General features: G+C 39.8%; 2 protein-coding genes and 1 pseudogene across 6 annotated transcripts; all 3 read right to left on the bottom strand.

Moving 5' to 3' along the window:
- Positions 1-99,402: 99,402 nt before the first annotated feature.
- Positions 99,403-220,434, bottom strand: PTGER3 (prostaglandin E receptor 3). 2 transcript variants are annotated; one of them, XM_079776180.1, is made up of 4 exons: positions 219,249-220,434; positions 187,462-187,641; positions 140,784-140,875; positions 99,403-99,804 (listed from the first exon to the last, which is right to left on the bottom strand). In XM_079776180.1, the coding sequence occupies exons 1-4, from the start codon at positions 220,140-220,142 to the stop codon at positions 99,744-99,746; spliced, it is 1,227 nt and encodes a 408-aa protein (XP_079632306.1). In that variant the 5' UTR covers positions 220,143-220,434; the 3' UTR covers positions 99,403-99,743. The 2 variants fall into 2 exon arrangements, with proteins under 2 accessions (XP_079632306.1, XP_079632307.1); XM_079776181.1 differs by lacking the exon at positions 99,403-99,804 and adding an exon at positions 133,020-138,052.
- Positions 104,887-105,407, bottom strand: LOC307103830 (tumor necrosis factor alpha-induced protein 8-like protein 2; annotated as a pseudogene). The gene has a single exon. The product of its transcript is annotated as a tumor necrosis factor alpha-induced protein 8-like protein 2 (transcript).
- A 7,824-nt stretch (positions 220,435-228,258) lies between the features above and the next one.
- On the bottom strand, positions 228,259-245,170 carry ZRANB2 (zinc finger RANBP2-type containing 2). 3 transcript variants are annotated; one of them, XR_013813740.1, is made up of 11 exons: positions 244,962-245,167; positions 241,315-241,367; positions 241,115-241,223; positions 240,083-240,165; positions 237,631-237,707; positions 237,234-237,368; positions 235,646-235,815; positions 234,091-234,177; positions 231,803-231,958; positions 230,667-230,736; positions 228,259-230,141 (listed from the first exon to the last, which is right to left on the bottom strand). XR_013813740.1 is itself a non-coding variant. In XM_079776178.1 (11 exons), exons 1-10 carry the CDS (start codon positions 245,015-245,017, stop codon positions 230,707-230,709), a joined length of 960 nt encoding a protein of 319 aa, XP_079632304.1. In that variant the 5' UTR covers positions 245,018-245,163; the 3' UTR covers positions 228,259-230,141; positions 230,667-230,706. The 3 variants fall into 3 exon arrangements, 2 of the variants coding, with proteins under 2 accessions (XP_079632304.1, XP_079632305.1); XM_079776178.1 differs by having other exon boundaries at positions 230,667-230,740; positions 244,962-245,163; XM_079776179.1 differs by lacking the exon at positions 230,667-230,736 and having other exon boundaries at positions 244,962-245,170.
- Between the last annotated feature and the right edge of the window lie 22,365 nt (positions 245,171-267,535).

Below are 267,535 nucleotides of genomic sequence, written 5' to 3'. Positions count from 1 at the left end.
AAAATAAAAGGCTAGCAAAAAGATTCTTGATATAAAAGAATAATTACATGAAGAGCAAATAGAACTTACTTTTCATAGACAAAAAATTAGTATTATAAATTTTACTTATATAATGTACTTAGCAATCGATCAAAAGGAAAAAGCCACAAAATCATTTCAGTTCATCTGAAGTCCTTCCCAAGCCTGAGATGAGAGAGAGGAGAAGCTGTGGCTGCAGCTGTGCCTGCTGACAGCAGGATAAAGAGGTAGAGAGAGAGAGAGAGAGAGAGAGAGAGAGAGAGAGAGAGACCTTTCCCCAGGCAATAAAACTGTGTGTTTCTTGGAAACCAAAGGAGGACTCCAAGAAAAAAACAATTTTGAGAAGACTAGCTGGAGGGTCAAAGAAGTTCACTTAGTTGACCACTGAAATCCAAGAGTTGAGGAGGGCTTGCTAATGAATGTCTATCAAGAGCTTGTACTAGAGGGTAGAGAGGGAGACTCCAGGGGCCTGATCTCCAGGAAACCAATGCAAGAGTAGACCAGCTTTAGGCATCAGCCACATCCAGGGGTCTCTAATGCTGGGCTGCAATTGTTTGGCACTTTTGACTGTGCTTTTTCCTCTCATTGACTCTTTCTTTTGGAAAATCTCTGGAAGGGGTGAGAAACAGCAGCCAGCAAATGGGAAGAGATGCAGAAGGGAGAGAGATAAAACAGTGTAGGCTCTCTCGGTTACATACAGGCCCCACCTGATTAGGTACAGATTTTTCCTTTAAATGATGATGAAATTTTTTTTTTACACAATATTAGAGTAGAATTATCTAATTCCAAGGCCGACCTGTAGTCATCAATGCTTGAGTTATAAGAGAGAAGTTCTATTATTAAAAGTGACCCCAAAATGATGAGACCTGATATTTTATATAGGAGTAAGGAAGAAGAGGACTACAAAGCAACTTTGATAGAGCATGCTGAGAAAGAATAAAATTATTTTTATCATTACACCCAACCAGGTCCAGCTTGTTCATAAATCTTTAGAGATAATTTCCAGGGTTATTTTAATTACAAATGATTTTCATTTTACTCCCTAAATTTCATAGCTAACCCTCCCTGTTTGTAAGAGGTACCATTTACTTTAAAACATAAAAAAATTTGTGTAAATTAAAGGTTAGCTTAAGAAAATATACCCTTATTCTGATGCAGTCACTTTGTCTGAAGCATTGTAAAAATGTAGATATTCAAGTTTCAGAAGTTGCCTCTAGGCTAATACCAAATTCATTATTTTCATCCCAAACCACTTGTTTTCTCCCCTTGAGTTCAAGACAAATTAAGAAATAAAGCAAGGAAATGGCAGGTAGAAGCCAAATATCACTGCTCTTCACACTCAGAAATGGAGGTGACAGAATCTTCAGTATCAGGGAACTGGGCCGTCTGGATCCTTCTCAGTTGTGCAGTAGAGGAGAGCATGGACAGTCATGTGTGTTTAATGCTTCCACCTAGAAGTGAAAAAGATCACATCTGCTTGTATTTTATTATTCGAAGTAAGTCACATGGCCATGCCTAATTCTAGGGAGTCATATGATCAGAAGGACAAATAAATGGGAAATCTTGGTAATTACGAACTCTCATTAATCTCATTCTTTTACTCGGTTTGATCCAATGGGCTTTCATATCCTCCCCCCCCCCCCCACACACACCCCTGTAATCTTGCTCCCCAGTCCCACTCTGGGCTGAGGACTAGGAGCTAATGGAGCTGGGTCTAGAGGGGGCCCAGGCAGCATCTAAACCTGGATTCACCTTCTCTCAATCTTCCTATTTTTCCTCCTTCAGCCCTGGGAAGCCCTGAGACTTTCCCGATGCCATAGATTATACTATTGCCCGAATACAGTCCTCTCTATTCTATGATTTATGTCCTAGTCAGTCCTCCAAGTTTTTCTATGATACTTAATGGAAAATTTTTAGGATTGAGAAAACCTCTTTTTCAATAAAACATAGCTTTCAAGACTGTTTTAAATTTGCTTAGACAGAAGTCCAATTTGAAACTCAAACTTGAGTAATGAATGATCCCTTTGAGCTAGGCAAGAAATGAATTCTTCCTAAAGAAAAGAAATGTTATTCTTTTGATGTTTGAGAAGTTATAGGACAACAAGATTTAGAGGGAATTGAGAAGACATAAGATAATATATTTCTTAAAAAGTTATTTTTACTGCACCTATCTTCCTTACTGAGCTACAAGATTTATGAAGGCAGGAACCAAACTGTTTGGTTTGATGTTGTTGAGCCAAAATATTACTTGAATAAATGGAGGAATGAATAAAAGAATAAGTAGATCACTAAGATAGTTACACAAATGCAAGTATGTTAGTATTTTGGACGAAATAGGGAACACATTTACATTTACAATATGACCTAATGTTCTAAACTTAGAATCTAAAGTTAGTCTTAAAAAATGAAAGATTGCAAGGTACTTAGGAAATAGTCTGAAGGGTGAGCTTTGGGTAAATCGTAGCCCCATTATTTAAAGAAGAGAGGAAGAAAGATTTGAAAGGCAGCCAATGACAGACCATTCCAGATAGGTAGAGTTTCACAGGGAGATAAAACAAGGAGACATTTGCTGCAGTAAATAGGATGAGGGAAATATTTCCTAAGTACCTTACAAAAACACCAAATAAAAATACCATTTTAAAAGAGGTGTATTTTTTTCTTTTAGAATGTAAGCTCCTCAAGAGCAGGGACAATGTTTTCTAGTATGTTCTATTGTGCCTAGTACACTGTAAATGCTCAATAAATATTGATGATGGGGGAAAAAAAAGAAAGATTGGCAAAGCATTCTGGGTGAGCAGGAAGCTCACTCTGTTAAAGAAAATAATCGGGATGCCTAGAAGCCTGGTTGGGACACTGGAGGCAAGCTCAGAGGAGAGAGAGAGTCTTTTGAGTGAGACACAGCAGGAACCATTGATATATCTTCTGACCCAGCTTGGGGACTTTCTCCTAGGTTCCTTGAGGAGGAAGGTTGTGAAAAACAAACAGAGCAGCTTGCCTAGAGGGATCCACATAAGGAGATGGACTCTCTGTACCACAAGACAGTGGAAGAAGAGCACAACAGAAAAGGAAGGGCAAGTAGTAAGGACTCAGACAGCAGCTCAGTTTAACCCATGGCACTTCTGAGGTCAAGAATTGGGTCTTGGCCATTTTGGATCAAAATCCACCAGGGACTGTACAGGAAATGCGTAAGGACTTGGATTCCTCCCGTGATAAGTTCAGGGGCCAGAGGTCATTAAGATTACTACCCACACTGAAGCCTGAGGAACCTCAGAAACTAACTTCACACATTGAGGTTCATTGCTACATCCTGGCAAGTCTTCTCTCACACACTGAACGATTCAGATGAATAAGGCAGTCTCTTTGTGAGAAGGAGATTCCATAAAACTCTGCAGGCATGAAACCTCACTCTAACTGTTCACTGGGATTTGGAATGAATTTCCTGGAATTCTACTGTTATCAGCCACCAGAAGGCAATCCAAAAGCTTTGAAGTAATTTTTAAAATATTTTTTATTGATTTCAGAGACAAAGGGAGAAGGAGAGAAAGATAGAAACATCCATGATGAGAATCATTGATCGACTGCCCCCTGCATGCCCCTCACTGGGGATCTAGACCAAAACTCAGGCATGTACCCTGACCCGGAATTGAACCAGTCACCTCCTGGTTCATAGGTCAATGCTCAACCACTAACCCAAACCAGCCGAGCAAGCATTAAAATCTTGATGGCATGAATTTGGAAATGCCCCGAATTGGCATGGGTGAAATTTGAATTTTCAATATATGATTACATGATATTGATTAATTTCAAGTCCAAAATATCTATTTCTATGTTGTAACATCATTGATGTAAACTGTTCAGACTTTGAAGTTGGAAGTTTCTTTGTGTCTAACGGTCACAGGCTTTAATGTACAAAGTCTTCCAGCTGGGGCCAATCATAAGGGTAAAACTTCCTAGAAACCTACAGTGGCCTATTTATTTCACAATTGTCTATGGAGAGTTAAGTCCTATTTTTAGGCTTGTTAAGGTCCTCTTCAAGAAATTATCATTAATATAAAGAGCAACTACATAAAATCAAATGATAAAAAGTGATTGCATTCAACAAATTTCTAATTAATACTTTTTGTTATTCCTTTAAAAGAAACAAGTGCTGAGAAATGTCTGAAGGATATCAGAATATGATTTTTTGAAGGGTGATCAAATAATTGTATGACAAATAATTGTTGAGGTCAGTAGGGTTGCCAGTTTTAGCAAATGTATATCTGACTTGAAGCCTGGTCCTTGGGGGCGCCCCAGATGATTTTTCTAAGTCCACCTTCAGAGGCCAGAATCAGCCTGGAGCATACTTATACTAAATACATATACATATTCATTGTTTATCGTAAATTCAAATTTAACTGGGCATCCTGTACTTTATCTGTCAACATTACTTTGGAGGAACTGGCTGCTTGCCATGACACTAAAAGTACTATTGTGATTTTTCATTCTGCATTATACTTATGTCATTAGGCTTACTCACAAGAGAAAAGCAAATTAAATTGGACAGCAAAATAGCATTGAATGTGATTACTCTGGATTTTTACTCTGTTGGCATTTCCTTTGCATAATGCTGAAGTCTGCATTAGTTGAAGAAAAAAGTTTGTTGTGAAGTATTTTGGGGTGGTGTAGCTCCGGATTTTGTTAATGGAACTGTTTTGGAAGACATACCTAGCACCTTGCAAAGCTCCACTCTTATCAGCACACTGTGTTTTACTCTAGTGTTTGAATGTGCCCAATGAAAGAGAAGAGATGGCTTAGATTTTCTTCCACTTATGTCCTGGAGGTTTAGGGCTTTGCATCTTTACAGCACCCAGGCCTATGCTTGGGGACAGGAATAAGTTGTCTCATTTCATCAATAGACTCAGGGAGTTTAGATCAATTTAGCGATCCTCACATATTTGTGGTAGAAGTAAGTATAAATTGCAAAGACTCTTGAATTCTTAAAGAGTAGGGAGAACTATATAGGGAGTGAGTTGCCTTTGTTAGGTTTTATTATTTGTAATAATAAAAGCCTCAATGTACTCAGCACTTAATATGTTGTGGGCACAGGATAAATGATCTAGAGTCATTATTTCCCTTATCCTCACAACTTTGCCATCAGATAGGCATTGTTAGCTCCATTTAAACTATCATTTAAACCTTGGAGTTACAGTTTAAATGATAGTTCCTTCTGGTAAGTTACTGCTTGCAATCCCAGGGAGGGAGTGGTCATTAGATTGCTCTACATTTGAGTCATTTTACCATCATGGCTATCGTGTGGTGTGCTTGTCACAAGATCAAAATAATGTTTGAAGTGACCCTATGAATGGGCATTACCCCTGCCCACATCTAAAGCTTGTCTTTGCATTTCTTTGGTCCACACCTTTGTGCCATTAAGTTGGGACATCTGGTGAGAATTCGGTTGCTAGTTTAAATACGTGTTGCTCATTTAAAAGGTAGTGTACATTGGAAGTTCCCAGTTGAAGTGGCACAGTCCCCGGCATTTGGTGTGTGTTAGTGAGAGCAGGTCCAGCAGGCAAGTCAAGGGCAACTGCTAGTCAATTTCTGCCAAGTGTCATCCTGCAAAGCAGGGCTTATGACCCAGAGCTTCCAGTGTTTCAATAGAAGCCACAATCCAAATTTTTATGTGAAATTTTCCGCCTTTTAATCGCTTAAACTGCAAATTGAGCTTGTTAAATACTGTACCTGTTAGCATTGAGCCAGCAAAGAACCAATCAAAACAAAAAAATTATACAATATACAAGGAGGGGGGGAGGGGTTGGATGCAGCTCAAAGGCTTCTGTTGCTCTCTCTGCATAAACAATATCATAGCTCTGCCTCCTCAAAGTTCATCTTCCAAAAGCGGCCAGTGTGTTCTAACTAAAACAATGTTGTCTGCAGTTCTCACTGGCTTCCCCTTTCTTAATGCCAGCTCCATTCCGCAGGGTATGAGCACCTCCTAGGATCTGGCCTCAGCTTCCTCCTCTAGTTTCTATCTTACCACTCAGGAAACTTCACATTTATTTAAATCTCGTCGGAGGGTTTAGTATTTGCCCAGGATTTTTCATGCATTCAAATAAGCTGGGGTGGGTTTATTCAACTTTGAATTCCAGCTTTTGTCATGTCTTATCTAGTAATGAGCTGCTTAGACATTAAACATAGTTCTCTCTATAATATGTGGCTTAATCTGAAAGATGATCAATGATAAACTTCTATCTTTGCCCACGCCTTTCCAAGCATAATAGAACTATCATCTTCCTTCCAAAGATACAATGCAGAATATTTGTTAATAAACAAAAAAATGATGGCAAAGATAGTTCACGCTTTTGTGTATCAGAAGGGAAAGGGAGATGTATTTAATATTGCCAATTACTTGTTCTGTCTTGGAAACTGGTTAAACTCAAACACTTACAATGTTGATGTAAACATTATAAGAATAATTGTTCTCGTATAGTTTGTAACATTTAGATAAGCAATGATCAGTGTTTTATTCTTTAATGTACATAGATATACCTTATCTTAAATTTAAAAATACTTTCGTTTTTAAAATACAATAGTTATTGAATAGATCTGTGTTGTAAGTCCACCAATATAATAACAATAACAACAACAATTTATGTCAATATAGAAATGTTTTTAAATTATACAATTTTAATTATTTTTGCATTTCTTTTCACTTTCAAAAGTGTCCAACTTTGGGCAATAAATTATATGGTCACCTTACTTAATTTCTCCTGCATTCTAGCCATTCAAACTGCTGGTGATTGGCTCAGTACACCAAACTGTTTCTCTAAGTCTTTGCTTATGCAAATTCTCCTATATGGCATGGTACCATATCCACTTCCATGCCATCTTTACCTTCTCTCAAAGTTTAATTTACACTCAAGAACATTTCATAATTAGTATGGATGAGTGTGTATTTGCTTATGTGGCAAATAACTTTACCAAAGTGTAAAGTATTTTTATCTAGTTAATTACATTTGTTTAGTATTCAACTAAAGCAAATTTAATTCAAAGATTATGATCTCCAGAAAGCTTTCTATTACAATAATTTGTATAGGTGACTATATTCCAACTTGATTTCAGTTTATTGATGCCTATATCTTACATCAATTAAATTTGTGTTCCATACTCTGGTTTCTCTTCAGATCACATAAATCTTTCGCCTTTTACTAAATTTGTGTTCCCACAGTGTTGATAGATTTCTGCTTAATAACCAAAAACAAAAGAAAGAATACATAAATGAATATGGATAAAAAGAAGAATGTGATCCAACTTCCTCTTAGTTCCTCATCAACCTCTTGGCTATTTTCCCCAAAATAGAAACAGAGGGCAATGGGTTTTATGTTGATTTCACATAAGGAGGATGTTTCACCACCCACACATTCCTATTTGTAGGCTAATATGTACTCTCTGAGGGGAATGGAGCCATTGACCTCTGCATCTCATAATAGTGGTGCTTAGAACAATACAGCGCCATGTTTATCCTTCCTGTCCCCTCAGAAACAGTTCAACTGCTTGGCTGTTATTCACCAAAGTTGTCTTTTCCTTTCACTTGGTACTAGAAAGTAGAATGGAATTTTTAGTTTGCATTTTTCATTACGAGCTCAGCAATATGGAACAAAAAGGCTTCTCTCCGACATCTCTTTTTAAGATTAGAAAACTCAAAGCGTGGGCTGCAGCTAGGAAACCGAAAGGAGAAGACTCTAACATTGTTTTGCCCTTAGTCTGCAACATATGGCAGGAATTGACTCTGGTTTAATTCAGGAGAAATTAAGAACATCAATCAGGGACAATGCAATTGCAGCAGAATGTTGTGGCTCAGTTAGAGACATCACCATAATGTGAGTTGCCAGTTGTGTGCAGTCACTTGCTCACGGATGGAGCTCAGAAAACGTGAGTGCTAGCTCTTTATATGAGAAATTAATGATGGTGGTGGGGGAAGGTTTCAATATATATCCATCCATCAGTTCTATAAAAGGTACCGTATTTGCAGATTTAGTAGCAACTAGACAAAAGCTTGATAGAGAGGAAAAAACCATGTTGGATACATGTGCCAATAAAGTGGAGATGAAAACCCTCTCAACTCAAAGAGGCAAGTGTCTGACAAGTGAATGTTAAAATCATCAGGCAGATTGTATGTCATTCTCTGTAAGTCAATGATTTCAACTCTCTCAAGCTCCACAAACCCTGTTCTTGCTGAAAAAAGTAGGTAGATAAGTGTCTATAACCATAGGGGGGTCTCTGGAAATATCATCCCATTTCTTAAAATGATGAATGAGAAAACAAAGTTAAGAAATTTTCAGCTCTACACAGAAAATTTAAAATCATGCTATTAAGCCCAGCTGGCGTAGCTCAATGGTTGAGCAATGACCTATAGACCTGGAGATCACTGTTCAATTCTCAGTCAGGACAAATGCCTGGGTTGCGGGCTCGATCTCTAGTGTGGGCCGTGCAGGCAGCAAGCAGTCAATGATTCTTTCTCATCATGGATGTTTCTCTCTGTCTCCCTTTCCCTTCCTCTCTGAAGTAAAAAAAATAATATATATATATATATATATATATATATATATATATATATATATATAATCATGCTATGAAAATGTTAGAAATAGAGCAACAATATGAATGTACTTAGCGCCACTGAACTGTGAACTTAAAAAAGAGAAAGAGAATGTTAGAAATGGAATGGAGACCTTACTATATAGTATCAGCCCTTATTTTACAGATGAAGAAAACGAGTCCTTTGGAGGTTAAATGTAACCCATGGGACTGAAGGGCTGGAGAAGTTGTGGGCCTGCCAAAGCTTTCATCTAGCTATAGGGGAAAAACTTCCCTACTGAGAATGTTTTGATTATATCCCACAAATCACGTTAGTTAAAATACCTGTGACAAATTTGTTGAGCATTTCCTACACGCTGGGCACTGGGCAGTGGCTTCAATATGAGTGAAATGATGCCAGTTTAGCTATAATTGTTAGACACAATCACCTCTTTTGAAATTAATGGCAGCTCCTCAGATTGCAAACACCAAAACCATACACAGTTATAACACTATTAAAGTAGCATTTAATCTTTTACTATTTACTTTTTAGTAAGAGTCTTCATCTTTCAAATCATATAAGAAAACCTCACCATACACACAGTAGAGATGAGGCTCAAGTGAGAGGGAAAGTAATTAAAAACTATTTTTGACATAATTTGAATCCTTGTAAGTATTAGAACTTATTTATTTATGGAACATTTATTGAGGGTCTACCATGTACCAGACACTTCCTGAGATTTTAGATACATAGTTCCATAGATGTGAGAAAGATAAAGTTCCTGTATTTAAAGAAATCATTGTTGAGTCCCAATGTATTTAGGTGGAAGAACACAAAGTGTATATTTCTCTATACAGATTTTGTTTTATTCGATTTAAAATAAACCTTGGAAAATTAAATTTTATAGTCAAAATAACTGACCTTTTTAAAATTAAAAGTTCTATGAGAACCATTGATTAGAGTAGAATTTGAATGCTAATTTATTAATTCCTCATGAAGGCAAGGAAGCCAAAATTTAGTTAGTAAAGCAGCTCTCAACTTTTTTTTATTGGAAGTGTCTATTTTGAGGTTTTCACATAGTTCACAGGTTAGAGTGAAGAGCTGCTGCACAATTATTTTTTGTCTTTTAGATATATCATTGTTCTCATATATTTTTATTCTGATTTTATTGGTTTTGGATGAGATCTAGACATTGGAATTAAAAAAAAGCCTTCCCAGGTGATTCTGATGTGCCAGTATTAAGAACCACTGGCATAAACCATTGTTTCTCAAAGAGTTATAATTCAGATCAAGTTAGACTGTGCTGGAGCACTTTAAATTTTAATGATTGTGGTTTTTAAATGTTTATCAGGAAAATATATAAGTAGCTCATGGCTATTATTGTTTAGTATAAGTGAAAGGTTATAAAAAGTGGATTAGTTCAACACAGATTATATACTTAGGTATGTATCTTGTTATCTATCTATCATCTATCTGTCATCTATTAGTGTATAGTTGGCAAAGGTTGTGAAGGTAGGATATAAATGATTCACTTTTAGAAAACTCTAGGATGAATTATAACATAAGAGAGGAAATATGGAAGACAAAAGGGATTTTTTTCTGTCCTGATAAGATTGATGCTGAGATGGAAAACAGATAGTTTAAGGACAAAAGTCATATTTTCAAGTATTCTTTGTCAATTGTGCTTGGATCAAGATACTTAAAAATGAACATGTGGTAGGATTGAGATACTCTCGCCTGGGTAGATGGTCAATCCCCTTCTCTGTAGAAATGGACTGGATCGGGTTGGCCATGAGACAGACACACTTTCAGGCACCTTTGCTACCTGTGAGCATGGAGACCATCTATAATGTTATAGCAAAGGTGACAAAAGTAATCCCCAAGAGGTAAATGCTGCTTAAAATCAATGTGGGTGAGCAGCTATTTTCATTAGGTCCATAGATGTCTGCTCTAAGAGCAGTGGCTTGGCATATCGTAAGTAGTTCTGTAAATATTGACATAGTGAGGTCAGTAACGGCAGGGAAATCATTGTTTGAAATCTCAAAAGGTAATTAATTGTCTCTGGTTGAGCAGAAAAATCAGAGTGACACAATAGTTTCATCTTCCATGGCAAGTTTAACTGGACAGTAGTGACTGCTGGAGGAATGCATTGAGGAGCATTCTGAGGATGCGTCTGTCTCATGGAAGAGAATGTCTTGATGAGTTAGTGAGGCCAGTCAAGGAGGATGCATGGAGGAGGGGCATATCATGGCCATATCTTCCATTTTGGAAAATGGTTGGTCTATTTTCAAGGATATAACACCCAGCATAATGATACTGATCAGAGTAAAACTTGGCAATTTAAAACTAATAAATTATGCTGAGAGAAGGGTAATTTTGTCACTGCACTGGATAAGAGAAGGCGTACGTAGATTAGTGCTTTATATTTCTGTTTTTATAGTGTGTGAACTCCTAACTTTCAGTCTTGCACTTTGTCCTTGAAGTCAGTGTCTCCTTATTACTTAATCTATCTGGCTACTAAATGAGCCAAGTTTGGAAATTAAATTGTTTTAACGAGCAGTCTCTACAGCTTGTTGCTCATGAACATTAATCCATGACTGAGTATAACAATAAAGAGGTTAAGTGATTGACCCAAGTCTCTCACTAGTGGTATACTCATCTCAGCTGTCTTTTTTTCCCAAGAGAACTTGGGTATCTTGTTCTGGGAGGGAAGCCAGGTACCACAGCCAAATGACTCTTGATCCTGTTGTTACATTACATGAGTTACCTTGGTGCTGACTATACATTTTGTGGTTATTAACCTTAGCCATCATAAAGTGCTGATGCTCAGGGAGACATATGCTGATGCGAATATATATGTACATCTTTTTTTTGCATTAAGATATGTCTCCTAAGGAGATGTTCCCAGACTGGAACTTAGTATATCATATATACTAGTGTTCAAAAAGACATTATTTATCCTCTCTGAATCTCTCTTTTCTTTTTATTCATTTATTTGTTCAAAGATAGTATGAACCTATTATGAGCCAGACAATTTATAAGACTCCAGCAATATAACATTGAGCAAACAGACATAATTTTACCTCAAGGGTATTATATTCTGATTTCAAACCAACACATTTAATCACACTAGAGATGTGAAATTATAGGGAAGTAAAGGGAACAATGGGAATACTTAGGAGAAGTAGAAGGTGGACATCAAAGAGGACTTCCTGGAAGAAGTGACATCTTGGATGAGTCATAAAACCTAAAAAGGAATAATCCAGGTGAAGAGAGAAACTGGCATATTAGCATGTAGAGGAAGAGGAGGGACAGAAGTCCAAGGCTAAGAAAGAACATGTCACTCAAGGAGCTGAATATGGGAGTGGAGTGGGAAGAATGTGATTGGAGATTGCACTTGACATTACATAATAAAGCATTTTGAGACCATTTTAAAGAATCTTGAGAAGAAGGAGATTAGAAGAGCTTTAAACATGCTCTGACATCATCAAATGTACATTTTATTTAAAATATATTTTTATTGATTTCAGAGAGGAAAGGAGTGGGGGAGAGAGATAGAAACATCAGTGATGAGAGAGAATCATTGATCGGCTGCCTCCTGCACACCCCCCACTGGGGATCGAGTCTGCAACCCGGGCATGTGCCCTTGACTGAAATTGAACCTGGGACCCTTCAGTCCCCAGGCTGATACTCTATCCACTGAGCCAAACCAGCAAGGACAGATTTATATTTTAGAAAGATTTTGCTCTCTTTTCTTTTTATTTATTTTTAAAAAATGTATTTTTATTGATTCCAGAGAGGAAGGGAGAGGGAGAAAAATAGAAACATCAATGATGAGAGAGAATCATTGCTTGGCTGCCCCTCCTGCATGCCCCCAACTGGGGATCAAGCTGGCAACCCAGGCATGTGGCCTGAATGGGAATCGAACTGTGACCTCCTGGTTCATAGGTTGATGTTCAACCACTGAGCCACACCATCTGAGCTCTTTTTCTTTTTTAACATGTATATTTGTATTATGGAATGCATTAAGATAGATTGAACTTTTTCAGGTGTTTATACTGTGGAAAAGTCTGGAAACCACTAAGTTTATATAAATCACTAAGATATATAAATCATAAATCTGGTACTTGGCACTCAAAGCACAGATCTTGTAGACAAGGGGTGATATCATGGATATCCCTCACTTGTCTACAAGATCTCTTGGTAAATGGAGCAAGGAACGAAGTCAGTCTCTCTCACCCTGTTGAATTGTGTTCCTTAGCTGTAGTGATAGAAATCAAACTCAGCCTAGCTTAGGCAGGAATGGGAACTTATCAGTTCATCTGTTGGAGAAATTAGAATGATAGGCACCAGATTTGATTTACCTTCTTACTTGTTGATTTTATGTCTCCAAGCACTGTGATCCACAAGGAATGAGAGAGAACTGCTGACTTCTGGTGTCTTAGATTAGACTCTCCAGAAGCAGTCCCTGACAGTGATTTATTAGGAAGTATTCCTGGGAAAACCTGACAAGGGAATAGAGACTGAGGCCAGGAGAGGGAAGGAAACTAAGCAGAGGTCCCCCATTTCAGGGGTACTCTGGAGATAGTAGATTTCTCCTCAACATTGTTCCAGTAATCAGGTACCTACTAGTCATTAGTTAAGGCCTGCTCCCAGGGAAATGTAAATTCCCAGGCTCTTCCCCCCACACCTCTCTCAACATTTTCTTTTTTTAAAGTCTCAGACTCAAGTCTGATTGACAAGACTTGGGTCACATGTCCATCCTTTCTTTCCATCACTGAACATGAGGTGATAGTGAATTATTGTGTTTGGCCCAGTTTAGGAGATATGTCTGTCTCCCTGCCAGAATGAGAGTATACATAAGTAGGAACAGAGGAAAAGGAATACTGGGAAAACAGATCCCATGAATGTTTACTAAGCTCCCCATGCATAGTCTCATTTGAATCTCATATTTTATCTTAAAGCACTGTGGAACTTAGCTCCTAGAGGGTAAAGGTCGGGGGAAATAAAAGCAAAGCACTGTTGTATTAGTCTGGGTTCTTGGTTGCTAAAATCTATAACTAGATCTGGATAATTTAGGTTAAAAGAATCATAGCTCACAGAAACATAAAAAGCCTGAAGAACTAGGATTACTAGGAATTAAGGGAGACCACCCAAATGTTTTTTCTGCATCTATTGATAAAATTATCTGATTTTTATCCTTTATTTTGTTAATGTGGTGTATTACATTGATCAATTTGTGCATGTTAAACCATTCTTATGCCTCTTGAATGAACCCCATTTGATCATGGTATATTATTTATAATGTATTGTTGCATTCGATTTGCTAGTATTTTGTTTAGGATTTTTGCATCTTTATTCATCAGATATATTGTTCTGTACTTTTTGTTTTTGTGTTATCATTGCCAGGTTTTGGTGTCAGGGTTATATTGACCTCATAAAATGTGTTAGGAAGTATTTCCTCCTCTTCAATTTTTTGGAAAAGTTTGAGAAGGATAGTAAAAGTTTTTTTTGCAAATGATGAGTCTTTTTATAGAAAATCCTAAAGACTTCACTAAAAACTATTAGAAGCAATTAATAAATACAGTAAAGTTGCAGAATACAAAATCCATGCACAAAAATCCACTGCATTCCTATATACTAACAATAGAATTTCAGAAAAATATAAAAAACACAATTTCTTTTGCAACTGCAACAAAAAGTATAAACTTAACAAAAAATGTGAAGGACCTATATACTGAAAACTACAAAGCATATTAAAAGATATTTAAAAAGACACAATGAGATGGAAAGATATTTCATGCTAATAAATTAAAAGAATCAACATAGTTAAAATGTCCTTATTACCCAAAGCAATATACAGATTTACTGCAATCCTCATCAAAATCCCAATGACATTTTTTAAAGAAATGAAACAAAAATAATCAGATTTATATGGAACCACAAAAGACCCCAAATAACAAAGTAATCCTGAGAAAAAAGAACAAATCTGGAGGTATCACACTACATGACTTCAAATTATACTGCAGAGCAACGATAATCGAAACAGCATTTATTGAGAGAAAAACAAACAGACCAGTGGAGCAAAATTGAAATCCCAGATATAAAATCACATGTATGTGGGCAAATAATTTTTGACAAAAAAGCCAAAACATACAATGGAGAAAAGAAAACCTCCTCAATAAATGATGCTGGGAATATTGGAAAGCCACCCACAAAAGGATGACCCCAGACTACAGTTTATCCCCATGTACAGACATTAATTCTAAATGGATCAAAGACCTAAATATAGGATCTGAAACAATAAATTGTTTAGGAGAAAACATAGGTATTAAACTAAACTTTTGAACCTTGATCTTAGAGAAGATTCTATGAATTTGACCACAAAGGCAAGGGAAGTAATGGCAAAAATAAATGAATGGGACTAACTCAAACAAAAAAGCTTCTTGCACAGCAAAAGAAAATACCAAAAACAACAACAACAACAACAACAAAAAAAAACCCACAAAAAACCCACAAAAAAAACCCACACAAAACAAAAAGGCAACCAACCAAGTGAAAGAACATATTTGCAAACAACAGCTCTGACAGAGTTAATATTCAAAATATATAAAGAACTCACACAACCCAACACCAAACAAACAAACAATTGAATTAAAAAATAGGCAGAGCCCTAACCGGTTTGGCTCAGTGGATAGAGCATCAGTCTGCAGACTCAAGGGTCCCAGGTTCGATTCTCGTCAAAGGCATGTACCTTGGTTGCAGGCACATACCCAGTAGGGAGTGTGCAGGAGGTAGCTAATTGATGTTTCTATCTCATCGATGTTTCTAACTCTTTTTCCCTCTCCCTCTCCCTTCCTCTCTGTAAAAAATCAATAAAATATATTAAAAAAAACCCACAAAAAACAGGCACAGAACATGAACAGACACTTCTCCTAAGAAGACATACAAATGACTAACAGATATATGAAAAGATGTTCAACTTTACTAGCTATTAGGGAAATGTAAATCAAAACTACAATGAGATTCCACATCACACCTGTTAGAATGGCTATTATCAACAAGACCAGTAATAACAAGTGTTGGAGAGGTTGTGGAGAAAAAGGAATCCTCACTGCTGGTGGGAATGTAAACTTGAATACCATGGGAAACAGTATGGAGGCTCTTCAAAAAATTAAGAAGAGAGCTACCAGCAATCCCTCTCCTGGTTATACACCCAAAAAACTTAAAAACATTTACTTGCAAAGTTATATGCACCACTATGTTCATTGCAGCATTATTCCTAGTGGCTAAGACATGGAGAAAACCAAAGTGTCCTTTGGTAGAGGATTGGATAAAGATGTGATACATATATACTATGGACTACTATTAAGTCATAAGAAAAGATGAAATAATGCCATTTGTGACAACATGGATGGACCTTGAGAATATTATGCTAAGTGAAGTAAGTCAGTCAGAAAAATCTAAGAACCATATGATTTCACTCATGCATAGGATATAAAACTGAAACTCACAGACTTAGACAACAGTATGGTGGTTACCAGAGGGAAGGGGGGTGGGGAGCAGTAAAGGGTCAAGGGAACCAAATATATTGTGATGGAAAATGATTTGACTTTGGGTAGTGGGCACACAGTGCACTATACAGATCATGTATTATGGAAATGTACACTTGAAAACTACATAATATTATTAACCAATGTAACCCCAATAAATTTAATAATAATAATAAAAGGAATGGTATGGCAAGTGCAGTCACCATCACATTCCTCCATGGCAGAGATCTAAACACTCATCTTCATGCCACTGGATGTTCTTCTCTTCTGCAGCCCTAACTGACCCTTCTTTTTCTTATGTGGTTAAAATAAAATAAATTAATTGTTAATTTGTTTACCCATTTTTTGTAATGTTTTCTCTTACTTGTATCATTTAGGCTTGTTTTTAGCTGTGAGTAACAGAAAACATTACTAACATTGGGCAAACAAATTGTGGTGTGTTTTTACCACATAACAAGGAGAATGGATATGGTCAGATGCTGACATTGGTTCATTGCCTCAATAGTGTAAAGGCCTTGGTGGTCTCCTCTATGGTTCTTTGACTTTTCCCTCATGGGTACAGTTATCCCCTTATGTTTTCAGAAAAATAACGGCTTTCCCAGAAGCCTTCTCTTTCCAGAAGATACCTGCTTATGCCTTATTTATCAGAATTGGCTTACAGAGTCACCCCTAGCTACAAAGTAGACAGGAAAAGCAAGAAAATTTAAACTGTCCTATAAAGGAAGGGGGCAAGAAAAAAGAAAGTTTAGCAATAAATGTTAATTAAAAAAGGATGTCTTCTGGACTCACAATTAAGAGCAGGAATTCTGAAGTGAGCATCCTATCTGTGTGAATAGAGGAAATTACTTAATCGATCTCTCAATGCTTTAGTTTCCTCACCTACAATAAATAATAAAAGTATTTCTCTCATAGGGTTATGTGATGATCAAACCAGTGACTTTGTGTTTAGAACAGTGCCTGGCACATGACCAACACTACTGTTTTATGGTTGTTCCTACCAAAATCCTCAAAGAGAAGGCTGCAGAAAATAGGAAAAGTAAGTGCCAATAAGAAGCATCAAGTTTGAAGCTTGGCCAAATTGTGAAATTGAAAAGATCGACTTCTTCCTCCATTTTCTCATTCGTCCCTGTCCATGAACTTCTCAGGCTTATACTGTCACCATCCTCATGCCCTTGAGAACCTGCTGCTATAACACCCTCCTTCCAAAATTATTTGCTGCATATATACACACTGCACCAAACAGTCAATCAGCCCACAGATTTTGTTTGAGTGTTTATAGTGTGTTAAGGGCTGGGAAAAAATGGTAAGTCATGGCCCTGCTGTGATGATGCTTATAGTCCAGTTGGGAAATTGATATTAAAAAGATAATTAAAGAATTAATTGTATTTCATATATGTAAAAATAAAATGTCTCTCTTTTTAATCCCATCAAAATGTATCTGTCCAGTGATTCCCACTTCCTTTGCAATGCTCCCAGCATTCTAAGTTGACAGGTAGTTATTTGGTGAAACCCTAACTGCCCAGGCTGTCCACAACCTCACAATTATTCTTTTCCAGTTTCCCTGAAGCAAAAAGACACCAATAAGCTCATCTACACTGAAATGTTAATAGGGTATATCAATAGTTACTTCATAAAGAGTGACTTCTCTATAGGTGAGGATTTCAGTCCCTTTAAGGGGAATTTCTTTTGCTGTAGGGAAATGTAGGGATGGGGCAAGATTATTTATGCCCAACAAAAACAAGATCAGTTGAAGGTAAAGTTCTGATTTCTCATGCATTTTGGTGCCAATATTGACACGTTGAACTTTATGATTTAATGTTAGCTGGAATATAATCATTCTTTATTCATTAACAGAATAAATATTTATAATATTTCTCTTTAAGGAGAATCAAAATTTGAAATCCTGCTCGGAAAGTGAGAATAAATATGAATTTTAATCCTCAGGACTTGACTACATCTACATATGTAAAAGCCTAAGCTACGGAACGACTGAATGACTGAACGACCGTTTGACTGGTTGCTATGATATGTAACTGACCACCAGGGGGCAGACACTCAATGCAGGAGCTGTCCCCTGGTGATCAATGCACTCCCACAATGGGAGTGCAACTCAGCTGATTGATGGGCACCAGATGCTGGGCTCACAGCTGACGAGTGCAGCTGCAGTGGCGTGAGCCTCTCCCACCTCCATGGCAGTGCGCTACCAGGTAGTGGTGGTGGCAGGCACAGTGGGGCAGCACCCTGCCCGGCTCAGGCTCTTCCCTGGCCACTGGCCACTTCGTGCACTACTACATCCCTCGGGGGATGTCGGACTGCCGGTTTTGGCCATCTGACATCCCCTGAAGGGTCTCGGATTGCAAGAGGGCTCAGGCCAGGCTGAGGGACCCCACCGGTGCATGAATTCGTGCACTGGGCCTCTAGTTATATATAAAAGCAGAATATTCTTTTCTTTTTATTTCTGAGCTATGCTTTAACTTGCAGTCAGATCCTCTGGACAAAGCAATTGCTTTCTCCACTGCAATGTTCTTTTCTCTTTGCTCCAGAGCTCCCATGTAGCTGGTGAGTGAGGGGAGTGCTTATGCTCATTGTGACTTCCATTTGCTCCTTAAGGAGAAAGACAAGTTTCAAATCTTGTAATATCACATCTAACCATAAATAGATGATGCAAAAGCCCCATTTCTGAGGATCAAAAGTTTAAAGAAAGCCTCAAGGACTCTAAGTAGTCAATGTTGACTCTTCAAAATGAGCTCATTAAATTAACGTGGAATGCAGAAGCATTTGTCAATATTATGCATGTTGTCTTAGACTGGATTAATAAAAGATTCATAAGTGTTCCACTTCAATTGGCTTAGCAAATCTGAGTCTCCTTTAAATGATTATCTTTTTGTTTGTGTAGTTTGCAGCTAAGCTGTTATAGTTATTTTAGCACCACTCTAGGCTATCAGCTTGCACTTCTTATTCATGGCAGTTTAGCCAATTGTTTCTGCTTTACCACAATTATCTGTCTTTCTTATAGTGTATGTATTTATATGTTTATTTATACCTTGGCTTATTCCAAAATGATTTTGACACTGTTTAATAAATGGGATAGATTAAATGCTAGATTTTATAATCGTTTTTGGATGCTTAAAGACTATTTAAAAATTGTCAATATTTTCACTTGAAGAATGTAAATATTTCCTTCTGATGTTTTTAAAACATGTTTAATTCTTGTAGAAGGTATGGCTTATTAAATAACCTGGTTACATATGATGTTGAGATGCAAGTCTGATCCAAAATGCAAAAGTCTACAACTATTATCAAGGGAACTGACTGTCTCTTTTGTTAGCTAAATGTTAGAATACAAGTTAGAATCTTGAGGAGTCTCTGATTAGAAACTCATAGTCCTATAAGGTCTGCCAGGGATGTGAATGTGCATCCAATGAGCATAGCTTCTTTTGTGGCAGCTGTGGCCAGATGCTTGCAACAGAAAGCCATTTCTCCAAGTGCATAATGAGTATTGAGACTTTTAGGTCCTGCTGGGATTAGCAGATATTCTGTAGACACTTGATTTAAATTGGTTTGATTTAAAAAGCAAATAGTTTGCAATAGAGATAAACTGCAAGGGGCATTTTAACAGCAAATGCCTGGGGACTGCATACAACCACAGTTTTTTTAAATATCCAGTGATTAGAGTCAAACTTTCTGTTAAAGCAGAATGATAAAATTGAAAATCAAGACATTACTAAACCATACTTAAATGTTTGCATTTAAAATTACTAGAGTGTATCTATTTGTAGTAAGTCCTAGACTAATGAAAACAATACCTGATTTTTAAAAATTGATTTCAGAGAGGAAGGGAAAGGGAGAGAGAGATAGAAACGTCAATGATGTGAGAGAATCATTGATTGGCTGCCTCCTGCACGCCCCCTACTGGAGATCAAGCTTTCAACCTGGGCATGTGCCCTTGACCAGAATCAAACCCGGGACCATTCATTGTGCAGGCTGACACTCTATCCACTGAGCCAAACAGCTAGGGCAACAATGCTTGAATTGTAAACTAGATATTCTCCTCATTATCCATATAAGAGGAAAGTTTAATTGATACCGTTTATTCATTTGTTTAAGGAAAATTTATTGAGCTACTAATCTGGCTAGAAATCATTTGAGGCATCATGGACACAGAACATAGTCTCTGTCCTCAAAGAGTTTACCACAGTCCAGTGGTATAAATAGTCAAAATTTCAACCCTCCAAATGCAATGAGATATATACCATAACAAAGATAATGAATGGGACATTATAAAAATATAAAGAAGCATCAAAGAAGAAAGGCACCTAACCAAACTCAGAAGGAGGAAAAGAAGGACTTACAGAAGTCTACTTAGAGGAGGTAATGCCTTTGTTGAAATATGAATAAGAATTTAAGAACTACAGGAGCAAAGACAGAAAGGCCATACTCCAAAGACTACTTTTCATCTAAACATTGCATATTAATTCATATTTAATAACCAAATATTAAAATAGACTATACCAATAAAGCAGCAATATATCAAGATAATGTAGTGGTTGATTAAGAGTAGGAATTTGACCAACATTCAGAAGTGATAGCCTAGAAACTTTCTTATCTATATATATAAAAGCCTAAGCAACCATTAGGACTGGATGACTGGCCACACACTGACTACCAGGGGGCAGACGCTCAACACAGGAGCTGCCCCCTGGTGTTCAGTGTGCTCCCACCGCCAACCTCCCATGGTCCCTCCCCCCGGCCAGCCAGCCCCAATTGGTTCCCATCACTGGTTAGGCTGAGGGACCCCCACCCATGCACAAATTTCATGTACCCGGCCTCTAGTATAATATAACAATAATATAATATAATATAATAAATATAATATAATATAATATAATATAATATAATCCTATCTAATAAAGAGGAAATATGCTAATTGATCCTCATGCTGTCGCAAAGATGGTGGTGCCGCCCACAGCCAATAAAGAGGGAATAGGCTAACTGACTGCCCCACCCTCAAAGATGGCTACACCCACAGCCAATAAGGAGGAAATATGCTAATTGACTGCCCCACCATCAAAGGTGGTGGTGCCCACAGCCAATAAGGAGGGAATATGCTTATTGATTCTCATGCCCTCAAAGATGGAGGCATCCACAGCCAATAAGGAGGGAATATGCTAATTGACTGCCAAGCCCTCAAAGATGGCAGCACCCACAGCCACAAGATGGTGGTGCCCAGTCCTCTCAGCCCCCCAGCCACCCAGGGCTGGCCAGAGGTGCAGGCAAGCCTCAGATGGCGGCTGCCCAGCTGCCCAGGGCCTGCCCGAGGGATGACCAAATGACTGAACAAGCAGGCTGCATGGAGGACCAGGCTGGCAGGGGGGTTAGTGAGGGACAACCAGATGACTGAACAGCAGGCTGCATTGGGCAACCAGGCTGGCAGGGGGGGCAGTTGAGGGTGACCAGGCCAGCAGGGGCGGGGGCTGTTAGGGACAACCAGGCCAGCTGCGGGGCAGTTGGGGGCGATTAGGCTGGCAGGGGGGGCAGTGAGGGGTGACTAGGCTGGCTGAGGGGGCAGTTGGGGGAGACCAGGCCAGCAGGGGGGGCAGTTAGGGGTGATCAGGCCAGCACACAGAGGCAGTGAGGGGCGATCAGGCTGGCAGGGGGAGCATTAAGGGGTGACCAGGCAGGCAGACAGGTGAGTGATTAGGAGCCAGCGGTCCAGGATTGTGAGAGGGATCCCAGATTGGAGAGAGTGCAGGCTGGACTGAGGGACCCCCCCCCCCCCCCCGTGCACGAATTTCATGCACCAGGCCTCTAGTATAATATAATCCTATATAATGAAACCCTAATATGCAAATTGACCAAATGGTGGAAGGACCAGTCACTATGATGCGCACTGACCACCAGGGGGCAGTTCCTCTACTGGTCAGTTTGCTCCCACAGGGGGACTGCCGCTCAGCCAGAAGCTGGGCTCAAGGCTGGCGAGTGCAGCAGCGGTGGCGGGAGTCTCTCCTGCCTCTGCAGCAGTGCTAAGGACTCCTTGGGGGATGTACGCCTGCTGGCTTAGGCCCCCTCCCATCACCTGAGGGGTCCCGGACTGTGAGAGAGCGCAGGCTGAGCTGAGGGGACCCTCCTCCCTCAATGCATGAATGTTGTGCACCAGGCCTCTAGTATAATATAATATTTAATCTATATAATTTAAACATAAATGCTGTATACATATATAGATATATAAATGATAGATACTGTGTTATAAAACAGTAAGAAAAGGGTAGTTTATGAAAAATATGGTGTTGGTTAGTGGATTTCCTTAGAAAAAGTGAAATGCGGTTTTAACTTTACCCAAAAATAAACTTCAGAGAAATTAAAACCTTAAATATGAAAAAGGAAATCTTTATTAGAAGAAAAAAATGGAAAAATATACATTGCCAAATGGTAGTGAAGTTATTATTAGATACTACATGAAAATAGCTATTCTTAGGTATTATACAAAAACATAAGCTATATGAGAAGATTGATAAATGTGTTAAAATTAAAATTTAAAAATTCACATGTCAAATAATATAAAAAAGGTCAAAGAAAAGCTGCAGATCTGAGAGTAGACAGTTACACTATATATCCAACATATGATTATTTCCCAGAATATATGATGAACTGAAAATCAATTTATGAAAGAAATAATTATCTTTACTCTTTAATATTATTTTTGTTACCCAGAGCTCTAAGTATCTGAACTAGAAGAAATAATTATTAGACTCTTAAATCCAATTCTTTAAAGATCAGTTAATTTTAGTATTCAATTCTTAGAAACACTATTATTGACAATTTATCCTGCTGCTTAGAATATGGAAAATGAGTATTTTTTATTATGTGCAAATGCCAGAAAAAAATGCCTATTTAAATTAAGGTAGATCTAGATTCTTCCTGAGAGAAGATTTATACGGTGCATAAATATATCTTACATGTGTTGTGGTTAACTTAATTGTCTGTATCTTGGAACTGTTATCCCTCTGCCACTGGGTTTAATTACATTGCATTATGACTGGTAACTAAACAGAACAAAATATCATTACATCATTAGTTGGTTTTGTAAGGCCCTGGAACCTCTTTCTAAGAGCCTTTGTATTTATCACCACAATGATCAGTGCTCCTAGAATTGTTTCTGGTGACTGAGTTGTCAGGTTACGTATATTTTCACCAATTACTTGGAATTTAAACTCAAAATACATGAATGTGCATTGATTTGGGTGGATAAAGGCCTCCTCTTCAACCAAGTAGATGACCACCATTTTGTAACAGCCCTAGTCTTACATTTGTTCTGTTTTCAGTGAGGTACTGAAAGCCCGAAAGCAACAACCAGCAAACTCATTTTGACTGAGTTTTCTGTGATTATGCAATTAATACAAAAATAAGTTGTCAATTACAGTCTGTTGAGCTATGCCTTCCAATGAGTCTTGACACTGGCAGGGAGTGTGTCTTGTGACTCTTTCTATGGTGTCATGAGCAGCGACATAAAAGTGAACATATGCTGATTGAAAGGCCTTCTGAAACTGTACTTGTTGCCACCATCTGGTATGTGTACAACTGTGAAGAAAGTATGCATCTTTCAGCAAAGCCACCTGGCAGCGGCATACCTTTACTTCTCACACTGAAACTTGGTTCTCCCTCCATCTTGGAGGTCATAGTTTAAAGCTATTCTACTTTAAAAAAAAAAATTAATCCTGCTTTTTTAAGGGAGTGTGGGATCTATATGTAGAAATTCCACATGGCATCACAGGAACTATTCTGAGTATGATGTGTCATTTAAATCTCACAACAACCTTGTAAGTAGGCTCTGTCATCACAGTTTTACAGATTAAGCAAACTGGGACTTAAATAGAAATTTTGCTTAAGTGAAGCTGGACAGAGAGTGGCATGTCTGGTGTTTAAACCTGTTCTTTCTGGTTCCAAAGCTATTAACCATTTATTTTCTACTATGCTGACTCTCAAGAGGTTATTGACATAAAATGGCCCTCCTTTTTGTCATTGAGGTTATATGCAATGTAGATATCTACGTGTTGCGTCCCGCAAGGATTTCTGTAGGATCCCTCAAAGAGCTGTGAGGATAAAATTTTAACACTGCCCTTTTTGATTTAGAAGTTGAGAAGGGTAGGCATCATTCTTGAACAGTGGATATTTAAAAAAAATTCCCCAGGTGAAAGGAAGCTGAGAGCAATGTAATGGAGAATGCCTTTTAGGATTCACAAAATTATGATAATTCAGCTACATATTATAGATCAGCTTTCTGAAGTGTTGTTTTTTTTTTTTCATTATTTACTTGCCTTCAGTGCAGATTTACTTATATATGCCCATCTTGTCTAAGCTTTGTTACAGGGTAGTATAAGAAGAGTACTACTATTAAGCTTAAGTCAGAATAGTATGGTGATTACCAGAGGGAAAGGGGGGTGGAAGGAGCTAGAAGAGGGTATAGGAGGGATAAATGGTGATGGAAGGAGACTTGATTGGGGTGATGAACACACAATACAATATACAGATAAAGTATTATAGAATTGTATACCTGAAATTGATATAATTTTATTAACCAATGTCACTCCAATAAATTCAATAAAAAAAGGGATAGTAAGGGGAACACTAAAATATCTCCTCAGCCTCCCTTTACCTAATACATTTATCATTTAAGCAGGATCTGCTATAAACTTATTCATATAATTAGATTTCTAATGATTGTGCTCCATAGCTTGTAGAAGACAGATATTTCTCCTTATATATTTTTTATTTTAAATAATTTTACATTTACAGAAGAGTTGCAAGGTTAGCATAGAGTGTTCTCACATACCATGCATTCCAGCATCCTTAACATTAACATTTTATACAACTATGGTAAATCCTATCTAATAAAAGAGCAATATGCAAAGTAACCATCACTCTGCTACACCCACAAGCCACGCCCACCAGCCAATCAATAGCAAGTATGCAAATTAACCCCAACCAAGATGGCTGCAGCCACTGAGCGAGCAGGAGGGAGGCTTGGGTTTCCCTGGCGATGGAGGAAGCCAAGCTTTCCACACACCCTAGCCTGCCCAGGCCTCTGCTTAAGGCTACAAAGTTTCAATTATAGAAGATAAATAAATAGCAACAGAAATGGCTGCCGCCACAGAAGAAGCAGGAAGCTTGGCTTCACTCCAGGCTACAAAGTTTCAATTGTAGAAGATAAATAAACCCCAGATACCAGGACCTCCGCTTGAGTCACCGGGGGGCATGGCCGGCCTGCAAACCACCACAGGCCCCTAGCCCAGGCCGCCCCACGCCCAAAGGGAACCCCCACCCTGATCTGGGACACCCTTCAGGGCAAACCAGCTGGACCCACCCATGCACCAGGCCTCTAGCCTATCTAATAAAAGAGCAATATGCAAATTGACCATCACTCTAACACACAAGATGGCTGCCCCCATGTGGTCAAAGTTCCTGCCCCCATGTGGACACAAGATGGCCACCACAAGATGGCCAGCAGGGGAGGGCAATTGGGAGGGACCAGGCTTGCAAGGGAGGGCAGTTGGGGGCGATCAAGCCTGCAGGGGAGGGCAGTTAGGGGTGACCAGGCCAGCAGAGGAGGGAAATTGGGGGCAACCAGGCCTGCAGGGAAGGGCAGTTGGGGGGACCCAGGCCTGCAGGGGAGACCAGTTGGGGGGGACCAGGCCTGCAGGGGAGGGCAGTTAGGGGTGACCAGGCCTGCAGGGGAGAGCAGTTAGGGGAAACAGGCTGGCAGGGGAGCAGTTAGGCATCAATCAGGCTGGCAGGGGAGTGGTTAGGGAGTGATCTGGCTGGCATGCCGAAGCAGTTAGGGGCAATCAGGAAGGCAGGCAGGCGAGCAGTTGGGAGCCAGCAGTCCTGGATTGTGAGAGGGATGTCCGACTGCCCGGGCAGTCAGACATCCCTCGAGGGGTCCCAGATTGGAGAGGGTGCAGGTTGGGCTGAGGGACACCCTCCTGCCCCCCCCCCCCCATGCACGAATTTCGTGCACCAGGCCTCTAGTTTATTATAACAAAGGAATGACCATTGGTACATCACTATCAACTAAATTCCAGACTTTGTTCGGATTTCACCAGTTTTTCCACTAACTCAGAACCATTTTTTTCTCTTCCAGGATCCAAGTCCGTATATCACACATTGTACTCGGTCGTCATGTCTCCTTAATAAGGGGAGACAGTTACTAGTGATAACTGCAAAGCTGCAGAAGAGTCAGAAAAGGTTATGTAGGGGGAAGAGAAAGGTTACTAATCAACTTCTCAAAATTTCATTGACAAAAGGAACCTTTGTGCCTCTCTCTGAGGAAACAATATTACAAGACCATCATGAGTCTCTCTTCCCAACTGCCTCATTATTTACTTCTCTGAGGGTAAGATTGAGGTGAACATCATTGTTGTGCAAGACAATAGTGTCTTGTTCCCTCTGCAACATGTCTTCAAGTAGTACCTGCTCTCCTCTTTGCTAACTGCTTCATACACTAATTAAAGCTCTTTGAATTAGGGCTTCTCATATCTAGGGGAAAGCCCAGGCCCTCCAGCTGCTCTCCCTGAAAGAAGATGGATGAGTTAGTTCACATTAGGTGGTAGAAAAATTCATTTTGACCATGTATTAGGGTAAAAAGCTATTATGTTGATATCCACAAGTTCACTTCCTTCCTGTTGTTATTTTTCATACTGTTTAGAATGCAGAGAGGACAAGGAGTGTGATTACCACCTTGCAGAACCTCCAACAGAGGTCATCTAGTGTATGGTTTGTATTTGTTATGGTGTTATAAAAAATGACCTAAATTCCTAAAAATTATTTTCTTTTAAAGACATTAAATGAAGCACTGTTATATCATCAAAATTCCTCATGCAACAAGTTAGTAATCATATGGGTATACTGGTATATGTGTACATATATACATATTTTGACTAATACATGCACATGTGTTTATTTGTGTATATGCCTATATACATAAGTCTACACATACATGTGTATATATACACGCATGATATACACTGAGTGGCCAGATTATTATGATCTCTGAACACATAATAATCTGGCCACTCATTTTATATATATGAAAACTAATTTTTCATTTTATATATATGAAAACTAATTTCTTGAAAACTAATTTTTCAAGAAATTAGAGAAAATAAGAAAAGTTTCTCTCTCCTGGAGAGGATGTTGTATCTCTTAGAATCGTGTGCCGTATCTCTTAGAATAGCTGTGTTATTACCAGGGCAAAGTTATTTATCCCTACAACAGGAAGTCTTAAGGAATGTAGGTGTATTTGGTCTGTGACCTTCCTTTTTTATTATTATTTTTTTGGTATTGATTGTTCGTGCGTTGTCTTTTAGAACCGCGTTTCTCTTGGGATGATTTCTCAGTACAATGCAGTTCACTCAAAACACTTTAGTCCAAACAAACAAACTATATATATATATATATATATATATATATATATATATATATATATATATTGGTTGGAGGCCCAGTGCATGAATTCGTGCATGGGTGGGGATCTGGCCAGCCTGGCCAGGGGGAGGGGACATGGGCAGTTGGCCGGCCTGCCTGCTGGTTGAACTCCTGGTCGAGGGGATAATTTGCATATTAGCCTTTTATTATATAGGATATACACTGAGTGGCCAGATTATTATGCATTCAGAGATCATAATAATCTGGCCACTCAGTGTATGTATGTATATATATATATATATATATATATATATATATATATATATATATACACAAACACATATTCTAGCCTGTATGCCATATATTAGAATAGGGCAGGTTGCACTGCAGTAACAAATAACCTTAAAATCTGGCTTAATCTAATAAAAATTTATTTCCTGCTAAATTTATATATGTTTTTCTGGGTGACATGGAGCGCAACTCCACAGTCACTCAGGAACCCAGGCCAGTGGGTGCTGTACTGTGTTGTGGCTGCACCATCTAGAACACACATACTCTCAATCACTCAGCATGGGAAAAGAGAGCCTGGGTAATTAAATACATTTCCACAGCCTCAGCCACACATAACTTTCACTTGCAATTTATTGGCCAGAACTAGTCACAAATGTTTTACTCAACTTCGAGTAAGCCAGTAATAACATCCTCTAGGTATATAGAAGTGAGGAAGAAGAAGAAATATTGGTGAAAAATTATATATACTGTCTACCACATAGAAAAAAACACAACCTGTTTGAAAAAAAAGATGTGTTCCTCTGTGCATAAGTCAGGGTAAGTAACATTAGGGGATGTAACAAACAGCTCCAAATTCCAGTAACTTCACATCACGAAAGTTTACAATTCACTCATTTTACAGCATAATGTAATTGACAGGTGGACCCTCCTCCAGGAATTCAGATGAAGACTTTAAGGTGAAATATTTTGTGACATATAATAAACACTGAAAAATGGTAACAGCAAAGCAAAAGTTGTTTTTTTTCTTCTAGATTCATGGTAAATTCAACCGCTTTGTATCACAAGGTTGGATCCCTTAACAAGTGAAGTGAGCAGCACTCTGAAGGGGATTGCTCAGCCATTAATTCCCTAGTGTTCTGAAGTGCTATAGATTCCTCTTTTGGAGGTAGAAAATAGCATATGGGTACATTCACAACTTTTTGAGAAAATAATTTAGTCATCTTGGCTTACTAAATTGGGCAAGACCAGTCATTAAATAGGGTAATTTACAGTTTTATGAGAAAAATTTACCTTCTCACTTTTCCTTCTTCCTTATCTTCTTTCTCATCTTACACTTACGTTTAAACCTTTCCAACACACCAGCACATACAATTTGCCACTGACTGCATTTGTGGGCATTTGATATTTCCTGTGTCCTTGATTTATATAGTCCAATTCCTCGGCATCAACAGCTTGGGGTTTGGGGCAATCTGTCCTTCCTTTTCTTAAATAAACAAACTAAAGTTAGTCTACTTTAGTACTTTTAAGATTTGTAAATAACTTGCAGTTTCAAAATGAACCAAAGAGCCTTCAAATTTCAAGTAAGATTCATTTGAAATTAAATATGCCATAGAATTCAGAATAATATGCACAAATCTCTCACAGAGCTACATTATTCTCACTGTTAAAAATTAGAAAGGCGAGAAAGGGCTCATGGACACAGACACCAGTGTGGTGATTGTGGGGGCAGGGGTGGAGGTGAAAGAGAGTAAAGGTGGATAAATGGTGATGGGAAAAAAATTAGTTGGAGAGAATCCTGGACTCATGTGAGGAATCCTTGGTGTTTGTTCTGAGTCAGACATTAATGACTTCTGTGACCTTGGGCAAGAGCTGACTACTAAATGTCTCTCAGTGATAAGTCTGTGAGTTGGTAACTAAATTGACTATAGCAACCTATGCTGTGATCCATGGCTTCTGGGTTTTCATTGTGTAACCAGAGCCATGCATCTGAAATAGTTGACCAGTAATCTGCATCTATATATTTTATTGCTTCCCCAGCTGGTTGAATTTTATTGCTGTGCCAATGTTCAATGTCTAAAATCACCCAATGGCAGGCCTTCTGGTTGACTCTCTTCTCAGTGCTGTACATTCATGTCCTTGAGGTTAATTGCAGGGTAAAAATCAGGGTGGCTGAATAGGAACAGACCCTGGGTACTCTTGTTTATACAAATGACCTGTGTCTAGGCAGAAATGAAGGATACCTGAAAATAATATTTTAATTGAAGTAAAAAAAGAACATTATAACTAATACCAAACAAAGGCAATGACAAAATAAGATAAAAATTAATTCATAAATTTGAGTACTAAGTGAATCACATGGCCAGTTCAATTATTTGGTACTAGAGGCCCGGTGCACAAAATTTGTTCACGGTGTGTGTGTGTGTGTGTGTGTGTGTGTGTGTGTGTGTGTGTCTCAGCCCAGCCTGATTGATGCCTAACTGCTCCCCTGCCAGCCTGATTGCCCCTAACTGCCCTCCCCTGCAGGCCTGGGTCCCCCCAAACTGCCCTTCCCTGCAGGCCCGGTCGCCCCAATTTCCCTCCTCTGCCGGCCTGGTCACCCCTAACTGCCCTCCCCTGCAGGCTTGGTCCCTCCCAAATGCCCTCCCCTGCTGGCCTGATTGCCCACAACTGCCTCCCCTGCTGACCTCCCTTACAGGCCTGATCCCTCCCAACTGCCCTCTCCTGTTGGCCATCTTGTGGAGGCCATCTTGTGTCCACATGGGGCAGCCATCTTTGACCACATGGGGGCAGTCATCTTGGAGTGGTGGTCAATTTGCATATTACTCTTTTATTATATAGGATCATATGGCTTGATGCCCTAATATGTTAGATGAACCTAATAAGACAAATACAACTTAATGGCAAAGATGGTATATTCTTTTTTTAAAAATTTTTTGGTGTATTTTCTGGTATCAACCAACTGTAAATTAAGAACACATTATCTGACTTCAATTAACAAACCAATTTACATCCTTTATAAAGTTACTGGGGGTTGGATTAGTTGTCCTCAAAGTTACTTTTATCATTCACCATTTGATATGTTTCTCATTCTACCATTATTGCTATCCTATAATTAACCACAGGGACGTGAGTGATACTTATGTGGTAAGAGTGTTGGGAGCAAGTGTATTTTCATTTCTTCCACTTTATATAAAATTTCTATGTAGGGCCGCCCATCTTTGCTCATCTATACTTTAATAGTATACTGCTGGGTTATGGTCTTATATTCTGATTTCTCCTTCTAGATCTCCAGATGTCATAATTTCAGCTCAATCATCTCCAATGGTACAATCTGGATCAGCTTGCTAGCTCCTTCTCAGTGTCTCCAGTTGCAATCCGATGTAAAGAAGTTAGAATGAATCATGAACAAGTTGGTGGTTTTGTCTGCTACCTGGGAGCTCTGTCTCTAAAGTGAAGCACATTAAGACTGTTGCACACATTAAAACATATTTTTGAGGGCATAAATTGTTTACTACAATGATCAATGTAATTGTCTGTCCTCACATTGTTTCAGAAAATTATTGCATGTTTCCTTTACCTTTTGTGTTCAGTAAGTGAATGTGTTAGTGATGAGGTAGAATATAGACAATTTCAGTGCTTTTCTAGGGCATATTTATTCAGTGAAACCTGTGAAATCCTGAACTGTGTTGACACCTGAAGATAAGACAAATGCCACTTAATTGATAAATGCATTGTTATAATGCAAGATCAGATGCTAGCATCACATAAAGCCTTTGCATGATGCCTGGTTGTTTGATGAGACTGAGTATAGATGACTGAGCACAGCAGTTGTGTGAAATCAGATTAACTTGTTCTAAAGTTTTCATTATAGAGAGATCTCATGGGGAAGGCCATCATTTTAACTGCTAGAGGTCGAGGGAGAGAGGTCAGGTGATAATAAAGCATATCTGAATTCCAGCTGTCTTGACAAAAACTTACCATGATTTCTGTAAACTTTCTTTCCTATATGTATAACATGCATTCATTTCTCTTTGTCCTATGTCTCACAGTATGTGTTCCTCCAAATAACACAACCATGAATTTTTAGAGTTAAATCCAATCATTTTGGATTTAACTCTAAAAATTCTCTGAGCATGGTATCATCTCTTAGTATTAAGAGGGTGTTTGTATTCTATTAAGATTATTTCTTGACTAGAGGCCAAGTGCACAAAATTTGTGCACTTGGGGAGGTCTCTCAGCCCAACCAGCACCCTCTTGCAGTCCAGGAGCCCTCAGGGGATATCCAACTGCCCTGGAGGTGGGAGAGGCTCCAACCACTGCCACTGCGCTTGCCATCTGTGAGCCTGGCTTCTGGCTGAGAGGCGCTCCCCCTGTGGAAGCACACTAACCACCAGGGGGCAGCTCCTGCATTGAGCATCTGACCCCTGGTGGTCAGTGCACATCATAGCAACCAGTCATTCTGCCGTTTGGTTGTTTTGCACAGTAGCCTTTTATTATATAGAGTATTATATAGAGCAGAAAATTCTAAGAACAAAAAAATAGCTTCTCAGAAGGGGCTTAATCAGTTGTGTCTCTTCACTTGGGTGGGGGTACATAGGGTCACTCCATGGGAGCAGATGACAACCAACATCCTACTCAGCCAAACTCAAAATGACATGGGTAGCAAGGTGGGACTATCTAGTGATGAGGTGCAACTGAATTTCATTTTATTGCTCTTTTATTACAAAAATGATGAACACAATTTCATTGTTAATTTAAATGTCAACATTCAAACTTTAAATGACTCAGTGAGCATAAATATTCACCATAATTACATCAAAGTTCTTAGGCCATAATTAACATTCTTCACATTTTCTTGACCTTCTGGATGCATAACATTAGTTAAATATGGAAAAAATCCTAAACCAGCATATTTGGTTGTTAGATTCAGAAAGAAGAGAATAATGATATGGCTCTTTGCCTGAACCTGCCTGAACCTTTTTTTTTTCCATCCATTCCATTATACATTTTATACTTCTTACCCTCCAGGTTCTGGGGATATGGAGGTAAAAAAACAACAACAAGAAAAAAGCATAGTAGTTTATTCAAGACATAGTCCATTCCTGAGTAAGTTCTATAGTCTGATTTAGTCTGAAATGCCTGTGTGCATTCATTAAAAAATACAGGGTGGGACAAATTATTGTATTATTTCCATACAAACAACTGTAAGTCTACTTTTGTCTCACCCTGTATTTATTATGCCCCAATGACATACCAGGAAACAGCTGTGATTTAAATAAAGATTTTAGCCTGTATGGATTTTAGCCTGTATTCTCTGCCTTTCTTCACATTCTAGTGAAGAAAGGCAGAGAATAAACAAATAAATCTTACAGAGTTCTAGAAGGTGAAATTGTATTAAAAAAAGAAAAGGAGTATGGTGATAAGAATCAGTAGTACAGTAATGAGAGAAAGACATGTAGATTGCAATTTTAAGTGAGGTTGTTGGTATAAGTCAGAATGAGGATATATTTGAGCAAAGAGTTAAAGGAGGTAAAAAAGTCAGCCCTTGTGCATAACTGAGAGAACATTCAGGGAAAGGGAATAGCCAGATCATTGTGTTAAGGCAGAAAAATGTCTGCTACATTTGAGCAATAACAAGGGTGGTTAGCATGAATAGGGTGAATTTATTTCCAATTTGAATATATGAATGTCTTCTAACACCCAACCCAAACTTTGGGTGGTTGATGAAAAAGGAACCAATAAATATTCAGCATCTAGCATTTTTCCACACCTTATATTTTTATTTCTTTACATTAATCTGTCAGGGTCACAATTATAATCACCATTTTACAAATTGAAGTAATAACACCTAGATAGGTTATAAGACCAAGGCTACAAAGCTCTTAAGTAATGGGACTAAGACTTGATCCCTTTAAATCCTGAACTCTTTTAGCTAATACCATTCCAACCTTGCGAGTATTCATTACTTTGAGGTTCAATTTGTAAACAAAGCAGCTAGAAATATCTAAGGATTACTAAACTTGACTCTGGGGCTAGCTTGTAGTGTCATACTGGCTAACAGGGCCAGAAGTGACTGTGTCTCCCACTTGTTTACTCTCACTTGCCTGTTTCCCAGCACTGCTTTCCCTGTTTACAGGATGAGAAGTTGTTGAAGGTGACCTAGGTACGGATCATAGACATCAAGAGTTGTAGACAGCTATTTAAAACAACCCACCAAAGAGAGCCATATGACCAGTCTCTGTGTATGAGTTAGTGTCCCCTTTAGGTCACATTCCTGAACAGTCACCTGATAACACCTGCTTCCTCTTTCCAGCAAGTAACTGCTGGAGTATTCTGGGAGCAGTCAGCTGGGACACCCAATAACAAAACCCCTGCCAGCAGTCTCCTCTGATTCCAAAGGTTGAGATCTACCTACAATAACATTGTACTTTAATACCACATGCAGTTTGTAACAGGAAATGTGGATATTTATGCTATAAATATTTATTTCTGACCAGTCTGAGATTTGTAATCCTTCCTTCCCTGAAGAAGACATCTGTTTTCTGATAATTTTTTTATTACTGTACTTGACTCTCTTATTATACTGAATAATAATAGAAAATCTGAGATTACAGTTGGCTGCATACACAATACACTCATTTACTCAGTCATGCTCTATCTTGCTTCACATAGGATGTGTAAAATGTCTGTGTAAAATGTAATGCAACAAGACTAAAGTTGAATCCACTGGATGACTGTTGAGGAAAGCAGTGGTAAGCATATCCTTGAGCCCACACAGTTAACTTCTTACCTTAAATTTATGCTGCTGTGGAAAGGAGGTGAAAAAGCCTGTATAACCTGGAAAAAATTAGGCCTCCTTCTGGTCAGTTTTAGCACAGTATTACAAACAAAGGAAATATGAATCCAACTCTAATTAGGCCATCTAAAAAATTACAGCCCAGTCAGTTTGGCCCATGGTTGAGTGTTGGCCTATGAATCAGAAGATCACAGTTCGATTCCCAGTCAGGTGTTAAAATCAAATGTAAAAAACTTGCCTCTCTTTAAACCCCTTTACCTCCCTTCATCTATAATTATCTTAAATATTTCTTCTACATACATTTCCTCATCCACATCAGAGAATACCATACTTTTTGTTTCAACTATTAAAATTTAGAACAATCAAGAGAAGAAGGAAAGTATTTTGTATTTACTCATAGTTTTTCTTTCTTCATTCTTAATCTGCTACAATTCCTTCTTTAATCATTTACTTTCTTTTATTCAAAGATTTACCTTAGCTATTATTTTAGGCTAGGTTCTACTGTTGATAAAATCTGTTTTCATTCATCTGAAAATTTCTTTTTCTTCTACATTTCTGGAGAATAAGATACAGAATTTATTTCTGGAGGCAAGTTAAAGAATTTGTGGTTGATAGTTTTTCTTTCAGTACTTGAATTATGCACCATTTCCTTCTGACTTCCATGATTTCTAATGAGAACCCCATTTTCATTCAAGTTGATTTTTCCCTTGATAGTTAAGGTGTCATTTCTCTCTTACTTCTTTCAAGATTTTTTCTTTGTTTTTATTTTTCTAAAGTTTTATTTTAATGTGTATTGGCATACATTTCTATTTTTCACTATAATTCTTTATATATTGACCAGAGGCCCAGTGCACTACACTAGTGCATTGTGTGTGTGGGGGGGTTCCCTCAGCCTGGCCTGTGCCCTCTTGCAGTCAGACATCCCCCTCGGGGTCCTTAGCACTCACCAGCGTGAGTCTGGCTTCTGGCTGAGTGGCACTCCCCTTGTGGGAGGGCACTGACCACCAGGGGGCAGCTCCTGTGTTGAGCGTCTGCCCCCTGGTGGTCAGTGTGCATAGTGACCGGTTGTTCCACCATTCAGTAGATTTGCATATTAGCCTTTTATTATATAGGATTGATTTCAGAGAGGAAGGGAGAGGGAGAGAGAAATAGAAACATCAATAATGAGAGAGACTCATTGATTGGCTGCCTCTTGCACACCTCACACTGGGGATTGAGCCTGCAACCCTGGCATGTGCCCTGACCAGGAATTAAAACCTGACCTCCTGGTTCATAGGTGGACACTCAACCACTGAGCCACACCAGCCAGGCTATAATTCTTTGAATTGTCTTTCTCACTGGTGTCTTATGAGTTTTGATTAGTATATTCTCATGATTTTTTCTGGACTATTTGACAATAAATGGAAGACATTTGTGACCCTGTACCATTAAATGGTTCAGTGAATATTTTCTAAAAACAAGGGTGTTCTCACCCTGGCTGGTGTTTCTCAGTGATTAGAGCATTGTCCCATGCACCAAAAGGTCTCAGGTTTGATTCCTGGTTAAGGGCATGTACTTGGGTTGCAGGTTCTATCTTGGCCCCATTTAAGTCAGGATGTGTGCAATCAAAGTGTCCCTCTCACATCAATGTCTGTCTCTCTCTCTCTACTCCCATTACCTTCAATATATTTATTCATTTGTTTAAGCAAGTTTTAAAATTGCTAACCGATGTCATTGTGAAACACAAACCTATTATCTGGAGTTCAATATTTTATTAAAAAGTTTTTTATAAAATACTGTTTTATGCATGCAATGCAATGCATAACTCTTAAGTGTACAATTTGATGTTTTGACAAGTGCATACACCTGTGTAACCTGCAACTCCTCTAGTTATGCTAAGCATGGGGAAAAGAAAAAACAATCAGGAAAAAAAGTAAAGGGTACGTTCATGAGGTGGGTAGAATGGTTGCCCAGAGAATTTCAGTGAGGAAAGGAGGGGAGTAAGGACATGTGGGGGTGATGGAAGGAGGCACAATGAAAAGGAGATAGAATCAGTGAATTTGAGATCCAGATAGGGTTGAGGGATACTATGGGACATTTAATAATGTACTGTGATATTGCTGTGACAGCATATGGACTGACACAGTAGGTGTTTATTGTCAAAATATAAAAATATATTGAGAGTTTATTTGATTTGGAATAATCCTAAAGGCTTCTTTTTTCTGGGAACAGCTTTCTTTCTTGAGGCCACTTATAGAAAGCTTTATGCATTTTTAAATTGCTTCTTACATCTGCTAACATTAATATAAATGTGTGAAATAAAAGGGAGAACACAAAACTTGTTTCATTGCTGCTATTTTTAGTTTAGATGGCAATTCTGCAATTTTAGAAAGAGACCCATCAGCTTTACAATTTAAATGAACAAATGCATCACCTTCTAGTTGGAGACTTTTGGTTCTGAAACATAGTAGTTCTGCTGCAACTTTAATATAATATATATTAATATGTCTGTATTCATAGTTTTTGTTTTATTTATGTAACTTATAACACCATATAAAAATCCTTCACAAATAATCCATTACTGGAGCTGTTATAAGTAGAAGTAAATGGTCACTTGCAATACGTAAATTCAATCCAGAGTTTATTGGTGATAACTCCCGCTGCTATATTCTTTTTATTGCTATATTAAAAAATTATATATATTTTTTTCTGCAATATGCTTGGGTTAAAGATTGACCTCAAAAACAATGAATGGCACAAGAATAGTTAGTATGTTTTCTCAGCAGACTTTGAACTCTGTGACTCTAGAAATTCCCTGAATCCCTTCATAGTTTCATCTCAATAATTAAAATAGGGTGACAGAGGCAGTGACCTATGGAGTTTAAGGATTTATACAAATTACAGCTTCTCTATCTTCCTTTTTTTTTTTTTTTAGTGTGCAACATGGGTTTTTCTCATTTCATTGCTCTTTTGTATCACCTCCAGAAAGTATATAGAAAAAGGGAATAAGGGTGAAACAAATGCATTATTTTTAAAAATTTCTTATATTTACCAGTAATTATAATTAAGATATATGTAAACTTAAAATGTTGAAAATAACCACTTTTTACTAAGTCTAACTTTATAAAATTCTATTCTACTCTAAAGCTTCTTCTCTGTAGGTATAGTTCTTCAATTATTAATAAATACATTATACACTAAAGTTCAATAGAGGAAGGGGGGAGGGGACATAGTGAAAGGGGTGAGGAGTTTATTTAATCTCTTCAAACCTCAGATTTCACATCTATAAATTGAAGGCAACAAAATCTCTCCTAAAAAGATTGTAATGAGAATTAGAATTAAAATGTAAAGTAGTTCACATTGTTGGTGATAGAGAAGAGACAGGAAACATCCTTATCATGATGATCTGGCCTCAGGGAGCCTGTGTTCTATCTCTGCCTGAATATACCTGGCCAACTTTTGCTTTCTTAACAGTAAAAGAGAAATGCCTGCTTTAGCTACTTCACAGAGTTAGTAATAGAACAAAACAATAATGAAATTACCTTTAATTATTGCAAAATTCTGTAGAAATAAATAAAATTAATGTTAATTACAGTTCTACTAAAGTTTTGAAATTAGTAGTTTTGCATTCCTACCTATAGCCTGCAAATGCAGGGAGTTACAAGAAATACTGAAGAAGAATACCTATAACCCTATGAAACAAGCACTATTATTATTCATTTAATTTCACGCAAAAGGAAACTGGAGCTTAGCCATATTGAAGTTGCAAATATTATAAGTTCAGTTTTCTAAGCAGCAGAGTCAGGATTGAACTTTTATCTGTGATTTTCAGAGCTCTAATGACATAGAAAACTGTAAAAACAAAACAAAAAAACTTCAATTGCGCTTTTGAGAAAAAGCAAAGCAAAGGAATAGGACACAAGTCAAGACTGATGAAAACTGTTAATTAAACACAATGATATGATTTGGACCATGAATTTTGTATAAATCCAGGAAAGAATACTGGTTCCTAGAATTAGAGAGGATGGGGGACGTAGAAATAATTTACTAATGTCATCATTTTGTAGATGAAAAAAACGAGCTAAGGCAGGTAAATAGAGTGCCCCAAACCACATAATCTTAGTGATAAAGATGGGTCTTAAAACTACAACCCCTTGCTTTTTCCAAGATGAATTTGTGACTAATTAAAGGCAATTTATATTCTAACTAGAGGTCTGGTGCACGACATTTGTGCACTTGGGGGTGGTGGTGGGGGTGGGGGGGTTTCCTCAGCCCGGCCTGCGCCCTTTAGCAGTCTGGGAGTCCTGGGGGGATGTCCAACTGATGGACATCCTTAGCACTGCCGTGGAGGTAGGAGAAGCTCCTGCCACTGCTGCTGAGCTCGCCAGCCGTCAGCCTGGTTTGTGGCTGAGCAGCACTCCCCCTGTGGGAGTGCACTGACCACCAGGTGGCAGCTCCTGCATTGAGCGTCTGCCCCCTGGTGGTCAGTGCACGTCATAGCGACCAGTCATTCCGCTGTTCGGTCGATTTGCATATTACCCTTTTATTATATAGCATTGTGAGATCAGAACTTTTTAATAATGTTATCCATGAAGTTAGCCAAAACTGAAAAACATGAATTCAGCACTACAGTGACACAGAAAGGTGGAGGAAAAAATAAAAAAAGAATGATTCAACCATTAAGCCTGTCTATATGGAAGCTTTACTGTGAAGCAGGTACTGATGGGTCCTACAGATGCAAAGTTAATGAATAGCTCACACTCTGGTAGGGAACAGAGATACCTCCACCAACATGGATAATGCAATGTAATACATGCAATTAGAAAGGCAAATCAGAAAATGCTGCGGGCACTCAGAGTGCTGAGGAGTTCATTCTGCCTCAGAGAATTCAGTTGATCCTGTTGTGGTGCTTCATAGAAGAGATGATATTTGAGCTTAACAGGTGCCTGAGAAGCTGGAGGCTATTCCAATCAAAAGGAACAGCAAAGGTATAAGGTATCATACAGCAAATGTGCTAAGGGAACATCAAGATAATATTAAACGAGGCTCTAATTATTTATGCAAGAGCCCCAGAAATGTATTTTAAAGAGTTCTTGGCTTACGAAAACTGCAGAATCGTTCTGTTCAGAAAAGTTTTGCTTATTTCAAATCTTGCTCAAGTAAAAAATTCTTAAGAAAACACTTCTACTTTCCTGGTATTAGCATTAGCAGGCTGACCATTGATATTCACATTTTTATCATTGTCACAAGCTAAAAGTGTTGACCACCTGTGACTAACCACAGACTCTCATCACTTTGGTTATATTTTGCCTTCATGTCTTCAAAGAAATTTCTAGATTTTGCCAGACTATTTGTTTTTCAGTTATGAGTAGAATTCAGTAAAAGGCTAACTAACTCAAATAGTACTGACTCAATGTGAACTAGTATCTGACTTGATAGCTGTGTAATAAATGAGAACTAGATGAATGAGAGTAAGCTCCACTGCTCTGAGCATCTTGCTATTGGCCAGGATGAGTCTGGTAAGAAGTAAAATGTACTTGTCTAAGAAAAGAGATAACCTTAAATGTTAGGATTTTAAGGATCCAAAAATAACCCCCTCCTTTTTACCACCTCCTGAGTTTGTGAAGTAAGACAATTAAAACACATGAAGATTTTTTTAAAAAAATTAAGTTATATTATTGATAAGCTGTTTGGTAACCAAGACTTAAATCTACAGTCAAAACCATTTTCCAATACTTCACTGTTGGATAGACTTATCTCTCAAGTCATCAGCATAACTGCGTACTACAGGGCCCTTTCATAGAAGAGTCCCCTTACCATGTTCCAGAAAACAAATCAAATATTATTTATTCATTCTAAAAATATTAATTATATACCTATTATGTGCAAAGCAATAATGTTGAATAATTCCTGTGCTCACATTATCAGACTGAAATCAATAGTTGATTTCATTATAAAATAATGATGAGCTACATGGTGCTAAGGGAGGACAGGGAGCTGATTTAGGGTGATGATAATGAATTCACATTTAGATTGACAAGTTTGGGGTACCTGGGAGTCATTGTTATAGCCATGTCCAGCTGGCAGTAGGAAATACAGAAAATGAAACAGGAATGTAATCTGGAAAGAGATAAAGATTTGAAGAACATAAACAAGATGGTGCCATTGCAAAATCTAAAATGGAAGAAATAGTGAAATACTAAAATTCTCCACTGAAAGTTAACTCAAGATATAAAAACAATTTTGAAAAAATAGATCCTTTGAGGAGTGGTTAATATAAAAAACTCAAGTGTTTCCCTTAGAAAATTATAAAGCAAATCTTTCTGCAAAGGTACACTTATTATATAACGTGAGTTACAGATACATCTAATTATCATGGCTTTATTTGCTAATAAAAGTTTTTGTTGTTTTAGTTTTCTCAGTTATAGCTGAAATTAATACTCTCCTATGTTCATCTGTCCAATATGTGATCTGGAACAGCTCAATACAATTAGGGACTTTAGTTCAGAACATTGATGGGATTGAAACAGCAAAATATGACATCTACAAATTAAGATGCATTGCCAAGTATCCTCAGGATGCCTTGGCTTGGTATGATTAGCTCCTCCACTGATCATGTCTTCAGAGAATACAGATGCCCAGTAATCAAGATGTAACTGAGTTAGAGGATTCTACTGATGGAAGAAAGCTTAGAGTCTACCACAGTCAACCTTGTTCAAGAATCATATAACTTGGAAAAATCACTAAGGCCATTTGGGGCAATATCTTCAACTATGGGTCAAGATTCATTGTGGGTTGTGAAACCACTTTGATGTTACAACTTGCTTGTTTTAAAAATGGAAATAGATTAAAATAAAGTAGAGTAGACTACAAAAAAATATCAAAGAACATCACACACAGAACAAGTAAATGTTATTTTGTGGAACAACAGTATGGATGGGAGTAGAGAAGAAAGGCATTTGGTGACAGTAACAATCTGAGTGAATGTGGGAAAGTAAGAAAAAATAAGAGATGTGTGGGGAACATCAAGTAGTTTGCAATAGTTATTGATGAGTCTAGAAGTAGGTGATTTATAGGAGATAAACTGGACCACTACAGGAGCCCAAATTATATTGGGTCATGAAAAACAACTAAGGAATTAGTATGTTATTGAGGAGGCACTAGAGAATCATGAAAAGTTTCTGAGAAGGGAATCAACATTATAGAAAGTTTAATCCTAGAGGTCTAAGAAGGGTCATTCTATACAGAGATTACGTAGTATATGTAGCAATACTTCAGGCACAAGGAACTCAAAATCTGAGTGTGCCAAATATCTTCCTGACTCTGGGCTTTGCATATGCTGTTCCCTCTGCCTGAGTGCTGTCTATCACAACTTCTACCATCTTATTTTAGTTATTTGTTTCTAGTATTTCCTTTCTAAAGGAAATTTCCTGACCTTCAAGACTAGTTTAAATTTCTCCTCTTATATACTGTATATCACACTAATGATTAAATAACTAACATACTATTATTTAGTGTCTGTGTCATCTGCTAGAATGTAAGGTCCATAGAAGATGAAATTTGTCTTGTTCAAAGCAGTACTCTCAGCAGAATGGTGCCTTGTACACTGTTGATCATTAATACATTTGTGTTGAATAAATGAAGGAGTGATGACAGAAAAAAAAAACAAAACACTAAATTCAGGGGGCATTGAAAAGGGAAACCTGGCAGGACTTAGGGATTTATTAGATATTGGAAGAATAAAAAAAAAAAAAAAAAAAAAAAAAAAGAGGAGCCAAAAATTCAGTCTTTCCTCCTTTCAACAAACATTTGTTCCTCATACTCTCTGTGTCAGGCACTGTGCTGGACCCTGGCAAAATGGAAGTGAATGAGACATAATTGATTAACATCAAGATGCTCATAGTTGAAAATTAGAGCAAATTCTTATGTAATACTTACTATATGCCAGGTACTATTCAAAGCACTTGGTATATGCCGGACGTTGGGCGTGATTTAACGCCGGTGGGTCTTTTTTTTCTCTATTTTTTTATTAAGGTGTTATATGTGTACATATCTTACCATTGCCACCCCCCAACTCCCATACATGCCCTCACCCCCCAGTGTTTTGCATCCATTGGTTATGCTTATATGCATGCATACAAGTCCTTTGGTTGATCTCTTATCTCCCCCACCTCTCCCCAACCTTCCCACTGTAATTTGACAGTCCGCTTGATGCTGTACTTCCGGTGGGTCTTGATCCGGCATCTAGAAGGGTTCAGCAATCTGGAGAAGGGGCTGTGCATAGATTAAAATAGGAGTCCAGCGACAAAAGATAATTTTGAAAGGCATTGGGAGTCAGAGGAGCCTAGCTAAAGGAGCTAAGTTCTCCTTGTCTCAGGACCCCTTGCTTTTTATTAACACAAATTGTCCTAAGACAAGGTGGAGATATAAACTTCAAAGGGTAGGGCTTTGTACAGAAACATTGTCAGATTGGGGAATAGCCTATGGCTGTTCAGGTGTTTGGCCAGTAGGAGGCGATAACATGTAGATTAAGATGCCCTGAGCTGTCTTGCAGCAAACAATCAATTAAATGAATCCTTTTCAGGTTTGGGGAAATGCCTTCAGCCATTCCCAACAAGGTGATAACATATGTGACTCAGACCTTGTTGAGTCCCCAAGTTCCATCAACCTTTTGATGAAACTCTCGCAATTATGACATGCTGGAACTGGCTTCCGGCAGGTATACATTAACCTGGCAACGACTTCCCCATTTTATAGATGAGAAAACTAAGACAAGAGAGATAAATAAATTCCCAAGTTCACTCTGATAAGTGGCAGAGCTGGGATTTGGTTCCACTTTCTCAATTATTCTGCAAAATGGCTACTCCAACCTGGAGCAAGGGACACAGACAGGTAAGTAGATCGTCACAAAATGACATAACAATAAATACACATCCGTGGTCCAGAAGAAAGTGGTTCTCTATCCGAAAGGGAGGGTCAAGGAAGGCTCGCTGGGAGGAAGTGACTTGGAACTGAGTTCTGAGGGATACGTTGGAAATTTCCACATAGGAAGAGTGATAGGGAGAGTATTCTAGGTGATATCATTTCAAGGCAGGAAAGTATTAAACAGATGTCTAGGGAGATCTATAATCAGTTTAGAATTTCTGGAGAATTCTGGAAGCAGAGGACAACAAATAAGGCTAGAGATATTAGCAGGAGAGGTTTGTCTATCATCTATAAAGAGCTGAGTCCTGATGCTGAAGGTTGAAGGGTACATGAAAGCATTTTAAGGAGGAGTGGGGTGGGGTGGCATATGATCAAACTTGCTTATTAGAAATACCACCTTACTAGCAGTCACGAAGCAGAACAGACTGAGGAGGTGAGCTAGAAGCTGAGAGACAGATTAGGAGGCCACTGCAGTCAGCCAGGTGAGAGATTATGAAGGACCAAATTAAAGCAGTAATAGTAAACACAGAAAGAAAAGGATTTATGGATGCTACAGAACGTGGAGAGGCACTGGATGTTGGGGAAAAAGAAAAGGAGTAAGTTAGGGTCCTTTTAAGGTTCTTGTCATAAAATCAGGTCACTAATGGGTGGGTGGGACAACCAACCAAGGGAGGAGAGGACTTCCGAGGTTAAAGGTGGTGGGTTCCATGGTTCATTAGGGATAGTCTGACTTTCAGGGTAAAAAGTGATGTACTTGATAATGTGGAGTCTCCACTAAGTGAAATATTTGAAGCTTCCAAGTGTAATCCATGGGTGTGAATGAAGTCACTGAGAAGGAACAAAGCAAAAACAGAGGGCTGAGTATAGTCCCTTGGGAGAATTGATCACAGCAGCAGTGATAAGAAGAGTCAGAGGAGAAAGTAAAAGCATGAGCAGAGTGGCAGGAAGACATTGGCCAATGCACCAACATCACAGAAACAGTGGAGGCAGATCCTGCCTCCCCACCCTCCACCCGCATGGGTAGTGCCTCAGGCATATCCTACTCATTTGCTTTTCAGTGTTCAAGCCCAGTGCTTCCTAATTTGCAAAAGCTTCGCTAACTGCTGCTTTCCGCGTAAATGCCTCTTTTCCTTTGCTGCCAACTGCTACTTGTGTGTAACTTGCAATTTATAGAAGGTATCCCTTCATAAGCACCTGTCTGAACATCTGTCTTAACGCCATTCACTTGTAAGTACTTTGAGGGATAGAACAATATTTAATCTCATATCACATTGCCTCTAGAAGATGTTAGTAAATGTTTACTGAAAGGAACACTTTGGGAAGCGCAGGGTATCATTTAGACTCCCTCAGAAAGGGCCACTACAAAACCTACTTTATTCTGTTCCTGTTTGATGCTCCTAGAATACACAGTTACTTGCACTTCTCCAAATAACTCATGTGGATCTCTGTTCCTGGAAAGCTCATCATCTACTAATTGCTTTGCCCTATTCTTCTTTCAGAGCCCAATCTAATCATCTAAGACAGTGGTTCTCAAGCGACCCTGCTAGCGGTTCTCAACCTGTGGGTCACGACCCACAGGTTGAGAACCACTGCTGTAGAGCCTAAGACCATCGGAAAACACAGATATTTACATTACGATTCATAACAGTAGCAAAATTACAGTTATGAAGTAGCAATGAAAATAATTTTATGGTTGGGGGTCACCACAACATGAGGAACTGTATTAAAGGGTCGCGGCATTAGAAAGGTTGAGAACCACTGATCTAAGAAGTGTTTTATATTGCCAGCCCAGATGTCAAACCACTATCAAAGCCCACAGGGCCCCAAAGTTCATAATTACTCTTCTATATGAATTCTATCTTATGCACACTTTGTGGGGAAGGTGCACTGACCACATACTATTACTGATGTGTTCATATCTGTGCCTCACATCCTAAACTGTGAGCTTCTTGAGTGAAAAACTAATGTTTGGAACATCTGGGGGGTCCAGCAGCTATCATAGGAGCCAGCACATGAGGGTACTTGGGAAATAAATGCATGAGGGATTGGGTGGTTCCTGTCTTCTAGCCATCAAGTGGGCCACCACTAGAGGGCACTGGCAGCTCTGTTAGACTTTAGGTGTTCCCTCAGCCAAACACAGGATCAGGGCTGTTGGTAAAGGCACCAGAACTGAAACCTGGGCTTCTGTATTTCACCCAGGCAGCAGGACAGAGGGTGGATGCTCTCATTTCTGGCTCAATTTCTCTGCCCTGAATGCCTTTTCTGATTTCTAACTACTTTCTCTGCCTCCATGCTCTCTAACTTACAACATATTTTTCTTACTTCATCAGGTGTGTCTAAGAAGCAGCTCTACTCAAGTCACCTCTTCTTAGCACGTTGTACAAGGCCCTGTGCAAATGCCCAACCTGACTCTGAAATTGTATGTCTGCCACTGGTCCTGGTCCTCCAACACCCTGGCAGTACCAATCACTTTTGCTGTTTGCTGAATAAACTGTTTACTCTCACACAGCACATGCTTTTAGCTCATGCTGTTTCCTCATCCAAGAATACCCTTCTATCCCTCTCAGACTCCCGCTTGTCATACAATAGTCTTTTAGGCTATACTTGATAAAGAATTTTCCAACCATCCAGGCAGATTGTGCTGTTCTGTCTTCTGTGCATTTTAAGAATGTACCTTTAATTTAGTACATTATAATTGCCTGTTTCCTTATTCCTCTCCTCCAGTTTTATATTTTCATCTCAAGGGCAGGTATCGGAATTCAGAATCTATGGGCTATTTACTTGTTTTGTGTGTTTTTTTAAATATATTTTTATTGATTTCAGAGAGGAAGGGAGAGGGAGAGAGAGATAGGAACATCAATGATGAAAGGGAATCATTCATCGGCTGCCTCCTGCACGTCCCCTACTGGGGATTAAGTCTGCAACCTGGGCATGTGCCCTTGATCAGAATCCAATCTGGGACCCTTCAGTCTGCAGGCCGATGCTCTATCCAGTGAGCCAAACTGGCTAGGGCTATGGGCTGTTTACATGTAATTAAACATAGCTGGAAAGATAGAGGACTTTTCATTGTTATAGATATTCCCATGAAGCCAGGCTAACCCCTGAAGAAGCTCTCCCAACTTGGGTAGCAAGATAGAAACTTCTAGGTACATTTTTCTGCACATTAACAAAACTCTTGAGTGGTTTAAGATTATCTATGTTTAGGTTGCAAATAGACAGCATTTGTATCACAGTCCTCTATTTCTTGTCTGTAATAGACTTTACTAAATATCATGACAAGCAGGATCCAGCAGGCCCTTTAGATTAATTGCATTTGCCATTTGGGGCCTAGAAGAGAAAAGTCAAACACTCAAGCAAAGCACGTCATACCTTAGATGTACTATGATGTATATGCGAGGCCTTTGCATATGGGGTTCCGTCTGCCTGGAATCTATGTCCTCCACTCACCTGCACTTCATCTATTGCCATTTTGTCTCTTCAATATACTCCTATTTCACCTTTACAACTCCACTCCAACCTCACCTCCTCTGGGACACCCACCCTAACTTTCATAATCAAAATTTGGCTCTCCCTCTCCATGTTCCCATTGTGTTTTTGAATGTTTCCATTATATCACTTATAATTGTTTGATTCCTCTTTGTTTTCCCTTTGAGACTATGCACTCCTTGCTGATAGAGTCTATATCTTCTTATCACCATGACTCTAGCATTTCATCCAGTGTCTGACACAGCAAGCACTTATTACATACTCAATGAATGAATGGCTGCATGTTTTATTCCCTCCTTCAGCAAATACTAATTGCTAAAGTATCCATCCTTGGAGTTTGGGTGGCTTAACTTTTTTCGTAGCAGAGTTCCCTGGAGGTGGGCCCAAGGTAATAAACAACCGGAATGTAGAAGTCCCAGAGGGTGTCAATAGGGAAGCCCATCTGCAGGTGACAGGATCACAGCCACCAAGGCTGTGCTCTGAATGATAACTTTCATCTCCAGTGAGGCAGGGCTGTCCAAATCCAGGCAGACCCCTTCTAGGATGGGTCTGGAGAACTGTGAAGACTCTAGAACAAAAACTCAATGGAAGCCAAAGTGGAAGCCTTAACTTACAAAATAGAATCTTTGGAGGAAATTTATGCTTGAGTTCCCAGGAAAGAGGCTAAACCTCAAGAACTCAAAAATCTTGAGTCATAGCTGTGCTGTAGCCACACAGGAGGGCAGTATTACCAACCTTTACTTGGGGGTGTTTGCAACCACAGGAAGCAGCTCAGGTGACGGTCAGAACTGAATGGGTGTAGCTGTTAGAAGCTGAGGGAGGCTGAGCCAGGGTTTTGAGATGAGGTTGACTACAGGGATTATGTCCATCTATGTGTTCTTTGTACTGGGTTCATAGCAAAGGCTCAAGGGATGTTTGTTGAATTGCTAAATCATGATTTTTCTAACATTGGGCAACAGACCTGAGACCGGTGATTGGTTCCGAATGATCTGGGCAGGTTAGAGGAAGGCGAAAATGAGGAGACCCTGAGGTCACACTAAGATTTCTAACCTGAATGCAAACCTGATTTCCTACCTAATCACTGGAGGCTTATCCGGCCTGAAGTTTACTCTAATGGTAAACCCTTATGTGGGGGCGATTTCATTTTAAAGGTGCTATTTTAGCTTATCACAAATTAAAGTATGTTCTCCCCTCCCACATTCCATTTGAGAAGTATATCTGTCATATTAAGATACTTTTATCAAGTTTACCAGCCTGCTTGTCAAGTTTGTTATAGTTAGTCACCCAGAGAATTATAAATATCTTTACCCCCAGATGTGGTCATGTTGGAGGAAGGGAGGAGAAGGGTGGCAGGCTGGCAGTTGACTTTTTCAAAGCCATTGCCATATTAAGTACTTTGAATTGCTTCTCTTGTTCTTCCCATAAGTTTGAGGTTTATTAGACTTGCTGCTGATCTGAATGGGCATGGCCCCATGTTGGTAAAGTTGTGGGAGACAGTTGCTGTTTTTCTTGGCCACATTCTCATATTGTTCTTCCTGCACGGGATAGTGATATTTCTCTTGGAAAACGGCTAATAATTCATTTTTTATCTTGTAAACAGTGCGCAGAACTGATGGTGTTTCCCTCTTTGCAGTGGTTGTGTTTGTGCAATGGCTGAAAGCTTTCTGTCAAAACTTTGTCTCACTTGCAGTAGATTCATTTTTCCAACTAAATGAAAGTAGCCACCATTAATGAACATTTGTTATGTTCCGGGCACGGAATCATAGCATCCCCATAATCATTACCACTTAGAGTAACTCATGAATTAAGTTCTATTTTTATCTCATTTTTAGAGTTGAGAGAACTGAGACTTCGAGACATTAAGTAAGGCACCCAAGTATTACTCGGCCCTAATTCTATGTGCTGTCAACGTTTGTGTGGCAGATATGACATCCAGACCACAAACCTAGGTACATATAAAATCTTTATTTATGTTATAAAATTATTCTCTAGGCCTTTTTACTGGGGTGGTAGAAAAGGAAATCACGGTCACCGTTGGTACCACACCATGGAATTGTGCTGAGGTCCCCGGGCTAGTTGCCAGTAGTGCCACATCATCAGAGAGGCGGGTCATTGGTCCAATGGAGATTCTCACTGTTCCAGAGCACGTGATCCAATCCTCTGACCTGGCTGCTCTCCTGCTCCATCTTACATTCGAGGCATTGGACCTTTGGTAAAGATTGGAACTCTAGCAGCTAGGGTGTCACTCCTAGTACATCAAAGAGCCATTCTCACTGTCCTGCACAATCTCCCTGCAGTGTTATTTTTATTACTGAGTGATGCATGGACGCTGACTTTGATTATTTCTGGGGGGTCCGGGAAACAGCTCCTTATTTCCAAGTTTCTCAAAGTTGCTCTCTCTACCCCCATCTTCATGAAAATAGTGGCATAATTTCTTCAAGAACTTCTCACTTTACATGACACAAAGAACCCTTTGCTTTAAGCATTTTCTGTTTCCCACGCTACCAAAGTCCCAGAGGCCAGCCCGTACTTAAGTTCCGGCTCCGAGGTAGAGAAATGTAGGAAGAATAAAGGTAAGCTAGTATTCTCAGAACTTATTCTGCCTTGTGTCTCTTTTTAGTTTTATCAGATTAGTTGGTCTGAATGGGTGTGAGTTCACTGATGAGGTGTGATGAGTTTTAATGATTGTGTCATTTCCCTGCAAATCTATTTTATAGAACCGACTACCAGGAAGAGTTGTTCTTCTAAATCTCTGGTTTATTTTTAACTTATGGACACTGTGAGTCATAGAACAAACTACATTTCCCTTTCTGCAGGTCTTTCGGACACATTTTGTTTAGATACATGTCTGTGTACTCTGATATTCCGAAGAAATGTCTTCTATGCCGAGATTTTTAAATAATGAGATTTGTTTAAAAAATACTGCACATTATCACATGAGTCAGGGCATGGGGGAGGGGAAAGCCTAATGAAAGTGAGCCCCGATTCAGTCTTTTATGCTTTTTTAAACATTTCTCTTTTTTTTTTTAACTATCTAGATTACAGATTTTTACATTCAATTAAGAAAGGTGGTGTAACTATTAAGTAACACTTGTAAGATATAGATATAAAGATGTAGTGATATAACTTTGTTTCTCCTTAAACATTTATTTTTCCACCATGGAGCTGGGGGAAGAGCGTTGCAGGTCAGCCCAAGGAGGCAGGGAATTGCAGCCACGTGCTGGAAGGGAGCACAGTGTGGATCTGCATGTACTCCACCTCCTGAGCCCTGAGGCAGCTCCACAGACTTGAACTTCCCCACCCTTCAGAACTGGGGAGAATTGAATTTCTTTCCACTTAAGCCAGTGACGGCGAACCTATGACATGCGTGTCAGCACTGACACGCGTAGCCATTTCTGATGACACGCGGCCGCATGCCGAGGATGAAACATTTGCTGCTCCTGAGGATGAAACATTTGCGACTAGAGTCTTGGAGTTAGTTTTTTCCTCAAAGTGACACACTACCCGAGTTATGCTTAGTTTTTTGGCGAAGTTTGACACACCAAGCTCAAAAGGTTGCCCATCACTGACTTAAGCTCTAGTAGCTTGCTATGTTCCCCAAGGGCACTCAATACATATTTACTAAATTGAATGTTGCTCTGTGTTATCTTCCTCTCTCTCTCTTTCCCTCTTTCCCTCTCTCTCTCTCTCTCTCTCTCTCTCTCTCTCTCTCTCTCTCTTTCTCAACACACACACACACACACACACACACACACACACACACACACTTTTCTATATTTGTGTTTGTTTCCCTCCAGAGTTACCACACAAAAAAAAATCATTGTAGTTTTTAAAGAAATTAAACACATTTGAAGATTTTTATAATTGCTCAGAATACACAGCATTTTTAGTCCCCCAATACAGGAACTTGAGGAAAGTAGGTTTGTCTATATTAACCACAATACACTGCAAGTCATATAGAGTGAACCCTCTTCTGGTTCTCTGCTTGCACTCTGTCCAGACAGGGCTGCATTCCTCTGACACCAATCTGACATTTCACCAGGAGACTATTAGCCTGGAGGGAATACCAACCTGTCCCTTCCCCTAGTATTTTGAATCCCATTACAGTCATTTGGCCCCAGATATTGGCACAGAAACACTGGTTTGGTTGCACAAAGTCCTTGGAGCCTGACATTTCTTATCTTCTGTGTCTCAAATTTTAAGGACTGAAATAAGACATTGGTTTGCTACTGCTTTCCCTTGCTTCACTTTCTGGTGATGATCTAAAGGGTGTGGTCAGCTGCTTCTTGGGTTTGACCTGGTTATCATACTGCCTTGAACATTAACATTTATCCTCTAAATAGCATTTGTACCTGGCAAGGTAGTGAACCAATCCTATCTAATAAAGAGGGAATATGCTAATTGACTGCCACACCCTCAAAGATGGCGGCGCCCACAGCCACAAGATGGCGGCACCCAGTCCCCTCAGCCCCACCGGGGCGGCAGGCGTGCAGCAAGGCCAGGCCCACTTGGTCCTGGCCTTGTCACATGCCTGCCTCCAGAGTCCCCCAGTCCTCTCAGCCCCCAGCAGCCCAGGGCCAGCCTGAGGTGCAGGCAAGCCTCGGCTGTCATCTGCCCAGCTTCCCAAGGCTGGCCCGAGGCACAGGCAAGCCTTGGATGGTGGCTGCCCAGCCGCCCAGGGCTGCCTGAGGCTCAGGTAACTAGGGCCAGCCAAAGCTTGTGCTGCCGGCAGTGGCAGCAGCAGAGGTATGATGGGGGCATCGCCTTCCCCTGATTGCTGGGTCACCTCCCACCCCCGAGGGCTCCTGGACTGTGAGAGGGGGCAGGCCAGGCTGGGGACCCCCCCCTTCCAGTGCATGAATTTTCATGCACCAGGCCTCTAATTGTCATATAAGAGGGTACATGGAGGATGAAATTTAAAGTGTCTCTGGCATGGATGGACGCATGCAAAGCCTCTGCTCTTTTGTTTAGGAGAAGAAACAGATTTTTTTTTCTATTTAGGTTCTCAGTATTGACAGACAAACGTGATGAACACTTTATGCAAAATATCTCATTTACTCCTTAAAGCAATCCTGCAACTTAATATGATGACCCCCATATTGCAGATGACAAACTAAGACTAAGAGAAGTTAAATGACTTGACAAAGGTCATACAAAATAGCAGAGTGGAAACTTGTTATTTATCAATGCTTTTATGTTCTTGAAGGCAATTTTTATACCTAAAAAAGGTTATTTGGGTGCAAAATCCGTGTTCAATTCATTTGAAATCCTTGTTTTTCTTAAGCTTGTACATTAGTTTATAAATTTTATCAATATATCTTGCAAATCTTATCATTACTTTGAAGGAAAATTTTACAACTTAATTAAATTTCATGAATATTTAGCCACATTTATTAATATAATATATTTTTATTTTCTTTTAAAGTACATCAATCAAGTGATTTAAACTTCCCAAGAACTTAAGTAGTTTTCAATTTCATAAATTAAATTTAATAGATATGGTGAACTTTAGGTTCTTTGAAGTGTTCCAAGTAAGATTTCAACATGAAATTACAAGTCTAAAGCAATGACTCAGTTATTCATTTTAACTTGGAATTACATGTTATTTTAATAGGCCTAATTTTTTAAACATTGAAAAATAAGCACATATTTCTGAATACAAATATTTTAGCACTGTGACCTTTCTATTTTGAATTTTTATATATAATACTAAATTTTCCCATCTTTAAAAGATAAGGATATAATATATCGTCCCCAATAATTTTTTAAAAATCTTTGTTGTTGAAAGTATTACATAGGTCCTCCCATTAACCTCTTCCAGCCAGCTTCTGTTCCCCCCCTCCCCCAGTCCCCCACCAGGCCCTCACCACCCCATTGTCTATGTCCACAGGTTATGCATATATGCATATAAGTTCATTGGTTAATCTCTTCCCACTCACCCTCCCCAGCCTTCCTTCTGAGGTTCAACAGTCTGTTCATGCTTCTATATCTCTGAGTCTATTTTTGATCATCAGTTTATTTTGTTCATTAGATTCCACATATGAGTGAGATCATGTGATACCTTTCTATGACTGGCTTATTTCACTCAGCATAATATTCTCCAGTTCCATCCATGCTGTTGCAAATGGCAAGAGTTCTTTCTTTTTTGTTGCTGCTTAGTATTCCATTGTGTAGATGTACCATAATTTTTTTTATCCACTCATCTGCTCATGGGCACTTAGGCTGTTTCCAAATCTTAGCTATTGTAAATTGTGCTGCTATGAACATTGGGATGCATATATCCTTTCTGATGAGTGTTTCAGGTTTCTTAGTATATATTCCTGGAGGTGGGATCACTGGGGCAAATGGAAGTTCATCCCCCAAAATTTTGTTGTTACTTTCTAAGTAATTTTGGGAGTTGCCTTCTCAGTTTGCTGAAGTTTCTTGACAACTAGAACTCCTTTCATGTATGTGAGGTTCCCATATATATGTATGTATTAAATTTGGTTATTTTCTCTTGCAAAATAAAAACAAACAAACAAAAAACAAAATTACCAACAAGACATGTCTGCACCCTATCTACAATGCTGTTGGGACACACTGAGCCCATTTTACCTAAGTCATTGTTCTCTGTGGAAGACAGCATTTTTGTTGTTGTTAATCCTCACCCAAGGATATTTTCTCATTGATTTATAGAGAGAGTGGAAGGGATAGGGAGAGACAGAGAGAGAGAGAAACATTGATGTGAGAGAGACACATCGATTGGTTGCCTTCTGCACATGCCTCAACCAGATTGAGCCTGCAAATTGAGACCCTTAAGTCTGTGGGCTGATGCTCTATCCACTGAGCAAAACCTGCTAAGGCTGTGGTAGATCTAAGGCGGCTTCCAAGATTTCTTTTGCCTGGTATACACAACCTGTATAATCATCGCTCCTTGAGTGTGGATAAAAGTTGTGAACATAATGGGTTATTCCTCCTGTGATTGTTATGATATATAGCAAAAAGAATTTTCCAAATGTAATGAATTTCTGGATGTAATGAATTTGAGTTAATCAAATGGGTAACAATGTCTTGGTTGGGCCTGGCCTACTCAGGTGAGCCTTCAAAGAGATAAGAAACAGCCCTACCTGGTTGGCTCAGTGGATAGAATGTTGGCCTGAGACCAAAGGGTCCTGGGTTTGATTCCATTCAAGAGTATGTACCTCGGTTGCAGGCTCTTCCCTGGCCCGGGCCCTGGTCGGGGCTCATGCAGGAGGCAACCAATCAATATGTTTCTCTCACATCAATATTTCTCTCTGTCTTTCCCTCTCTTCCACTCTCTCTAAAAATCAATGGAAAAATATCCTCAGGTGAGGATTTAAAAAAAAAAAAGAGAGACAAGAAACAGTGACAGCATCCTCCTGCTGGTGTTGGAAGAGGGCCTTCAAGCTTCAAATTAGATCACAGTCCTGGATGACACTTTGATTTCAGTCTGATGAGACCTTGAGCAGAGGATCCAACTAACCCAGACTCCCCCACAGGAACTATGCGGTAATAAATTTGTATTGCTTTAAGTGGCAAAGTTTCTGGTGATTTGGGAGAAAGCAATAAAACACTAATATCCTCTCCAACTCCGGTAGTTTTGTCACCTGTGTCCTTCAAATTCAATTTATACATTCCTAATTCTTTTGTCCCCTCACAGGAGACCTGAAATCCCTCCAGAGTGCTACATTCCTCAATAAAGTTTTGCATCATTTGCTGGTTGAGATATTTAAATGTCCTCCCAAATACAGGAAATCTGCAGGTTTCCAAGTTCTTATAAATAGGAACTTGAAGGAGCTCCTCTCTGTTATATTCTTCCTATATTTGGGCAAAAACTCTCCTAGATATTACAAAGACATTCTCTTGAATTCTGTATGTCTTTCATTATTTTGTCTAATGATTCCAATGACATTTTTCTGAAAACACTAGAGTCCAAATTTGTCTGATTCTATAGGCAGACTCTTTCTATTCCTCCCTTTAGTAACCAGGGATAAGCTATGTTTTTATGAAAAGTCTTGAGTGCTGAAATGATATTGGAATCCAATTTCCCATGTTATTCTGAACATTCTAAAATTTCTCTGACTTACGCTTTTGAGGTACTTTCTGATTTTTCTAAAGCAATAGTAATTTTATTCTAACATCATCACTCACTCAGTCCATCAAAAACGTGTAATATACTTCTTATCAAATGATTTTTAAGTGTACTTGTACATTTATTTGTTAAGATATTTTGAATAGTATGCTGATAATTGATTCATGTATATCCTATATAATAAAACCCTAATATGCAAATCGACCAAACAGCGGAACGACCGGTGGAACAATCAGTCGCTATGACGTGCACTGCCTCCCGCAGAGGGAGGCAACCAGTGGCGGCGGAGGCTGGGCTGGCTAGCAGATGATGCCAGGCCACCAGCCAAGGCGGGTGCCCACAGGGGCCCCTCGATCGCCCCACTGCCAGTCACCCCACAGATGGCCCTGATTGCTGGCCAGGCCTAGGGACCCTACCCTATATATTGGGAACAGTCTCTTAGATTTAAAAATTAAAACCTGGCAAGGATAATCTAACACTGAAAAAACAGGATGCTGCAGCGATGACATGCATGGACTCTGGCTTGCACATTTTGTGGTCAGCCCTGATCCTGACACTTACAATTGTGTGACAAAGCCAATTACTTAACTTCTCTCTGCTTCAGTTTTTCCACCCATAAGATGGGGAAAATGGTACTACTGCCTCAGAAGGATCCTGTTATGTACTACTTTTTATAATCAGGGCAAAAAAATGTAGCTGCTCATACAACAGCAAGATGCTTTTCACCTGTATGAAAAGTATGGTCACTGGTGCATTCAGCATCCCGGATTGCAAGAGGGATGTCTGACTGCTGGTTTAGGCTCGACATGCCCTGAGGGGTCCTGAATTGTGAGAAGATGCAGGCTGGGCTGAGGGAACCCCCGCACCCTGTGTACAAATTTCATGCACTGGGCCTCTAGTATAAATATAATACTGTGAGACATACAAAGAACAAAAGATACAATTCCCTTTCCATAAGACTTTATGACCTAGTTGAAACAAGATATAAATGAAAAATTAATAATTTGTATAGAAAATAATAGAAGTAAAGAGATACATTTTAAGTGATATGACCAGTACAGATGAGGGTTAAATTAAAAAATTTCACAAAGCAAGTAGGATTTAAGCTTATTCATTCAACAAATATGTATTTAGAAACGTTGATGTCAGGCACTGTGTTAAGCTCTGAGAGCCAAAGTATAAGTCATAGTCACCCCCTTCACTAAGCTCACATTCTAGCTGAGAAAACAAAACCATAAGAAAAGTATGAGGAACACTCAAGTAAATGCTGCTATAATGGTATGTACAACATGCAGTGCAAACCACGTGGAGAGAGGAAGTATGCTGGCGATGAGGATGGGTAGACATAAATGGTGAGGGAGCCTTCACAGATGTTTGCTGAGCTTGAGAGTGAAAATAACACTGTGGTTTTTTTTTTTAAATATTTTATTGGTTTTTTTTACAGAGAGGAAGGGAGAGGGATAGAGAGTTAGAAACATTGATGAGAGAGAAACATCCATCAGCTGCCTCTTGCACACCCCCTACTGGGGATGTGCCTGCAACCAAGGTACATGCCCTTGACCGGAATCGAACCTGGGACCCTTCAGTCCACAGGCCGATGCTCTATCCACTGAACCTAACCGGTTAGGGCAACACTGGTTTTTGTTAACCATTTTCCATGTCCTCAGAATTGCCCTAAGCACTTTACACTAAGGAATCCCATATAATCCTCACAGTAGGAAGAAATTCTACCCCCTCCCCCCCCCCAAAAGGACACTGAGGTCATTTTACCACATCTCATCACCCCCCTCCCCACTACTCCAATTAAGTCATTCTCATCTCTCTCTCAGACTCTTGCAGAAGACCTTGAACTCGTCTCTGTTTCTGCCATTGCTTCACAGCCGGTTTTTTTTTTGCAATCTTTTAAAAACACAAATCAGATAATGTCAGTGCTCTGAGCAAACTTTCCAACAACTTCCCATTTCACCTGCATTATAGCCCAAGGCTCTTAGCATGGCTTTCAAGATCCTACATGATTTTGCTGTCAACTCCTCTGTGACACGATTCCTTACCACTCTCTCCTGAACCCATCCCCCGCCCCCCTGTTACTCTCCCTGCCAGGAACTCTGTCTCCCAGATATTGACAGCCTCACTTCCTCATTCCTGCAGGTCTCTGATCAAATGCATCTTATCAGAAAAGCTGTCTTGGGTCAGCCTGTGGCAAGCACAGCCCTCTCTCCTCTCCACTCCCACATCCCCCATCTGCAACCCTACCCTGCTTGTCAGGTATTTTCTGTCTCCTCAAACTAAAATAAAGGTCTCATGAGGACAGGAACTTTGTAGTCTAAGCCCAATGCACAGCACAAAGCCTGGCACCTGCTAGAGTCTCAATACATGCTGTTGAATCCATGAATTCATTATGAATGACATGACTTGCCAATGATCATACCCAGAGCTGGCCCTTGGATCCAAATTTGTCTAACTCCAGAGTCCAAGGTTTTAAATACTTTAGTATTGAGGAGGAGGAAGAAGAAGATAACACGGGAAAGTTGGAGCATAGGGGATGTGAGAATGAAGGTGCTGAAGATGAAGCTAGGAAGACAGTGGGACAGATAATAAAGACTCCGGAAGTCTTGGAAAAGTAGTTTACAATTTTCATTGTGAGCATGAACAGAAGGCTTGCAGCATGGTGTTAAGAGCCCCTCTCAATGGTAATGGTGAGGGAGTGCTTGAGAAATGGGGAAAGGGCATTTATGTAGACTCTAATGACACTTCAAATCCCTTTTCATTTCCATTAGAGTTCTGCAGGACCCTGCAATCTAAAAGGGACCAAGAGGAGAACTCAGTAAATATATTCCCTCCCGGCACCTGGCACTTTTCACATAGGACTTGGTAGACTTTTAAACGCTAAAACTTCAGGTTATGGTTGGTTTTGTTTTCCAAGATCTTTTGTTGATCATTCTGCGTGTAGTTGGTCATAATTATTATAACTAGTTTTTTGCCTGAATGTATATATGTATATATATTATCCCTGTTTGATGGTGGAGTCTCAGGTTTCTAAATCCATACTTCCTGATATTTCTTATAGCCAGGAATATAACTGAAGTTGGCTTCCTTGCAGTTTAATTCTAGGTTCTCTATACGATAGATTTTGTTCATCATTCTTGATACTTATTTTCCAATAAAGTCCCTAAATGATTTTTCTCTGTTTTTACATTTCCAAATTCTTGATATCTTCTCTGTGATACATTAAAGAGTATAAAGCAACTTTAAAAAATCTGTTTTACATGTGAGCTGCCTGATTTATATTAGCAATCGTTTTCTAGCTGGGTGGTTATGGTAGGTTTCATAATACGCTAAAACTCATATTTAAACACAAACTACCGACCAGTACATAAACAAGAGCAGATAAATATTTTTCTTCCATTATATTTGGATATAAGATTGGACTCAGAACTCTCTGAGTAACGCAAAATCAGGGTGGAAAAAAGGCAGCTTCACGTTGGTTTAATCCGGCTGGAAAGCAATGAAGAAACAACATTGTTCCTATCTCGCCTTCGTTTGGGTAGTAATCAAAGCATGCAAAGCTGTGGGTGTTGACTCTTCTAAAATCAGGAGAACTGTACCGTGTATGCTGGCAAGCAGTACCCTGGCTTTTCTCCAAGCTGCGTTTCTGAAAGGCAGAGAACAGCCCCAGCAAGCCCCTGACTGAGCAGAAAAAAGAAGCAGGCCTGGTTGTGTAGCAGAAGACGTCTTTCAGGCAAGAAGGGCACCAAGGAGATAGGCTCGTAGGATCTCAGGCACATTTAAAGCCTCTGAAAAAAATACCATTGAAAGGACATCCAACAGATGCCTAGAGAAGAACCACAGAGAGGGGTCAGGAAGTTCAGAAACACCAACATGTATCTATGTTGATTCTCATTTTCCAGTCAACCGCCCAGACTTTGAAATTTATTGGACATACTGGGAAAGCGACATATGCTATTTTACGGGAAGAAACTAGGGCTTGATTTGTGTATTTGGGGATTTTTTTCCCTGGCAGTAAGACAATTGTGGGGCCTAGAATAATATAGCAATGCTATTGCTTACCCATACATTCATGCAAATGAGCAAAGATCCTTCTTCCTTAGGGACCCCTGCCCTCTCCTCTGCCTAGCATCCTGGTGCTGCTCTGGGCAGAGTGCTTAGGACCTGCTGCCGCGCTGGGATGGAGGGGGCCACAGTGCACTGCAAGTTTGGCAGGTTTGCTAGAAAATAAAATGCTTGAGAGCCACTGAATGGATCTGGTGTTAAATAAGTGTTTTCTCCCCTTTTCATGCCACCTTGGCTTAGATTTATATGCTGCTGACCTACTAAAGCCAGATATATGCTAAATTGCTCCTTAGCAATGCACAAATTAACTTCAAAACATCTAACTCCAATACAACAAAATAATTTCCACTTGAGGCTGTGCTCCATCTTGTTGGTTTATACTTTATGTTCTGTTAATAATAAATATAATTATTGTATTTCTCTGTTGGACAAGTTTAGTTTGAATATGCAAAAGCAATTATTTTAACTTTGTATTTATATATAAAGATTAACATGGCTCACGTTCAAACAAATTAAATGACTAAGAAAAATAAAACAAGAATCATGATGCCAACAGAACAATCTATCAGTGTTCAGATTAGGTTCCTATTCTAGACTACCACATAATTCCTTAAGGTTTATGCCCTACAGTTTTCTTCTTGGAGTGATCATATGTTACATGGTTTCTATGGTGATGTCTTGGTAAAATCTTGAGCTAAGAAGGAAAAATGTCAGACCACTAACTTGAAAGTCCCATGTGTCTGTGAGCAACACTGTTTAGGTTCCTTTGCTTGCATCAGTTTGCTTTCTTTACTGTTAAGAGTTATACTCATTTTACGTAATACCATTGCTCTTTACTTGTCCTTCATCCCCATATGTGACTCCTGACATTCACTGTGTGACTTACCTGAAATTATACATTACACATGTATGAATCTTTTTCAGAAACTTCATTTGATTTGCTTTACCATATCAATTCAGCTCAATGCAACAATTATCTCTTGACAGACTATGCACAGACCACCAGCCAAGGTGCATGGGGGACACAAAGATGAATGAAATGTAGACCCTGTACTTAGTGAATATTCAATAGACAACAGCTACAACAGTTACAATAAGTGGCATTTACTCAACGTTCACCTTGTCAGACACTCTGTGAATTTTCCCTTTTAACCCTCACTTATGACAACTCTGTGACATAAATATTCTTATCACGTTACCAATGAGAACCCTGAGGCTTGTAGAGAGTAAGTGGTCTTTTTAAGGTCAGAAAGCCAGTAGGTAGTAAATTTGATATTTAAAATGACCCCCCCAAATCAATATTCTAACCTCTACAAAGTAGTGGAGAATAAGAGACTTAAACATGAAAACAACTGGAACACAAAATATTGCCCCATTAACCAATGCTACTGTCCATTTTGAGTGCCACTCCTTCCAACTTTCCTCTTGCATATATTATCCTGGTAAATGGTACTTTCGTCCACCTAGCAGCCAGGATCCACCTGTCTTTTCCTAGTCAATTATTCTATCTTACCAGGGGTAGCACTTAAATACCTATCTGCACAGACACTATGTTTTCTTGATGTAACAACCTATTCTTCTCTTGTAGCAGTGAGAGAAAATTGATTTTTATCATGTTCCTATTAATAATCTTTCAGTCACTCTTCTTAGGACAAAGCCCAAACTCCTTAGTCTGGCCTAAACAGCCCTTCAAAATCTGCCTCATGTTTTTCTCTCTAGTTTTACCTCTGGAGCTATGCAGGGGCACCCAATTATTTATCCAAAGGAGTTTTTGTCTTGCTCTGATTCTCCCTTACCTAATTACAAGCCCTCTTACTTTCTTCATACCTACTTGCATGCTCTCCCTCTGGAACCTACTTCTTTGCCACAGTGACTTCTACTCATCTCTACCTTTTCCAGGCTGGGCTTCCCCGACACAGTCCCTACCTGGTTGGACTAAGTGGCACTCCTTTGGATTTCATGTACAACCAGCAACCCACTATCATAAAACTAACCCCCCTTCATCTTTGTCTGTTTATGACCCTAGACAATGAGCTTCTTGCAGGCGTGACTACCATTCATCACACAGGCACTCAATTAATGATTGCTTACTGAAAGAATGAAGGCACTATAATCCAGGACTTATTTATATCTGATTTGGAATGCATTTCCTGCAATTCGCACTTGATATAAACACACTCATCCATAACTGGAGACACCATCCTCAGACTTACCGTTAGATATTGATAAAGCAGCCAGAAACACGTCAATGACTTTTAAAGGCTTTAACACTTCTAACACTGCTCACTCCCCAACTCCTTGCTGCCCTTTGTAGAGGTTCTCTTTGTCTCTCTAACTGATAAAAAGTGGATCTTAAGAAAAAAACAAACAAGCAAAAGCTCCTCCAGTTTTAAAATATGAAGACATCTAATGATGTCTGCAATTGCTCAAGGGTATGGAAACAATGTCAGTGCCATAATACATCCATCCACATATTCCATGTGATTTTAGATAAGATGCCCCTCAGGGCTGGAACTGTGTTCCTGGTCCATTCTGCTTATTTTAGAACTTGTAGACTTGCAGAGCATTTTTTCTCTCTAAAAACAACAATCATAAAAATAGCATGGTATTTTTTCCAACCTTACTCATAGCCCAAGGAAAGGAAGATTACAAAATGATGCCAATGGGAGATCATCAACTGAGACCCCACAAGGTCCTAACAATGCTTAGCAAGTGTGAAGAACCAAGTAAAAGAGAGATGTGTGCTATGATTCTTAGTAAAAGACATTTGAGACATTTGCACTGAAAAGTGGGAATGCAAAAATATCAACACAATCCTATATAATAATCCTATATAATAAAGAAGTAAGATGCAAATTGACCCTTACACCCTCACAAGATGGCCACCCCCCACGTTGTCACAAGATGGCTGCCACAAGATGGCCACCCCTATGTTGTCACAAGATGGCTGCCCCAACATCATCACAAGATGGCCATCCCCACATCGTCACAAGATGGCTGGCAGGGGAAGGCAGTTGGGGGCGACCAGGTATGCAGGGGAGGGCAGTTGGGGGCAACCAGGCCTGCAGGGGAGGGCAGTTGGGGGTGATCGGGCTGGTAGGGGAGCAGTTAGGGGGCGATCAGGCTGGCAGGCAGAAGCGGGTTAGAGGCAATCAGGCAGGCAGGCAGTCAGGCGAGTGGTTAGGAGCCAGTAGTCCCAGATTGTGAGAGGGATGTCCAACTGCTGGGCCCTAAACCAGCAGTCAGCCATCCCCCAAGGGGTCCCAGATTGGAGAGGGTGCAGGCTGGGCACCCCGCTCCCCAGTGCATGAATTTCGTGCACCGGGCCTCTAGCCTTCGCTATAAAATCTCACTCACCTCAGATGGGCAAATTCAAAATAGGTCTGAGTCCATTTTAAAAGGGTTTCCTCTACATAGGCAATTTATTCTATGAATAAGGATTTTTGGAGCACCTACTGTATGACCTTCAGTGTGAAATCACAGAGGTGAGGGAGTGAAGCTTGGAATCACAGGGGGGAAATGATGGGAGGCAGACAGATCTGCCTTTCAGTACCAATGCTACCATTTATCCACTGTCACTTTCACGCATATTCCTGAACTTCTCTAAGTCTGTGTTTCTTCATCTGTAAAACGCTGATAATACACCTCACAGGTTTGTTCTGGGGTGTAAGCAAGATAGTGCATTCAAAGTGCTCAGCACAGGGCCTGCCACCTGCTGCCACCTGCTGCCACTGATTTAACAGGGCGGACCCCAAGTGCAATCAACCGCAGAGGAGAAGTGCACAGAGGAAAACTGTTAGAGTGAAAGTGTGTCTGCAGTGTTCATGCACTCGCATAAATTATACCAGGCCCGCTAAGGATAAACATAGTCCTACTCTCGGCCTTTCTCCCCCTGCTAATGATAACCTGCATAAGAGTAGGAACATTTTTTAAAATTTTCCTTTGCATAGTTCTTTGCTGTTTGCAAGTCTTCCCTGACTCTTTGCTTTTTGCAAATCTTCCCTGACTTATCTAGCAAATAACATAATACCATGCCCACAGACAATCTTGAAATATATATTAAAGAATATTTTATCTATGTTCTTTCTGTGGTTAGGTGATTGGCTCTTGGCAAGCAGACAGGAGGTTCACTGTTTTATTTATGCTCAATTACTCCTGAGTACAAACTAGAGCTAAACTAAGAACAAAAACAAAACAGCTCAACTTGGATCTAGTTTATTAGTTCCAAATTCAAAGTTTCCCAGATCATTATCCTTTTCATGTAGTTTGAGGGTAGGTACCCATTATGTACCAGACACCTTGTATTACCAAACTTGATTTCCATAATAATCCACATCTGCTAGATACTGGTTTTCTCTGGGTACAGAGGGAGCTGAAGCTCAGAGAAACTCAGACTCTTGTCTAATTATGCAGCTAAGTAAGTGGCAGCATTGAGATTTAAATCTAGAACAGCCTGGCGCCTTCTCCCACAGCATGTAGTCCCTTGTTCCAGCTGTGGGTCAGAGGCGTGAAGAAAGATATCGGCAAAAGGCCAATGTGCTGGGATTGTAGCGAGCGGAGGGTCTTGGTTGCTCTGCTAAGCACGCATCTTTCCTTGTGACATTGTAATTTCCTGATGAGGCTATCTCACCATAACTCTCTCCAATATCTGCCTTATCCTGTTAGAGGACAAGATCATAGACAGCAACCATTATTTTAATTAGAATCCTGCTCCCTGAGTTCATATGTCAGTGCTCATGCAGGAATGTGAAATGCCTTCTACATGACTAAAACTCTGTAGCCAGGACTTTTCAGTGAATGGATAAGGTTTTATTAGACAAGATATTCAAATAAGTCAAGAAAAATTCCTTTGAAAACTGTTGCCAGAATGAAATTCTCCAAATGTTTCTGTCAAAAACACATTTGCTCTGGGTGAAAAGGTGAAGGGATTAAGCAAAGAAAAACAAAAAACAAAACTCATAAACACAGATAATAGTATGGTGATTACTAGAGGAAAGAGGGGTTTTTGGGGAGGTGAAAGAGGGTAAAGTGGGGATAAATGGTGATAGAAGGAAACTTGAAGTGTTGAATATACAGTATGATATATAGGTGATATATCATAGAATTATACACCTGAAACATATATAAGTTTATTAACCAATGTCATCCCTATAAATTAAATATGAAAAAAATTTAAATAAATACTTCTTTTTTAAAAGCACATTTGTACCCTGGCTGGTGTGGCTCAGTTGATTGGTGTGTTGTCCTGTACACCAAAAGGTTGTGGGTTAGCCGAAACCGGTTTGGCTCAGTGGATAGAGCGTCGGCCTGCGGACTCAAGGGTCACAGGTTCGATTCCGGTCAAGGGCATGTACCTTGGTTGCGGGCACATCCCCAGTAGGGGGTGTGCAAGAGGCAGCTGATCGATGTTTCTCTCTCATCCATGTTTCTAACTCTCTATCCCTCTCTCTTCCTCTCTGTAAAAAATCAATTAAAAAAAAAAAGAAAAAAAAAGGTTGTGGGTTAGATTCCCGGTCAGAGCACATGCTTAGGTTGCAGTTTAGATGCGCAGTTGGGATGTGTGCAGGAGGCAACTGGTCAATGTTTCTCTCTTACATCGATGTTTCTTTCTCTCTAAAAATCAATAAAAATATTAAAGAAAAAAAATTTGCTGTTAGAATTAAAAGCAACAGAGAAAGTTCATTTGTTCGTAGCTTCCCTGAAACTTTATATTCTCTCTATTCACCAAATCGCGTTAATCATTTTTTTAATCCAGCAATTTCATTCTTCAAATAAAAAGTTTTAAGCCACATCTAACAGTATAATACATGCACATCTCTTGCCTTATTCAAAATAAAATTACAGGTGCCAAGGAGCACATTTTGCTCCTACTCAGAATGGAAAGTAACTTTTTGAAGGGGCTGGAAATTTGATTTCTTATGCACATTTGTGATAATCATCAGTTTAACTCTGTTCAATACCAAATGGCAATTTAAGCCTGAAAGTCTGCCAGAAAAGTACATTCAATTACCAGTTTCTTAGGAGACCTTGAACAGCTTGACTCATTTCAGTATCCTTCTGGTTGTCCGATAGTGAAGCATTATAGTCTACTGTTGTTGAAGGCGAACTCATCATTTCTTTCAAATAATGTGCTTCATAATTGCTCAACTCAGGGAAGAAAATTCAATTTTTTAAAAATTAGGAGCCTGCATGAACCGCATTTCCGGTGGCATTTGGACTAAGTCTCACCTTTAGGCAAAAACACATTAAGTTTACTCTTTGCTTTTTGCAAGTCTTCCCTGAACACCACCCCTATCCCCACCAGAGATGTGCTAATCCTCACGACTGTCTATGGAGTAGATGTTATTCATTCCATTTTATTAATGCCCCAAATCATGCAACTATTAAGTGGCAGAGGCAGGGATCAAAGCACCTCGCCAATCTTTTCACCTACAGCATAGTCCCTTATTTTTGTCCCCTGAAAGGTTTTCTCTTGATATTTCAATTCTGACTACTTTCACAGCATCAGTAGTGAGAGGATAGAATTCTGGCCGGAGGGGGGCGGGGAGGGGAAGGGGCGAAGACCCAATAACATGTAAGCCATGATCTTTACCCACCCTTCTTTTATTTTCCCAAAATTACTTTACAGTTGATAATCCATCCTCTGTGTGTATAAGGCTTTCTGGGCAAGTCCGTTGCTGGACATGAATACCAACTCTAAGAATCCAAGGTCAAGGCGGTTAGCATTCTGAAGGTTCAAGCTAACTTATCTCTGTCTCCAAATAAGAGAAAGTGGTCCTTGAATTCAACTCGTTGCTGATAATCAGTGGCTGCTCCTCATTCTATACCTCAAAATCATGTGCACAAAATCCAATGTAAGGGCAATTAAATCAGCATCATTTTATTAACCAGGTTGGGAGACACAAAGCTCTGAAATATAGATTTCAGAGGCTGCAAAGATGTTTTAGAATGCTCTGCTCAATCCCTGGAGTGAGATTTCACAAAAACAAGTTTCATAGAAATAGCCCATAGCGCACTTGAGCAAGAAAATACAGAGGATAAGAAAGAAACCAGGTCTCACATAGTTTCGGATACAGAAGTATGATGTCAAGTGAACAGTGTAATCTCTTGATAGTCTTGTGTTTTTTTGTTTGTTTGTTTTGCTTTGTTGCATACAGAGAGGGTTTCAGCAGTCGTCAAACAGTTGTACTAGACCAAATGCACCAAAGGAAACATTTTCCATAGATTCCCACTGGTCTGTGACAAAATCCTGCTCCCCCCAAATAAGATTAAGAAGTGAAAGCATGGAGGCCATGCTCTCATGCGGTTCGGTGTAAGGCTGCAGCTGCTCTTTTGGGGAAAGGCTGCCCTTTGCAGTGAGATGATAACCTATAACATCCCTAACATTTTTGATGCTAAAATACCTCTTTTTTGAAATGATGAAGATAGTAGGCTGCTTTTTTTTTTTTTAATGTTCTTCCATAACTACATTATGAGTTGGCCATTGTTAGGGGTTGAATTGAGTCCTGCCAAAAAAATGTTGAAGTCCTAATCCCCAGTACCTGTGAATGTGACCTTATTTGGAAATAATGTTTTTCCAGAGGATCAAGTTAAGGTAAGTGCATTTGGGTGGGTCCTGGTCCAACATGACTGTTTCTTTATAAAAGGAGAAAATTTGGACAGAGGGAAATTTGAACAAAGGGAGGATGGGGTAGACATTGGAAAAATGCCATCTACAAATGAAGGATGCCAAAGAATGAGAGCAAACCACCAGAAGCTAGGATAGAAGTATGAGACATATTCTCTCCCATAGGCCTCAGAAAAAAATAAACGTGTCTACACCTTTACCTCAGACTTCTAGCCTCCAGAATTGTGAGACAATAAATCTCTGTTGGTTAAGCCTTCTAGTTTGTGGTTATTTGTAATGTCAGCCCTAGGAAACTAACACGGCCAACCTAGGTCAATCCCCTGTTTTTGTTTTTATTTTGTTTTGCTTTCTGAAATTTTACCAGTTCTTAAAATCCAAAGCCTAGGAACCATTAAACTGAATGATTTTAAGATTCCATCCAACCCTGCAATTTTATTTTACACTGTGGAACCTCTTTCTCAAGTTTTCTGATCAGTCATCAGGGTGCCTGCAGGATTGGAGGCTTCCCAATTCTCTTTAACATGACAGAATATAAACAGGAGTAACATTTAGGTGTTTTAGAGCCAAACCTGAGCATCTAGCTCCCTGCATGGCTGAAAACCCTAAACATACATGTTTAATTTTCTCCCCTGAGGTTGAATAGAAGTAAAACTCCAGGCATTCTTGATATAGAATATCAGGATCAAACATGTCTCTGCCCGTGGACCTGATGAGGGTGCATGTTTCTCAGAAGGTTAGAAATAGGGGCCCAAAGTCTGTGGAACATCTCTTCCTTTTTCTAATTGGTTCATCGAACAACCCTCACCCTTGTTGGTCCTGGGAACTCTTCCTGCTTTTCCTTTTCCTCTTTGGCAAGTTACACAAGAGGAGATTAAGGACAGTGAGGGATGCTTTATCAGATTGTACTTGGATCCACTGGTAAGTGCCACATATCCATTGCTGAGTTTGAAAGAAATATAACTGGGCATTGACCCACTCATTTGTTCATTTATAGATTTACTCAATAAATCTATAAAGAAAGAGAAGACCCAGGGATATCAGTCCCTGCTCTGTATTAGGTTTTCACAAATTAACTATAATTATAATAACAAGAAATTCTTCCTTATTTTATAGATGAGAACCTTTGGGCTCAAATAATTGAACTTGTCCATGGTCCCAATAGCTGATGAATGCAGCAGCTAGACCTCAGTCCTCAATAACTCCCACGTCTCTGCTCTCTTCACTGTATCAACTGCCCATAAAACTCACCAAACTGGTATATACACACCACAGTAGGTTTCATAAGACATGCCCCTCATTCAGGAGCACTTTTCTCCCAGCCCCTCCTGGTCTCCAGCCCAAGTCCCTCACTTCACAAAAACCTGGTTAAAAACTAACTTGCTCCAGGAAGACTTTCAGACTTCCTGGTTTCCATCTTTACTCAACCAACCCTTTAGCACTTAGTTTTTAAATTATGTAGCTTCTGTTGACTTGTTTTGCATTTATTGAAATGCTGTCCTGTTTGATAGCAGTGTGTTTCTGTATTTGATTGTTACCTCCCTGAAAGATGATCAGCTCCTCAAAGGAAAATACTGCCTCTCCTAGCCTAGTGCTACCCTGCTGCTAAGGAGCCGTGTAATCTTGGTTCTATCATTTAGTCTAGTTGAACCTCCATGTCCTCACTGATGAAAAGAGGGTGGTAGTAAGATGCTGTCCACGGACATTTCTTACCCTGATGGTTATACTTAGTGTCTCCCAAGCCTCCAGTCCTGGGCTCTTGGAAGTGCCCAGTAGAGGTCTGTGGTCAGGCTTACTCATGTGAGGGATATTCTGGTTTTATCAAAGCAGACTCTCCCCCATCCCCACCCACATCCCTGCTGGGCAACCTAGGCCAACACTGCTGAGTATAGACTCAGACAACCCACACTGCTGCCCATCTTGGTCCTCCTATTTCTCTCTTTTTCCTTTTCACTTGACATACAGCCATAAGTACAACTCCAGAGCAAGATGGTTGAGTTTTCTCCACATCCTTCTCATCTTTATAGAAACCATTCCTTCTTCCTAAAACACTTTCACACTTCCTGACCCCTTGGTCAATTCCTACTCCTCTAAGACTTGGTCTTTCCTCACATTCCAAGTGAAGCCTTTCATGACCACCCATCTGCCATCAGAGTCTGTAAAACTGTTGTAACTTGTTCAAACACTTGCCCTCTGCATTTTAACGGCATCATGCTAAAAGAACGAGTACAGTGGTGTAGTTTTGAGCCTAGTGTCTTGGTTTTGACTTGGGTCACTTACTAGCTATGTGCCTTGGACAATTATTTCTCTGTGCCTCAGTTTTCTCATCTGTCAAATGAGGATAATAATAGTTCTTATCTCCTTGAGTGTTTTGGGGGATTAAATGAGTAAATGAATGAAAACACATAGAATAGTAAACATACTATATAGTTAACACTATACAATAATATAGTTCCATTTCCCATATAGAATTTCAAATAAGTAGAGAACTATTTTATTATAACATTGCTATAAATATCTTAAAGTCTCCCTTTCTTTCTGTTTCTTAATTATCTCTCCGTCTCATCATTATCTCTTTCCTTGAATTATCAGATGTAATTATTAGATACTTGAAGACTGCTCCAAGAAGTGGACCATAACTGAATAAAAAGACAGGGTTGGATTTGTTGCTGAAAATATTAAAAGCTTAATACATATGAAAATGTGCAAGGAAGAATATGGCTCCCTAAGGGCATGTGGATTCAATCAAGGAATGTTTACTATACACCTGCTCTGTACCTAGCATGTGGCACTGAATACCGGGAATACAGTCTTTGCCTTCACGTTGTTTACTGGTTAGTGGATGACACAGACAATTATACCCACAATTGGGATGCAATGTGATTCATTGTGATGAAGGGAGGAAACTAGATGCTATGGTAACCCACCATGCATATAAATAGTTTTAGTAGGAGAAGGTTTCCTGAAGAAAATGGCACCCATGCTGAGTCTCAAAGGTTGAATGGAAAATGATCAGCCTTGGAAGAGGAGAAGAGTCTCCCAGGCTGAAGGATAATCACATGAGAGAAGGCAGAAGCCCGGAGCATAACTGTGCTTTTGAGCCAGTGCAACAAGTTCTGAGGGGTGAGAGGTAGGAAGAAATAAGCACAGGGCAGATTATAAAGAATTTAATGATTCTGCTTGGATGTTACCCTATAGACAATGAGGAGTGTAAGAGTTTTAGGCAGGAAATTAACAGGGCCAAATCTGGGTTTATACTAGCAGTACTATAAAGGATAAGTTGCAGAGGACTATGATAGGAACAAAAATCAGTTTGTAGGGTTATTGCTGTAACCCCTGTGAAAAATTTCTAAGGACCTAAACTAAGGGATACAGATGAAAGACTGTAGGAGAAAAAGCAAAGTTGAAAAAATAACTTAGAAGAGAAAATATATACAGTTCACACCAGTTGTTTTTGGGGTGTACTTTTATTACATTGTTCTGTGATTTTTCAACATTTCAACAAACTTTCTAGATGCAGTGACTAATGGTAGGAATTTTGAGCACATCTTAAGTGGTCTTTGATTAGTAAGGACTTTGTGGCAGCCACATCTCCCATGGAGCTGTAGCCTTGGGTTGCAAAAATAACCTAAAGCTACTAATTTTCTCCCTAATTTTCTTTAGCATGTTTCTTTAGATACAAAGCCCATTTCAGATTACCTTTAATTTTATTTCTTATCGTACAGACCTCTATCCCTATTTCGCTGCTGGATCACGGCCAAAACCCAAGCTCCTATCATGGCTAATAAGTGTTTCCTTGTCTGTGGTTGGGCAGGCTGCTGGCACTGAGTGGGGGGAGAGGATGTCCCTACTATATGTACAACATGGCTGGACCTTGAAGGATGGCTTCTTTGTATTATCCTGATTGTCAGCCTCTCTTATTGCTCAGGAGCCAAAGACTGAGTGTTCACAGCTTTAACTGAGTGATGGGAAATGTAGATTGAACCACCAGAGGCTACTTAAAAGTGCTTTCATATCCTTTTTAAGGACAATTTTGTATTGCAATTGTGTGTAAGAGATGAATTGAGGGAGGAAAGAGACTGTGAACACAATGTGTTAAGCATTTCTTTTAAAATCCTGTTTCTTTCCATCCAAGGCGAGACATGAAATGTAAGTGGTTCAGTGCATACATTAATATGGGAATTGCCTTTCAGCTCTGTGTTTCTATTTTAAGGCAATTGAGGAGTGAGAAATGCAAGCAAATCCTTCGGAAGACCACCGCCATGTGGAACTCTATGCACTCCATGAAGAATGTCAGGCTTGTACTAGGAAGTAATCGTAATTACATAACCAAATTTATCTTGGATAAACTTCCCCAATCTCAAGTGACAAAGTGTAGTGATCTGGATTTGATTGTTTTGACATTTGACTATTTATCGCAAGTATACATGTTGGGCCAGTGGGAGGAAACAGGAATATGTAGACACACTATAAAGGTGTACACCAGGAATTATAATTTTGTGAAGCTTGAATGAATTCTTCTTGGGAGAAAACAGTGACATATGGGATAACACTAGTACCCAAACTGCTGGGAAAACTTTTACAAATCTTTTCTGGGATATCCTCAGAGATCTTACCCTGAGCTTAGAGGCTTAAGTGCTACAGCTGAAACTTGGGACCCTGGCGGATGCTGCTTTCTGGAGAAGACTGCTTTTGGAGTGTGGTGGCCCTCTGTCATGTTATTCAAATACCCATAGACCTGAGTGGACTTTAAATCCCTAAAGTCCTAGGGGAACAGTCACCTTCAGTATTGCTATCATATGGAATTATGTCATGGAGAGCAGGAACTATGAAATGTGTTCGTTTCAAACAAGAGTTTCTTTGAGCATATCTAGATATTTTGTTGGGGAAAAAAAAAGACAGATTATTTCAAATGCCATCACGAAATTGAGTCAGTACAATAGTTGCAAAGAGAAATCAGAGCTATCCATTGTGTATTCATGTATTGCCAGCTCTTAAGATGGATATTTGCATTCATTTATCAACTTTTTTGACTCCTATTATGTGCCTGACACTGTCATCACAGAGATGGGCAACAGGCAGTTTCTACCTTAAAATAGCTTATTATCTAGGAAGTATGTGTATATGTCTCTTTGATATAGGAGAATCTAAGAAAGTGTTCACTTCAAAAGGAAAATCTTTTTTAAAAATTATGAAGGCAAGTGTGTATCTACCATATACAGAATTGGCAGCATTCAGGAAATGGGACACTATTCAATCGACTGTTGACTCTTTCCAAAGCCTAATTTTGAATCTAAGACTAGACTGAAAGGGATTTAGCCACAAAAGAGATGGGGGAGTAAAGAGAAAAACAAATATATGGAACTTTGAAAAGGTGAAATCTAAGTCAAGGCACAGAGCTGAGATCTGAGGAGAGAATGGAGACCCACACAGACTCTGTATGACTTCACTTCCCTCACATGAAGTGTTAAGTAAAGTAAGATGATGTAAGAAATATCAGCTACCATCAATAGGAAATCTAAAAACTCATCAAGTAAAATGTTCTCAATCTAAGAAAAAGTACTTGCATAGAATAAAATTCTATAACATATATAAGTGAACCACCACAAAAAAGACAAAGTGAGAAAAGGAAAAAAAGAGGCCCATAAACCAAACTTTTTAAATAATAATAATGATAATAATAATATAACAACAATATGTCCAAATAAAGAGAACAAGACAAATGTATCAGCAGAATTTGCATCACTGAAAGGAGAATGAGCCTCCAGGGCCCTTACTGCGCTGCCCAATACAGCAGTATCCTGGAGGAAGCTGAGGGCAGTGCTCAATCATTCCCTGTGATTCACCAAGCTTTTTTGAGAACCTTCCATGTGCCTGGTGCTGAGCCACATACAATGGACAGTACAAAACTGAATGTCACCATCTGAATCCTGAAGACATAACCAAAACAAAGCTCAGTCTAGTGGGAAAGCAAATAAGTACACAGATACAATGGTAAAGTTAAGCCTGTGGACAGATTAGGAAGGGGAGTGGGCCTAAACTGGCAGTTGGACATCCTTAGTGCTGCTGCGGGGGTAGGAGAGGTTTCCGCCACCATTGCTGCACTTGCCAGCCGTGAGCCCTGCCATTGACCACCAGGGGGCAGCTCCTGCGTTGAGTGGGATCAGGCCAAGACCAGCTCTCCGACATCCCCCGGGGGGGTCCTGGATTGCGAGAAGGTGCAGGCCAGGCCAAGCCAAGGGACCATACTGGTGCATGATTGGGGTCGGGGAGGGACGCCAAAGGTTTGCCAGCCAGGGAGGGACTGTGGGAGGGCTCCAGGGCATGTCTGGCCTGATCACTCAGTCCCGATTGGCCAGACCCCAGCAGCAAGCTAACCTACCGGTCGGAGCATCTGCCCCTTGGTGATCAGTGCACATCATAGTGAGCGGTTGAGTGGCCTTAACCTATCATTAGCATATTATGCTTTGATTGGTTGAATGGATGACTGGACAACTGGACACTTAGCATATTAGACTTTTATTATATAGGATTATTATTTTTTTTATGTTCAGTAAATACTTCACAGAAGAGGATGAAAACCAATGATGAAGTCCAGAAAGAGAGGGGAGGTAAGCAACAGTAATGGCATACATAAAGAAACAGGGGTAGGAAAATGTGAGGAATATGCAGGAAATGGTAGAAAGTTCTGTGTAGTTTTTTGGGGGGATGAAGCAGAGCTGACTTGTGGACTGGAGACCTTATTTACCATATAAAAGGATTTGGCACTTAAATTTATTGGCAAGAGACAGGTAATCATAGGGTGGCATATTGAGTTTAAAGAAAAATAAATACTTGTAATATCTGCAGTGGGTTGAGTGGTGGCCTCCACAATAGATATGTCCATGTCCTAATTCCTGAAACCTATGAGTGTTACCTTATTTGGAAAAGTTTCTTTGCAGATGTCATTAAGTTAAGGATTTTGAGATGAGAAAATTATGCTGGATTATCCAGGTAGGTTTAAATCCAATGAAAATATTCTTCCTAGAGAAAGGTAGAGGGATATTTGAGATAGACACAGAAGGTAAGGTGATGGGACAGACAGAGATTAGAGTGATGTGGCTACAAGCTTAGGAACTCCAAAGAATGTCAACAGCTATCAGAAGCTGGAACAGGATTCTTTCTTAGAACCTTCAGAGGAGGGCTGGCACCTTCATTTCAGACTTCAAACCTCCAGAATTAGGAGAGAATAATTTTCTGTAGCTTGAAATCACCAAGGCTGTGATCATTTGTTATAGAAGCTGTGGGAAACAATACAACACTTCAAAAATTAAACATTACAAATAAAATAGCAATGACTAGCGTAAAGTATGATGTCTTTTAATTTACAAATCCCTTTTATACACATCATCTTATCTTGTTTTCATGTTAAAATAGTAAGATAGTACTATTATTTTCCCCATTTTATTGTTGAACCTGACATTCAAAGAAACAAAATCACTCTCTTAAGGTGTCCAACTTCTATTTCAACTCTGTTTTTACCGCTAACCTGTGATGCTTTAGTAATGAATCACAGACACCACTCCTGTCCATCCACACATAGCTGATAGCTTGAGGGCATAAAAGTAACTGAAGGACAGAGGAGGAGGAGGAAAAAAGGGAGGAATCCAAAAGGAACCAAGATTAGGAAACTCTAAATGAGGATAAAACAAGTAGGGTGGCTCTCTTCAAATTTTCTTGGGTTTCAGCTACTGACTCTGTAATATCAACTCAGATTTTTAAATTCCTTGAGTCTCTGTTCCCTATTCTATAAAAAGAGCACCATAATCCCTAATTGGACTGGTTTAAAGATTAATGAATTATGTATTTAAAACACAACAGCTTTGAAAGCTGTAAGGACACTGCTTACATGTCAGGTGTAATTATGAGAGTGAAAGCAGACTGGTGAAATGCTGATAATAATGTATCAGCTGGGGAACTTTTAAAGCATGCGGAAGCCTGGATTCTTCCCCAGAATTATTAAACCAGAATCTCTCAGAGTGAGCCTTGGGCATCAATATTATAAAAAATCATCTTAAATTATTCTTATACACGCTGCCAGCTCTGAGGGAGAAAAGGTGAGCTCTGGGGTCAAATTATCTGGGCATAAATTTTGTATAACTTTATAAGTTGCTACTTTATAATTTCTGTGATCTTGAGCAAGTTACTTCAAGTCTTCAAAACTATTTCCTTAGCTTTAAAATAGGCATAGTAATGCTTAGCTCTTATTGCTTAGCTATTATAAGAATTGAATTAAATGTATGTACAAATTGGATAGTCAGTTCATGTTAGTTTGACTTTCCCTGTCCTTTTACTTCAATAAAGTCAGTGGAAAGCCAAAAGGACAGAGGGGAGGAGAGAGTTGCATTTAGTATATGATGTTCATTTCCAAAAGTTACCTCCAAGTCGTGTTTCTCAAATTGAAGTCATATGGAGATGCAGACACCAATAAATGCAATCATTATTCAGAACTAGTATCTTATAAAACTAATAGGTTCCCAGAGGTTATAATAATTCACATTAACTGTGAAACCAAGTGTTTCCTCATTAATCAATGCCCTAGGAAAGTGCCAAATGTTTCCTGTGCTTAGCAAGTCAGAATAGATTAGAGTCACAAGACAGCGTTTTCATTGTCAAGGACATTTATGGTCATTGAATGTTTAGTCACCTGTGCTGAGCAAATGCCACTCTGCTCACCAATAGTGGAGATGTTAAAAAAAAAATTGGTAACAAGATGAGGTGATCACCACAGCTTTTATGGTTATTTTTATTTAGTTATAGAAAATCTTCTTTACATTGCAAGGCATTTCAGGGTCTAAACTAACATTTTTAATCTTTATTCTCTAAGTCTAAAAGAATCAGAGACATTGAATCTCAGAAAGGTGCTTCTTTCTCTTAGAAATGTACAACCAGTTTCAGCACACACTAATAAAGCTCTATAAAGCTCTACACTATAATTGGACATAGTGTAAAATCCTTGGGGATGCATACTTTTAATTTATAATTGTAGCTAAGAAGAGAATACTTGAGTTTCTGTAAAAACCCATTAAAAAATATGGATTGCCAGAGGTTATTTCTGTCAGACTAAACTCATAATTCAAGCACAAGTTAGCACACTGAATTACATTAGAAACTTATTTATTAAGTAAACAATATTGTATTAGTTTTGGCTATCTGCTTAAATAATAAGTCCAACCCTGGTAGTAAGAGGCATATCTAGAGCCCAGATGTTCCTTCTTAATAAAAGGAACCAGGAGTCCTCAGAGAAAAGGCTGATTTTAAGGACTGGGGCAGGAAATATGCAAAATGAGTTTAGAATATCTTGGAATGACTGAAAGTCAGAAAAAAACACAACACATACAAAACACACAATCAGGAGAGATGTCTATGGGACACAGCAGTCAACTGAAAGAGCTCCCAATGGCCAAAGAAGGAATATTTTGAGCAACAAAATAAATAAAGTAATATTATATTATAACCCAAAGTATAAGACAAATATCCATAAGTCTAGATTGATATAATGAATGATTGAATAAATAAATGGAGAAGAACAGACAAATCTTGCATGCAGAAGAATTCCAAATACATAGACCTTCCAACCTCAAGGAGATAGAGCATAACTTCCACTCCTTGAGTGTGGGTTATGTATAGTGACTTTATCTCAAATAGTCCAATAAGGAAAGGAGAAAGAAGAGTGTATATTAGGGTTATCCAGAGAAAAAGAACCAGTAGGATAGATAGATAAATATAGGTATTGATATCGGTATATAAGAGGATATTGACTATAGGAAGTGGCTCACGTGGTTATGGAGGCAAAGAAGTACCGCAATCTGCCATCTGCAAGCTGGAGAACCAGGAAAGCCAGTGGTGTAATTCAGTCCAAGGTTGAAGGCCTGAGAACCAGGGGAGCCAATGATGTAACTCCTAGTCTGAGGCCAAAGGCCTGAGAACTGGAGCCCTGCTGGTGTAATCCCAGAGTCCAAAGGTCCAAGAATCAGGAGGTCTGATGTCCAAGTGCAGAAGAAGACAGATGTCCCAGTTCAAAAGAGAGAAAGAATTTTTCATATTTTTTCTTTTTTCTTCTCAATGGATTGGATGATGCCCACCCACATATGTGAGGGCAGATCTTTTTTACTCAGTCTAATGATTGAAATGCTGATCTCTTCTGGATACAACCTCACAGACACACCCAGAAATAATGTTTTACCAACTATCTGGACATCCGTTAGCCCAGTCAAGTTGATCATTAAATTAACAATCACAAAGAGTAACTTTTCAGTTATAAATGCTACCTTAGTATCTGATCAAGAGTGATAAACCATGTTGATAGAATGTGCTCTCAACATGATGTTATGAAAATAGCACTTTATTTCTATGGTCTTTCTCCTAGAAACCCATCATCCCAATTCAATCATGAATAAAACATCAGACAATTCCTAACAGAGGAAAATTCTGAAAAATGGAGGACCAGTACCCCTAAAAAATGTCAGCATTGTTAGAAGCAACAAACATTTTGAAAAACAGTCACAGTCTAAAGAAACTTAAGGAGATATGATGGCTAAATATAATGTGATATCCTAGATGGGATTCCTGAACAGAAACAAGGGATTAGATAAAAACTAAGGAAATCTGAATAAAGTATACACTTTAGTTAATTATATAAATATGGGTTCATTAATTGTAACAAATGTGCCATACTCATTTAAAGCTATTAGTAATAGGAGAAACTTGGTGCAAGGTATAAAAACTCTCCATACTATATTCACAATATTTTTGCAACTCTAAAAATGTTCTTAAAAATGAAATTTATTTAATAATATAGATAAGTACATGTAATTTGTTCATTCTTGCAGTAAGCAAGAATTAATTGAGCACCTACTATATATATACCAGGTACCTTGGTAGGTGTTGTGGTTAGAAAGATATATAAGATAGAAAGCAAAGAAGAGGATGAGGAAGGGAGGAAGCTGTCACTAATTTAATGTTTTCTATATCCTGAAAATTTGCGTTTAGGATGTTAGCATCTAGAAAGAGGGATAATAACATATATCCTACCTAATAAAACAGCAATATGCAAATTGACCACACCTTCGCTACGCCCAAGCCACGCCCACCAGCCCAAGCCCACGCCCACCGGCCAATCAGGGCGAGTATGCAAATTACCCAACAAAGATGTTAATTTGCATACGCTGAGGGAGGGAGGAGTGAAGACTGAAGACAACTTAGAAGGAAGAGGGAGGAAAAGCGCAAAGCAAGGTGGCTGCCAGAGGGAAAGCCCGGGCGGGGTGGAGCAGGGCGGAGCAGGGCTGAGCGGGGTGGGCGGCAGTGGCCCGCGGGTGCAGGCACGGCGGCCGCAATGGTGGCGGCCGCAACAGCAGCGGCAGCAGTGGCCGCAGCTGCTGCTTGCAGGATTCTTCCTGCAAATGGGCTACTAGTATATATATATATATATACACTAGCGTTCCCGTTGCAGGAAAAATCCTGCAATAGGGTTTCCTGCTGCACTCTACCCCACCCTGCCTGCTCTCCTCCCTTGTCCCCTGCCCCGCGATCTCCGCCAGCCCCCCTGCTTTTCTAACTTCTCCGCTAGCCCGCTCTCCTTCCTTCTCCCCTGGCCCCGCCTCCGCTCCTCCCTTCTCCCCCGGCCCGCCTTCTCTGCCAGCCCGCCTGCTTTTCCCTTCTCCCCCGGCCCCGCCTCCGCTCCTCCCTTCTCCCCTGGCCCCGCCTCCGCTCCTCCCTTCTCCCCCGGCCCGCCTTCTTTGCCAGCCCGCCTGCTTTTCCCTTCTCCCCCGGCTCCACCTCTGCTCTTCCCTTCTCCCCCGCCCCGCCTTCTCCACCAGCCCCCCTGCTTTTCTAACTTCTCCACCAGCCCGCTCTTCTTCCTTCTCCCCTGGCCCCGCCTCCGCTCCTCCCTTCTCCCCCGGCCCCGCCTCTGCTCCTCCCTTCTCCCCCGGCCCCGCCCCTTCTCCCCTGGCCCTGCCTGCTCAACTTCCTTCTCCCCCGGCCCCGCCTCCACTCCTCCCTTCTCCTCCCCCCGGCTTGCTTGCTTCTCTGCAGCTTTGCTCCCTTCTGCAGCTCTTGGCTTCTTTCTACGCTGTCGCGATATGCAAATTAGCCGCCATCTTTGTTTGGATAATTTGCATATTCGTCCTGATTGGTTGGTGGGCGTGGCTTGGATGGTGGGCGTGGCTTGGGCGTAGCAAAGGTGCGGTCAATTTGCATATTGTCTATTATTAGAATATATATATATATATATATATATATATATATATATATATATATATGTAAAAGCCTAAGCGACCATTACAGCCGGTCAACTGGTTGCTATGACATGCACTGACCACCAGGGAGCAGATGCTCAATGCAAGAGCTGCCCCCTGGTGGTCAGTGCGCTCCCACAGTGGGAGCGCAGTGGGTTCATGGCTAGTAAGTGCAGCTGAGGCGGTGCGAGCTTCTCCTGCCTCCATGGTAGCCCTACTGAGCAGTGGCAGGTGCAGGGGTCCAGATTGAGCAGGAGCAACAGGGTGCCCAGCCCGGGCTCGAGCTCCTCCTGGGCCGCCTGCTGCTTTGCACACTGCTACATCCCAGGGGAGATGTCAGACTGCCGGTTTTGGCCCGATCCCTGACTGGTCTGCGGACATCGGGCTGAAACCAGCAGTCCAACATCCTCCTAGGGGTCCCAGATTGTGAGAGGGTGCAGGCCAGGCTGAGGGACCCAACGGCGGCATGAATCTGTGCACTGGGCCTCTAGTAAGATATAATTAAAATACAACAATTAAAATAAGTAAAGAAAAATAATTATTTTTATATTTTTAGTAACGAGATATTTATAAGCAAGTAATTAAACACAGAAGCATTAAATTAAAAAATTAAAACACATAGCTATGTAAAAATATTTTTTCAGGGAAACAAAAAAAGTACAAATATGAAAATGGGACAGAATTTACCAGTCAATTAGACAAAAGGCTAATTTTCTTGTTACAGAGAGAATTTTGACAAATCATTAGAAAAGAAACCAACAACCAGGTAGAAAAATGACTAAAGCATGTAAAAAATGGATTACCAATAGATTTCATAGTGGAAGACATATCAATGGTTTCATATGTTTAAAACTATATGTACCTTCACAATAAAGAAATGCATATAAAACAACAAGGTACCATTTTTAAAAGTCAAGATTAGTAAAGACCAAACATTAGACAATATATTGAGGTGGTAAGGATGCATAAAAGCAGCCATCTTTCCTATTGTTTGTGGGAATGTAGAGTGAAAAGTTAGTAATATTGCAGCAGAAGCTGTTGGTATCTTGGCTATATCCTCATGCCAGTACATTTCAGTGCATGTTGGCCTGATTTCCAAATGTCATCACCACCTACTAAAATGGGTTGGGGTGTAGGATAAAGACCAGGCATTGGCCTATGTAATATCTTTAGAATATAAGAGATGGGGGATAATGGGAATTACAAGGAGAGTGGAGTTGGCTAGCTGCTGTTAGTGTCACAAGTATACTGAGAAAAAAAAATGACAGGCTCAAGTTTCAAAGAACTGTTTATCATTCAAAAAGCAGCTCTTGGTTTGCTACTGAACCTACTAGAAACTGAACCTGATCATGGGACATCAAGTGACAATGTTACCAGAGCTGCTTAGCATGAGCTGATTATTGGCAGATCCTCCAAGTCGTTAGGTGGGATGGGCATAGCATCAACCCACAATACAATGAATGGGACACTTGTGATCAGGCATGAACATGTTTGGAGAGAAAAACGAACTAAATTACAAGAACTGACAACCCAGCCCTCCATATTACCTAACTTGTTAATTAAGCCAATGTATCTCCCTCAGGCTGTACCTATGACTTCACAGAGTTCCCCTGATCAGTTGTCAGAAAACAATAAAACCAACACAGCTCCATTCCAGGGTGGTCATGAAAGACAGAAGTGAGGAGAAATTCTCACTACTATGGGCTCTCCGTGGAGCAGGTTCAACTGTAGCAGATGCTGTTGGTACTCTCTTCCTTGCCCATTAGTACTTGCTGGCCAGGCTTCCAATGACTGCCAGCACCTGCATTTCTTTCCTTCTCTGGCCAATAAAACCTGCTGGGCCTGCCTGTGAATAGGCCAGAAATGTTGGGAAATTAATACTTTCCAGGAATCAAGGAGTGACCCTGAGGAGAGAAGTACTTTATAACTAAGGGTATAGAGAATTCCCAAAACATCATGATGATAAAATCAGAATGACTTTTAGTCAATTTTGTTACTATTTATTTATATATTTATTATTTTAAAATTTGTTTTTATTGATTTTAGAGATGAAGCGGGGGAGAGAGAGAGGGAGCGAGAGAGAGAGAGCTACATCAGTGAGAGAGAATCATTGATCAGCTGCCTCCTAAAAGGGATCAAACCTGCAACCCGGGCATGTACCTGACTGGGAATCAAACCGTGACCTCCTGGGTTCATAGGTCGATGCTCGACCATTGAGCCAAACTGGCCCGGCATTTATTTATTTTTTAAATTTTTATTGTTGAAAGTATTCCATATGTCTCTTTTTTCCCTTCCATTGACCTCCTCTAGCCAACCCCCAGCCCCACCCCAGGACTTCACCACCTTATTGTCTGAGTCCATGGGTTATGCATATATGCATATAAGTTCTTTGGTTGATCTCTTCCCACCCACCCACTGCTCTGCTCTTAGATGCCACTACTCTCAGGATTGTACAGTGGCCCTCAGACTATGATTAACCTGTCAAGGCTGGAGTCAGTATACCAATAGCAGCTCCCTCACCCCCTGAGTAGGAGGGATTACATCAATACTGGCTCCTAGAGTTTCCTAGAAGTTCCGCAGGATGGAGCTTCAAGCACCTGAAGTGGTGATGGACTTGATAGTCCGCCCATTATTGGCTACCTTTCCTTCCCTGTCTCACACTCCCAGTCCCCTATTTGGTTTTTCTTCACCACCTAAATAAACTATTTGTATTTGGGTCCTTGTCTCAGAATATATTTTTACAGATACTCAATTAACATGGGTATCTGTAAAAATTGTCAATACACATACCCTTTGCCCCAAGAATTATACCCAGGAATTGATCTACTCAAATATGTGCCCAAAGACATATGATCTTATATAATAAATAGGTAATATGCAAATTGACCATCACTCCATTGCACAAGGTGGCTGCCCCCATGTGGTCAAAGATAGCCACCACAAGATGGCCAGCAGGGGAGGGCAGTTGTGGGTGATCAGACCAGCAGGGGAGGGCAGTTGTGGGTGATCAGGCCAGCAGGAGAGCAGTTAGGCATCAATTAGGCTGGTAGGGGAGTGGTTAGGGGGTGATCAGGCTGGCAGGCAGAAGCGGTTAGGGGCAATCAGGCAGGCAGGCAGACGAACGTTTGGGAGCCAGCAGTCCCAGATTGAAGAGGGTGCAGGCTGGGCTGAGGGAAACCCCCTCCCCCAGTGCACGAATTTCATGCACAGGACCTCTAGTCTTTATAATAATAGTAGTAAACACCATTGAGTGCTTACTATATACTAGGCATTAAAGCTCTTTCCATGCAGTAATTCAATCCTCAGAAAAACCCTAGGAAATTATCAAATTCCCCCATTTTACATACAGAGAAACTGGGGTATACAGAGGTTAAGTAACTTGATTAAAAATATTAAGAGCTAGTAGTACAGAGCCAGGGTTCAAACCCAGGAAATATGACTTCACTATTCTCTTATGTACTCTATATAAACATACAAACAAGAATACTTATTGCACATTGCTTGGAACACCTAGAAACCATTCAAATGTCCATCATAGGAGGGCAGTTAAGTAAATTATGGTGTGTCTATTAAAATATTTAGAGCTATTAAGAATAATAAGGTTTATATACTAATATAGAAAAAAGTCCAAATATTTTAGGTTAAAAAAAAAAAAAAAGCAAGGTGCCGAATACTGTGTCGTTAGGCTTCCAAACTTGCAAAACGTGAACAGCTATGTGTATATGTTTCTCTCTGTGTTAACTATCATGGAAATAGTCATTGACTTAGGAAAGGCCTGTGCATCAAACATGAGAGGTTTACTTTACATTGTAAACCAGTTTCTTACTGTTTTAATTCTTCAGTATTGATTACACAATACTAAAAATGCTGTGCAATCAAGATATATATGAACTGACATGGGATAGGAGAGGAAGAGCAATTCATTCTGCCTGAAAGAGTCTCAGAAGGCCCCATAACAGGTGCTCACACATGAGTAGATACGAAAGAAGGCTGCTGACAGAGCATATTTGAAGGTCCAGAGGTGTGAGAGCTCACAGGATGGCAGGAACTGTACACAGTTAAATGTGTATAATTGGCAGGAAATGAAGCTGGGAAAAGGTCGATATCAGATGGTCTGTAGATACATTAATTCACAAGTGAAATAAAATATTCTGGCTCATCAATAGCCACTTGACAAAGATGGTTTGTTGTAGGCTTTTAAAAATAGCTTTTAATGTCCTGTGTGACACATAGTTTACTACAAGGCAGGAAAAGAAAAAAATCTCAAGTTAAGGAAGGCTTCCATAAAGAGTATTAATCTTCTTTATTCTCTCTTAATGCAGAGGTTTGGCAAGGAAATAGATCCATTAAGAATCAGAGGATTCAGCCATAAAAAGTAATGAAATCTTATCTTTTTTACAGCATGAATGGACCTAGAGGTTATTATGCTAAGTGAAATAAGTCAGACAAAGAAAGACAGATACCACATGATTTCATTTGTATGTGGAATCTAATGAACAAAATAAACAAACAAAATAGAAACAGACCCATAGATACAGAGAACATACTGACAGCTGTCAGAGGGGAGGGGTTGGAGGACTGGGTGAAAAACGTGAAGGGATTAAGCAGTACAAATTGGTAGTTACAGAACAGTCACAGAGTCACAGAGATGTGGATATGGTTAATGTCATGATGAATATGTGTGGGGCCAGGTGGTTACTTGAACCAGTGAGGGGATCACTCTATAAAGTGTGTGATTTTTCTGGCCACTTTGCCATGCATCTGAAACTTGTACATAATGGTATTAAATGTGAATTATAATTGGAAAAAAAATGACTCAGAGGACTGAATTGAAGTCCCCACTTCACCACTTACCAACTGTGAGCTCAATGTCTTCATCTGTACACACATTAAAAATAGTTCAGCTTCATAGAATTAATGTGAGGATCATTTGAGATAATTCATGTAAAGCAATTAGTATATTGCCTGGCATTTTAGCGGGCACTCAATAATTATTACCTATTATCATCATCAGTAAGTGCTAATAAATAACAATTTCAACTTGAACACAATCTCAATGATATTGTAAGGAACTAAAAACATTAACATGGAAGCACTTCTCTAGGGAAATGGAGTTCTGCAGTTTTAATCCAAAAGAATATTCCACACTCTAATTTCTCTCATTAGTCTTTCTGCTCCCTTAAGCCACATGTCTGACTGAAAGTGTCACAGCTGTGGAATCTATCAGCTCATCTTCAACACATGCTGTGTCCCACCAGCTGCTTCCAAGATACTGAATGATGGCTGGAAGTGTTTAACTGTGGTTTTGAATAAATACCTTAAAGCAGTGGTCGGCAAACTCATTAGTCAACAGAGTTAAATATCAACAATACAATGATTGAAATTTCTTTTGAGAGCCAAATTTTTTAAACTTAAACTTCTTCTAACACCACTTCTTCTAAATAGACTCGCCCAGGCCATGGTATTTTGTGGAAGAGCCACACTCAAGGGGCCAAAGAGCCGCATGTGGCTCACGAGCCACAGTTTGCCCACCACGGCCTTAAAGATTCAGAACATAAGTTTGCCCAGGTAAACACAAGGATCTAAAATACATTAGACTCAATTATGTCTTTAAAAGAGTATTTCAACCATCTTTTCGGCTGAGAATGCTCATAAAGAGGTGACATTTACAAAACAGAAGAAACGAATAAAACAAGCACTGGTTTTAAAAAAGTCATAAACAACATACTGGCGGTAGGATACTAATTGGCTATCATAAAAGCCACCAAAAAGAATGTCAAAGATGTAATACTAATGCTTCTAAATTGCAGCCCAAATGTGCTTAAACTGAACACATTTTAGATTGGTAGAACTGTAGAGAGAAAATTAAACAAGCTAGATTAGAGGCACTTGTATCTAATATTTTATTGTGTGCTTTTTGTTGTTAAACCTCACCTGAGGATTTTTTTTTTTCATTGATTTTTAGGGAGAGAGGGAAAGACAGAGAAACATCAATGTGAGAGAAACACATTGATTGGTTGTCTCTTGCATGAGCCCTGACCAGGGTTTGGGCTGGGGAGGAGCAGGCAACCAAGGTGCGTGCCCTTGACTGGAATTGAACCTGGGACCCTTTGGTCTGCAGTCCAATGCTCTATCCACTGAGCCAAACTGGCTAGGGCTATATCTAATATTTTAGACTTTATGAATCACTGTACTTCTTTTTTAATACCGATCTTCTGACTTTTCTCTCATGCTCAGTCATATATACCCAAGAAATTTCACTCTCCTTAAAGCACATGTTTCAACAGATTACCTTCATCTTTTATTAAGGAACCTTCAGGGGAAAGAGAGACTCCCTATGCTTTGTAGAAGAGCTATAAAATTGATTAATACTTTCATGATCCTAAATATTCCTAATCATTATCAGAGAAAAATGCATCCCTTAAGAGAGAGATTATAGTAACATAAAAAATTGCTCTAATGTTTCTTTGAGAGCTGAACACATGTATAGACTCAAAGAAATATTAGCCATGCATCAAAGAACTCGAAGTTTTTGGTAACTTGGGGTATTCTTCTGGAGAAAACATAATTACCAGATGCTACAAAACCATAGGCCAATTTCATATTTTCTCAACATCTACACAGCTTTGAACTCTGATTAAGGATCTAGGAGAGCCTTCCCTCTTCAGTGTAACACCTAGCTCTTTCCATCTTACAAAAGAACACACAATAGAAAAAGTCTCTGATCTATGATCCTTAAAAACTGTAACATAATCAAGAGCTTATTTATTGGATTGGTTTAAATAAAATGTTGTAGAATATGTTTATATTTTGGGAAGTAGAGACTTTAGACTCTTCATTCCTTAGTGATGGCAACTCTAAGTTTTAGCTGGGTACCTGATAGCATAGTTAAAAAACTGGATCTCCTGGCCTCCTTTGGTAAATTGTGCTCTTGTAGCTCAGTTCAATATGATGTCAGCAGAAGTGATGCTGGAGGCAAAGACCAACAGTAATTAGCATAATAAATGTGAGAAGTCCTCAGAAGGCTGATGGACTTTGATATTCAGCAGGGCTGAAAATCTGAATATTATTACCTGTTGCTGGCTGAATGGCTGAAGGCAATTCCCCTAACCTGATAATCCTTTATTGTTTACCAAACCTTACCATTGATGTCTGTTTGCTTTGCTAAAGGGCAAAATATATATTCTAGTGAATAAAAAGCCATGGCAAGCCTTTCCACTAGAGAAGGGTTTCCGTCTGGCTTCCCCATAATTTCTAAATTTATATTTCTTGTCTAGTGTATTCACTTATGTCACAGCCCCTTCTACAGATTCCTGAACCCTTGCTGCGAAAGACTGAGGCAAGAATATTTGTGTACCAGTTGTTGGGTCAAGACAAGTTTTAATTTCTCTTGGGTAAATAATGAGAATTAGAATGGCTGGTGATCTGGTAAGTGTATTTTACCTTTACTTTTTACTGGCAAGTTGTTTTCCAAAGCGGTGGTCCTATTTTACATTTCCATCAGCAGTTCCAGCTGAAGGAGAGTTCCAGCTGTTCTACCTCCTCAGCAACATGTGGTACAACTAGTCTTTGTTTTCAGTCATTCTAGCCATGTGTAGTTATTTTCATTTCTCTAATGATTAAGGGAGTTATGTATCTTTTCAGGTGCTTATTTCTCATTCATATAACTTAGTGATTATTAAATCTTTTGTCCATTGTTTATTAGAATGTCAGTCTTTTTTTTTATTGAGTTATAAGAGATTTTGTATGTTATAGACACAAATCCTTTGTCAGATATATGTTTACACACCTTTTCTCCCATGCTGTATTCACCTTTTCATTTAACAGTATCTTTGGAAAAGAAACACCTTTTAATTTGATGAGGTCCAACTAATGGATTAAAAATTTTTAATAGCATGTACGTTTTGTGTGCTTTTTAAAACAGTTTTGCCAAACACAAGGTGACCAAGGTCTTATGCTGTATTTCCCCTAAAGTTTTATGGTTTTAACTCTTAAATGTTTGTCTGTGGTATGAGCTATGAGTAGAGAGTTTTTGTTTATTTTTGTTTGATTTTATATGTTTGCATATGGCTATTTAATTGTTTCAACATCATTGTTAGAAAGTTATTCTTTTACCACTGAATTTCTGTGGCACCTTTGTTGAAAATCAGCTGACTATTGTGGGACTATTTCTAAATTTCTATTCTGTTTTATTCAAATAAATGTTTTTGTCATTTCAATATACTGTCTTCATATCTTTAGCTTTATAATACATTTTGAAATCAAGTAATATAAATCTTTCAGTTTTGCTCATTTTTGAAAGTCATTTTGACAATTCTAGGTTCTTGGCACTTTCTTATACATTTTATTAATAGCTTATTATTTTATAAAAAAATATCTGCTGGGATTTTAATTGCAATTGCCTTGAACTTATAGATAAATTTGGAGAGGAATGACATCTTAAACTACTCAGTCTTCCATTCTGTGAACAGGGTATATCTTCATTTGTTTAGTTTTTATTTAATTTCTCTCAGCAGTGTTTTTGAAATTTTCAGTGTACTCATTTTGTGCAACTTGGATTAAATTTATTTCTACATTTTTTATGATATTATAGGTGGTATTGCTTTTTAATTTTCATTTGTTCATTCCTAGTATGCAAATATATAATTAATTTTTAAAATTTAACCTTGTATCTTACAGCTTTCCTGAAATGACTAGTTTGTTCCAATAGCTTTTAAAATATGCTTTAAGATTTTATACATACATAGTGCATCATCTGTGAATGAAGTAAGTTGTATTTCTTATTGCCTTAATTCCCCAGCCATGATCTCAGTACCATGTGAAATACAGAACAGACATCTTTGACTCATTCTTGATCTTAGGTGAAAAGTTTTCAGTTTTTAACCACTAAGTACGATCTTAAACTACCGAATTTCATTGATGCCATTTATCAGATTAAGGAAGTTCTCTTTAACTTCTAGGTCAGGGATGAATGTTTTTTTTTTTTTTTTTCTGCATGTATTGAGATAATCATATGGTTTTTCTTCTTAGTCTGTTAATGTGATGAATTACATTGATTAATTTTTGAAAAGGTTTACTCACATTGTTTTTCTAGGACAATTCCATTTAGTCATGATGTATTATGCTTTTTGGAGTTGACTGACTAGCACTTTTAAAATAATTTTTGTATCAGTGTTAATGAGAGATACTGCTCTGTAATTTAAATTCTTATGTCTTTTTCTGAGTTCTGTATCACAGTAACATCAGCTTCATAGAATGAGTTGGGAAGCATTCTATGGTCTTCATATGTTCTTTAATCAACTTCAATATTTTGTTTAATCAACTGCCTAGTCTTTAAGTCCAAGTTATTGTCTAAATTTCTGAATTTTCCCCCCCAGCAATGAAAATATGGACAGAGAAAGATATCCTTGGACGTAGTTTCTGGGTCTCTGATGAATATCTCCATGCCTGCCAAAAAGAACATTCTTTACATATGGGCCCCAACACATCTTATTTCCAAGTGTGGAGAAGGAAAAGGAGCTATGAGTCTAGAAATTTCCACATGAAAAGCTCACACCAGCTTCCCTGTAGTGTATATGTAATGAATAGTTCTCAGCAGCAAAATATTTTTCTCCCTGGAACAAGGGCTTCTTTTGCCCATAAGGTTTAGTTCCCTTTGAAGTAGCAGTAAAGTGTCTGGAGTTGAAAACTATCTACTGACTTCCTGTGTCTGTGAGACATGCACGATGGGTTGCATCCTGTGTCGGTGGTCATGCAAAGCTGTGGTGAGCAGTGATTTCAAGACACACGAGCACATGTCTAAATAAGCTTGTCCAGGCTCGAAAGCTTGCTGTGTGTTTGGGCCAACCATGATCCCTCTACCACCGCAATGCCATGGGTATCCTCCATGAGCTCCTCTGCAGTGCTGCAGGTACCAACCATTAGTGATGATGCCCTGAGAATCTGCCCTCTTCTTCCATATTGCTTAGCAGTGGTGACTTCCTGAGAAGGCTTTTGAAGGTAAGGCTTTAACCACCCTACCTCTACCAGAGTCCTCTAGAACCATCCCAAATAAACTAAAAAGAAAAAATATTTTCTATGTAAATACAAATTCGGAAAACAAAACAAAAAAAATTCAGTTAATCTTCTAGCCCCTCACCCCTACCAGTAGGATTGTCTGACCTAATCTACTGCATTGACATTCTAATGTCACCACTGTTGTGACAGTGTGGGACTGTGGCAAAGAACATAGTGTATGGAGGAAACACAGTGTCTATATCATGTGGTCACTTCCAAAATTAAGTAGATCAGTTATGTATAAATGTAGTTATTAATACATCTTAAGTGTTATGTAAATACTAGAGGCCCAATGCATGAAATTCATGCAAGGGCCTTGGCCCTAGTCTCCGCCCACTGTTTCCAGGAGCCTCTGCAGCCTCTGCTACGGCCCCCACTCGCTGTGGTGTTGTCCAAAAGGAAGGATGTCAGGAAGGACATCTGGTCTAATTAGCATATTACCCTTTTATTATTATAGATTATCCATTATTATTGTTATAAAATATTCATCATTATTATAATTCTTATTGTCAACATCATAGTTTTTTCTAGTTAAAATGTTTCTATGGTAGCCATTAGCCCAGTCAAATAATCCAAACTCCAAAGTCCTTCATAATCTGGCTCCAATTATATAGAATTATCTATTGTGAATTGTCCTTACCAGCTAAAGTTGGAAAGAATCCAAATATCCATCAACAAGAGAGTGCATAAATAACTTTTGATGTATTTGCACAGTGGAATATTCTTCATCAGTAAAAATTAATGAGCTACAGCTTCATGAAACACTATAAATGAATCTTTAAAATGTAATTCTGAGTAAAAATCAAGTTATAAAGACCAATCACAGTCTGATACCACTTTTTAAAAGCTCAAGAATAAACAAATATATTATTTACAAATAAATATATATGCCAGAAACCAATAAAAATTTAGGGAATTATAAAAATAAAATTTAACTTGGGTGGGGGTGAGTTAGTGGAAGCAGGGGGAGGAGAGAGGTGAAAGTGAAGGCACATGAGAGTTCTGGACATATTCTAGGATGCAAGTCAGTACTGAGTTCACAGCGCTTATTTTATTATTATACTTTATCACTTGTATGTATGTCACATTCTTTAATAAATATCAAATATGCTTAATAAAACCAGAGTAAATATATTTAGAAGTGCCAACATTTTCCTCCTGAGCCTTAACGTAATCCCTGAGTGCTACTAAATGAGGCAATGGAGTGGCTTACATTTCTCCAGGAAGGGAATGAAATGCTCATATTCCTGCTTTTAAAAGAATATATTTTAATGAACATTGTAGAAGGTAGAAAATCCATGTGAGAGACCCAACACAGTGACTTTGGGAACAAATTATATGGAGTGAGTTTGAGAACTATTTAAGAGGTAGAACTAACAGGAATCAGTGATACATAAAGAAGATGACAAATATTTAAAATGAACATTAGTTTTTAGATGAAACAACCAATGCCATTAACCAAGTTAGAGAATACATTAAAAGAAGCACCATTAGGGAGTATAAGAAAGGATAGTATTCTGAATTGGAGAGTTTGAAGCATCTAAATAACATGAAAATGAAGTTGTCTGGCAACAGTTAGAAATACTTCCTGGAACTCAGAAGCATGGTGGACTCTGGAAATAAGGATGCAGATGTCACCAACACACCAGTAACCAAAACCACAAAGCAGATAAGATCATTAAAAAAAGGGCATTTAAAATAAAATAAACAGAAAGCTATTCAGGGTTCCCAGAAGTAATCCCCATGAAGGAGGCTGAAGAGAAACTCTCAGGGATGTAGAAGAGAACCAGGAAAGAATGGGAAAGCCAAGTGATGTCAAGTGGCCCTGATAAATCAAGTGAAATAGGGATTATAACCGAAACAGAGAGGCTTTGCGAAACTCAAACCTGTAAGTCAGATGGCTTAGCACCTTTGTGGGTGCCCTGTGCACAATCTTCTGGTTTTCAAATTGTGTACCAAGAATGCTAGAGCTCCTTAGAATGATTAGCGGTATATTACTCTTCATTCCACAAGTATGAAATAACTTAGCTACCAGGTACTATCTAAGGTTATGCTAGTTTATAGTCCCAAAAATTAGTTATGAAATATTATTTGTCAATAAAGGGACCAATTCACTATAGGTCTAGAGGCCCATTGCAGGAAGATTTCTGCAAGAATAGGGCTTCCTTGGGCCTATTCCTGCAAGAAAAGGGCTTTCTGCGGCCGGAGCAAAGTAGAGAACGAAAGGAAGCCATCTCGCTCCCTCCCTTCTCCGCTGCTTCGCTCCCTTCTGCAGTGCTTGGCTTCCTTCTATGCTGTCTTCAGTCTTCGATCCACGCCTACATATGCAAATTAACCACCATCTTTGTTGGGTTAATTTGCCTACTCGCTCCTGATTTGCTGGTGGGTGTAGCAGAGGGATGGTCAATTTGCATGTTTCTCTTTTATTAGTGTAGATGAATTAATAGGATTATCACTGGGCCAGAGACTATTGATAATAGAATGATAGTAACTCTTTGCCATATGGAACTTATAATATTTAACCCAAAAAATCCCTCAGGAATTAATTCTAAGTCTAGTTTATGGAATAAAAATCCCTTCCAGGAGAAGTGACATTCAAGTTGAGACCAGTCTTTAAGTGCTATAATTTTCATAAGAAATTTAAATTATAAAAATATAAAAGAAGTATTCTGCTATAAAATGGTTAAAAACCACTACATGATATAGAAATTCCAGATTAGAGATCATGTTGGGTACTGGGAAAACATATTTTAAAAGATGTGGAGGGATACTTGCTGTTCTTAGAAAGGAAGGACTTGGAACTAGGAAAAACTATAATATCTTTCTTCACATGCTTCTAGATTGTTTGGCTTACAACAACTGAATGCACTAATATCACTTATAAGTTAAAAACACTAGTCGGTAGAAAAATTTAGAAATTCACATTGTTTCACTGGCCTGGTATTTTATGCCAAGAATTTACAGATACAGTATTTTTTAACACATATAGTGAAAACCAAGGAGTTAGGGATCCCAGGTCTAAAATTAGATTTAAGCAAAATTTCTGCTAGTTGCTTTGAGAAAGCCCAGATCACAAATTTTGCAGCCTCTCATTCCCTGGGAGTCCTGCCAAGGAAAGCTTTGTAAATTGGCCTTTTATATAATTTTCTGTTCAGATGTAGAAAACATATGACCCTTTGGCATTTTTAATGACTAAACCAAAGTTATGAAATAAAGTAGCAATAAAGACTAATAGATGCAGCTGGGTGCTTTGATTTTGTACTTTTCACATGAAATCCACTCTCAGGGGCATTTCCCCCATATACCTTCAAACTGTAAAAGTTGTGTAGTTCTCATCTATCATCCTGCTGTCACATCTCAATATAGGTTTATTTAAAAAAGAAATTTGAAAGAAACTTGGCAAGGTTTTTAAAAAATTCAAATTAGTGGTTCTAAAAGCCTGTTGTTTTTGTTTTTGGTTTTTGTTTTTTGTTTTTTGTGCTTTTTTTTTAGTGTAATCAGCATGCTTAACTGAATGAGGCTAGGTTCAGGTTTCTGATAAAATATGATTTAATCTTTGGGCTACCTTTTGCAAATTGATCTTACAGTTGAAGCACATTATTGTAAAACATCAAATGTGTAGATGGGAAGACTAGGAAAATAAAGTAATTAGCAATAAAATGGGTAATAACAGAAAAACCTAGTAAAATATTGACCAAATAATTAACTTTGTTTTTGGCTACCCTGGTTAATCAAACACTTTGTGACACACATAACTCTGTACAAAATGACATTGCTTTTGCCCTAAACCAGGTTTCTCCAAGCAATGTTTATATCAGAGTGGTGGACTGGGAAATGAGTAGAACAATAATATGTATTTTCCCAAATTCCCAGAAGTTCACAAGGAAGGGCTCTTAGCTACTCCTTAAATTACTGGCAACTCAATGAAGAAATAAATAATACCTTCAACTTGTTCTTTTATCTCCAATGCTTTATTTGATTTCAAAAATATCCAGTAGAAAGGGAAGAATAACAAATATTTGCAATAATACTTCTACCAGTGGAGAATGTTAGTGAATTAAATAAATAAATAAAATATGGGCAAATATTCTAATGTTCCAAGAACAAAGAAAATTAACTCTTCTAGGGCTAGCCAGTTTGACTCGGTGGATAGAGCATTGGCCCTTGGACTGAAGGGTTCCCGGTTCGATTCCTGTCAAGGGCACATACCGTAGTTGCAGTCTTGATCACCTGCCCTGGTTGGGGTGCATGTGAAGGCAATCAATCAATGTGTCTCTCTCACATCGATATTTTGCTCTCTCTGTCTCTCCCTCTCCCTTCCACTCTCCCTAAAAATCAATGGGAAAATATCGTCGGGTGAGGATTAACAAAACAACAAACAAACAAAACAAAATAACAACAACAAAGAAAATGAACTATTCTAAAAAACTCAAGATGGAGGAAACCATTCCTGAACTATTACTCAAAAAATGTAAATCCTCTTATTAGGTTAGAAAATACTTTCACCTATAGAGCCCTATTTTATGTCTCTTGATTTTCAGACCTAAATTATAGCATATATATCCAAAGATGAAGCTAGTAGTTCTAAACTAAGTAAAAGGTTATGTTACCAATATATTTGAAGCAATATCAATAGATATAGGCCTCATGGCTCCTGAAACTGAGGGCACATATTTGCACGATAGCTAGCTGGGAGTGGGAATGAGGGGTAGCTGAAGCTGGGGCATAGGTGAACCAGACTACACGATGATGACCCAGATTCACTCATGGTAGGCACAGCTATTTGGCTAACTTCAGCCACCTCAGTGACTTCCTGTTGCTTAGTAAAAACCTTTTATGATCTTGTCCTTTCCTGAGTTTTAGCTTCTTCTCCTGCATGTCTAAATCATAATTCACATATTTGTTCCCACTCCAAGCTCTCACTTCCCATCTCCTTACACTATACTTCAGACATTCTCTTTGCAGTTTCCTAAGGAAATTTAATTTCCTTTTTTCTCCTGGAATGCTCCTGTGCCTCTGATCTGTAAGGCAGCCTGCAGAAATCCTCCTTTTCTTCAGAGAGACTTAGCTCAAATGTCTTTTCTAGGAAGACTTTCCAGATCCTCCTTTACATAGACACATATACGTACATATGATTATAGACCTAAGGTAGAGTCAGGGACTCCTTCAGTTATATTATATTATAAACATATATCAAATAACATATTAATTATATTTTAATATTATAAATCTATAATATTATAATTATTTGCTTACATGTCTGTCTCTTCCATGACTAGAGCATGAATTCCTAAAGGGCAGAGCTGTAGCTTCTATGTGTCTCAGATACTTACCATATAGTAATGGTTCGATGAATGATTGAGGGCTAAGTGAATGAACTTATTCTCATCCTTCAAGACCCATATCAGTTTCCCTTGCCTAATTTAAGCCTTGCAGATTTATCTAAGGAATAACTTGTTTGTTTGTTTGTTTGTTGAGTTTTCATAATATTTTATTTATCCCTTGCTCATAATTAAGAAGATGGGAAAGCACTTTTTTATTTGCTGCCATATCCCTTTAAATAGTCACAACACTGCAAGTAGTTGGAAATACTATAGGTGAGACAGTCTCTTTTATGGCAGCTGACTGAGAAATTGAAGTATGCTTTAAGCACTGACATCCATAGCTATATAGAAGAATGGGATGGCTCTAATAACTATGAATAAAAATACTTCAAAGACCTCATTGTTCTCACAATGCTAATGATGGCTCCATTTATTGAAAACTTTTACATGCCATCTTTATGCTAATCTCTTCATATATTCTGATTTAATTAATTTGACAATCCTGTAGACAGACAAAGCATCATTACCTTCTTTACACAGGGGAGAAAACTGAGGCTCAGAAAAGTTCATCAATTTACCCAACATTATGTAACTACTAGTGGCTCAGTGCACGAATTCGTGCACATTGAAAGAAAATTAATTAGAAGAAATATTTTAATATCGCTATTTGCCCTTTCTCTACGGTATTATAGAAGTGTCAACCAAATTCATGATCCACAATGACAGATGGAAACACACGTGTGCGATTGGTGCCAGTGAGAGCTTTATATGTATCGTGCATGGGTGAATCAATTTAGCTTTTTATAGATATAGAATAAACTGCTAAATTAGACCTGCTTTATGATTTAGCTAAACTTTTTCCAGCCCAGTGAAGCACCTCAACTTCTCTTTCAGGTAATTGTCAGCAACACAGCAGTAAATATCAACACGAAGCAGATTATTATTGTAGATCACACAGGGAGAACAAAGGGTAAAATATTTAACTGCAATAGTGTTTGACTATATTCTGTGCAGTGAGAAAACCTGAAGTCATTTTCAAGGTCCACCATTTCTTACTTCTTTTCAGTCGGGTCAAGTTTCTAAGCTTTCTAAATCTCCATTTTCCAGCTAATGAAAAGAAAATAGGGGAAGCTGAGTATTGCTTTGTGGGTTCCAGGTGTGTGGTGCTGTTTATTGTTAAATGGCCTGTCGCTAGGGAGAGGAAGTCGGGTGTTGCTACATGACTCATTACCTGGTGCCCACAGCCGCAGTTTCTGGGCTGGGCTGGGCTGTGGGCCACATTTTGCGCCATAGGGTCTCGACAGCGTCAGGTATGATTTGGTGGGCTGTCACTCCGGGATGGTGGCGGGGCCTGTGTCCCACTTGGGGGAAGCTGAGTGTTGCTTTGTGGGCGCCAAGTCCATGGTGCCATTTCTCTGTAAATGGCCAGTGCATGTCACTGCAGCTCCTGCATTGAGCATCTGCCCCCTGGTGGTCAGTGCACGTCATAGCGATCAGTTGGATGGTCAGGCACTTAGCATATTAGACTTTTATATATATAGATACTGCCCTTATCACAGGATGTATTTATTTATTTATTTTTTTATTAAAAGATTTTATTTATTTTTTATTTATTTTTATTTATTTTTTTTTTTAATTTCTTTATTGATTAAGGTGTCACATATTTGTCCTCATCCCCCCATTCCCATCCCACACCCCTCCCCACGGATGCCCCAACCCCCTGTTGAACTTAACCATTGGTTAGGCTCATATGCATGCACACAAGTCCTTTGGTTGATCTCTCCCCCCTCCCCCCACCCTCCCCTATCCTCCCTCTGAGGCCCGATAGTCCGATCGATGCCTCCTTGTTTCTGGTTCTGTTCTTGTTCATCAGTCTATGTTGTTCATCATTTCCCCTACATGAGCGAGATCATGTGTCACTAGAGATATACTTATAAGAACTGAATGTGAGACGAGCAATAATAGTTATGCTGACAGGCAAATGAATCAGTCTGTAGTGAGTTTCTTTCTGGACCAACAGTTCTTTTGAGACCCAATATCAATGTCCACCAGTTCCTTATGTGTACATGTCGGCACTGACCCCTCAGCTCTGGATGGTGGACAAATGGTGGTAATGCAGGTCCGACTTCCTCTGGTTTGGTCTCGGCCGGACCCAGGGGCACGTGGCCTCACCCGGACCCAGGGGGTGCGTGGCCTCACCTGGACCCAGGTGTGCACGGCTTCACCCGGACCCGGGACCCAGCCTCACCTGGATCCAGGGCCACACGGCCTCACCCAGACCCGGGATCCAGCTTCACCCGGACCCAGGGGCGCGTGGCCTCACCCGGACCCAGGGGCGCGTGGCCTCTCCCAGACCCAGGGTCGCGTGGCCTCACCCGGACCCAGGATCCAGCTTCACCTGGACCCAGGGGTGCGTGGCCTCTCCCAGACCCAGGGGCGCGTGGCCTCACCCGGGCCCGGGAGCCCGCCTCACCCGGATCCAGGGGCACATGGCCTCACCTGGACCCGGGATCCAGCTTCACCCGGACCCAGGGGCGCATGGCCTCACCCGGACCCAGGGGCGCGCGGCCTCACCCGGACCCAGGGGCACGTGGCCTCTCCCAGACCCAGGGGCGCGGGGCCTCACCCGGATCCAGGGGCACACGGCCTCACCCGGACCCGAGATCTAGCTTCACCTGGACCCAGGGGCGCGTGGCCTCACCCGGACCCAGGGGCGCGTGGCCTCTCCCAGACCCAGGGGCGCGTGGCCTCACCCAGACCTAGGTGTGCGCGGCCTCTCCCGGGCCTGGGACCCAGCCTCACCCGGATCCAGGGGCACATGGCCTCGCCCGGACCCGGGATCTAGCTTCCCCCGGACCCAGGGGTGCGTGGCCTCACCTGGACCCAGGGGCGCGTGGCCTCTCCCAGACCCAGGGTCGCGTGGCCTCACCCGGATCCAGGGGCACACGGCCTCACCCGGACCCGGGACCCAGCCTCGCCCGGATCCAGGGTCACACGGCCTCACCCGGACACGGGGTCTAGCTTCCCCACAGGATGTATTTAGTTTCTGATTGAAAATATGGGTGGAAAAGTCTTCTTTGACTTTCTCTCAGGGCCATATTGTGTCTAGTAAGTGACCCATATATTTCTCTATGACTTAAGAACAGAATTTTATTACCCTAGTTCAGTGGTCGGCAAACTCATTAGTCAACAGAGCCAAATATCAACAGTACAATGATTGAAATTTCTTTTGAGAGCCAAATTTTTTAAACTTCAACTTCTTCTAATGCCACTTCTTCAAAATAGACTTGCCCAGGCCATGGTATTTTGTGGAAGAGCCACATTCAAGGTGCCAAAGAACCGCATGTGGCTCGTGAGCTGCGGTTTGCCGACCACTGTCCTAATTCATCAGAAGGACAGATAAGTCTTAGAAAACATAATTCTTATTTACCAGGAAAGGGGGACACATTGACCTCACATTAAACTATCCACAAGGCAAAATGATCTCAACCAACAACTTCACCCAATACATTTACCAAAGTTAACCAACAAAATAGGCCTTTTGAGTTCTATTCCTTTTTTCTTTCATAGTCATGTGTCTCCGAGCATACACATGAGTAATATACTTCACTGTGAAGATGTTGCACCATAAATAAAACTCATATCTCAAGTGACTGGCTTCACTTCAAGAATTCAGCTACTTATACCAAGAAAACTTAGTTTGGCAAAGCTGCACTTGTTTTAATCTTCCATATCCTCTGAGTCCATAGTTCACATTAATTCTATTTGTGCTTGAGAAACTTGGTAATATTTACCAATCCTCGCATTTGTATTTGTGGTATCTACTAACATGGCAGTTAAGATAACTAAGATAGAAATGGCATAGAAATGATATTTCCAAAGAAGATTTCCTCCAACTACTATATTGTAAAGCAACATACATTTTATTTTTATTTTACCGGTTGTTAAACTTTATTTTTATTAACTGAAATGCATTAATATACAGGGGGTTGGTTCTGTATAAATTAGGGTTCCTTATTGTATTAACAGTAGGAGATTTGAGAATCCTTTGGAGTTATTTTGTGTGTATGTTTATATTTAAACTAGAAGCCCGACACACGAAATTTGTGCACTGAGGGTGGGGAGGGGTCTCTCAGCCCGCCTGTGCCCTTTTGCAATCTGGGAGCTCTCTGACTGACTGCTTAGGCCCGCTCCCTGCCTAAGCTGTCAGTTGGACATCCTTAGTGCTGCTGCAGAGGTGGGAGAGGCTTCCACCACTGCCACTGTGCTTGCCAGCCATGAGCAGGCTTCTGGCTGAGTGTTGCTCCCCCTGTGGAAGCACACTGACCACCAGGGGGCAGCTCCTGCTTTGAGCGGCTGCCCTGTGGTGGTCAGTGCGTGTCATAGTGACCAGTCGTTCCGCCGTTCGGTTGCTTTGCATATTACCCTTTTATTATATAGAATTTTTGTAAGAATAGAGGCCATAATTGCCATCAATATTCTCAAAGAGGTCAATGAGTACCTGTGCTGCCCACCAAAAAATAATGAAGGGGTATGAGCTTACAGTAATGTTAAAGTGAACATAGTCTCTGGTGGTTACAAAATAGTCACGGGATGTAAAATACAGTGTATGAAATGTAGTTAACACTATTATGCTAACTATGTGTATGGCTCATTTGGGTACTGGAAATATTGGGGGAAATACTTTGTAAAATATATGATTGTCTCACCGCTATGTTGTCACACTTGAAATGAATACAAATAGTAAATATAAAGTGTAATTGAAGAAAACATATTGTAAATTTTTTTTAAGAAAAAAGGTAAACATTGCCTCCCAAGTTAAAAGGTGTTATTTTTGTTACTATATTAATAGTGTTTCCTTCTTCTCTTAAACTAGGTTTCTTTTCTCCCAATGCTATTCCACTCATGGGCTTTTCCAGGTGTTTTCACTATCTTTTTCTAACGCTATATATTTTTACATATACCTATTTTTCAGTTGCAGTTAAGATATTAAATCCCTCATTTTGCACATTTTTGCTACATACTCTAACATGTTATATTTTCTATATTTATAAAACATACTTCCTTACTTCTACAAAGCTTTTAAATAATATACATGAAGACTTGTATGCCATAAATACAAATAGCCAAAATAAAGAATAAAAGATATAAACAACCAGGTACAGAAAAAAGGAGGAAAATCTCCCAGGAACAAGGAGGAGATACACAGCTATTAGTTCTGAAATTTTGGCAGCCAAGGTAAAACAGAAACATGAATGATTACATAGCTCTCCATATTTGATAATAAAAAGCAAACCTATTTTTCAGAACAGAAGAATTTTCTGGCACTAACTTCTATGAAGAATATTTCCCAGGCCTCCTGGACATTGTTAACAATCCTCTCAAGAACTTTATTAGCCTCTCTTCCCTTCCACCCTTGCCCTTTCTTTCACACTAGTAAACACTTGACTGGGTTGCCAATTATCAACAGTGTTCTGGAAAGAACACTCTTTCTTTCCCACAGGTTCATGGATACCACTAAGATCTTTCACTGATCAGCTCGTGTTCCTGATCAAGTCTTCTTGGCCATCCCTCCTTGATAGATGAAGAGATGCTTCACATGGGAATGTGGCCTACGAAAAATGAGTTTGGGAAATGTTATTAGTCAGAGCATATATTTCACGTGTCTCTTTTGCTTATTACTCATCATGCACATCCTTTTTTCTAATTAGGAAGTAACAGTCATGTCAACAGTGAGCTCTCTGGAGACTTCCTGAAATGTATACCTTCAAGGATGTTGATTAGGAAGAGATGTATTAAACCAGTTAGAGGCCAGTCAGTTGGGAACTGACATTCTGCTATGAAACATAAGAAAAATGACTTGCATCTCAACCTAATAAAAGACTATCATGTCTTTACCCAAAAGTAGATGGCCAGAAATTTACAATCTCTAATGCTCTTTCATGTGCCTGTTAAATTTCATTTACAAAAGTCATCTCTTGGCCACCCACTCCAAGACACTGAATATACTAGGCAAAATTTCTAAAGTGTTACCCCTCCAATGATGCTCTGCCTTAATCCCCTGAGAATATAGAGATCCCATGATTATGTTGCCATATGGCATAGTAAATCATAAGACAGGGAGATTATCTAGGCGGGCCTTATCTAATAACACTATTTAAAGCAAAGAACTTTTTAAAAAATGCTTAAAAATATATTTTTATTTCTCAGAGAGGAAGGGAGAGGGAGAGAGAGAAACATCAATGATGAGAGAGAATTCTTTTTTTTTTTTAAATATATTTTATTGATTTTTTACAGAGAGGAAGAGAGAGGGATAGAGAGTTAGAAACATCGATCAGCTGCCTCTTGCACACCCCCTACTGGGGATGTGCCCGCAACCAAGGTACATGCCCTTGACCGGAATTGAACCTGGGACCCTTGAGTCCGCAGGCCAACACTCTATCCACTGAGCCAAACTGGTTTCGGCAAGAGAGAATTCTTGATTGGCTGCCTCCTACACGCCCCCTACTGGGGATTGAGCCCACAATACAGGCATGTGCCTTTGACCAGAATCGAACCAGGGATCCTTCAGTCCACAAGCCGACACTCCATCCACTGAGCCAAACCAGCTAGGGCCATGGTCGGCAAACTGCGGCTCGCGAGCCACATGCAGCTCTTTGGCCCCTTGAGTGTGGCTCTTCCACAAAATACCACGGCCTGGGCGAGACTATTTTGAAGAAGTGGCGTTAGAAGAAGTTTAAGTTAAAAAAATTTGGCTCTCAAAAGAAATTTCAATCGTTGTACTGTTGATATTTGTGTCTGTGGACTAATGAGTTTGCCGACCACTGGGCTAGGGCAAGAACTTTTTCTAACTGGTGGCAGAAGAAATCAGAGAGATGTGAAGTATGAAAAGGATTCAACATGCTGTAGTAGGTTTGAAGATGGAGGGGGTCATGTGAGAAGGAATGCAGGTGGTCATAAGGTGCTGAAAGAGGCCCCAGCTGAGAGCCAGCAAAGAAACAGGACCTCAGTCCCACAATAACAAGAAACTGAATTCTGCCAATAACAGAAACAAACATGGGAAAGGACCTTGAACACAAAATGAGAATGTTGTCAACCGATTCTTGATTTCTGCCTTGTAAGACCCTGAGCAAAAATTCTAGCCACGTTATCCTAGACTTTCAACCTACAGAAATGTGAGAAACCAAATGGTTGTTGCTTGAAGCTCCTGAATTTGTGACAATTTCTTACACAGCAATAAAAACTAATGCATTGAGGCTTGTGTCTTTTTCCACTGAAGTCTAATCTCATGCCTATGTACTCTGCTATGGAGGGTACATTTATGGAACTGAACAAAGAATAAAATAGAGGGATAAAGGGCTGTGATTATTAAGGGAAATATATGTGGTGCTTACAAATTTGGAATTTATTCTGGGACAAGTGAGAAACTCCTAAAACTTCCAATCAACAATGTGCCGATTATGTGTGTGCTTTAGAAATAGCTCTCTGGCTGCACCGTGGAGAACTGGTGTGGAGGAGAGGTTACTCTGGCTGCACAGGGAATAGATTCTGGTGGGGGAATCTGGGGGCAACAAGAAAGCATTAGAATAAGCTGTTCAATAGGACAGCTTGGACTAATTTAGTTGCAATGAGGAAATAGACAAATAGATTCAAGGACATTAAAGAGGCAGAATTGGTATGTGGATATAATGACAGGAAGGTCTGTTTCAAACTGAGCCTTTCCCCTACCCTGTCCCCTTCATTCACCTCAACACTCCTCCCACCACTCTGTTCTACAGGAGCTATTTCCAGAGACGTGAGCCTACTCTAAAGGTGGAGGGGCCACCGGAGGATGGCTGGTTAGCCAGAGATGGGTAAGATTCCTCAGGGAAGGAACAACGTAAGACAGGGACAGTCGCAGAGGGGCCATCAGGAGAGAACTTGGGGGTCAACAGAGGTGGGGCACAGACCCTCACCCCCCTAACTTAGCAGGGGCCTGAACCCTCACCCCTTCTGAAGGAAGTCTCCTGCCCCCATGGCTGCTTAACGTCCCATGCCCAGCTCAAATAGGGACCCGGGTAACAGACAGAGCCTTGGCCGACAGCAGCTGCCTTCTCACTGCAACAAGAATTGTTTGAGTTGTCTTGAACCCATGTTGAGGGGAAGTGGATTTTTGATATCTAAATCCAGCCTACCACCAGGAATGCTCAGGGCCTACTCAAGAAGGCAAATAATCCTTTCCACTAATATTTACAGGGTAAAATAAGATTGTTGTTAGAGTAATAAATTTGACAGTGAAATAGTAGTCAAGTTTTCAGGCTAATTTAAATTGGCTAATTGAAGCAAGTGAATATTCTAGAAAAATTAATAGTATTGGACAAAAAACAGTTCCTAAAGTGTTAACTAAAATTTTTATTGATAGTTCATCGCATGATAAAATTGCATAATAGGTAATGAACCTAAAGCAGTCATATTATAGTGCAAAAAATAAAATTTAAAAGCTATCAAGACTACATTAAAAATTTTTCAAAAGCCTCCTAATATTTAAATCAAAAAAAGGGGGAATAGTAGAAGAATATCATGTAAGGAAAAATATCCTGTAAGTAAATTACATCTAGAAAATTTGTACTTTAGAAAAATAATTGTAATGCTAAAAGCAAGACACCCATGAAAAACACACATGGTGTCAAAACAAGCCAGAGGAAAATCATTTGGGCAAAAAATGAAAAAGGATCCCAAGTCAAATTTATAGGAAATATTCCTTTATTAACTTTTGGTTGAGAATATGTTTGTATATTTTCAGAAAACAACTCTGAGACCATGTGGATTCTGGCAACAGAGAGGAATCGACAGGACTACTCCAGCCATGAAGACAGAAAAGAAGCAGTCCAGAGATGGAAGACGCTGATGACGCCTTGCCATACTAGCAGTCAGCAGCTGTGTGTCACTGCAGGTTGCCCAGGACCAAACCAGAGAGGGTCGGACCTGCATTACCACCATTTGTCCACCATCCAGAATTGAAATATCATTGCTGACATGTGCACATAAGGAACTGTTTGACATTGAAATTGGGTCGCAAAAGAACTGTTGGCCCAGAAAGAAACTCACTACAGACTGATTCATTTGCCTTTCAGCATAACCATTATTGCTTGTCTCATTTTTGGTTCTTATAAGTGTATTTCTAGTAGCACACGATCTCACTCATCTAGGGGAAATAATGAACAACATGGACTGATGAACAAGAACAGACCCAGAAACAAGGAGGAATGGATCAGACTGTCGGGCCTCAGAGGGAGGGTAGAGGAGGGTGGGGATATAGGGGAGAGATCAACCAAAGGACTTGTGTGCATGCATATGAGCCTAAACAGTGGTTAAGGACAACAGGGGGGTGGGGGTATGCGTGGTGAGGGGTGTGGGATGGGAATGGGGGGATGAGGACAAATATGTGATACCTTAATCAATAAAGAAATTTAAGAAATAAATAAATAAAGGCGCAGGGGCCAAGGTTCTTATATAGCCGGGTTTAACCCAGTCTGTATGTCACACTTGGTTGGACTGGGGTGGTCACTAGATCCAAGTTTTACTAATAAGATTCTGTTTCATAAATTTTGAATTGAGAGTAAGAGAAGCTAATCTTGGTCTCTTTTGATGGTTGAAACTGAGGAAATATAAACTCCAGAATTGTGGGATAGTCATGTGTGTTGAGAAATAGAGACATCGGACTGAAAAGCAAGGTATAGCCAACATACAGAAGATGTGCCGAGACAAACAAGGACTAATGGGTGGTGAGAGAGAGAGAAAGAGAGAGAGAGAGAGAGAGGAGAGAGAGAGAGAGAGAGAGAGAGAGAAGGAGAAGAAGAAGAAGAAGAAGAAGAAGAAGAAGAAGAAGAAGAAGAAGAAGAAGGAGGAGGAGGAGGAGAGAGGAGGAGGAGGAGGAGGAGGAGGAGGAGGAGGAGGAGGAGGAGGAGAAGGAGGAGGAGGAGAAGGAGGAGGAGGAGGAGAAGGAGGAGGAGGAGGAGAAGGAGGAGGAGGAGGAGGAGAAGGAGGAGGAGGAGGAGGAGGAGGAGGAGGAGGAGGAGGAGGAGGAGAAGAGGAGGAGGAGGAGGAGGGGGAAGAGAAGAAGAAAGCAAAAGGAGGAGAAGGGGGAGAATGAGGAGGTGGAGGAAGAGAGGGAGAAAGAAATAGAGGTAACTGTAAGGCCAATTAATTTTCTTTCTTTTTTCTTTTCATGTCTTAGTAGTTTTATTTCCCCTGTGAGCCTCTCCCGTGCCCTAGCCCCTCTTCCTGTACTCTGGAACAGTCTCTGGTGTCTGTCCTGGCTCTGCCTAGAACTGCAAGCCTAGGATGTCTCAAAGCGACCCTTCTCCGTCTCTGTCTTTAGTGTCCCCAGAGGGGTTCCTAGGGGAGAGGGCTTCCCTGTTTCAAACATCCCTATGGAGGAAATAAGAGATCCAAGTTTCACTTGTCTTTTCAGGCAGCTTTGTTTCCTGCTCTGGGGCTGGAGTGGGAGCGAGCCTCGTTGTTTTTTCTCCACCAGTCAATTGGGGGGTGTGGGGTGTCAGAGTCAAAAGCAGTCTTGGGGAAGACTGAAGCCTGAGGACTGAAAAGCCTTAGTGCAGATGAGCAGAGTTAGAAAGCCCATTCATTCCTTGTCTGCTGCGTTCTGGGCCAGGCATTTAGTCAAGATCAAGGTGAAATGTGCTGGGTTCAGGCTCTCAGAGCTTTCCCTCATCCAGAAACTTCCTGAGCCCATCACAGATCTTGCCAAGATGCTGAGTGAAGTCAGGCCTGGAGAGGGCCTTGAGCAGGCCTGGGCCAGAGAAGTGATAGAACACACAGCGGCTGTGGCTGTGTGACTTGGGTGTGAGGTGGTGCTGACCAGCACCAGCAGTATGTGGCATCGGTGAGCAGGCCAGCCAGCACAAGGGCCTCAAAAGGGAGGTCCACCTCGCCAAAGCTGAGTGCAGTCATGGCGGGCAGCCAGGGCCAGCTCACTGGGGCCCAGGCACCAACTGCGGTGCAGCACGGCCACCTTGACAGCCACCTTGATGAGGTTCTTGATGACCCGCTGGGCCTGGGGCCGGCTTTGCATGTACTCTTTGGACACATGGTAGAGCTCATCTAGCACCTCACTGCTTATCTCGTACGTGAAGAGATGAGCTACAGACCGACCTGCCATCTTACTCGGTAGCTTCTCCGCTTGCAGTGCCAGACTCTTTGAGCTGAAAGACTCCATGGTTCCTACTCTCTGCTCAACCTCTGGTTCTTCATACAGTCACCGAGAAAGTGTATGGCCCCAGAGCCTCCTGGAAGTATGACATAGGTCAAAAGGAAAAGATTCTTTGAGATGATAAGGAGGTATTACATAGACCCTGTTCTCAAATTGACTGTTTCTTTGCTTGCTGCCCAGTTCCTTGAAATCTTGTAAAGTACAAATGGCTGGGGTGTGGGATCAATGGAGAAAGTTCTGAAGATGGAATGAACTTAAAGCTGGAGATGCCAGAGGCAAGCCAGAGACCAACAGACCTGAGTGTGTCCCTGGAGTCTCCAGGGAAGGCTATACGATGGAGCAATGTTACCACGAGCATATGCTTCCACTGCCTAAGGCCCATTCATTTTCATTTCCTCATTTCAATTCCTGGTGAGGTCCTATTGCACTCCCTCCTCTTGGGTTGTATGAGATTCTTATAACAAATCCCACGTTGGTGTAGAAATCGATTTCTGTTATTTGCAACAAAAGGAGGCCTTGCTTGAATCATTTTGATAATATCGTTGTCATCTTTAATTTTTGATCACTCAATTAATTCTCCCATGATTCTAGCAATAACACTCCAATCATTTTTTTTTTGTGTGTGTGTGGGAGCCACTTGCTTTTATCCTAGCCCATAAGGTTCATTGGGGCTAACCCCAAGCCATAGTAATTAGGTCAAGAAGGGAAATATGATCCAAACTCCATCAGCAATATTTGCTAGAACTATTGAGAGGTTGTGAGAAGTTGAAGCATCTCCTCCCGCCTCTCCCTCCCCCCCCCCCCCCACACACACACAGAGATCGCTTAACTAGTAAGGATGACAGCCTGGAGCAGCTACTTATTGGTCATCTTGCAACCAGAAACAGAAAACCTTCCTGAGAATTAAACCAATACAGAAGGCAGAACAAAAGGCAGAAAAAACAAACATACATTCTTCATACATCACTTGATCACCAAGATCCATGTTTCTAAAGCTCTTCAATTAATTAATTCATCAATAAAAGTCCTTTTTTTAAAGCTAGTTTGAAGTGAGCTTTTTGTTATTTATAACCAGGATGTTCAGATAAGCATGGATATTATTTCTTTGTATACCTTTGAATTGGTGAAGTTTTATTATGTATACCTAGCACCAAATGCCTAGCACTCGGATTTCTGGAAAAGATGGCGACCGGCAGGAAGGTAGGGAGAGAGATAGTGTGAGTGAGGAACCCATAGAGGAGAGTGTAGATGTGTGTGGTGTGTGTGTGTGTATGAGATAGGGTCAGTTAGATTCTGCAGGTCTTCCAAGGGGCTCCCGAACAGGGCAGCCCTAGACGGCGGAGCCCCGCGCACAAAGCGGACACTTCTCGGCGGCTGGTGCGGATGCAGAGACCACGCCATCTTGAGAAACAGAGCTGCCTGAGACTCGGATCCTGGCTTCTGACACAAACCAGGACCCTGCAGCCACCGGGGACAGAGAACTGCTATCACAGCTTCAGACAAACAAACAACAAGAATCCAGACTTCCCGGCAGAATTCCGTGAGTCAAAAAGCCTATTCCCCTCCTCGCAGGCGCTGATAGCGCCATAGTAACTGATAGACCTGCCCCTGCCCCAAGCTGCTGAGCGCCCACAGGCGCGCAGAAAGCGCCATAGTAACTGATAGACGCGCTCTTCGCCCAAGCTGCTCACGGGCGCGCGCACAGACAGCGCCATAGTAACTGATAGACCCGCCCCCAGCCCAAGCTGCCAAGCTTTGTGCAGGGACGCGCTCCCTCTTAGGGAACTTGGCACGCGCTCGCGCGCGCAGGTCAGAAGCAGCTCCCCGTCGGGGAAATCTGTCAGTGCGCACAGAGGGCTCCCCTTCGGGGAATTTGGGGGAATTTGGCTCGCGGGTCACAGCTCCCCCTTCGGAGATTCTTAAGAGCGTGCACAGAGGGGCTTCCCTTTGGGGAATTTGGCGCGCAGGACGGACTCCGCCCCCCTTCTGGGACTTTGGGAGAGTGCACTGAGCCGGCTCACCTTCAGGTTTTTAAGAATGTGCGCTCTAGCCGGTTTGGCTCAGTAGAGAGAGCACACACAGGACGCAGCTCCACTTCAGGGAATTTGGCACACCGGACACAGCTGCCTGGGATCCCTGACTCACAGCGCATTCACACTAAGAGCCAGCGACCCCAATTGTTGGTGCGTGCACACACAGGGACCCTGATTCTCAACGAGAAACCGCACAAGGCAACAGAGACTTTGACACTCAAGTCTTGGTGCAGACACAGGGAAACTCTGACTCCTGGCACATGCTAAGGATCTCATTCTCGGCACATACCAACAGTGTGGTGCAGACAGGGCCCCTGATTCTAAATGTGCACACGAGACCACACAGAACACTGGGGACACTGATCCTGGGCAAGTCTGGTTCACACCAACCAAAGACAGCCACACATCCTAGTGTCAGAGCACTTCAGTGAAACTAGGGTGGAGCGAAGTCCCCACAGCACACGGCCCAGGTCCACGCAAACAGAAGCTTGAGCTTTCTGGTAATAGCCAGAATGGGGAAACGAAATAACTCACAGAGGAAAGAAAATGTGGAGTCGCCAAGAAAGGAAATTAGTGAAAATGAAGCTTGCAACATGACCGAAAAGGAGTTCAGAGTAATGGTCATGGAATTTATACATCGGATGGATGAGAAAATCAACAACTTATGCAAGAATCAGGAAGAAATGAAAAGTGATATAGCTACAATCAAAAACACCATGGAAAGTTTCAACAGTAGACTACAAGAAGCAGAGGACCGAATTAGTGAGTTAGAAGATCAGGTACAGAAACAAGCTCAAGCTGAACAGCAATTGGAGAAAAAAATTAAAAAGCAGGAGGAAAGCCTAAGAGAGCTTCGGGACAACATGAAACGAAGTAACATGCGTATAATAGGGCTGCCAGAAGGACAAGAAGAGCAGCAGGGATTAGAAAATCTATTTGAAGAAATAATGACAGAAAACTTCCCGGATATGGGAAAGATAAAAGTTACGCAAGTAAAGAGAGTCCCAAGCAGGATCAACCCCAAAAGACCCACACCAAGACATGTCATAATTTCAATGGCAAATATAAATGATAAAGAGAGAATCCTAAAGGCGGCAAGAGAGAGACAGAGAGTTACCTACAAAGGAACACCCATCAGATTGTCAAATGATTACTCATCAGAAACACAACAAGCTAGAAGTGAATGGAAGGAGGTATACAAAGTGTTGCAAAGCAAAGGACTGAATCCAAGAATACTATATCCAGCAAGACTATCAATCAAAATTGAAGGGGAAATCAGGAGCTTTGCAGACAAAAAAAGCCTCAGGGAGTTTATCACCACCAAACCAGCAATGCAAGAATTGCTAAAGGGAATTCTGTAAAAAGAAGAAATAAACAGGTAAGAAGGAATACAGGCACAAAAATAGATATGACTGCAAACAAATACCTTTCAGTAATAACTTTAAATGTAAACGGACTAAATGCTCCAATCAAAAGACATCGAGTAGCTGAATGGATAAAAAAACACGACCCATATATATGCTGTCTACAAGAGACCCACCTCAGAACAAGAGACTCACACAGATTGAAAGTGAAGGGATGGAAAAATATCTTTCAGGCAAATGGAAATGAAAAAAAAGCTGGGGTAGCAATACTTATATCTGACAAAATAGACCTCAAAGTAAATGCCATAACAAGAGATAAGGAAGGCCACTTCATAATACTAAAGGGAGAAATCCAACAAGAAGAAATAATTCTGGTAAACATATATGCTCCCAATATAGGAGCACCCAAATACATAAAAAAACTCCTGGAGGATATCAAGGGAGAGATTAATAGCAACACAATCATAGTAGGAGACTTTAATACCCCACTATCACCACTGGACAAATCCTCTAAACAAAAAATCAGCAAAGAAACAGCAATCCTAAATGACTCACTAGACCAGATGGAATTAATTGACATCTTCAGAACATTTCACCCCAAAGCCACAGAATATACATTCTTCTCAAGTGCACATGGGTCATTTTCAAAGATAGACCATATGCTGGGTCACAGGCAAAGTCTCTTCAAATTCAAGAAGATAGAAATTATATCAAGCATCTTCTCAGATCACAGTGGCATAAAACTGGAAATCAACTACAATAAATACAATCCAAAGAAATCAAACACATGGAGACTAAACAGCATGCTATTAAACAAGGACTGGGTCACCAGAGAGATCAAGGAAGAAATAAAAAACATCATGGCAACAAATGACAATGAAAACACAACAATCCAAAATCTATGGGACACAGCGAAAGCAGTCTTGAGAGGGAAGTTCATAGCTCTACAGGCCTATTGCAAAAAACAAGAAACAATGGTAATAAATTACTTAACCCTACAACTCAAAGAGCTAGAAAAAGAGCAGCAAGAAAAGCCCAGTGTAACCAGAAGGAAGGAAATAACAAAGATCAGAGCGGAGATAAATGACATAGAGACCAAAGAAACAATACATAAGATCAACAAAACCAAGAGCTGGTTCTTTGAAAGGATAAACAAGATTGATGGACCTCTAGCCAGGCTCACCAAGAAGCAAAGAGAGAGGACCCAAATAAACAAAATCAGAAATGAAAGAGGTGAAATAACAACAGACCCCTCTGAGATACAAAGGATTGTTACAAAATACTACGAACAACTCTATTCCAACAAACTGGACAATCTGGAGGAAATGGACATATTCCTAGAAAAATATAACCTTCCAAAAATCAATCAAGAAGAATCTAAACAGCTCAATAGGCCAATAACTATGGACGAAATTGAAGCAGTCATCAAAAAGCTTCCGGCAAACAAAAGCCCGGGGCCTGATGGCTTCACAGGAGAGTTTTACCAAACATTCAAGGAAGAACTAAAACCTATCCTCCTCAGACTATTCCAAAAAATTCAAGTGGAAGGAACACTTCCAAGCTCCTTCTATGAAGCCAGCATCACCCTAATACCAAAACCAGATAAAGACAACACAATGAAAGAGAATTACAGACCAATATCCCTCATGAACATAGATGCCAAAATCCTCAACAAAATTCTAGCAAATCGGCTCCAGCAGTACATCAGAAAGATCATACACCATGACCAAGTAGGATTTATCCCAGGAATGCAAGGATGGTACAATATCCGCAAATCAATAAACGTGATACATCACATAAACAAATTGAAAGATAAAAATCACATAGTCATATCAATTGATGCAGAAAAAGCATTTGACAAAATCCAACACCCTTTCTTGATAAAAACTCTCAACAAGGTGGGAATAGATGGCTCATACCTCAACATAATAAAAGCTATATATGATAAACCCACAGCAAACATCATACTCAATGGACAAAAACTAAAAACATTTCCTCTAAGAACAGGAACAAGACAGGGATGCCCACTCTCACCACTCCTGTTTGACATAGTACTGGAAGTATTAGCCATTGCAATTAGACAAGAAGAAGAAATAAAAGGCATCCAAATTGGAAAAGAACAAGTAAAGCTGTCTTTATTTGCAGACGACATGATATTGTACATAAAAAATCCGAAAGACTCCGTCAAAAAACTAATAGACTTAATAAAGGAATTCGGCAATGTAGCGGGATACAAAATTAACGCCAAGAAATCTATGGCCTTTCTATACACCAATAGTGAACTTACAGACAGAGAGACTAAAAAGGCAATCCCATTTACCATCGCACCAAAAAAATTAAGATACCTAGGAATAAACTTAACTAAGGAGGTAAAAGACCTATACACGGAAAACTACAGGACACTGAAAAAAGAGATAGAGGAAGACGTAAACAGATGGAAGAACATACCATGTTCATGGATTGGTAGAATCAACATCATTAAAATGTCCATACTACCCAAAGCAATCTATAGATTCAATGCACTCCCCATTAAAATACCAACGGCATATTTCACAGACCTTGAAAGAACTCTCCAAAAATTCATCTGGAATAAAAAAAGACCCCGAATAGCCACAGCAATCCTGAGAAAGAAGAATAAAGTAGGAGGGATCTCAATACCAGATTTCAAGCTGTATTACAAAGCCACTGTTCTCAAAACAGCCTGGTACTGGCACAAGAACAGACATATAGATCAATGGAACAGAATAGAGAATCCAGATATTGACCCAAACCACTATGCTCAATTAATATTTGACAAAGGAGGCATGAACATACAATGGAATAAAGACAGTCTCTTCAATAAATGGTGTTGGGAAAATTGGACAGATACATGCAAAAAAATGAAGCTTGATCACCAACTTACGCCATACACAAAAATAAACTCAAAATGGATACAGGACTTAAACATAAGACGGGAAACCATAAAAATACTAGAGCAATCCACAGGCAGCAAAATGTCAGACATATGCCAAAAGAAATTCTTCACTGACACTGCCCCTAGGGCAATGGAAGCTAAAGAGAAAATTAACAAATGGGACTACATCAAAATAAAAAGCTTTTTCACAGCAAAAGAAACCATCAACAAAACAACAAGAAGGCCCACTGCATGGGAGAAAATATTTGCAAATGGCATCACTGATAAAGGTTTAATCTCCAACATCTACAGGCAGCTTATACAACTTAATAAAAGGAAGATAAATGATCCAATAAAAAAATGGGCAACAGACCTAAATAGAATCTTTTCAAAAGAAGACAGAAGGAAGGCCAAGAGACACATGAAAACATGCTCAACGTCACTAAGTATCCGAGAGATGCAAATCAAAACAACAATGCGGTACCATCTCACACCTGTCAGAATGGCTATCATCAACAAATCAACAAACGACAAGTGTTGGCGAGGATGCGGAGAAAAAGGAACCCTCGTGCACTGCTGGTGGGATTGCAGACTGGTGCAGCCACTGTGGAGAACAGTATGGAGTTTCCTCAAAAAACTGAAAATGGAACTCCCATTTGACCCAGTAATCCCACTCCTGGGAATATATCCGAAGAAACTAGAAACACCAATTAGAAAGGATATATGCACCCCCATGTTCATAGCAGCACAATTCACCATAGCTAAGATTTGGAAACAGCCTAGGTGCCCGTCAGCAGATGACTGGATCAGAAAACTGTGGTACATCTACACAATGGAATACTATGCTGCCATAAAAAAGAAGGAATTCTCATCATTTGCAGCAACCTGGGAGGAATTGGAGAACATTATGTTAAGTGAAATAAGTCAGTCAATGAAAGAAAAATACCACATGATCTCACTCATTTATGGATAATAAAGAACATTATAATCTTGAACAAAAAGATAGATACAGAGACAGTAAAGCATCAAACTGACTGTCAAATTACAAGGGGAAGGTTAGGGAGAGGTGGGGGAGATAAGAGATCAATCAAAGGACTTGTATGCATGCATATAAGCATAACCAATGGATGCAAAACTCTGGGGGGTGGGGGGGATATATGGGAAGGGGGTGTGGGGAGGGCAATGGTAAGATATGTACACATATAATACCTTAATAAAAAAATTGAAAAAAAAAAGAAGCAATGAATGAAAGATAAAAAAAAAACAAAAAAAAAAAAAAAAAAAAAAAAAAAAAAAAAAACAAATGCCTAGCACTCTATGCAATCTAGTAGATGCTCAAAGAATATCAGTTGATGCTGAATGAAGACAAATGCTGCCCAGCATGTCATTCTTGGACATGTCTTTTTACAGTCTTACACCTCTTCATTAGAATAGTCTGCCCCATCAGTGTCCCATCATCAGTGGATTTCAATCAGAAGGATTAGATGAAAAGGGTTATTATTTGAGTTCTTTTGATATTTCTTGCCTCCATAGCCAATCAGTTACAGCATTTGTCCTCCAAATGCCAAATCCTAAGTAGTGTTTCTTTCTCCATCTCCCTGGCACCATCTTAATGACAACTCCCCATGTGAAACAGTGTAATAGCCTCCCTGATGGATCTCCATGTCTCCAGAATCTTCTCCAACCCATTTAACACAATGTAATAAGCAACATCTATCTAGTCATGGTTTCTGGCTGTGATCATTACTCAAATTATTGATTAAAATTAAAATCTCCACATCTGTGAAATCAGCACAGTAATATTATCAGGTACTTACATTTTCTTTAGCACTAGCTTTATACTTGGTGCTTTATCTAATTTAATCTTTTACTTTAAAAATTTGAGGTACTTTAATAAATAAATAAATATATATATATATATATATATATATATATATATATATATATATATTCACACACTAGAGGCCTGGTGCACAAAATTCGTGCATGAGGCGTGGGGGTGGGTCTCTCAGCCCGACCTGCACCCTCTCCAATTTGGGAGCCCTTAGGGGATGTCCTACTGATGGCTTAGGCCCGCTCCCCGTGATTCTCTGCTCTCTGCGGACCTGCCTGCTTGATGCGGAGGCCCTGCTGTCTGCTCTCTGCGGGGGCCTGCTTGCCCCTCTCTGCAGCAAGGGCTAAAAGGACTGGGGGACTCCGGTGGGGCTAAGGGGACTGGGTGCCGCCATCTTGTGGCTATGGGTGCCACCATCTTTGTGACAGAGTAACGGTAATTTTGCATATTACCTCTTCATTAGATAGGATATTTACTGATTTCAGAGAGAAATGGAGAGGTAGAGGGAGATAGAAACATCAGTGATGTGAGAGAATCATTGATGGGCTGCCTCCTGCTCGTCCCATACTGGGGATGGAGCCCACAACCTGGGCATGTGCCCTGACAAGAGGAGGGAAGGGGCAGGGGAGGGAGAGGGGGAATCAAACTGTGAACTCCTGGTTCATAGGTCGACCCTCAACTACTGAACCATGCTGGCTGGGCAATAATTTGAGGTACTTTTAAAAGGAAAGAACCTAAAGCTTAGAGAGCTTAAATAACTGAACTAATGTCACATAGTTAGCTGGTGGCTGAGATTATATTCAAACCCGGGTGCCTGCCTTCAAAGTCTTTGTTTAATTTCCTTGCCATTACCTATTGCATCTCTCTACTACATAAATCTTGTATTTTCTGAGCTAGAAAACATACTAAATATGACCCTTTTAACTTGGAGAAATTAATAATAGTGAGTCACAAAAGCTGATTAAAGAAAATGCCCCAACACCCTGCTGCAGATATTCCACATGCTGTTTTCCTCACAGGTTTGCAATTTTGTGAAAAGTAACACATGAGAAAGTTTGCTCTCAGAACTGTGGGATGTGGCCTTTACTACAAAATGCCTGCCCTCAAATTCAGACCGTGTCTCTGCCCACCAGGCATGTGTCTATGCATATGAAATCCAGTGAAGGTTACTCTAATGGACTAAATTGGGATGCTTTCCAAGGACTCAAAGTCATGGGACAACACATCTTAGCCTAATTTGATTTGATTTGGCACAGCTAAGATGTTTTTTGTTTTGTTTTTTACCAAAAAGTTTACATTCTCATATATTGGTGAGACTAAGCAGATCTAGCTATGCATTGCCATTATTTGCCTCATGCCCAGTTAAGAAGAAAAAACTCACAAAGCAACAATTCCTTCTTCACACAAAAAGCTATATTTATCTCTTAAAATACTTGATTTTTGGAAGTACAGGGAGAAAACCTGTAATGGCTCTTTGAAAATCTCATTTCATGATGTGAGTGTAAGGCATATTTGTTATCATGGAGAAGGGATTGCTGGTGCAGACAAACTCAACAGGATTCTTTATATTATGCCTTAAAAGCTCTGGCTAGTGTCTGCCATTACTGATTCCTCAGAAGGCAGAGAGTGCTAAGTACTAGCATTATTAAACTTTGATGGAGATGAATTCAGAAGTGGATACAAAGTCAAAGATTACAAGTGCCCAGCGGACACTGGAAAGGGTCTTGGGCAAAGGAGATTCTGAAATGAGTTTCAAGTATGTCATGATTTCTATCAAGATAGTAGCCAAGATGGGATGAGAGAAAAATAAAAAGGAATCCTGGGATCATGTAGATAGCTGCTTTCCCTGGTCCCCTTGCAGATGAAGTTTCTGAGGTCTCTCACGTGCAGAATCAGACACCTCTGCCTGATGGTACCGATCCAAACACCCTCTAAGCTGGGCTGTGAGCATGGGCTCCGGGCTCATGCCATCTGTACTTGAGTCTCAGCTTCGTGTATTCCTCTAATGAATTCATGCAAGTTGCTCAGTCTCCTGTATTTACCAAACACTTGCCTAGCAATTACCCTGACCCAGGCACTGTTTGAAACTCTTCATACTCTTATAACAGCCCCCAACGATTGTTATCATTCCCAGTTTACAAATCAACTTGGTCATAGAGAAAGTAAATTTCCCGAGATATAGGGTAACAGGGCTAATGGGAGCCCGCAGTCGGCCCAGGCAGTTTGGTCTGGAGTCAAAGCTCTTTACCACCATGCTAAACTGTGGCACACAGCCATTCTTCTTCATGCTGCGTGAGGCTTAATTGCGCTGATGTGCACAAAGCATCCTACAATAATAAGCACACAGCCACAGTCCGTGTGTGGGGTCTGGAATTAGTCTGTTGAGGTAAAGCTACATGTCTGCTAGGCCCGGGTGCTACCGAGCTTTTCCAAACAGCCCATCCAACTGGCCCTGTCCACACACATGGACTTCTACTTTGGTTTTCCCATTTGACATTTCTGTTTCCAATGGGACAGCGACCCAGACTTGACCTCCAGTGCATTTGGCTGGGCTTCAGACTGTTTTTGTCCCTGGAACCAGGTGTGCATGGTCACAGGTCTGATGTTCCAGGTTTAGCTACACTTCACTTTCACTTGTTGATTTACCCCTGCATGTCCTTGAGCAGGTTTATATTATTCCAGGTGTAACTACACAGGAAGGTTTTCGGTGACCTGAAGTAGCCCGGTAAATTAGAAAAGAAATAAAATCAAGAGTCCCAGACCCGGCTTTGAATCTCAGCCTCAGCAGTGTGTTCTTAGGAAAGCCAGTTACCTGCTTTGGGACTTGGTTTTCTCATTGGTAATAACAGGAATAAGAATTTCTATTCTCGGGGTCATTGTTAAGAATTAAACATGATATCGTATGTGGATGGTGGCTATATCTAGCACCGTGACCAACAGATTTCCTTTCTCTCACCTTCTAAAAGTAAAGAGGAACTCAAGTCTGGAAAAATAACTCAAGTTAACCTTAGCATCGGACAATACACTCAGGTTCTCATATCGCTATGGACTGGGATTGCTGAGCGATGCTGGGACTCACCAAAGCTGATGGGGTCATGCATGGCTTATATCACTTTTGAGTACTTGCACCTAAAATAAGCAGCATGATAATGTTTAGAAACCATTATACTCCATATGTTTGTTCATTTACCTATGTATATGTGTTCTCAATGTTTATACTTATAATGCTACTGTGTGTTTTTGTTTTTGTTTTGATAAGATGCCCAGTTGTTTGTGCTTGGGAATCCTAAGAAACAAATTGTTCAAAAGAAGTCCAAGTAAACAAAACATAACATAAATGCCACAGAACACAATCATGGATTTCATCAGGGCTGAGAACATGGTGAGAGTAATGGAATCGTAGGGTTTTCCTGTGATGCCTGAGAAAGAGCCGGAGTCACAATTCATTGCTGGCAGGGGGCAGGGGAGGGAGCATTCAGTAACTGTGGTCATGCAAAACCAACACTCCCTGCAAAACTGAGCAGGAACCTCTGAGCTTTACATGTTGCCATTAATCTGAAAATAGCTACTTACTAATTTACAGTCATTTTTTTTGTGATATTTAAAGAAAGTGGAGAGACAATCTAATCACTGAGACTGGAGACTGGCACAACTCCATGTGCAATTGGTTTAGTGAGTGTGTCTGATTATTCTTTATGTACTTCGTTCTTTGTACAAGATATTTCTTAATTATGCAGAAACAGATAAACATGCTTTATTGAAGCAGGCCTTGCATGAACTGAGAAGGAAAAATGATCAGTGGCATTTAATCTGAATTGCAAATACAGTAATTCCTCAAGTTGGTCTACATTCTTTTACAACTAAGATTGTGAGTTCTTGGTTCAAGTGCCAAAAAATTGAGGTGAATAGTCTGATCTTGGTCACATTAGGATCTATTGAATGGAATTTATGAAATCTTTGTTATCGTTACTGCATTTTCAGGATGATATTGCAACTATAGGTATTGTATAAAAAAGGTTTCTGTCCATTTCCTTACCAATTTGAAACATGTGCATCAGGTTCAAATTTCAACTCTTGAGTAAATGTATCAGGAGGGGTCCTTGTATTTTTATCATAAAGACATTTCCTGCAGAGACTTTTTTAGTCTCTGGACCCAAACAGGGAAAGATAATGAAGCTCATTATGTGATATCCACTCAAATATATTAGTACTAATGTATTTTAGTACTAGGAATTATCTTCTATGAGGGCACCTCAACTCTATGGCATTCTTTGCTATAATTCACCTTTGTCTTTAAAGGCTCCTAAGCAAATTGGGGCCAGGTGTGAATTAAAGCAAGGACCAGAGCCCGATGGAAGCTGGGCTGCTTCTGACAGTCCTGATCTTGTTGTGGGTGGTTCTCCTTCCCAACTGTTTCTTCTAGATGATCATAAAAAAAAAAAAGAATCAATGAATTAGAGGATGTCTCTCAAAGGCTCTACTAGTATTAAAATACTTTATTAGAGTATTGGAATAGAATCAAATATAGTTTGTATCTTGTCCACAGAGCTCTTCCATTGTCTCTTCATGTTTGGGGTAAAGCCATTGAGACAAGTTCTTAGTGATGGGGCGGAAGTCTCACACACACACACACACACACACACACACACACACACACACACACACACGTGTGCCCGTGCGCGCGCGTGCGCGCGCATATGCATGCCTACCGATAAAGATACAAATGGTTTCTTACAAAACACTTGGACAGTTTAAGTCCCCTGGGTTAATGTCTCTTCCCTTAAGTTTGGTATTTCAACATTTTCTATGTACAAAATACAGTTTCACATTCTCCCTGTGCCCTACATTGCTTTAGAATATTGAATGATATGAAAAGTCAAGCAACAGTTAGTTAACCCACATCTCTAAATTGTCCAAAGGGATTGAGCACCTCCTCTCAAAGTGCCCCACAACACAGAGCATTCTCGAGATGCTGATTGGGAAGGGAAGAATATTGCAGACAAAAGGAATAGCAAGTTTTAAAATGGAGTCAAGAAAGTAAAGCAGTTCAAAAGCGTACAGTTCAAGGTAAAGAGGAACGTTGACGTTAGTTAGACAAATGGTACACTAAAGGTCATGATGGATTTTGTAAGCCTTGCAAAAGAGTCTGGAAAGCAATGAAACGCATCATTAACTGAAAAAAATGTCAAGCACATTTGTACTGAGACGTAGTTTACTAGAGTTGTGTAGTCATTGATGCATTCCAATTTGGGCTGTTTTGATCAGGTGGTCATTTGTTGAGAGAGAGGCTGGTGACACAGATCATGAAGATCTGGACACTCCACAGCAGTGCTGTTTGCACACTTCTGTACTGTCAGTAACCATCCGTCACATGGCTACTGAGGACTTGAAATTAGGCTCCTGTAAAGAATGGTAATTGCCTTAAGAGCAGTGAATAGTGAAGGAAAAACAGAGATAGCTGTGTTGGGGATTAAGTGCTAGGAAATATGGCAGAACTCCCAAATTTATTGTGCAAATCCAGAGCAATATTAAGAAGTCCAGTGGCCACATGACACACCAAATCTACAAAGTAAATGTGTCAAAGTTCAGAGGCATATTCCAGCACAATCTGGCAAGAGTTAAGAAGCAGGGCAGGCTTGTAGAAGAGTCAGAAAAACTCTCTTGGAACTGATTCATTAAAGCAGAGTTGTTTTAGAATCACAAGTTGTTCTCCCATAGTTTTATCTTTATTGCTCTTAAAGGAGAAACAGACTGAAGTAAACACCCTTTTACCTATAGAGGAATGAACTAACCAAGAGGAAAACAAACTAGAAGATACCTCGAGTGTCTTTCTTCTTGTGCATCTAGAACTGCTGGCTGTCCACTGGTAAATATTTCCCACCCCAAAATGAGCACCATTTATAAATGAACTAGTGGCCCAGTGCACGAAATTTGTGCATGTGGGTGGGGGGGTGTCCCTCAGCCTTGCACCCTCTCCAATCTGGAACCCCTCGGGGGATGTCCAACTGCTGGTTTAGGCCCAATCCCTGTGGCAGTCGGACATCCCTCTCGCAATCCGGGAATGCTGGCTCCTAACTGCTCACCTCCCTGCCTGCTTGATTGTCTCTAACCACTCTGCCTGCCAGCCTGCTCACCCCCAACTACCCCCCCACAGGCCTTCTTGTTCCCAACTGCCCCCCCCCTGCTGGCCTGCTCGTCCTCAACTGCCACCCCTACCGGCCTGATCGCCCCCAACTGCCCCCCCTGCTGGCCTGATCACCCCCAACTGCCCTCCCCTCCTGGCCTGATCACCCCTAACCGCCTCTGCCTCTGCCCCGCCACCATGGCTTTGTCCGGAAGTACATCCGGAAGGTCTCCCAGAAAGTCTCCTGGTCTAATTAGCATGTTACCCTCTTATTAGTATAGATATTAGTCCAGAACTATAAAGGGATTAAATATATATATTATTACAGTTTACATTCAATATTATTTTCAGCATAGTAGTTAAACGACTATGTACTCTACAAAGTGTTTCCTTGATATTTCCAGTATCCACCTGACCACCTACATAGGTATTACACTAATTGATTATATTTCCAATGCTGCACTTTACATCCCTATGACTATTTTGTAACTACTTCTCAACCCCTTCACCTTTTTCACCCAGTCTCCCAACTACCCTGCCCTCTGGCATCCATCAGTCTGTTTTCTGTATTATGAGTCTGTTTCTGTTTTATTTGTTTATATATATTTTTAGATTCCACATTTAAGTGAAATAATATGGTATTTGTCTTTCTTGGACTGGCTTATTTCACTTAGCATGATACCCTCTAAATCCATCTGTGCAGTGGCTAGTGATAAAATTTTATTTTTTAAGGCCTAGTAATATTTCATTATGTACATGTACCACAGCTTTTTAAATTGCCTTGTCTATTGATGGGCACTTGGGTTGCTTCCAGAGCTTGGCTATTATAAATAACACTGCAATAAACATAGGAGTGCATATATTCTTTCAAATTAGTGTTCTGGGTTTCTTCAGATATATACTCAGAGGTGGAATTGCTGGGTCATAAGGCAGTTCCCTTTTTAATTTTTTGAGGATCCTCCATACTGTTTTCCATAATGGCTGCACCAATCTGCATTCCCAACAACAGTGCACGAGGGTTCCCTTTTCTCCATATCCTTGCCAACATTTGTTGTTTGTGGATTTATTGATAAAAGCCATTCTGATGGGTGTGAGGTGATACCTTAAATTGTGGTTTTAATTTGCATTTCGATGAGGGGTTCCTTTTAAATAAATACTGGTGTTTTTGCCTGTAGACCTAGATTCAGAAATATTTCAGGCAACTGATCAGGAAGACCTGTAGAACCAATTCTTTCTCCTCATTGAGTCATAAGTTCCTCATAAGCAAACTATGGGAGTGGGTTTGCTAATCTTTCAGGAGGAAAAAGGAGCACACTCTAGAGTCTAGACAAAATCAGATAAAAACACATCAGAAAGTCAAATCTGCTAGAGATATATTTTAGAGTGGGATTCTGTTTCACAGAGAGCTAAAACTTATATAAACTTCTTAATCATATCACTTTTAGACATAACACCTGATGATAAATTCCAGCATTTCATGCTGTTTTTAAATGTATTCTTTTCAATATAACCATAAAACTAAATGTTAACCATCTATTGCATGCTTACTTTCACCTTTGCCCTAATTATAATGTTTCTTATCCTGACTTTTAATCATTGGTTTATGTATTTTATATTTTTATTTTTCACTCATTTTTAAATAATAAGAGAAAGTGGTAAAAATATTCAAATAATTTTACACCACCACTGCTCAGGATAAATTTAGAAATACTGCATGACCTATAAGAAGAGATAGTAGAGAACAAGTGTTTGCCAGTTGAATACAAATTCCTAAATTTGGTCTAGGAAAGGTCATGTTAGGGTGTCAGTGCATAGTTTACAAAACCACAGAGGTGTTAAAAAGCAATATATCAGAGTCACCAGCAACCTCTTCTGTTCTCTGTACTTCAATATATTTTAGTTTAGATTTCTAAGATATTTGTATGTGTCAGGAATTAAGAGACAGAGGGCAGCTAAGCAATGAGGAATTGGGACCATGAGGAAGGGAAGAAATAAAACCAGGGAACACAACTAGGTTAAGGTGACCAGACGTCCCACTTTGGGTAGGACAGTCCCGATTTTTAGCAATTTGTCCTGCGTTCCCAGGCGTTTTAAAAAAGTCCCGATTTCTGGAAAGAATGCACGACAAGCTAGGGAACGGCAGGAGAATGGGAAGGGAATATACGGTTTTATATTATTTTTGTTAATTTTATAATGTTAAACTTTAATAATAACAAATAATTGTTGAAAACTGATTATCAAGAACTGCTTATCAAAGTTCGCATTGTTGATCAGTTGTTAGAATTCGACCACCATTGTTTGGACTTAATGAACAATGGCATTTTGGGGATTGGCAACGATGAAAACATTTTGTAACTGTCAGACGATACATATCGTACTGCGTGCTAGTAAGCTAGTTAAACAAGTGATGTCATTACAAATCAGCTATTCAGATAATTTAGGTAAGTAATTTATTTATTTATTTCATAAATACATAAATTTTCTTGAATTTAGCAGACAGTACTCTTATTATTTATATTTTACTAGAGGCCCAGTGCATGATTGAATCATGCACGTGTAGGGTCCCCTACATGCTTTCACGTTCGATCATGGGGGAACTGGGTGCCTGTCTGCTGGTGCACCAGGCCTTTCAGAAGCCTCTGGCACGGCAGAGGCTTCTGAAAGGCCTGGTGCCTGAGCGGACAGGCACCCAGCTCCCACACTTTTGCTTTTGATCGCTGGTGCACCAGGCCTTTCAGAAGCCTCCAGCACGGTGGAGGCTTCTGAAAGGCCTGGTGCCTGAGTGGACAGGCACCCAGCTCCCCTGCTTTTGATGGTCCGTGGTGGGACGTGAGCTCGCTGCCCCAGAGGTCCCTTCTGTGCCGCAGCACAGCCATGGCACAGACGCTGAGCTCAGCGTCCTGCCAGCCCAATCGGTCACCCTGGCCACCCCGAGTCCCGCCCCCCTGCGCCTCCTGGCCAATCGCGGGCATAGCGAAGGTACGGTCAATTTGCATATTTGTCTATTATTAGGTAGGATAGTGGCGGCAAAAAGTCTAGCGCCAGCCTTGAAAGTGACACTTATGACTTACGTGACGACAAATTCAGAGGAAAAATAATACAAGTTAGTATTGTTATTATTTAGAAAGAAATATAGGATTAAAATAATTTTTAAAATATAGTTACTTTATAACAATCAAATTAATTTAATTTATAAACTAACAATAAAATATGTTCATGTAATTATGTACCTACTTACTGTGTTTTTAAGCAATATGTATATAATAATTTATAATATAATTAAAATTTTTTTTAGATTTTTAACATAATGAGTAAGAAAAGAGGATGCAAATTCAACGATGATCTAAGAAGTGAATTTCCTTTTATTAAAAAAACCAAAAGCGATTACAATATAGACCAAATTTTTAATCAAGAACCCCCCACCCCCCCTGGGCCGAAACTGGTTTGGCTCAGTGGATAGAGTGTCGGCCTGCGGACTCAAGGGTTCCAGGTTCGATTCCAGTCAAGGGCATGTACCTTAGTTGCGGGCACATCCCCAGTAGGGGGTGTGCAAAAGGCAGCTGATCGATGTTTCTCTCTCATCCATGTTTCTAACTCTCTATCCCTCTCTCTTCCTCTCTGTAAAAAATCAATAAAATATATTTTAAAAAGAAAAAAGAAAAAAAAGAAACCCCCACTCCCTCCCACCCCAGTCAATGGTGTCCCGCTTTACCAATGTTAAAATCTGGTCACCTTATGCTAAGGCAGAATTCTTTAAAAAGACCAACCAGGAGCTAGCATGACTGTATCCACCCCCTAAATTAAAAAGTGCACACTTCCTCTTCAGCTCTCTCTCCTCCCGGCATGCAATGGGTTCCTGAGGTTACTGTCTCAGGGGAGCACATTCCTGCGCCCACGTGGCTTATGGCCATGTGGGACTCTACACATGGACTAATAAACTTTAAGTCGCATGGATGCTCTCAATAAACGTTGGTTCTGCTAACCGTTTTTGTCTGTGACTTCATTCTTCGATTTTGAGAGACACCGAACTTGGACTCAACTCCCCACATTTTGGTTTCAGGGAGACAAGCCAGTGGACTTTCAGCAGGGGATGTATGGGTTAAGAGAGGTGGAGACTGATTGGGCAGCACTGGTAAAGGAACAGGGAAGAACAACAAGGATTACTGAACACCACCTGATACTCAAAGATGCACCTAATTACCTCACTTATTCCTCACAGCAGCCCCCTCACTCATCACAGAAATATTCCTTATGCACCTTCAATGTGCCCGGCGCTGTGCTTGGTAGAGACAAGGCTGGACAAGGCCAAACCAGTTTCCACCCTTGTGAAACTCATCTCTAGAATAGACAACAAACAAAGAAGTAAATAGACAAACGAAAACAAATTATAAATTAGGATAGGCACCCTGGAGCAAACAAGTGAGCTGAGGTAGCAAATAATAAGAGGAAACTACTTCCTATAGGAAGATCAAGAAAGACTATTTTTGAGAAAGTAACCAAAGGAAGACAACCAAAGAAATAAATAGAGCTGTCCATGTAGGAAACAGAAAAAGAGCAGAATGGCACGTGCAAAGGCATGAGAAAGACACTATGTCTAGTGAGTGATGAATGGGTTAGGGGCTAGAGTAAAAGTGGAAAGGTCTTTAGGAGGCTGTTGGTGTAGCTGAGAGATGAGATTGGCTAGAATTAGAATAGGAGTATTAGAGATAAAGAGAAGTGAACACTATTATTGAATATATATTGGAGGTAGAGATATATTGCCTGGTGGTACTTGCCCATATACTTATTAATATCGCCCACATAACAGTTGAGAAACAGCCTAAAAGTTGGGAAATAAACTAAAACTCCTACAGTAAGTAACTTCCTGATGGGTTCTGAATGCTGCCTTCCTCATTCCCTGTCCACTGTATCACACGCCCTGGCTTTATTAATTCAAAATCAATGTTGGTTTTATAGAGTTCTAAAAGTGAAAGTTTTTGGCAGTCTAATGATTTTGAATTATAATTTGCTTTATTAACCAGGACAGCTTATCGATTTTCATTTCATAAATTCCTAACTTCATTCCATCTGAAAGAGGCACTCAATCCTGAAAGCTCTCCAGATACATTTCTTCTGTCCAAAATGTCAACCCGCTTTTGCATTTCTTCCAGAAAAGTGCTGTGTTATCACCAGCAATGAAAAAGTTTGCATTGGGTAAGGCAGGAATCTGTAGCAACTCTGAACCATACGCTGTTCTTACCATGAATCTCAACTGGGGTACTTGAGTGACCAACCTGCTTTGTCAGCTTTGCTAAAATTATACCTGTACCTGCCCATCTTTAAAGTGGCCCCAGCGGCTAGTAATCTTCCCCCTCTCCAAGTAAACCAACACGGAAAAGGCTCACAACAAGCAGGGTTGGACTCAAAAGCTGAGCTGGAAATTACCCTGCCCTTTTCAAACTCAGAACTTCTGTAGTTCTTTTCTTCCTTTTCATCCTGTTTACTGTTGAGACTCTGGGGTGTATGCTAGTGATGCCCACCAGGGCTTCCATTTCTCCTTTTTCTCAGCTCATGGCAGGATTGTACTTCCTTGCGCCCTGCGATTGGCATGGCACAACACATGTTCCAGAAGTATTTAGGAGCTGCTGGACATCCCCCCCACCCCCAACTAATGAACAACCTTGTCTTAACTGGGACAGGTTTCTTCCCAGCCTTGATCTGAAGGAAAATACAAATTTCCAAATTAGAGAAGCATGACAGTCTGTCATCAGAGAGGGAGGAGGTGTGATTCAAGGGGGCCTGGTTTTAATCATTCTGCGCACCTTACTGGCTCTCTCAGCCTGCTTTTGTCCAGCAGTAAAAGAGACAATAGCAGAGTTTGATATAACAATGTAGTATGTCAAGTGCTGAGCAGAATGCCAAATGATAGATGATGTTCAATGAAAATAGGTGGTTTTGTGATGGATAATGAGAAATATACTAAAAGTCTAGAAGGATATACCATAAGGCAGAATGGAAACTGAAGAGACTACAGAAGTGGGGAAAAAATTGTCATTGATCCCTTCTCACGTCCCTTTTCTTCTCTCCCTGCACGCTTCTTCCTCGGGCAGAGCTGCCCGTCCCTCAGTGTGCCCTGACGCTGTCTCTCCTCTCCCCGCTCCTCTGTCACAGCCGCTCCCAGGAAAGCATGTCTCACTCATGAAAGCACTCATTAAAATAGCTGCATTTTAACAGGATTTAAGTGAAAGGACTAAAGCACCAACATAATGCATGTTTAAATACTGTAAACATTCATTGTAAATTTTTAAAAATGTTACTTCTCTTTCCCTTTTGCACCATATACATTCACATTTTTCTCTGATTCCTGCACCCAAGTAACACACAATCAAGAGAAATTCATTCACTGAATAAGTATAGGAGGAAAGAGAAACAGAGAAGAAAGGAGGGAGGGAGGCAAGGAGGGAGAGAAGGAAGAAAGGAAGGGAAAGAAAAATTCCTATTAAGAAAAATAATTCTAAAATCAGGTAGAGATACTTATCCTTCTCTGAATGACCTGATACTGTTCTAGCAGCAGAGATTGGAAGGACTTGGAGTTATTCTGTCCTTGTCCTTAAGTACAAGGTGGGGCAAAAGTAGGTTTACAGTTGTAAATTTGCAGAACCAGTGTTTAGTCTTGTATTGCTATTTATTTATTACTTTCCATACAAACAACTGCAAACCTACTTTTGCTCACCTTGTATAGAAGAGATGGAAAAACTTTTTATAATACTTCTTATAACATCACTAGAAATTGGTCATTTATTCCCAAAACAGAACCTCCTGCTTGAAAGATTTTTAGCCCTATTTGATTTTGTCATTTATTCATGGGTAGAATTATTACAGAAACATATTTTAGGACCACTAATATCATCACTAATGGAATTGTACATTTATTCTTGGAACAACTAACCATATATCTAATGTAAACCAAAGGGACAAAAGAATTTCCTCATACTTAGTCTTGGATTGGTCTTAGCTGAACTTTTGCTGCTTATGCCATGTCAAGTAGCTATTTTCTTTTCTTTTTTAATTTCTTTATTGATTAAGGTATTACATATGTGTCCTTATTCCCCCATTACCCCCCTAGTCCCCCCACTCATACCCTACCCCCCTGTTGTCTGTGTCCATTGGTTAGGCTTATATGCATGCATACAAGTCCCTTGGTTGATCTCTCCCCCTTACCCCCACCCTCCCCTACCTTCCCTCTGAGGTTTGATGGTCTGATCGATATTTCTCTGTCTCTGGATCTATTTTTGTTCATCAGGTTATAATGTTCTTTATTATCCATAAATGAGTGAGATCATGTGGTATTTTTCTTTCACTGCCTGGCTTATTTCACTTAGCATCATGCTCTCCCATTCCATCCATGCTATTGCAAATGGTAAGAACTCCTTCTTTTGTACCACAGCATAGTATTCCATTGTGTAGATGTACCACAGTTTTTTAATCCACTCATCTGCTGATGGGCATTTAGGCTGTTTCCAAATCTTAGCTATGGTGAATTGTGCTGCTATGAACATAGGGGTGCATATATCCTTTCTGATTGGTGTTTCTAATTTCTTGGGATATATTCCTAGAAGTGGGATCACTGGGTCAAATGGGAGTTCCATTTTTAGTTTTTTGAGGAAACCTCATACTGTTCTCCACTGTGGCTGCAGCAGTCTGCATTCCTACCAGCAGTGCACGAGGGTTCCTTTTTCTCCACATCCTCGCCAGCACTTGTCGTTTGTTGATTTGTTGATGATAGCCATTCTGATAGGTGTGAGATGGTACCACATTGTCATTTTGATTTGCATCTCTTGGATGATTAGTGACTTTGAGCATGTTTACATATGTCTCTTGGCCTTCCTTCTGTCTTCTTTTGAAAATATTCTGTTTAGGTCCATTGCCCATTTTTTTATTGGATCATTTATCTTCCTTTTGTTAAGTGGTTTGAGTTCTCTGTAAATGTTGGAGATTAAATCCTTATCAGTGATAACATTGGCAAATATGTTCTCCCATGCAGTGGGCTTCCTTGTTGTTTTGTTGATGGTTTCTTTTGCTGTGCAAAAGCTTTTTATTTTGATATAGTCCCATTTGTTTATTTTCTTTTTAGTTTCCATTGCCCTAGGAGCAGTAACAGTGAAGAAATTGCTTCGGCATATGTCTGAGATTTTGCTGCATGTGGATTCCTCTAGTATTTTTATGTTTTCCCGTCTTATGTTTAAGTCCTTTATCCATTTTGAGCTTATTTTTGTGTATGGTGTAAGCTGGTGGTCTAGTTTCATTTTTTTTTTTTTTTTGCATGTATCTGTCCAATTTTCCCAACACCACTTATTGAAGAGACTGTCTTGACTCCATTGTATGTTCATGCCTCCTTTGTCAAATATTAATTGGGCATAGTGGTTTGGGTCAATTTCTGGATTCTCTATTCTATTCCATTGATCTATATGTCTGTTCTTGTGCCAGTACCAGGCTGTTTTGAGAACAGTGGCTTTGTAATACAGTCAAGTAGCTATTTTTATCCTCACCTGAGACTAGTAGAACCTCTACTAGTTTGGGCAGCTATCTCCATCATGGGAGAGGGTTAGTTTTTTATACAGTTGCAGAGTCTGAAATGTAAAATTATTAAGTACATAGTGTTATCAAATGGATCATATCAATGCAGTCCCCCTAATTCCTACAATTATTAGTATATAGAGATATACCCTAAGTAATTTTAGGCACTTACAATTAGGTTTCATTGTGAAACAATTTCTAGAAATTGATTTGTTCAACTGTGTACCAGATGAGTAATAAATAACTGGGTGCTGGTAAAACCTCCCACCGTGACTGTGAAAATGCAGCAAGAGTGTTGATACAAAAATAACTTTAGAAATATGTTGAAACATTCACTATTTTTCCAAAAACAATTGCATCACTTCCTAGAAACATAAGTACATGGCTTTTCAACCATTGTGTGTGTGTATTTTTTTTAATAAAGTATGGGAGGAGTCTTTAAATACAGTGATGAAATGAAAAAGTAGTCAATGGAATTTTACTGGCACAACCTAGAAGTCAGGATCAGATCAACAATATATGCACTAGAAACAAACACTGAACAATGTTCTGTGTGAGCCCTTGGAAGCCACCAAAGCACAAACAGGAATTGGTGTTAACAGTTGGACTGGACATCAGAGGGACTATGGGAAGCAGTTGACCTGAAATCCAAGATGATACTTTTATTAGCAGATAAAGCAGATTTTTATGCCCTTTTATATATTTGGTTTCCAAACTTATTCTTATGCTCTTTTGTAAATTTGTCTTCATACAGGCACATCATCCTAATATATAAAAACCCAGGGGCCATCATGATCAAAACAACTGGTGTGGGGCCACCAGGCCAGCAGAGGGGTTAGTGAAGGACGACCAAATGACTAAACATCAGGCTGCATGGGGCAACCAGGCCAGCAGGGGGTTAGTGAGGGATGACCAAACAATTGAACAGCAAGCTGTGTGGGGTGACCAGGCTGGCAGGGGAGTTAGTGAGGGATGACCAAATGACTGAACAGCAGGCTGCATGGGGCGAGCAGGTCAGCAGGGGGGTCAGTTGGGGGCAACCAGGGCTGGCAAGGGGGCAGTTGGGGGCTACCAGGCCAGAAGGGGGGGGGGCAGTTGAGAGCGACCAGGCTGGTGGGAGGATAGTTGGGGGCAACCAGGTAGGCAGGGGGTCAGTCAGGGGTGACCAAGCTGGCACAGAGGGCAGTTAGGGGCTACCAGGCTGGCAGAGGGGGACAGTTGGGGGTGACCAGGCTGGCAGGGAGGGGGGGAGCAGTTGGGAGCAACCAGGCCGGCAGGGGCAGGCAGTAAGGGGCGACCAGGCCAGTGGGGGGGGCATTGGGGGTGATCAGGTCAGCAGGGGGGGCAGTTAGGGGCGATCAGGCAGGCAGGTAAGCAGTTAGGAGCCAGCAGTCCCGGATTGTGAGAGGGATGTCTGACAGTTGGACATCCCCCGAGGGGTCCCGGATTGGAGAGGGTGCAGGCTGGGCTGAGGGAACCGCCCTCCCGTGCACAAATTTCATGCACTGGGTTTCTAGTTGTAAATAAAAGTCCCAAAATAAGCAAGTCTGACTCAAGAAGGCAATAGCTGGACCACCACTACCATCTGTGTTCAAGAATAACATCACATACTTGTGTGTACACCTTCTTGTTCAAATAACTTTAAAATCCTTAATGATCCTTTTTCAAATGAGTAGCATCTGGGTCCCTTCAAATTTCAACCATTAGATGAGTTTATTGCTGGGATTTAAAAACTACCAGAAAAGAAATCTGAGTGTTCGAAGCAGTGAAATCAACCTGTGTTCATAATGGAAGTGTAAGAATTCCTAAAACCTCTTGCCCAACATAAATAGAGCAATTTGATTTTAGTCAAATTTGGTTATCTTTCCCACCACTTGCTTTATGAAATGTGTACTGTTTGTTTATTTATTTGTAGGAAAAAACTTCCAGCTATTTCAGCATTAGAAATCTGACCACTTTCGAGTTATCTTTCTTAATTGGAGCCAAGGGTTGTGTGCATCATTGAGATTTTTTATTCAGTCCATAAACTTGTTAAATTCAAGAAACTATATCATGTTAGATCTTATGATTTTGGAGTTTAGATTTGGCTTCCTCCCCAGATCAACAAACCTTTCTGTAATGGATTGAATTGTGTTCCTCAGCCCAAACCAAATTTTATATGTTGAATTCCTAACCCCCAGGACCACACATTATAACTTTATTTGAAAACAGAGTCTTTGCAGTTGCAATGAATTAAGATGAGGTCATACTAGAGTCGAGTGGGCCCCTAAACCATCATGATTGGTGTTCTTATAAAAAGGGAACATTTGGACAGGAGAGAATACTATGTGGGATGATGTGACTTGCCTACAAGCCAATGAATGCCAAAGATTGCGAACCTGTAGAAACTAGGAGAGTCGCTGTCTCCCTCACAGCCCAGGGGAACCACTGGAAGGACCTAACACTGCCAGCATCTTGACCTTGGACTTCCAGCCTCCAGAACTGGGAAAAATAAATTTCCATGATTTAAGCCACTCAGTCTGTGGTACTTCGTTATGGCAGTTCTAGCTCACTAACACCCCTTATTTACTGCTATGCCTGCAAATAGTCTCATTGGCTGATTAGTGATTCTCTTTTTATCTCTGCTCTTTTTCATTAAATGGGGATATTTGCATCTTAGCAGCTATCCTAAGAGTTAGCCTTCAGCATGATGGTCATTAAAAAAAAAGGACAATATCTTTAAGCATTAATCCTGGCCTTTGAAAAGATGAGACTTGGTAAACAGAATGAGACTATTTGTCATCTGCTTACACCTCCCTTTAAAAAGTACATTGTAGCAGCTCACTTGATACATGCCAATATTAAACAAAAATTAAAAAAAATATTTTGACATAAATGTGAGCCTCGATCTTAGCTAGAACCACCTGGACATCCCACTGATGTCCTTAAAGTGGGATCTAAGCAACAAGAGGGTTTCAAGTAGGAAAATTAATAACAGTATCTTTGCTCTTAGGAAGGAAAAATGGGTATGATTCTGCTAAGTTGGGAAACAAAATGGGATCCACAAACTCAAGCTACTCCTTAGAAAATAGAAATGGAGGTAGTGATGTCAGGGGAAGAACAGCAGTCAGCTACTGGATGGAGTGATGTCCTTCCCAGTCCTAGGAAAAGAGGAACTAGATGAACTTCCTAAACTGCAGCTACACTCCCAACTTCCAGCTCTCTGGGCCGCATTTGACAAAGGTAGTTCTCAAGCTTTAGTGTGTATTACCAGGAGAATATCTAAGACACAGCTTTCTGGGCTCCAGTTCCAGTAAGGTCCAGAGTGGGACCAAAGAGTTTGCATTCCAGCCTATTGAAAACTATTCCTAAGTGATGCTAATGTTGCCAGTCCAGGCATGATACTTTGAGAACCACTAGACTACATAAATGTTGTCAAGTCTCCCTGATGAAACAAATCACCTGGAAGGAACTTGTTTTTAAGAAATACAAAATCCCAGGTCCCCTGCCAGATTTCTTTCTGGCTCATGACCTCCAGGGAAAAGAACAGGATTTTCTATTTTAACAAACTTTGTGTGATTAATATGATTAGGCAAGTTTGGGAAATGCTACATCAAATCTCTATGAGTTTCATTTTAGCATCTGTCATTTTTCCACCTACCCACGGGTTGGTTTTACAATATAGAATAGTTGTGTGATAAGTTAAGAGTAGCACAAACCCTGGGTTCTGTAACCCTAATATGCTGGCTCTATAGGCCGACAAAAAAAAACCCACTCTTCATTTCATGAACAGGTTCCCTGGGAGATGGTCTTAATACCAACTGGTCCCATTAGACCAACTCAGTCCAGAGACCATTCTGAAACAGGCTCAGATGACATAGCCTTTACTGGCAACTCTCCTACTTCTTTTCAGCTCCTTCTTATCTCATAGCCCACTTCCTGCTTTGAATATTAATGGGGGCTCTAGCCTCAGGCTTTTCCCTCTAACTTTGCAAGCTCTTGCATGTAGGTTATGCTCTAGGAAGTTTTATTTCAAAATCACCTTCTCATATTTTGGCAGAAATAGTCTTGCTGCACCTGCAGAGGAAATCCCATTGGTTCAGCAGCTGGCTGATAGTAATGCAAGTTAACCCTTTAAAGGATAGTTGGAGATTTGCAAAGAACTTGTAGTAAAACTGCTTAGGGCTCTATTATACCCATGTGCTGCTTTGGCATACGCATAATTCCTTTCTCTCAGATCCAAATTCCAACCACTTACTCAAAATTGAGGCGTTCTGTAAATGACTTTTTTGGCATCATATTTTACCTCATGGAATTTATAGTGGTTTTAAAATAATAGCATCATACATATCATCTTTATCCTTTGCAGCAAATCTACAAGGTAGGCATCACTCTTTTTTTAAAATAAGGACACTGAGGCTAAGTGAGATTAAATATAGAAATTTTCAAGGTTACTCTCAGTAGCCTGTGACACTCTTTCTCGGTTTTGTTTGCTACCTATACCTGTGGGTGTAAGGTTGAAATTCAGCCCCCATGCCAAGATAAGAAATGACATCGCTGACTAAAAGACACGTTATTTTATACACAGGCATATATTTATCTCTTTTATTTTTTTTCTAAGAGCAATCATCCCATAATCAACAAATATTTACAGTTGTTTTCTTCAAGAAATCTAAGAAGACTCTCTTATATACTCAAATTTAAAGGCTGACCAAAATGGTACAACATAAAAGAGGATAAATAAATAGAAAATCAACTCTTGACCCTTACCTATAGTGTATCTGCCTAGTCGTCTTACACATCACCCACAGAGACTGCAGTCAGGTCACTTACATTTTCCATCAAGTTTTTATTGAGCACGTTCTATGTGCTTAGCACTGTGCTGGACTCTACAGGTACAAGATATATACAAAGCATGGGTCCTGCCCACAAGGAGCTTACAATATGGTTAAGTATTAAAAAAACCATGATGACAAAGCTCTTAAAATACATATTGTACAAATCATTTTTATATAAAAAAGCATTTCAGATAATAAAAACAAAAGAAAGCCTTAGGACAAAAATGAAATGGAAAACACTTATCCATCAGATGAGCCTAGAGATATTTTGAATTAACAAAACAATTCAGTAAAAAGCCTGGATTAATGGAAAATATGAGCACAAATGTTTTAAACAGAGCAATTAAACATTTTAGTATTCATAGTACCTGAAAGTATATCAACCAAGGTGTATTTTTTACAAATCTTTAAGGTACCTCAATAATTGCAATCATCTTAATAACACATTCCTTTGGAATGTGCTTCCAACTACTGAGGATGCTGATAAATTTTGTTTCCTTAAGTAGTACGTATGGTTCCTTATAACCTGGATTTCATCACTTATTTAATTTTTAAAAGTCATTCTTATAGACAGTAACACTGTGGATACATTCAACTTCATCTAAATTTTTATATATTTCACGCACCAAAGTCCACTTATAACTATAAGACACACATACATATTCTATATAATAAAGAGCTAACATGCTAATTAGAACAGATGGTGGAACAACTTTCTGGAACGAACTTCCAGAACGACCAGTGGGCGAGGAGCGGGGTTACGGGGCCTTGAGGCAGCCGGGGCTGCCACCAACCTCTGCAGGGTGATTGATGGGGGGGGGGGGGGGGAGGATGGGAGGGATCCATGGTTGATCGCCCCACAAAGGGTGGGGGCAGCCGGGGCTGCAAGGGCTGAGCCCCTCGCACGAATTACATGCATTGGGCCTCTAGTTTACATATAAAAGATAATGACTGATTTTCTCTTCCTTCTTTGAGAGAATATAGCTTCTGATGGAAGCTCAGTCTTCTAACGCTAAGTTTTCCTGTTTTTGTTTGTTTGTTTGATCTCTCTCTGGCTCTAAGATCTTGGCATGACTTGGCATGCCTCTTCACATTACTCTGGCAAAACCTCTCTTGGGAGCAGCACAGCTGGGATTTGTTTATTTTGTTTCACACTGGGTTGCTGTGGTGCCGAACAAAAGCACTGATTCTGCAGTAAGGTGGAGGTGGGAGTAGGCAGAAGTTCATTTCTTCCGATGTAGAAGTCATAGGTCAAAATTACACCTATATATTATATATACTCAAGAGCCAGGTCTGTACAGTCCACTTATAAAACATCTTAATACCACATTTTTGTTTTACATATGGATCCCATAGAGCTTTACAATAATTACTAGAACTACAATAAAACTTAGATCAAGCACCATTTCTCACATGTAATTTTTAAAAAGTTCCTAAGAAATGTATTTCATTTTGAGGTTTAATTCTATCCTCACTATAACATCATTACATGGTTATGAGAATCTGTGTTTACTGAAGATAATAAAGAAAACAAAGATGAAAGCATTTGTTAAAAATAAGTAAGTGTGTTACTGAATCATGATTCAGAATATTTGATGTTATAGAGCTTATTATTTTGGGTGAATTAGTATGAAATGGATATTTTTCTGTGGATTAAGAAGTATTGAAACTATTTTATACTGACATATGTTGTCTCTATATCAGGTTTCAAACTTATTGGACAAAGATCATTCCTAATTCAGAAATATCTTTACCAAATAGTCACTCTTTTTCAAATCTTTCCAATCATTTTGTTTTTTTTATTACGTTCACATTTAGAGCTTCAATAAACATTATTATATCAAACTGCCTGTGATTATTCTGCCTGGATGTAGCATTCTTAAATCAGTAAAGTTTCATATGGAAATTCCCAAGTTGGAAACATGGAAACAAAGGGCTTTATATCACATTTTATGAAATTTTCAACGGTGGATCTTGTACATACATTGTTCCTTTTTTGAGAATTTATCAAATAAATAGCATCTTTCTTGGTGTCAAGTACTGCATTAGTGCTAAGAGAGCTATAAAGAATATCTGAGAAAGGGTCCTGACCATCACTCAATACAATTTTGCCCCAGGAAAAATGCATACATAGTGAAAATATTTAGGGAATAAAACAATACTCTTCAAAATGAGCACTATATGACTTCAGAGTTGTGGATAGAGGTAAGAGGAGGACAAAGATACTGAAATTATTCAAGGCTGAAGGACAAGGTGAGATTTAAACATGTGAGAGATGAGTAGGTTTTGCATGGGCAAAAATAATCATGAGGTATTATAAACAAGAATAAGAGCCAGGGATCTGAAGTTTATTCTGTTCATGACATTTAAACCCACACAGTAAAGAAGCCAATTTATAGTTGAAACTGAGAACTCATATCAGATAGTTGGAGATAAAGAATTAATCACAGTTAGCAGTTACAGAGTACCTTTTGTGTTACACTCACTTTACATACATTATCACAGTAACCTCACAGGTATTATTAGCTTTGGTTTATAGATAAGTCACTGAGACTGCATAAGGTTAATTAACTTTCTCAATGTCACAGAGCTAGTGAGTGGAACAGCTAGATTTAAATCCAAGTTTGATTCCAAAAACCCATGTTTATATTACTCCATCACATTGTTTTATAAATGGAATGTCATTGTAGCAAATTGGGACAACCTGGAATCAAAATACTTGAACTTGGATTTGGTTTCCTATATTAGTCATGAAATATTGGACAAGCCTTCTGTAAACTTTACTTTCATTCGTAAAAATAAAATAATAAATAGATGACAGCTAGACAGCCACAAAGATGAGTGATGGACAGATAGATGTAACAGAAGCATGGACATTATCCTATCTAATAAAAGAGTAATATGCAAATTAACCATCACTCCAAGACACAAGATGGCCGCCCCATATGGCAAAAGATGGCTGCCCCCATGTGGACAAGATGACTGGCAGGGATGGGCAGTTGTGGGCAGTTGGGGGTGACCAGGCTGGCAAAGGAGGGCAGTTGGGGGAGACCAGGCCAGCAAGGGGGGGCAGTTGGGGGGACCAGGCCTGCAGGTGAGGTCAGTTGGGGGAGACCAGTACTGCAGGAGAGGACAGTTGGGGGAGACCCAGGCCTGCAGGGGAGGGCAGTTGGGGGGGACCAGGCCAGCAGGGAGGGCAGTTAGGGGTGACCAGGCCGGCAGAAGAGGGCAGTTGGGGGAGACCAGGCCTGCAGTGGAGGGCAATTGGGGGGGACCCAGGCCTGCAGGGGAGGGTAGTTAGGGGCAACCAGACTGGCAGGGGAGGGTAGTTAGGGGCAATCGGGCCGGCCGGGGATCAGTTAGGTGTCGTTCAGGCTGGCAGGGGAGTGGTTAAGGGGTTATCAGGCTGGCAGGCAGAAGCGGTTAGGGGAAATCAGGCAGAGACAGGTGAGCGGTTGGGAGCCAGCAGTTCTGGATTGTGAGAGGGATGTCCGACTGCCCATTGTGAGAGGCCCGATCTGGGTGGGATTGTGCCTAAATGGGCGGTCGGACATCCCTCAAGGGGTCCCAGGTTGGAGACGGTGCAGGCTGGGCTGAGGGACAACCCCCACCCTGTGCATGAATTTTGTGCACTGGGCCTCTAGTTATTGGATAATTCCACTTGATCAATAAAATGTGTTGAGTTTAAATCTGAATCAAGGGATTGTGTACAGCATCTGATTTGTGATAGTTCTATAAAGCCATTTCAAATATAGGTTTGAATGAAAATAATTGCAGTTTATAACTAATTCACAACTGGTTCTACTATTTAAGAGAAATTACTCAACTATTTTGGCTTAATTTAGTTGGCAGAAATGACAATGGAGTTATAATATAGGCTCCCATGACTCCTGATACTATATTACCATCTCTTCCCCAAATGTTCTTGTATGTGACAGCATGGCCCTTACTTAGCACAGTTCCTAAAGAAGAGCCACAATAAATATGTGTTAAATTAAATAAAAGAGAAGAGGAAAGGAAAGGAAGAAGTGAGGGGAGGGAAGACAAGAGAAAAAAAGACTGGTTGGATTTATAGGAAGGTAAGATCATATTATATGATACAAAGTATTTTTAAAAACTCTACAATTCAGACAAAATGGGTTTCTTCCCTTCATAAAAAATTCACAAATTTTGATACGTGATAACTATGTTACTTACTAATATTGCCTTTTTATGCTACCAGAGAATAAATTTTAAGAAATCCTGAATTAATAGTGGTGAACCAGAAGGCTGTGCTTGGATCTTTATTGCTTTTATTCAATGGTTCATCACCTAGCCTCATTATTGTTTTCTATGACACTTCAAGAGAGCCCTTCATCACACCTTTCAGTCTTCAAAGACAGAGAAATGAGAATTAAATTGATTCCAGAGTTACTAAGTGGCAGATAACCAGAATATTGACGTAGGGACTTTGAGTTCCAAGCTTAACCCAGAAGGACACAACTCCAAAACATTAATCACACATTTTGCATAAATAACTTTTGTCATAATATAGTCCTGCCTCCAATTAACATACTTTTCTATCTGATTAAATTTATGTCTTACTAATTGAATTCTGCCCTCAATATGTTGATTTTACATTGTCAAAAGTGCACACTGATTTTTCAAACTCATATTGTAAAATCAAAACAACCACAAAATGTAAAGGTGTTTACATGGGTTGAAATTCAGATAAAGGTTTGAAATTGGGATCAAAATCCTGGAAGATGGGTTTTTCCTTTTTTCACCATTCATCATCTATGTAATCCTGCCCAATTTCTTAAATACATAGTCAAAATCCAGCTGAAGAAGTCAATTTAACACTCGGAGGCAGGAATAAACCTATTCTCAGTGGGTATTATTGACAAGAAAAAAATTAAAGTAAAAAAAAGATGAAAACTAAGAAACAATCCAAATCAAAATATAAAATTCTCCTTCTCAGGTGGGAAGAAAAACACAAATTCAGGGAAGCGGGAATTGTAAAAAAAAATCCATCTTTGTTCTTTCATGATCTGTTAGAATAGAGAGAGAAAGATGTAATAAGCATAAACAGTTTTTTTTTTTTTTATGGTGTGAGGCAGGGGTGGGGAATCTTTTTTCTGTGAGGGCCATTTAGATATTTATAACATCATACAAAATCATCAACTTAAAAATTAGCCTGCTCTATTTGGTCAAACATTTAATTAACTCACCCCTAATGCCTTGGCAGGGCTAGACCAAATGATTTCACAGGTCTTATATGGCCCACAGGCCAGATGTTCCCCAACCCTGGGAGGAGTAAGATATAAGTAAGCAATATAAATGTCTTAGACATCAAAACATTCTGGTTTGCAATGGACACAGACAATTGTGGTGGGGAGGGCGTGAGTGGGAGGGGGATGGAGAGGGTAATGGCAGAATAAGGACACATATGTAACACCTTAATCAATAAAGAAATTTTAAAAAAACATTCTGGTTTGAAGTAATTACATGTGTGTTTTTGAAATAAAAGCTACTTAAATAACTTTGGATTTTGAATCACTTAAGCCTCTAGATCATTTAATTATGCTAAGTATGTGCTTTTTCTGAGTAATTTTTCTGGTTTCCAAGTAATCTAGAAGAATAATTAAATCATGAAGCTATATCAATTGTAGACACATGGAATGGTCAAATAATCTTGCCATACAAACCACCCTAACCAAGATATAACTATACCCGAAAAAGGCATAAGGAGGAATGCCAAATGAAATAGACATGATCTGCAATTTTTGTCCTGTCAAACCAACAAAGTAGTGTGTGTGTGTGTGTGTGTGTGTGTGTGTGTGTGTGTGTGTGTGTTTTAAGATATACAGAGCTGGTTAAGGTGAAGCAATGCAGAAACTCATTCATTGCTGAAGAAATTTTAAATCTCTAAAATTCTTTTAGAAAGAAGTCAGACTATATGCATCCTTAAAGAATATTACAATTTTGCATATCTTTTATTCTTTAAAGTAAACTTATGGTAAAAAATCAACAACAACCAAATATATTTTTAAAAACCTCTGCATTTCAATTTTGGGTTATGATGGCCTATTCAATATGGTGCTAATTTGAATACAGATAATGGGTAAGTAAGCTATAGTGTATCCTTTTAATAGACTATTACATGAATATTAAAATTATTTTAAAATAATTTGTAAATAATCTAGGGAATGCTTATTTTATGTTAAATGAAATACAATAGGATGCAATAATGCACATGTAATATTATCATAAGTATGTAAAACAAAATCAAGAAAAGTGCAGAGGAAAAATAAGAGAAAAATATATTAAAATGATGGTGGAGTTTTCTTGAGTAGAGGAAGTAAAGCTTAATAACCTGCCTTTTCTTTCTAATGTTCCTTATTTTCCAAAGTTTCTGTAAATAGCCTGGCTTATTTTTTATGATGAGGGGAAAGTATATAAGATTTACTCTAAAAAAATAAAAAATGAAGTTAGAGTACATCTATCGATAAAGAGATGGGAGCTGGATATCTCCATTCTTTTTAAAAAATATATTTTTTTATTCATTTGGCATCATTGGTTGATTGCCTCCTGCATGCCCCATGCTGGGAATCGAGGTTTCAACCCAGGCATATGCCTTGACAGGGAATCGAACCATGACCTCATAGGTCAATGCTCAATCACTGAGCCACACCAGCCAGGCTGGATATCTCCCTTCTTTTCCCTTCATTTGTTTTCCAGGGGAATCTGTGTTTAGAGCAAAAGGGTGCCTACGTTATGTGTATTATATGTATACATTTAGGGAAAGGATGTAGGACCACAAAAGATGAGTTGAGAAAAATGTTATTGGCCTTGTGACTTATAAGCTATGTTTCAGGGTCAATCAGCTTATTCTTATCCTTCAGGCATTGTTATACACTATATCTCTATTGAAAAACACATTTAGATCTTCCCCTGAAGAACAAAAGTGATTGTCTTTCAACTACCTCAACTGTGAGAGAACTAATGGCCAAAGAAACTGAGCTACTTGAATGTCCACAACCATAACAACTTATACTGAGTAGAGGAGTTATGGTACCCAGCCTTAGACAGGAAATGAATAAAATGAACATGCTAACTTTTCATTAAAATGAAGAATTCAACTTATGCAAAAAGTCAAGTATGGAACTTTTCACATTATCTCATTAAAACAAAAACAATCCCACAATGCCAGGAGGCTATTCATGCAATTAACCCTACAGTTAACAACAAAAATATTGAAAAGAGGTGTTTGATGGAGAAAAGTCAAATGCTCAGAATTTAAAATGAGCAACTGTGTATCATATTAGGCATTATGTTCTGTTTTCTACAGGGTTTATTGAATTACATGCTTTATTCAAAACAGATCTAATCAGAAGGGCAAGCAAGAAGAGTGTGCGAACCATGTGGAGAAAACACCGATCCTGCTCTAATTAAAACAGGGGTATCTTAGACTTAAAATACTCTCCACAACTATTTTTATTATGAAACATCAATGACATGCAGGCTCTTTCAGGGTATGAAAATTGATCAGTCACATGACCAGACTGGACCCAGTTTCAGAAAGTTCTCAGTTGGAGGAAATCTAAGTGAAGTTATAAAAACAACAGCTCCTCTAAGGAATCTAGTCCTCCTTAATCAGATAAGTGTGCTTAACTTCCATTTTATTCTTAGAGATATTCTGCCTTGGTAGCACAAACTCAGGTCAGAACAAGGAGATGGGGGAAGTCTATGCTGTAAATCCAGGCGGTTTCTGAATCTCACCTTTCCAAATGGTCACTCCACATCGATGTTGAGGAGCTCTGGTGAGGTAAGGAGGTGGAGCTGGATGCATACTTGTTTTTGTGGTTCCTGATCTGTAAACAGACAGAGACGTCAGTGGACAGAATTCTTGATTACGTCTCCTTTTGTCAGATGACACTCCCTTGAACATTGTCATAGGAAAGCAAAACCAAACTTTGTATATCAGCTCACATTGGTTATGATTCAGTAAATAAAGATGCTTTAGCTATTATCTTCACAATACGTCTCATGTTAAAGAACGATCTAGCTAGATCCAGTTCCTACACTAGCTTGTACTCCTGATATTATGCTGCCTTGGTTCTTATTTAGAGGCCTGCTTTAACTAAGTAAATGCACTTGGGATTGCATTGTTGACTCAATTTTAGGAGCAGATACAACTATAGGAATTTGAATATCATGTGTCTGTACATTGTCAAGTAGCAGAAAAAGAAAAAACTGAAAAAATGAGGAACCACAGGTTATATGTGAAGAGCCAGGAGTTCTGAAGTGTGGCACGTTCCCATTCCTTCTCTGGTGAGCCCTGTTTTCTTTTTGGATACTCTCCATGAGTGACTACAACATTCTCATGAAAAAACTTTGCTTCACTGTCACACTTAATTTCCTCAACTTACTCTGCCCCTGCAACCCATGGACCATTCATTTTATACCAATTTTCTTCCCTATGTGTCTCTTTAAAAAAGAAATTTTTTTTAGAGAGAGAGGAAGGGAAAGGGAGAGAAATATCGATGGGCTGTCTCCTGCACGCCCCCTACTGGGAATCGAGCCTGAAACCCAGGCATGTGCCCTGACCCAGAATCAAACTGGCAACCTGTTGTTGCATGCAACAACGCCCAGCCAACTGAGCCACACCAGCCAAGACTCTATGTGTCGCTTTTATTTTACCCTTTGTCTCCAGTCTTTGCGCCTCATTCTTCTTGGCTAGTGTATTAGTTGAACTGAATTAAATTGTCATTTTTGTTTGATCAAAATGGTTGGATATTGGAAAGTATATATGATTTAACCTAATAACAGCCTTCTAACTAATTAGTGTTTCTGACCTAAGTCTTTCTTCTCCTGAACACATCCTTCATACTGTTTCTTAGGCAAACCTTGACAAATCCTAAAAATCTTTGAAGCTTCCCCATTAACTAGAGGATAAAGTTCGAAAGTATCTTGAGTCCCACCATTGAGTGGCTCTAACCCAGACCTCTAGGTTGACCTCCTGCTTATCCTCTTCATGTAAACTCTGCTGTGATTCACTAACCTACTCACTCTCCTAGAGACCTGCCAACACTCTTTAACACCTAATTCCTGCAGAGCAAACATGTCAAGCTTGCAGCCCGCAGGCCGCTTGCGGCCCACAACGAATATTTTTGCGACCCAGCCAATATAACGGTATGTAAGAAACGTTCTAATAAAAGTTCGTAACTTAATTTTTACAGTATATACTGTTAAACATAATTATTAATAACGAACTACAATGTTCGCTAATGACTGATTACTATAATCGTGTTGCATTCATTTCCCTTTCGCGCCTTACGTGCAGGCGCACCATTTCTCTCCACTAATACTAGCAGCGAATATTTTAGCAGCCGACTGCCACGTCATTAGTCTTGTACTGACTTGTTTGGTGTGCACAATGGAACTATTTTGCTTTCAGAGAACAAGAAATATTTTTGTTATGCTTATTAATCTGTGCAGTTATTCAGTGTCTGGTAAGTTAATGTTCAAGGACAAATATTAATTTTTATTAAAATGTTCTATTATTTTATGTTAACAATTACTCATTTATTTCAGCCCTTTGTATTCAGCATGTCTCTATCGAAATAAACCTACATTTCTATGAAAATTGAAGCTTTTGTTTTTTTGAACTTGACTCTTGGACTGAATTATTTTCCTGTGGCAATTGTGGGAAAAGGATTGAAATATGAGCGGTCACACTGCCGCATCTGAACACAGCCCAGTTGTTCGGTCTGTTGCCATGGCTTGGTGGCTGCTGGGCTGTCTGTGGTTTGGCTGAGCATGTCTGATGCCTGTGTTCCTAAAGCCACTGTGCCCCTGTCTGGCGATCACTGTTGGTTTAGCTGTGAGGTTTCTTCCAGGATGACCCAGGTGCACCACAGATTGTAGCTACTCATTAGCAGAGTTCCTTCTGCTCACCCCACATCAGCTCACTAATTTCTCCCCATCTACTGAACAGCTGAACGGTATAGTGGTCTATTCTGAATTCCAATGCCAAATTTGTAACATATTATAAAGGCTTGCTGGATTCCTGAGGAATACAGAGAAAACTATTCAATAATTACCTCCTAACACCTCGAATTACCGGTGCAGGATGGTTATCGAATTGCAGGATGGTTATTACAGATCATCCTGCCTTCACAGCTATCCCCTCCCTCTCCCGCCTTTCTGTTAGCTGGCTCCATTCCATTCACCTCCAAATAGTCACACCCCTCCTTATCTTGGGAAATGAAATACACAGAAACACCTGTGCTTGACTGCTTGTTTCTTCCCCTTCCCGCAAGTGTGGCCCAATTCCTCACCTTCCTTTTCTACCAGCTTCTATACGTGTTGTATCTGCTCTTCCCGTTTCCTCTCCCTCAACTCCCTCCTAAATAATAATCCAAAGTGTAAAGCACTTGCTTTTTTCTAGGCACTGTTCTAAGCATTTAACAAATAGTTATTTATTTTATTCTTTCAAGTTGGTACTATGATCCTCTCCTCTGGACAGATGGGAAAACTGAGGCACAGAGAGGCTAAGTAACTTGCCCAGGTCGATCCACTGGTAAGTAGCAGAGCATGGATTCAAATGCAGGCAGTCTGGTTGAGAATGTGTGCCAACAACACTTGACACTTCCTCACTGTCTCCAACTCGCTGCAACTGGATTTTGTCCCCATGACAGTAAATCTAGGCTCTTGGAAACGTTAGGTATTTACTGTCGGCTCTGGTACTGTGACACTGAGGCTGGATACACCTGCACTGCAGGTGAAGGTCTAATATGTGCAAGATTGTCCCTCTCTTGTTATACAAGATAACAAAACTTCATTAATCTGGAATGAGCAAATCATTCTGATGAGGGCTGAACTAAATTTTATACTTTTATGATCTACGATCTATGAAAAGGGGCTACTTGGTCAAGGTAATAAGTAAACCCTATGAATCAGCAGAGGCATAATTTGACTTACCCCGGGGGGGATAGGAATAATTTTAGAATGTTTAAATGCAAATGTAGCTTTCTGATGCCAAATGAGTTTTGCCTGCTCCAGACAATAACATATGTTCTGCACTTCTTGATTTCCACCTTGAAGCAATGTGTAATCTAGTAGGGAAACTATTGAATAACAAGAAAATGGCATAGAATGGCATGTAATCGTGCTCTGGAGTATAAAGGGTGACTTTTGCCATCATCTAATATGTTGGAATTTTCAGAGCCTGTCCCGAGAGCTGGAGAGTTCTCAGGCACCGTGCCCGCCGTCACCAAGAGGGTGGTGAGTCCTGCAAGAGTAAAACAAAACCTGCACATCGTCCAGCTGAAAGGCGTCTTGGAGATCATGCAATCCACTCTCTCATTTACGGATGAGGCCACGAGGGCAAGGTTATTTTTTATAGTCACAAAGCTAGTTTGCAGCAAATTCTTGTCTGGAATTCAACTTCCTCATATTTTCCTTGTTTGTGTTCCATCACGAGCCCCAATAATTAATCTGTAGACTTGATCCACTTGTAATCACCCCTAGAGTAATGCAGTTATTCAGCAAACATTTATTGAGAGAAAGAGAGAGAGAGAGAGAGAGAGAGAGAGAGAGAGAGAGAGAGAGATGGATAAATGAGCAGAGTGAAAAACGAAAATATGTGAATGTGACCTGGCAATTAAACCAGTCCATGAACTCCACGGGGACAGAGATTTTGATCTGTTTTTATTCACAATGCATTGTACCCTTATTGACCAGACCAGGCCTGCCACAATGCAGCTTAATTACTACTTCATATTTTAACGAACAGTTTCCTTGTGTTTTTACCTAGAGTGTCTGTAAGTGGGTGGATGTTATTCCCATTTCATAGGTGAAAAACATTAAGACTTGGCGAAGTTAAATGATTTGCTCATCTAGACCTAGGACCAGGACTAGAAATTAGGCCTTTGCCTCCTAATTCATTACCTAACTGTAAAAAATATTGCTTTCTAATTAAAACAATCAATTGGCTTATTATTCTGTATAAGGGATAAAGATAGACATGCAACCTTCAGCAAACTCTAAAGAAATGCATATGGCTGGCGTCATATCTGCCCCGGGTCCTGCTATCTCACACTAGCCGCAAGCACTTCTTATGCTTCAGAACATGTCTTCCCTTCTTTGCTTTCTTCTCAGAGAAAGAAGAGTGGTAGTTGAGTGCCTCTTCTAATGAGGGTCTTGATGCCTCTCCATGAGACTCTGAGCCGTTACAACAACAATAAAGGCTCTAATGTCTTACAACCTTCTCCTCAGTAGAACATCATCTTTTACAGCATTATTGTCCAAAGTGATTACACTGTAACCAGACTGTGGCCTGCCATACTTCTATTTGAATCCTAGTCTTTTTTAAGGCATCCTGCCTTTTCCCCCTTCTAAAACATTAAAATATATTCCAAAGAGAATAAACCTTAAATACAGTTAACACTGATTTCCTCACAATATAACCGATTGTAGAAAACCTAAGAATTTAGAGCCAGGGGAAATAAAGTGATTAGGGGAGGTGGGGGGATGAGGTTTCATAAAGAGGTACAGGTATGAGAGAACTGGTAGGGAGGAGGGTGAAGCTTGAGCAAAGTCAAAGGGCTGAATGAGCAAGAGTCAGAGAGAGAAACAGAGAACAAAGATGGAGACCTGAACTGAGACTGGGTAGAGCTGGGCATCAACTGGGGTGGCAGAACTATGACCACACTCAGAGGAGTCTAAGACATGGACGCAATTTGGGGGGATTACAAACTAATGATTAGTAGCCAAAACCCTGATGCAGGAGGAAGGGTTCAATATTAAAAATGCCTTCTGGGAAGGGCATCCCAGACCCCACAGACAGCAGTAGCTGCTCCAGGCTCAGGCTCCCATGGAACACTGTCCGCACCTCCACTGCAGCTCTCACCGTTCTTGGCACCTCTGTTCTCATGTGTGGCTCCCAGCAGATTCTCAGAAGCTTGAATATCAACATTAAGATGTACTAAGTCATCCCATGAATTGTCTTCATTTCATCCTAAAAACTAAGGGGTGGGGGGATGTTTTCCCTTCAAAATTCTGACCTACATTATATAAATGAAAAAATAGTTTCTCAATACTCTAAAAGTCTCGCTAGTCTTTTGTGGGGAATATACAGAAGCAGGGGTGTTTTGTCTGTAAAATGCTTCTCTGTAAGAAAGTCTGTAACTGTTTCTTCCATGGCATTTGATAACATGTTTAGATACTATACTTTCCAGTAGCCAAGTAGTCATTTTTGCACTGCTAAGAAATGTTTAATTTCTTCTCCAAATAGTTACCTTTTACTGGGAGGGCACTTACAATATTTTTCACTTGAATCTTTATTTTAAAATCCCTATTTCAACTTATCACCAAATACAAGTGTTCCTTGTTTTCGTATGTATCCGATGAATCCCTTCTTCTCTAACCATCTGCACCTTTCTTAGTTCCTCCTTTAGCGTCCACTCCCGGAATCACTGCAACTGCCTTTAGGCCCCTAAGTGACTCTCTGCCTCCAGTTTCTGCTATAACCCATTCCCCATAAAACCCCCCTTTGAGCCACAGGGCCGAGTAAACAGTGGGATCTACAACATACCCCCTGGAAGAATCCTGGTTCCGCTAGTTATTAGCTCTGTGGCCTTGAGCAAATTACTTGAACTTTCTAGCTTTAGTTTCCTCCTCAGTTAAGAAGAAAATGGGGACAATGGCAATAACTATCCAATAAAGTTGTTGATAGGATTAAAAGGATTAAAATATAGAAAGTCCTTAGACTAGAGCCTGATACAGTGACACAAAGTAAGCTCTTGGGAAGTATTAGTTATTACTATTTCAGCTACATTGGACATTGTCATTCATTATGCCAGGCTCACCTATTCCCCTACACTCAACCCCTGCTAAAGAGGCATCCATAGGCCACCATATTTTGTACAGGATTCTGTACATCCCAGGTATACCCAATTGGACAAGTTATGTAAACTTAAGCCATAGGCTAGCCACTGATATATGACCTGCCTTGCAAAGGAACGATGAACTGACAAGTCAGAGATTTCCTCTCTTGAAAATCTAAATTTGAAAATGTTGAGAAAATGAGGAACTTAAACAGGTCCAGGGTCATGAAGAAGCAGATACTGTAAGCAAATAAACATTATGATACTAAGAAATGTATTGACAGTAGAGATAAAGAATTAGCAGTTGGTAAGGTAAACACAATTAAAAAGGTGGGAAGTAGCTAGGGCCAATGATGGCGGAGAACTAGCATGATTTTCCATTTATTCCAAATGTTGATTCTCTGCATCCTGATCTACATTCTAACTCCAGCTGAACACACTCCAGGCCATAATAATCCATTAGAGTAAACCTCCCCTCTCTTTCACTAACCTGAGTGATGCTGCATACCTTACATGCCAAAGAACCTAAATAACTAAACAATGGCCCTGCAGACACCTTTGATGAGCTGGGAAATACTATGATCTCAACTGTAGAGACTACTGGTGTCTATCAGTCAATCAACTCTGCCCTCTAATGCACTCTATACCCTGTCCCCAAGCTTTCCTCATCCAGAACAGGCTCTTGTTCCTTTTGGCATATGCACAGCCTAATTTTCTTTCAAGGGCCAGTTCAGATCCTACTTTCTCCATGAATACCTGGGTACCATACCACTTCTTCTTGGATTCTTTTCTTTGACAGTAAAGGAAAATAACTCCATATGACTACAATTGGAATATTTAGATACGGAATCACTTACTGAATATCAATCCCCCTAATTATAAGCTCCATAGAAGCAGGGCTCATATCTATCTTGTTTCTGTTCTATGCCCACATGTCACAGTGCCTGGCACAATGGATGAACTCAATAAATATTTGATGAATGAATGAATGAATGAACGAATGAATCATCTTTTCAACAAGATACTAGCTCTTTAAAATCAGGGACTGTGTTGTCAATGTCCTCTAAGAGCCTAGCATGTCTGGCACAGAGTGGCACTCATTAGTATTTGCTGGCTGGTTTGCGATGCACTGTATATGTGGAAGGGAGATTTTTTTCTTTAGGCTTGGTGATAACGATGCACACCTGGTCAAATTCACATCCTGCCTTATCTTTCATGTGCTCCCTCAAGGTAAACCATGGAAGAGGAAGAACAATTCATTGGTATCAGCAAGACAGTGCACAAGAGACTAACACTTTCCTGCGCCATCCTTGCCGGTAGGTCTCTGACTCATTAAGTTTGGTTGGCTTGGCTCTAACCGGTTTGGCTCAGTGGATGGAGCATCAGCCTGCGGACTGAAGGGTCCCAGGTTTGATTCCAGTCAAGGGCATGCACCTTGGTTGCGGGCACATCCCCAGTAGGGGGTGTGCAGGAGGCGGCTGATCGATGTTTCTAACTCTCGATCCCTCTCCCTTCCTCTCTGTAAAAAATCAATAAAATATATATTTTTAAAATTTGGTTGGCTTGTTCCACGTCTGCAGTTTCCTGCCTCTGAGAACCAGGAAGATGCAACCCTAGCCCTGCAAGTAGACTTTAACCAGAGTCTGGTTCCTAAAAGATCCTGGGCTGCATGACTTACTGTCATGGGGAACAAGAGCTGGTCAGGGGCCTATTTATGCCCATAAATTTTAAGTTGAGCTCTGAAAGCTTGTTGTTACTAGACATACAGGACTGTATGGCTTAACGATCGCAGCTTTCTGTTGTATTGGTAATTGAATTAAAATAACATTATTTAAACTGATTAAAACAACAAAATCATTTTAACTGTTCAAAATGACCCTACTAAAAAAAGAATAAGGGTAGCCTGGAAACTCATATCCTACTTATAAGAAAGAATGTAGTTGTGGTTTTCAGAAAAAATAGGGAATGTATTTTAATGACACAGTAACATTATTCTTTAAATCTTTAAATACCTTTTAAGTATTTTCTTGGATTGGTAACAGTATTGTGTCCACTCCCCTCCCCTCACCCATGGCAACCTTTCCATCATTATAGCCCCAGGGAACTGGGGGAGCAAAAGCCAACTGGAGGGGGAGAAAACAGCAAGGAGGAGCCTTGAAAACAAAGCTCTTCTGGTGCTAGGAGGGGGCAGCATAGGAAGAGAAGCAGGAGACGATCCTTACTTCTCCACAGCTGCCTCAGCATGAAACCTCACAAATGAGAGGGTGGAGAACAATTATTAAGCCTGAATAGAAAGAATGGCTACAAGCCACTGAGGAGACAGCCCCACAGGGGGTTCTGGCACACATGCATGGGCACTTCTGGAGAAGAGGAATGGCAGAGAGAGGGCCACGACCATCCCCCAAGTGCCTCCCAGCTTCCCCATGTGGAGAAGCACCCTCCCCAACACCAGGGTCTTCCTGAGGTTCATGGGAGAGGGAGACAAGCTGAACACCAGAGACACTGACATAGAGCTGCTGTGTTTAGGGCCCGGTGACACGCTGGTGGAGACAGCGGTTCCCATGGAGTGGGGAGCTAAAGGCGGGGCACTAAAGGAAGGAAGTGGCAGAGCCTTGAGGGTCTGCTGTGCCAGGGAGAAAACGGTGGGTCAACTCAGCAAAGTGAAACCACAGGGCTCAAAACATGCTGAAAAAACAGTTCACAGGTTTCCCCAGCCCTGAGCCAATGTTGGATGCCAGAAGCTGCCCAACAAACAGGAAGACCTAAGTGAACTCAAGGGAGGGTGGGGAGGGCCCAACAGGCAGGACCAGGACCTGCATGTGGACGAGCTGCCTCTCCTTATCTCCCCCCATTATCATCTTGGCTAAGAGAAGGCGCCGCTGAGAAAACCTATGAAGAAAGAACATTTACCTCAAAAAGATTGTTAATGCAACTGCAAAAAAAAAACCAGATGGACAAAATACCTTCAACTCTAAGTCTAAAGACCTATCTTCTACTGTCCCACCTCCAAGCCCCTGACCCAGTCAGCAGAGAACTTGGATTTGTGAGGAAGTTTTGTTCTGTATAGAAAAACTTTAAAAGACATTTTTAAAATTCCAAAGTGTTGACTGTACAATTTTCACCCTACCCATTAGCAAAATTATGGCTCTAGGAGCCAAAGAGAGGCCAATGGTGCTAAATAAATATGGCGATCCTCCCTCCCCTTTATAAATCTGTGAATATGAACTGCTTCTCCCTCCACCCCACCCCTCCTCAGCTTAATGCATTATGAAGGTGACCAGAAAGAAAACTGAAAGAGTGCCCAGGATGACCAATAAAATAAGGCCATCTTAATGCCAAAGTTAGGAGTATATTTCTTTTTTTTTTTTTTAACATTGTAATCCATTGGCTTCCTTTTATTTATTTATTTATTTATTTATTTATTTATTTATTTTAATTTCTTTATTGATTAAGGTGTCACATATTTGTCCTCATCCCCCCATTCCTATCCCCCACCCCTCCCCACGGATGCCCCCACCCCCCTGTTGTCCTTAACCATTGGTTAGGCTTGTATGCATGCACACAAGTCCTTTGGTTGATCTCTCCCCCCTCCCCCGACCCTCCCCTCCCCTTCCTCTGAGGCCTGACAGTCCGATCGATGCCTCCTTGTTTCTGGGTCTGTTCTTGTTCATCAGTCTATGTTGTTCATCATTTCCCCCAGATGAGTGAGATCATGTGTTACTAGAAATATACCCATAAGAACCGAATGTGAGACGAGCAATAATATTTATGCTGACAGGCAAATGAATCAGTCTGTAGTGAGTTTCTTTCTGGACCAACAGTTCTTTTGAGACCCAATTTCAATGTCCACCAGTTCCTTATGTGCACATGTCGGCACTGACTTTTCAGCTCTGGATGGTGGACGAATGGTGGTAATGCAGGTCCAACTCCCTCTGGTTTGGTCTTGCCGGGACCCAGGGGCGCGGCTTCATCCGGACTCAAGGGTGCGTGGCCTCACCCGGACCCGGGACCCAGCCTCACCCGGATCCAGGGGTGCACAGCCTCACCCGGACCCAGGTGTGCACGGCCTCACCCGGTCCCGGGATCCAGCCCCACCCGGACCCAGGGGCGCATGGCCTCTCCCGGACCCAGGGGCATGGCCCCACACGGACCCGGGACCCAACCCCACCCAGACCCAGGGGCGCATGGCCTCACCCAGACCCGGGATCCAGCTTCACCTGGACCTGGGACCCAGCCTCACCCGGATCCAGGGGCACACGGCCTCACCCGGACCCGGGATCCAGCTTCACCCAGACCCAGGGGCGCGCGGCCTCGCCCGGATCCGGGGGCGTGCGGCCTCACCCTGACCCGGGACCCAGCCTCACCCAGATCCAGGGGCGCATGGCCTCACCCGGACCCGGGATTCAGCTACACCCAGACCCAGGGGCGCATGGCCTCTCCCGGACCCAGGGGCGCGGCCCCACCTGGACCCAGGACCCAGCCTCACCCGGATCCAGGGGCGCATGGCATCACCCAGACCCGGGATCCAGCTTCACCTGGACCCAGGACCCAGCCTCACCCGGATCCAGGGGCACACGGCCTCACCCGAACCTGGGATCCAGCTTCACCCGGACCCAGGGGCGCACGGCCTCTCCCGGATCCGGGACCCAGCCTCACCCGGATCCAGGGGCGCACGGCCTCACCCGGACCCGGGATTCCGTGGCCTCTCCTGGACCCAGGGGCGCGGTCCCACCCGGACCTGGGACCCAGCCTCACCTGGATCCAGGGGCACACAGCCTCACCTGGACCCAGGATCCAGCTTCACCCGGACCCAGGGGTGCGCGGCCTTGCCCGGACCCGGGACCCAGCCTCACCCGGATCCAGGGGTGCACGGCCTCACCCGGACCCGGGATTCAGCTACACCCAGACCCAGGGGTGCGTGGCCTCACCCGGACCTGGGACCCAGCCTCTCCCGGACCCCGGGGCGCATGGCCTCACCTGGACCCGGGATTCAGCTACACCCAGACCCAGGGGCGCAGCCTCACCCGGACCCAGGATCCAGCTTCACTCGGACCCAAGGGCGCGTGGCCTCACCCGGACCCCGGGGCACATGGCCTCACCTGGACCCGGGATCCAGCTTCACCCGGATCCAGGGGCACACAGGAGTATATTTCTAAAGATAAATTAAATCTGATGATAGGTGAAAGTTTTGTTCTGTTGTCTAACTTGTAATCAGAGACAGTCACTAAAGGGTGTTATGCATTACAATTGTGTCATTATAAGACATGTAGCTCAGATACAAAGAAAATGATCAAGTGTGCTCTTATAGTATACCAAGCCGATATTTGAGAAGGATTAAGTAAGATTAAAGACTGTCATAAATGTGGTAATTGCAATCAGTAATGAATTTTGTGATAGTCCTTATTCTCCAGGTGAGAGCTGATTTGATTGACCTCAGTGCACTTCATTATTCTGAAGGCTTTCCTAGTCCCGGAGATGTGTGGTCACTGTCAGAGGCAACATTTACATACCTAGGAAGTAACCTGATTCCCTGTGGCCTCTTCTGTGCATTGCAATAACCCACAACCATCCAATATAATCAAATTAAATCAGAGTCAGTGTAACACTGTCAGGAGACTAATGATTGGGTATTAGCAGAATCTATCTTTTATCTATAAGGCAAATAAATTAAACAGAGTAGTGAAGGTCAATTCAATTTAGCACAAATGAAAACTTCAAAAAACAGATTATAGATTATATATCTATTATGTGGAAGACAGTGTGTTGGGCATTGAAAGAAAATCTTGATTCATCACCAATGAAATGTTATAAACTGTGTATCATTAAGTAGTAGTCATTATGTAGTATAAATTGTACATATTTAATGCTTATGATAATTCTAAATCCTGAATGCATTCCCATTTCTCTAAGTGATGAGAGCAAAGAAAAATGACTAAAGTCCCATTAGTCATAATTTGGCCATTTAAAATCTGAATCTTATATAAAAGTAACTTGAAAAGCCAGTTGCTTAATGTAAATGCAAAATATTATAGCAAATTATTTATTATTCAGCTTTTCTTGTTCTTAGTAATATAATCCTTAGGCAGAAACTTAATAGATTCTATGACATAAAAAGTTTTTCCACAGCAAAGACATTTTAGAAGCCATACAATACAGGTGCAATTAAAACACTACATTTCCAATATTCCCAAGTTAGGTATGGCCACGTGAATAAATGCTGGCCACCATATGCAAGAGTTCCTTTCTCTTTGCTGCTCACAAGAGGCAGATTAACGGCTGGAGCTCAATCACTCATATTGGACCATGAGGCAATACTCCTAAGAATGACCTAGCATCAATGTCTGATGATCAAGCCATGGCCAGATCAGCCCTGCACTGCTGTGGAGAAGACACTGTTCCATAGTGTGACCACTGCTTGTCCCACAAGCTGGACCTGGGCCAGAATGGAGGTTGCTTTCTACAACCCTCCCCCACACCCTTAGAGACTATATGATCATAATTGATGTTCATATTGACATAAATCAGCACCCCTCCCTAGGCTTCTGTTATGTGCTGGTTTCTGGAACAGGCTGTTGTCCTGACCTGGTCAAACTGCAAAGTAATTTTCCATACCTGGTAGTTTCATGTACTAGTCCCTGTCCCCCTTTTTACCCAATATAATTCCTTGGCACCTGCCAGGCAGCATGGGGATTTTGTTTTGCAGCTGCCCAAGATATGCCTCATATGTTAAGTACCCTTAGATAAACTCTATTTAATTACCAGCCTGAGTGGTCAGCCTCTTCCTTTGGTTGTTCCCTGCCCTGCACTTACAAAGGTAGATTTTCTGTCTTGGAGCTTTATCCACTAATACTTGGTGAACCAGCCAATATACTGAAGAAAGAGACATCCATGAGGGAAATCCCTGGTTGGCCATCAACCTTCATGTGGGGAAGGGTGGCCTGTATGCCAGATGTATGTGGACTATTGCATGAGTATGGGAATCTCCCGAATATGCCAACTGGTTTTATGTATTTGTTTGAGGAACTATGTATTACACATTGTGGCAAGGAAGGAAAAGTTATGGCCACAGCTGTGGGCTGGCCGCTCTTATGGGAGGTTTTGCTGGCCACTGACACCCAACGAGAGGCAGAAGCCAGGGTTAGAAAATTAGAGGAATAACTGACACTAGAAGACTATATTAGAATGTCTACAACTCTGTTAGCATCAGGACTGGATGATAAAGGTTGGTGGGGGTAGGGGAGAAAAGCATCTGTATGTACATGTGTCTCTATATATGTGTTGTATTTATGTGGTATTTTCTACCACCAAATGGTATTGTTAAGTTGTAAATGAGCTATGTTTAAAGGAATTGAGTGCTTTTATAAATTAAAGATAGGGTACTCTAAAATTCTCTCACCTATGGAAACTAACCCAAATGCTTTTCAGGATCAAGTGATCTTGGAAATATTTGGTATTAAAGCTAGTTTAAGTTTGTTGGTTTAATTAAAATAGACATGTCTTTAGAGTTATCAGAATTAAAGATAATACCTTCATTTTACCTAGGCTTAAAAATTTATTAGCAAAAATAATAATTTAGAAGGATGGCTGATTTTGTCTAAAGTGTCATAAATTTTTTGGGGGTAATATAAACATAATTAAGAACTAATAAATTAAATAGATTTAAGTAGAATAAGAGATTTTAGGTAAAAACTTCAGCAATAATTATAGAGGTTTATGAAAAAGGAATCTTTGGGGAAAATTTTAATGTGTGGTCGAACTGCCTATGTACAATTAGAATGGATTTATTAAGTGGATTTAAATATGAAAAGTAAGCTGATGTAAAATTAGAGTTTGATTCTCTTTTTCTCTGTTCAAATGACAAAGTTATCTTGGACTATAGTTCTTTTCCTGATAAAATATTGTGATAAGTTTTCTTCTTAGAAAGCGAAGATTCTATGTTTTATCAAATAATTTTCTGCATGTTAAGTTGTCTCCATCAGGTCTTTACTTAAAAATCTTCTCAATAATAAAAGCTAAAGTTTTGTATTTGAAATGCCTTAGCTGACTTTTATAAAAAGTCACCAACAACAAAATCTATAGACTGTGGTACATATGAATAAAGTCCATTCTGCTTCTGCAAAAATGACCCCTCATTGCCAAGACTGTTGCCGTCCTGATGTCCTTATAACATGGCAACAGTTTGCTCCTGAATCAGGGAAATTAAGATGGGAAAACAATGGTTTAAATGAAACAAATAGCCGGGGCTATGGGAAACCCAAGATGGCCGTTTGGTGGTTCCAGACTCCTGGGCAAACCCCATTTTTCAGTTTTTGCATTCTTTCATGCATCATAGTGCATTAAAGCTGGGCTTCATTACACTGCCACTTAGTATGAGCTGTTGTGTGTATGTTTTCTAAGTGGGTTAAAGTCTTCCCCTGCTGCAAGGCTGACGCTCTCACAGAGACAAAGAAACTGTTAGAAAACGTGTTTCCCACTTGGGGAATAGTTTCCAAATGCTCCCTCAAGGCTATTTCCATGGCCCCACCATGCTCCAGGGGACAGTGGCTCAGCTCATGTCACTGTTTTCCTTCCCAGCCTCTGTGAAACTCACTGTACTGATGACATACATTGTGAAGATAAGCCTCTGCTGCAGAAAACCTTGCAGGCCTTGCTGAACCATCTACAACAGAGAAGATGGGCAGTGAATCCACACAAAATTCAAGGACCAGGCACCACAGTAAAGCTGTTGGAAGTTGTGGTCGGGTAAGACAAAGACAAAGACAAGCCTACCCCATAACAAACAAACAAAAAAAATGTGAAAAGGATACAGGCTTTTGTGGGAATTTGAGGGTACTGGTGAACATTTATACTCATTTAGCAAATTATCATGCCATAGTTAAAAAGGGCCATATTATGGGACTGGGGAGCTGAACAACAGGGTGCCTTTGAGAAAGCAAAAATATAGAACAAACAGATTAAAGCCCTTGGACTTTCCAAGGTGGGGCTGCCATTGGAATTAGATGTTTCAGTAACCCCTGAACTGGGCATTATAGTGAAAAACAGGAAAAGGAGAGAGTGCCCTTGGGAGTTTGGTCCCAATTGTAGAAAAGGGCAGAGATCAGATACACCCCAATAGAACAGCAATGATTGGCAGGGTATACACTGCTCCTGCAGGTGGAGCCTCCTACCAAAGAGCATCCATTCACAGTAAGAACTTCCCTATGCATCAAGGGGTGGATAGACAACATGTTCCACCATGTCTATCTGCCTCTGCCAAGGCTCAGACTCCTACGCGGACTAAATGGCATGCCTACCTAAGCAGAAGAGCACGCTGTCAAATAGGCTTTTGTTTTTAGAGATGCAGTCATTATTGGGCTCTGTTGAATATGTAGACCCTCCAAGCGCTCCTGCTCCTATCTCTGTGTCAGCCCCTGCAACTTGAAAAGACAGAACGGGGGAAGTTCTGGCTAGAGCTTGGTATCCTGAACAGTCCTAGCACAGGAAATCAGTCTACCTGGATGGCAGTGCCATCCAACCATCCACTGACACTATGCGGATGGAAACAAGAACAAAACACAGTAGTCAGTGGGCTGAATGAAGAGCTGGCTGGTTGTTAATCACACAGGATCCTTGGTCACTGATCTTGTATACTAGTAGTTGGGCCCTTTAAAAGGAATTGACATTATGACTTCGACAATGGAAAAGGAGGGGTGGATGATTATGAGCAAAACTTTATAGGGACAAGAGATATGGAAAAATATCTGGGCTCACTTACAAGAGCCTGAGGCAGATCTTATTGTCTTCCATGTCCCTGCCCATAAGGCGTCTACATCTCTAGATAACCAGGAAGCAGGTGCCTTGGTAAAAATGCACACTTTAGCAACTGACTCATCAGTAGACACTGTTGATTAAGTACACAGGAGAGTGGTGCATAGCTAAGGAGGCAGACTGGTCAATGTAGTTATTGGGAGGTTCCATCTCCCATATAACACACAGGGTTGTCTGTGAAATGAAAAAAATGGTATCCTTAAACAACAGATAAAGTTGGTTATTTATATGACCAACCCGTGAGGCCTATTGGTCCATATGCCAGGCTGGGAACTTAAGCTAAGGCATCCCATATGGTAAAGGTGTGGAAAATAAATTACACAATAATAATCCTGATGTTGGCCAACAAGCTATGATAATGACAGCACCATGCCTTATTAGAACAGGGACAACTTACTGAAATGTACAATGGGACGTTGCATTGGGGATGGGTCAGTTACCCCATGCTCCTGTGTGGAGAGGAACTGCTCGGTATCTGGCAGGATCCTGTCATCAAATGGAGTCAGGATCTATGGAGATACACTTTATGTGGACCTGTACGTGTACCATTGAAAGAGGGGAGATGGTAGGCATCCTTGTCTGACATATTCCTCATCCTACTCACTTCTTTACACCAGAAAACACCATTTACTCCCAGCCAACATACTAGGTACTAGTATATGATTTATACAGTCTGTCCAGGTTAATGTGGCCACATTATCATCTAAAGATTAGGCTACAAGTTTAATTCTCATAGACTGAGATCTCTCATCTCAAGTTCCTGCTCAATATTTGTCTTTCTAATCTTATTCTTCTGCTATTGCTATGGCATCCAGTTATGGTGGGGAGGGGGGTATGGGCGGGCACCTATGCCATTATCCAAACTAAATGTGTTTTTATACCAGATTAATCTGCTAATATTTCTTCTTTGTTAACACATATGAGAACTCAAGTAAATGTTTTCAACATCCAGCCCCAAGCCTAGGTAATCTTCTAGATCACTGGTTGGTTTTGGGGTTGGGGGATCGCATGAAAAAAGTTATCACTAATACTTAGACTGCTGCTTTTAATTTGTTTCTGTGTGCGTGCGTGTGTGTGTGTGTGTGTGTGTGTGTGTGTGTGTACTGTTGCTATAGACCGTGTCTCCAATGTGGTCAATTGGCAACTAAGTGAGCTTCTGCCTTGCTACTGAAGCCCCTCACTGACCACTTAAGACACCTCACAGAAGAGGGGGGCACGTTAGATTGTAAGAGATGCCCATAAAGGGTGGAGTATGGAAGAGAGACTGTTGCATGATGTGACCACTCTCTGTCCCACAAGCTGGACCTGGGCCAGAATGGAGGTTGCTTTCTGCCGACTCCCCATAATTGATGTTCATTCTGACATAAATCAGCACCCCTCCCTTGTCTCCTGTTGATGCTGGTCTGAAATAGGTTGTTGTCCTGATCTGGTCAGCCATGTAATATCCTGTACCTAGGACCCATTACTATTCCCACCCTGTTACCCTATATAATTCTCTGGTGCCAGCCAAATAGTGCATGGATCCATTTTGTCTTGGAACTGCCTAAGTCATTCTTCTATGTAAGCTTCCCTTAATAAATTCTATTAATTACCAAACCTAGTGACCAGCCTTTTTCTTCTATTATGCCCTGCCCTCTGTTTATAAAGGTAGATTTATAGTCTCAGGGCTTTTCCCTGGGTCTGTATGAACTAACAATGGCCTACCTACAGAATTTATATAAGTGGAACAGATATATGCTTCCATATTCATTTAGCCTTTGTTATTTTGGGTTTTATTACAGTCAACTAAAACTTAACACAATAATAAAGCTATCCCATTAGTCAAAGAAAATTCTGGGCAGTTGTCAAGAGAAAACCTAAAGTAATGCACAGAGAAGCCATACAAATAAAAGGAAACTAATAATGCTTCCATCATATCTAGCTCAAAATTAATTGATTACCTAAAATGTACAGTCCTCAAAACTTCAGAAGTTGACATAGGAGACTGTTTTTTGAGCTCCCAGATGTTCAATAATGACTTCAAATTGTTAGCATGTAGTTTTCACAATATGTGTACAATATTTCTGCATTTTCAAAGAAGAGAAGTAGCATATAATTATACCACTGTGCAATACAAACCTGCTCCATCACCATACTGGGTTTAAAACCCAGATGGTGGCATTGAAATGAGCTCATAAATTGACATCATAAAAGCTTGGCTTAAATCCTAACTCACTCTAAACCTGGACAAGCTTGCTCAAATTTTATAAATCTCCATTTCTCCATCTATTATATAAAGACATTAATAACATAGGCCCCATTTCCCTCATAGGAAATTTGAGACAATCAAATGAAATAAATGTATGTCAAAGTGTGATCATTGTTACTTAAAATCATTTTGTTGTTCATTCAGATTTCATTGGGAGAGGCACTCTGATTTCAACTTTCTGGGACAATTAACTTAAAAAAATTAACTCTTTTTACCTACATTAACCTCCTTTCTCTAATCCACTGTTATGATTTTGTAGAAGAATTTTTTTATTTTTTTAAGATTTTTGATTGATTTTTAGAGAGACAGGAGGGAGAGGGAGAGGGAGGGGGGGGGAGAGAGAGAGAGAGAGAGAGAGAGAGAGAGAGAGAGAGAGAGAGAAACATCAATATGATACCGGGGACAAGCCCACAACCCAGGCATGTGCCCTGATCAGAAATCAAACTGGCAATTTTTGGTGCATGGGATGATGCCCAACCAACTGAGCCACAAAGCACAAAGACCAGGGCAAGAATTTTGTTTATATGATGTCTGAGTTTTTATGAGCTTCATGTACATAAGTATTTAGATTAAAGAATATTATTGGGAATGAGTATTTGGCTAATTTACAACTGTTTGTTTTGAAACCAGCAAGTAAGAAGCACTTAGAGAGACACTGAAAATAAAAATAAGTTTATTAACTAAATTACAGAATATTTTACAGTTAAACTATTCATTGAAATCTAAACTATGTACAGCAAATTCCCTTTAACCTGGGGTGGAGGCGCAGTAAATATCCAGAAATTTCACATAGTTGAAATTATTTTCACAGTATTGAACAATTATCAAGGATCTTAAAAAGACTTTGGACCTAAAAAATTTGAAGTACATTCTGAACTATCAAGGAAAGATTACCAGTCAATGAAAATAAAGTATTTAATTAACTTGAAGTGTACCATGCCACAATCTTATTAACAGGGAGGTTAATAGCAATAAAAACACTAGATTATTGAGAATTTCCAGCCAAGATAGTGCTTACCTCCTCCCACAACTACGTCAAAATTACAACTGAGCTATAGAACAACCATCATTCAGAACCACCTGAAATTGAGCTGAATGGAGTCCTACAACTATGAAATTAAAGAAGCCACATCGAGACAGGTTGGAGAGGTAGAGACTCTGAACTGGCTGGTCCCACAGCCATGTGGGGCAGATAAAAATCAGGAGGGATACCTTGGCTGTGGAGGTCCCTCTGAGGAGCAAGGTGTTTCAGGCCCACACCAGGAACCCCAGCTCAGAGTTCTAGTCCCAGGAATGGAAGTCCCCTTAACTTCTGGCTGTAAAAATCAGCAGGGATTGTGGCTGAATGACATGGAGGCTGCTGGAGTCCCAGGCAGTTCCTCTTAAAAGTCCCAAGCATGGACTTACTTGGGCTCACTCTCTCTGAGCTCAGTGCTGGGGCAGCAGCTGTAAAGGCACCAGAGACATCAGGAATGAACTGAAGGGGCAGCTTTCTCCCAGACAGAAGTACTGGAAGAGACCATTGTTTCTTTGATGAACCCTCCACCACAGAGCTGGCAGGTGGTGCCATACTTGAGTCTTCATCAACTTGGCTCACACTGTTTTCCCTACCCTGGTGATTCCCTGAAACCCTGCCCTACCCAACTTTCAGGCCCACTCAAACTGTTTCCAGTGACTTTACTATAGAAATGACCCATGATTCATATTTTTCTAAAATCTCTCAAATGAGCAGCATCTGGCCTCAACAAGCCTTGTACCTTTAGCTAAGTGACCTCAGCCATAGCACCACCAGAATCTAGCCTTGGTTCAAAGCTTGGCCTTGCCTGGGCACCTCCACACCCAGCATAAGAAGCAGCCATCTGCAGACTGTTTTGTAGTTTATGCCTGGTGGCCCTAGGCAGAACACAGACAGTGGCTGACTTTGGCCTGCATCTCTTGGGAGGCCCCAGAGCCAATGTACCCAGTGGAAAGCTTCAGACCATGTATAAGGACCAGCCAGCTACATAAATGACACAGTCAAGGGCAGACTCAGCAGTTACCAGAGCCCTGCTGAAGTAAGTACTGCTCTGTACAGTGAGCCCTGCACAGCCAATCCTCTAAGGTGGTTGGTGGCCAGTGGTCACAGCCAGTCCTTGTTGCTGATTGGCCTGGGTAAACTCCCATTGATGTGCCAACAGCAATCAAGACTCAACTATACCAGGAGGGTATTAAGCCCACACAGAGGGCACACTTTGAATGTCCAGCTGGGGTGAATGGGGAGGCTGTGCCACTAGACCCTACAGGACACCTACTACATTAGACCATGCTACCAAACTTGGGAGAGGTAGCAGCTCTACCTAATACATAGAAACAAACACAGGGAGGCAGCCAAAATGAGGAGATAAAGAAACATGGCCCAAATGAAAGAACAGAACAAAACTCCAGAAAAATAACTAAACAAAATGGAGATAAGCAATCTACTAGATGCAGAGTTAAAAACACTAGTTATAAGGATGCTCAAGGAATGTAGTGAGGACCTCTACAGCATGAAAAAGAACCAGTCAGAAATGAAGGATACACTAACTGAACTAAAAGGTAATTTACAGGGAATCAGCAGTAGAGTAGATGAAGCTGAGAATCAAATCAGTGATTTGGAATAAAGAAAGCAAAAGACACCCAATCAGAAGAGCAAAAAGAAAAAAGAATCCAAAGGAGCCTTTGGAACAACTTTGAAGGTACCAACATTCACAATCATGGGGGTGCTGGAAAGAGAAGAGTGAGCAAGAAATTGAAAACTCATATTAAAATACTAAAGGTTAAAGACAGAGAATCTTAAAAGCAGGAAGAGAAAAGCAGTTCATTATCTACAAGGGACATCCCATAAGACTGTCAGCTGATTTCTCAAGCCAGAAGTGAGTGGCAACAAATATTCAAAGTGATGAAAAGCAAATACCTACAATCAAGATTACTCTACCCAGAAAAGGTATCATTTAAAATCAAAGGACAGATAAAGAACTTCCCAGGTAAGAAAAAGCTAAAGGAGTTCATCACCACCAAACCAGTATTATATGCTATAATATAACAAAACGTTAAAGGGTCTTATTTAAGAAGAAGAAGTAAAGAAAAATTATGAACAATAAAATGGCAATTCTATATAATAAAAAGGTAATATGCAAATTGACTAGCACACCATCACAAGATGGCAGTGCCCACAGCAGGAGCAGGGCCGGCTGCTTCACATGCCTGCTGCCAGAGTCCCCTCAGCCCCGCCAGGGGCCTCATGTCCTCCTGCACCCCCCACTGACTGACAGCTTGCCCAGTCTCCTCCAATGAGCTGCCCATCACTCTCTTCCTCCCTCCCTCGAAGCTGAAGCCTGACTGTGGTGTCCAACAAATTGGAAGTTATAATTCATGTCATTGAGAGTATCCTCCATTCCTCAGCTGGGGCTGGCCACTCTGCGTGCCTGTCGCCAGAGTCCCCTCAGCCCTGCCAGGGGCCTTGGGTCCTCCTGCACCCCGCACTGACTGAGACTCAGGCAAGCAGGGCCGGCCAAGGCACAGGCAAGCCTCGGATGGCAGCTGCCCAGCCACTCAGGGCTGGTCCAAGGCACAGGCAAGCCTCAGATGGTGGCTGCCCAACTGTCCAGGGCCGACCCAAGGCTCAGGTAACCAGGGCCGGCTGAGGCTTGCGCTGCCGGCAGTGGCAGCAGCAGAGGTGTGATGATGGCGTTGCCTTCCCCTGATCATCTGGGTCACCTCCCACCCCAGAGGGCTCCTGGACTGTGAGAGGGGCAGGCCGGGCTGAGAGACCTCCAACCCCCACTCCAGTGCATGAATTTTCACGCACTGGGCCTCTAGTAAATACATATCTATCAATAATTTAATCTACAAACAAAATGAACAAGCAGAACAGAAACAGACTCATAGATACAGAGAACTTTTTGTTGTCTGCCAGATGGGAGGGGGGTTGGGGACGAAAAAGAGAGAGGTGTGCAGGAGTGAGCGCATGGAGACCCTGGCACCAGTCTTTCTGAGAGCTGTGAGAAGATTCATTCTGTGCCTCAGTCTCCTATGTGGGCACAGAAGAGAACTGTGAAAGGGGCCACATTGTTTCAGACATCTGATTTCTCTTACTGGCACCTTGTCTCCAGACTTGCCCCTCTCCCAGCCTTCGTGCCTTTCCTACATGTTCCAAAAAAAAAAAAAAATCCTACCCCATTTCATCATTAAAACTCATAAGTTGTCCTACTAAGTGGTTAGACCTAATGGAAATAATTGTTTCTGAGACATAAGAGAGTGACAGTGCTTTACTATGCTATTTTTATACAAATAAAGCATTTACTTTCTTAAAGGGGTTTCCCATGTCATTTCCTTAAAGAAAGGATGATCCCAGGATTTTAGGTTCTATAAGAAAATGTCCAAAAACCCACAACATATACTATATAACTGCTACATAAATTCTACTCTAGGCAGAATTCTTTGAGATTAATTCTATCAGATACTTGAGAATAGATTCCATTCACCTTACTTATTTCTCCTCTTCAATATAAGTACATATGAAGCCCTTCAATATTAAATCCCTCTCCCTTCTAACACTGAATGTAGATATTAGAGCTGGATGTATTTACTTCCTTCCCACCCCCAGATAGTCTCCTAAGAACCTCATCCTTTCTTTTCTGCACAGTGCAACACACTCATCTTTTATTCATTGGTTTTTCAGTTTGTTATATATTTGTTATGTGTTCTCCCCCAGCGTGGGAGGAATAACAGATGATGCCCCTGGTAAAGGGTAAGATCCTAGAGAGACCATGAAAGATCCCTCTGTCGTTGGCATGCTTTGTATAAAGTGCCTGCCTGCAGGTGGGACCCTGGTGAGCTCACCTCTGTGAAGGGACCTATGATAGAGGCAGAAGCCTCCAGGTGCTCGACTCACTTTCTTAGATATTCGCCACATATTGCAAAGTGGACCGGTCTTAGGCAGAAATCCACATGTTGTGCAGTTAGGTGAAAACATCCAGCACGTGTTAGATTTTCTCTCCGCTGCAGCGTGTTAATAAACCTGGGGTGTGGTTTAGGAGGACTGGGGGAAGCAAGGTCTGAGGTCTCTGTCTGAAAAGCCCAGAGGAGTCTTTCAGGAATGACAGAGGGAGACCGCTCAGGTGTGATTTGGGGTGTTTGAGTCTGAGGTGTGCTGTACCCTCCTCAAGGGCAACTTGTCCCCCTGTGAGGCCCAGCACAGTAACAGGCAGACAGGAGGAGCTGAATACAACCGGCTGCGTGAGTGAATGAAAGACCGAGTGAGCTGCGTAAGTGATAACTAGAATTGATGGGGAAACTGCAGTCTAGTGATAGGAGCCCCTGACAGGAAGCAGAAAACTGTTTCCAAGTGTTAACCTACCAGAGCCTTGGAGCCATGCTGACATGTCTCAGTTCAGCTTCCTTCGTGTCACAAGGAGGTGGTCTGAATTTGTTTATCTTGAAAGGCTCTCAGTTCTTGGAAAGGAAGTGTCTTTCTCACTGTTTATCAGCCTCTCACTCCCTGGCTATGTGGCTGGAAGGGCTAGGAGCAAGCACACGGGATCAGAGCTCAGACTACACTCCTCATACGATCCTGCTAACCACAGTGCCCTTCTCTCTGCTAGCCTGGACCTCAGCTCCCAGCCTGCCCATTCCCCAGCCAAGGTCGTTCCACAGACAGAAATCAGCACAGACAAGGTTTTCCCTTCATATCACATGATAAACTTAACATGCGTCTAAGAAGTGCTGCATTCACTGTGGGACTAATAGTTCATCTGATTTCCCATTCTGCCAGTGATGACACCAAGAGATGGCACGTGGGAAGGGATAAGAAGCATGCTGAGTAACACCTATGCCAAAAGTTTGGACACCATCATCTCTAATTTCTGTCCCTTATTTGAAGTTAACCACTACCTACTGAAACATGCACTATATATCTAGCATTGTGGTAAATTCTTCAAGCCTTAATTATTTTCAAGTTAAACCTCTTCTTGGACATCCTTGCATGTGTAATTAATACTATACATATTGTGGTCATTAAAATAATTTCAAAGGTATTTCTATGTAAACTGTGTGTCTACACTTCAGAGACTGCCCTGGCTTGGAGGCTAAGGGTCTGGGGAAGAGAGGAAATGAGAGGGTCTGTGGCACTAAGATTAAAAAGATGTGGTCTCTCATTCAAGGGCCCAACAGTATAGCAGAGGAGCTAGAAGCATGCACAGCTGATTATAACACAAGTCAGCAGTGAGAAAGCAACCAGAGGTGTAAATAAGGTATTTGGATGCACTAGAGAAGAGCTGTTAATTCCAAATCAGGCATCATGGGAGAATTCGCAAGCAGGTGCCATTTGAGTGGGGCCTTTTGAATGCGTAGAATTTTCTCAAGAAGAAGATTCAAGCAAAGAAAACAATGGGAACAGAATCATGAAAGTACATCATGTGTTTGGGGAAAGGACTCCCAAATGCCTGGCATCAGTTGTCAGATAAGCCTGGAAAGGCGTGATGGGACCAGCTTGCTGAGAGCTTTGAATAAGTGAACGCATGCAGGCTTTGTACGGTGGGCACAGGGGAAACGCGAAAGGGTTTTCAGGATACTGCTATTATCTCCACTCTCCAAATGAGAAAACTGAAGCTCAGAAGGGGTCAGGAACTCACTCCAAGGCAAGTGTGTATGTGATAGCTGAGCTGAAGTTTACCTCTGAAACCCAAATACCACACCTCGTCTTTTTCTTTTCCTGAGATATAATTGACATATTGACATAAAAATATTGCTTCAGGTGTTCAACATAGTAATTTAACATTTGTGTTTATCAGGAAGTGATCACCACAATAAGCCTAGTAACCATCTGTTAAACACACACACACACACACACACACACACACACACACACACAGAGGCCCCAAATGGAGTCGCTTGCTGTAAACCCCACCTCAGCAAACAAAGACTTCAGTGCAGTTTCAGTTTCTCTCAAGAATGTAACTTTAACCAGTCAATCTGCAGTTATCTGGTTAACACCAGCGGGGCAGTCTGCCTGATAGAACTTTTGCCTTCCCAGCCTAAAGGAAGGTGACCTTGCCAGAAACCGTTCACTCTTTGCTCGTAACTTCCCATTTATAAAATTCTTCCATTGCGAGCCCCTCGGAACTCCTTTCTATCTGCTAGGTAGGATGCTGCCTGATTCATGAATTATCAAATAAATAAAGCCAATAAGATCTTTAAAATTTACTCAGTTGATTTTTGTTTTTAACACATCCATCAACATACATACTTACAATTTTTTCTTGTGATAAGAACTTTTAAGATCTACTCTCTTAGCAAGTTTCAAATACACACTACAGTATTGGTAAGTACAGTCACCATGCTGTACATTGCATCTCCATGACTTATTTATTTTACAACTGGAGGTTTGTACCCACCTGCTCTTAGTCTTAATTTTTTATCTATAAAGTGGGAATAATAACTACTCCTTACCTACTTAAAAGGCTTGATCAAATGAAATAGATGCTAAAATGCCTTAGAAATCTTAAAAGAACTCTACAAGTGTTAATTATCAGTATTATTTTATAGTTATCACAATTACAACTAATATTACACCTGAAGGTAGCATAAATGTATTTTGTAAAGGCAAGTAGTTCTATTCAATATTAATAATGGCTATAAATATTGATTTCCTACTGAGCCTTGTGCCTATATCATTTCCTTTCACCATCTGTGAGACAGGTATCATTATCTCCAATTTACAGGTGAGTAAACAGAGGCAGGAAGAGACTAGCAAACTGCGCAGTCACACTACTAGCACCTCAAGAACCAGGCCTCAAATCTGTCTTTAAATCCCCAAATTTTCCAAAAGGTGACTCACTGCCTTCCTACTGATAATGTCATAAACCTTTCAGGTTGCAGTGACACACTGATTCAATGCCTTCAGGAAGCAATTATTTCAACACTTCCAACAAAGATGTCAGCGTCAGACTCTGTGTTCCAAAAGAGGTGACTATTTCTAACCGTGTTAAGGACATTGGTCAATAAGTAAGTAGTGTACTTCCTTTAGACTTGATTGTCTAAACCCGAAAACATAGCCTATTCTATCCCAGTCTCTGAAGTGAAATAATGTTTCTTTAAGATTAATCCTTCTGTTGATTAAAAACAAAGCCCCCTAAAAACAGACTTCCTATTTATGTAATGGTATTTGTTCCTTATACTTACATCAAATTTTAAAAGCTTCCCTAAACATCTGTTGAATCATTTGTTTCTATATTTTAAAGGCTGTTTCTCTTTTCTCCTGATCATAAAACTTTAAAAAACACTAGATGGGATTGGTAATGTCCAAAAGATTGATGAATATTATTCACGCTGAGTTTATTCCTCTAAAATATATGCGGTATACATAGTAAAAAAATGACCATAAGCTGAGTTTGATCAAACTTATATTCTTGGCAGCTTTTCATATTCATTGAGGACAATATGATACTCCCGCTAATGAAGTCATTGGTAATAATGGCCACCAAATATTCTGATATAAGTACTGGAAAATAATTGCTATTGCTCTTTGTTATGACCTTTTTTTTTCTATTTTTCTGAATAGAGTTTTCAAAAAATGTTGTGAACTGATAAGGGTGAACACAGAGACTTTGAAAGGCTGGTCTTGAAATGAAGTTCAACAACAATTCAGTTTGTGTCACAGAAGGAAGACGAAACCACGTGTGAAGAGATTTGAAGCAGAGCCCTAAGCTCACAACTAAATTCAGACACACTGATTTCTTTCACCCCATGTCAAATACTGTAGCCATTTCCTGACTAGTTTGATGCGTAAAATCATAAGATCTTGAGTTGGAAGGAGCCTTGAAGGAGATGTTTGTATTCCTCTTTCTAAAGAAAGCTTCCTAGTGGTTTCCTAGTGTTTGCTTGATTTGTGGTGATTCAAGACTAAATTATTGCTTTATAGGGTAGGTCTTTTCCCCTTAGACCATATAGATTTGGCTGTTCTTTAGATTGAGTAAAAACCTTCCTGTAGCTTTTCCCTGTCAGTCAGGAATTTGGAATAAATCTTTGTTTCATGTCACACTTCTTAAAACATTTGAGAGAATCTCTCCAGGGTTCTTAGATGCATCCAGGTTTGAGGAGAAACTTGCAAAGACAAGTCTTTAAAAAGATATTAATCGAAACATTTAAATGGTTAACTTTGATTGGCAGAGTATAGGGAATTTTTCTTTGGTGTTTGTGTTCTTGCATTGCTTGAATTTTACACATGAATATATATTCTAATTAGAATAAAAAGAAAAAGTGAAGCTATTTACACTTTAGGAAATTATTTAAGTCCTAAAGGTAATGAATGAAAATGGATACTTTACTTTGAAGAATCAGAGAATGTTAAATCCAGAATCTGTGAGTGATAAACCTCAGTCCCCTAGGACCTAGCCCCACATGATAGGGTCTCATTAAAGATGTGTGAACGACTACCTAAATCAAGCAATCATTCATTTAATTGATGATCAAAAGTTATCAAAACCCAACATAAATAGTCATTCTCATTTTTTCCTTGAAGACATAGTAATCACCAGAGAAGTGACAGTTCCACTAAGGCACAAGTTGTTATTGCTCTCATTCCAAGTAAATTAAAATCACTTTGATCTTAATTTAAACTGATTTAATGCCATTTTTATGTTTTATTTTTATCTTCATTGGTTTTTTCTTTATTGATTAAGGTATTACATATGTGTTCTTATCTCCCTATTGCCCCCTCCCCACTCATGCCCTCACCACCCTGGTGTCTGTGTCCATTGGTTAGGCTTATATGCATGCATACAAGTCCTTTGGTTGATCTCTTCCCTCTACCCCCACCCTCCCCTACCTTCCCTCTGAGATTTGACAGCCTGATGGATGCTTCTCTGTCTCTGGATCTGTTTTTGTTCATCAGCTTATGTTGTAATGCTTCTTTTTATTGTGTTTTTCCCAAATGCATCACAGTCCAAAAATTCTCTGGTAGTTCTATTTTCTAATGACTTCACAACTAGCAAAAAATAAATGACTTTAAGGTACCCAGGAATAAATTATTGTTCTTCCTGGACCCTACTTAATCGTTGAGAATTTTGCACATGAATTGATGATGATGATGGAACTTGGCATGTATACCAAGTGGTTGTGTATACATTATCTCTTCTAATATTTACATATATCCTATAAACTAGAAATTATTATCTCCACAGTCCTTTACCCATTAGAAAATTGAGGTGACAGGTACGTGCTATACCAGTCTACATTAGATAGCAGTGAGAAAGCATTAACCACTTTGATCACATCCTATCTGTTGCTTCTCAGCCAAGAACTGCCATCCTGAGGTACACTTCTCTGCTCATATGTCTTATTATTTTTTTCTTCTGGATTCCACTTGAGGAAGTTATTACAGGGACTTTTCAAAATACCTCTTCTGGGTTCCTCAAAAATTAAAAGTAGAACCACCATATGATCCAGCAATTCCACTTCTGGGTATATATTTGATGGAAACAAAATCACTATCTCAAAGCAATAGCTGCACTTCCATGTTCATGGCAGCATTACTTACAATAGCCAAGACCTGGAAGTAAACTAAGTTTCCAATGACAGCAGAATGGATAAAGGAAATGAGATGTATATAATTCAGCCATAAAAAATAAAATAATACTGCCATTTGCAACAACATGAACGGACCTTGGGACTCTTACGCTAAGTGAAATAAGTCAGACAGAGAAAGGCAAATACTGTATAATTTCACTTTTATGTGGAATCTTTAAAAAGCAAACTCATAAAACAGAAAACAAACTGTTGGTTGTTGGAAGAGTTGAGGGGGAGGAGGGAAATAGGTGATGAAGGTGGTTAAAAGGTACAGACTTCAAGTTATAAAATAAATGAGTTCTGAAGGGGGGGGTAATATATAGCATGGTGACTATAGTATTTATACAGTCATGCACCACTTAATGACAGGGATACATTTTGAGAAATGCATTATTAGGTGCTTTCATCATTGTGAGAACACACACAAAGCTAGATGGCACAGCCTACTCCACACCTAGGCTATATGATATAGGGATAGCCTATTGTTCTTAAGCTACAAACCTATGCACAGCTAGTCACTTACTGTATTGTAGGCAATTACAACAATAGTAAGTACTTAGTTAGGAATTTGAACATATCTAAACGTATGAAAGATACAGTAAAAATAAAAAATAAAAGAGATAAAATGGTATAACTGTATAGGGCAGTTATAATGAATGGAGTTGGAAGTTGCTCTGGTTGAGTCAATGAGTGAGTGGTGAGTCATGTGACAGTGTAGGACATTACTCCACACTACTGTAGACTTTATAAGCACGTAGGCTACACTAAATTTATAAAACAGCATAAGAGAAAGTGATTCAATTAAGAGATATGAGAAGTATGAGGTTGCTGCTGGCATGACATGGCATACCATTTTACAGCACTTTTTTTAAGTAGGAAGAGTACACTCTAAAAATAATTAAAACATACAGTACAGTAAATACATGAACCAGTAACATTGTCATTTATTATCATTACCAAGTATTATGTACTATACATAATTAGTGCTCCACTTCTATACAGTATTTGCAGTAGGTTGGTTTACATGTGAGTTAACAAATGTTGCTACAACGATACAATGGCTACAATATCACTAGGTGATAGAATTAGCCCCGTTATAATCTTATGGGACCACCATTGTATATGTGGTCCATTATTTACCCAAATGCCGTTACGTATTCGAAAGTTGCCAAGACAGTAAGTCTTAAAAGTTCTCATCACAAGGAAAAAAACTATGTGGGGCGATGGGTGTTAACTAGACTTACTATGGCAATCATTTTTATTTTTTTTTAAATAAGGCTTATTTTCTTTTTTAAAAAAATATATTTTATTGATTTTTTACAGAGAGGAAGGGAGAGGGATAGAGAGCTAGAAACATCGATGAGAGAGAAACATCGAACAGCTGCCTCCTGAACACCCCCCACCGGGGATGCGCCCGCAACCAATGTACATGCCCTTGACCGGAATCGAACCTGGGACCCTTCAGTCCGCAGACCGACACTCTATCCACTGAGCCAAACTGGTTTCGGCGGCAATCATTTTTCAGTGTATACATTTATAAAATCATTGTATTATACAACTTAAACTACTATAATGTCAATTATCCTATATAATAAAAGCTTAATATGCTAAGTATCCAACTATTAGTTTGACCATTTGACCAATCGCTATGATGCACACTGACCACCAGGGGACAGATGCTCCCACCGGTAGGGTAGCTTGCTGCTGGGGTCTGGCGAGATGGGCCGGACATGTCCTGGAGCCCTCCCACAGTCCCTCCCTGGCCGGCCCATGTCGCCCAGTGCACCAGGCCTCTAGTATCTCAATAAGATGGGAAAATAATAAATAAATAAATAAATAAATAAATAAATAAATAAATAAATACAAAATGCCTCCTCTGTACTACTGGAATCATGAAGATATACACTTCAGCCAGAAAAAGAACAATTACATTTCTTTATTTTGCTGTTTCTTATTAGTTCTACTTTCTATGGTGTTGATTCATATCCCTATTTCCTTATCCTAAGTCTTGAGAATGTTGTGTAAAATTTGTATGCTTGTGAAGACATTCAGCCTCAGTTAGTAACTGAGCCAACTTAAGTCTTCCTAGCTTGATTTTAATATTAATGATATTAATTTATAATAACATAATAATCATTCATTGAGTGCCTTATTATGTGCCAAGCACTAGGTAAGCATTTGCATGCATTATTTCATTGAATGTTGGCAATAAATTTAGATAAAATTATTATCTTCATTTATAGCCAAAGAAACTAAGGTTTAGAAAGATTATTAGCTTAATTAAGATCAGCCTACTAATAAATTAACAGAACTAGGATGGACCACTACATTTAGTCTAATTTTAGTTCTCATCCTCTCAAACATGATGATATATGTTTGGGTCTCCCAAAATAATATCAAGGAATGAATACATGGGATGGGATGTCTTTTCCACATTACCAATATGGCTTATGGATTCCTCAAGCAAATAATATTGCTATTGTAGCTCCCATTACCACTATTAATACAATACCAATAACAATGCCGCTTGCATATGTATTGTACCCACCCTTCTGCTGAGATATTTAGATATTTAATCCTCACAACTACCTTATAAAGTAAGTGCAAAAAAATCCAATTCTTCATGTAAGAATACAAAAACCTCAGAGAGTTTAAAGAATTGCTTTCAGGTTCCACAACTACTCTCCCAAAGTTGCTCACAGATCTGACTCCAAAACACATACCTTCATACACCTGAAGGTAAATGGACCATGGCACTTCTCATCCAAAAAAATCCTCCTAATGTACTTGGCATCCTAGTTGCCTCTTGCCTTTCTCCAAGATGTCCCTCTCTTTTCTCTTTTTCCAAATGGTGGTGTTGGGCAACAGAGAAAGAGCCCGAAGTTTGAGTGGTACATCCTTCCATCATCTGATGAAATGGAGAATGGTGTCTCCCATAAAGAAACTTCCAGCAATGTAATCATTCATAATCACTGTTATTTTAATCTTTTCCTGACCCACTCTCTTATTAAAACTTACTCTCATGAAATAATGTCCATATTATTTTAAAAAAATATTTTTATTGATTTTTAGAGAGAGAGGAAGGGAGAGGGAGAGAGAGAGAGAAACATCAATGATGAGAGAGAATCACTGATCCTCCGCCTACTGAGGATCGAGCCCGCAACCTGGGCATATGCCCTTAACTGGAATCGAACCTGGGACCTTCCAGTCCGTAAGACAACACTCTATACACTGAGCCAAACCAGCCAGGGCCATATTATTTTCTAAATTATATTATTAACAAACCATTATGAAGATCTCAAGGCTCATTTCTAATGCAAAATTACATAAAAGATGACAAGGAGGACTTTGGCTTTCAAACATTTCCCTAAGCAATGACTCATTTAATTTGGTTTCATTAACTCCAAGTTAGTGAAAAAGAAAATTTAATAAAATTTATATATAATTAGGTGCACCCATTCTGAATAAATGTTAACTGACCCCTAAAATATCTGAGAATTGTTGACTTTTGTTGCATTTATATTGAAATATTCAAAAGATAATGTTCAAAATGAGACTAAAGATAGACTCCAAGATGCAACAATTTTTAAAGTAATACAGATATGGTGGGTTGTTATTTCAATTTACCATTAAGAATAGAATTTGAGTTTTGGGGGTGCCAAGATTTTATTCCTCTGAGCGAAATGTTTTGTACTGTTCTCAGCCTAACCTGTTCTGTGGAAACCAGAGCAGCCAGTTGAAGAGAAAACTGGTGAAAGAATAAAATATCAGATCCACCAAATCAATTTTTCTTGCTAGCAACAAGGGAAGAAAAACTCCAAAACAGGATACAGGAGTTTTTCCTCTTTCTTAAACACCAAATATGCTTCATTCTGAAACTGCTTTGTATTTTGCATGAAAACGCTGGAGCAAATTTCAAAATTAAGCAGAGAGAGACAATGAATAAAATGGTTTCACTGATGACAAAGGGCCTGCTCTCTCCTTTCTCTCTCTCTCTCTCTCTCTCTCTCTCTCTCTCTCTCTCTCTCTCTCCTTCTCTTCTGTCCTGTATTTTACAAATTCTCCCACGGGATTTCTCTGTCATTAGGAACAAGAGCCACTTCTTCCTTTCCAGCTTCTCAGTGAACCTGCTCCCCAGTCACCTTACAAGCAGGAGAAGTGTGGAAGGAAAACAAAAAAAGGAAGAGAGAGAGAGAGAGAGAGAGAGAGAGAGAGAGATAAACATAGTAACCCAAAGCGTGACTAAATTCTTCGCTTTCAAGAAAACCCACAGGCCTGGGCAGGAAATGGAAGAGCAGCCCTTCCGTGCAGCCCTTTGCCGGAGATGGCCAATGTTCTCTCCACCGCAGAGCGGGCCTGCTTCTGCCAAGGCAGGGTCTGAACGTTTGCCGAAGTGCACACCCCCTCCCCGCCCCCCCCCCCCCCCCCCCCCCCCCAGATTGGACCTAGGGACCTTCACATCTTTGCTGAGAAACTTGCTGGCCCTATCTAATCAGCACTGTTGGAAAAGCTGCTCAAGCTTGTTTCTGGCTGTTGGGAAATGCCATTCAGCCAAAGCCTTTCTCTCATGGGGCCGTAGAGCAGCCCTCAAAGACAAATTTGAAGCTTTAGAAAATAATCAATCCAGTAGTAATTTTTTGCTCAGAGATTACACAATGATTATAATCTAACCTAAAATCAGGGGTGAAACCGCAGCTACACTTCTCACTAACTTAGTGGTATTGGCCAAGTGATTTACCCTCCATGAGCCTGTCTTCTCACCTGCAAAGTGGTAACACCTACATCTACCTTGTGGCATTGGCATGAGAATCTGATAACATATGTAAAGTATGATGTGCATAAAATGTATTTGCCACTGTTATTATTATCACTGTTATTCTGTGTGTTTATTTTTATTTAAAACCTTTCTCTTTCCTTGCCTAGGAGTTTGGTTTGTTACTCCGCCCCCCCCCTCCCGCTTTATTGAAAAGCCCATTTTAAAGCAGGTGTGGTCATTCAAGACACGGGATCTAGAAACAGGGAATAAAAGGCTGTGCCAATAAAAGGCAGAGAAGTCTAGGAAAATGGTAACCTCTAAAGACAGTAAAAATGATCAGATAGGTTTCGGCAATTGGAAAACTGTTACGATTTAGTCATTGACACAAAGAAAACAAAGCAAATTTAACTTCTTACCATTAAGTCTAGAAAAAAAAGAGAAATGTGTCCAAGAAAGGAAATGATCACAGTACTACTGATGCAGCGTGAAGGGTATTTACCAGTCAACTGCCGACACTGAATACTGATCTAATAAAAATTGTGTTATAACGATGATGGGTGAGGAGAGAGTTAAATAAGCAAAATAGAAAATTAACATATAGTAATGTTTAAAGTTAATGAAATGAGACAGCAACACAAGTATGTTATTCAGATACTAGAGGCCCAGTGCACAAAATTCGTGCGGGGGCAGGGGGATCCCCTCGGCCCAGCCTGCACCCTCTCCAATCTGGGACCCCCTGGACATCCCTCTCACAATCCTGGACTGCTGGCTCCTAATCTCTCACCTGCCTGCCAGCCTGATCGCCCCTCACTGCCTCTGCCTGCAGCCTGATCATCCCTAACTGCCCCCCCCCCTGCTGGCCTGGTCACCCCTAACTGCCCCCCACTGCTGGCCTAGTCACCCCTCACTGTCCCCCCTGCCAGCCTAATCACCCCCGACTGCCCCCCCTGCTGACCTGGTTGCCCCTAACTGCCCCCCACTGCTGGCCTGGTCACCCCTCATGGCCCCCCTGCCGGCCTGGTTGCCCCATGCAGCCTGCTGTTCAGTCGTTTGGTCATCCCTCACTAACACCCCTGCCAGCCTGGTCATAGGCAGCCATCTTGTGAGGCATGAAGGTTAATTTGCACATTACCTCTTTATTATATAGGATAGGATGGTATTTCATATTTCTAAAAGAAATTTGGGGGGAAAAAAGCTGGAAGTAATACAATCTGTAGAACAGAGTGGTGGGTATGGGGTAAGAATGAGGAGTGTAGGCTTCATGATTAGCCCTTAGCACTGTTGGAATTTTTAAAAGTACATAATATTGTGATTAAAAATTAAGCTTATTTAAGAAAATAAATGCACATTTAAGATATAACAGATCACACAAATGGATAAGTTCATATATGAAAATCTATACAGTATAATCTACTTTATGTAATTTCTTGAGCAAAAAGTAAGTAAATAAGACCCATCATCTAACTTAAGTGATAGGATTTGGTAGTTTCGATGAGAAGCAAGAAAAAGAAAGCAGAAAAACTTAAATGGAAGGCAAGGCCTTTGGATTCAAGGATGTTGCATTTTGGTTGAAAGAAGAGAACAATCTCATAACTGAGGGAGAATGGGAATCTAAACATTATTTTTAGTGAAAAAAAAGGAACAGAAACCTTTTATGTGCCTTGCTAAGGCTCCTAGAGGTTTCCTTGGAGCTGTTTTTAAGATTCTGAAGAAAAAACTCGTCTGTGCTTAGTTGACAAGAGGAGCTGCATGACACGCCAGAGAGAAAGGAGAATCGTGTTTTTGCAGTTAGAAGAACTCAGACAGACTCACCCCTGATTGAACAGCAGAGGCAACTAGCCCTGAAGGAAGAAGCTATGTAGCTTTCCCTACGTGGAACCAGAACTAATCTTTCAATATCACTTGCATGTTCTGGCGAATGCCCAGTACTAAGTTAGCAAGACTATCCTATGGTTGTTTGACTACTTGTGCTGTGCTTTCAAGTGTTCTCATATTCATTGTCGTAACCCCAACAAGCCTGTGCTAATGAGAAAATTCAAATTCTGTGAGGTTTACTGAATTGTCAAGGGCAAATAGCCAGTGATTAGAAAGTCAGATAATTGGACATAAGTATTCTGACTCCTTGTTCAATGTTGGAAGTTTTTCTCTTCCATTATGACCCACAAAACTTTAGAGAGCATTTTGGTGAAATGAGTTTGTTTTAAAATATTTAAAATTACATATATAATCTCTCAGTAGTGGGGAAATAGTAATTAATGAGATTAATTAATCCAGCTGTCAATGAGAATTCTGCTGAAGGGATAGTAGCAGGAGTATTCAAGATGACAACTGTGGGAGAAAATCTGGGATTAGGATGGGAGCCGTGCTGATCTAATTAAGGCTACACAACATTTAAAGCAGAGTTTGGCAATCAATCAATATTATTTCTCCAAATATTTTCAAGTAAAAATTGTGTCATTGCAATTCTTAAAATAAAGGTGCTAGGCAAAAAAAATAAAAAATTGTCAAGCAATTTTGAAAATAAATAACAAAGTGCAATTGCTTTTCCTCTAAAAAAAAATTTGGTTTTTTGTGGATCTTTTAAGAAGAAGACTCCAAACTACCGCTTCATGAAAATCAAGTTCCAATTTCATTCACACTTGCTCAGCTGTCCAATTTATGTACACTCGTTCAGAATGGAGGATGCTTTGGTATCAAAGAGTTGTTTCCAACAGGCAAACATCCCAGTGCTCTAAGACTTCATTTCCATCTTCCGCAATAAGGCAAGAAAAGTGCAAAGACAAATGTCATGAATTGCTCCACACTTTTCCCTCTAGAAAAATAAAAACTGTAAACATCAATACATCGCTCTACTGATAAGTGTTGGCTTACAGCATCATTAATTTTACATTTGTAAGCTCTGTAAATGTATGCCTTGCATTCTCACTGAAGGGGTCAATCAATAGGGTCATCCTTGCTGCTTTTGACCTAAATAGCAATGCAAAGATGTAGTGCATGCGTAAGTGTAAATATAGATGTATCTTCATAGACATAGATAACAACATAAACTACATAACAAAAAGTAATAGGAAATAACAGTTACATTCTAACCACTTAGCTGGTTTGTGTATAGTCCATTGAATTTTTCAGAAGGGTGATTTTTTTTTTTTTACTGACTTTTGAAAAGCTTCATTTTAAATCTCTCTTACTGGGTCAGCATAAGGCCAAACTGAAACAATTCCTTTGTCGTGAGGCAAATGCGTCATTGGATAACTTGTATTGTATGTTTTAATGGTCCTTTCACTTTGGACCTGCTTTTGTGAATAGCCTGTTTTACTCCTCTTCTAGCTGAGTGTGTGTTGTTTCCTTCTTCCAGGGGATGGTAATATAAAAAAGTGATTGTTGCTCTTTTTTAATAATTGCACCCTTGATTATGTTGATTTATTATTGCAGCATATAGTGAGATGTCAAGGAATTTTGGCGTTCACACGGAAGCAATTATGTTGACTCAGCTCCAGTTTTAGATTTTAGCTTTCTAACCAAACATGGAAACTTGTGAGGTTCCTTGAATCATAACGACTCTCTCACAGGGAGAATTCTTAACCTGTGTCCATAAACTTCCAAGACTTTTACCGACAGACTTCGGGGCGGGGTGGCGGGGTGGTGGCTGTGCAACCCCTGACACTGTATGAAAATTCTTAGAGGGGCCTCTGATCTCAAAGTGATTAAGAACCAGTGTTCTACTGGGTATAAATGACCTCAGTTGGTGGTGGTGGTTTCAGAATTATTTTCTTTCGGTGTTGTTTTCAAAATCAGATTCAAGGAACATTGTGTATTATATTCAAAGTCTTCTTTAAAAACAATTGTGTAAGAAATTATGCATAAACACTGATCATCCAGAGATGTTTCTTACTTGCCTCAGAAATAGGCCAATGAATATTCTCATTCTAATTTTATTTTTTTGGTCAGATTTGGGGTTTAAGTCTTTCAACTTTCCATCCCATACAGTTATAGAGATCATGACTTGAATTCTGTCATCAAAACGTATGATAGTAGCCCTATACTTGAGGTACCACAGACTGGTAAGAACTGAGAAAGGCCCAGGGCCCCAGGCTAATAGAGACATTTGCCTGAAATTTGACTGCTCTTTGCTAAAAACCCTTTCAATTAAATAAAGCTGCTACAGCTCTGTTACACAGATGACATATGCAAAAGTCCCATTAAAGACAGAGTTTGGTAAGTTAGTTCTCGCCTACTAAGGCACCTGTCTGGAAATGTGAACTTAAGAAGAATTATAAGAGATTTTTAAAGGTCCTGGGATAAATTGGCTCACTTTCTTTAGCTTTCCCTTTGAGAGATATAAAAGCCTAACATATAAGCCGAGGGCCTCTTCTCAAGAACAAAACAGGGATTGGATGCTTCAATAGAAAGACGATCCTTTCTGAAAAATTGTACCTCTTGGTTTGTGAATAGGTGTTTATGTGATTACAGAAGTGGATCAGGGCCTGGGGTGACCCAGGCATTGTTGTAGTGGGAGTGCCACATTTTTGTGCAGTCAGACACAAACTGGCATTCTAGTGCCTGCTGCCTGGGGAGGCGCCAGAACAGTGCCTGTCAGAACTCAGACCCACTGGTGGCCCTGTCCTGGCACATGGCACCCTCTTGGTGGCCACAGCCCTTGCCCTAAGGCAGAGGTTCATTCCTGGGAGCGATTAGGTCTCCCACGGTACATTTGACAATGTTTGGCAATATTTTTGATTGTCATAACTAGGGAGGTGTTACTAGCATCTGGAGGGTAGATGCCAGAGGTGCTGCTCAACAGCCTACATTGCATAGGATTGTCCCCCATAACAAAGAATGATCTGGCCCAATGTGTACTAATGCTGAGGTTTAGAAACCCTACTGTGAGGCCTGCCACTGCTGCCCCCTCCGGGAGGTTATAGACCCATACTTTTCACAACAGCCACTAGAAGGTAGCCCGTTGGAATGTCTTGGAGAGTGTAATGCTTTCCGCAGAGTAAAATGGAAAAGTACCCTAAAATGCTGTCCTGGTTAACACCTACTCCTTCCTCCAAAAGGCAGATTAAATGTCACTTCCTACAGGAAACCATTTCCTATTTTAGCATCACCTCCCCCATAGGCTCACATAGTACCACATGCTTAATCACAGCTCTGATCAAAGTATTTCTTCTTCCCCTACTAGATTATAAATCTGTGGAAGACATTTTTTAAAAAAAATCCTATGTCTTAGCACCTACCAGAATGTGTGGCACATATAGGTAGGTACACTGCAAACATATGTTGAAGGAAAGAACAAGCCTGGCTTGGAGGACGGGCTTGGAGTCTGTGTACCCACCCTCCTCACTGGATTTACTTGACTGTTTTAGGTGAGCACAGTGGCCCCCAAGAATACCTAAGGATATCTGATCCCACATCCTCCAAGGACATGAAATTGGGCAATGTTTCATTTCATGGTATGTGTTATTTTAAAGGTACCATTTTCTTTTTAAAATGTATTTCTTTTTATTAATTTCAGAGAAGAAGGGAGAGGGAGAGAGAGAAATATCAATGATGAGAGAGAATCATTGATTTGCTGACCCCTACTGGGGATCGAGCCCACAACCCAGGCATGTGCCCTTGACCAGAATCGAACCCAGGACCCTTCAGTCTGCAGGCCGATGCTCTATCCACTGTGCCAAACCAGCTAGGGCCATGGCATGATTTTCATGAGCATTGTGGTGGCACATTTTGGCCTACTGAAAGATAGCCTATGACGTTTACCTGAAATGCTAAAGAACACAGACTGTAGAGACTATAATACCTGTTTGGGGACCTAGGACAGAGCTCACCCTAAATTCTTTTTCTTAGGGGGATAGAGAGCAAGTGCTACGTGCTACTTTTAATAAGCTTGGCGTTGTAGTCTACATTATACAGAACTCCCTTCACTGAAGAAGGAAAGAGGAGGGTGACCTCAATGAGCACATATCTAGGGTAGTGAGGCAGCCCAACATTTGTCTCCACTAGTAATCAGCTCATACCAATGTCCAGGTATCAGACTGGTAAAGGGTCTGACTGCACCCAAGGACGAATCTGATGTTGGATGCCAGTAGATTATACTAGAATCCATAAGAAAATGAAAGAACTACGTTTAGAATAATTTATAAATGTGCTTTTGTATGAACAACAAAAATTCTTGTATTATAACATGAGTAAGTATCATGTTGAAAATAGGAAAAAAGCACCTGTCAGATTAATAGCACATAAGTGATCCTTTGTATAGTTGGTGATTATAGAACACAAAATAAAATTATTTCATTGTTCCAGATAGCATGATACTGTTGCATTACCTTGGGCTGTTATTTTGACAAAGCATGTCAAATAGGATTTTGGCAAAATAGTTAATGCAATTATAATATTCCTGACATGAGTTGACATCAGGAAAAAAAGACAGGAACATTTCAGAACATTCAACTTTATTTTTCCATTGACAAACACCACATAAATAACATACATTAATTAAATACACAAACTAGCTATGACTCGAATGCCATCAAAATTCTGATGTACTTTTCATAGTCTCTTTTTATTCTTTATCTCCACAATATTGAATACCAGCCTTTAAAATGTGCTGGAAGATATATTTCAATGCACTTAAGATAACTCCCCAAAAAACTTTACATAGAGGTGATAGAAGTATACTTTCTCACTCAACCAAGTGTATAGGGATGGTTTACTGAGTAGGAGAGGTGGGAAAACATAAGCTTTCATCTCCAAAATGCTGAAAAGCCTTTACAGGTTGATTAAAAGCCTTTATAATAATTATTGATTAAAGTGCCAATGATTTCAGTTCTTACTTAGATACACTATGTAAATAGTACTCATTTTCCTTTGTTGTTACCAGATTCAGACAATCGGTGCCTAGTTTTAGCTTGCTTGCTTAAAGAAATGTTCAATTTTCTGCTATTTGTATAAACACATTTAGACATTTAAATAAAGAAGGAGGAGGTAAATATTTAATACACACATATAAGTTTATGTATAGAAAGCAGAGCATTTAGCAGTCAGTGATATGACTTGAGTGAACTTAACACCTGCTCTTATGAAAAAGAACACCATGGGCCACACCTTGCTTTGTCCGACTGAGCTCCAGTGTCAAGATAAATGTGGTCCCTTTCTCTCTGTGCTTCTGTGGAATGGGCCGAAAGGGATGAAGATTTCTAACAGGGTTGGGTTTATACAGGTTTTCCTCCATATCTTTCTCTGTGCCCCCTACCCCACCCTCCATGCCCACTCCACATAAATGTACCCTTTCAAAGGTTGAAATAACATTGAAGTAAAGTGTATCAGGAAGTCATATGCATTTTCTCTGCTTTACATTACTGAAAACTATATAAAGAAACTCATTTCAAATAGCGATTAAAGTTTGGTGATTGGCTAGCTTTTGGCTAGATACCTGATTCACTTTCATTACAAGGCCACAGTATTCGAATCCTAAAACAATGGACAAGAGAATTTAAGAGCTGCGCTTTTGAAAATAACTTCAGAGGTGGAATCATCTCGAAAATGCTGAAAAGGTTGTTGGTGGTGATGGTGACCTCTTTCCTTCCTATCTTTATTCCAATAATAAAATTGTGCCATCCCAGCAGACATTAAAGATCTATCTCATATATTAGGATGTTGGCATATTAGAAATATGAAGCCATTCTCTTTCCTCTTAAAACCAATCTCAGCTTTCACCAATAGCAAATATTTCTGTTACTTTCTATTTAAAAAATTAATAAGCAGGTGGGAAGCAAGGGGCCTAGGGGGAACAAGCTTGTTTCTAGTGAAAAAAAAATATATGTAAACCAGGAGATATTTGGGATGCTTATGATATGATACTGATGTATTTCTGAGGATAAAATAATTTTAATTCTCAATAAAGAAAATGTAATATATAAATCAATATAGTATATATGCAATCGAATTGTATTTCTCAAGGATCAAAATGTACTCAGCTGATAGTAATATAATGGTTTACAACTCAACTTGTATACGTTATAAGCCTTGAAATACAATCCTTTTAGGAGTTATAAAATGGAGAATATATAAAATGAGAACTTTCTGCTTTTTCCTTCCTTAAAAGAGCAGAGAACAGGAGCGAGAATGGAATTGTTAAGTAGCATGTTTTGAAGATATCTTCCCATCTGACTTAAAAACTAATTGTTGATCTCCTTTTTTAAAAAAATGACTTTATTCTAGACTTGTTGAAGCCTCCATTGATATGTACAGTCTCAGTTTTCCCTTTGTCACTTTGAGGACAGTCACCTATACTACTCCTTTTTTACTCTCTGCATTTTTATTCAAGGTGGACTCCATCAAAAATGCATCCAGGGAACACAGTACAAGATTGTACTTGATAACCAGAGATACAAAGTCATAATAAAATGAACACCTTTTCGGTTGGAGTAATTCAGGTGAATATGAATTTTTGCATCAGATCAGTATCTATATAAATCAGGGATGGGGAACGCCCGACCCCCTGGCTGTATAAGCCTGAGAAATCATTTGGTTGGCCCTACCAAGGCAACGGCAGGCAGGACTCAAAATTCAATAAATGTAGGAGCTTTTTTCATAGCAACTTAAACTTATATTAAGCAAATGATTTCATAAATATCCAAATGGCTGTTGGCAGAAAAAAGGTCCCCCACATCTGATAAATGATATTAATATAATGGAATTCTATGAAAAAAATGTTCCCTAAGTCTCTGTTTCATGCTTCAATGTAATCACCACTTATTAGTTGTCTTAGAATACTGAGCTTCAGCTTCTTAACAAATGTGTATGTGAGTTTTAGATTGGTTTTAAGTTTTGTACATTGGTTCTATCACCACCTATGTGATGACACATCACAGATATATGTTACCGCTTATGAGCATTTTATTGCAACTCAGAAAAACAGTCCTATGGACTTAGCCACAGTATTAAAGTCTTCATTTTAAAAATGATGTAATCTCATTCATTAAATAATTCTGTACATTTATTTAGACATCAGTTTTAGAAATTTTGAGACATATACAAGCACAAAACCAGCAATAAACAAGCCGCTGTGAAGATTTGGCATGATTGATGGACTAAACTTTTCATAGAAATTTTAATTATTCCATATAGTTTTAGTAATAAATACTCTGCAGTCTCTCTGTGTCACTCATCTTCCAGTGTTCTGTATATTTCAAGAGCAACTTTTGGGGTTAAAGTGTGAAAATAAGTAGTAAATATATATGCCTAAAATTGCAAAGCAAAAAATTTTCCTATTTTCTGTCTCCTTGCTCCCAATACAAAACAATTATTAAATAATTGTTGTGGAAAAGATTGAAACCAACCACTAATTTGGGGTCGAAACTAACAAAAATATAAAAAGTATTAAATAAATAAAAAGCCTAATTTGCCGGCTTCGTGGCTCAGTTGGTTAGAGCAGTGGTCGGCAAACTCACTAGTCAACAGAGTCAAATATCAACAGTACAACGATTGAAATTTCTTTTGAGAGCCAAATTTTTTAAACTTAAACTTCTTCTAACGCCACTTCTTCAAAATAGACTCGCCCAGGTCATGGCATTTTTTGGAAGAGCCACACTCAAGGGGTCAAAGAGCTGCATGTGGCTCGAGAGCCGCAGTTTGCCGACCACGGGGTTAGAGCATAATCCCATGTACCAGAAAGGTCAGGGCACATACCAGGTTGCAGGTTTGATCCCAGGTCTCTCTCTCTCTCTCTCTCTCTCTCTCTCTCTCTCTCTCTCTCTCTCTCTCTCTCTTCTCTCTCTCTCTCTCTTTTTCTCTCCTTCCCTCCCTCTTTCCCTCCCTCCCTCCCCCCTCTTCCTTCCCTTCAGCATGGTCACAGGGTATTTTATAGTTCAGTTTTACATGAGCTTCTGCAATTTTATTTTTCTGTAACATGGTCCTTAGATCTTTCGTATAATCAGAAAGTGTTAAGTAGAAATATATGTGCACTTTTTAAATAGTCATTTACATCTGGCATGATTAAGCACTTATGTTTACTTGAAATATCTTGGATATAGCGATAGGTAAATCTGGTAAATTTTGAGGTAACACTTTTTTTTTCCAACTTAAAATATCTTTAAGAAATCCACCAAACCTAAATACTTTGATAAGCAAACTGTTCTTATTGTATAGTATGTCATCATTTTCTTCCATGGTTTAGAAAATCAGGACTCCTCTGTAAAATCTATGAAGGCTGATTTCACCTATACTTCCACATTCTACTCACTCATTTCTTTCCATGTGGTTTCCTAGATATTTATTTATTTCTGTGTTTATTTTTACCAATACTGTGAAGTTTAGGAATTGTCATAATTTATGCATGTATTTTTCCCCTGCTCAGATATATGCATAAACTAAGTACATATATGAGAGTGAATTTTAAGGCCAATGAACTTCAACTCAGAAACAGACTCCTCTTGGGCAGTGCCTATAGATGTCCACCTCCTAACCACATCCAGGGCCTCTGCTCAAATTCTCTGAAACCTAACCGCAACTCTCATCCAAAGGCTAAAATTATTTGTGACTTTTAGGTCGTGTCAGGTTTTCCTGGGCTAACAAATGGCTGCCTAGGTAACAAACTTATATGCCATTGACATGATTTCTTCCTTTTCCACTTGCCATTTGTCCACATCTACCAGGTCTCGCTGGACAGGGATTTATTTTGTGGGAATAAGTTTCATGCTCTTTTATCTTTATGTATTTCTATGGTTGGGTAAGAAGGGATATTTGGATGTACCAGTCCCTTAAATTATTAATACAAATAAAGCACTTTGCTGTGCAGCAATACGGCACTACACATTGAAGATAAATTCGTATTTCTGTAATTAAATAAGCAGGGATCATCCACTTTATCAGCTTGATGAACTGTAGTGGCATAAAGCACTTCAACCGTATGGCGGTGCCTCGCTGATGGCACTGGGGTTTGGCAGGCCTTTATTCATTCATCCACTGAGTAAATATTGAACACTTTCTATATTCCAAGTGCTGTACAAGTTGTTGGGAAAAAGTAACCCAATCATGCTCACACCACTCGAATCCACATTGCATGTGTATCTATCTGATTATAACCTAGGGTTAGGGAACCACTCAAGTGGCAAAGCCTTTTTATTACAAGATCATCCTAAACGCACTTTCTTTTTCTAACGTCGGTAGTTTTGCTTATCCCCCATGAGGTGGCCTGTGAGATCATCTGATTTGTGGCATAGAGAGATTTTACCATGGGGTTTTAGGATAGGTTACTTAACACCATTTTCCCAAAAACCTAGACTCTTGGAACTACCATGAATTAACATAAGCACCTCCAGCAGATCTTGTCTTTTCACTCAGTTTGGCATGGGCATTTAAACTGATGATTCCTGATTGAACTGGGCTGGTGTACGGAGTAATCTAATAGAAACACAGTACCTGTTAAAGTTAATTCTTCTTCAAATGCCTACTAAACTCAAAGGAAAATGTTGTTACTATGAAGAAATATAAATAAATCGTAAGGTGTTTGTTTTTTAACCATGAAAGCAATAATGTAACCTGAAAATTAAATTCTTCACAAGAAAATGTTAATTTGTTTACAAAATGAATGCTCCTAAGAATACAAAGCACATTTTGTGTAGGCCTAACTTAAAAGATTGGTTGTGTTTGTTGGGAAATTTTTTTTTTAAAGTGCAATTCTCAAAACTTAATGTAGTAATCTACTTGTGCCGAAAAGATATAAAGCTTAGCTATTAAGGTTAGTATAGATGTAGCCTGTAAGAAAAACATTTCATAATAAATATTTAGATATGCTACTCTGAGGAGAGGGCAGAGAAATTGCTGTGAGGGAGTCAATATTATTGTTTTCTTGTCCAATAAATAGGTCAAACTATGGAAACTCTTTATGGAACCCTCAACATTTTATTGGTTTTAGAATCTGAGTTAGTGTTTAAATATCCAAAAGAGTGAAGAATACTTTTAGTGAAAATAATCAGAGAAGATAATGAACCAGAGTACCTATATTTAGCGTTCAAATCAGTCCTGAAATAGCATTCTGAAAAGTCACTTCACTGACCCTCTAGATCAGTTCCATGAATTTTCTCCAGGCTTGTAGGAATTAACAATGTATGCAAAAAAAAAAAAAGGAACTTTTAGCAATTTGAATAGTCACAAGTCCTCCCATATTTAAAATAAATGAAATCAGCTCTTATTCAGATAATAAGTAAACCTAATTCTAACCCAACCAAAACTTAAACTTTGTAATGTTAGCAGCTAATTTACATATTAAACAATACTTAAATAATACCAGTACCAATGAATATTGTGATACTTTTTTTTTTGTTAATCCTCACTCGAGGATATATATTTTTTCCCATTGATTTTTAGACAGAGTGGAAGAGAAGGAAGGAGAGAGAGAGAAAGAGAGAGAGAGGGAGAGAGAGAGAGAGAGAGAGAGAGAGAGAGAGAGAGAGAGAGACATCAATGTGTGAGAGACACATGGTTGAGTTGTCTCCTGCCCTGGGGTGGGGATCCTGCAACTCAGGTAGTACCCTTGACTGAGAATCAAACCCTCGACCCCTTGGTCCAAGGGTGGATGAGCAAAACCAGCCAGAGCTTATGGATACATTTTTAAATCTTAATTCAACTTTTTTTTTTTTTTAAGTAAGGGGGCAAAAGAGTGACACAGAGAAAAAGAGAGTAAAAGAGAACACAGAAGATCAAGGACTTTGAACAAAAACAAATGGTTGCCTTGTCTTTGATGATCTATGCATTAAATCCCCCATGTGCTCAGTATACGGGAATAGTACCTTTCCCCACCCCACCCTCACCACAGACTAAGATCACTTATAAAGAATCACATATTCAGCTACAAATGGCAGAGACTCAAAAACACTAGATTGCTATTAATATATTTCCCTTTGTGTTTCAATACTTCTGGCACACAGGGGATTATCTATGCTGAGACCATTCAGCCTTATATCAAAAATTCTACTTCAATGCATACACAGTGGCATGCCAGAGATGCCTAAATTCACAGTAAGGTTTAAGGCTATTTGTTGCCGAAAGCTGTGAACATGCATGTTGATTAAGTGTTCTCATTCATGCTCCTGTCTGTATTACTTCATTGGATAATGAGATAGGTTGCCCTTTCTGTCCATCATTAGAGCAGCTGGAGACAGCATTTGCTACCTGGCAAAACTTCCGAAGAAGGATCTTTCTTAGCAGCAGATAGACCCAGGGATCCAAGATCTGGTTCAGGGAAGCCAGGCGCACAGCTATTAAGAAGAAGTTGCATTCCTTCTGCTTTTCTGAGTGCGTCTTGCAGTGTTCAACTGATGTCTGATTGAAGATCATTTTCAACATCATTATCTAAGAAAGAGGGACAAATAATTGTTCCAAAGATTAATAAGGTCATATGCATCTCCTCTAAATAGCACTTTGCACACAGTCAGTTTACAATACATTGGTGGTTGCAGTGAAATGAATTCAAGCAACATTTATGCTCACAGAACACAGCCCTGAATTATACAAGACATTCCTATGGATGTTCCCACATTTTTGGCTATTTGACAAGATGCAGCTTTTTAAAAAGTGTATGTTCTCAGGCTCTTGATCCTTGGGATTTAAGAAGATTCAAAATAACACATTTTAAAATTAGCTAAAGTTATTTGTCTTGTTGCAGAAAACACAGCATGCTGTTACCCAAATGAGAGCCAACACTTCTACATAATCAAAACATATTTAATCTTAAACTTCAGAAATTATAACTAAAAAAAAATATTACTGAAGAAAAAGAGAAGCAAGAAAGAAAATAATAATAATAATAATAATAATAATAATAATAATAATATTTTCTGAATCCTAACAATTTGCCAACTACTGTGTCAGGAACACATAATACAATATACAGATGATGTATTTTAGAATTGTACACATGAAATAAATCTATATAATTGTATTAACCAATGTCACCACAATAAATTCAATAAAAAAGAAAAAATATGTAAGATTGATATTCTTGCTGTCTTCTTTTTACAATTTCATAAACTAAGGTTTAATGATATAAAATGGCTGAGCCAGACTAAACCCAGGTTCACTGACTTCATATGGCACATGGCATTTTACTTTTTTTGTCTCTGCCTCCTCGCCACATATACACATAGACTCCATGAAGGCAGGATTTGGGACCGTTTTTCCCCTACAAATATATTTACAGTACCTAGACCAATATTTAGCAGGTAGTGATCAATAAGTATTTTGTGAATAGAAATATTATATGACATGTATGCGAATATGTTATGTGATATATATATATATATATACACACACATATACATATATATAACATATAATGTATATATGTAATGTATATATAATGTATACATATGTGTATATGTGTAATGTATATATGTAATGTATATATGTGTAATGTATATATATGTATGTAATGTGTATGTATGTGTATATATATATATATATATAAAAAACATGTAATGCACATATTTCTATTTGAATGAATAAATATTTGTGATTTGCCCAGAAGGGAAAAATTGAAGGTTCATATGTATCTGAAAACATAATCAAGCTCATTAATCTTGATTATGAAAAAATGAAAAAAAATTAATCTTGATTATGAAAAAATGAAAAAAATAACAAACCCGTTTATACCCAATCGTTTCACAAAAATGAAGAAATGTGACTTTTCCAAATGTCAGTGAGAATGTGGAACAGCGAGGACTCTTCTACACATTACTAGTGAGAGTGTGAGCTGGAGCCACCACCTTGGAAAACAACGGGGCACTATTTCATCTGCTGCCTCCCAGCTGTTCTGCTCCTGGGAATATACTGGGCAAGAACAACCCAAACATAGGTTCACGTTCACAAGCAAAGGAAGGAGCTGACATTACAACTGGTTTCTAAATTCATCTTTCTAGGTGCCTGGCTATTTAAAGTGCTTGAAATGTGACCAGAACAAGTCAAGATGTTGGAATATGTAATGATTATATACTAAAATTGTAATATTTTTATATATTGTGTTAAATAAAATTTAGCATTAAAATTAACATCACTTGTTTCTTTTTTACTTTTTCTATTATACTAGAGGCCCAGTGCATGATTTAATCATGCACCTGGTGCACCAGCGGGCTGGCTGTCCGCCGGTGCCCCAGGCCTTCCAAAAGCCTCCGGGGCAGCCATGGCACAGACGCTGAGCTCGCGGCGCCACTCAGCGTCCTGCTGGCCCAATCAGCTACCCCGGCCACCCTGAGTCCCGCCCCCTGCGCCTCCTGCCGGCCCAATCGTGGGCGTAGCGGAGTGACGGTAATTTACATATTACCATTTTATTATGTAGGATTCTATTATATAGCTACTAGAAAATTTAAAATGATATACACAGCTTATATGTGTTGCTCAAAGCGCATTTCTATTAAAACCACTGTGACCTGGAGGCCCACACTTCCTGGGATGGTCTGTCCTCAGGTCGCACATCCCAAATTGAAGTCAACATCCCTGAGCATCTGAAACACCCGAACCGCAAACCCTCATTCTTACACAGTCACCTGTCCCCACGTGTCAGAGACATCTTTGAATCCTCCTTTGCTTCATCCTCTGTGCTGTCTTTTTTTGCTCTTATTCCAATCTCATGCTAGTTTATCTCCTTCATGCATGTGAATTTAGTAATAACAGACACCCAGATGGTGGGGTTAGCACATCACAGATGCAGCAGCCTAAATCCCAGCTCTGATCAATCAGCTATAAAAACTTCAACTTGATCTTATTGGACTGAGTTGAGTCACAGGTAATTCTTAAATCAATTATTGGCAAAGGAAATAGAAAAAAGCCAGGTTTGGTTTATCAGACACATTTATTCCCTGGGGCTTAACCTGTGGTCTTTGACCAAATTAGCACCTAATACCTAAACAAAATTATGGTCCTATAAATAAGAAGAGGGGAATGGATAGGCAATCAGTAATTAGACAACATATCTTCTGAGTCCATAATTTCTTTCAAATGATTTTTTCCAAGGGATTTATTCAATAAAAGCAAAAAACAGCTGCACAAATAATTGAATGTTCAGTGAAGCATTATCTACACCATAAGAAACTGTGAACTCATGAATCTCTAACATCAGGAGTACAGCTTGATAAAATACATATATTTCCTTCCTTCTGTATGGGTCTCAAAGCTCCCTTGACCAATTGGTTATGAGGCTGATCAGAAGGCGTGACTGAGCAGCGTATCCATGCACCAGCTAAAGGGAGGCTCTGGCTGTCCAAGCATCCTGTTTTTTGTTTGTCCTTCTCCCTTGCGTAAGGAGTAGAATAGCATGTTTAGCTCACATAATAGTGCATATAAGAATTAAGTGAAGAGGACAGATTATAAGGTAGTATTATGTATATAAACATTATTCCCTTCATTAATAAATATGAATTTATTATTCTCATTTATTCAAATGTGTTTAAAATTAATATATCTACATGGTATCTTCTAATGCTGGTTCATAGTCCTGTGAACTGAACACTACCTCCCACTGTGGTATGCAGATGACCCAAAGATATCCAGGTCTCGTCCCGGGAACCTGTGAATATATTACCACACATGGCAAAAAGGGACATAGCAGCCCTGGCCGGGTGGCTCAGTTGGTTGGAGCATCGTCCCAATATGCCAAGGTTGTGGGTTGATTCTGATCAGGGCACATACAATGAATGCATTGATAAGGGAAACAACTGATCAATCTCTCTCTCTCTCTCTCTCTCTCTCTCTCTCTCTCTCTCTCTGTCTGTCTACCCCTCCCTCCCTCCCTCCCTCCCTTCCTCTCTCTCTAAAAGTAAAAATAAAATAAAAATTTTAAAAGGACATAGTAGATGTGATTAGCATTAAGGGCCTTGAGGTGGGGAGATTGTCCTGGATTATCTGGGTGGGTTCAATGTATCATCACATGGGTCCTCAATATCTGAGAACCTTTTCCAGCTGTGGTCAGAGGAAGATGTGACTACAAAAGAATGGTCAGAGCAATATAATGTTGCTGGTTTTGAAGATGAAGGAAAGAAGCCATGAGTTAAGGAATATAGATGGATGGCCTCTAAAAATGGAAAAAAGCAAAAAAGTCAGTCTCAGATTCTCTTTCAGAGCTTCCAGAAAAAAAAAAAAAAGCAGCTCTATGGACACTTTGATATTAGCCCAGTGAGACTATGTCAGGCTTCTAACCAACAAAACTGGAAGAGAAATTTGTGTTGTGTTGTTTCAAGCCACTGAGTTTGTGGTAATTTGCTAAAGAGCTACCATAGGAAACTAATAGACCCACAGAGTGAGCGCTCAGCAACTGTTGAGAGGGGATGGGGAGGAATGAGCTTGAAAATGACTTATTCCCTCTCATAGATAACACATCCTAGCAAGCTTATTCACTTTCTTAGGAAACTTTAACATAAATAAAGTAAAAGTAAACTTCATCCTCACCCCTGTCTAAATTATCTCAATTTCTAAATTTGCAACATGTAAAAATGAATTCTTGTTATTCTAGTGACATCAGTTAGATTTTAGTGTATTTAACTAAAAGGTATAAAACTGTATTTTCAATTCAGTTTTATTTATATAAAAAAATATGTGGCTAGTGCCCTGCCAGTGTGGCTCAGTTGGTTGAGTGTCGTCCCATGCACTGAGGTCACGGATTGATTCCCGGTCAGGGCACATGCCCAAGGTTGCAGGCTCGATCCCCAACAGGGGGCATGCAGGAGACAACCAGTAGATGGTTCTCAATCATCAATGTTTCTCTCCCTTTCCCTCTCCCTTCCTTCTCTCTCTCAAAAATAATTGCTAGCTCTCTCTCAAATCATTTGGGAGAGAGCTAGCAAGTATTTTTTCTTCTTTTTATAAACAATTGGAAAGATTTTATCTAGTTCTTTCAGCCCTTCATCTTGCCTAATAATTAAATACATTTCACCATTAACCATTTTCTTGAAAGTGTTCTGAGCCTGGTCTAGAATGATCATTTAAATTACATTTCCATTTTCCCTTATATAATAAAGTATTGAATTTCTCCAAGTTTTTATAATCAGGAAAATTTACAAAAAAAATCACTTATTAAAATGAGATTTAAGTCACTTTATACAGTTCTCCTTGATTATTATAAAATTAATTTTTATGAGGCTAATAATACTAAATAATTTTTATTGGGCTAATATAGGTTTCATATGCCTTACATGGATTAGTCAACGGTAATTTCCAGTAATTTCCTATTTACAATGCAGTGATTATGGCATTATGAAGCCAAGCTCTGTAAGCAAGAGCTGGCACGTGGGGAGAGATATTCCAGCTTTCCCCAGAAATAATGAGATGTGCACTAGGAAGATAATTTGAATTAGAGGCAGTGAGTATGATATTGCCATTTCCAAATGGCAGCAAGGATGGAAGTAGGACCCCAATTTCCTCATCTAATTCTGAACATAAATGCAAGTTAGCATCCATCTGTTGGTGTGCTCCTATGTTCAAGGAGCTAACCAGTCATTATGATTTTTACAAATACCTTTTAGATGGTCAGACTTTGGGAGGAAAAACTTTGGTGTGAATATGCAGATTTCTGGTAGAATTAATTATTCTTGTTAAGTCCAATTTTACTCCTTCTAAAGGGAGGACAAACAAAAAACAGGATGCTGGGACAGCACAGAGGCTAATTTTTATTTTAGCAAACACGTGTGTATGCTGTAGGACTGCTCCTTCCAATCAGCCTCGTATGATGAACTAGCTGTCAAGGGAGCCTTGGGACCAATTCTGGCTGCTCAGAGGGGGCGCTCTTCCACAGCATTTCCCCAGGGTCCACGTGACTCTGCCAGACCTCATGCCTCTCCCCTGGTTATCAGCAGGGAGAGCTCTTTTTTTGTACCTGTGATAACCAGGAACACAGCTCTATCAGTGACTGCTAAATTCGCTATCGCTGGCTAGTGTCAAGGGCAATTGCCTTGCTCCATCCTCAATGAAAAATAATGATTTGCCCCTTAGCCAGTGATAAGGGTCTTTTTAAATGTGCAAAGCACAAACCAGGGAGACTTTTCCATAGTCTGCATTTGGGTTTTATTTCCTGCAGCAGGGTCTGTACCTACACATTCAAAAATCTTCAGTACTTCACTTCTTGGTTCAAAAGTACCTTGGCTTCTAGGCCATAAATACCTATTGAAGATGATAAATGAGTGAACCCAGAAAAATGAATGTGGGGGAAGGAAAATAAAATTGGTCACTTGCCCTTAGGCTCCATTATGTGGCATTTATGCATTCTCAGGTTCTATCTAATGTAAGTGTTTAAGAGAACTTTGCTCCACGGCCAATTTTGATTAATGTGTTTTGTTTTCCATAACATTCTGTGGTTAGGCCTGGGAAAATAACCTGCTTTACTGGAAATTCCCTCTCCAGTTTGACAAGTGTGCTTGATATTATAATGCACTGGAACCAGTCTGGGCCCTTTAAAGTACTTAATTACATAATTTGAAGGATTGTCCTGGGACTAAGTTTCATTGTAGAGTCGAGTCAAAGAATAGTTGTTGTCTTTCCAGTCTGGTCACCACTGTTTTCCAGTTGCCGAATTGTCTCGGCATTCAGGACTACTGCTTCAGAAGCTGCTGCTGCATTATCTAAACCCAGAACTTCGGAAATGAAGAGTTCATAGACATTTTAAAAATTACTAGAAGTTGTGTAATCTCATCTTTATTAATATGTAATTTGATTTAAAAAATTTTCAAAACAACAATGAACTAAAAATTGGAAGTAAATCCTACTAATTAATGGCTCTGCCACCATTTATGGCTTTAAGGCAGATCATTTGTTCTGTTTTAATAAGCTCACCAGTACACAGCTCTTGGACTGCATGGCCTCTTACCTATCCTTCTGTGGTTAAGTTTTGTCTGATAAATTCTGGGGCAAAGATGGAAATGGAATAAGGACTGAATTTGAAAAAGAAAAGAAACCGAAGGTAAAAGGTGTGGAACAAAAGTCAAAATTCCTCTTCAGGAAAATGCCAAGGGTGTGCTTTGGTGAATAGAGGAGAGAGGAAAATTGCAAAGTTAAGAAGTGCACCATGGAAGGGACAAGATGCTGGAGTCAGAAAGCTTCAGGGAGATCATTTTAGAAGTAACAGAAAGGCAAACACACTGACCAAGAGTTAAAGACCTGCCACAAATCTGACAGCTGTGCTTCTAGTTTGGGGACCAGTTACCTAACTTAGAATCTTAATTTCTCCCTTCTCCAAAACATGATTAATAATGCTTACCAGATATCTCCTCCATCCAGTAGTGCAGTTGCAGAAGTGAAATGAGATAAGAATAATTAACGCCTTCCATTTACATAGCACACCTCTTCCCAAGCCCCAGGCTATTGCCCTATTGCATATGCTTCCAGAACACGATGCTGTGACATTCAGAGACAACAGTGGATGCTCCGGGGAAATAGTGCAAGGAAATGAATGTCTTATCTATGTCTGATTTCCTTAAATCTCTACCTAATAGGGTCCTTCAAGAGAAAAACCCCTGCCATCACAGCATTTAGAAAGGAAGAATTACTCTCTCCTTTCAATTAGTATGAATTGTAAATTCTCTGTGATTCGGTACAAATGTTATATTTAGATAAATATTCATCTTTCTATTAGAATGGTCAAAAAAATGTCAGTAGCTAATAAGTATTCAAATTCTGGCTGAAAGGGAGAAGGCAAAATCTACTCTATAGAAGTATTCATTCCTTGGATTATAAATGAAGGATTCACTTTGTGATACACATTTCACAAGAGGTATCTACTATATTTCAAACCTTTATATCTCAGGTGTCAAGAGAAAGTCTACAGAATGTGTCTTTGCAAGGCTCAGCGAACATTAATTCTTGAAAATGTTTATAGTTTAAAAAGGGTTGTTTTTTTTCCTGCCAAAATATAGTTTCATTTAAGCCCAAAATGCCACAGTGTTAGTGACAATTAAGCACAGCAAAATGATTAAAGAAGAAATCAGAGGTGTGAACTAGGTAAGGTGTTCAGGAATATAAACCTCAATATAAAAGAGAAATGGAAAAACTTAAATAGCCAACAGTAGAGGACTGTTTAAATGATGGAATATCCATCGATCTGCATAACATACTAGTATATGTGATGTACATACTCTAAATGTATTCTAATGATGCTATTTAAAATCATGTTTCTGAAGAATATTTAATAGCATGAAAAATGTTTAGGATGCTAAAATAAGTATTTATGACATAGTATAATCCAATTAACAAAAGAATGACTCTGTGTGTATGTACAGAAAAACACTAGAAGCAATGATCTCTGGGTGGGAATTAGGATGATCTCTATTTTCTTCTCTATATTTTTCTTTGTTTCCCAAATTCCACAATAAACATGCTGTTTTCACACTGAGAAAGGATGCACTAAATTTAGAGTAGTTGGAAGCTTTGATATAAACAATTACCTACTAAGTAATTTATTGATAAAATGTTAGTCTCACACTTCATTCTAAAAACCATCATGTGGTCATTTTAGCTCAAATTCTTAGGTAGTTGAGGTGCGCATAACTTAACAGCTAAGAGGTAAGTAGTTGGACACTATAGGTGATCAAAACATTTAACTTTAGAAATTAGTTATGGCTTATTAAAGGGCCGGTGATGTTTAGCAGTAAACTATGGTTCATGGACAGTACAGCCATGACATGCAGAAGAACTCCATCCTGTGCCACAGCCATACACAATGCAGGCTAATGACTGTAGCTCTAGCTGATATAATTCTCATTTAACTTGGTCTCATGTCAAAATGACTCTCTCTTTTGGATCTATGCCATGGAAGGACTTCACCTTATAAGGGGAAACAAATAGACACATCTTGTACTTGGAACTGGCTGAATGTGGCAGATTGGGATCTCTTTTGTTTTTTGTTTGTTGCTGTTGTTAATCCTTACCCGAGGATATTTTTCCATTGATTTTTAGAGAGAGTGGAAGGGAAGGAGAGAGACACAAAGAGTGAAATATTGATGTGAGAGGAACACATCGACTGGAACCGAGGTACATGCCCTTGACTGGAATCGAACTCTTGGCCCTTCAGTCCACAGGCCCATGCTCTATCCACTGAGCCAAACCGGCTACAGTGGGATCTCTTTGAATTCAAGGTCCCCAACTGGTCTCATTCCCTAGTATGATATCTCTCTTTCATTTACCACAGCAGCTATTTCATACAGTTGTATTTTTGCCATAAGCATTTTTACCATAAATATCTTTACTGCAAGAACTGCACAACTAATTGGCCGTAAGACAATTTCACCAGAAAAAAATTAAAAAAAAAATTAAAAAGGCATATTAAAAAGGACATACTGAAACATGAAAAATTAACAAAATTCCAAAGGCTAATGAGAAAAATGAAAATACATTGTCTTCAAAGTCTTTCCTTTAGAGTATTACACATTCTTTTTTTTGCTTGTTGATTCCTCTTCCTCTTTGGCATCACACTTTTTTCTCTTTTGCTACAATTTCCTCCTTCTTTAAGAAAAGCGTCAATTTGCACCTAAAGAATTGATCACTAATGCTCTTCAAGACTGTTGTAAATTAATAGCTACCTCTTGAATACTTGACATAGCTTGGTAAACTTTTGGTTTCGATGGTGGGAGGGATGACTGTGCTCACTGAAGAATTTGCAAACTGGTATGTTAACATTTTCTAGCATTGCATGCAATCTGGCTTTACACACAGCTTTGCAATCTGACTTTAAATATAGTCATTATCATTCACTATCTTAAGACCACCACATTTACTTGTCACTGTGTAGACCATTATGAGAGCTAAGATTTATACAATATAAAAATGGGAGTACTTTGAGAACTTTGTCAATGGAGAAATGAAACCATATTAATGAGAAGCTTAAATATATCAAGTCTGCCCAATGAAAATCACACTGTCAAGTGACTTAATCATTTATGGCAAAACTGCCTTATAGCCAATTAGTTGTGTAACAAAAATGTATACTGCTAACATTCTTATGGTGAAAATACCAAACCCGTCTTCGCACATTCTCCACTGTCCTAATTCACCTTACAGAGGAAACAGCTTCTGTATACGGCCTCTTGCTTACCCCCAAGTTCAGAACCTGCAGCCGTCCATTCCTCCTTTCCTCTTGTTCAACAGCAGAAGTATCCTGGCTCCTGGCTCAGACTAACTCTCTGTCTGTGCCCCAGATCCCATCCAGCATGAAATTCAGAGGCATTATTTTCTCATTGATCTCCTTCTTTTACCTCTAAGTTTTTGCTTTTTTTACATGATCATTTTAGCATATCTAAATTTATCCTACCTTGAGAAAATAAAATGTTCTTCAGATTTCTTAGTTCCCTACAAATACGGCTCCACAAATTACTGTTGACTTCTCATAAGAGCTGTCTACCTTCCTTACCTTCAAATTTATTCCTAAACCTCCTATGGCCTGGCCTCTATGTCCACAAAGCCTCAGGATGGTCTGTTCCCAAAGCTACCAACTGGTTTTAAAATCCACTGGACACCTACTTAACTTGATTTTTGGAACATCAGATCTAGTTGACTATCCCTTTCAGGAAATTTGCTCTTCCCTAATATTCAATTCTCTTTCCTAATACTCAGGTTGCCATTTATTCTGGTTTTATTACTAATTTTCCTGCTGCTTCTCTGGGTACTCCTCTGCAGTCTCTTTTAAGGTCTCCTGTTTCTCTATGTATCTATTCATCGTGAAAATGTTAGTATTTTTGAGTCCTACTTTAGGTAGCTAACTCTTCTTGCTGTGCATAAACTCATTTGGTGACCTCTTCCACTCCAATGACTTCAAAACCTATCTATATGCTGTAGGCTATCCCTCTGCTCTGAGCTCAAACTAATCAATTCAGCTGTCTATAGCACAACTCTTTCTAGATATCTCACATCACAATTATCAGATCCAAAAGTAAAATCATTATCTCCTTCCTCAAAGATGATTCTCGATAATCTTTCCTATCTCTGTGCATCAAGTCCCTAAAACAAGATTAAGACTTACCCTTGATTCATTTTTCTCTGTGTGTTTCTCTCCCTCTGTCTCTCTCCCCTTTTCACATCATTAGCCATATTCCTCACAATCAATTAATCACAAAGTTTCCAATCGACTTCCTAATATTTTATTAATCTGTCACTTCCCTTATCTTCACTTCTATTGTCTCTAAACCCAGACCACCAGCATCCTGTGTCTGAACTACCACAATTGTCTATTACATGATTTCTTAGCCTCTACTCTGGGCCCCTCTATGCTGTTTACAAAGGATGCTCTTAAAATAAAAATTTGTTGTATTTCACTTGAAAAATTGTTCAGTAACTTCTCATTTCCCTGAGTATAGTCTAAACGCTTTAAATGGACAGTCAAGACTCATCACCACTTGGCCCCCATTGAGCTCTCTAGCCTAAGTTCTCACAGTTCCTTAGTCTCACATTTATATCACCTTGAACTTCTATTAGTTCTTTTTTGCCTCTGGATTTTTATAAATGTGGATCCCTATGTCTTATAATTATCATTCCCCTCTTCTTTATTTGACTAATGTAACTTTATTTTTTTGTGTAGACCTAAAACATCAATTTATCTGGTATTTCCCTTGCTAAAAGCCTAGTAGATAAGTATTAGTATGAACTCCCCAAATCCTCGACTTTATCATCCCTAAATATTTTAATTATTACCTACTAGAGGCCCGGTGCACAAATTTGTGCACAGGTGGGATCCATCCGGCCCACTGGCCAGGGGGAGGGGCTGCTGGTGGTTGGCCAGCTGGCCCCGCCCCCTGGTCAAACTCCTGCTTGAGGGGATAATTTGCATATTAGGCTTTTATTGTATAGGATTTTTAATTATCAGTCTCTCTCAACAGATAAAAATTGTTATGAGTAGTGATCATTTCTATCATTTTAGGTATAACACAGGAAAGCCCTAGACCAGAATATGTAGCCTACCCATTTAGGGGTAACAGATCCTAATTACCTAATAGACAAATCTACCAGTATTCATCCTATTCAAGACTCTGGCCTTTTTATTTCCTTCTATTATTATAATTAGCCAGAATGACAGTTTCAATTTAGGTACTATTCACACATCTTCTTTCACTTGTAATTTTAAAAAGAATGTCCATAGGTAGGGCAGTAATCCTGAACCTGGTAAATTAGGCTGTAGAATCAACAGAAGCAAACTGAATCTGGAAAAACATATTGCATCTATAAGAAAGGAAGAATTCCTGTTGCATATTTATTTAATATTTTTCAAAAATACTGGTATAACTCCAGACAAATACAAAAGAAAACGTGCATATCAACACAGTCTTTAATAAGGATATTACTATCAGATTTATAATACATATTAAGTCAAAAGTCCTTTTATTGCTTTGTGTTACATATGATTTGAGAGCTCCTTGCTTATAGAATTCTTACCCACAAATATGAGACTATATCTTCTACCTATATTACCATAAATATTTTTTAAAAACCTCCCAGTCTAACAGATAATAGATGAATAACCATTAAATTTACTTGCAAAATCCCATGCCAATGTTAGGCTTCTAGGCAGTATTAGCATAGGAACTTCTTAACATTATATTAATTAAATGTCTTTTCCCCAACACAAAACACATCCACATAAAATTCATCAGCTTTATTTATAGTTAACTCTTGCTCTGTTGACTATCAACAGGGGCTAAGTAATTGTGTGTTGCCAGATCCATAACTTGAGGGGCTTGGGTGTCACACAAAGGCATCAGTTTTTCTTTGACATTCAGAACATTCTGTGACTTCGGGGACATGATAGAAAGTTCAGTCTCCCATGTCTCAGCCTTTCTAGAGGGGCTTGAGGCTGCCTTTCTAAAGGGGCTTGAGGCTTGTGTCAAGGTAGAAAGCTGTAACCAAACATTTCTGGTGGCTCTCTCTCCTTTCGTGCATATCAAAAAGGAGTATTGAAGACTGATTCCTACAACCCACTCAGCTCACTGGTTTGCTGTGTTGATAGGTATGATGGTGTATAGTAATGTGTAAAATACTCAAGAGTCCCTACCTTTCAGTAAGTACTATGTAACCATAATTGTTCTTCCCTTCCTCCTCTTCCTCCTCCAGATGTTAAGTATAGTAAAAGGAAGAACGGTCACCTCCTAGGTATATGAATTCCAATTAAGAAGACTGTGGCTATGACATACCACAAAACAGCAACTCGCTATGTCTAGTAGGAGCACTTTAACCCCATCATCCATTAAGGCTTTTGCAGCAGCTTGATACTACATCTGCGCAGTCACGCTTTCCTTTCATGCACTATATAGAGGGCAGGTGAAAATCAAGTGCCATGTGATATTTACATCACAAATGATAAACTGTGTTTTCAAAATGCTCATCTGAAAAGATCTTGCTTTTCTTTTTCAGGAAATTAGACTTTACAAAATCACTTAAATTATGGTTAGCACTTACAATTTGTACTAGGTTTAAGGAAAGTTTGAAGAAGATTAAATTCATATTATATGTTATGCAGAGAAATGGAAGCTTATAACCTATTAATCTTCTAAGTTTCCCCCTTCTTAGTGTTATTTTGTCTCATCTGTTGATTTATTTAGATTCTTACTATTTGATCCAACCGCAGAGTATTTCATAGGACTCTGAAGGAAGCAAACATGAAGAAGAAACCTATTCTTGTCTCAATGCCTTACTCCTATGAGGATTATAGGCTCCTATGAGATGATGCACTGATCCCAACACTTCAATTCATTAGCACCCTCTTTATTGATTTTAGAAAGAGAGGAAAATAAGAGGGATGTATATAGAGAAATATCCATCAGCTGTCTCCTGCATGCCTCCTGCTAGGGATCGAGCCTCACAACCTGGGCATGTGCCCTGACCAGGAATCGAACTGGCAACCTTTTGGTGCATGGACGACACTCAACCGAGTCACACCGGCCAGGACCATTAGCAGCCTCTTAACATGTGAGTCCACTGAAAGCAGTTTTACTCGCTATTTAGCTTCCTAGAGAAGACTTTAAATGAGTAATATAAAAGTATTCCTGGAGAGTATTATGTTTAGTGAAATTAGCCAGTTAGAGAAAGGTAAGTATCACATGATCTCACTCATATGTAGAATGTAATGAACCAAATAAACAGATGATCAAAAATAGGCCCAGAGACATAGAAGCATGAACAGATTGTTGAACATCAGAGGGAAGGCAGGGGAGGATGGGTGGGAAGAGATCAACCAATGAACTTGTATGTACATATGCATAACCCATGGACAGACAATGGGGTGGTGAGGGCTTCAAGGGGGGGGGGATGGGACAGGAGCAGGCTGGAAGAAGTTAATAGGGGGACAAGCAGGGGTTATGTAATCTTTCAACAATAAATATTTTTTAAGTATTCCTATTATTATCTTAGAAAAAATGATTTTGGTGATTTCATTTTAAAACCTGTATTTGATGTTAAATATTTTCAAGAATAGTTTTGCAGGAATTGGTGAATAGATGTTATTGAGACTTGGAAATATCCAGTTCCCTACCCTGTTGAATCAGAACAGCTCTGTTTTTGTCTGTTTCTCTAAAAAGATTTATTAAAATAGTTTCTCCAGCTAAAATGATTGGAAAATCATTGGTCTAATGCAGCTCTATCCAAAAGAAAAGTAATTCAAACCATAAATGTGAGGCACACATATACTTTAAAGCTTTATAGTAACCACATTATAAAAAAAGTAAAAAGAAACATGTTAAATTGATTTTAATAATACACTTTAGTTTACCTAATATATCTGAAATCATATTTCAACATGAGCTATTTTACATTATTTGTGTACTTAATCTTCAAAATCTGATGTATATTTTATACTTATACTATATTTCAATTTGGAGTAATCATATTTCAAGTGTCCAATAACCACCTGTGACTAGTGGTTACCTGAACCGCGTCCAGGGCAGGGGCGGTGAAGAATTAAAGAAAACAGACAAGAGAATATAGCTGGGGCCAGGTGGGACACTGTTCTCAGATGGAGAGACAGTGCCACAGCCTATAACAGTGATGGCGAACCTATGACACGCATGTCAGCACTGACACACGTAGCCATTTCTGATGACATGCGGCCGCTGAGGCGGCCGCATGCCGAGGATGAAACATTTGCTGCTCCTGAGGATGAAACATTTGCGAAATAATGTTTTTTCCTCAAAGTGACACACTATCCAAGTTATGCTCAGTTTTTTGGCCAAGTTTGACACACCAAGCTCAAAAGGTCGCCCATCACTGGCCTATAAGCTGAGTCTTTATTTTATAGTCAGATTCCATGAGGCAAAGCAAGGGCTTGGTCAAGATGTTTACAATGTTCCCGTGAGTTTCGAATCTACTTGATTACATGCACCTGAGAACTCTACCGAGCTTTGTTTGGCAGCACTTGCTGCACCTCCTGCAGCCTACATCGCTCAGCCACCTGGGAGCACAGGTTCAGACCATAAGGTCAAGCTTACAAACATAACCTTTGGCTATAATTGTGCTGGGAGGGCTTTGCTCTCCAAGCTGGGACCTGCACATGGCTTTGCCACTACAGGATCATGCCCTCTCATTAGTCTGAGGCTTAAACCTGTCCAAACACTGTAGCTGCTCTCCACAGCTACCACATTGGGCAATGCAGATCTAATGCTTTATACTTTTTGAGATCCTTCCACATTTATATTCTCTCGATTAAACTGCATAGGTATTGTCACTGTAGTGTTCACTATTCATTGCCTATCCAGCACCCATTCTCCCATCTCCCCTTCCCATTAGCACACTTATTTTCCTTGGAACCTCAGGGCTTCAGGGCTGACCTCATCCCTAGCTACCGGAATGTGCTTCAATCAGATTTAATGTAGTGACCCCATACTAGGAAATGAGATCCTAGAGAAAGTTTCCTAAGTCATCTGGGAAAAAGTTTCTTTATCTTTAGTAGAGATCCGTAGAAAAACACCTCTTCTCTCTCCTGCTAGAGGTGAACTAAGAAGTTGTACCAACAACCATCCCACCAACTGAAGGGAACAAGCCATAAATAGGATGAGGCCAATGCCATTGACTGCAAAAGATGGAACCAGCCTTGGTCCTTGATGACAATGCTGAGCTTCTGGATCAGCCAGCAGTGAAGGCTGCTCTAACTCTAGATTTGCAGTTATGTTTTTTATTCCATAGCTGCTATATTATGCCATCTCTAATAATGACTACAGGCAACATAAATATACTGAAATCTGTGAGCATCTTTTGAAGCATTGTTTTTCCTTTTCTTTGGAATTTTTATTGTTTCCCTATTGCTACTAAAATTCCTCACTGTTTGATTATTATTCCCAGGTCACCTTCCCAAACATTCTTGTTGGTTTTTCTTCTTTGAACACCAGGCATTAGAGCAGCTATTTCTAGTGCTTCTGTCCACTGCTTCTAATTTAACTTCCCTCTTCATTACAAAAACAATGTTGTGTCTCCCATCCTTGTCTATCTGGAAATTAGTTTTTAATCTTTCTAAGAATTTTTATTACTATCAACAACAATAAAAGTAGCAAATAAAGCAAAATATATAATGTTTTTAGAAACATTCACAAGTTTTACTGTATGAATAGTACCCATTAGTCATTAGTTACAAGGCGAATGGGTAGTTTGGGAATAAAAAACACCTGGGTTCATTTTTCTCAGTACCATTTACCAACTGTGAGCCTTAAAGCAAGTTGCTTACCCAGAAAATAAAAAAAAAAAATAAGAAAATTTTTAAAAAGAGATAAATACCATGTACTATGAAGATTTTTGTCAAGACTAAAAACCAGTTAAAATATATGTAAAACTCTTAAGGACAGGATTTATACCTCGATTTTCTGATTCCAATTCTAGTGTCCTTTCCACTTTATTATAACTTTACAACTTCCTTTCTTCAATCACAATAATTTATTGAATAGTTGCTATGGTCCAGGAAGATTTATCGACAAATATGGCAGTTTACAGTGAATTAGACAAATAAATGGCTATTAACAAGAGGGAGGCCATTTACTTTAGTGGTTCATCATGTAGGCTATAAAATCAGACAAATCTATATTTGAAAGTCAACTCTGCTTTTTGTTAACTTTCTTACCTTGGAAAAGCTACTTAACATCTCAAAACCAACTTCTTCATCGGAACAAGGCGATAATAATGTCCCCTCAAAGTGTTGTTGACAGAAAAAAAAAATGTGATTATGTCTGTGAAATGATTAGCTCAGTGCCTGGAGTAAAGTAAACAATTGTCCACTGTGGGCAATAATCCTCATTGCCATAATAAATATTATGACAATTGTAAATATAATTGTGCATAATTAAGTGCAAAAAAAGTACGCACAGGAACTATGGAGTATAGAGGAGGGGGCTTTTGAATCAGTCTCCAGATGTAGGGGGCTAGGGGGACACTGTCCCCTAAAAAAGCAGATACTTCTGGAGAGTTTTGAAAGACAAAGAGTTCATACTTCTAAGTGTGAAACTGTGAATCATTCTAGGAACTGCAAATAGATCTTTATGACTGAAGGTAAGGATCCTGGGGGAGAAATTGAATATGAGTGGTAAATGTGGACAAATCCAAGATTTTAAGGATTAAATTAAGGACTCTGAAGCCTTTTAATCCAGGTGAGAGGGTGCTAGACAGTAACATGCCTGAGTTCCATGTTAGAGAGGCACTGTGAACACACCGGGTTTTGCTGAGGCTCTTTCTCTCCTCTATAATTTTAAGAGAAAAAGATGAAAGCAGGTTTGCAAGGATGCACTGTCCTCGTGCTGAAAGTTTTTAAACCATCAAAACACATTTTCTAATTTTGACTGTAGTCAAACACTTTCCCACTAAGGAAAGGGAACTCAATAAACAGTTTTATCTATCTATCTATCTATCTATCTATCTATAGATAGATATCTATATCTATATCTATATCTATATCTATATCTATATCTATATCTATATCTATATCTATATCTATATCTATATCTATATCTATATCTATATCTATATATATATATATAAAAAGCCTAAGTGAACATTACGACCAGTCGACCGCCACTTGACGGGTCGACTGGTTGCTATGACGCGCACTGACCACCAGGTGGCAGACACTCAATGTGGAAGCTGTCCCCTGGTGGTCAGTGCACTCCCACAGGCAACTCCCCCCCCCCCCCCCCGCCCCCGCCGTGGCTGGCCAACCTCCTATGGCCTCCCCCGGCTGGCTGGCCTCTATTGGCCCCAATCGGGACTGGGCAAGATGGCCCCGATCAGCCTCGATAGCCAGCTAGGCCAAGGGACGCCACCCATGCAGAAATTCATGCACCAGGGCTCTAGTTTGTTTTATAAATAGTTTAGTAAAAAAGAATAATATTTGTGAATCATACTAGCTAAAAAATGTTTGCCTAGTAAAACTTGACCACTGTGTGTAAATATTCTAAGCCTGGACAGACAGAACCGGATGAAATTGATGCCACACCTTTACAGAAAACACGAAATTATACTATCACAGTGAATGAGATCACAGGGTTTTGTAGGACAAGCAAAAATTCTTATCACCTTCTATAGAAATATTCATAATATGATCTGTAGAAACCCAAGCTCCTAAAAAATCCAGTCGATTCCTGAATCAACAGAGATTCTTCAGGAAATCTTTAATCACCTTGACTATCTAACCCTGCCAGTTTCTGTGGTTATTGACTATTCTCAATCAATCTGTTGGGGGTTTTTTGTACATTTTCAATGACATAATTTGAAAATGTTTTAATAAACTAATAAAAAAGAGACAGAGCATTATAGCATTAAATGATTAGGGAAAACAGTCTAATTATTTGAATCTTAGTAGATACAACTGAAAGATGGAGATAAAAAATATCCAACTGATCAATAATTGTGAAGATTAAATAAGATAATATACGTACAGGGCTTGCCCTGGCCAGGTGGCTCAGTTGGTTAGAGCATCATCCCGATAGGCCAAAATTGTGAGTTCGATCTTCGGTCAGGGCATGTACAAGAAGCAACCAATGAATCTAATGAACGCATAAGGAGAACAACAAATACATGTTTCTCTCTCTCTCTCTCTCTCTCTCTCTCTCTCTCAAACACACACACACACACACACACACACACACACACACACACACACCTTCTCTCTCAAAAAAAAAAATCCTATGTGAGATAAATGTGGACAAATCAAAGATTTGTCCCTAAGTAAAGGACTTAGGGTAATTCTCAAGTACTTGCATAGGGTAGGCATCCTGTTGCTTTGTGAGTCTCCAGCTTCTTCTCCTTCCGTCTCACTGCCACTCCAACGCCCCTGTAAGTGACATGAACACACACACACACACACACACACACACACGCTATATTACTGTTACAATGCTTCTAAAAATTAATTATATGGTAATAATGAGCCCCCACCTTTTATATTAATACGTTAATTTTGAAATACTCCTTCTATGTATTCTAGGTGGGAGAGAAATCCCAGCATTTACTTCACACTATCACCTCTTAGTTCAAAAACAAGATGCTGCAGGTGCTTGATCCTTCTAGTGACCCCTTGGCATAGCCCGGGGGTAAAAAATCCCAAGCTAAAGCAGCCAGGTTTGCACCCAGGACTTTGACTGTTAAGAGATTGAGAGTGACCCCAAGGAGAGGCAGCTCTTAGATGTCAGATTCACCCAGCAGCATGCAGCAACTGACGCTCAGCGTCCAGAGAGCCTGGGTCCCACCTGCCTTCCAAACTGGCCCGCCAGCTTTCTGTGGCCCCCGAGCCCCCAGTATCCTTTCCTCATGTGCCCTTTGTGCTTGGATTCTGGTGTTTGTGACCAAGGACCAAGTTTAGGGAAGAGACGAGCTCTGAAGTCAGGAGATATTTCCATACTTCCTAAAACTGACCTATAGCAATATTTAATTAGAAATAGATGCTAGGAAAAAAACAAACACCCACATTTCAAAATGTTCCCTAATGCCTTTTATAGAACAATAGCTAACATTAAGAAATTTATTTCTGAATCCAGGCAAATCCTTAGTCTATTCTTGGAGGAAATTGCTACCATTAAATAAATTTAAACGTCTGCCACCCAGTATGTTGGCTGTTACCACATCTACTGAGAAAGCTGCCAGATTACCATCAAACCCAGACTATAACTCACCCTTTATGGAAAAAGAAAGAAAGAACTTTTTCTTCTCTGGTCTCCTCACTATGGTTCTAACATAGTGTGAGCTTTCAGAGCCTTATACAGCTACCTCTGTTTCATTGTAAAACTAACATTACACCCTCAACTCACTTCTGGACAATTCTCTGAGCCTAAGTCTTTCATTGTAGCTTAACAAAATGCGCATTAATCTTTGCAGATGAAGCAGGATCCTGAGACTTTGTCATGTCTGTTTCTTGTATTTACAAACAAAACAAAGAAAATGAGAGAGAGAGAGAGAGAGAGAGAGAGAGAGAGAGAAGGAAAGAAAGGTCTATGTTGAAACAGTGCTTCAAAATGACGTATTCACTGAAATAGTGTATTGCCATAAAAGCAAAATTAAAACTCCACATGCAGACTGGAAATATAAACCTGTTAGCCAAAGGCTTTGAAATAAAGACCACAGTACTGGGCCAATGAGCTGAAAAGCTACGTCCTTAGAAACAGAACCTGAACTGGGGACCTGACACAGGGCAAGAAGTCAAAGTGAGAGAAACAAAGGGAGTCCTGGCTTCAGCCTCCCACAGGGCCACCTCCCTCCTGGCAATCCCTTCAATTTAGGTGAATCCAGTGACCCCATTCCTCTTTCTTTTTTTCTTAAGCTAGCTTGCTTCAGCTTGGTCTGGATCTTCTTCTGAGGGATCATGATTCTTGTGGTATCCTATTATGCTGTGAGCAAACTTTGCTTATTTCTTTTTCTCTGTGTGACTGCTCTGATTCGTGTCTCCGAAAGAAAAAAAAAATTCGAGAAATGTCAGAATGCCTTATAACTCTGTCTCCAAAACACGTCCACTTCTCCACCCTAATCCCAGCTGCTATCCTGTCACCGGGACAACTTCAGTACCTTCTACCTGCTCTCTCCACTCCCACTCTTGCATTTCTGCAATCTACACTTCACACAGCCTCCAGAAGGAGCCTTTAAAAACATGAATGCAGCCAGGCCAGTGTGGCTCAGTGCTTGAGCATCGATCTAGGAACCAAGAGGTCACTGGTTTGATTCCCTGTCAGGGCACATTCCCAGGTTGTGGGCTCGATCCCCAATGTGCGCATGCAGGAGGCAGTTGATTGATGTTTCTATCTCTCTATCCATCTCCCTCCCTCTCTTTCTAAAATCAATAAAAACATATTTTTAAAATATATACACATAAAGTATAAATCCATTAATGTTATTCCCCTGCTTCAAACCTTCCAGTGCTCTCTTAAAATAATGTTGAAACTCCTTAGTATAAACTTGCATGCCTCAACACGGTCTTTGACCTTAATCTAGAGTGCTCCACTCCCTCCTCTCTCATTTCACTCAACTACTGGCCTTCTTTCTATCCCTTGAAGGCACCAGGTGAGGGCCTTTGCTGTTCCTTTTGCATAGAATACTCTTTCTGTAGATTGTTCATTGGTTCCTCCCTTTCATTCAGGACTCAGCTTAAATGCCACCTCCCAGAGGCATTGTTTCCTGAAACCCCATATACTAAAGTTTCTTAGGCTCCCTCTATCCCATCATGCTATTTTATTTTCTTAACAGCTTTTATCACAATCTAACTTCTAGTTTATACATCTGTTGTTTGATTTTTTTTCCTTCCATTAGAATTCATGTTCCTTGAGAGCAGGAAACTCTTCTATTTCACTATATTTCTAGCACCCAGAACTGTGCCTGACACTTAGTAGGTACTCAGTAAACAATCATTGAGTGAATGAGTGGATAAGTGAATTATAAATGGCACTCAGCTTTGTTCTTAAATTCAACATTGACAATGAAAAATAACATTGCCTTTTTTTGATTCACAACCTCAAGTTTCTCCAGGCAATCATTCGGGAGAGAACACATTTATTGAGGACAAGGGCCATGTAGCACAGCAGCATTCACACAAAGCGTTGGTTAAATGAATTAATACATCATAGCTCCTGTTCCTGATACTGTAAAGATTATTTCATGTTATTTTGCTGCTCAAAAACTTAGTGGAAATTCTTAATAGCTAATCTAGAAGTACAGTATTATATAATTTTATAACTAAAACCTATACAAACAAAGGACTAGAATTAGTACCACTAGAATTCAATCAATATGAGGAAAAGGAAAATTGTCTAATGGAAAGAACAGCTTAAGGTGAATTGGGCTACTCTGAGGTATCATGGCGTGGAGGAAAGAGCTTGGCCTTGGAATGCTGTCCTGACCATTTACTAGCTGTGTTACATTGAACGAATTGTTCAACCTCTTCCAGCTTTACTTTCTTCATTATCTGCACATGGGAGCTAATAATACCTGCCTCATATGGTTGTAAGAAATAAAGACAATTATCTGTGAGAAGGAGCCTGGCACAATGCGTGGCCTTTAGAAAATTCTTTGTGCCCCTTAAAAAGCAACACATTTCCTGTAAGTAAAGGTGTTCAAAGCTTAGACAAACTCACCAAGAATATCCTAGAAAGAGATCAAACATTAGAGGGGTTATTTCATTAAAGGACCTTTATGAACTAAGGGATGTTATCATGGGAACCCTCTTATTGCACAAATATGGAACACAAGTATAGAAAAAAATACAACTTGTCCAAGATGAAATAAAAATTCCTATTTGTAATCTACAAGGCAATCTACCAATGCACTCCTCCCTCCTTCCCCTTCCATCCCCATTTGACTCATAATATTTCTTGACATTCTCAAATATACTTCCACAAAAACAGATTTGCTTACCATTCCCAGCACACCTGGCTCAATTTTTTCTTCTGCGCTTCTTCACAGTCTTCCTCCTTCCACCAATTCTTGCTAAATGATGTCCCTCCCTTCTTTTAAAGCAACACTTACGGAATAAATGTTTTTCGTTATTAATGGCTCTACATCTTTATCTGACCTCAGTACACAGGGCTCTAATCCCCCACTTTTCTAATTCATAAGAAAACCTGAGTGATATTTTTAATACAGAAAGCAGGTCAAATCATTCCATCATTCAAAGCTTTTAGTTGCTTTCCATCATACTTAAGATAAAAATCTCAAATTCCAAACAAAAATGACAAGGTTCCGCATGGTTTGGCCCTGCCTACCTCCCTAGCTTCACCTTGAAGGCACTCTCTCTTATTCACACTAACCCATCCACCTTGCCTTCCTTCAGTTCTTCCCATCTTTCCTACATTGATGCCTTCATAGGCTGCTTTCTTCCTCAAAGTGCCACCTTTCAAGATTCAGGGAGAGGGGTGGAAGGGACTAGATAAAAGAAGGTGAAGAGATTAGTCAAAGAACATATATGCATGGTCACAGACAACAGTGTGTGAAAGCCGGGGGGGGAGGGGTGTCTGGGTGTCTGGGAGGAGGTGGGCAAATATGAGGGGGGGGGCATGAGGGCTTCTGTAATAGTGTCAACAATTAAAATAAATTTTTAAAAATGATTCATCATAAATGATATTTTCTCAGCAAGACCCTCCATAACCACATCACTTCTTACCACTTCATCAAGAAGGGGACCTCTATGACACTCTCCCAGAACACCTTCTTCTTGCCTTCCTAACTCAGATCACCTTCTCACATGTTTGCCTTTCCCTTCCAATGAATTGTCTTTTAAGACTTTCCATGTCTTCTCCCTCTAGAGAATAGAGCCAAAGGCACTCTTCATCTCACTGATTCGGAGATGTATGCCAGGGAATGCCAGCAGCTGCCCCTACTTCTCTGTTCAGGAGGTCAGAGCAAGTCATCTTGGAGCAGATGTTACAGAAGCAAGAATCATTTACTTTGGTAAATGTAGAATGAGTCAATTCACAGAAGTTTATGTGGAAAATCTTCATAATATTCCTGGTATATATTGCTGGTCAGTTTAAAAGAGGTAGACCATCCTGCTTAGGGGTCTGAGGGTCTTCTGGGGGAATAAGAGGCCAAGACCTACCCTTTCCTCCCAAGATCTGAAGCCAAGAAACTCGGAGAAGAGTGCCTTTGGCTCTATTCTCTAGAGGGAGAAGACATGGAAAGTCTTAAAAGACAATTCATTGGAAGGGAAAGGCAAACATGTGAGAAGGTGATCTGAGTACAACCCAGACCCTAAGAGCCCCAAAGGGAGGGCTGATTCTAGACAGTGTGTGGCCTGAGGCCAGCTGCCCTCTGGGTCCATACTCTCCAGCACCTAGGCTGACCTCCAGGGAATGACTGCTGGGCTTTATGCTGGGAGTCCTGGGTGTGAATTCAGGTTCTCTAATTGTGGCGTCCAAGCACAGACCCACTACAGCCTGGACAAAGACACACTCCAGCAGCAGTGGAATAGCACTGCCCTTCTGCCCAGGCAAGTCCAATCTGAAGTAGCGGAACCAAGTAGCCACAAGAAACCACAGGAATGACCCATCAGACTAGTTACGTTGGTTTCTTGGCAAGATTGTTTATTGACTGTCTGTCTAGTATATTGAAAGCTTTTTGAAAGAGGATAGCATGTTTGCTTGGCTTACCATTGGGGCTACCAAAGAGGGCACAGGTTGCATATTGCTCAATTAGGAGCAGCGTTCGCATAGGATACAGCGTAGATAGGGCCTCCTAGAATTACGTAATTCTCAGTACGTATAACCGTATAATTCAGCCCTGGTCACCAGTGTATAACCACAGTGAGCAGAGTGGCAGGCATTTAGCAATACTCAATAAATAGTTCTACAACGATTGTATAAAAGAACTCAAGATCTACTCTGTCGTACACATTTCTATGCTTCTTCCTACGAAGTCTTTGGGTATTTCCCCCCATGCAGGGATGATTTTATCTGCTTAGAGCTACAGGAAGTCAGAACTGGAGAGAAGGTTAGAGTTGATAATTGTTTTATCTCACTGACAAGGAGAAGAAAAGCCAGAAAGATAAAGTAACTTCTATCATGTGGTGGAAAAGCCAAGACCAGAATCCAGGTCTCTTGCCTTCCGGTGCCTTCATCTCTCTGTGGCCCTCACCTGCTTCTTCGGTCATTAGATTTTGTTCTTCTCACAAAACAGGAGTGCTCACTAGTCAGCGATCACTTAATCACTAACCTCCGCTACTGCCTTGGGACTGTTGAAGATGCTCATCGAATTGGGAAAATCGGAAGTGCGTGCTCTATCTGACTCAAGCAACGTGGTTGTTAGCAGGATATTACCAGGAAAATTTCATATAAGACTGCAATAAACTTTGCTGAGTGGTGAATTGCCCAAAATGCATCTAGTTTTTCACAATTTCACTTTCATTATTTTCAATATTAACGACATGCTTCTTTTTCCAAATTTTTATGAATTACACCAACAGCAGCATATTCACAACCACAGAAAATGACACTTATTACATATTCAAAAAGAGGAACAAAGGGATAGATCAAATCTACTTTCAGGAAATAGCCAAGGATTAGTGAAAAGTATATATTTAAAATTACACTTGATTTGTTTGGAATCAATAATTGCTTAAAAAAATAGACCTCCAGCTCCAAATTGACCTTTTGTTTTTTCATTACCAAGCTTTGTAAAAATAGTAATGATGTTTGTTATAGGATTTGTCCTGTACTTCTATTACATGACTCTTACCTAAATTAATAACTTTTTTATTTTTAACAAAATTAAGGTGTGAAAAATCAAGCCCTCATCTTCCACCTCTGCCATCATCTTTCATTTTTAGATTTATGATCCTTAAACACTAATCATAAAAATCAGTACTGGTGAAATAATATGTAGATTTTGAATAAGTGCCAAGATCAGCCACTGAAATCTCCTCCTTATGAATGTTACCCAAGAGAATGTCTGGGTGGGCCATTTGATGGTAAATTTATAGGCTGTGTTATTTGTAGGCTGCAAATAATATTAATGCCTTGCCAGGATCTGGCCAATCTGTGAAGTAGTTTACAACTGTGTGATTCTCATGCTGTGGTCTGAGTTAAGACTCTTGCAAACTCAATTCTGAGCTGTGAGTCAGTGGTAACAATTTTGTTCAGCCCCAACATCACCTGTGAAAATGAGGGAAACTAAGGCACAGGCTATACCCTTACGTTTGCAGAACGATCTGACCTAGGACAACAACTAGAATCACAATTAATTTGACTCAAGCATTTGCATGAGGACACATCTGAGCCTATCAAGAAGTACAGGGAGAAGGGCCACGCTGGAGAGACAGGTGACATATTTTAGATCTGTGGCAGAGGTCCTCAGAGCACAAGGTAGTGGTTACTCCTCAGGTTTAAGAAGGAGGGGAGATGGGACCCAGCACTTGTTAGATGTAGAGAGTTCACTGGCAGCTGTGAGGGGAAAGGATTCCAGAGCTGAGAGAATGCAGGAGAGCAAGAGTGATGGTGGCAGGGGAGAGAAGGAGGGATGAATTACAATACCTTGTAAAAGTTTAAGCACATGTGGTTTACCATTTTTCTTATTTTATTTTATTTTCTGAAAAGTTATATCCTCCACCACATCCCCTCCCCCCACAATGAACACTAAATAATTAAGCTGTAAAACATCACTTGTCTCTTTTCTCCGGGTTCCTGGGGGAAAGATCTATCTGAACACAAGTCAACATTACCATCCAGTAAAACACCAGAGTAGTATTCCTAATATGGGGGGGACAGTCCGAATTATTCTCATATACATTTATCTTGGTTTTCATTATAGTCCTGTGAAATGCACTGCGTAGGTGTTTTTATTACTATTTTACAGAAGAGAATAGATCACAAAAATATCAAGTGAATTATCTAAGGTCACACAATTAATTGCTTATGTAACCGGGACCAGACCCTGTCTTCTGATTTGGGTGCATAGATATTCAGTTAATAAGCATGTATTGGGCATACCTGTATGGCAGGCAATTATAGTTCCTAAAGTGGGTGGGGAACAATCAGTGCACAAGACAGATACTTTACCTAACCTCAGGAGGTCCCTTAAACAATACGTCAGTGAAGTGTAACTCAGTCTATGACAGGGAAATGCAAGGTCGGTGCTGTGTGGCCAAAGGGCTGGAGTACCCAACACAGCCTAGAGAGGATCCCAGAAAAACGAACCTGTGGAAACTTTCATAATTGAGTCACTGACCTTCCCAGCTTTTTCAAAAGAGAAAGGCCAATGAGTCACAATTATGCTACAATTCTAGACCATCCGAATTTCTTCAAATCTAATGGCTTAAGGACTGTTTAATTCTTGGCTCTCTGATAAACTCAAAATAAAAAATCTGCACTTTTTTTTTTTAGCTCTGATTTATCAGTCTTCAAGTTATATTGGCTTCCTGGCTATATCATTCAGATAATCCACTATCTTATATACTGTGTCCAAAAGCCATAGTCACTCAGAATCCCCATTCTTACAAAAATAAAATAAAATCCTAAGTTTCTCATTCTGGTTCATTGAACCATGATCCTCCCAAATAAGAAAACCTGAGAAGAACATAAATAGGAAAAGACCTTGGATATTTATTAGTCCTACTGCTGCACTTACAGACGGAAGGATATATAACTTACTCAGTGCCATGATTATCAATAGAATGCACGGCCTCCATCTAAGCTAAGCAAGCACATAAACAACAACAAAAATGAAAATAAACTCAGAGCCAGATATCCAAAATTATTCTAATTCTAATATACTTTATACTTGAGTTATTCATCTGAATGATATAGAAAACAGTGGCACTTTTACAGGACGAAGTTAAATTAGGTTATTTACCACAGTAAATAGGACATAGTAGATGTGTAAGAAATGCTTGTCGAATCACTCACTCCTTAAATCGACCATTTCTAATAGCATTAGTTCCCTCTTACCTTTCCTTCTCTGACTCATCTCTTCCCGCTGTCTCTGACCTAAGGCCTTAACCAGCCTGCAAAAGCAAGCCATGCCTGATCTTGCTTTCCCTTTTCCAACCCAAATCCACTGCAGTGCCAAACTTTTAAAAGTCCTCTCCCCTCAACGGGGGAAAAGGAGACATACGTAATACTTTAAACAAAAAAGAATTAAAGAAAATAAAAATAAAAATCCTCTCCCCTATTTTTTTAAAAAAATAAAAAGAGGTTGTACTGCCTACTGGCAAAAGAACACAAATTGCATCCTATGTTCATCTTAACTACCTCAATTTGGCCCCATAAGCCTTTTCAAACCATTTTCCCCGTGTTTCCAGTGTGCACACTCTATTTCTCTGGCTGGCTTCTTGGGCCACTCGCTGTCAGCCCTGAGTTCAAGGTATGCCATCCCACCACCTCCCAGGAGCCTACCCTGGCAAGTTTAAATGGGCTTTCTTCTCCGAGTCAAAGGCATTAATGGCATTCTATCTTGTATTGTTCTCTAATTGTTTTACTCATAAATGTGGCAACTCTGGTTCTGTGAACAGATTATAACTCCGACCAAGTTTTCAAAAGTCTTATACTTAACATCCCTTCCACAGTGCCTAAAATGTATTGTAGTACAATAAAAAAATGTAAAGAATGCTAAATAATGTCAATTCTTATAAAAGCAAGTTATAGAAGATTTTTCCCTATAATGCCAATTCACACAGCTAATCATTTCCCTAGAAACTACATTCTGAAATTTATAGGAAGTGAAAATTAGCAATTGAACAGAACATTTTAATACTATAACACAGGATTATTCCTGTAAAATAATCTAGCACATGTAGTATATTCCAGGCAAATTTCACTTGTCAAAATATATCAGGGATTCCTTTAATTAAAGTTACATCTACACTGTGAGCTCTCTTCTTGAACCGAAGCATTGCTGTCTGCATCTGTGGAGACTGAGCAGGGAGTGTGCTGGTTCAGGGTGAAAGGCAAACATTTCTAAGGCTGCTTTTATCCAGTTCCAAAGTTGCAAATGAGAAATTCTGTTCCTCAGACCTCACTTTTCACAATGTTGAGTTACTTTATTTTTACTGTTTTTAAGAGAGCTACAGTATTTGCCACACTCTACCTGTTGGGGGAATGCCTTGGTTTACAAAAGCACAAAATGTACACATACAACACCCTAAGGGTATTCCTGCTTCTGGAATCTTGGCTATCATGTCAAATAACTAAACTATTAGGCGACTGTGGTTCATACAAAAATAAGATAATAATAATAATAACAACACATCAAACGGATTGCATGCAGAGTCAACTGGCTAATTCTGAATGATGGCAAATAAAACATAAACGGGGCGAAGTCTGATGACATGGTTTCCCAGTGTATTTTCAATTTCACATCTTGCTTTTGTGAAGTTTCTGGGGAAAATAAAAAATAAAAAAGCTCTTATTTGCACCACAGATAACCTAATTGAAGTATTTATGTGGTAGGAACTTGTAGCAGTTGAGATACTTTCTTACTCTCTTCTCTCCTAAGTTTTCTAGCAGTAACAATAGAATGTTATTATAATCATGATAAACTTCCAAGAGAAGATATACTCAGGGTCCTTTTAAGGAGGGAGTTTAGATCATTAGATTAATAAAACTAACAGGGCATCTATATTTTACCCAGAGTTAAGAAAAAAGTTCAGAATATGATCTCTCACTTGAACACTGAAAATTCAATTCACTAAGTTCTAGTGTTTTTAGTCTTATAATTCCCTCACTTATTAAGAAAGCAGTTTTGCCAGTTTCTTTCCTTTGAAATAATTCCACCTTTTTATTTACTGATATTTGGAGAGTTAATTTCAACAGGGCATAAAGCAGATGATAGACCCATTTGCTTTAGTTTAAGAAGTACCTATTTTGCAAATCTTGAATTTCTCCTCTTCGATATAATCAATCACGTTAAAATTTTTTAAGTTTAATGTTTTTATGAGAACCAAATTAATAAAATGCCTGATAAAATGATGCAAACCAATATTGTTTGAATGCAGATATTATCTGAATTTAAATAAGACTTCCCAAATACCATCTGTCTTAAGAAAGTAAGTTTGGACATTCTAGGCTATGATTCTCAGAACTGATCTAAATTCTTCCTAAGGTCACCAAGCTCATGGTATTAGATAAAAGTTTTAAGATAAAAGACACACTACTGTACATAGTATCACATCTACTTAAAAAAAACAAAAACTATAAATTCAGTTAACTGTATGAATAAGCATTTTATTCATATGACTTAACTGCATTTTTTTCCAGGAAATAGTGTGATAGAGCAAACTCAAGAACGTGGGACTCAAATGATAGTTGGGAAAAATTCAGAATCTTGGTTGCCTTTAAAGTTATGTTAATTATCATAGTAAAGTGTTCATTATTTAGAACTCCTTTCCCCTTCTGTTTGGCCACCTACACACTCCATTCCTCAACCATAGAAGTAAATATGTCTAAAATTGGCGTTGGTTTTGATAAGCCATGGTGATGACATCAGCCTGAATTCTGTGACCATGCAGCAACTTGTGGGCAGTGAGGTCTCAACAGAGCTCTCCTTGTCACTATCTTGATTTGTAGCCAAGATTTGTGCTCTAAATACCAGTTAAACACAGGTATTCTGGAATATCGGCTTTGTCAAATGAAGGGCAGGTTGGGAAGGAAAAGGAACTTGTGGGTCTATTTTTAAATACAAGAGATTTAAAACAATAAGTGGTACACAACAATTTTCTTTAAAAATTTTTTAAAAATTGATTTTAGAGAAATAGGAGGGAGAGGGCAAGAGAAACATTGATTGGCTGCCTCCCACATGCAACCCAGGCATGTGCTCTGACCAGGAATCAAATTAGTGAACTCTAGGTGCATGGGATGACACTCAACCAACTGAGCCACACTGGCCAGGGCAATGCCATTGTATTTAATATCACTGAACTGGACACTTAACATGGTAAATTTTGCTACAATTTAAAAATGTATATTTTACCACAATTGAAAAGGAAAAACTACATGTGTGTGGGTTCTGAAAACCATATCCATGGGTTTCAGAAGTTTTTCACAACTGTCTAATACATTTCCAGGTCCAATATAAAATGTGTGAAAACTCTGCCAGGTTGCTCTTTCTGCAACATAGCTCCTATTAAGCCAGTCTGCTTGAGGCCTCAATAATCCTCCATTCACCAGGAATTCGTAAACAGCACTTACCCACAGAAATCTCCAGCTAAAAGTAACATAGAGGAAAGTATGATGTAAGAGTGGCTGTTAGACAAGGAGCCTGTGGCAACATCATTTGCTCCCAAACTGTGCGCCCCTGTGCGGAGCTGGGAAGCGCAGAAACCTCTACCTCCTACCCCAGGATTGGCCTTGCTCCCCGTCCTGAATAGTTGCCATCAGGGCAAGCAAAGGCTGGTGGGCAGGAGTTACAAGGCCTCCGGGTCCACGGACTCACTGACAGTTCAAGCACTTCCAGAGGGTCCAGCACCATTCCGAAGAGCTGGGGCTGGCTGCAGCCACCGGGCCCTTCACTCTCCTGCCTCCAATCTAAAGTGAGCCTATTAGGAAGGCGAGTGGGGGCTGGGCTGGGCTGAGAGAGCGCTCAGAGGCTCCAAAGCTGCAAGAGCTGTGCCTGCCTGAGGTCGCAGGTAGAGGACTTTTGCATACTGAAAATCGCTTCAACGTGCCAGAGGTATTTGGAATAAGGGGAAAACCCAGAGCCACAGGCTATACAGCTGTCATTGCCATTCTGTTTATAATGCACCCAAGAGAAAACTTTATCTCTGCACACGCACTGAACTCAGACCTGGGTCTCCTCTCTCTCTCTCTCTCCGATTAAAATGTGAGCGCCCTTGTGGTCTCCACGAGTGTATAACCAGAACCTAATGCAATGTATGGTACTTGGAAGACGCTCGGCAAGTAAGTGAGGAACTCAACTATGAAACCGCAACCAAGAAAGCACGGGCAGAAAGATCTCCCCAATGTTCTGTAGGTGCAAACACACCTCTGCAGGTGCTGTCACTTCGAGACGTCTCCGAAGTCTGCAGGTGCCCCACCCAGACTTCCGCACACCCTGGAACTACCTACCAGCAATGGTGACCAACAGACCGACAGCACGCACATGATCCCCATCAGCTGGATGGCCGTCTCAGTGGTGATCCTACCCCACTGGGCGCTGGACTGCGATGCCATGGCCTTGGCCCGGCAGCGGGATACCAAGGCCTTAATGGTGGCCAGGTTGCAGGCGAATGTGATGGTCAGCGCAGAGAGCCCCAGGAAGGCAAAGGTGGAGGCGAAGAAAAGGTTGCCCCAGTTGTGCGGGGAGCTAGTCCCGTTGCCCCCGCCCCCGGTGCTAATGAAGCACCACGTCCCGGGCCACTGGACGGTGTAATGGCCCACGCCCAGCACGGGCAACAGGGCGAAGGCGAGCACCGCCAGCCACACGCCGAGCAGCACGGAGCGGGTGGCACGCGTCTTCATGTGGCTCGCGTACCAGTGCGGCGCCCGGATGGCCAGCGCCCGCTCGATGGCCATAGCGCTAGCGACAAAGAGCGAGGAGAGGCCAAAGACAGTCATGGTCAGACCAAAGAAAGTGCACAGCCTCCCCGAAGGGTCCAGGTGCTCCCAGCGCTGCTTGGACAGGTACACGACGATGACCACGGGGCTGGTGAGCAGCTGCCCAACCATGTCGGTGAGCGCCAGCCAGCCTATGCACAGCAGGAACGACTTCTTGCGCTTGCTCTCCCGGCGCCGGTAGCTCCGCGACACCAGCAGCATGGCCAGCGCGTTGCCCACGAAGCCGGTGATCAGCATGGTAATGGGGTACACCACGGACACCGAGCGGCAGTCCTCGCCGGTCTCCGGGGAGCGCGTGAGGTTGCCCCGCGCTTCCTGGGAGCGCTCGGGCGCCCACATGCCCGGGTAGGAGTGGTTGAGACGGGTGCAGAAAGGGGCGCTCCCGTCGCCCCGGGCTTCCTTCATGTCAGCTTCGAGGTGAGGGTCCGACGGCGCCCAGAGAAAAGCAGCGGTAGCTGGCAGGCGGGGCGCGGGAGGCGGCGGAGGTCTGGAGCGACCCGGGCTGGTGCCGGGGTGGGGCTGTCTTCCATGGTGCGGGCGCAGCCGCCGCCTCACTTGGCTACATTGGCCGCGGCGGCGCCTGGGCTTTCTGGCCAAGCAGCAGCCGCGCCGTCGGCTCCGGGAAGCCTGTAGCTCCCAGGCGCGCCGAGGTGCCTCGCCCCTTCTATAAGGACGAGGGGGGCGGGGCGCCCGTGGGTGTGGGCTTCAGTGCGGTGGGAGGAGCAGGGACAACCCACTGAACGCGGCTCTCCGCTGCGGACTGAGGGCGACCCTGGCCGTGTGAGATGGGAAACAAAACCTCCAAGGGGGATCCTGTCGAAATGCCCGGCTTCTGGCCGACGCCCTGCCTGCTCTGCGTTTCCTCCGGTCTCTGCCAGAGGAGCGTCCATGGGTGGCGGGGGCCGAAATGTCTCCCTGGACTTCCCAGCCCCAGGCTAGTTGCCCAGGCGCACCGAAAGCGCCCGTCCTCCTTTTCCACCCACAAGGACTGGATCCTCCCCCTGAAGATCTCTTGTATCCCTGGCAAGTGTAACTCACCTGTCCCAAAGTATTCCAGGCAAACCACACTCCTTTGCAAAGTTGATTGTGAACTTTTTTCCCTTCCTACTTCAGGACTCAGGAATGATCGCGAGCAGGCGAGGCTGCTCTGTCTCCCTGAGGTGCACTGAAAACTTCTAAAACTAGTAGTGCCTTGGGACTCAAGGAGATAGGTACAGGGAAACAAAATAAAATCTGCTGGTCGAATTAAAAAAATGAAGATATCCCAGCTCCCACCTCCCAACTAAATTCCCCCTCCCCTTATAAACAAGCCAGATAAGACAGCCCAAGTGGCTAGAGGCAGGTGGCCGCCTCTTGCATACCCGAGATCCTGCGGCTAGCTGTGGGAAACGGGGGCGGCAGCGGCGGGGGTGGGGGGTGGGGTGGGGGAGGAGGGGGCGCAGGAGAGAGGCATGCTCTCACAAAGCCTCCAACCATTCTTCTAACTGTATTTGGATGTTTGGAAGGCCTCCGCCTTTAGTGAAATGGGCTTGATTGCCTAGTAATGTTTTAAGATATTTTGTTTTCACAAGTATTTTCTCATTTTATCAGAGATCCTCCAAGGTCCCCTTGCTATTATTATTCCCTTTTATGGAAACTGAGGCTCCATAAAGTTAAAATATATGCCCAACGTCTTTCAGCAATTCAATTCCCGTCTCTTCTCACAGCACAGATGGATACCATCACATGGATACCATTAACACCCTCAGCAGATGAAAATCAATGGTAAGACCAGTTGTTGCCAAATCTAGAAAGGGCTTTGTCCATGAAGATTGTAAAAATTATGAACAAACTTCATTTTTCCTCATATTTAAGACATTAGACCTAATCAGGTAGAACTATGACCATGATTCAGACTTCAGATCGACTTTTAGAGTTGATCATATCAGTTTGTCTTTTCTAGTTGGTATCCTTGGAGAATGTAAATAAGTGGTAGATGATGAGAATGGAATATGTTCTCCTGCATTCTTTTTTCTAAATGTTATTCTAAAAGGACAAATTTTTAAAAATGTATTTCATTGATTTTTTTACAGAGAGAGGGATAATTAGAAACATCGATGAGAAACATCGATCAGCTGCTTCCTGCACACCCGCTACTGGGTATGTGCCCACAATCAAGGTACATGCCCTTGACTGGAATCAAACCTGAGACCCCTTCAGTCCGAAGGCCGACGCTCTACCCACTGAGCTCTCCTGCATTTTTTCTGTGCTCTTTTCATACTGAGAGTTTGAAAAAATATATTTATAAGATGCTATATTTTTTGAAGGAGAAAAGCCAAAATATAACTTAAAACACCATTTTAACATGAGTTAATCCCATTACTAATTTTATTTGTGATTTGCTATCATATGAAAAATTACTTAAATTTTCCAATTTTATTTCTTTTTAAATGTCACATTTCTAATGAGAACAATAGCAAGGAAAAAAATAGTGAAGTGGTTTGCTTTTTAAATGTTCACTAAACTTTTCTCTTACTACTTTGAATTATTCTTAACCCCCAAATTGGAAGTATTTTTCTAGAATGTCATTTGAAAAGTAAAATGTCTTGATGGCATTCTTAGATATACACTTTATCCAAAGAAAGTACACATTAAATTTTTTGGCAATAAATTTCTAGTGTAATTATATATTTAAAAAATGTAAGATCTTTTCATGATTTATATAGCTAAGAAAACAAAGCTGAATTATTCTCATTTTATTTATGAATGTGACTTTAAAATTTTACTTTCTCGACAAACAAAATTGAAAAAGACATAGCCACAGAAAATAGACTTATGGTTGTCAGAGGGAACGGAAGTTGGGGGGCTGGGTGAAAGAGATAAAGGGATTAGAAGTGCAATCCCTTTACAAATTGATAGCTAAAAAATAATGGCAGGGATGTAAAGTTCAGCATAGGGAATAAAGTCAATAATATTGTAATAACTATGTATGGTGCCAGGTGGGCACTAGAAATATTAGAGGGAATACATTGTAAAGTTTATGATTGTTTAACCACTATGCTATACACCTGAAACTATTACAAAATAATATTGAATAAAAACTGTAATTGAAAAATAAAATCTAAATTTCTTTAAAAATATGTGAAATCGTTAACTTTAAAAAAATTTTCTCCATTGCAACGCATACTGTAGCCAATTGGACTTCATATAATAGGAACAAACATCAGGCCATGCAGTATCCAAGAATTAATGTTAACCCCTTTACTCATCTCTACACTAATGCACCATTAGATTTCTTGTGTAACACTTTCCTTTCAATTTTTGTCTGTTTTGTAGCTATTCACATTGCAAACAGTGATTTGGGGGATCTGAGGATTCACACAAATAGTACATTGGCAGTTGGATTGTCTGACATCTTTAAAAAACAAACAAACTGATTTTAGAGAGACAGACAGAAACATCTGTGTGTAAGAGAAACATCCATAGGCTGCTGTTTCTTCTCACTTTGACTGGGAACCAACCAGGGACTGAACCTGCAACCTGAATATGTGCCTGGACCCACAACCTAGCTGCTACCAGGCCAGGTGCCTGTTTGGTACTTTCTCATGTTAGAGCAGAAAAAAGTATGAATTTCTGAATTTTGGTCACCAGCACCCTCTAGTGACCAAAAGTTCTAGTAACAATTTCTGAAAGACATATTTTGCTTAAGAAACCCGATAGCTTTCCTAGGGGTCTACTGACTTAACTCTGGTTCTTTTGTTTTCCTTTGAGTGCACAAACTGGCATGTCTGCTTAATCAATAAACCAGTGGAGGATTAAAATTATAGTCAGATAATTGAAATACCACATGTTCAAATATTTTTTAAAGATTTAAAGTATATATTCACAGTAGAGGCCCAGTGCACAAAATTCGTGCACTTGGGAGAAGAGGGGGGGTGTCCCTCAGCCCAGCCTTCACCCTCTCCCATCTGGGACCCCCTGGGGTATATCCAACTAACTAGCAGTCGGACATCCCTCTCATAATCTGGGACTGCTGGCTCCCTACTGCTTGCCTGGCTGATTACCCCTAACCCCTTCTGCCTGCCAACCTGATCACTCCCAACCACTCCCGTCAGCCTGATTGACGCCTAACTGCTCCCCTGCTGACCCGATCACCCCCAACTGCCCTCCCCTGCTATCCTGATCACCAACAACTGCCCTTCCCCACCAGACATCTTGCGACCACATGGGGGTGGCCATCTTGTGTGAGGGTGTGATGGTCAACTTGCATATTGCCTCTTTATTATATAGAATATATATTTTAACTAGATTTTTACCCTAGAAAGGATTTTAATCCACAAATTTAATTGTATTACTCCTGCATCTTACATTTTAAACTTCACAACAATTAATATTGATTGAGCTATTTACTTCTACTGAACTATTAACCCTTTGCACTCGCTTGCTTTTTTCTCAAGCTGCTACCAATGCTAACCGTGCAAAAGGTTAAGAAATGTTAACATAGCCCTAGCTGATCTGGCTCAGTGGATAGACCATCAGCCTGTGGACTGAAGGGTCCCAGGCCCAATTCCAATCAAGGGCACATGCTGGGGTTGTGGGCTCGATCCCCAGTAGGACTGCAGGAGGCAGCAGATCAATAACTCTCATCATAGATGTTTCTATCTCTCTCTCCTCCTCCTCCCTTCCTCTGATATCAATAAAAATATATTTTATATATATATATTTAAAAAAAAAGAAATATAGCAGATATTAACTGACTCTCTTGTCAAACACTGATTACCTGACAGGCTGTTCGAAGGGCTAGGGCTACTTTGGTAAAGACATGGTCTATCAAGAAATTCACCTAATTCCTATAACAACTCAGAAGTACCAGGGATGGCATCTTAGTATTCTCAGTTGAGTTACGAAGGCCAAGTGTGAAAGGGATGACAGTGGAGCGTGTGCAGGGTATTCAAATCATAGGAAACTTGTACAACAATGAAAGTCTATCTCAAGTAGTTCATGTGCGCCCAGGTATACTAGATTTGGAGTTTGAGAGGATGAGGTGGTGAGATGTCAGTACTTAAAAAAATAAACATGATCTTTCTATGACATATAAAAAGATTGTAGTTTAATCCTGAAAGCCATGGAAAAACACTGAAAGAAATGACAAACAGAACTGATAGCTAAAAAGACCATTTTGGTATCACTGTTTGGTGAAACAAATTAATTCAGCAAATACTATGGAAAAACTTCTATTTGCCAGACAAAACTGGAGGCCAGATGACCATTTAGGAGGCAACTGTAATATCTTCGCTTACAAACCAAAGTAGTGGCAGTAGTAATGGAGCAGTGTGGTTTTGAGGCTTTGAGGTAGAACTATTAATTCTAAATAAATCAGATTTGGTTTAGAGTAGGGAAGCAAAAGAGAATCTAAGGATTCCTTCCTATTGACCAATGTCACCCCAATTTAATTAGAAAGACAAAGAGGAAAGAAAATAAATTCCCAAGTTACTGATAATGCTGTTTATTGATATGAAATATAATACTGGTTTTGGTGGACACAGGGAATTTAGATATGGTGAAACTGACATTTATTTAAAGGGAGACAGATACACAGTGGGTAGAGATACGGATTTGGTGCTGTAGAAAGGAATAAGTAGGAAATAAAATTTGGGTGTTAGTATTATATGAAACATCTGAAGACATGAGCAGAGGGTAAAATAACAGCCAATATTTGTTATATACTTATGTGCCAAACATAAAGAACATGGCCGGGGTCATAGAGCTACCATGAAAAATTCAAAGCAGGTACTTTAACTCTAGGGGGAAATATAGAAATCAATTATCACTGCCAATTTTAAACTGGATCACACCCATTAAAGCAAACATTACTAGTACTTCATGTTACATTCAGGTTGGAGGTACTCAGCCTTTGTGATGACTCCACTAATAGGCTACAGATGTTTCATTTTAAAGGTAATGTAAAGGTCTTTACCTCATCAGTTTCAATCAGTGTTCAAAGTGGTACAGTTTAATTCAGACAGTATTACAAATTCCTTTCATTTTCCAAAGTTTCCCATAGCCAGTTATTTTTGGTCCCCTAAAGATGTGATCAAACCTTGAACCCTCACAAATTAGCTTACCTTATTAATCTATAAGGTTTCATTCAGGCAAAACTGATTCTTCCCATTTTACCAGGTTTTTTTTCCTACCATGAAAAATTCTATGGAATGTTCTTCCACTGGATTGAAGTAATAGGGAAGAGGTTGTCTTATACATTTTTAGCTTTAAATCCAGGTGTTTTACTTGAGTAATGTTAAATAGCTTTCTTCATAATCTTCTTCTTAGATGTATTTTAATAATTCATCAAAGTTTTTGTGAATTTACCTGGTTATTATGTTTTTCTTATACTAGTACCTTTTATTTTGATAAATACAGACATTTAGGAACTATTACTTATTACATGTTTATCTTCTGTGTTTAATGCTACAACACCCCATATACTGGGTAAGCACCCATGTGCTACAGTGTGGCTGGGAAAATATCGTAATGTGTTTACTGGTCACTCTCAGTGACTACAAACTTAGCTCTAATACTACATGAATCCATTCCTCCTGTTACTCTAATTAACTGTCAAGGCCCCTATTTAAGGTTGACGCCACTGCCACCACATTGCTAGATCCCATTCCCTTAAGTATTTGATGAACCTCTCTAACACTTCTTCCTTCTCTCCATCATTTACTTTCTGTTCTATTGGAGTATGGAGACATGTCAAAGACACAGGAGCCAACCTGAAAAAATTCCCAATGGCTAAAGATGGAACAATTTGAACCATAAACTAAACACTGCACTGGACTATGACCTAAAGTCTAAAGTAAATAAATATGCATGAGTCCATGCTGATATAAAGAAGCAGACAAAACTTTCTTACAGAAGAATTGAAATTATGAAGACAGCCTTCCCCCACAGGAGATGACATTTGATACTGCCACTCCCATCCGTACACTGAAGGTGGGCTATACTTAATGATTTGCTACCAAAAAAGTGGGAGTAGGTTAAGAAGAAAGAAACTAACTACAATAGTGTATTAGAGCAATTCCTACCTTAACCAAGTGACAAAGGTTAATGTCTCCAGTGATACCATGTAACCCTAGTATGATGTGGTCTTAAGGGCACTTTTCCTCTATGGTTTTCATATTCCAAAAACCCATACCCTCAGTCTAATAACAAGGAAAAATATAGACAACCTTAAAATGAGGACATTTACAGGATACCCGGCCACTATTTCTCAAAATTGTCAGTCATCAAAAGCAAAAAAAAAAAGTCAGACCAGAGAGGAAAATGTGGTACCTGGATTGGATCTAAGAACAAAGTAATGAAAAAATGGTAAAATTCAAATAAAATCTGAACTGTAATAATATACCAATGCTGCTTTCTTAGTTTTGACAAAAATATGTGGTAATATCTTAACGATGGTAGAAACTGGATGGGGAGTTGATGGAAACTCTCTCTATAATCTTCACAACTTTTCTGTAAATTTAAGGTATTCCACAAACTGAACATGTCTACCTATCTTCCCATACATGACTGATATTATCACCTTCTTATAAAATCACTAGATTACAAAAACAACTGACCATTTTAGCTTAACATTATCTTCTCAAAAAGGTTATTTGGTTACCATAGGTAATACTGAATTTTGCATCAGATTTGGGGGTTAATCCCCATTCAGCCACACCTGTGGCTCCCTTGGGTAAGTTTTTAATTTCCTTAAGCTGTATAATCCTCCTTTATGTTAAGTGGGACATATTATGTAAGGGTGACAGAGAAAATTAAATAATACCTGTAAACCACTTATTACATACCTTAAACTGACTTAAGACAGGCTATGAATGCCACATAGCAAAAAGAGATGAGACAGGAAACTTTTTTGAGACAAGACTTGTTTTATCTTGATAAATGTGCCTAGAGATGGTCTTACATTTAGGACTTACTCTGAACTTGGTGAAAGGACTGCAAATAGAAAGTTAAGATAACTTAGCAGTTAAAAAGAACAGTTATTGAGTGCAATAAAGTGAGTTTTAAGAGTAATTCAGAACCTGACCAGCCTGGCTCAGTTGTTGAGCATTGATCTAAGAGCCAGGAGGTCACAGGCTCTGTTCCCAGTCAGGCCATATGCCTGGGTTGTGGTCTCGATCACCAGTGTGGGGCATGCAGGAGGCAGCTGATCAGTGATTTTCTCTCATCATTGATGTTTCTATCTCTCTCTCTCCATCTCTGAAAAAAAAAAAGTAATTCAGGAAGCATGCTATGGTGTGCTATGAAATAGATATGTAGTGTTCTGGTAGAAAGTATTAAACTAATTTAAAATCTACATTAAAAAGTCTCAAAAATTTTGAGTACCCAAGGTGTTAGTGATAATGCTTTGTAATGTTTTAAACCAAGCACTCCTATATGAAAATATGACGTTATATACAGGGTAAGTGAATATAAAGAGTTTAAAATGCACACTAAGAAGTAACAAACAAGACTGCAAATAGCTTTAAAAATGAACATTAAATCAGCATTTAAAAATTCTAATTTATTTCTAACAAACACCACTTGATGCTTGCCTCACAAGCTTTATTTACATTTGTCTACAGCATCATTTCCTTATGGACTACTACAGCTTAGATAAACCAAATGAAATCATAATCATCTGAATTGTCTGTAAACAACTATTAGCTAAATTTATAATCTTGCATTTACTTAGTACAGCCAAAGTTTAAATACAGAAAGCACAAGAATAAACCAATAGTAACATGTAGAATCTAAAAGATCATCTGGGCATTTTAGGAGGTGGACTTTCAAGAAGTCTGAGGCACAATTATAAGAGAGAAAAGTTCTTGTGCAAACTACAATAAATGTGGGAAAGAAAATTAAGACAAAAAAATAAGGGGCAAGTTCATTGTAAAAATATTATCAAAATATTTCTACATAAGATATTTTGATTTCATCTTTAGATCAAGAGAAAAATCACTCATTTTAAAATAAAGAAACAAATATAATTATGTTTGGTCTGTCTACAAAATACCTTAAAGCATTTTAGTTTTTAATTGCAGCAGACATTACTGTTCAAAAAAACCCCCCAAAAAACAGAACAAGAATAATGGATATTGATCCCCATGACAAAAAGTCCTCAAGCACAACTGCTGATTTTCCTTAACATACTTACCTTGCATTGTCACTGAAGATACTGTTAAGAGAAACCTTTTGTTTTTAAACCAAAAGACATAATAAAGCTCGACCAGATTTTAATTTTGAGAAATAAAACAAACTCAAAAGTATTTTAAGCCATAAGTAATTTCAAGTGAACATGAACAATTATTTCTGCTTGTGTCGTGCAGAAATAAATATTCATTTATTACTCAAGAAAATTTTATGAAGTGTTTAAAGTTAAACATCTCACAGCAAAGGTTTGCTTAAATTAACCATGTCTTTGTTGGTCTTTCACCCAAAGAGAACTATATTTCAGAAGCTTTCTTCATTAACTATAATTTAGCTTTGTCTACCCTATCATGTGTGATAACTGGATTTTTAAAAGACATCACACAAAGCTTCTTAAAATATTAAGATAAACATTTTGAAATAAGATGTTTTTCTCATCAGACAACCATATCAGATTAGAAATGAACTATTAGATATTCTTGCTCAAAATTGTGTGTCAGTGAGTGAGAAATATGGAACACCTTTCTCCTTCTACAATTCACAAGATTTTTCTGCATTAAATGTGGTGCAAAAAACAAAACTGAATAAAAGACAGACAATGATTCTAAGGCACCCTTAGCATAGGGAATTTAAGAATGAAGTTTCTAGTTGGCTGCTTTACAATTAGTTTAATTTTTTCTGAGAAGAATCACTTTGACATAGGTTAACATAAAGAGGCTGACTCCTTTTCTCAGATTAACATAAACACAGTTTCCACCTACTTCACCACAGTCTTGCCTCTATGCCCAAAGTTCAGGCAAGCCTAAGGTAACCTTAAGTCACTAAATAATTCCTATTTGGAAATGAGAAAAACATGAGTTCAAATTAGGAAACAAAGTAGAAACAAAAACCAAAAGAAACAAAGTACTTTGTTATAGATGAGATGGTTTAAAAAAAAATGGCTGTAAATAAAGAATGATAAATAGAGCAACTATTTTGGGACATTATGGCTTAAAATACTATTTACTTTTAATTTCACAAATAAACACAGCTGTATTGTTCTGAAAAGCAATGAAAGGCATGCACCTCTACTAGAAGACTTAGCACTTTTGACCAAGTAAGACACCAACTTCTTAAAAAATATGCTTCATGCACTGTACTGGATTTTTTTTTAAGATGTAAATTTTAATACATTATTTCTTTTTTGAACTTGAACGGGAACCAGAATGGGATGATCCAGAAGATGACCTGTGGTGCCTGTAAGATATAATGGAGAAAGCAGGTAGTCTTAATAAGCTTGAGTTAGATATCATCATTCACTCATAAGACTTTGAGAATATAAAAAAATCAAACCTAATTATACTAGAAAAAAAAATTTAAAATCCAAGACATAAACTTATACACATAAAATTAGTGTTTAGACTTTGGATGTGAGCCCAGTAACAGTATAATTTAAAATTCTCTATAATTAAAAAAATCTCTCAAGATATAGCCACCTCTCAATTATTTAAGGTAAGGAAGAAAAGCCTTGCAAAAACTTGTAAAATTACAGATAATATTCAACAAAGGCATATAAACTTGTTAATGGAAGAGTAATCTCTGTGATAACACTGTAGATAGTGTGGTAAGTCTATATGTAAAACAGATACAGCAAGGCTTCTGTGTAGAGAATATATATTCATAAATAACTACATTTTGGAAATCTAGGTCTCACAAGATGATTGTACAATTAGTTAAATGGTTATATTCATGCAGCTAATATGAATAAGTCAATATATCAACCTGGGTAAAGTAGTGGTGTTCCGAGGGGTTGGCCCTGGGCTCAGGGTTGTTTAGTGTTTTCACCAATCACCTGGCTTATGGAATAGAGAACATGTTCATTAAGTTTAGATGACAACAAACTAAGGGGATTTTATGTGGCTAAAACAAAAATTTGCAGAAGTATCAAGAAATCAACAGAATGAATTTCACTCAAGTATGGAGTTATTTTCTTACAAAAAACCGCCCCCCCAAAAACCAAAAACAAAATAAAACCAAATGCAGAGAAAGAAGACTAGTTGTGTGTAACCTTAATATCTAAACTTCAAAATGTGAAGAAGCAAAACTAATCATTCTGTACAAATAGGAATCATGAGGCATCCTACCACTAAACCCAGCAATCAGATTTTACCTAATCATTACTTTCACAAGCAGAAAGGGTAAGAAAAATTTTGCCAAGGATAAAAAGGAAGCCATTAAACTGACTGTATAATTAGACGTTGAGAATCAAGAGGAAAGTTAATTAATTAATTAGCCTGTTGTAGGAAAGGCTGACAGATGACATGCTCTCCAAACTAAAAAATGTCCACATAGATAACGTAATCAAGTAACGGTCTTTCTCAAAAAGAAAAAAATTGGATTTGTACTGCAAGATGAAAAATGTATTAGCTACAAGAACAATTTCCTTATAAAGAGTATGAAACAATAATTTGCTGTGAAAATGCATTTATACATATTTAAATGAGGACAGATTTCCAATGATCTAGAATAATTATTTTTTCTAGATGCCCTAAAATACTAATTTCTAATATTTAATGTAAAATTTATAATATCCATTAAATACATATAAAATCAACTAAATTACTTCAACACAAAGCTTTTAAATTAAAATCTTAAAAGACAGAAATAACCGAGAGTTGGCTATAATTATATGTGAAAATAAGTATTTAAGTAATAAAATGAACAGATAGAAGAGTGGCTTGATCTACAACTTTTACTAAACAACCTGATCAAAGCACAAAGGATAAACAAAGTAATTAATGTTTTTTGAAGTTTAAAGTTGGACTAAAGGAGATTATAAAAATCTAATGCTTGACTAGAAGTTTCATCTATTAAACACACTTAAGAACATCCATTCTTATTTCTACAGAAACCCAAACCTTTCGGGTGACCGTGATCTTGTTCGTCTTTTTTTTCGATCACCAGATGAAGATCTAGAACGACTTCTCTTCCTGTTCCTCTCAGGAGAAGATGATGAACTTGAATAAGATCTTTTTCGTGGGGAAGAAGAGCCCCTGTGGGATCTGGAGCTGGATCTTCATTGATTGAGAAACAAATCAAACATTTCATTAAAAGAAGAAATGAGGCAGATCATTTAGTTAAAAGCTCCAAAAACAAAAAGGATTTATAACTGAAAATTTTATGAGAAGAAATACTTACTGCTTACTCAACAGAAGACTTCTGGTTCAACCATAAAAATAATTATATTTAAATACATTTACTTTAATCTCATCTCTTTATAAAATTGTAAGGTAAGTGTTTACTACTTATGATTAACAACCAGCCCAATGTATTAAAGTAGAATTTTATATTATTTTTTTAAAACTTAAGGCTTTCATTTTAAAGTATACATAAATAGCAAAACCAACAGGTAAATTTACACATTTTGTCTAGAAAATACATCTTTCCATTTCGAGAAAAATATGTATCATATATACACAACCTCCTGAGAAAAGTAAACATAACAATTCCTTGTGGAATTATAAAACTTATTAGTTAAGTTGCTATAGAAAAAGCAGGGAAAGGGGACAGAAATGAGAAAAACAGCAACTATTAAACTGCTAAATATTCAAAGAAAAATAAAATGAATAACTTTAAAACGTTATATAAGCAATATTTATTTTTATGAAGGCCCACTATTCATGAAGTATGAAGTGTTGACATTCACATGTTTTAGGTAGCGGTAAACATGCAAATGTTTAAATGCATTTTTTTCTTCATTTACTTATTTTGGTTGAAGTAATTTAGCTCAAACTTCCCAAAAAATTCACCTTTGGGCTTAAAATAAACTTAGAAAGCCCAAAAGGAGAATTCTTTGGAAAGTTATAAGCAATGAAAAAATGTTTGGAAAGAATATAAAGGCTGTTCTGTAAACCTTATTACAGTGCTTCCCAAAGGGAACTAGGACTGATCTTCATCTACGAAGCACTCAAAAGACTAAAACAATGATAAATATACATCATCACCACAGTAACAACAATAAACTCATTTGCTCTCTTTTTGTATTGGAGTAATACAAATGTGCATATCATTCTTTTCTTAATGTTGTTAAACTGTTGTTGCCCTCTAATGCTATAAACTTGGCTCTAATAAGCTATTATGCCATTATTTTACCAAAGGAGCTACCACTAAACTTCAGTGTAAAGTTCCACACAAGTGGAATTTTTTGTTTTCCTTATTAATGTTAGATGCTTTTACTAGATCAATAAATTAACTTAAAAAAGAGATGCAGTATATTTTGACAATGTTTAGAAAAACTAGTGTTTCATGTGCTTTTTTAGAAATTGCATAACTAAATGCAAACTAGATTTAATAATATTACTTAAGACCACACACTACTTAGACTAACCAACCAACTTCTTGATTTAGTTTGTGGAATTTAAGAGGAGTGTCTGCTCTCACATACTGCTTATAATAGTCTATGTAATAATACAGAGAAATGAAAATATGTATAAGACCCTCACCCCAGAAACTTTATCTGATATAAATAACAAAATCATTTCAGAAATATTGAAACAATTGCCTTGTAAAACAAAATCTGTTTTGGGGCGAACTTATTTATCTTCCTTTTAAAAATGAAAAAAAAGCCCTGGCCAGTGTTCCTGCATACCGGAAGGGTCACAGGTTTGAGTCTGGTCAAGGGCACATACCTGGGCTGCAGGTTCCTGCCCCATTCAGGGTGAATGTGGGAAGCAATGTGTGTGTGTGTCTCTCTCCTTCCCCCTTCTCCCTCCCTTCCAATCTCTAAAAATCAAAGGTGAAAATATCCTCCAGTGAATATTAACAAAAAACAAAAAGAATAAACATTTCCTTTTTATTTGCATATCTCTAATTTTATTTGAACTACTACTGCAAATATAACTAATGTATGAGGTATTTGGTAGTAAGACTTGGCTCTATCTTCCTACTTCATCACATTTTAGCACAAATAACAAACCTTGCATAATGCAAAATAACCTTAATTCAATCATGGGAATGTCTTGGCACACTGCAGGCAATGGAAACATCTTATGGTGAGAAAATTAAGCCAAGGCAAGTGCATTAGTTTTCTAATGCTAAAATAAAATTGACAAGTAGAAGCAAAATAAGAGAAAAAAGCAGCAACACCTTCTGCGGCCTTTAAATACTTTTTTCTCTCTGATTTACAGAGAGATGCTACCTCATTCACCTTGATTTCGACCCACGAGATCTCGAATGTTCTCTGGAACTGGAACGAGATCTTGACTGCGAACTGGAAGAACTTCTTGAACGGGACCTGGAACAACATGGAAGAAATTTTTTTTCCAGAACCACTTAATTGAACTTTGTGATATGAACACTGAAAGGAAGATATGCATTAGAATTCATTTTCATGTAAAAGGACAACTATTTGATATGTTTTCATAACACAATTACTTTAAAGTAACTTTTTGTTTTGACATTTATGCAAAAACTTAAAGATATAGGTAATTTTTTGAAAATAATCAACTATCACTTTTCAAGTATGACAAAATTACTCTAAATACTCAAGATTGTACAAATTAAAGCATTTTATTAACACTGAATACTTTACATTTACAATATTTAAAATTAACAGGACTTAACATATCCAAGAATTCGAATATTGCAGTTTATGTTTAATTAATTCTCTGGAATATCTATTAATTTTCCTTATAAAATTCCTTCCATTTCCTCGTTCACTATTTAGTATGAAGCTTTAAATGTTGACATGTGTATGCTTGTTTAACCCTATTTTTCTTCCTGCTCAAATGTTAGAGAATTAAAGGGAAAATACATTAACAACCCTGTCATTGTTTTAGGTAATTGTATTATTGAAAAATGACACAGGGGAGATATGGTCCATTTAAATTTCAGAAGTCACAGCAGAAGTAAAATTCAGTACTAATCTTACACCTTTAATTTGTTCCTTAAAATAGTCTGCAGCAAAAGAATGTAACATTTTCATCTTAAAATTATATTTAGAATCAATCACTTTTAAGCTTTAACTAACTGGTAAGTACTCAATTAGCTAATAATTTTTCCTAAATATATTAAACATTCATTGCGTGTTGATTAACTTAAACTGTGAATAAGAATTCTTCCAGGGAACAGTTTATACAAAGCACTGATTTTTCTCACATAAAATTTTATTTTTATTGTTGACTACTCAATCAGGAAATATTTACTAAAATTTTACATTACTAACAAAACAATATTCAAGTACATCACCAATTGACTCCTCTTATTTATTCCTGAACATCTCAAAATTATACGCATTAAGCCAATAGAACTTAAATGACTGAATTTTCTCCTTTATTCAGAATACCTATAACAAAGTAAATTATCTAAGCTCTATGTAAAATAAGCAAAAACTTAATTAAGGCCTAGAAAATTTCTATATTAGCCTTTACCAGTGAAAACAAATATTCACTTAAAAATTTCTAAATGTAAACTGTATGCGTAGTAATACACTTTATGTAATGATTTAATTAGATCTTTAAAGTCTATTTTAATAAAAGGTTTGGAGATAAATGGACTGAGGAAGTTTCATATTAAAATTTGCATTTCTGAAAATACTGGACAGTAACTTCAAGGCACTAAAAAAATATCTTTTACAAGGTGACTTGAATGAAATCTCTAAAATAAAAGGAAAGCTTATTCAGTCAATAAAAACAAAATTTATAAATAAAGAAGTTAGATACTGACATTTTGACTGGTGTTACCCTTGACCTGTACCCGTTTACCTGGACCTAGACCTTGAACTTGAGGGGGAGGATGAGCGTGATGAAGATCGTGAATGTGAAGATCGAGACTTTGAGCGACTTCGTCTATTAGATTTCTTTTTATTACTATCTTCTTCTTCACTGGCATCAAGATTATATTTTGAGAGATCAGCATCATCTTCATCCTCATCCTAACAAAAATTCAGAGTCAATTATACTTGACATTTAAATATTAATGCTATCTAATAGGTAGGATGAACAGTTCTAGGTATTGGACATCACCATATGGATATACATCACAAATATCTCAGCAAATTCACTCTCAAGCTAAGCAGACTTAACAACTATCTCAAATATTTCAAAGAAGTAAATCTCATAGTACTTATTTACTCTTTTTCTGTCATAAAGTAGTACCAAATAAGCTGTCAAAATTTTCAATTTTACTCCCATTAAGGTCATTGAATCCATATACCTTACTCTTCATTCTCTACTGATATTACAGTAACCTTTTATGTGATCTCTCTAATTCGGAAAATCCATTCTGCCTCCCCAATTATCTCAATGTTCAAGTTGACCCTTGAACAATGCAGAGGTTAGAGGCACCTGTGCATAATTTTTGACTCCCCTAAAACCTAAGCAGTAACAGCCTATTAACAAACAGCCTTGCAGAAAACACAGTTAACTAACACATTTTATACAGTATATGTATTATATACTGTATTCTTACAATAAATAAAGCTAGAGAAAAAAGGTTAAGAACATCACAAGAAAAAGAAATACATTATAATACATGTATAAAACAAGTAACACAGAAAAACAAATCTGTGTATAAGTAGACTTGCACCATTCAAACCCGTGTTATTCAACAGTCGCCTGTGTATATTGACACTCATCACTCTGAAATACATGTCAGATACCTTATTTGTTTCTTAAAAACTTTGATTTGGCCGAAACCGGTTTGGCTCAGTGGATAGAGCGTCGGCCTGCGGACTGAAAGGTCCCAGGTTCGATTCCGGTCAAGGGCATATACCTTGGTTGCGGGCACATCCCCAGTAGGGGGTGTGCAGGAGGCAGCTGATCGATGTTTCTCTCTCATTGATGTTTCTAACTCTCTATCCCTATCTCTTCCTCTCTGTAAAAAAATCAATAAAATATATTTAAAAAAAAAACAAAAAACTTTGATTTGTTTAGTTGCATTCAAGGGCCTCTTATGATCTTAATCTAGACCTATACATCCAACCATAAAACTTTACACTCAGGCCCACAGAACAACCACCAGACCTGATGTGGTCACTGCCCTCCCACATTCTTCCCTTTGCTCTAGTCACACTAGCCTATATTGATTTTTTTAAAAATGTAACTGGCTTGTTTCCTATTCAGGGAATCTTTATTTACTTAAGTTCCATTAAAAGAAGGGTGTTTGTCTCAGTCATTATTGTACTTCCAGAGCCAGAATAGTGCTTGGCGGAGTGAAAGCTCAAAACCTTTGTGAGAACAAATGTGTACACAGCCAGAACATATCTTCGCCACAGGCCAAAGGTCATCAAAAACATTCATATATTATGTCATAGCTGAAATAACACAAAGGAGAAAAAAGAAAATCATTTACCTCATCCAATTTATATTTAGAAAGATCTTCATCCTCATCCTCTTCTTCTCCCTCAGATTCTTTATCTTCAACTTCCTTTAAAATAGATGCTGGACCAACTGCCTTCCCTCTGTATTTTTTCTTTTTACGTCCAAACTAGAGAAAAGTTTCATAATATTTCTGTCAGCTAAAAATGTATTAACACTTTTTTTCTAAAAAAAATTTGTACATATTTAAATTAATATGTATTTTAGGTCCATTACGCCAATTATATAAAGTCAATTATGATTTCCTACAATGTAAATTTTTGTAAGACTCAAAGTGTACTTACAAAAATAAGATAATTTATATTTTTACTTTGCACTTAAGATACTTTCTAATTTGTATTCAAACTGCACACTAATGCATAGCTTATTACCTCATCATATTCGCCATCAGATTCTTCTCTTTCTATGTATTCAACATTTTCTCTTTCATTAAAACCACCACCATATCCTAAAATAAGAAGGGCATAAATTGTTATCCTCTGACAATTCATTAAAATAGGAAAACAAAAAAACTCCTCAAAATCATCTCCAAGCAACAGAAAAAAGAAAAATCTTACCAATGAGATTTGCCTGTGCATATAATACTTACTAGTATTTTAAAAAGCATTATTTAAAAAAACACACACCACTACAGAGAAAAGTTTCAATGTGAGATACTTAAAGGTAAGAAAGTCCTGTCACTATACTTCCATCTCCTCAAACCTCTGGTATAACTAAGTTTAAAAAGTAAAAAGAACTTTTCTCTGTAGTTTATCATAATTCTTCGGGTGAATTGGCCTAAACAAGAACCAAGAACCAAATTTCACTGTTTACCAATCGCAGATAGTCTGCAGTTTTGATATATTGAAATTTTGCTGGGCTAAAATTACAAATTACACCAGGCAAAATGATAATGGAGATCCAAACTGCTTTTAATGAATACAGAGGTAAAAGTTACTGAAGGTTCTCTGAAGCAGCCAATTAACTTTTAAACTGAAAATATTCTATTAAAAAGTAATCAAGATCAGCAAACCACAATTAACACCTACAATTAGACTGTCTCCACCCCAGGAACCAGAAAAATGTTAAACTTGCAAACAAATACTTTTAATTTGGAATTTGTAACTTTAAATTTATCAAACATGGGCATTAAAAGAATTATCATTATCCTATTATCATTTCATTAACAGCCACGAATAGTTAGGGCCGTGACAATGGAAATGAACAGAGAAAAGAGGATGAATATAACATGTACTTCAAAGGAAGAACTAAGGCACTAACTTGAAAATTCTGTGATTCTATATTTTGAACAATTTAATTAATCCAACTTCTGAGAATTTATTCTAATGAAATCAAAAGTATGAAGATTGGCATATTGTTTGTACTGCAGTTATCCTTAACTAGGGGCCCAGTGCATGAAATTTGTGCACTGGGGGTGGGGGTGGGGGGGAGGAGGAGATGTCCGATTGACGTCCTAGTGCTGTCATGGAGGCAGGAGAGGCTCCTGCCACTGCCGCTGCGATCGCCAGCCTTGAGCCCAGCTTCTGGGTGGGAGTGCACTGACCACCAGGGGGCAGCTACTGCATTGAGCGTCTGCCCCTGGTGGTCAGTGTGCGTCATAGCGACCAGTCATTCTGCCGTTCGGTTGATTTGCATATTAGCCTTTCATTATCTACTAGTGGCCTGGTGCATGAAATTCGTGCACATTAAAAGGGAATTAATTAGAGGAAATATTTTAATATTGCTATGTGCCCTTTCTCTATAATAGAAGTGTCAGAGATGAAAGAAAATTAGTAAAATGTATATGAAAATCTCCCTCCTGTCAGAGTCTGGGGCGTGCCGCAGGACCCAGAGTCAAGTCCCCGCCCACCCGTGCGCGCCTCGAAATCAAGCTAGACCCCACCCCCATCAAGCCCCGCAGGGCTGGGGGGTGTAGCCTCAGGTCCCCTGGCCCAGCAACTGGGCAGGGGGCGCGACCTCAGGTCCCCTGGCCCGGCCTCAGGGCCCAGAGCCACAGCACCGGGGCGGGGAGCATGGCCTCAGGTCCCCTGGCCCCTGTGTGAGAGCACGATGACCATTTGCATGTTAGTTCTTTATTATATAGGATACTAATAAAAGGGTAATAGGCTAATTAGACTGGGTCGACTGGCCATCTTCTGGATGTCCGACTTCCTTCCCGACAAAGCCATGGTGGTGGGGGCCGAGGCAGAGGCAGTTAGGGGCAATCAGGCTGGCAGGGGAGAGCAGTTAGAGGCGAGATCAGACAGGGGGTTAGGGGCGATCAGGCCGGCAGGGGAGAGCAGTTGGGAGCAACCAGGCTGGCAGGGGAGGGCAGTTGGGGGCATTAGGCAGGCAGGCAGGTGAGTGGTTAGGAGCTAGTGGTTTTGGATTGCAAGAGGGAATCTCCGACTGCTGGGACCGGGCCTAAACTGGCAGTTGGACATCCCTCGAGGGGTCCCGGATTGGAGAGGGTGCAGGCCGGGTTGAGGGACACACTCCCCGCCCATGCACAATTTCGTGCACCGGGCCTCTAGTATAGGATAATAAACATTTAGATGAGTGGGGGAAAAGGGAGTAAATAGAGCATTTCTAAAAGTATCGTAATGTCACTGTATGTTAGGCTACAGCTTCCTAATGCTGTACTTTGTAAATTGTAAAATTCAAAAATTATGCTATTCTATTAAAACACTGATTTTTGAGTATGAGGGAAAAAAATCAAGGAAAAAAAACCCATAAAAGTAGAACAGAAAGAATCCTCAATCACTGTGCTCTTCAGATGATATAACTTGTCAATTCAACTTTTAGTTCTTTTGAAATCATTGTTAGAATGTGCTTTTATCTTACCTGTTCTTTCTTCTAACTTAGCATACTTTGGAGTATTACACATGTTACACTCTGATCTTCTTGCCCAATTCACATTACTGCAACTTTAGAAGTTAAAAATACCAAGTTAGTAGATTACAAGAAAAACAGTAAATTTTTAAACATTATAGAATTTTAAAGTAAAAACTAGGATGAAATCACTACCATAATTTACTAAGAATATTGCAAACAAGGAAAATGTACCATTGTACTTTTTTTCTGAAGAGAGAATGTGGGTTCTAACTATTTAAGCAGAGAAGCAAAAGCAATATAGTATGGTGCCTTTCTCATTTTATGAAAAAGAAATGACAAATTATATTCACAGATTCTGATGCCTTAGGGGAAAAACATTTTAAGTCAAAGATTCTACTAATTTCTGCCTCTGAATTCACCTCAAAGAAGGATAATTTTTTTTCCTTTTTGAGGAGTCAGTTCAAGTACTGAATTCCAAACCCAGTCTTAATCTGTTGCTAGAAAATTCTTCAGCACAAATTAATATCTATAGGATCAGAAATTTATGTAAGACCCCCTTCTGATGAAATCCTCTTTTATATATTTGATTCATGTGCACAACACAAAAAAATGGAAATTGGAAAAATCAATATAGAATATATTGAAAATATTAAGAAATCTATCTAATTAGGAATAATTATTATGGCACACATGATTCTAAAATTACTTTGAAAACAGGCAAAACAAATTTTGTGATGCATTTCACATTAATAATAATTTTTGAGATTTTTCAGTAATAGAAGTAGACTTTTTTGGGATGTCAGCTCACCTTAAGCATGTTTATTGGTATACCCTATCCTTGTAACAACTAATATTACCATTAAAAAATAGAACTTAATAGTTCTTTACACTTATATATAAGATATAGACTGAATAACAATCAACAGACCTTTGATTTAAAGGTGACCTTGGCTTGTTAATGTGACTAATAAGAGGTGGTAACATTAACAAGTAATGAGGTATATTTTTATGGAAGAAGAGTGGATGATAATAAACACATACGTTTTACACTGCCAGTCATTAGCACTAAATAGACCTCGGCTCTTTTCTGCAAGTGTCTTTCCTATTTCAGTGCCCCCTGCTTTCATCATCTTAGCCTCAGTTGTTTTCTCTGAAAATAGAAAAATTATGAAATAAGAATCTGGGGAAATAATGCAGTTATCTGAATATACTGTCCTAATAGAAGCTTCCTTAATGCTTACCCCGACCACATCTATTACAGCTGGTTCTTCTGGCAAAGTTTACATTTCCACATCTGAAAATAAAGTGAAAAATATTTAGATAATTTTAAATCAATATAATTTTTTAAATCCTATATACACAACTTTCAAACATGTCCTCTCTCACAATATACCTAGATCCAGAAATTCTAATGCCATCTAAGTTCATTCTAAAGCCATGTAATTAATATTTTTTTTTAAAAAAAAAAGTCTTCACAATTTAGTGGGAAAATGTACGATTTAAAGTCACAAGTGCAGGATAAGAAACTCAATATCTCACTTTCTACTTATGTGATCCTGGTAAGTCACTTAGGATCTCTATGACTCAGTGTCCTGTTAGTGCATGTCATTACAGTTTGGCGCCAAATAACATTTTGGTCAGCAATGAACAGCACATACAACAGTGCTTCCATAAGATTATAATGGAGTTGAAAAATTTCTATTGCCTAGTGACTTGTTACTGCAACCCAAGTGGTGATGCTGGTATAAACAAAACTACTACGCTGCCAGTAGTATAAAAGTTTAGCACATCCAGTCATGTATAGTACATAATACTTGATAATGACAATAAATGACTATGTTACTGGTTGATTAAATCTTGTGTTGTTTTGTGCACTAACATGCTATATATAGGCTTGTAGCCCATGAGCAATGGGTTATATAGCCTAGGTGTGTAGTAACTAGGCTATACCACCTAGGTTTGTGTACATGAACTCTGTATTTGCACAATGACAAAATTGCCTAATGACATTTCTCTGAACATTTCCCTGTGGTTAAGCTGCGTATAACTGAATTTTTTAAAATTGATTTTTAAAGAGGGAGGATGAGAGGGGGAGGGGGAAAAGAGTGGAGGAGGCAGAGGGAAAAGCATTGATTTGAGGGAGATACATCTACCTGTTTCCTCCCCTACATGCCCGACCCTGGGGATCAGACCTAAAACTTAGGTATGGCAGAGTTCTGACCTGGAAGCAAACTGTGAACAGGATGAAGCACCAACCTACTGAGCCAGGCAATATAACTGTAATTTTAATAAAATCTCCTTGCAAAGCTGAGGTAAGATATGATTCCACTTACAATTACTGACAAGGTACCTGGGAGTTCCAAAAAACTTTAAAGTAATTCCCAGTATAGAAAATAAGATATACACACCAAATGTATTAAGTATTATAAGAAATACAAAATCCTAAGGGTGGACCAATGGAGAGAAAATAAATAAATCATAGAGGGCTTCATGGATCTTGATAAAACACTCTTTTTACAAGTAGGAGGTGGGACAGTAAGGAAAGGAAGATAGATGGATTCTACTGACTAAAAACTATACATAGGTTCAATAATTATAAGGAAATGGAGTTTTTTGGATTATCAAACCTCTGAAAGCTAACTTAAAAATATTATAATCATAACCAATAACCTCAACACATGGATTAACAGTATCACTTTACACTTATCTATAATAATAAAAGGGCAATATGCTAATTAAACAGGATGTCCTTCCTGAGGAAGCCAGGGACCGAGGGAAGCCAGCCCTGGTCCCAGGTGCCGGAGGGAAGCTGGTGCCAGCAGCCAGGGGGAAGGCCTAATCTTGCACGAATTTTCGTGCATCGGGCCTCTCGTAGTCTATAAACTCAAATAAAAACAAAAAAAAATTGGATTCACTAACATGGTCTGAATAGTGCATGTGCATATCAGTAACAGAATGTTAAATGGTCTGACATGTAAAACTTAAATAATTTTAAAAACTGTTTACTTTTTTTGCTATTATACTGGAATAAAATAAAGATGTAAAGTATGGAATCACCACTAAACCAAAGCATTTTAAATAACTTTTTGGTTCCCCCCAACGCCCAAGAATATCTGTTCTGACCCAAACACATTCTGAAGTGTTCCCTGGATTTATATAGATTGTAGAAATAATATTCTATCCACATGTCTGTAACAGAGAGACCTCCTTAAATATTTGGGTGTGTTGCATTAATGAGGCTATCAAAAGCACGTTATTCTACAAGTGACCAACACCACAAGAGAGACATTGTTGAATACCCTTTGAATGTTTTCAAATAGTCTTATCTCTAGGAGCAATGCTATTCATAACACATCACTCCTGTTCTTGTTCGAGATTGTCAAACAGACTTGAAATCCTTCAGGTTACCTTCATTTTTATGCAATTGCCTTTTTAAAAATACTTTTTCATCTTATTCTATTTGTTCAACATTTTGCTTGGAGATCCACTGATGATTTTTCATGTAAATTTAGATCCTCTATTTACACAGTGTAATATTCCACTGTATAAACATACCAATATTTATTTCAATTACAGATTAACCTTTGGTATAGATTGTGACCACCATAAATAGTATAGCTATGAATATTATGCAATTGAGAACCATCAACTTATTATGTAAAAACCATAATGTTTCACTAAAACTGCTTAAAGTATGGACAGAAAACAAATGCTGAGGACATAAGGCCTTCATCTCCTTGAGTGACATCAGGTGACTTAATTTTCTAAAACTACTACCAATAGCTAGCTGTCAATCAGTATTTGCTACGTGTCACACTGCTCTCCACACACTAGGCTATGTCAAGTCTTTATTGTTCAGGAAGCCATTCCATTCCGGTTTTTACTTTTAAGCAAAGTTAAATAACCCACTAGAGGTTACATGGTTAACGAGCAAGAGGGCTGATAACGAGCAAGAGGGCTGCAATCAAACCCAGGTCCGTTTGCTTCAAAGTTTTTCCTCTGTACCACCATGAACTCTGCCTGTGGCACAAGAACTCGAGGGTTTTTTTTATCTGGACAAGAGTTGTGCGTTCAATACTTTTGACCATTCCTTTCCATAGTAATCTCCATACATTTACAAACAGAGACCCCTATTGGGGCGCCCCATGAGGAAAACCACCATCCGATGGAGCACAATGACTTCAGCAACAACGTCAAAGGCAGAGCCATCGTAACACGTGCTTCCCTGCGGCAGGCCTTCCGCGGGGCAGAAACACAGGCCCCAAGCCTTTTGGCTCGAACGAGGCGAAAGGTGTAATTCTTGTGGGGGAAATAAAGGGGGAAAAGTCAGAATTTCCCACACCAAAGAAGGGTAGTGTTGTTATTGTGTATTTGTTTTTTTGGTTTTTTTTTTTGGGGGGGGGGGGTATATATGCGCTACGAAGAAACGTTTAATTAAAAAAAAAAAAAATCCAGAAAGGTGAACTGTGAGAAGCCAAAGAGCGAGACGCTTTCCTGGAACAAGATAAAGTTCTGCGGGGGAAAGTCACGTGAGGGAGACCCAACACCAAGCGGGCCTCGCCGAGGAGGGTTTCCTGATCGCCGAAACCTGGCCGGGGCGGGCGGGACGGGGGTGTGGGGGTAACGGGGAGGCCAACCTCGCTCTCCAAAAGGAGGGGCTGACTTGGAGACCGAAGAGCGAGGAAAGGCTGGAGAGATGACCACCAAAGCCCTCCCCGGGAGGGAGACTGGGAGCCTCCTTCCCGCCCCGGAGCCCGCGATCCGCCGCCTCATCCCGGCGGAAGGCAACGGGGATCGTAAAAAAAAAAAAAAGGGAAAACGCCGAGCCGATCTGAGAAGGACGTCACCGATAAGCCGCGCTCCACCTCGGGGCCCGTGCTGAACTCACTTTTTGTCAGGGCAAATCCAGTCCCCGTCACTGACTCGGAAATTCTTGGTCGACATCTTGGACGCCGCCACCACCACAGCCACCCGCAGCTACGTCTTCACCGGAGGAAAGCGGGCTGGGGCCCTTCGGCACTCCGGGGCTGTCCTCGTGCCGCCTGACTCCCTCCCGCCACTGCGTCAGGGTTTGATGATGTGGGCGCTCAGCCGGGGCTGAGTTTAAACGTTATTGCCCAGAGTGAGATGCCTGTGCGGTTTTTTTCCCTGGCCCCAAAGAGTTACAACGCAAATGTAGTCTCTCGAGCTAAACTAACAGGCGCCGCAGGGACACCCCAGGCGGGAGGCCTCTAGGCCCTAGAAGCCTTGGAGAGCCCCCTACCGGCGGGAGGACCCAAAAGGGAAGGACGTAGCTCAGATGGGCGGAGCCACGTCGGCCTAGGGCAGAAGTGATTGTATTCAGCCTGGGTCTTGGAATAGCTGGTTGCTCAGACTACTGTTCAAGGGTTAGGAACAGTGGGTTACCCAAGTTTTTGGAACACTTACTTTAATAAAGGTTGAAAATGTTGTTCTATTATGCACACATCATGTCGTTTAGAAAATTATTGTTTTTTGATACATACATACAGATAAGCAGCGTACACATGGAAACGGACCATTAATTTTTGAACAAGCATATTGCCAAAATTAAAAAATCTTATTTTTTTATTGAATTTGTTGGGGTGACTTTGGTTCGCAAAACTATTCAGGTTTCACGTGTACTAGTCAATAACGCCACCTGCACACTGCATTGTGCGCCCATAGCCCCAAGCAGTCTCTTTCCTCTCATTCTCCCCACCTCCACCTAACCTTTGCCCACCTCCACCTAACCCAACCCCCCACTTCTCTCTATCATCACACTGTTGTCTGTGTCTATGTGTGTGTATATATAGACAGACAGATAGATGATAGATGGTAGATGATAGATAGATTGCGTGAGATCATATGGCATTTGTCTTTCTCTGATTGGCTTATTCTTTTCCATCCCCTTCTTTTCCTCCAGAGGTAACACTCTTCTGTATTTTGACTTTATTCTTTTGCTTTTGGAAGTTTAGTTTATGCACATGTATGTTTAATCTGATAAACGATTGAGCTTTACAAGGATAGTTATGTAATCAGATGTTAATTTTTTTTTCTCTCAACAATATGATCCTAAATTCATCCCAGATTGTTGCATATACTTGCATGTAGCAGTAGTTTCTTTGCTGTATGCTGGTAATATTTCTTTGTGTGACAGTTCAGCCCTTTTTATTTCTCAGGTTTTGTTATTACAAACAATGCTGGTGTAAATATTCTTATGCATAGATTAGGATACAAAAATGCAAAAACTTTTTTAGAGCACAGCATATGCCTGAAAGAGAATGTTTTCAACTATTTTATAGTTATAATTGCTTTAAAGTCTATTTCTGATCATTGTAACATTTTGGCCATCTAGGGGTTGACAGCTTTTGATTTTATTTTTCTTTTAGAATCGATCATATTTTTAAATTCTATGTAGATTGCATAATTGAGGTTTTTATCCTGGACAACTTGAATGTTACGTTGCATCAGCTCTGAGTCCTGTTAAAAGCCTTTGGGGAATGCTGGTTTGTTTTATTTTATTTTAGGAGGCAATCAATCCAATTTAATTCAGATTAGAAGTTCAGTCTCACCTTCTGTGGGTGCCGGTTCAGTGTCAGGTCAGTTTTCAGAGGCTTTGCTTTGTTTTGAGTCTGTCCTATATATACCAGTACAATACTCAGGCATTATTTTGGAACTTAAACAGTAGTTGGAATTGTAGTTTAGTTCACATATCTTTTGCTATGCATCTTTATGTCCTGCAGGTGTTCAGTTTAGGGTGAACACAGAGCTTATGTGGTTTCACACACAGAATTATGAGTCCCCTTTTCCTGGCCCTCTTGCCAGGAAAATTAGAAGTTTCTCTTGGAGTTTCAGCTGCCTGCATACTACAGCAGCTGACGAAGGTCCACTTGGCAAAGAGGTGAGAAAAGGGAGGGAAAAAAATTGTATTACCTCTTTACGCTTCAGTCCACAGGGGCCCACTTTCCCATCTCTCTTGTCTGGAAAGACAGGGTTTCTTTTGGTGTTGGAACTGTCCAATCCCAGGCCTTAACTCCCAGGTAAAAGCCCAGAGGGGAAAAAGATGGAGAAAAAGCCAGGAATTTCCCACAAACTTTGGCTCACAGAAGCCCCCTTCCACCATTCAACTGGCTAGAAATATGTTGGGTTTTTTTTTGTTTCTCAGATTTTCTGCCTGTGCTGCCATCAGTTTCAGTAGGTGCCAGGGCTCAGGTCAAAGCTGTAAGAGAAAACAGGAAAAAAAACATGGGGCATTTCTCTCAAATTTTGATTCTCCCCAATCTGTCTGTTTTTGTATTCTCTTCAGAGTCCCCAGGTATTTGCTTTTAGTATTTTGTCCCGAGCTTTCAGTTGTAATCAATAGGAAAGCTAGGCTGCAGTAGTCTTACTGCATTTTGGCGGGAGTTACTTACCAATACAATATCCATCAGCATGATTAAATGAAAAGCTGAGACAATACCAAGTGTTGGAGAGAGTATGGAGAAACTAGAATTCTAACACACTGCTAGTGGAAGTGTCAACTGATACATATGTTTTGGAAAATATTTGCCAGAATTTTTTAAATTTGAATATATGCAAACCTGAAATTCCACTCCTAAGTACACTCCCAAGAGAAAAGCACATAAGTTCAACAAAAATGTGTATAATAATGTTAATCACTGCACTATTCACAATAGCCCCAAACTAGAAGTTTCCAAATGCTTATGAATAAATAAACCTGGTAAATAAATGGTTATATAGTCACACAGTGGAATACTCTATACAACAATAAGAATAAACAAATTGCTACCACATTGAACAGTATAGATGTGACTCACAAATACAATATTTAATTGAAAAAGCCAGTCAAACTAGTACATACTTTATGATTCCATGTATGTGAAGTTCAAAAGCAGCTAAAACTAATCTAGGATAATGTTTACTAGGGAGTGGGGAGGACATAGTGACTAGAAGGGAACATGAGGGACCTGTGAGGGTCCTAATAATGTTCTTTGTCATAATCTGGGTTCTTAGCCTTCTAAAAATTCATTGAGCTGTATGTTGTTAACCTAAAAATAAAGGCCAAAGTGAGAGGCAACAAGTGTTTATTTGAGATTATAGAATAGCTACTTGGAAAGCACTGTTTCAGGCAGAAACTCAGATAGTGTTCTGATTATGGGGTGAAAGCAAGGAGGTTTTATGAGAAGAGGAAGGGAAAAATTACATGGACAAAAGGGTGAAATTTCTATTTATGCTAACAAGCTAAGTTATTCTTTAGCTGTACATGGCTATTTACTGGTTCTAAAGAATGTCTTTTATTATGAGTTCTTGTAATCAGGAGGTCTGCTTTCCTATTACTTTTACAAACAGTTGTTGGGAAGACAATGCCTCAGTCCAAAGGTGATTTTGCCCAGTTCAAACTTTCCGAAGGTTCAAGAAATAAGGTGTGCAATGAAGTTCCTCTGGAATGGCTGCCCAGACTCGTTAAAATACTTTTTACAACATTTATGATTTGGGTATTATTTTCAACTTCAATAAGAAGTTTAAAAAACAAATATACCCATCTCATCATATCCCACCTATCTTCTCATTCAACAAATACTTGCTAAATATTATACCAACTTCAGGGCAAAGGCAGATACTCTTGTGACCTGAGTATCGTTCATACCTGGGTGCCTTCTGACTCTAAAGGCGAGTGTGGTTTCTTACAGTTGTGATGTTGCATCTGCCCAGGGCTCCTTGCCTATCCTCACCACTGGTAATGTGCATGGAATGCAGGGCTGGAGTCAACATTAAAAGGGTCACATTGTACCAATGCAGCGAGGCTTACACAGTTCAAGAGAAGACATCGTTGGAAGATGTATTATTTTATGTTAATGCTTTACATGGTATAAGTATATGCTATAAAATTCTAAATGATAAATTTAACATGACCATAAAAGAGATTAGTTCTTTACATTTTCCTGCATCCTCTGGGTAAGACTTCCATTTGTGGTCATATCAACAAAGCACATTAACAACATTAGAGAGTCATTGGAAGCCACTATTGATGGGCAGCACTATGGATGTTGCCATGAGATGAGTAATCAGCATTAAATTAATGGCATTAGGGAACTGCAGAGGCAAGAAGATCTAAACTGTTTCATTTAAAAGCATTCCAAAAAAATTTTTTCCCAAAGAGCCATAACATTGTGAATAATAACAGTGTTGCTACCTTTTTTCCTTGCAGTGGGATATATGAAATTAGCTGAGAATGGTAACTTTAACCATCAATAACACACAGAAATGGATCCTGGAAACCAAGAAAATGTTTCTTGTGCACTGATTAGACATCTATGTTACTACCTTTTTCTTGCCCCAAAACTTATCAATACATCACTACACTTCACATGGGCCCATGATTTTTGTTAATTACTTTTATAATCACATTGTTGCTATAGGTAGCTTCTACCCTGCCCACCCTGAAATATTTCCCCCAGGACCTTGTATATCCTAGAGGCAAGTCTGGACAGAAGATAGTGTTATTAAAACATCCATGGTTATGTCTCTCTTCCATTCAAGAGATTCTGAACAAATCTTGTAGCTCCCACTTTATATTTCTAGACAAAGGCTCCGGTTGTGTTAGCTTGGGTCAGATTCAATCAGCCATGTCAGGTGTAATATACAACCCTGACTGCTAGGAGGCACCCCTGTGGGAAAAGGGTAGCATCGGAGAAAAGAAAAAGCAGTTCATTCCTGTATTAGTTTTCCAGCGCTGTGTAACAAATTACCACAAGCTTAGCAGCTTAAAGCAACACTTTTTTATTATCTCTCTGTTTCTGTGGGTCAGAAGTCTGAGCATGGCTTATTTTCTGCTTAGGGTCTCACCAGACAGCAATCAGGGTATTGGCTGGGGTTGCAATTCCATCTGAGGCTCAGGGTCATCTTTCAAGCTCATTCAGATTTTTGATAGAATTCAGTTCCTTGCAGCTGGAGAACTGAGGTCCCTGTTTTCTTGCCAGATGTCAGCCAGGGCTTTCTCTCATTTCCTAGAGACTGCCCTCAGGTTCTGATCACATGGCCCGCTCACAACAAGTTTACTTCTCAAAATTCTGCAGAATTTCTCTACAATTTGTTCCTGCTGCTGCCGCCTGCTACCATTACTGTTGCTGCTACCACCACTACCACCACCGTGGGAGTAATCTTATATAACGTAACGAAATCATGAAAAAATGATTCCATCACCTTTGCTGTGTAATGTAACCTACTCAAAGGGGTGACATCCCAACGTGTTCACAGGTCCTGCCCACACTCAAAGGGAGGGTACAACACAGGGGGCAGGAATCTTAAAAGACATCTTAAAATTCTGCCTACCGTGGCTATAGGATAGACAGATACTTCAAGAGTTGGCCACTATAGTTGTTACTCTCTCAAAGCATAGAGAAATCCTTAATCTTGTTAACAACCCTTTAATCTAATCCCCTCCTGGCTTTCCCCCACCTCCGTGTTCACCTTTTTCTCTTGGACATTCTTTTAAGAACAAAATGAGTTTATTATAGTTGCTTCGAATATTTGTGTGGATATTCGTAGACATTCATTCAAGTCTCATGTCCCCCAAATATTCATCTCTGAGAATATTTTATCACACAGATTCTTTCCGCAATTCAAACTAAATGTGCTAAAAGAAGTGAGAAAAAATTATTAAGCATTGTTTACTTCATACACTTTACGATTTGACATTCTTGGAAATTCAGTGGATTAAAAAATGTGAGTTTACATACATATACACTTTACAAATCTCCTACAACTTCAATGTTCTTTTTGTTCTGCGCAAACCACTAATAGGAGATTTTGCCACCTGGTGTTTCAGAGTCTTTTATAAATTAATTATAGTATTTAGCAGCCAGGAGGGAGTGGAGAAATCTATTTAGGTCAAGAAGCCTGGCCCTGCTGGAGACTGAAAGGCAAAGTATATATAAGGTGTCAAGCAGTGCTTTCTTGAGCACATATGTTAAAAAAAATGAACAATACTGAGATTACATGCAAATCTTTGGGAAAAATCACTATAATTCAAAAAAAATTATTGAAATTTGCCATCAATGTATGGCAAAGATTAAAATTTTAGCTGACTCATGACTTCACATATGTTCCATGCCACAGGAGGAATGGATGCTTGATGCTGACAGCACATTCATTCATTCACTTGTTCAACAGGACAGGGCTAGATATCAGCTGTGAAGACAATATCATAGCCTCTTTCTTTAAGGAGCTCACAGAGTGCTGGTGAATACAGATGTGAAAGAGATGGTTAGAAAGTAGTGTCGTTACGTGTAGTTTAGGCATAACTAGAGGATATTATGGGTGTTCCCAGGAGGAACAACTCTCCCAGTTCATGGGTGGGGAAGGGAAATGCATCAGGGTTATTTCATCACCAGTAACAAAACTGGTTAACAAGTCTGGTTAAACTTCATCCTTTAGGACTGGGACAAGAGTGAGGCAAGCAAGTCACAAGAGGTGTGAAATTTAAGGAGGCACTCTCAGGTGCTCAGCCTGAAGGTGTCACCTGAGAGTGAGTGTCTCCTTAAATTTGTATATTAAATGTCTGGCTCACCCTAGCCCTGACCCAATTTATTCCTCCAGTCTAGGGATGAAAAAAGGAGGTAACCTCAAATGGGTGATCTGATCATAAATTCCTAACTGGGCAGGTCATGGTGGGTAGTCAGGCCCCAGGCATATAACTTTTTAGTAAAAGGTTTATCTTTGCCTTAAGCAGGCCCTATCTATTGTTTCTGCGCTTCTAGGTTATCTCAAGTTTGAAATAAACTACTCTCAAGACAGCATATAATCTTGTTAACTAATCTAATCCCCTCCTTGCTTTTCCCCCAGGTCCATGTAATCTTCCTTACATTCTCTCCTTAATTTCAAATGCATAAAAGAAACTGAAAAACTATTATCCTCTGGAGCATTTTGAGATCTTGTTCCCTGGCATATGTTGTCAGTTTGGCTAAAAAAAAAAACGCTTATAAAAATTTTCTATAGGTTTGGACATTTCTCATATTGACAAGTCCTACCCTTAGTCAAAATCTTCAAGTTTTTCTTTTTCTTTTAGTTTTAGTTTTCTTTCCAATGAAAACAGTTGAGAAACTCATTCACACTCATGTAAATAGCTAAAAACAATTTAAAGTATACATTCTTTTAAAGAAAATTTTCAGTTTAGCAGAAATCAAGTCCTTAAACCATGATTCAAAAACTGAATTGTGCCCAGCTGACATGGCTCTGGTTGAGCATCAACCTCTGAACCAGAAGGTCACAGTTCGATTCCCGGTCAGGGCACATGCCCAGGTTGTGCGCTCCATCCCCAGTGGGGGTTGTGCAGGAGGCAGCTGATCAATGATTCTTTCATCATTGATGTTTCTCTCTCTCTCCCTCTCTCTTCCTCTCTGAAATCAATAAAAATATACTTAAAAGCAAACAAAGAAACAAAAAACTGAATTGTTTACAGGGACCACCAGGAAGTAGCATAAATGAAGCAGGCCTGTGCAAGGCTCTAGGCCAGTGGTCGGCAAACTCATTAGTCAACGGAGCCAAATATCAACAGTACAACGATAGAAATTTCTTTTGAGAGCCAAATTTTTTAAACTTAAACTTCTTCTAACGCCACTTCTTCAAAATAGACTCGCCCAGGCCGTGGTATTTTGTGGAAGAGCCACACTCAAGGGGCCAAAGAGCTGCATGTGGCTCGAGAGCCGCAGTTTGCCGATCACTGCTCTAGGCAATGAAGGGAGATTATGATGAACTGTTCAAAGACCTTCTGTTATCAGAGGATTGCATGGCTTGCCCTTCTCCTTTGCTAGTGATAGTGGGGTTCTTGGGTCCTTCTATAATAAACATTTCCAGAGGCCCCCATGGGAGGATAAGATGTGGTAGAAAGCTTTATTTGCATGAAATTACATCTCCGGGTATCAAAATTTCCTTTACCTTTAAACCATTCCTGGAAAATGTGCAGCTGGGGAGTCAGCAGAGCTGAAAGCAAAGCCATCCAGAATTTCTGTTCCATAGTGGAGCAGGGTCTGGCACAGCATCAGGCTAGTGCCAGTCCATCGGTCAATTTTGTGTGGGGTCCTCATGGCTGTGGGCCATGTGGGTAAGTGCAGAGTGTGAGAGCCCACAAGCCAGGAGTTAGGCGCCAGTGGCAAGAGGGGAAACTCCTTTGTTCAGGAGCTTATGTATCTCAGATTTCACTCCCTTACAGTGGCCACACCTACTCTGGCCAATGACCTGTTCCCAGAAGCGACAAACAAGTATGTTCCCTATTTCACCCAGACTTTACTGGGCATGATTTCTGTCACTTGCAATCAAGAATTCTGACTCATATAGCTGGAATTTGGTATGGGCCAGACTGGAAGGAGGGCCTCGGAGCTCAGGAACTAACAAGGCTGCTAGAATAGTCATCAGATAAAAATCAGATGAGAAACAAAGACAATTCATATCATGAAGCTTTTTGATTTGTTTGTGATGAATGCTATTATAGTTAAGGCATGTGGCTAACAGTTGCTGCAATAGACAAGGAAATGACTACTTTAAATTGTTCCACAATTTAGAGTAGTGGTTAAAAATCATGGGCTTTTGGAACTAGAATTCCTGCTCTGCTGCCTGCTAGCTGTGTAATATTGGTCGAAGTGCTACCTCTCAGTTTTCTCATCTGTATAATAGGATAATACATTATATTGTTTTTGTCAGTATGAAATGAGTACTGTATTTAAAACACTTTATAAGAAGAGTGTCTAGCCCTAGCCGGTTGCTCAGTGAATAGAGTGTTGGCCTGGTGTTGGCCTGTGGACTGAAGGGTCCCAGGTTCTATTCTGGTCAAGGGCACATGCCCAGGTTTCCCACTAGATCCCCAGTAGGGGGCATGCAGGAGAAAGCCAGTCAATGATTTTCTCTCATCATTGATGTTTCTATCTTTTTCTCTCCCTTCCTCTCTGAAATCAATAAAATTATATTTTAAACAAGTCACTCCTTAAAAAAAATAAAAAAGTATCTAGCAATAGAAAATACCGTGTATTTACTGTGGTTATTATTATCATTGTCCTCCTAACCTCAGTTTTATCACAGTAAAGTGAGGATAATATTATATACTAGTGGCCCAGTGCACAAAATTCGTGCACGGAGGAGGGGGGTGTCCCTCAGCCCAGCCTGCACACTCTCCAATCATGGGCCTAAATAGGCAGTCGGACATCCCTCTCACAATCCAGGACTGCTGGCTCCCAACCACTCGCCTGCCTGCCTGACTGCCTCTAACCGCTTCTGCCTGCCAGCCTGATCACCCCCTAACTGCCCTCCCCTGCTGGCCTGATTGCCCCTAACTGCCCTCCCCTGCCGGCCCAGTCACTTCTAACTGCCCTCCCTGCAGGCCTGGTCCCCCCCCAACTCCCCTCCCCTGCAGGCCTGATAGCTCCCAACTGACTCCCCTGCTGGCCTGATCGCCCACAACTGCCCTCACCTGCTGGCCATCTTGTGGAGGCCATCTTTGACCACATGGGGGCGGCCATCTTGTGTGTTGGAGTGACGGTCAATTTGCATATTACCTCTTTATTATATAGGGTGTGTGTGAATTTCAAATGAGATAATGTACTAGTATGTAAAATGCTTGACAGTGAATGCCCAATAAAAAGCAAGAATTAATAACTATTAGTACCAAATGTGTATTCCCAATTTTCAAAAACAAAGTTATGTGACTAATTTAAAAATAAAGTGCACAAACACACTTCTAAGTAGTACAATGTTGGGATTAATGGTACAGGCATTGGCACCAGTTTGCCTGGGTTCAGATCTTGGTCACCCGTAATAAAATGAGAATAATGGTAGTATCTACTCCATAATGTGGTTTTGATGATTAATTGAGGCAGTGCCTCTTAAGTAATAAAAACCATGTCAGGAAAATAATAAACAATCAATAAATGTTAGTTCTTATTATAGCTCTGAGTCTCAATCACATTCAACGGTGAAAATGAGGATAATAACATCCACCGAACTAGGCTGTTATGTGGATAAAATGTGATAGTGCCAGTGAAAATGTCTAGTAAATAGTAGGTATTTGATAAATGCCAGTTTTATTTCCCATTTTTATGATTCAGGAGACTACTTGGAATTTTACAATGCCTTCAGGTTATCACTATAAATATCAATTGGATTTCTATGTGTGTGGATATAGGACAGAGAGGATTAGGTAGAATTTGATCAGTGACACATATTAAATGTTGGCTATTGAATACCTATCATTCAGTTGGTGTATTAGCTGTTCTTTTCTTATAAAAGTAGATTGTGCCAGAAATATCCCATTTTTTTTTGTATATTCTTTTGATCCAGGTCACAAATAAATGGCAATTTACTCAATTCAGAGAAGGAGAGAAAAGTAGGGTGGTATTTTAGGTTGTTGCAGCGAACACTGGTGCATAATCTGCTAGAACCGAAGGAGGATGTTATTAATCAAAAAGTGCACAAGGAGGCAAAGAACTTCATTATGCTGTTTTGCTCCCACAAATTGCACCTGGAGCTTTTTAATGAATGTGCCCTTTGGAGACAGGTGGCACTCTGCAAAGTGTAAACCTCTCTAAACCTCTTCTTGTCTCAAACTGACACGTCTTCACGGCACTGTGAATAATCAATCTAAGCCTTAAATGATGTGAAAGGCTTTGATAGAACTATAATTAGTTGAAACGTTTTTTTTTCCTGGTCTTTAGGAGTGCACATGGCTAGAACTAGGGAGAGAAAGAATGTCAAGAAACAGCTGTGGGGGAAATTCACTTATTCATTGTAAAAGGCAAGCCTGTTAAGAGATGGTATTGTGTACTGGGTGAACAAGCACAGTAGATGGCAGCTTAGTAACATACAATATAATTTTCTCGTATTTAGAAGTCATCTTTTTTTTTAAAGGATATATAGGAAAATATGTATCTTAATTATTATAAATTTATTGTCATCCGTTTTGGGGAAAGGTTTTGTGTGTGATCTCTGATGCTTTAGAGAAACAGAATTGTTATAAATTTGTCATATACCACACATTATAAAAGGGACATTGGGTACTCTGGTATTTTTCCACCATGTTTTGTTAACAACTGATTCGTTTTGAGCACATATAGATGTTTTTTGATATTTGAAGAGATAACGCACTTGGGTATGACTCTCAAGTAAAATAACACTACAAACAAGATTTGAATCCTCTGAAAAACAGGCTGTAATTTTAGCATTTCATGCATGTTTTCTTTAATTGCTAGTTAAAATATTTAGCAAGTTAAGAGAGGTATGGAAAGGAGGCAGAGATAGAGAGGATAAGAGAAGGTAAAATTTCCACAAATTTTTGAATGTTAAAGGGAGAAAGAATAAAAGCTCAACCTTCTCTGAAATAAACTCAAGGTTGCATCTCTTGTTACAGAGGGGTCACCAAAAATGTCCAGGCATTAGGAAAATTTTGATCCCAGAAGAGAATGTTGACAGTTCTTGCTAAGATGGACTCAGACCATTACACAGGCTGTATTGGTTTAATTGAGCATGCATTGTACCCCTCAGCAAGAAATCTTCCGTTGTGCTGCCCTATTTTCTTGGACACCAGGGCTTGACAGATTTCTCACACAAGTAGGCAGTTGAGTGTGATACAATTTTGACATGCAATGTGCTTATACTTAGAAAGCCATTAAACAAGACTTGTTTGCTTATAATTTCCTAATAAAATAAAAGGCCTTCTGTGGAAAAGCAGTTTTAAAAACACATCATAACATTTTAAGTGTGTAGGTCTTGCAACATTTGTTCCAATTTTCTAGTGACAGACACAGAGTAATAAGATTTCCCTAACAGATGCTTAGTGCTGGGTACTCACATATCACTCAAGCTGACAAGGTTTTAGAAAAAACACACACCACTTTCTTCACCATGTTACCATTTTGAAAGATCAACTATTGAGCATAATTCGATTTTGCTTAATTGAAAAGTAAAAACTTTATAAAATATAATTTTTTAAAGTTAATATGATAGAATTAATTGGATATATACCGTAAACAACCCACTAGATCCTATTCTACAAATGTATCTGGCCCATATGAGATTATAATACTGCATGCTTGGAGAAAAGCTTTAGCCCAGAATTTTGGAGTTGGGAAAGATACTTAGAGGTCATATGTTTTAAATTTATGCCTACTCAGTGGTTCAGCATCAACCTATGAACCAGGAGGAAATGGTTTGATTCCCAGTCAGGGCACATGCCCAGGTTGTGGGTTCAATCCCTAGTAGGGGGAGTGCAGGAGGCAGCTGATCAATGATTCTCTCTCATCATTCATGTTTCTATTTCTCTCTCCCTTTCCCTTCCTCTCTAAAATCCATAAAAATATATTTAAAAAAGAATAAAATTCTGCATACTTTTAAGGATTTTCTTTTATGCTTGAAGGATTTGGATTTAATTAATATTTAAGTAATATATAGCAAGCACCATTCAAGTTTCATGTTTTCTTTATCTATTCATTCATTCGTTCACATGTTCACTCATTCATTCTCTCAATAGACATTTATTGAGCATCTCACATGTAATTGTATATTCCAGGGACTATGCTAAGGACCAGTGATGCAAGAATAAATATTTCACCACCCTTGCCTCTGTGCAGGAACTCAGAGTATAACTGGGAAGATAGACAAATAAATTAATAACTACAACATCCTATCTAATAAAAGAGTAATATGCAAATTGACCATCACTCCAACACAAGATGGCCACCCCCATGTGGTCAAAGATGGCTGCCCCCATGTGGACACAAGATGGCTGCCACAAGATGGTCAGCAGGGGAGGGCAGTTGTGGGTCATCAGGCCTGCAGGGGAGGGCAGTTCGGGGGGACCAGGCCTGCAGGGAGGGCAGTTGGGGGCAACCAGACTGGCAAGGGAGGACAGTTTGGGGTTATCAGACCAGCAGGGGAGGGCAGTTAGGGGCAATCGGGCAGGCAGGGGAGAAGTTAGATGTCAATCAGGCTGGCAGGGGAGTGGTTAGGGGTGATCAGGCTGGCAGGCAGAAGTGGTTAGGGGCAATCAGCCAGGCAGGCAGGCGAACGGTTGGGAGCCAGCAATCCTGGATTGTGAGAGGGATGTCTAACTGCTCATTTAGGCCCAATCCCATCGGGCCTAAATGAGCAGTTGGACATCCCTCAGGGGTCCCAGATTGGAGAGTGTGTAGGCTGGGCTGAGGGACACCCCCCCATGCACAAATTTCGTGCACCGGGCCTCTAGTCCTATATAATAAAAGCATAGTATAAAAATTGTCCCCTTGACTGAGAGTTCATCTGGGAGTTCTACCAGGGGGCAGGACTGGCCAGGGGAAGGGAGGGAGGCTCCAGCTGGCAGCCAGCAGCCGCTAGTGACCATATCAGAGCACAAATCTCATGGATTGGGCCTCTAGTAGTGTGATAAAGGCTGTGACAAGTTTGTATACAGTCCTGTGGGAAAACAGACGAGGGAGCAATCTATGTCACTTGTGGGTTCAAGAAGACAACAGAGAGGAAATCACATTTGAGCTGGAGCAGGAATTCTCAGAGGAGAAGTGGGGGCTGAGGATGTAGGAAAGGAAATAGATAAAAAGGCAGAGAGTATGTTTGGATAATGACAGTGTAAAATATAGGGAAGGGTGGGAAATGATGTAGAGTCAGATTGGAAAAGCAATTTAGGGAAAGACTGCAAATATCAGATTCTAAAGAGGTTGACATTTCTTTTTGTAGGACAAAGTAGACAGTTGAAAAAAAAAATTGAAGGTGAAGACCGGGATGTGATCTGATTTATTTTTGGAAAGCTATCTCTGGCAATGGTGTGAAAGATGGTTTAGACTAGGTTAATAACAGGTGCGTTGAAGTATGTTTTGGTGTCATACTAGGGCAGTGGAAGGGACAATGGACAAAACCATACATTAAGATACATTTTAGAAACTGAATTGACAGAACTTGGTGGTCAGTGGCTTGGCAGAAGCAGGTGCTAAGGGAGAGGGAGAAATTAAGGATGGCTTCAAGAGGTCAAGTTTGCATGATTAGTTTTGAGGGTTTGGAGAGGCATTTATTTAATCCTCTTCACAAGCTTTTGAGATTTGCCACAAATGAGAAAAACTGAAGTTTTAAAAAGTTAAGTAATTTGCCGAGGTTACCATATAGGTAGTAATTTATGGAGGCCAAATTTGAGCACATTCTGTTAAACTGATTATAGAACCAAAGCTCTTAGCCATTGTACTGACTTTCCTTCTAGACTGACTGCGTGGGGAGTGATGCCATTTACTGGGTTGGGAAATACAGGAGGAAAATCATGTTTTGGATGGAAGATTATCAGTATGTCTTTTAACATTTTGAGTTTGATCTACCTGAAAGGCCAGAAAGTTGAGATATTCAGAAGATAATTGGAAGTAACAGTATTGAAGCTCATGAGAGATATGGAATCAGAAAGTTGAAATTTGGGCGATGTCAATGAATAAGTGATGGTTGAAGCCATACTTATGACTCAGATGACCCAGAGAATAGTCATAGGGAAGAAGATTACGCAGAAAGATTTCATTGGCAATGAAAAGAATCAGGGGGACTATTGAGAAGGAGTAATTCAAATGGCTGAAAGGAAAACCAGCATAATACAACTTCCACCTAACTCTGTGAAGCGGAGACTTACTTTTTCTCCCTTAGGCATACATTGGGCAGAAGGTTAGATCATTATCTTCTTATTTGTTCACTATGGCTTTATTTATGAGTATTGTTATCACTTGGAAAAAATGTCACTCAACCTCTCCTTTCCTGAAGTTCACAATCTTTCCGTTCAGGATCACTGTCTTCCACTCCACACCAATTCCTGTCATCATGCCAGGCCACAAGTCCACATCCTTGATGATGCACCCAGTCTCTGCTCTAGTCAACTGCACTTCAGTAAACTTCACCTCTAAAACGTTTTCACATTGTTCCAGGAAATGCTCCACTGTGAAATATTTAACCATGAAATTTCAGTGACTGAGCATAGTGTCTTTCTCCCTTCCACTAACTCAATTTAGATTTGATTTAGTTTACATCATTTATTATCTATAATAATAAAAGCATAATATGCTAATTAGACTGGACAGTCAAACGACCTTCTGGACGTCATTCTGAATGTCCTTTTGGACGTCCTTCCAGACAAAGCCGTGGTGGTGGGGGCTGAGGTAGAGGCAGTTAGGGGTGATTAGGCAGGTAGGCGAGCAGTTAGGCGCAATCAGGCAGGCAGGCAGAGTGGTTAGGGGCAGTCAGTCAGTCAAGCAGGCAGGCAAGCAGTTAGGAGCCCGTCCCAGATTGTGAGAGGGATGTCAGACTGCCCAAACCAGCAGTTGGACATCCACTGTAGGGTTCCGGATTGCGAGAGGGTGCAGGCCGGGCAGAGGGACCTCCCCACCCATGCATGAACTTTGTGCACCAGGCCTCTAGTCTATTATATGAAGTATGCTTGGATTTAGAATTTCACAGAGTAGGAAGGAGCAGATATGGGGAAAATTTTATTTGCAAGCCTATTGTGGAAAGTAAGACAGTAGAGGTACAGTAGTGTGATATAGTGGAAAGTCTGAGCAGTTGCAGTTGAGTTGAATATGGGAAATATAACATCCTATCTAATAAAAGAGTAATATGCAAATTAACCATAACTCTGCTACACCCACAAACCACGCCCACCAGCCAATCAGGAGTGAGTATGCAAATTAACCCAACCAAGATGGCTGTGGCCACAGAGTGAGCAGGAGGCTTGGGTTTCCCCACCAATGGAGGAAGCCAAGCTTTCCGCACACCCTGGCAGGCCCAGACCTCCACTCAAGGCTACAAAGTTTCAAATATAGAAGATAAATAAATCCCAACAAAAATGGCGGCAGCCACAGAGCTGGAGAGAGCAGGAGGCTTGGGTTGCCCCCGGCGATGGAGGAAGCCAAGCTCCCGCAGCCCTGGCCTGCCTTGGCCTCCACTACAAAGTTTCAATTATAGAAGATAAATAAATCCCAGATCCCAGGGCCTCTGCTTGGGTCGTCGGGGTGTCAGTTGGATTAAATAAGGAAATGAAGTCAAAGGCTTATTGATCAAGACCATATGAAGCCAGCTACGTAGAAGAAGCAATGGAAGTGAAGAGCAGCGCTCCTCTGCATAAAACTCTTAAAGGGCATTCTGCAGCCTGGGAAATAAAGTTTAATTTATTTCTTATAACCAGGTTTTCCATAAGTACATTTCTCATTTCTTTCCCCCATGTGTCCCCAGGCAAACCACCACAGGCCCCTCACCCAGGCTGCCCCACGCCCCAAGGGAACCCCCACCCTGATCCGGGACACCCTTCAGGGCAAACCAGCTGGCCCCCACCCATGCACCAGGCCTCTATCCTATCTAATAAAAGAGTAATATGCAAATTGACCATCACTCCAACATACAAGATGGCTGCCCCCATGTGGTCAAAGTTGGCTGCCCCCATGTGGACACAAGATGGCCGCCACAAGATGGCCAGCAGGGGAGGACAGTTGGGAGGGACCAGGCCTGCAAGGGAGGGCAGTTGGGACAATCAAGCCTGCAGGGGAGGGCAGTTAGGGGTGACCAGGCTGGCAGAGGAGGGAAGTTGGGGGTGACCAGGCCTGCAGGGAAGGGCAGATGGGGGGGAACCCAGGCCTGCAGGGGAGGGCAGTTAGGGGTGACCAGGCCTGCAGGGGAGGGCAGTTAGGGGCAAACAGGCTGGCAGGGGAGCAGTTAGGCATCAGTCAGGTTATCAGGGGAGTGGTTAGGGGGTGATCAGGCTGGCAGGCAGAAGCAGTTAGGGGCAATCAGGAATGCAGGCAGGCGAGCAGTTGGGAGCCAGCAGTCCTGGATTGTGAGAGGGATCCCAGATTGGAGAGGGTGCAGGCTGGGCTGAGGGACACAGCCCCCATGCACGAAATTCGTGCACCGGGCCTCTAGTTTATCTATAATTGCATAACTAAATCTCCCAAACTTAGTGGCTTAAAGTAGCAGTGATGTATTCTTTCTCACAATTCTGTGGGCTGACATGGTTCCAACTATATTTAGCTGGGGTCTGGGATGGGCAGGTAGGGTCAAGAAAGTCTTACATGTCTGGGATATAGGTGCTATATGCCACCTCTTCTTTTATAGCCTTTCTCTCCGCATAATATCTTCTTACAGCCTGAACTTTTTTTTTTTTTTATGGCATGATTGTTGGGTTAGGCTAGAACTGGCAGAGTGCTAATGCAGTAGCATTCTATTAATTTGCCCAGAATCAACAGTTTTAGTGGGATAATAGCTTGAGTGTACAAGAATGCGATGAAAATTTAGCAACATTTCTTTTTTTCTTTTTTTCCTGCAGACAAATCACCAAAGAAGACTTTAAAGAGGAAGAGGTTTACGAGATGAATCTTGAGGGCCGAGAACTTTATCAGGTGGGCGGGGATGTAGGAGAAGAGGAGGAGGAGCTCTTTGGGAAGAATAGCAGTGACATGAAGGCATAGTTGTTCTGTGTGCCTGGACATGTGGTATGCCTAGGGACACCTGGGGGAAAGAAATGAGAAATGAACTTATGGAAAACCTGGTTATAAGAAATAAATTAAACTTTATTTCCCAGGCTGCAGAATGCCCGTTAAGAGTTTTATGCAGAGGAGCGCTGCTCTTCACTTCCATTGCTTCTTCTACGTGGCTGGCTTCATATGGTCTTCATCAATAAGCCTTTGACTTCATTTCCTTATTTAATCCAACTGACAACCCATGGTCATTCAGTTAAATCTCTCTTTCAACAGCATCCTTGGTTCCCAACACTCTCATGACCTCTTTTTCATCCCATTATCCTAATAAATTATAGAATAACCTAACCAACTGTTTCTGGAACCAGGCATTGCATAATATTGAAGAAAATCATGTACCATGTTGTTTGTCTGCCTTATACATTTATGATTTCCAACCGCTATTGGACTCTCAATTTGATCTAGCAAATATTTACATACCTTTGCCCATTTCTTATACTGGTAAGTTTTTTACCACCAGTTTCAAGCTTTGTACTTAATACTGCACTAATTTCCCTTAGCAGATTACCTTGGCTACTTTTCAGAGGAAATAGTTGTTACAGCTTTGAAAAACTTTATTCACATCACCTCTTTGAAGTTCATTTATTCTTTCTTGTTCTGGATCATTCCCTTCCTTTCCTTCCAAATTCCTGTCATCATCCTAGGACTTATTTTACTTCTACACCTCTGAATTGATTTAGTCTCATTGATCCTTCCCTCCTTCCACAGAAAAAAAGAGTCATTCTTCCTCATTTTCTTCCCCTGAGCTTATGAGCCCATTCCTTCTACCTCTTGCAAATTCTTGCTAAATAATTATGCCCGTTCTTAACTTGCTATCTCTTTCCACAACTTTCTTTTCAGTCTAAAACATGCAAAAGTATGCTCTATCCAATAAATATTTTCCTTAGCCTTGTTTCCACCACAATCAATATTTTTTCACTGTACCCCCAAATTACTCTTTCTTATTTCATATTTACTACTTAGCAGCCTGCAACTTGACTTGTCTTGATCAAATGCCAAATACAGTGTCTGACACATAGTATACATGTAATAAATATGTGTTAATGATCAATTTCTAATTGCCAATATTATGATCTCTTGTTAGCCCTCATCTTCTTATGGTGGGAAGAGGGACAGGTTCCATTTTAAGGTTCTGCCCTTGGCTCAATGGAAACTTATAAACCACACACATAATGACTGAGATTCTGTACTACATTGGTTTCTTCCAAAATCAATATTATTCTATTTGCATTTTGGTTTGTTAGAGCCTGTGTTGTACCAATTGGTAAATATATTGGATATTGCCATTGATTAATATGAATGTTCTTTTTTTTTGATTAATATGAATGTTCTTTATATCATCACAAAGTGATGATTATTTTTATTATGTCTCTATTAAAGTGTGGCACCCATTTAACACCTGATAATCATAGATGTTTAGAGTAACAAAACTTTCTCATGCCAGACAGATTTATGAAGGCATAGTTCCCTGGTACGTGATAGATAATACATTTTTGTGTCATGAATGGGTGAATGTTCCTTATATGTAACCCAACCAAATTTTTCTAAATGAACATCAAAAATATATTTCTTATTTTTAAAATTAAATATACTATCCATTGTTAATGCTTAGAGTTTTCACATACTCTAAGGTGTTTATTGTGCTATTGATACCATTGTAATTAACCTTGTTACTAATATCAGCAAAGGAGCAAAGGGAAGGCCACATATTACAGGCACGCCACTTGGGCAGCTTTGCCAGGATTCTAGAGCATTACACTCCCCAGGGTACCACCAGTCCATTACCCACAGATCACTGGGGGAAGGGACTGGACAAGGGGAGAACAGACACATGCACAGTGAATTTGGGGTGACATTGGGAAAGTACTTACTTGTCAGTCACCTCGGAACAAGTCATTGGCCAGAATGGGGGTGGCCATTGCAAGGGCCAAAACTTTGAAATATTTAATCCTCTAAGCAAAGGAGTTCCCTCTCTTGGTTCCCCTTGGCCTCTCTTTGTTTCTCTGGGCTTTTTTTGAGACTCTTGGTGTAGGAGGTGCATTCGGTTGGCTCCCCTGTGTTCACCCACATGGTCCAGGGCCATATGGCTCCCGCACACAATGGGCTAATGGGCTGTAACTAGCCTGATGCTGAGCTGGCCACAACTTCAACATGGAATGGAAACTCTGGACACTGGCTTTGCTTTTAGGTCTACTGAAACCCCAGCTGCACTACTTCCATGACTGGACTAAGGGAAATGGGACTTTGGAAATGCAGAGATGTAATTGCATGCAAATAAAAATCACTCATCCTCCCATGCTAGTCTCAGAAAGTTCTTTTTCTCGAGATATCATAAGGGCACTATCTTCAGCACACAGCAGGGAAAGGGATGCCCCAAATCCCTGGATAACACTATTGTTATTGAGAGGAAAAGAACTTCTACCAATCAGTACAGATAAATTTTGTTTTCTCTGGTAAATTTCAACTGTTAGAGTGTTGTTTTAGATGCAGTCTTTCCATAGAAACACACATAAACTCATGTGCTTATGAGTTTGAACTTAAACTACTGCTATAAAACTAGGTACTTATTTGCCTTCAATTTATCTAACTTTTATCTTACAGACTGTGAGCTCATTTAATAGCATTAAGCGAAGGAAGCTGGAATAGCATTCCCTGTACGGCATACCTTTGGGACCTTCCTGTGTAATGTTGACATTCAGTCTCAACCAACTTGACAATAAAATGATCCATTTATCCAACACAAGCAGGCAGAGGAGGAGGCACTGCATCTTTTCACTCTGCCTCCCACTCCCAGAGCTAGTCCGATGCTTCCTTTGGGCCAAACACATGCACACATAAAACACTTCATCAACAATTTTTCATGGTTTCTCTTAAATTGGGTTTACTCTTCTTATGTGAATTTTCCCCTAGATACTTTCTCCAAATAGCACTGAAAGTATTTGAAGTGAACTAAAACTTTTTAATAATAAAATTTGCGGTTATAAAGCCTTGGGACTAAGAAACACTTATAAACAAACGAAAATGACCAGCTTTATCATTATATAGACAAGACTACTGAGGAGTTTCGGAGAAATCACAGACACTTAAAGAAAAGATGTATTAGCCTTAATCTTAAAATCAAACTTTTCAAAGGGTCAATGTTATCTAATTAAGGACTTTTATAAATTCTTTGCAATCATCATCATAAAGTAATTATTTTAATCACCAAGAGTATTGAATAAAATGTTTACTTCCTTCATTCCAGTCCCTGGTAGTTCTGTTGTTTCTTAAACAACAACAACAACAACACACACACACACACACACACACACACACACACACACACACCACACCCCCCCCCCCCCCCCGTCCCACACACACACAATTGTCTTTTTACCTAGTCGATGACTAGTATGGTTGCTTAGAGATATTCTCTTTTCTTACTGAAAATAATTTGTTTGTTGTTGGGTCTTGTTTTGTTGCCACTGTGGAATTCGAGAATGACCAGCAAATTTGAGAGCCTTGAAAATCCAGACTGTATAAAATTATTATAGCCATAGTGTAATTATTTGAGGGAAACGCAAAGTGCCAGTGTCCCTTCAATAGCTTTCTATCAATTTGTCAAGGAACCTAAAAATGTTCTTTTAAAGCCTTCATTTTCTTGACTGCTCTTATTAAAATAAAAAAGATGTTATTAATAGGATGTTAAACTATATATTAATGACAATAAATAGGATTCTAACAACAACAACAACAACAACAAAGGAGTCCTGAGCAGAGAGATTTTATATGGGAAATGTTAGCAGAAAGTCTGACAGAAAACCATGGAATGCTCAATGAAAAACCTTGCTGGTATGAGGGCAGGGTCCTATCAATCTTTCAATTGCAACATTCAGAAAATCCAGCAGAAAGTGTCTAAAACCAGAAAGGAATTTATTGACTCTCATGACCAATACTCACAGCCTGTGTGCCACTTGTCAGTTTATTGCCTCTCAGCTCCAAATTCACCCTTCAATATATGTCCTGTGATAACAATCTCTTTCAGTGTTTCTCCTTTAAAGTGAGACCTATGTTAAGTGTCCTCAGTGGAGGGCTCTGGAGGGACTTTGTGGAGGAAGGAGCTCTCCTGCTTTGCTGAGCTGCTGCTTGCTGAGCCAACAGCGTAGATGTAAGGACATCTGGTGAAGCTCTGCCCTGTCATGCGCCTGAAATGTGGTCCTTCAGCAACCTTGCAGCCTGGCAGTAACCTTCCTGCTGCACACTTGACATGGAAATTAGCACTCCCAAGGCTTCCTCTCTGCACCAGTGCCTCATTTCCCTTTGCAGGTCCCCTGTGCAACCTGCCTCTATCACAGAGGGTTGCCATCAAGCCAGCTTTTGTTCTCTCTGAAAGCCCTGCATGCTTTGCCTGCTGCCCAGGTTTCTACCTGCTACCAGTTGCTGGTTGTTTGCTCACCACCTGCACTCCCAACAGAGTTGCTTCCTGATTGCCCAGCACCTGCAGAACAGTTCCAGTATAGGAAACCCAGTTAAATTCTGGGCTAGCCAGTGGTAGAGCTGAACTACACCTTCTCCTGAAAGGTCTTTTCCTGACATTGGACATACCGATTGCAGATATTAGAACTTGTTAGACTACATGATCACATGAGCCAATCCCTTATCATAAATTCTCTATACACCACACACACACACACACACACATTCTCTATACACCACACACACACACACACACACACACACACACACACACACACAGTTGGTTATATACACACATCCTGTTGATACTGTGTCAGTACTGACCTCTAAAAGGGAAGGGAAGAGAGGAAGCAGAGAGAGTGGGAAGTTGGGGCAGTGGATAGAGACATGAGGATTAGAGAAAAGTTGGGAAAGAAATAGCTTCCCTTTTCACAATTTTGTCTTGGATTGGTAGTGTATTTACCAATTCCAGGCTTTTAGTCTG

This window comes from Cnephaeus nilssonii, assembly GCF_951640355.1.
Source record: "Cnephaeus nilssonii genome assembly, chromosome: 7".
NCBI classification, from domain to species: Eukaryota; Metazoa; Chordata; class Mammalia; order Chiroptera; family Vespertilionidae; genus Cnephaeus; species Cnephaeus nilssonii.
Note: the sequence above shows the minus strand (reverse complement) of the source record. Positions and strands in the feature narration are given on the sequence as shown.

Excerpts from the sequence above, each read along its gene's own strand:
- ZRANB2 (XM_079776179.1), bottom strand. The coding sequence starts at position 245,017 with ATGTCGACCAAGAATTTCCGAGTCAGTGACGGGGACTGGATTTGCCCT. Across the intron at positions 237,369-237,630 it reads CTGATGGCGAATATGATGAG|TTTGGACGTAAAAAGAAAAA; the intron begins GTAATAAGCTAT and ends ACTTTTCTCTAG. Across the intron at positions 234,178-235,645 it reads AGTTCAAGGTCTAGGTCCAG|GTCCCGTTCAAGAAGTTCTT; the intron begins GTAAACGGGTAC and ends ATGTTGTTCCAG.
- PTGER3 (XM_079776180.1), bottom strand. The coding sequence starts at position 220,142 with ATGAAGGAAGCCCGGGGCGACGGGAGCGCCCCTTTCTGCACCCGTCTC. Across the intron at positions 187,642-219,248 it reads TCTGTTGGTCACCATTGCTG|ATAATGATGTTGAAAATGAT; the intron begins GTAGGTAGTTCC and ends CCTCTTTCTTAG. Across the intron at positions 140,876-187,461 it reads TTCTTCGGAAGTTTTGCCAG|ATCAGGAACCACAAAAACAA; the intron begins GTAGCAAATGCT and ends GTCTGTTTACAG.